General features: G+C 38.0%; 3 protein-coding genes, 1 long non-coding RNA gene and 1 pseudogene across 14 annotated transcripts; 2 read left to right on the top strand and 3 right to left on the bottom strand.

The window, feature by feature from the left end:
- Positions 1-65,981: 65,981 nt before the first annotated feature.
- ARHGAP27 (Rho GTPase activating protein 27) lies at positions 65,982-133,273 on the bottom strand. The gene is given in 19 exon segments (XM_074261018.1): positions 65,982-66,275; positions 66,448-66,553; positions 66,991-67,125; positions 67,696-67,773; positions 68,322-68,420; positions 68,982-69,092; positions 69,309-69,414; positions 72,529-72,627; positions 75,175-75,279; positions 77,272-77,362; positions 77,677-77,744; positions 80,602-80,694; positions 80,784-80,864; positions 81,181-81,384; positions 81,567-81,971; positions 132,185-132,274; positions 132,276-132,443; positions 132,446-132,520; positions 132,522-133,273. Coding segments are annotated over 19 exon segments (2,949 nt in total). The 5' UTR covers positions 133,179-133,273; the 3' UTR covers positions 65,982-66,097.
- On the top strand, positions 117,695-130,014 carry LOC141538946 (uncharacterized). Its single transcript, XR_012481162.1, has 2 exons — positions 117,695-117,831; positions 129,495-130,014. It is a non-coding gene; the product is annotated as an uncharacterized LOC141538946 (long non-coding RNA).
- A 9,047-nt stretch (positions 133,274-142,320) lies between the features above and the next one.
- Positions 142,321-181,234, bottom strand: PLEKHM1 (pleckstrin homology and RUN domain containing M1). 2 transcript variants are annotated; one of them, XM_074261016.1, is made up of 12 exons: positions 181,107-181,234; positions 169,884-170,077; positions 168,201-168,448; positions 166,612-167,235; positions 164,506-164,794; positions 162,454-162,718; positions 160,520-161,437; positions 156,591-156,736; positions 153,362-153,555; positions 145,739-145,802; positions 145,050-145,207; positions 142,321-144,564 (listed from the first exon to the last, which is right to left on the bottom strand). In XM_074261016.1, the coding sequence occupies exons 2-12, from the start codon at positions 169,929-169,931 to the stop codon at positions 144,453-144,455; spliced, it is 3,066 nt and encodes a 1,021-aa protein (XP_074117117.1). In that variant the 5' UTR covers positions 169,932-170,077; positions 181,107-181,234; the 3' UTR covers positions 142,321-144,452. The 2 variants fall into 2 exon arrangements, with proteins under 2 accessions (XP_074117117.1, XP_074117118.1); XM_074261017.1 differs by having other exon boundaries at positions 169,884-169,972; positions 181,107-181,198.
- Positions 181,235-181,935: 701 nt separating this feature from the next.
- Positions 181,936-190,960, top strand: LOC141540801 (dynein light chain Tctex-type 3 pseudogene; annotated as a pseudogene).
- A 7,252-nt stretch (positions 190,961-198,212) lies between these two features.
- LOC141538942 (RAD52 motif-containing protein 1-like) lies at positions 198,213-275,850 on the bottom strand. Of its 10 annotated transcripts, XM_074261007.1 has the most exons (14): positions 250,348-251,968; positions 247,360-247,431; positions 244,287-244,358; positions 235,667-235,738; positions 234,711-234,791; positions 226,677-226,748; positions 225,247-225,321; positions 212,691-212,809; positions 208,666-210,389; positions 208,138-208,242; positions 200,284-200,342; positions 198,772-198,823; positions 198,542-198,687; positions 198,213-198,401 (listed from the first exon to the last, which is right to left on the bottom strand). In XM_074261007.1, exons 1-14 carry the CDS (start codon positions 251,883-251,885, stop codon positions 198,365-198,367), a joined length of 4,224 nt encoding a protein of 1,407 aa, XP_074117108.1. In that variant the 5' UTR covers positions 251,886-251,968; the 3' UTR covers positions 198,213-198,364. The 10 variants fall into 10 exon arrangements, 8 of the variants coding, with proteins under 8 accessions (XP_074117108.1, XP_074117109.1, XP_074117111.1 ...); XM_074261008.1 differs by lacking the exon at positions 235,667-235,738; XM_074261009.1 differs by lacking the exons at positions 198,213-198,401; positions 198,542-198,687; positions 198,772-198,823; positions 200,284-200,342 and adding an exon at positions 200,832-200,997.
- Between the last annotated feature and the right edge of the window lie 12,508 nt (positions 275,851-288,358).

Raw genomic sequence — 288,358 nt, 5'->3', positions numbered from 1 at the left:
GGCAAAGAATTGGAAATTGAGGGGATACCCATCTATTGGGGAATGGCTGAACAAGTTGTGGCTATAAGAAATGACAGGTAGATTTTTAGAAAAACTTGTAAAGACATATTTAAACTGATACAGAGTGAAGTGAGTAAAACCAGGAGAACACTGTATACAGTAACAGCAACATTGTACAGTGAGCCACTGAGATTGACTTAGCTTTTCTCAGCAATGATCCAAGATAATTCCAAAAGACTTATGGTAGAAAATTTTCTCCACATCCAGAAAAAGAATTGATAAAATCTGAATATAGATTCAAGCAGACTACTTTTTAATTTTTAAATTTTTTAAAATTGTATTTTTTTTTTGCAAACAGCTTCTTCTTTCACAATGTGATTAATATGAAAATAAGTTTTATATGATTGCACACATGTAATCTAAGTCAAATTGATTATTGTTTTAGAAAGAGGGCAGAAGGAGGGAGGGAAGTGAAGGGGGGAATTTTGAATTCAAAATTTTATTAAAAATGAATGTTAAAATTGTCTACATATGTAATTTGAAAAAACAAAATATTATTTTTAAAAATGAAGATATTAAAGTCAAGGAGGATCAGAAAAGGCTTCTTGCAAAAAGTAGGACTTTAGACGGAAGTGAAGGAAGTGAGGGAAGCCCAGAGGCAGAGATGAGGAGAGAAAGCATTCTATCTATGTGGTACAACCAAGGAAAATATCAGGAGTCTAGAGATTGAGACTTTCTGTGAGGAACAGCAGAGAGAGATAGAGATAGTTAGACTTGCTTTTTAGGAAGATCAGTATGACATCTGAGTGGACGAAGGGCTGATGCAGAGAGAGACTGGAGGTGGGAACATCCACCAGCCAGCTATTGCAGTATATCCAGGTGTGAGGTGATGAGGACCTGCACCAGGATGTCATCATTGTCAGAAGAGAGAAGTGGCCATATACAGAAGATGCTACTAAAATAGAAACTTGACATTTGTCTCCAGACAAAGAACTGATGGAGTCTGAATACAGATTAAAACATACTTAAAAATTTTCTTTATTATTCTTGTTTTAGTTTGGTTTGGTTTTTGGTCTGCATTTTCTTCTGCAATGTGGCTGATATAATCTATGTTAAATACTTGCCTTCTCAAGGAGGGAGGGAAGGAAAGGAATGGCATTCAATTTTTCTTAAAAGAATGCTAAAATTTTTGTTTGATGATTCAAGTCAGCTCTGAAGGACTTATGATGAAAAAATGCTATCCTTCCCCAGAGAAATTACTGTTGGAGTCTGAATACAAATTGAAGCATATTTTTCTTGGGGTTTAAATTTTGGTCTTTTGGTCTTTTGTTTTTTTCTTTTATAACATGGCTAATATAGAAATATTGTTTTGCATGAGTGCACATATATAATTTATATCAAATTGCATTAGCAAGGAAGGGAGAGAAAAATAGAATATGGAAATGAAAAAAATTTATAAAGAATGTTAAAAATTTTTGTCTGATGATCCAAGTCAATTCTGAAGGCCTTTTAATGAAAAATGCTATTCATCCCCAGAGGAAGAATTGATGGAATCTGAATACATACTTTTTAAACTTTATTCTTCTTGGGGTTTGTTTTTTGGTTTATATTTTCTTTCACAACATGACTAATATAGAAACGCATTTTGTATGACCCCAGCTTCTGGAATAAAAACTCACTATTTGATAAAAATTGCTGGGAAAACTGATAAATAATATGTCAGAAACTTGGCATAGATCTACATCTAATACCCCATACCAAAATAAGGTCAAAATGGATACGTGATTTGGATGTAAAGGGTAATGCCATAAACAAATTTAGGAGAGCAAGGGATAAACCTAACAGACCTTTGAAGAAGTGAGGAATTTATTAGCAAAGAAGAACTAAAGAACATTATGGAAAGCAAAATGGAATACTTTGATTACATTAAATTAAAAAGGTTTTGTACAAACAAAATCAACAGAAACAAAATTAAAAGAGAAATACAAAGCTGGGGAAAATCTTTACAGCCAGTGTTTCTGATAAAGGTATTCTTTTTTTTTTTTTTTTTTTTTTACAGCTTTTTATTTACAAGATATATGCATGGGTAATTTTCCAGCATTGACAATTGCAAAACCTTTTGCTCTAGACCAATACATGTTAAATATGTTAAAGTATAAGTTAAATACAATATATGTATACATGTTCATACAGTTATTTTGCTGTACAAAAGGAATAGGACTTTGAAATAGTGTACCATTAACCTGTGAAGGAAATCAAAAATTCAGGCAGACAAAAATAGAGGGTTTGGGAATTCTATGTAGTAGTTCATAGTCATCTCCCAGAGTTCTTTTGCTGGGTGTAGCTGGTTCAATTCATTACTGCTCATTTGGAACTGGTTTGGTTCATCTCATTGTTGAAGAGGGCCATGTCCATTAGAATTGGTCATCATACAGTATTGTTGTTGAAGTATATAATGATCTCCTGGTCCTGCTCATTTCACTCAGCATCAGTTCATGTAAGTCTCTCCAGGCCTTTCTGAAATCATCCTGCTGGTCATTTCTTACAGAACAATAATATTCCATAATATTAATATACCACAATTTATTCATCCATTCTCCACTAGATGGGCATCCACTCAGTTTCCAGTTTCTGGCCACCATAAAGAGGGCTGCCACAAATATTCTTGTACATACAGATCCCTTTCCCTTCTTTAAGATCTCTTTGGGATATAAGCCCAGAAGTAACACTGCTGGATCAAAGGGTATGCACAGTTTGATAACTTTTTGAGCATAATTCCAAATTGCTCTCCAGAATGACTGGATACATTCACAGATTCACCAACAATGTATCAGTGTCCCAGTTTTCCCTCATCCCCTCCAGCTTTCTGCATTATCTTTCCCTGTAATTCTAGCCAATCTGACAGGTGTGTAGTGGTATTTCAGAGTTGTCCTAATTTGCATTTCTTTGATTAATAATGACTTAGAGCATCTTTTCATATGGCTAGAAATAGTTTCAATTTCTTTGTCTGAGAATTGTCTGTTCATATCCTTTGACCAATTAGAGAATGGCTTGATTTCTTATAAATTAGAGTCAATTCTCTATATATTTTGGAAATGAGGGCTTTATCAGAACCTTTGACTGTAAAAATGTTTTCCCAGTTTATTGTGTCCCTTCTAATCTTGTCTGCATTAGTTTTGTTTGTACAAAAAACTTTTCAATTTGATATAATAAAAATTTTCTATTTTGTGATTAATAATGATCTCTAGTTCTTCTTTGGTCATAAATTCATTAAGGTATTATTTCTAAAACATATAAAGTACTGTGTTAAATTTATAAGAATTTAAGTCATTCCCCAATTGATAAAGGATATGAACAGACAATTTTCAGATGATGAAATTAAAGCCATCTATAGTCATATGAAAAAATGTTCTAAATCACTATTGATAAATGCAAATTAAAACAACTCTGAGATACCATCTCACATCTTTCTGATAGACTAAGATAACAGGAAAAGATAATGACAATTGTTGGAGGGGATGTGAGGAAACTCCGTCACTAATGCATTGTTGGTGGAGTTATATAGTGATCCAACCATTCTTGAGAACAATCTGGAACTATGCCCAAAGGGCTATAAAACTGTGCATACCCTTTGACCCAACAGTGTCACTACTGGGTCTGTATCCCAAGAAAATCATAAAAGCGGGAAAAGGACCCGCATGAATGGGTAGCAAAATCCTTGTAGCAGCTCTTTTTATGATAACAAAGAATTGAAAAATGAGTAGATGCCCATCAATTGGGGAATGGATGAATAAGCTATAATATATGAAGGTAATGGAATATTATTGTTCTATAAAAATAATGGAACAAATTGATTTTAGAAAGATCTGAAAAGATTTACATGAACTGATGTTGAGTAAAACAGGCAGAACCAGGAATACATTGTACACAATAACAAGAATATTTGATGATCAAGTATGAAAGATTTGGTTCTTTTCAGTGATTCCGTGATCCAAAGCAATCTTAACAGACTTTGGACAGAAAATGCCATCTGTATCCAGAAAAAGAACTATGGAGATTGAATATAAATCAACACATGCTATGTTCACTTCTTTTTTCTATTTTTTCCTTCTTCCATGGTTTTTCCCTTTTCTGATTTTTTCTCTCTCAACATAATTCATAAAGCAATGTGTATTAAAATAAATAAATTAAACAATAAAATAAGTTTTCAAATAAAAAGAAATACATTTTGTATGACAACACATGTATAACCTATATCGAGTTGCTTGCCTTCTCCAAAAAGGGAGCCGTGGGAAGGAGGGAGAGAGAATTTGGAACTCAAAAATTTAAAAACTAATGTTAAACATTGTTTCACATGTAATTGTGGGAAAATAAAATAATAAATAATTTTAAAATTGTGTTTAGATGTAATTGAGAAAAATAAAATTAAATATAAATAAGAAATTTGGTAATTTTTGAAACATGGAAAAGAATGTAAGGAAAGAGAGAGCTGAGGTGACATCTAGGTTGTGAACTTGGGTGATACAGAGGAGCACGAGAAGGCTTATATGAAATGGTGCAAATATGAAGTAAACAGATCCAGGAAGAATGATATATGCAAATGATTATAACAACAGCAAGAACAACAAAACAACGAAAGCTGAATTCCAGGAAAGTATAAAGGCCAAACCTGGCTCTGCTCTTCTGTTTGATGATAGCGTGCTTGGACCATAGTACTCTAAACACACTTCACTTTACACACGAATCCACTCTCCAGGGTTGTACTGTTGTATCGCATCAGAATGTAAGCTTGAGTTTGGAGATTGTCTTGTTTGCTTGTAATGTTTATCCTCAGAGCTTAGTCCAATGCCTGGTTTATAATAAATACTTACTAAATGCTCTATCTAGCTATTTCTCATGTGGCTTCTTGCTGTCTGTGAATTCCTACTCTTTCCAAACTCATATAAGGAAGCTTATGATGACCCTTTTCTAAATGACTATTATAGAACTTCTCCTGGTCTCATATTCCCACCTCCAACTTGCATTCACAGATTGGGTTCCACAGAGTTGACTGACTACTACTCTCTTCAGGACTTTAAAGGTAACCATGAAAGATATAGCTTCTAAACTCCCATGGCTGTATTTCCCATTATCAAGCAGGTTCAGTTGAATTGCACTGGATTTTAGAAAAGAGATTTACTCAAATGGAAAAAAAAAAGCAGTGATAAAAATATTAAACTAGGGGCACACTCTGTCCTTGCACACACAAAGTCCCTAGAGAGAGTAGGCTCAAATTTGAAGTAACATGGTAGTAAGGCATTCATGTGTAGCAAAGAGGTACTGCCTGAGTCCTGGTCTTGGATGTCCTTTTTTCTCTTCATGGAGTCCTCTAGAACCCAGCTTCTTAAACTGTGATTCTCAACCCCATATGGAGTCTCATAAGTGAAAGTGAGGAGTCACAAAATTATGATTTATTATTAGTAAATGTTTGCTTTATGTACCCATATACCTGGAGTCATATAAAAATTTCTTGGGTTAAAAGGGGTTGCAAGTGGAAAAAATTTAAGAAGCCCTGGGCTTTATCCTAGCCTCTGAGCACTAATGCTTTTCTAGGATCCACAGATAGCCCTTCTCTTTTCATGTTTCCTGAAACTGTTGCCAACCTTAGGTGGCTGATTTTGCACATTCATCTCTAGTTAGTTTCTCTGCCATTGGTCACTACCATTCCAGCAGACTCTGCTCTTTATCTTTAACTAATGGGACTTCTTTATGTCTCTGAAGGAACCTCAGGAACTCCTGCACTCACAGGGTTACTATCTATACCCTTCCATATCAGGATTTTCTGAGGAAAGAGAGCAGGATGCAGAGAGATCAATTAGGTTCCTGAAGCAGGAAATAGCAATGATTATTAGAGCAGGGAATGACATGAATCAAGTCACATAAACATATTCATGCTGTTTTTAAGGAATGGGACAAATTGGTTTGGTTGTGATGGAAACAAATGAAAGGTTAGGCTGATGAGGAAGATCTTCTGGGGTTGGAGTGGGGGCTAGAAGCTTTGAATTCAGTCTAAAAAGATTCATCCTGGGGATTTCTTTCACATTTGGGAGGTGATGCCAGTTCCCAAAGAGATCAGAGAAAGAGAGAAGCAAGCAAACCAGAACTTGAATTGGGTAAATGACACCAGTTCTTGCTATGTATGCCTCCAGGATTAGTATCTTTCTGTGGCTACCCACTGATGTGAATTGACTGATGACACATTCCTTCTTCCCTTATTCTGTTGTTAATATTTGGAGCTATTGCAGCATAATTCATGGAGCCAGAAGCAAAGTTAGACTGCCCTCAACAATTCTTCTTGTCATCCCAGAACATGGAAACATGCAGGATTTTGCTTTTATTTAAAAAAAAAATGCTACCCTCTATTTATCTCTACTCCATTCAAAGCCATTTTATTATCTTCTCTTAAAGAATTGTGTATGCTAGTGCCTTGCATATAGTAAATGGTCAATGAATAGATGAATGAGAAAGCTTTCACTATGTACCAGGTACTGTGCTAGTCCTGAGGATACAAATTCAGGCAAGGGAAAGAGTTTCTGCCCTCAAGTTTACACTCTGATATAGGAAGACAAACTCTATGGTGGCCAGGGAGAAGGATTATGGGACAGGGAAGTCATGGGGATGACAAGTGGAATCATGATGTTAGTACTTGATAGCACTTTCCAGGAATGTCAGTGTTGATTTAATTACTATTCTCAGATCTAGAACTGAACAAGGGAGAGTCATGCTGTAGCATGATGGTCTGAAGATGGCCATGATGGGGCTGAATTCCTGACTCTGAGGCTTTGCTCATGCAAACATGTATCTCTTCCATCCCTTCCCCCCAACTTGTAATATCCTTCATTTTTCTCTCTATTTCCCTGGATCCAGCCCAAATCCAAGTTCCTCCAAGGAACCTTTCCTGAAACCCCCTTTCTTTTGAGTTCCTTTAGCACTTATTATCTGGCCCTATTCCCTGGTGCTTATTTACGGTCATGGAACATGAACCAACTTCCTCTTTGTGTTAGATTATATAAAGCACATACAAATATTTCCTGCTTGGTCCAAGTCCAAAAATTGGAACCCAGGGACCCCCTTTTGACCATGAATGGCATGTACCCTTAGGGGCTTGTACAGATTCATGATAAATAATTATCTAATTGACTGCTAAGCTAGAACTTAGTGGATATATAAAAGAGTTGACTGGCCCCTCCAAATCTCTCTCCCCTCACCTTCTCCTCTGCTCTGCCTCTCCAAGACCCAGCTGGTGAAAGGGCCAATGAACTGTCTCCCACTAAACCACAGCAACTGTGAACACATGGATGCCTGTATCTCTGTGTTTATTCTTTCTTGATCTTAGGCAAAGGAGTATTCTAAATGGAAATGTTGAGACAATCTATTGAGTTTAGAAGTCCCATCAAAGTTGATTTTAGTGGTCAGAGCTGAATGGCATTTGTAGATTCAGTGCCCACTAGAGTAGTAGTAGCCAGTGGCACTGGGAGCTCATGTATCAGGAGCAGAGAGATATAGATGTAGTGTGATAGCCACTAGAGAATAAAGCTTCAGGAAGCATGATCCATCAGGGTGGATCCTTTTAAAATTCATAGCTGAAACATTTCTCCATCATGGTGGATCCGTGGAGACCAGCAGAAAATTATATCTAAGGGAAACTTTGTGAGAAATCTACAAAGATAGAAAAGGACCTTTAGAGCAGGACTAGTGTTACTTCTTTGCCACATGTACTCTCTACATTTCTCTATCATTGTACCAAAGTTAAACTCACTTTTCTCATAGATGTTCTATATAATTATAGGAATGTCCACTCCAGGTTATTGTTATTGTTTTTTGGTGGGGAAATTTTGCTATCCCTTCTCAATAAATGTCTTTAAAAAGCTAGTTTACATTGGTTTTAAGTTTAAGCTGATTTAATTTTAAAAGTTAATTTTAATTTTGAGATTGGCTCTTTTTGAAAAACATACTAGTGGGGCCTCAAAGGGAACAGTGAAAACAACATAGCCCCTCTGAGTTACTCCAATAATCCTAAGTAGTACTAGTCATCTGCTGTCTGGACACCTGTAAGCTGCTGAATGGAGCTAGAGGAAATCATGAAACCAAATTGATTGAATCCACTTCAAATTTATGTTCTCTAATCTCACCTCAGTAAAACAAACATTTTTACCCATTCCTAATTTGTTTTCTATGACAGCTAGGTTGAGCAGTGGAGAGTGCTGGATTTGGAGTCAGAAAGTCTCTATGAATTTAAGGTCAGATGACCTCAGAAATTTATTGGCTGTCTGATCCTGGACAACTCACTTCACTCTGTTTACCTCAGTTTCCTCATTTGTGAAATGAGCTGGAGAAGGAAATGGTAAACTATTTTGGTATCTTAGCCAAGAAAACTCTAAATGGGGTCACATAGACTCCATTTTCCATAAAAGACAAGGACATTTCTGAAAACGATTTTCTATACCACTCTCTTACAGACAAAAATATTAAAAAGCCAAAGGAAATGTAACACTTTAAGTATTAGGCTTCCAGGATTAATTTAGGTCTTTGTTAGTAGTATGCTGGTAAATATTTGACACCTAGTTCTCCCCCTCTCCTAAATGTACACAATATAGTTTTTTAAATATATAGATATGTGGAACCATATAGTACACACTTCCACATATCAGTTCTTTCTCTGGAAGTGGATGGCATTTTCCTTCATAGGTTCTTCATGGTTGGTTTGAATGTTCATATTACTCAAAATAGCTTAGTCATTTCCAGTTAATCTTCAAATAATATTCTGTTACCATATACAACGATCTCTTAGTTCTGCTTATTTTACTCTGCATTATTTCATGCAAGTCTTTCCATATTTCTTACAAAGTCAGCTTGCTCATCATTTCTTCCAACACAGTAGCATTCAATCACAGTCATATACCATAACTTATTCAGTGATTTCCCGCATTGATGGATACCCTCTCAATTTCCAGTTCTTTGCCACAACAAGGAGAGCTGCTATAAATATTTTAGAACATTTAGGTCCTTCTTTTCCCTTTTTTCCTAATCATTTTGGGAAACAGACCTAATGCTGGTATTGCTGGGTCAAGGGTTTGAACAGTTGTATAACTTTTTGGATATAATTACAGGTTGCTCTCCAAAATGGTTTCAGTACTAAGTGAAGTGAGCAGAACCAGGAGAACATTGTACACAGTAACAGCAAGATTATTGTGGACAATCAACAGTAACAGACTTATCTCTTCTCAGCAATGTGGTGATCCAGTAGACTTGGAGTGGAAATTGCTATCTACATCCAGAGGAAAAACTATGGATATTGAATGTGGGTTGAAGCACAGTATTTTTACCTTTTTGTTTGTTTGTTTGTTTGCTTGCTTGCTTTTTCTTTTTCATGTTTTTTCCCCTTTTGGTGTGATTTTTCTTGTACAGTATGATAAATATGGAAATATGTTTAGAAGAATTGTACATATTTAAATTATGCCAGATTGCTTGCTGTCTAGGGGAGAGAGGAAGATGGGAGTAAGAAAGAAAAATTTGGTATATAAGGTTTTACAAAGGTGAATATTGAAAATTATCTTTGCATGATTTGGAAAAAATAAAATACTATTAAAATAAATTAGGAAGTTCTGGTCATGTTTGGATGTTGCAAGAAAAGAGCCAGTAGACAAGGAAAGGTTAAAAGTAAGGGAGAGAGAGAGAGTGACTGACCAAAAGACCAAGTTCCTGCAAGAGATTTGTACATATGGTTAATAAATTGTAGAAGTGAAATTTTAACCTAGGTCTTCTCTTTCTAAATCCAGTGTTCCTTTTATTAGCCAGGAAGCACAGCATAGTGTTGACATATTAGACATAGATTGGAATCCACTTCAGACACTGTATGATTAAGAGTAAGTCACATAACCTCTAAGAACCTCAATTTTCTTATCTGTAATTACCTTTCTCATAAGGTTGTTGTGAGAGCTGCACTTTGTAAGCTTTAAAGTGCTCTATAAATATGAGACAATAACTGTCTTCAAACATTTGAAAGGCTGTGATGTTCTTTTTCACACAACAAAGGAGGACAGAACTAGGAGATAAAAGTGGGAATTGTGCAGAGGCAAATTTAAGACTTATGTAGGGGAAAAAACTAAAGATTAAAAATGTTCAAAGGGGGCAGTTAAGTGATGCAGTGGATAGAGTACAAGCCCTGAAGTCAGGAGGACCTGAGTTCATATCTGATTTCAGACACTTAACACTTTCTAGCTGTGTGATCCTGGGCAAGTCATTTAACCCCAACTGCCTCAGCAAAAAAAAAAAAAAAAAAAAAAAAAAAAAAAAAAAAAAAAAGTTCAAAGGTAAAATGGAGTTCTCTGGAAGTTCTTTGGGTTGTTCCTTACTATGGATCTTCAGGCAAAGGTTGGATGATCATTTGTTCAATATGTTTCATTGGGGATTCCTTTGGGGTATGGTTCGAAATGAGCAGCTAGTTGTTGAAGTGGAGAACATTGGACTTAGAATCATGAGTTCAAATCTGGCTTCAGACATTTCATACCTGTGTGATCTGGGGCAAGTCACTTAACCCTGTTTGCCTCAGTTCCTTATTTGTAAATTGAACTGAAGAAGTAAATGGCAAACTACTCTTTGCCAATCTTTGCCAAGAAATATCAACAAAGAATTGGACATAACTATTTTAAATAATAAATGATGGTTTGTAATAGCTGGCTGCTGAGGCCCTTTCCAACTTAAATTCTGTGATCTTATGATCTATAGCTTTTCCTGTGCATATCCTTTGACCATCAGTGTCTCTACTGGGTCTGTATGCTAACGAGAATTTAAAAGAGATGAAAGGACCCAAATGTGAAAAAATGTTTGTAGCAGTCATTTTTGTAGTGGCAAAGAATTGGAAATTGAGTGGATTCCCATCAGTTGGGGAATGACTGAATAAGCTATGGTCTATAAATGTAATGAAATATTATTGTTCTATAAGAAATGATGATCAGGCTGATTTCAAAAAAACCTGGAAAGACTTACATGAACTAAATGATGCTAAGTGAAGTGAAGTGAACAGAACCAAGAGAACATTGTACATAATAACAAGATTCTGTGATGATCAGCTGTGATGAATTTGGTTCTTTCAACAATGCAGTGATTCAAGGCAATTCCAATGGACTTGGAATAGAAAGTGCCAACTACTTTCAGAGATTGCTGAACATGGAGACTGAATATGGATCAAAGTATTTTCACCCTTCTTGTTGTTGTTATTTGCTTGCTTGTATTTTTTTTCTTTCTCATTTTTTCCCCTTTTGATCTGATTTTTTTTCACTTAGCATGACAAATATGGAAATATGTTTAGGAGAATTGCACATGTTTAAGCTATATCAGATTGTTAGCTGTCTTGGAGAGGGAGAAGGAAAGGGAGCAAAATTTGGAACATAAGGCTTTGCAAAAGTGAATGTTGAAAACTATCTTTGCATGTATTTGGAAAAATAAAATACTATTAAAATAAAAAGGAAAAAAAACCTAGCTTCCCTCTTACAACAATCATGCAATAGCCCAAGTATTTTTGACCAATGTTGTGGGCATTCCAAAGTAATTAATAATATTAGAGGAAGTATTGGTTTAAGGGAGGATTTGGACCTAAGTATTTATTTCAAGCCTGATTTCTATCCACTACCAGGGATTTCAGAGGATCTGTGAAGTGGGATGGAAAAACTATAGCCACATAACATACATATATCTATGTGCATATGTATATATATACATGTACATACATGTGTATATTTGCATGCATGTATTATATGTATATGTGAAGAGAGAAAGAGATAGATGAGACAAAGAGAGAGATACAAAAAGAGATGAGAGAAAAACTGAGACAGAGAGAAACAGAGACAGAGAAAGAAACAGAGGCAGAGAGAGAAACAGAGACAGACAGAAAGGCAGAATTAAATTTCAGTTAGAAGATTCCTGGTTAACGAGAGGAATGACAAATTTAGAAACAAGAGACCTGAGTTAAAATTTTCCTTCTTGAACTATCTATCATCTATCTATCTGTCTATCTCTATAGATACACGCACACACACATACATACCACATTACTTTCACTAACCTCTAACTTAAATTTAACATTTCCTTGAATTATAAAAATAATTATTCTAAGAAGGGTCCACAGAATTTTCTAAACTGCTAAAAAGATTTATAGCATGAAGAACAGTTATGAAGCCCTGAACCCATGTGGTCTCTCTGGGTTGGGACACTTGCCTTCTAGCTTGGTCTTTGCCATTTACTTGCTATTTATCATTGGGCAAATCCTTTTCCCTCCATGGGCCTCGATGGGACTAAATGAGTTCATAGCCTCTACCTGCGCTTATATTCTAGAAGTATATAATCTATGAGTCCTAGATAACCTAGCTTTTTTAGAGCTAGGAACCTTGTACAGAAATGGACAAAACTACCATACTCACTCTAGTCTTTTTCTTCTACCAATATCTACTCCAGGATTGTTTAGTTCATTCAATGAGAACATAGGTTAAGGAGGAGGTTATAGATTTTAATCCAATTAGGTTATTCTACAGGGAAAAAACCTTTTTTTTACTATTAATAATGAGCAACATTATCATTATTATGGCTAATAATAGCATAATCTTGGGAGTTAATTGACAAAAATAATCATTATAACATGTATAACACAGCACATCTGTAAAATAGGTAATATTAATACAGATAAGGAAACATGTTGAAAGAGACTGTGTGATTTTCCCCGGGGGTCTCATAACTTGTAGATACAAGGTTATATAGCTTATATGACAACTTTTTGGAAACTCAGTTTCTTCACCTGTTAAATGAAAAGAATTGTACCTTATGGCCTCAAAGGTCCCTTTCAACTATAAAATAAATCCATGTCCCTATAACCCCAAGACATGCTTTATAGAAGGTACAGAGTTCGTGTGAATCCCTAGTTCTTTTCTGACCTGGGAATCCCCAAGCTGTTCTGGTTGCCTTCTCACCTGCACGGACCATAGCTGTGAGCTGCTCCTCTCCTCTCCTACCCACATCCCCTTTATTTATTTCATTGTCTTTCAGGTTGAGCTGGGAGCCCTGCCTCTGTGGCCCAAATCTATGAAACTCAACCCCAAACAACTTGGCTCTGAATAAGTTTCACTTCCCAAAGCGATGTGGGTATAAATAACCCAAGACCACAGGATCTGTCATTTATCATCACAACTCACCAGTCGGGGGTATTGGAGTTCCAGTCCTTAACCCCTCCTGGGCAAGTGTGCAGAACTATCAACTGTCTTTAGATTAGGGGAGTTGGATTTGTTCCAAGAGAAAAAGGCAATTAATTGCCTTAAGCTTTTTGAGGCTGGGGGGTATAGGAAGGCATGAGAGGGCTGGGTTTTAGTCCCAGCTTTGCCATCAATATTGAGTAATATTGGGCAAATTCTTTGATCTTTCTGGACAATCCTCTTTAAAATGAGGGACTTAAACTACATGGTCTCTAATATAAGTTCCTTCCAGCCCCAACATTCTATGCTCAATAGCTCCTTCCAATTCTAACATTCTATAATGAATAGACCCTTTCAATTCTTACATTCTATACTGGATTTTCCCGCTCCAACATTCTATGCTCAATGGTACCTTCCAGCTCTAACATTTTATATTCTATGGTCCTTTTAGCCTCAATATCCTATGTTCAATGGTTCCTTCTAGACTTAAAATTCTATATTCTATTATCCCTTTCACTCCCAACATTCTGTACTCAATGGTTCCTTCCAGTGCTAACATTAAATATTCTATGGTTCCTTCTATATTATGTGGTATTTTCAGCCCTAACCTTCTATGCTCTATTGACCCTTCAACCACTAATGTTCTATATTCTCTGATCCCTTCCAGCCCCAGCATTCTGTGTTCAATATTTTTCTCCAATCCCAAGATTCTGTGTTCAATTGTTCCTACCATCCTGAACATTCTATAGTCTATGGGTTCCCTTCAGTCCTAACATTCTATGTCCTATTGGCTCCTTTAACCCTAATATGCTACACTTAGTGGTCCCTTTCAGTGGTATGCTGGTAAATATTTAATAACTGGTTCTTGGCAGGAGAGTAGGGAGAAAACATGCACATGATGCTTTTAAGTTTAATTTGCATTGTTAACATTTTCTCCATCACTTTCCAAAGTCCAAACAACCAACAAAATAATAAATCAAGCAATGTTTTTTGCTGATTTCTAATGTGTAAATGCTCACACTGAAATATTAAACTCGTGAGAGCTATTTACAAGCTGACTCCAGCATACTTCTGCCCTTCCCATCTTAACATTTTATGTTCCAGGGTTATTTCAACTTTAACACTCTATGTTCTATAGTTCCTTTTTACTCTGGCAATTGTGACTTTATTAACATTTACTTATCCTAATGGATAGCCAGTATTAGCTAAAGCTGGGGAACTAATCTGTAGCCATGGAGTCCATAATATAGATACAATCTTATGCTTTTATCCGATTGTTTCTTAGATATGATTCTTGTTTTTTTCCTCTTTTCCTTTTCCATAGTGTCTGGCTTAGGCAGGGCATATTGCAAAAAAAAATGTTGAGTAGGAGCCTAATTGCTTTCCAGAGGGATCAACCCAAGTGATCTTCAAAAATTCAATCCATATTTATTAAGTACTTATTGATTGTACTTTGGGCACAAATACAAAAGCAAAATAGTTCTTGGCTGTAAGTATCTTATAGTCTGGGTCAGTCTCACATAGCCAACTGCCAAGAAGAAAACATGTCCATCTGTATGCCTCATAGGCTTCTCAACTTCAACAAATGTAAAACAGTTCAATGTTTATCCACAAATTTAGTCTTCTTCCAACTTGTCCATTTCTATCTTTCTAGTCACCAAGGGTCACAGCATTTAAGTTTTGTCTTTGATTAACTCTATAGGTAATCAGTTTTCAAGTCTTATGTAAGTAGATATTTTACTAGGAAAAATACAGTATTCATTTGAACACTGGAGAAGAGACATTCAGTAAATAAAATGGATACATTTTTTGACATCAGAAAACATCTAGATCATAAGCAATTTTGTTTCTCAGGGGAATTATACACTAAACTTCTTCTAAAAACCTTGGTCAAATTGTATGGAACATTATTTTCAAGAGAATTATTTTTTACATCTTTGTGGGTCATTAACACTCTACAACCTTTCTCCCATTCATTCCCTTCTCTTAATCCACATTATAGTCATCTTTATTTAAATGCTCATTGCTTCTCTCCTGGACTTTGTATTAACCTTCTAACTGGTATACCTGTTTCCAATTTCTCTTCTCTCCACAACATTCTTCTTACACAAAACAATCATGCTAAAGTTCAGACCTGGTGATGTCATTCTCCTGTTCAGTAATCATCAGTGGCTTGTTTTTATCTTTAGATTTAAACATAAATTCCTCAGTTTGGCAATTATAGTCAAGTTATAAAATCTACAAAATCTGGCTTCAATCTACCTTTTTGAAATTATTTCTCATCACTCCCCTTCATTCCAGCCAAAATTCCAGCTTATTTGTTCTTTCTTGAGCTGGGAGATTCACTTTATCTTTCTGTGTCATCACATATTCTTCAAGCCTACAATATATTCACTCTTCACTTCTGCTTCTTCGAATCCTTATTTAATATACTACTACTACTACTAATGGCTAGCATGTATATAACACTTTGAGGTTTATAAAACATTTTACAAATGTCTTCTCATTTTATCTTCACATTAATCCCATTTTGAGAGTGGGAAAACTGAGGCCAACAGAGGTTAAGTAATTTGCCCAGTGTCACAGAGCAATTAAGTGTTTGAGGCTGGATTTGAACTTAGATCTGCCTCTAAGTCCAGTTTTCTACCTACTTTGCCACATGGTTTCTTTTCAGGCTCAACTGAGGTGGCAGTTTCTTTGGGAAAATGTTCCTGATTACTTCAATTATTAGTACAGTTAGTTCTGCTATAACTTGACATATTCTGAAAAAAAAAATCACTTCCTTACTCAAAATCAGGTAATAAAAACTACAAAGCTTATGCAAAAAAAAAAAAAAAAAACAGAATTAGGAGAATAACATTCAAAAACTTTATCAGTAACACATTTAAAAAATACACATAAGCTAATATAACAGTAGCAGTTTTATATAGGAGTGAAGAAGGGGGGACAAGGAGGATGGGGTGAAAATGAAAACCAGCCCACCTCCACCTACAGGTCCTGCTGCACCTTTGGAAAGATATACAATATATATGGCACTTCATTTTGAAAAAGACCTGAAGTGGTACAGTTTTATACATTATGGCTGTTTGGGCGAAATCTCAAAAAAAGAAAACTTGAAATTCAGGTTCTCACTCGTATCACTTTTTGTATGTCTTCTAGCCTCAAGCATATTCTAACCCTATGACCTTAGAAATATTCAAAGTTTTGCAAGAAAGAAATCATGCAATGTTAGTTTATATTAACTCAAAGAGTGTGGTCAGAAATATACTCTAGACTTTAGGAAAACAAAAAGTACAAAGAAATATAATGATCCCCTGACGTGAAAAATAACTGGAAAGGATTAAGATACTTTAAAAGCAAAATTCTGATGAAACAGTTCCAAAGAATACTCTCCCCTCCACCCTCCAGCTTGTCAGTCAAGACAGGTAGCTGTGTTCAAGTATTAGAAGGGTCATCATATTTTGTTTGACTCCACTGAGCAGAACGTGTGATTTCATGAGAACTGGAAGGTAGGTTGGAAGTTTTTGAGAGATAGATTTAAGCCTGATGTACAGAAAATTCTGCTAACAATTAGAGCTAGAAAAGGTTGAATCTGGAAATAGAACTAGTTTTTTCAAGAGATAAGTTTCCTCTCAGTAAAGGTCTTAAAAAAAAAAAAAGGCTGAATAGCCACTTATTGAAGACATTGTGATGGGGATTTTTGGTCAAAAGAACACGTTATATAAGATAGATAGCCTTTGAGCCACTTCCATTGCTAAGTTTAATGCTATGATTCTAAGAGCTCTGATTTAAAAAAAAGTTTTGTTATAGATTTAGCAGATGCTGATAAAACAAACGTATAAATATAAAAAAAATTTAAATAGTATCTATATACATAGAATAGAAAATATATACATACATACATACATACATGATTAATAGCCAGTCTCCCAAAGTAGTGAAAGGATATGAATAGAGTCCTCAAAAGAATCACAAGCATCTTTCAAAATGCTCCAAACCACTAATAAAAGGAATAAGAGAAATATAAATAAAGTTCTTATCTATACCCTGAAAATTGGTAAAGATAACAAAAATATGAATAATCATTGTTTGAAGGGGTTGTAGGAAGCTAGGCAATCTAATGCATTACTGGTGGAACTAAGAATAACAGGATAACCATTTGAGAAAGCAATATGGAATGGTAATAAATAAAAGGTCTAAAATAGACTCAGAGATTCTATTACCAGTCTTGTATGCCAAGGAGGTCATTGATAAGGAAATTTCTAAGTACACCAAAATATTTATAGCAGTACTTTTTGTTATAGCAAAGACTTGGAAACAAAGTGAATGTCCATAAGTTAGAAAATAACTAAACAAATTGTGTTATATAAATGTAATGGGATATTATTGTGTTATAAGAAATGAGGGATATGATGAGAAGCATGGAAAGATTTATATGATATGATGTAGAGTGAAGTAAACAGAGATAAGAAAATAATATACACAGGTTATAACAATATAAATAGAGCAATCACAAAACTATCAAAAGTGTTGCAAAATTACAATTAATAAGCATGGCTCTATAAAAAGGGTATGAGAAGACACCTTTCACTCACTTCTTCTCAGAGGTGGGCAATGCTAGCTGAAGTACTCTGTAGACTTTTTGATGTATTGATCAATTTTGCAAAATTTTTCTCTCTTTTTTTAAAAAAATGGATTTTTTTTTTGTTATATGGGATGGTTTTCTAGGAAAAGGGTGAAGATGGTTTATAAAGGGAGAATTTTTGATGATATAAAAAAGATAAGTAAATTTTAAAAATTAGAATCATAAATTCCAAATTATAATTTATTTAAAGAATATATATTTTAATTTTTATAAGACAATCACAAGATCTCATTTGTGTCTTTGTGCCCTTCTCATTTTTTTCTTCCACATATATTACCAGATTTTGCTGCTGTTACTTGTGCTTAGTCATAGTGTGCATATTTTTGTTTTGATTTTGCTTTCTTGACTCTATGCAAATTTTTCCATGTGTCTTTGTATTCTTAATTATTTATCACTTCTTATAATATAATAATCTTTTACATGGATAAACTACAATTAATTCAATCATTTCCTGTTGAAGTATTGAACATATGGGTAATTTTTATTTTGTTTTGCTATTAGAAATAAAGCAACTGGGTAACTTCCTTTATATTCTTAGCTGTGAACTCATTAGTCCAAAGAGTATGATCATTATACTCCAGATTTTGTCTGGTTAAAATATTTTATTGATACTTTAAAAAAAATCAACATTTATCAATGACTTTTCTCCCCAAATACTTCCATTCACTCTGTGTTAGCTATGTGATTCTGGGCATCACTTGATCTCTGTTTTCTTTAATCTACAAGAGAAAGATATTATGGCAAACCATTTCAATATCCTTACTAAGAAAATCCCAAAGATTTGTATTGGTATGCTGCAGCTCATGGGATCTCAAAGGGTTAGACACAGCTCAGCAACAAACCACAAGAAGACATTTCCAGTCTCCCTGGAAGATAGTGCTTTCTCTCTGTTCATTATTTCTAATTTATCCTATCTATATCTTGTTTGTACAGAGTTGTTTGCATGTTGTCTCCCTCAAATTTTTTTATTTTTATTTTCAGTTATAAATTCTTCTCCTCCCTCTCCCACTCTTTGAGAAGGCAAGAAATATGGTACTTATTATAAATATGAAGTCATGCAAAACATTCCCACATTAGCCATGTTCCCAAAAAGAGCAAGAAAAATAAAGAGAAAAAAATATTTTTTCAATCTACCCTCTCTAAAGAGAGGTAGATAGCATTTTACATCAAGCATTTTACTTTAAAGTCAAAGGAAGTTGGTTATTGTTCAGATATAATTTAGACTGATTACTTCTGAAGTCCTTTCTAGCTCTAGGATTCTATGAAGAATACATAACTAGGGATGAATATAAACCTGTAAGAACAATTACAGGAAATCTGAAGGCCAGAATACACTGCCAGAAATATCAGTGTCAATAAAAATGTCAATTTATATTTGTAGTAAGGAGAATGAATGGGCCTTTCACTTAGAGCAGTTACTAAATGTTAATTTGGGGAAAGCAGAACTAATCAACTCCCATTTTGCTATCAGGAAGAATAATCTTCAAAAGGAAAAGAGTAGAGCAGGGGTGAGTAAGATGAAAGGGTATTTAAAGGGTTAGTGTAACTGTGGTTCCTGGTGCTTCTGTGTACCTGGAGCGTACAAGATGCATATAGTACTGACTTGGTATGCGTCCACTTTCTGTAAGTCTACAAAAAAGCAGGCTGTCACTTAATTCTTTAACCAGCAGAGGACCGTATGATTTGGCCACTAGGTGTCCCTACCTTCAAGTAACCTGTCTTGTGGTTTTTATCCATTGAGGGTATCTAGTGCAAATATTCTGGCTTTCCTAAAGGCTGCAATATTCTAACTGCTTATCAGAGTGCATTTTTTTATAATAAACACTTGGAGTCTCTACTTCCCGCTTTCTTATACTTATGTAGTCTCAGCTCGAAAGGGGGAAGATGGGGGAAAACATGCCGACTTTGATTCAATGTTGACATGGATATTGGGGCAGGGGGAAGCAATATTTCTCTGAAATATTTAAATTAAGGCAATCTCAATTTGACTCTAGCTTCCAATTCTTTTTTTTTGGGGGGGGGATTTTCCTGATAGACAGCTTATATTTCTATGTCTCTTTGGGCTACCTGCCTGAATTGGCCTCATAGGTTTACAGATCAGGTTCCCAGAAAACTAAATATTCTGATCATTTCTTGGATACCTTGAGGATCTTCACTCTTAAAAATTAGAGCTCATTAACTCCAGTGAAAGAGCTTTTTTGTGCATGAACCATCCAGTAAACACAATTAGCTCTGAACAGTAACATTAAGTATAGTATCTGAACAAAATATATTAAGAGGAAGAAGTACAAAATATTCTTCTTGTATAGCTGAGGTTCTCTCTATCACAAATGCAGTGTCAGAGGGAAGAATCAGCACAGATTACAATAACAGTTAAGCACATATTAAGTGAATGTCTATGTGAAAGCAACTAACATCCTCCATTCTTATATGTCTTCAATGACCTTTCTCTCATCATGGAGTCCTCATGTTGCTCCCTACCTTGGGCAGAGCAGTTCTCAGCTGGGCCTCCAGTTTTTACTCCTTTCAGTAGCTTAACTCTCAATTGCCAGAGATAGTTTGGGGGGATCTATAATCAGCTCTCTTCTTTGCTGCCAGATATCCCAATTCTTGAAACTGCTTCCTGCCTTCAGTTCTTCCACGTGACTCCTTTATGTCTTTATTTGTCTGGAAGGTATTACCTTCCACAAAGCTGCCCCCAGTCCTGACTTCAGTGCTTATAAGCTAGCTTTTTAAAGGAGACCTGGGGACGTGGACTATCTTCTGCCATCTAATGATATGCTTCCTCTCTAATTCCATCAGGAGAGAACTAAAGAATTTGTAGAGGGTTAATATTTGTTAGTTAACACATTAACATCTCTCTTGTCTTTACATTCAGTTTTATACTTTATTCTTTTTTATTTCATCTTGGAATGGGGGAAATCAGCTGTTTAGGGACCAGTTTGTCCTCCCACCCACCCATTACAGTGAAAATCCATACTATGGTCACATACATTTTATTGTTTGTCTTTCATTCTTAAAGAGGACCATGACATCAGGAAGGTGAGATATAAATCGGGGTGACTGGAGATGGTCCTGGATGCAATGGGAGACCTGGCTTTTTAAACTAAAGATGAAACAGATTTCAGTTTGACTGAGGCACAACCATTCAATGATTAAAGCTAGGTAAAAACTGAAGAAAAGAACGACCTCTTTTACCTATTAAAAATAATCAATTTAGGAAGGTTTCTGACCAAAACAAAAACAATTGCTATTTACTACACTCACTCTTAGCCATCAGATCCCAAACAATGACCAAATGAGGTTTGGACTGAGACCTATTATTGGCCAATCAATGAGAGGCAGAATTTAAGAATTTAGCAAGGTCCTTAAGAAAGAAGTCTAGCCAGTAAAATCCAAGATTTCAGTGATCAAAAAAAATTTTTTTTTTTTTTGGGTAGAACACAGGAAGGTAACAGTATTTACTAATTCCCTATGTGGACAGAAAAAAGGAAAAGAAAGAAAAGAACAAAGAAAGTAAGGAAAAAAAGAAAGGAAAGAAGGAAGGGAGGGAGGGAGGGAGGGAGGAAGGAAAAAAAAAGAAAGAGTGAGCTGTGCCTAACTAACCATTTCCACTTGGGTCCCCAGTGGGGCAGCTCTACTCACAGAACTTATTTGTCTGTATTTTTTTTCTTTCTTTCTTCCTTCCTTCCTTTCTTTTCTTTTTTTCTTTTCTCTTCTTTTCTTTTCTTTTCTTTTCTTTTCTTTTCTTTTCTTTTCTTTTCTTTTCTTTTCTTTTCTTTTCTTTTCTTTTCTTTTCTTTTCTTTTCTTTTCTTTTCTTTTCTTTTCTTTTCTTTTCTTTTCTTCTTTTCCTCCTCCTCTTCCTCCTCCTCCTCCTTCTCTTCCTCCTCCTTCTTCCTCCTGAGGCAATTGGGGTTAAGTGACTTGCCCAGGATCACACAGCTAGTAAATGTTAAGTGTCTGAGGTCAAATTTGAATTCAGGTCTTCCTGACTTCAGGGCTGGTGTGTTCTTTATTTAAGAGGATCATGATATCAGGGAGGTGATGCCATGACATGCAAGTAAATTAGATTTAAGTGAGAGTGGGTTGGGCCAAGTCTCATTTTCTCTCCCAGAGTTATTTAGGGCCAGTGGCAAGCTATAGATCAGTACTACTAAAGATGGCCCTTCTGGGAAATAGTATAGTAAAACTAAAGTAGATCCTTTGCCTGATTATCACATAGTCTCCCCCCCAGCAAGTAAATCATGATGAAAGAATTACTTGCTCAGGATAAGCTCTGAAAACAGAGGAAGAAAATAAAGGAAGCCCCAGGGATTGAGTTTGGACCTCCTTGCCTGATTTCAGGAGGAGCTGAGATCTTAGAGAAGCTACTTGTCCTTTCTTTTTCTTTGTCATTAATCTATCTTGCTACCCCAATTACTTAGCCCCTATCTCTACTCTAAGGTTTGACTCAGCCAATCCAGCTCTCCAGGATTTATTTCAGCTCTGCTTCCTTGATGCAGTGGCTCAATAACAGTGCCAGCAACTGCAATGCAGACAGAAAACAGCTATTAGCTGCCTGCTGTCAATCTCTGCTTCTCTGCTCCTGGACACCATTGAGTAGAATCAGTAAAGTATCTATGGCTCATTCTGCTCATGAACAAGAAGCCCCATAGCTGGCTAAATTTAAACTTTGGCATAGTCAAAGAGCTATGAGTTTTTCTTTAATTCTCTAATTCTATTAACTCTGTTCCAGTGTGTGTTTCCCCTATAGCAATTTCCCTGTACCAGTTAGCATCATTGATTCCATTTTGAATCAATGAATTTCTATAGCTCTATTAATTAATAAACACTTATTAAGTACCTATTATGTTCCAGGCACTGTGCTGAGCATTGGAGATACAAAAGAGGACAATCTCTATCCTCAAGGAGTTTACAGTCTAATGGATTGTAAAGGATATTTTTATTTAAACAAAATTATTACACAAAAAAGGTATTTAATAAGAAAATAAAGCAAGAATAAAAGTATAAATACATCTCACCTAAACTGGGACATATTCTCCATTCTATCATCTCAGTCCTTGGGGAAAATCTTAAAGTGGTTGCTATAAAACTCTCAATCCACCCAGTTCACTTCCAAATGCACTATAACCATTTGCATGAATTGCTCCCTCTACACACCATGCCTTTGAGGATAGCTAGATTATTCAGTGGATAGAGCATTAGGCTTGGAGGTAGAAAGACCTGAGTTTAAATTTGATTTCACACACTACCTGAGTGAGTCTGGCAAGTCGTTTAACCCTGTTTGCCTCAGTTCCCTCATCTGTAAAATGATCTAGAGAAGAAAACCGCAGAGATCTCCATATCTTTGTGAAGAAAACCCCAAATGGGATCACAGAAAATCAGGCAAAACTGAAGAACAACAGCTATGGAACCCAGTTATTGGGACTTCTGGTCTATTTTCTGACCTCTTGAAGTTCTCACAAGGTCATATATAGCTTAATGCATTCTGTCTTTAATAATAACTTCATGAAATTAAAGCCATTTATAGCCACATGAAAAAATGCTTTAAATCACTATTGATTAAAGAAATGCAAATTAAGACAGCTCTGAGGTATTTCAGATTTCTCAGATTGTCTAAAATGACAAGAAAAAATACTGATAAATATTGGAGGGGATATGGAAAAACTGGGACACATGCATTATTGGTAGAGTTGTGAACAGATCCAACCATTCTGGAGAGCAATTTGGAACTATGTCCAAAGGGCTATCAAGTTGTGCATACCCTTTGATCCAGCAGTGTCTCTACTGGGTCTGTATCCTAAAGAGATCTTAAAGGAGGGAAAGGGATCCACATGTGCAAAAATGTTTGTGGCAGCACTTTTTGTGATGGCAAGGAATTGAAATTGAGTGGCTGTCCATCAGTTGGGGAAGGGCTGAATAAATTATGTATATAATGAGATTATTGTTCTTTAAGAAATGATGGGCAGCCTAATTTCATAAAAGCCTAGAAAGACTTAGACAAACTGATATTGAGTGAAGTGAGCAGAACCAGGAGAACACTGCACACAGTAACAACAAGATTAGGTATTAATCAATTGTGATGGACTTGGCTCTTCTCAAAAATGTGAAGATTCAAAGCAATTCCGATGAACTTGGGATTTAAATGCCACCTGCATTTGGAGAGAGTACTATGGAGACTGAATTTGAATCAAAGCATAGTATTTTTATCTTTGTTTGTTTGTTTCCTTCTCATGTTTTTTTTTTTTTCCTTTTGGTCTGATTTTTCTTGCACAATATGACAAATAATTTAAAATTTTAAGAATGTATTTCATATATTAAAAAACAATAATAATATCTTCACAGGAGGAGGAAAGAAGAGATTCACCAGGAACTAAAGCCATATCAGAACCAAAGGAGGCCTTTGATGTGGCTGAATAAATTGAACAACAGCATTAACATCCCCATGTCTTTATCCAAGGAATAGAATGGAGTGACAGGCAGGTATTTCCTCCTCAGAGCCAAGCCAGCAAAACTGAAAAAAGGAGGCAATGTATGCATGCAAAGTCTCACCTGGTCTTCAAACCTCATTCAGTTCCATGTTCAATGGGTATGGATCAGTATCCCCTGTGCCAGCTCTCAAGGCCTTTCTGACTCCCACCCAGATATTGTACTGAAAGAACTTGCCCATGTAATCATAAGACAATTGTCAATTAACTTTGCTAAATCCTGGGAAATGAGAGAGATGACAGAAGATTAAAATGAAGGAATTAAAAAGCATTTATTAAGTGCTGTGTTAAGCACTAGGGATACAAATATAAAATAAAAATAGTTCCTTGCCCTCAAGGAGATTTCAGTCTAAGAGAAGGAGAGAGACGACACACATAATGGAGTCATGTCTGGGGAGAAACTTTGGCTTGGAAAATGACAGGGATGGTAAGTGGGTTCACAAAAAAGTCCATTGACACGCCCTTTTCAAAGAGCTGCTTTGAATACACTTGTAAGGGAAAGAACCATCTGTGTCCAGAGAGAGAATTATGGAGACTGAATGTAGATCAATGTAAGGGCCCTTTAAATGGGCGGCACCACAGCACAACAGGAGATTGAGTGCCCCAGGAAGTATTCTCTGTGGATATAGGACTGCCCTGTGAGTGGGATCCTGTCCATTTTGAGATAGCTTCATAATGGGTGACTCTCTTGCTGATTGGCTGTGTATGTGACCTCACAGGCCCTTTATAAGCCCACTGCAGACAGCAGTGGCTCTCTTTAACCTGGCTCCCTAACCTGGGGTAGCTGAGCCAAGCTGATGAATAGCCGAGAGAGGTAAGGAGTTTGGTAGTGAACACGTGGATCTTCAGACCAGGTGTTCACTAGGGAGCTGACAAGTCAGGGCATTAAGTCAGGGCATTATGTGAGTAGGTATAATAAAGGCTTTTAAGATCACACATGGCTGTTCTTGAGCGTGCTACCAGTTATTAAACTATAGATTCAAGAGATCGTGGCCAGAGACCTTTGAAGGCCTCAGAGGAGGCGAGCCAGATACAGTTGACACTGCAAAGGTCAGTGGTCAAAGGTACTCTGTTGGGCCTAGGATAGACTAGTAATTGTAACTGCCAGGAGGGCATGTTACAGATCAAAGCTCAGTATTTTCACCTTTTGTTGTTGTTTGTTTGCTTTTTTCTTTTTTTCTAATTATTTTCTTTTTTGATCTGATTTTTCTTGTACAGAATGACAAATATAGAAATATGTTTAGAAGAATTACATATGCTTGACCTACATTGGATTGCTTTCTTGTCTAGGGAAGGGCAGAGGGGAAAAATTTGGAACATAAGCTTTGCAAAGGTGAATATTGAAAACTATCTTTGCAGATATTTGGAAAAATTTTTAAAAATTATTTTTAAAAAAGGTGATTTGATCAAACTACAAAACTTGAGACTCCTGTAATATGTACCAATGTAGAGGGGAAGTACAAAAGATAGTAAGGATACAGCAGCTGACTGGCAAGAAAATGGCTAGTGAACAGGGAGTAAAGCACACTGACATAATGGGTCAGGAGAGGCAATGAACAATCAAGGCAGTAGGTTCTCAGTTCTGGAAGTGAAAGGTTAAACTTCCAGGCATGATCTCTGGCTTAGAAACAGGTACAATGTCCTGTTCACAAGGAAGGGGAAAGATCAATTAAAAAGAAAAAAAAAATTTAAATGAGTTTGACTTCAATCTCTGCCACAGTTGTGAGATAAAATATTATGCACATGGCCTATGACATTTAGAAAGGGAAGTGGTAGTCACTAAGAACCAATCGTGGGTTAATGCTAATTTAACCTGATTACATTTTTTGACAACAAAATCATGTCGCTTTATTAAGGAAGTCAGTATCTAAGTAGGACATCAACCTGAATCCATCACTTGCTACCTTCCTTGGGCAAATCATTGTAATATCTTTAGGTTTGAGTTTTTTCATTTGAAAAAATGAGTGCTTTAGATAGGTGGTGCAGTGGATTCCAAACCACTGGGTTTGGAATCAAGAACTCATTTTTATTAGTTCAAATCTAGCTCCAGACACTTCCATCTGTGTGACCTAGTCAAGTCACTTAACCCTGTTTGCCTCAGTTTCTCATCTATAAAATAAGCTAATATCTTTGTCAAGAAAACCACAAGTGGGGGGCAGCTAGGTGGCACAGTGGATAGAGCACCAGCCTTGAATTCAGGAGGACCAGAGTTCAAATCTGGTCTCAGACACTTAACACTTCCTAGCTGTGTGACCCTGGGCAAGTCACTGAACCCCAGCCTCAGGGGGAAAAAAAAAGAAAAGAAAACCACAAGTGGGGTCACAGAGACATAACTGAAAATGAGACAACAGACTGAATCCCCCAAATTCCCTTCCTTTTCTAATTCTATGATTAGCCCATGAATTAGCCCATGAACCTCTCTTCCATATTGGGGCTGGTTATACACAGCAAATAAAAGTTAAAAGAAGAAAGAAACTTGGTTCTTTATACTGCTTCTGCAAGCTATTATTTTTAAAATTTATTTTTAAATTTATTGCTTTATTAATCATGTTGGGGGAGAAAAATCAGAGCAAAGGGGAAAAACCTTGGGAGAGATTTTTTTAAAACCCAGAAAAAAAAAGAAATGAACATAACATGTGTTGATTTACATTCAGATTCCTTAATTCTTTTTCTGGATGCAGGTGGAATTTTCTGTCCAAAGTCTATTGGGATTGCTTGGATCACTGAACCATTGAGAACAACCAAATCTTTCTTAGTTGATCATCACACATTCTTTCTGTTATTGTGTGCAATCTATTCCTGGTTCTGTTTGTTTAGCTCAGCATCAGTTCATGTAAATCTTTCCAGGCCTTTCTAAAATCAACAATTTGTGTTTTTGGAAGGAGGAGGGAAAGAAAAAAAGAGGAAGAGGAGAGGGAAAGTCTGGTCTGCCATACTGTATTATAAGCTGCCTGAGGTTTTTGACTCCTGGGACACCAAACTCATGAGTATGAGCATTCTGTACCATGAAATCAGTAGTAAATGTGTTTTTGACAACACTGAGAATTTTTTCTTCTCTCAGAGGAGGTTACATTTTATTCTAGAAGCCTTGTAGTACCTTGAACAAATGAATGATACACATGACCTGTGTATTAGGAAAATCATTTAGACAATCTATGTGGAAAATAGTTTGGAGGGGGAAAGATTCAAGCCTGGAAGAACAATTAGAGGCCACTGTAATGGTGCAAATAAAAGATAATATAGACCTGAATAAACTATGGGGGGTAGCTATATGAACAGCTTGAAGGGCATGGATTTGAAATTTATTATGGAAGTAGAATCAATAGGACTAGACAACTAATTAGTTGCATTTTGGCAGTTTGGTGGTTGAGTTGAATTAATGTCAGAATCTCAAATGCTTAGTGGCTGTCACTTAACTTGGGCTTCCCTTTTATCAGCTGTAAAATTCATAATAATAGCAGCTATCTCCCAGGGTTGTTTTAAAGTTAAAATGAGTTAATGCTTTTAAAGCCCCTGATACATAGTAGGGAAGAAGAAAGAAGAGGAGAGGATGGAAGAGAAAGAAGAAAGAAATAAAAAAAACCAGAGGCACAAATCTGATTGTCTGAATAAATTTTAAGCCCTTGATGTTGCATTTGCCCTATGTAAAATTTTTCACTTTGGATTGGGGAGAGTGAAGAAAAGAATTGGAGTTCAAGAAATCAACAGGGAAAAGAAAAGGAGTTACAAACTTGGAAATAGGTAATGGGGATCCCCAGAACTACACACATGTGGGGAAACAGCCTCCCACCTCCAACATGTTCTTTGATTCCCAGCACCTGCTAAAGGCAGATTTCTTTGGTGAAAAGTTCTGTCCTTTATTGAGTTGAGAGTTTCTCTCTCTAAAGAGCCAATTTGATATTGTATATTCTGATGATTTAATCCACATAAATTCTCCATTTTCTGTTTAACTGCTTGCTTGGACAAATATGCTTGTTAGCTATCTGGGATTGTTTTGGGGATAACAAGCCTTTGATAGGAGGGAGCTAATGGGCTGAAATTAAACTATTACTCTGCTCTGGGGCAAGACTGTTTCTCACCCAGAGAAACTCAGAAAAGTCTCCTTTCTCCTCCCAGAAACCTGAAAGAACATTATGCCTGGAACTAACGTTAAGTAATAGATATAATTCTAGCCCAATAATCCTCTTGGATACAGGAGGGTGGAGTTAGAGTTTGGTCACAAGCCTCCTTCCAAAGGTGCAAATCTCTGTTTCCCTAGAAAACTCTGAATGGGACTTTCCATCTGCCAGATCTTATCTTTTTTAATCCTGTGGCTGGCATGGATTAATTTCTTACCTAGGGAAGGTTTGTGGCTTAACTTGAGGCTTGGGAGCTTGAGAAAGGGAACAAGAGAAAAGGAAACCAGGATATACCTGGATCACAGTTCCTGGAGAGATAAGGCTAGAGCAGAATTTCTAGAGGGAATTGCTTTGCCATTGGAAAAGAGGTCTGAGTCGTAGGTGAGATTATTTATACACCATGAAAGGAAGAAGAGGAAAAAGAAGGAAATAGGTAATTGGGCCAGAAGTATCCCCTTGGCACTTCTCTCAATCAATCAGTCAATCAATAATCAATCAAGAAGCATTTAATAATTGCTCCAAGAGGCAGCTAGATGGCACAATGAACAGAGCACTGGGCTTGTAATCAAGAATACTCAGGGCATGAGTTCAAATTCAGCCTCAGACACTTCCTAACTGTGTGACTCTGGGCAAATTACTTAACTCTTGCCTTAGTTTACTCCTCTGTAAAATGAGCTGGATAAGGAAATAGTAAATCTCTCCAGTATCTTTGCCAAGAAAACTCGAAATTGGGTCATGGTGAGTCAGCCACAACTGAACAAAACAGCACGTAACAGTGACTGTGCTAAGTGCTGGAGATACAAGAAGAGGCAGAAGACAAACATTACCCTCAAGGAGTTTACAATCTAGAGACCCCAGATTCTCACACCAGTGTTGCTCAGTTACGTGGGAAAGCCCCGGGTATTTTATAGAGAAGGGGGTGGAGCCTTAGCGCATGAGTCAGATTGGGTTTCCCACCTCTCACTCACAGGCAGGGGAGTTCCAATTAAGGAGACTATGTGGGGCATGGGAGTTTCTAGTGTAGGATCAAGCCCTACTATTTGCACAAGACTCTCATTGGTGGAGGGAACGGTTACTAGATCCTCTGAGCCTATGTAAGAAAGGGACAGAGCTGGAGAGAGTTGAAAAGAGGAGGGCTTCTTTCTTCGGCCTTTTGGCTTTGAGAGAAGATATATCTGTGGTTCCAAGTTCTTCAGGGGAAGCCCAGAGATAGAGAGAAAGACCTAAATTATTAGTATGGGTGTTCCTAGAATAGAGAGTTCCAATCAATCAATCAATCAATCAATCTAGGTTAAAAAAAAAAGAGAGAGAGAGATTCTTTGCTTCAGTTGCTACCTAGCCTTAATTACTAAGACTTGTTGAAGACCTTAACAAGGTTTCCCTTTGTATCCAGAGCCATCTCCAATCATCTTGACCCATATCTTGCCACTGGACTCAAATGGCTCTGGAAGGGAAAGTGAGGTAGGTGATTTTGCACAGCCCTTCCCCACTTAAATCTCATTCATTTGCACATCATGGCCTTACTTCCCTGAAGTCTTGGTCCTCTTCAAACAAACAACAACAATCAGTCATCAGTTGTTTATTTTAAAACAAACAAATGAATAAGTAGAAATATAAACAAGCAAACATATAAATAAATAAAAGTGAGAACTTGCCAAGTAATAGTATGGACCATGTTTGGAACACAATAGAGGGAGGGAAGTAGGAAGAGTCAGTCTTATCTTAGAAAAGATTTTTTTTTTTTTTGGAGTAATATAATTGGACCTAGAACTGAATAGAAAACGTAGGTTGATTATTGTTAGTATTTATTATTTCCCTCTTTAAATGATCTAATCTTTCTCTATGTATATATTATATCCTCCAGGAGACAGGAATTGCCTTGTTTTTTCTCTGTCCCCAATGGGATAGCACAGTGCTTTATATATATATTAGGTATCAGAGTCAAACAGATTTTTAAGGCAAATCCTAACTCGGATTCTTAATATCTATGTAACTCTGGAAAAGTTGCTAAACTCCTCTCAGCCTCAGTGTTCTCATCTGTAAAATTGGGATAATAATAGTATGTACTTTACAAGGCTGTTTGTTAGGAACAACTAAAATAACACATTTAAAGTATTTTGCAAGTCTTAAAGCTTTTCAGTTCAAAGTACTTTATAAATACTAGCTATTAGTTAATAAGTTAATATTAATTAATTAAAAATAATTAATAATAATAGTTAATATTAATAAGGGTTGGTTGATCATATTTGGGAAATTGCAGGCCTTGAATTTTGTTCACATAGAATGTAAGCTCACTGAGGACAGGGACTGTGTATTCTGAGAATAGTTTCAAAAATGTCATCTATTTCACATTTCAATGATCTTAAACCATTTACCTCCAGTTGGAAAAAAATTGAAACAAGGATTCCAATTTGTGGGAATCTAAGTGACATGAAGCTTTTCAGTAATATACATATTCTATAAAACAAGTGAAATGCAGAAGTCAGGTCCTCAAGGGGTTTGGTTATTTTTCAGGTGAATCCAGCTCCTTTAGACTTTAGGTTTATGCAAAAGTATAATTATCAAGGTTTTATAACTTAGAGTCCAAGAACTTTAAAAATATATATGTTTTGATAACTTTATTTCAATATCATTGGTTTCCTTTGTAGTACTACATATTTTATTTATTGCATTTAAAAACATTCTTCTCCACTCCCAATTCTACCCCCTGGCAGAAACGAGAATATACAAATGTTACACATTTTTTTAGACTTTTCTCAATCTACTGTGCTGTTTTTATCCCTCATTTTTTCTCTTTAAAAATGCAATTTGTTATATGGGATGACCTTCTGGAAAGAGTTAGGGGAGGGATATTAGAAGAAATTATGATGATTAAAAAAAAAAAGCAGCCAAAACACTTTTTTAAAAAAGTAGACCAAAATCTCTCAAACTGGGAGACTTCTAAAGAGGAACAACAACAACAAACATTCTGAGAAGAGTTCCATAGGTTTCACCAGAGTGTCAGAGTCCATGATAAACCCAAAAAAGATTAAGAGTCTTTGGTATAGTGTATTTTTAAAGGTACCTGGAAAACCCCTGTTAAAATAGGATACTTGGTGGTCTGTGGAAGTGCCTTTCTGAGGAAGAGAAGACTCTGATTGGCCAGGTGACACTGTGGCTTAACCAATAGGTCCTTTCTGAGAACCACAGCAATATATAGGGATGATTCTAAACAACTTTCTGATCCAGTCCCCACAACTTCAATCATTCCCGGAATATCATTGCTGGAGATGGAGTTGGGGATGAACTGGAAGCTCTGTATGAGTCAACAGTGGAATATGGATGCTGAGAAAGTTAATGCAATCTGAGGGTGCAATAAAAAGGGGAGAGTGCCTAGGATAAGTCAAATAATCTTTCTTTTTCCTGGTCAGACCACAAAAACATCAATAACACTTTACATTTTGGAACTTGTTTTCTTCCAATAATTCTGAGAATTTGTTTTTTGTTTGTATTACTTTATAGTTTTCTTAATTTTTGTTTTTGTATACTTATAAGTGTTTGCATTTTTAGTTTATGTAAGATGAAATTCAATTCCATTTAAGAGACATTTATCAAGTATATATTATGTATAGGACACTGTGCAAAGACCAAAACAAAAAGCAACCTAGATTCTGCTGGGGTTAGGGGGAGAGGGAGGGAACAACAGATACATAGATACGTATTAGCAGGGTAAATTGAAGAAAGAGAGAGCATGAAAAGCTGAGAAGATCACTGAGATGAGCTCAGCCTTGAAGAAAGATCAGGATTTCTGAGAGGGTTAGAGGAGGTTGTTACTGTTGTTGTTTTGGCTGTTATAATGGGCCATGTCTGACTCATGTCTAGATTCAGGAACACCTGAATTCAAATCTGTCTTCAGGCACTCATTAGCTGAGTGACCTTTGGCAAGCCACTTAACTGTCTGACTCAGTTTCTTTATCTATAAAATGAGCTGGAGAAGAAAATGGTAAACCACTCGTATTTTTGCTAAGAATACTTCCAAAATGGGGGCAGCTAAGATATGCAGTGGATAGAGCACTGGAATCAGGAGAATCTGAATTCAAATCTGGCTTCAGATACTTACCAGCTATGTGACCCTGAGCAAGTCACTTAACACAGTTTGCCTTAACAACAACAAAAGAATACTCCAAAAGGGGAGCTGAAGTTAGACATGTCTGAAAACGACTGAACTTTGAGTGAATATCTGTGAAAACCCTTTGTGAATTTTACAAAGCACAATCCTATAGCACACACACACACAAAATGTGTATATTCACAGATGTCTACATATCTAAGAAGAAAGATAAATGAGAAAGGGCAAGTGAAAATCAGAAAAGGGAAGAGGAAGATGATGTAGCCAACCTGGTTCCAGGAATGAGGAAGATCAAGTGGGCATTCACCTGTGGGTGGGTGCCCAAGTTGACAGGGGTGAAAGGGTGAATGGGCAACTAGGAAGGAATGGGTAGATAGATACAAATGCAAGAATAGAAAAAAATGGGAATAGGTATAAACATCAAGGGACATCTTTTTTCCAGCCTCAGCTAAGAACTAAAAAACTTTATTTGACTTTGAGAAACTAGAGTAAAAAAGATCAAACTTTCTTAGTTAAGGAGAAAAGTAACAGTTTTTGAAGGAAGCTACAAAACTTTGCTACATTTAAGTCTACAAAGGTATAGAAAGGCGTAGATAAAGTTGAAAGAACAATGGACTTGGTGGGCAGAGAGAAATTTGGGTTAGAATGCCAGATCTCTACTTACTAGCTGCTATGTGACAATGGTCAAGGCATTTAAATTTCTTAGGTCACAATTTCTTCATTTGTAAAATGAGGTGTTTGGAAGAAATGGACTTGAAATTCCCTTACTATTCAAAACATAAAATTCTGTGATTGCCAAAGAGTTGGACTAGAAGACACTTGTGGTTCTGCAAGAACACTACATTATTATATAGGGACAGCCTTTATCCAGAAAAGGTTGGAGTAAACTTTAATCCATGTTTACTACTGGTCAAAACAATTATAGTGTTGACAGATCAGGAAAGCATTGTTTCACTACTTATTGAGGAAAGGACATGTTAAGCATCCATCAGCCAGAGTAAAGAGAGGAAAGTAGAAAAACACAAGAGAAATTTATTTTGGCAACTGCCACTGGTCAAAAGGAATTGACCTCAAGGATGGGTGCACCCTACTGATGATACCAGTCAGAACACATCCCTCTGTGATAGTGACTAGTGACTGACATCTTCCCATAGAAAAGATGGGAGATTTTATTTTCATTGGATGGAGTCCAGGCCTGAAAGGAAGGAAACCTATGTCTCATTCCTAACTTCCCACTTTGATCCTGGGTAATTTTTGTCCTGGCTTTGATCATGAAACTGGATAATAATTCACAATTCTATAAGTGCTTTAAGGTTTCAAAAGTAATAAGGAAAGAAAGTTCACCTTGGATCTCAAGGACAGCTAGTCATTCAACATGCCTAGGGAGAGGGAGGTTCAACAAGGACAGGGAATAGCATGAGAAGAAGCAAAGTGAAGGAGGGGAAGGGGAACAACTGGAAGCAAAAAGATTGAGATTAGAGGTCTGGGAAAAAGTCTAGCCCATTACAATTATTGTAATTGTAATACAAGTATTAGTTGTTTAGATTAGGTGAAAGGTTAAGACAAAATCTAAACATGAAGCAAGGGGGATGGATGGACTTAAAATTAGGACCCTTTGATGTGATAGTAGGCAAATATAATGCAATGCTAGGCAAATCACCTAACCTTTCCGAGACCCTCTCTGAGATTCAGTTTCCTCATATTGTAAAATATGGAGATAATAATACTTACAATGGAAAAGTGCTCCCTTGTGCTATGGGAAAGTGCTATGTAAATCTTAAAGGCACAGAGAACAGACCCATGACTTCACTGACATAGAGAATTCCTGGATGAGGAAAATCCCCCTCCCAGTACAGATCAGCTTTCTATCTCTGCTACCTCTCAGACCTTACAATAGCCTCCCTCTCCCTCTGCCTTTGTCATTATCCCACGCTCTGTGACCTTTTTGGTGGTTTTCTTGGCAAATTTAGTGGAGTGTTTGCCATTTCCTTCTCCAGCTCATTTTGTAGATGAGGAAATTGAGGCAAACAGGGTTAAGCACTTGTCCAGAGTCACACAGCCAGTAAGGGTCTGAGGCTGGATTTTAACTCAGGTTTTCCTGCCTTCAGGCTTTTTTTGGGTGACCTGAGTTCCTCTGGGGAACATGGATGGGATGGAGTTACTAAGAGTAAGTGGAGAAAGTGGGGAGCCAGTCCTAACCTTATTTCTAGAGAGGTTTATAGTCCACAAATACCAACTTGAGCTACAAGACCCTGCCATCTGAAAATACTATCTTTCCCTATTCCCTAATCTAACTCAAAAGAGGGAACTTTATAAATCATTATGAACAACTAAGAGGTGCAGAGAATTGAAAGCCAGAAAAACCTGAATTCTAATTTTGCCTCTGTCAGGCACTAGTTGTGTGACACTGGGCAAGTCACTTACCTTAGAAGGATTTTCAATTTGTGGCTCTCAGGGCCTCAGATCGAGTGCCAGAGCCTGTACCACAGAAGGCTAAAATATTTAGAGCTAGAAGGGACCTTAGAAGCTACTGAGGGCAATTCCTTTGTTTTATAGAGAAGGAAACTGAAGCCTGAACTAAGAAAGTGCTGGGTAACCACAATTAATAAATAGTATAATTATTATTGGAATCTATCTTCTAAATCTTCAGCAGAGTGGGTCCTGCACTCCCACTCCTAAACACACAATAGTAGCCCACTTCTGTCACTTAACCTATCTGGAACTTAGTTTCCGCAACTGAAAAATAAGGAATTGATTTCTAAGGTCCATTTCAGCTCTAAATGTAGGTGGTTCTATGGCTAAAGTGCTGGACCTCGTATCAGAAAGACCTAAGTTCAAATGCAGAGGCAAGTCATTTAAGTTGTGTTTGCTGAGTTTCCTCCTCTGTAAAACTGGGATAACATCAGAACCTACCCACCTCCTAGGGTGGTTGTGAGGATCAAATGAAATAATTACCCCTGCGCTTGATACAGAGTATAAATGTTAGATATTATCATTATGTTTAACAGTTTACAAAGTACTTTCCTCATTTGCAAAGTACAAAGCACCAGTCCTTATTTGGAGTCCTTTCAATCTTGTAGTTGGGTATTGTCTTCCTTAAACCTTCAGAAAACATCAGAAAAGAAATGAAATGGATACACTTGAGATACCAGCCAGTCTCTTAGTTACTTTGTTGGCCCATGCCTGAGATAGCCTTTTTTAAAAATTTTTATTTATAAATTTTTTGGACAGTACATATGCATGAGTAATTTTTTTTATAACATTATCCCTTGTATTCATTTTTCCAAATTATCCCCTCTCTCCCTCCACTCCCTCCCCTAGATGACAGGCAATCCCATATATTTTACATGTGTTACAATATAACCTACATACAATATATGTGTGTAAATACCATTTTCTTGTTGCACATTAAGTATTAGCTTCCGAAGGTATAAGTAATCTGGGTAGATAGACAGTAATGTTAACAATTTACATTCGCTTCCCAGTGTTCCTTCTCTGGGTATAGTTATTTCTGTCCATCATTGATCAACTGGAAGTGAGTTGGATTTTCTTTATGTTGAAGATTTCCACTTCCATCAGAATACATCTTCATATAGCATTGAAGTGTATAGTGATCTTCTGGTTCTATTTATTTCACTCAGCATCAGTTGATGTAAGTCTCTCCAAGCCTCTCTGTATTCCTCCTGCTGGTCATTTCTTACAGAGCAATAATATTGAAATAGCCTTTTTCTAGGCTAGTCTGCCTTGTCAGTTACTATTTTGATACATGCCTGAGATAGCTCTTTCCTAGACCCTTGGACAGTAGTTTGCCAGGAAATGGTAAGATTTCCCAGTTTCCTTCTCCAAGCCCATGTGACTGCTATTATGCTAAGCAATTTTGATCACATATCTCCATAGATTCATTAATGTCAAAGATGAAGTGGAAAAAATTTTAAATATAGAAATACAAAATCTATTGTATATATCTAGTTCAGAGTCCCCATCCTGTGACGGCTTCTACCCTTTCAATTCACCACATTGTTTTCATAGATTCAAAGACTTAGCATGCTCCAATTATGTAATTTCTTGTACATAGGATGAAGTGAAAAGGAAACCAGATTCATGTTTACAAATTGTATTTGGAGGGGCAGCTAAGTGGGTCAGTGGATAGAGCACCAGCCCTGAAGTCAAGAGGACCTGAATTCAAATATGACCTCAGACACTTAACACTTCCTAGCTGTGTGACCCTGGGCAAGTCACTTAACCCCAATTGCCTCAGGGGGAAATGTATTTGGTTCTGGTCCCCCTTCTAGTAAGTATAGGACCATTTCCCGTTGATATCTGGGTCACTGGACCCAGATGGTTCCGGAGGGAAAAGTGAAGCTGGTGACTTTGCATAGCTGTCCCTCTCTGAAATTCAATTCACTTGCATGTCATGGCATCATCTTCCTGATGTCATGGTTTTGGAGAACGAAGGATAAATAACAACAACAATAGTTCATTTTATAGATAGCCAGTATAAAGGGGTAATAGATGGAAATATGATTGATAAGAGGAATCTTGAAGTTATATACAATGCATTCCAAAAATCAAAGGAAAATAATCTACAAATGGTATATATTGGTAGAGGGCACCGAGATCCTCCAGAGAACAATCCGGATCCAATATATTGACCCAAATTCACATCCTAGTAATATGTGCTGAATCTTGGAGAAACCACCTAGACACTGCTCTCAAGGTTTCTGGCCCTGTGATGTATAAATTTCAGGCAAAATCCAGATCTCCACAGTTCCACACCAGCAGAATATAAAAATGTGCTGATAATTTTGAGATGAAGTAACATTACTCCAAGATGGTACAGATTGAAATTGATCTGTTTCCCCCACCCCCCAAAAAATTATAAAAATGAGACTGCAAACTTCTGCTCCCTGAGCATTCTCTCACCATCATAGTGGGACAATTCTAAACATGGCCCCCTACGTAATTTTCTCAACCTCTCCCCTTCCCCAACCCTCTCCCCGTGCTGCATGTCTTCACCACCCATCTCCTTCCTCTCTACCACTTTTCACTTCCTATCTTTGCCTTTATGGACGTTTTGCCCTGTGTTTTAATTAAAATGTGATCTCCACCCATTGCTAGTCATGGTCTTTCCTAGAGAATGTTCAGAAATCCAGACATGCCTGCTCTCATTTCATAATTTCATAAATTAATCACCAATTCAATCAAGCATTCCTTTATGGAGACATTTATCTCCAACTACCTCCTAGCCTTCTTCCCATGGCTCTCCCAGATCACTGGGTGTGGTTGCAAACAATCTGAAAAGATATGAAAAAAGGGTAGCTTACTCTAAGTCTCAGGAGCATAGATTAAAAAAAAAAAAAAAAAGAAAGGAAAAAAGAAAAGAAAAGTGAGGATACAGAAAGGAGTTGGATGACTCAAGGGAAACCAATTTCTCCACCTGACCAGTTGAATGAGATTCATAATAGTCAATAGCCTTGGCAACTCTAGACTTTTCCCCTTTTTGTAGTTTGATTAGTATTTTTGCTTCATGTTCAGAACCTCTCTCAGAATCACAAGGGTAAAAGAAAAAAAGATTATCTGCCTGGTGATCACCAGGGATCCTGGGGATACCAGCTTCTAAATGGCTTCAGGAGAAGGGTGGAAATGCCTGGGGGTTGGTGAGAGGTACATAAACTGGGTGTCCAAGTCAGAGAAAATAAAGATGGAAAGGGAGGTGAAAGTTATGCAGGTAAATATACCACAGTTATGGAAGTTATAGAAGTTTCTATCTTCCCCTCCCATTAGATGAAGCTCTTTGAGAACAGGTTTTTTTGTCTGTCTTTGTATCCCCGTTGCTTAGCACAGTGCCTTACACATAGTAGGTGCTTAATAAAATGCTCGTTCCCCGACTGACATAGACACCTGAGGAAGGGTTAGGGTAATCATTCTCATGCCAGGCTCATCAGAAAGTACTCTGCCATTTTAAAAACCTGTCTAATATGGTACTAAGTATAATTGATATAATATTGCTTGTCTTCTCAGTGGGTGGGGAAAGAGTGGGAGGGAGAGAGAAATTTTGAAATTTTAAAATTTAAAAAATATTTTAATAGTTTTTATTTGCCAGATATATGCATGGGTAATTTTACAACATTGACAATTGCCAAACCTTTTGTTCTAATTTTTCCCCTCCTTCCCCTCCCCCAGATGGCAGGTTGACCAATACATGTTAAATATGTTAAAGTATAAATTAAATACAATATATGTATAAATGTCCAAACAGTTGTTTTGCTGTACAAAAAGAATCGGGCTTTGAAATAGTGTATAATTAGCCTGTGAAAGAAATCCAAAATGCAGGTGGACAAAATTAGAGGGATTGGGAATTCTATGTAGTGGTTCATAGTCATCTCCCAGAGTTCTTTCTCTGGGTGTAGCTGGTTCAGTTCATTACTGTTCTATTGGAACTGATTTGGTTCATCTCATTGTTGAAAATGGCCACATCCATCAGAATTGATCATCATATAGTATTATTGTTGAAATATATAATGATCTCCTGGTCCTGCTCATTTCACTCAGCATCAGTCCATGTAAGTCTCTCCAGGCCTTTCTGAAATCATCCTGTTGGTCATTTCTTAAAGAACAATAATATTCCATAACATTCATATGCCATAATTTATTCAGCCATTCTCCAATTGATGGGCATCCACTTAGTTTCCAGTTTCTTGCCACTACAAAGAGGGTTGCCACAAACATTCTTGCACATACAGGTTCCTTTCCCTTCTTTAAGATCTCTTTGGGATATAAACCCAGTAGTAACACTGCTGGGTCAAAGGGTATTACAATTTGATAACTTTTTGGAAATTTGAAATTTTAAAAGAAAAGAATGTTTAAAAATAATATATTTAAGAACAAAAATAAAATTTTAAAAAATGCTCTTCCAATCTCTATCTCTGAGAATCATGTCCCCAGACTCAGGGGAAAGTAAAACTTTATTAATTTCTTTTTTTTTTTTAATTTTCAATCGTATTTTATTTTTCCAAATATATGTAAAGATAGTTTTCAACATTCATTTTAGTAAGACTTTGTGTCCCAAAATTTTCTCCCTCTCTACTTTACCTCCCTCTCCCCAAGACAGCAAGCAATCTGATATTAGTTAAGTATGTGTAATTCTTTTAAACATATTTCCATATTTGTCATGTTGTGCAAGAAAAATCGGACCAAAAGGAAAAACCAAACAAACAAAACGTGAAAATACTATGTTCAATTCACTTTCAGTCCCCGTAGTTCTTTCTCTGGCCATGACTGACATATTCTATCCCAAATCTATTGGAATTGCCTTGAATCACCACATTGTTGCAAAGGGCCAAATCCATCATAGCAGATCATCACATAATCTTATTGTTACTATATACAACATTCTCCTGGTTTTGCTCAGAGAAAGTAAAAATTTAGAGCTAAGAGATCAAGGAAAATTCTTCCAAACTATAGTCACAGTGACCATATAAAATAGACAATGCTGTACTGTTATCTTCATTTTAAAAATGGGGAAACTGAGACTGAGAGGAAGGACTCACCCAGCTGGTCTATTACCTCTTAGATTCAGAATTTAAACGATTTAACCATCTTTCAGTTCCCATCTGTTCCATTATGTCATCCTCCCTATTCTCTCTCCACATTGCCTTTTCCACTCTGGTTTCTCAAAACCCTACTGAACTAAAAGTAAGAAGAGCTAGGGTCTAGTAGTCTCTGGTTGGCCACTAACTTATAATGTGCAAATTATTTCCCTTTCTTGAGTCTTGGAAAAGAGATGTTCAATCAAAAGGCTGAGGATTCTGCTTGGAATTAATATAGTAAACAAGACTTCTGGCTGCCATTGCAGGGTCACAGGGCATTGGAGTTTCCTGGGTTCACTTACTTGCTCATACAGAGCCACTCAGAGATCTTCTATCTGTCTTTGTATCAAAGATCACTAAAATAAAAACTAAAACAAAACATAAAAGGATAAAAACATCACACATCAGTAAGGAACAAAAAACTCTAAACCAGACAAGGTGTTTTCTTCCTTTCTCAACTTGTACACCTTGAAATTATGGCCAGGGCCAAAGGAAAAATACAATATTTGACGATCTAGCTTTAAATTCCTTAGTTTCAGTCACTAAGGTTCCTGAAATAGTCAATTAAGGGGACACATAAAAGATGGAAATGGTGTAATTAAAAGAGTAATAGTTTTGGAGCCTGTAGACCTGGAATTGAATCTAGGATCTGCCACTTTCTCTAAGATCTTGAGCCCATCATCTCCTTTCCCTAGAACTCATTTATAAAATGAGATCCACTTGGATCTCTGTGAGGCCTTCCATCCCTAAAATACAAGGAAATTCAATTTTTTTAAAGACCACAACCTGGATTATTTTAGGCTTGCCATTTCTTGACTTTAAATGTAAAAAAAAAAAATTTTTCCCCCTGAGACTTGCCCAGGGTCACACAGCTAGGAAGTGTTAAGTGTCTGAGAGCACATTTGAACTCGGGTCCTCCTGAATTCAGGGCTGGTGCTCTATCCACTGCGCCACTTAGCTGCCCCCATTTCTTGACTTTAAAGGAAAAATGAAAAGCAAGAATTTTCTCTCCCAAGTAAATAAGACTCCCAAGTGTTTGGAGAAAAGGTGAAGGATGAGAGAGGGAGATTCTAGTGATTGTTGTTCACTTGAAAGAAAAACCCAACAAGTTGGAGTGGCTCCTCTGGACATTTGCCAAGTTGGGCCCCAACCTCTGGTTATAGGCTTCTGTTTTGCTGCCAGGAAACACATTGTTGGGCGGGACCAGTTTACGCTCTCAGACCCCCCAGAGGAACCAGAGGGACAGCCCCAGAATTACTACCAGCAGATGAGATCTGCTGCATCTGCCACCATTCCCAAATTCTGGGGGAACAAAGCCATTTACCATAATGAGGGGGTGTGTGACTGAAGGCAGGATTGCTGTTATTGTTAAAAATCTCGCTCTTAACTGGTTACTGCAATAAAAGCAGTTAATGTGAGACAAAGCTTTCCCCAGTCATTTCTGTTACCTTGGCTAACCCTAATTATCTACGTGTCTGATTGGAGGATTTGATGAGAAGCTTAAGGGAAGCCTGGGACTGGTCCTGTTCAGATTTCTCCTGTAAAGGAGTTTCTTAGTGCTTAGTATAGCATCTGATGAATAGTAGGTGCTTAATAAATATTTATTAACTGACTAACCAATGCTTATGAGGATTGGGGATTTAGGAAACCAGTTTCTGCATTTTTTTTTATTCAACTTTTAAGTTGTGTACAAGAGGAAAATTTGGAGGAAAGAATCATGGTCTTATCCTTCAAAGAATTCCAGTATTCCTAGAAACCATTGCTGCCCTCAAAGAGCTCCTAGTTTTAGGTCAGAGACTATAGCAGAAACAAAACACTTAATCCCTATATCTATACTTACACATAAGTCTTTTAGTTGACATCTTAAGGATAACTTGTATTTAACATTAATTAGTTTTGTGACCTTGGCGTCCCTTGGGCCACCTGGAAACTCTCTAAGATTCTTTGAGGTCGCTATGCATCATCAATTATGCAACAAGAGTTTTCATAACTGTAGTTTCCAATATTGATGAAATCACAGAAATGTACCCCAAAAAAGGAACTTAATACTCAATTAGAGAAAAGCTTCATAACAAACTTCTAAGTACAAACTTAGGTAGCATTATGCTACTTTACTGTTAAAAGTTTTACTTTTTTGACCGTGATTTTTTTTTTTTTTTTTAGTCTGGCTTTGATTTTTGGTCATGCATTTAGAGTCAGAAAACTTGGGTTCAAAACCTCAATCTGCCACTTAGTGGGTCCTGTAAAATGAAAGCTTTGGGCAATGTGACCTCTGAGAGCTCCACCAGTTCTAAATCTATAGTTTTGTGGTCTTTATGCCTTCCTCAGTCTTCTGGAAAGAACTTTTTTCCTCCATCATCCAGCAGTTCTTTGGCAGTAGTAAACATACTAATCACTTCATTAGCATAGTCTTAGAGACCTGGTTAGTCCTAGGCTATTGTTAAGTTATCTAGTTAGAGCTCCAGCCTCCTCGGACTTTTATAAGAGTGATTTTTCACTCTCTCTTTCACTGCTTAAAGCATAATTTCCCATTTCTGTTTTACAAGGTGGTCTCTTATTTCTTTTCTTTTCTTTTTTTTTCCTGACGCAATTGGAGTTGTCACTTATCTAGGTTCACATAGCTAAACAGTCTTAAGTATATGAGGACGAATTTTAACTTGGGTCCTCTTGACTTCAGGGCCAGTGCTCTATCCACTATGCAATCAAGCTGCCCCAGTCTCTTATTTCTTAAAAAGGCTTGATACTTTTTTTTCTCTCTCAATACCTTTTTTTTCTTTTCTCTAATAACATGTAAAACAACCTTTTTTTTTTTTTTTTTTTTTTTTTTTTTACACATCTCTATACGAATTGTGTGGGAGAGAAAAATCAGAACAAAAGGGAAAAACAAGAAAAAAAAGAGAAAAAAAAGTGAACATAGCATATATTGATTTACAGTCAGTCTCCATAGTTCTCTCTCTGGTTGTGAATGGTGTTTTTCATCCATTTATCTCTATATCTTAAAGGTATTAAATGCAAAAACCCTAACTTTTAAAAAAGGAAAAATAGTAACTTCAGAAATAGATGTTGTCGTCGAGTTCTATCTGACTCTTTGTGATCCCATTTGGGATTTTCTTGGCAAATATATTGGCACAGTTTACCTTTTTTTTCCTCCAATTTATTTTACAAATGAGGAAATGGAGGTAAATAGGGATAACTGATCTGCCCAGGATTGCATAGCTTGTAAGTGACTAAGGTCACATTTGAACTCAAGAAGAAAAATTTTCCAGACATCAGGTTTAGGACTCTGTCTACTGCTCCACCTACCTGCAAGAAGTAGATGATAGCTTGATATAAAAAAGCTGGCTGGACTAGGAATCAAAATAACTTGCATTCAAGTTTCACTTTTGCCTCTGTGACCTGCAGAAATCACTTGTTCTATGTCTCAGTTTGGTCATCTGAAAATGGGGATAAAAATAAATATCCTACCTACCTCACAGGGATGTCAGGAACTTGTTATCTCTGAAAATATTTTATAGAAACTAAATATACATAGGCACATATATAATTATTATATGTCATGGTTTATAATTTAATTCTTTTTCTATTAGTATTATTTGTTGTGAATCACCATGCTCAGCCACTAGCCAGCTCTAGTAGGTAACCTGAACTTCTGGCAGCTCATTCTTTTCTTTTTTTCTTCTTTGTTTAGTATTATATTTTTTCCTGATTGCATGTAAAAACAATTTTTACACTGGTTTTTAAAACTTTGAGTTCCCAATTCTCTCCCTTCCTCCCTTCTCCCCCACCACATTGAGAAGGCAAGCAATTTGTTTTAGGGTATATATGTGTAGTCATGAAACATGTCCCTAATAGTAATGTTGTGAAAGTAAACACAGCTAGACCCTCTCAAAAAAAAAAACTTCAAGAAAAACAATGCTTCAATCTGTATTCAGACACCATCAGTTCTTTCTCTGGGTATGGATGGCATTTTTCATCATAAATCCTCCAGCGTAGTCTTGGATCATTGTATTGCTGAGAATAGGTAAGTCATTCACAGCTGATTATCTTTACTATATCACAATGACTTTGTACACAACACACTTCACTTTGCATCGAAGTCTTTTCAGGTTTTTCCTGAGTGCATCCCACTCATCATTCTTACATCACAATAATATTCCATCACGATTTGTTCAGCCATTCCACAATTGTTGAACATCCCTTCAGTTTCCAATTCTTTGCCTCCAGAAAAGAGCTGGCAGCTCATTCAGGGGGATTGATGGTGTCTTGCCAGGCTCGGTTGCTGGCAAATTCATGTATGAACAATTGTATGAACAATGCAAGTTGGAGTGTAATCTCAATGAACTCTGAGCACTTAAAAGACAAGGACTAGCAGGGGAAAGGGAGAAGCATATGCACATAATCACTGTTAGAACTAATACAAAGCAAAATATGAAAAAATACAGAGATCCAAAAGGAGAGTTAGAGCAGGGAATAGTCACTTCTAATTTGGTCAAATGATTCAGGGTAGGCTTGACAGATCTGGTGGCATTTGTATTACAGGGATGTCACCTCTTCTTCCCCTTTGAAACTTGAAAACGATAAGGTCAACCCAATGAAATGTCATTTCTTCACCTAGAAGACGCTACATTTTAAGGAACTTGTTCCTTTGAAAAGCAGTATAAGCTGAAAATGGAAGTGAGCTTTCTTTAAGTTTATGGATGACAGATTCCCCAGTTGTGCTTAATGGGAACTGGGATTCCTTAGGGGATATCCCTGACCTTTGAGGTTAGTGTCAGGAGCTTGACCACAGACCTTAGGAATAGAAGGCAAGGCTAAGGTCTGACATCAAGTTTCTTTTCTCTGAAGTACTCATATACCCAAAGGAGATGGCAGAACAGATAGTGGTAGAGTCAGCATTTGAAATTGTAGTGGTTAATTTTGGTACCAGAGAAGAGATAAAGAAGTGTCATTTCTTCCTTTCAATAGTGAGACAGAGGACTATGGATGTTGAATATTATATAAGATGTCAGAGTAGCTATGTAGGCTGGTTTTATATGATTGGTTTTCTTTGTTATAAGGGAAAGAAGGGTCACTGGGTGATGAGGCTATAGGGAATACATCTTTTTATTATAGCTTTTTATTTACAAGATATATGCATGCGTAATTTTTCAGCATTGATAATTGCAAAACCTTTTGTTCCAATTTTTTAGGGAATATATCTGAAATTGATTATGATATAAAAGTAAAAGTATTGATAAAAATTTTAAAATAAGCTTAATTTAAAAAAAAAGTAATACAAAACGAGTCCTGGAAGTATTGAGAATATAATCAGTTTAGCAATAAGATTAATCAGGGAAACCTTCCTGGATGAGGGGTTAGGGATTAGATTTTAAGGGGGTAGGAGCAGCCAGGTGACACAGTGGATAGGTTACTGAGCTGAATTCAAATCCAGCTTCAGACATTTCTGGGCAAGTCACTTAATCTGTTTTGCCTCAGTTTCTTCATCTATAAAATGAGCTGGAGAAGGAAATGGAAAAACCACTTCAGAATCTTTGCCAAGAAAATTCCAAATGGGTCCATAAATATTACTGAACAACAACTTAATTTGGCAGAGAAAACATTCTTAGAACAAAATATGGATATTAGAAAACTGGCTGGGCAAGGGGCAGATTAGTTTCGATAAGTAAAAAGATATTATGGTACAGTGAATATAGAATGCATCTGGCATCAGAAAAGTATATAATTTACTGTCTCTATGACCCTGGGCATTACATTTAAAATTACCAAGCCTCGGTTTCCACAGCTGCAAAAAGGAGTTAATAATAGCATCTATTTCATAAGGTTGTGAGGATCAAATAGGTAACGTATGTAAAGTGCTTCACAAACTTTAAAGTGTTACAAAAATTACTAGAACTGTCTGAAACCAAAACTCACCATGGTTGCTGAAATGGGAAATAGGGAAGGGCTGGACGAGAGTTTTTGAAGAGAGTTGAGAATCCTAGAATTCCTAGGTGGTAAATAATGGAAGACTCTGAAGGGTCATAGACAAGGAAAGGAACACAACACCATAAACTTCAAGCTTGAATCCTAAAGGTAGATGGATGCCTGTAGAGGGCCAGTATTGCATAAGTCCATGAAAAGGAAGAGTCTGATCCAGGTATTACTTGAGACCTGTTCTCTTTGTAAGGGCTGAAAAATTCCAGGCATTGACTCACCATCTCCTTACTAATGAATGAAAGGCATACTCTAAATAAATTTAGGATTATCTTGATGGGGAATGCATGTGACAGGAACAGGCAGTACAGCTATGTGTACCGTGCTCTCCTGGCAGTTACAATTACTAGTCTGTCCTAGACCCACCAGAGTACCTTTGACCACTGTCCTCTGCAGTGTGAACTCTACCCGGCTCGCCTCCTCTGAGGCCTTCTAAGGTCTCTGGCCACAATCTCTTGAATCTATAGTTTAATAACTGGTAGCGCACTCAAGAACAGCCACGTGTAATCTTAAAAGCCTTTATTATACCTACTCACATAATGCCCTGACTGATGCCCTGACTTGTTGGTTCCTGAGTGAACACCTGGTCAGAAGACCCACGTGTTCACTACCAAAACCCTTACCTCTTTTGGCTACCCATCTCGGCTTGGCCACCCAGGCTAGGGAGCCAGGGTGAAGAGCGTGAGGTTAAAGAGGGCGGTTGCTGCCTGCAGTGGGCTTATAAAGGGCCTGTGAAGTCACACACACAGCCAATCAGCGAGAGAGTCACCCATTACGAAGCTATCTCAATATGGCCAGGATCCCGCCCAAGGGCAGTCCTAATATCCACAGAAATTACTTCTGGACCACTCAATCTCCCGATGCACTGTGGCACCCATTTAAAGGCCCCTTACAGCTATGCTATTTACAACTCTGTTTTGACAAATACCTGGCTATTGATAATTTCTGTTATTGACGATAGATACCTCATTACTGCTAGTTAAGGTGAATTGAAATGTCAATGTATGGTCTATGTATTAACGCTGGAAGTTATATAGCATCACCTGGAGGTAGCTGGTGTTAATGTAACACTAGTTTAAAAAGTATATAAACCCTGGCACGCAGATAAATGGAGATTACAAAGTATATCTTCTGCCTGGCCTTGGGTATTCATTCACACTCTCGGTATTCACTGGAGCTAATCCATCTAATAATAATCCTATATTTTTCTTTTCCTTTTCTGCATTGAGGACATTCTTGAAAAAAAAAAGTTATTTATGCATTTCCTTTTCTTTTTGTAGAGGTGAGAAACTACCAATGAATGAATGAATGAAAACAAATTGTATTGATCTTGTTTGCCACACATTGCACTAAGAGCTGGAGATACAAATAGAAAATTGAGATCAATATCAAGAAGCTCACCCTCTAGTTGGTTAAGAAGGCCCATATAAGAGAGTTCAACTGCAGGGTACATAGAAAAGCTTGGGAGTACTAAAGATGCACCAATGGGATAAATGGAAGGACACAGGAATCCTTAGCATCCATAAGCAGATCGTATGGCACTGCCTAGGATCTGGAGTCCTCACTTATGAGGTACTTGGTAAGACCTGAAGGACCTTAGAATGCAGCAAGGTCTGCATGGTAAGGACTGGAGATCCTCCAAATAAAAAGGAAGGGTTGTAGTTGTTGATTCCCTGTTCATCCAAGACATTAGCTGATTTTTGTCCTTGTTTTCAACCAAAATGACCATACTATGTGGAGTCAAGGTCCAACTGTGACTGATCAGACCAATATGAAATTGGAAAGCTCTACTGTAGGTCAGATAAAAATAGTTCATATGAACATCTAGACTGGAGATGGCTCTAAATTTGTACAACCAAAAGATGTGAGTAGCCACATCGACTCCAAAGGCAGGGGAACCTGAAATGGTTTTACTGTGATGGTGATATGTATGTTAACTTAAGATAAATGCCTCCATTTTGGGATTGTATAAATTGTAATAAGAAAAAGATTTGAATAGTATAGCTTGGCAATGATGTATGTGTCCTTCACATTTGACAACTGCTAATAGCATATTTATGTTCCTCAAATTTGGCAAATAATTAGTAATGATATTTGCTTTAAAATCTGGAGAATAATTGATTAAAAACACTTGCTAATAACTTCTGGAAACTAAAACTTTGATAGTTTCCTTTCATCATAAGCTTAGGTGATTGGGGTGTATGGGATGTTCAGGGAGGACTAGCCCTTCTGGTGTGAGGGCTTGCTGAGCCCCTTTCAGGGTTGCTCATCTATCTTTGGTCTCTACCTGCCAATCAACTCTCATCTGAGGCTCCAAGAAGCTGTGGTATGCACAGCAGCCAAACCCCAGCAAATCATATTGGCAGGCGAGCTAAAGCAGGTTGAAGGTAACTAACAGGCCTCCAGCCCATTGGTGAGTTAGGAAGATAGTTTTCCTAAGTGTGTGAAAACTTACACCTGACGGAATAGGCTGATGAGAACAATTTGTTGTAATGGCCATGAAGGCAAGTGGAGCAGGCGTTGTGTCACTACACAATACCTTAGAGCTTGGTCAGACATCAGAAATGCCCAGATTCTCTGCACACCCCCTCCCCTTGTGTGGACTCTTGCCTTGCCACTGGATTTGGAGAAAATTTTGTGCTGCTCTTTCTTGCTTAAATTCAATTCATGAGCAAGTCCATTATTGGTCTTCTTCCAAATGAAGGATGAACAAGTAATTGAGCACCACTCAGAACTCAGATGTAATTTATATATGTGCTTAACCCAAACCATAAAAACAGGGGTCCCCAGTCATCAGTCTGCTCCTGAAACATGATAAAGGAGAGACTTCGGATATCCAAGCATTCACATTGACTCAAGATTGACAGAAATTTGTTGACAAAACACAACTTCAGAAGAGACACAAGGCCTTCTTTTGGTCAGAAAGGAAACCTTATGATCAGCATTGGTAAGAATTATGCTTATGGGGACCTCTAGGAATAAGATGGGCGTTTTGTCCCTATAGGGTTGGTGTCTGCGTGTATTGATTTTTTTGCATGCATTAAAAAGTATAAGTCACATTAGTCAGCATACATGTTTCCAGGGCTGAATCTAACATATAGCATGGAAATGTCATTGTGTGACTCAGAGGCAGGACAGAAACCGCTGATCTCTTCTCCTCACTATTCTTCTCCAAAGAAGACTTTAATTCCTGACAGGAAAGGAAGCAGAAGGTTGGGGGGACAGAAATTTGACCACTGTTGTTTTCCTCAGAGAGAGGGAGTACTGGGTTACAAGAATATCTATCTTCTCCCTTAGTTTACAAGATGTGGGGTTCAGATTTGCTCTAACTTCTGATCGCTTTCATTAATTTAGGAGACCCACATTTTATATACAAACTTAACTCCCTTCCCTGCAAATAGTAATTCCTCAATGAACACATAGACAAATTAGCCAAGAAACCCATTTATATAATTCAATGGCAAAACAGAAATCAGAGAAGGTATACCCAGAAGAATATATGCCAGACAGTACAGAGTGAAGGAGCTATTTGGTTGAGAGCAGGATAACTGTTAAACCAAGAGAGAATTCCAGATTTTACCCAAGGGGAAGTATCCCAAAGTCTCTAAAGTAGCAAGTTGGGGATAGGGCATAATGGGGAGTATCAGCTTCTCTCATCATGTTCTTTCCAGAGTCTTTTCCTTTGGTAACTTGAAGTGAATTTGCTATCATCCACCTTCTATTTCAAAGCTAGAAGTGGGGCTATCTCCTTATCAACTATTCTGCCTGGCACCTTATGTAAACACAGGACATTGACCTCCACCAATAAGAAGAGAGTCCTTTTCCAATTTTTCAAAGGGGAATAAATGCATGTATATCAGTGTTAAGGATACACTATTGCTTATCTTTTTTTGGAAAAGGAAAGTAGACCTGAAGGTCCAAGTGGAACCTTAAGAAGGGAGGGAGGTGGGGGAAGTTCAATATTCATTCAGGAAGAGATCATAAGAGGATCTTGCCTTTTATTGGCAAGAAGGTTAGGGAAGAAGATAGTTGCTATATTAATAGCAACTCCAGGGTCTCTGATGTAGAGATGGGTTCTATAGGCTATTTTGGCTGGATAGGAACAAAAGGGTCCTTTCCTTCTTGTTCCCCTCCCCCCAATCCTCCCATTTGGTGACCTACATGGTCTATGGGCAGAACTTTGGGGCAGAACATTGCATACACGTCAATCTTGATTTATATGGTGGTTAGTTTTGCTGAACTGTTTTTTTTCCTTCTCTTTTTAATTATTTGTTACAAGAGAGTTCTCTAGGGAGAGGAGGGAAGGAGGAAGAATATATTTGGAAATGAAAGTGATATAAAAATAAAAGATGTCAATAAAAACTTTTTAGAGTTATCTGCATCCAATGCCTCCATTTCTTCATATGAAAGAAGAACTTTGTACTCCATGTTTTAAGCCAAAATCTGCCTGAGATAATTTATTAACATCTAAAAAATTTCTGCTTGGAGAGACTCTCAAACTGGCAGAGATCTTTGAACTAATTGGAGTTTCTCTCTCCCTCTTCTTGTCCCTCTTCTCCTTTTCTCCCTCTCCTTCTTCCTCTCCCCTCTCTCCCTCCCTCTCTTCCTCTTCTTTTCTCTCCCTTTCTCCTTCCATTTCTATTTTATAGTGATCCCAGAACAAAAGACACACTTCCAAAGCAAAGTAAAACAGTGCCATGGTCTTGAGTTCAGGGTTTGATTTATCAAAAGGAACAATGGTAATGTTTAATGACAGTCTATCTACCATGGGAAGAAATCTCTTCATGAAACCTGGTAACTCTCTTTCCATCTGGTCAAAGGTGAATTGAGTTAAACAAAGACATTTCTATTCTTAATTTTGGTCACTTTGAATAAGACTTAATTTCAGAGAATTAAGACTACTCCCTGGAATAAATTGTCTTTTACATGTAATGGAGCAGGGGAGGGGTTAATTGAATAAACCAATAAAATCACCTCACCCTACCTAAAATAACTAAGAAAATACTCAGCTTTTAATTTACTGGGAATTAATTTTGATCAAAGCAAATCAATCAAAGGCATTCCATTTGACTGTGAACAGGTCTTGGCATACCTAGATGGCATAATGAATAGAACAGTGGTTCTGGAGTCAAGAAAACCTGAGTTCAAATTCAGACTCAAATACTTACTCTTGAGTGATTCTTGGCAAATCACTTAAACCCACTTACACAGCCATGATGGATGTGGGGCTGAAGTGGGAAAAGGCCTGAAGCAGTGATGCAAAGGAAATCATTACAAGTATCCGAGCCAGGGGCTATGAGGGTCTGAAATAATAAGATGGCTGTATTGGTGGAGAGAAAGAGACGGATATAAGAGATGTAGTGGAGATAGAAATAACCAGATTTGGCAATTGACTGGCTATGTGAGGTGAGCAAGAGGGAAGAAGTGAGCATGACCCTAAGATTGCAGACAGGGGTGGCTAAAGAATGGTGGTAAATAGAAACAGAAAATGAAAACTATTATGGACACGTTTAGTTTGCCTTCCTGTTCAAAATCTTTGATAAGGTGATTTGGGATTAAAGCTCAGTGGAGACTGCAGCTGAATGTAAATCTTGGAGTCATCTGAATAGAGAAGACAATTGAACCCATGGGAGATAAAAAGAGCCTCAAGAGAGAACAGAATGAACATAACAGAGGGGAAAAGAGCCTAGGACATGACATAAGAATATACACCCCCCAGCAAAGAAGGAGGGTCTCCTCATGGGCCAATGTGCCCAGGATGAAGAGCACAAGGGGAGAAGAAATTCTGGGGTGTGCAGCCATTGGGACTGCTTCAAGTACCCATTCCCTCCTTTCGTGTCTCCTTCCCCAGGGCCCAATCAGCTACCCAAAGGCCTCTTCTTCTTGGAAACCTTCAATGATAAAATGGATGTTAGAGACAGAAAGACTAAGTCATTCCATCTGCAAAGCCATTACATCCCACTGCTTTGTACAATCTCTTCAAAGCAAAGACTGAAGAGGTATCCTGGCTTAGCAGAAAGATATCAGGGTCTCAATCCCACCTCAAATCTGAGCCTGTTTCTGCATTTGTACAAATGGGCTAATAGAACTTGCAGCACCTAGCTCAAAGTTGATTTGTGCGTTAATGAACTATTATAATAAGGGGCTGGGGGAGGTGGGGCTCCCAGCTGTGGAACTTTATTATTGGCTTCCATTCCCTCATTAGAAGGCAAATCAGACCAAGTCTTTCCCCTTCCCCCCAGTGACCATTTTCCTCCCCATTAAGTCTCTTATAACACTTCCTTTTCACATCCATCCTGTCACAGTAAGGAAAGAAAATTGGCTGGATTTATAGCCAGTTTATCAGGCCTTAAAACCCCTTTGAAAAGAAAGCCTCCAATGCCCTCTACTGGCCTTTTCTCTCTGTCTGTCCTGGTTCTTCCATGGTTCACAGTGAGACAGACTAATGGGGGTGGCTAGGAGAATCCCAAGAAGCTCTGCTGCCCACACAATCCCCTATAACTAACTATGTTGAATCCTTTATGACTACTAGCAGAAGCAGTGACACATACGCCCCACCAGTATCCCCTTGCTCAGGGCCATGGAGAAGATGAGGTAATTCCCTCACTTCAGAGAACAGAAATTTGAAGGGAGGGAAATCAACCCTCTGCAGGACACACAGCATTGTGTGAATTGTGAATTCTCTTCCATAATTATGGAATTTTTCTTGCCCATATCCTCAACTAGACTTGTCCAGCCAAGAACCAGCAATATTATTAGATGACCAGCTGTGAATGACTAGCTCTTCTCGGGAATACAATGATGCAATACTTTCCCAAAGGACTCAGTGATGAAAAAAGCTATTCACCTCCAGAGAAAGAACAGATAAAGTCTGAATGCAGATCGAAACATTCTATTTTCCACTTTTTCCATGTTTTATTTATTTTTTTACTTTTGGTTTCAAACATGGACTTCAAAACATGACTAATATTGAGATATTTTGCATGATTGCACATGTATTTCTATATCAAGTTGTTTACTCTTTCAGGAAGGGAAGAATTAGAAAAGGGAAGGAGAAAATTTGAAACAGAAAATTTAAAAAAAGAATGAATGTCAAAACTAACTTTACATATAATTGGGGGAAATACTATTTAATTAAAAAATAAAAGTTTTCAAGTCAAAAAGTAAGTATTTTCTATGTTCAAAGCAATGTATTAAGCTTTAGGGATAAAAATAAAGGGAAAAACATGGTCCCTACTCTCAAGGAGCTCACATTCTAATGGGAGAAGTATGTAAACAACTATGTACATTGGAAATCTAGTACATACATTATAAGTGGAAGGTGATATTGGTAGAAAGGGGCTGGGCTTGGGAGGTAGTGAGGGAGATGGGAATAATGAAGGTCTCCTGTGGAAAGTAGATTTTGATCTCCAACTGGAATAGAGCAGAGGTAAGAAGGGAGAACATTCCAAGAATCAGGAGATAAGAGTGTGGGGTATGAGGAATAGCCAGGAGGCCAGTATAATTGGATCAGAGAATTCATGGAGAGGAGTAAAATGTAAAAACAAACAAAAAAACTGGACCGATAACAAGGGCCCAGCTTGTAAAAGGCTTTAAATACCTGAGAGAGTGCTCAATATCAGATCCTGAAGACAGATAATAGGGAGCTACAGGAGTTTAGTGATGTGGTCAGAACTTTGCTTAAGGAAAATCATTTGTTTCCATGTAGAGCTGTGATTCTATAACTTTTGAGTTTCAGGACTCTTTAACACTTTTAATAATTATTGAAAACCCCAAAATGTATTTGCTTATTTTGTTCAGTATTTTTGTCATGTCCAACTCTTTGTGGCCCCATTTGGAGCTAAGATACTGGAGTGGTTTACTATTTCCTTCTTCAGCTCACATTCACAAATGAGGAAACTGAGGCAAACAAGATTAAGTGACTTGCTCGGGATCACTCAACTAAAAAGTGTCTGAGGGCCATATTTGAACTCAGAAAGAAAAGTATTCTTGACTCCAGGCCTGGTGGTCTGTCCATTGTGCTATTTAGCTGCCCCACTTGCTTATGAAGGCTATATTATTGGTAGTTATATTAAAAGTTAAAATTGACATTTTTTTAAAAAAATCATTAATTTACTAAAAAAATAACCTCCAAAATCCATTACATGGGAACATAACATATTTGTCATCAAAGTAACTAATTTCCAAAACAAAAAACTTTAGCAGACAGAATGTCAGTATTTATATATTTTTGCAAGTCTCCTTAATGTCTGTCTTTTTTTTTTTTCTTAATGTCTGTCTTAATGGAAGACATCGGGATTCTCATATCTGTTTCTGCTTTCAATCTGTTGTAAAAAGTTTTGATTGAACTATATGAAAAAAATTCAGCCTCATATAGATATGTAACTGAAATGGGAGGAATATTTTAACACTAGAATGGTAGTTTAGAATTATTATGAAATCATTTTGACCTTAATGATCCCCGGGTTTCAGAGATTCATGCTCCCCCTATTCTAGGGGTTCTTGGCTACATTTTGAGAACCCATAAAGTTGACAACAGTGGGGATATATTTGAGGTAGGAAAGAGCAATTAGAAAACCATTCAGGGGCGGCTTAGGTGGCGCAGTGGGTAGAGCACCAGCCCTGAAGTCAGGAGGACCCGAGTTCAAATCTAATCTCAGACACTTCCTATTTGTGTGACCCTGGGCAAGTCACTTAACCCCAACTGCCTACAGCCAAAAAAAAAAAAAAAAAAAAAAAAAAAAAAAAAAAAAAAGAAACCATTCCAATAGTGTAGGTAAAAGGTAATGAGAGCCTATGCAAGGATGGTGGTTTGTGATAGAAGAGAAAGGAACACAAAGGAGAGATTATGAAGATTTGACAATAGATTGGATACATAAGATGAGTGAGAGTCAGGACTCAAGGATGACACTGAGATTCCAATCCTGGATGGATGGAAGGATGGATGGTAGTACTCTCAAAAGTAATAGGAAAATTGGGAAGAGGAGAAAGACAATAAATCGGAAGGGGGTGAATGATTCTATTTTGCTGATTTTGACATGTCCATGTGATAGTAGAGATGTCTTGTTGGCAGGTGATGATATGAGCCTAGAGTTCAGGATTAGGATTGGATATACAGATCTGGTAGTTAACAGTACAGAAATGTTAGTTTAACCATGATAGATGATAGGATCACTAAGAAGATAGTACAGAAAAGAGAAAAGGGCCCAAGACAGACTCTTGGGAGATATTCATGATCAGTGTGTGGGCCTGGATAAAAACCTGAAATGTCTTTTTTTGTGATGGCAAGAAACTAGAAACTGAGTGGATGCCCATCAATTGGAGAATGGCTGAATAAGTTATGGGATATGAATGTTGTGGAATATTATTGTTCTGTAAGAAACGACCAGCAGGATGATTTCATAAAGGCCTGGAGAGACTTACATGAACTGATGCTGAGAGAAATGAGCAGGAGCAGGAGATCATTATACATGGTAATAAGATTATACGATGGACGATTCTGATGGACGAGGCTCTCTTCAACAGTGAAATGATTCAAACCAATTCCAATAATCTTGTGAGGAAGAGAGGCATCTACACCCAGAGAGAGGATTGTGGCAACTGAATCACACATAGCATTTTTACCCTTTTTGTTGTTTGCTTGCATTTTATTTTCTTTTCTATTTTTTTTCCTGTTTGATTTTTCTTGCACAACAAGATAATTCTATAAGTATGTATGTATATATTGGATTTAACATATATTTTAACATACTTAACATGTATTAGCCATCTAGGTGAGGAGGTGGGGGGGCAGAGGGGGAAAATTGGAACACAAGGTTTTGCAAGGGTCAATGTTGAAAAATTATCCATGCATATGTTCTGAAAATAAGAAGCTTTAGTTAAAAAAAAAAAAGAAATAAAATGTACAGATAAAAAAAGAAAGAGCCTGCAAAGAAGACTGAGGAGTGGTTAGATAGATGGAAAGAGGAGGAAGCCCAGAAAATAGAGGATAATCAGGAAGAGGTGTCAAAAAAGGTAAGATGCTGCAGAAAGATCAAGAAGGATAGGAACCAAGAAATTACATTTTTTTCTCTTTGAATAATTCTGAGTTCTTTGAAATGGAGCCAAAAGCCATTGAGGATGAGGGAGCTAGGGAAACTTTCCAGAAAGGAATCTGAAGCTTGTAAGAGCTCTGAACATGAATATTGTAAGTCAGGGCCATCTCAGGTAAATGTGGATTTGGAAGAAGCCAAGAAATCAGCTTACATTGCCACAAAGGGGCCTGAAGCCAGAAAGCTTTGAGGTATCACAAACTGTCACCAGCTCTAGTAATTAAGTAACTAAAGTCAGATCCATGGCCTGGTTTGTCAGAAAATGAACAAAGAACTATCCTCACAGGTCATTGTATAGATAGAAAGGGCCTGGCTCCATGTTAGAGTGCCAGGACAGCTGTGTAGGAGGCCTGAAACCAGTTGGTTTTCCAGCAACCCCAATTTTCATAGGCTTATTAGGACCACAACAGAGAATGGAACCAAACCCTAACTCAGAATTATATAAAGAGAAGGAAAAACAGAGTTACTGAAGCCTATACCACCAATGGGATACCAAAAGATTAAAAAAAAACACCAGGGATTGAGACAGAGGGTGGGGCTCAGTACTAGTCACCCAAACCACATTGGCAGCTAAGTAGCAGCATTCAAATTACAGAGAAAAGGAACAAGCAAAGCCCATGGAACCTATACAAGAATGATGAAGTGGACTGGACAGAGCACAAAAGTCTAGACCAAGAAATGTGAGTAAAAATAAGACACTGAACATGATGACATGAGAGTCTGGGAAGAAAAGAAGTTGAAAGTAGAATAAATGGCTTAGAAGAGAAAGGGAAAACTTTACCCAAGTAGTGAATTCTTTGAAAAAATAGAGTGAAACAAATAGAATTTAGTATCCTCATGAAACAATAAGAAATGTTTGAACAAAATCAAAAGAATACAAAAAATATGTTAATTGTTATTTAAAATAACCTGAGAAACAGATTAATAATTTAAGAATTACTGGACCCCCTGAAAAACATGGCCAAAAAGCCAAGGCAGGAAATGTTAGACTTTCTTATACACTGTGACTAATAAAGAAACAGAGAAGAGTAAAAAGAAAAAAAAAAGAAAGAAAGAAAAGAAAAAGAAAAAAAGAAAGAAAAAGAAAAACATGATCAAACATAAAACTTGAAATACAAAAAAATCATCAAAGAAAATTGCCTAGATCTTTTATAGCCAAAGGCAAAGAAGAAGAAAAAAAAATTCACTAAATACTTCGTGAAAGAAATCTCAAACTGAAAATGTACAGGAATATTATAACCCAAATATAAAACTTCCAAGTCAATGAAAAAAACTGCTGTAAGTAGTAGAAAGAAAGATTTCAAATACTTAGGAACCATAGTCAGGATCATAAAATATTTAGCAGCAATAACTGTAAAGCTAGATGGCAGAATGAATAGAGTACCAGAACTGGAGTCAAGAGGTCCTGAGTTCAAATTTGGTCCCTTAGACACTGATACGTTGTTGGTGGAGTTGTGAAAGAATCCAACCATTCTGGAGAGCAATTTGGAACTATGTCCAAAAAGTTATCAAACTGTGCATACCCTTTGACCCAGCATTGCTGTTATTGGGCTTATATCCCAAGGAAATACTAAAGAAGGGAAAGGGACCTGTATGAGCCAAAATGTTTGTGGCAGCCCTTTTCATAGTGGCTAAAAGCTGGAAGATGAATGGATGTCCATCAATTGGAGAATGGTTGGGTAATTATGGTATATGAAGATTATGGAATATTATTGCTCTGTAAGAAATGACCAGCAGGAGGAATACAGAGAGGCTTGAAGAGACTTACATCAACTGATGCTGAGTGAAATGAATAGAACCAGAAGATCGCTGTACACTCCAATGCTGTATGAAGATATATTCTGATGGAAGTGGATATCTTCAACATAAAGAAGATCCAACTCACTTCCAGTTGATCAATGATGGACAGAAATAACTACACCCAGAGAAGGAACACTGGGAAGTGAATGTAAATTGTTAGCACTACTGTCTTTCTACCCAGGTTACTTATACCTTCGGAAGCTAATAATTAATGTGCAACAAGAAAATGGTATTTACACACATATATTGTATCTAGGTTTTATTGTAACACATGTAAAATGTCTGGGATTGCCTGTCATCGGGGGGAGGGAGTGGAGGGAGGGGGAGATAGTTTGGAAAAATGAATACAAGGGATAATATTATTTAAAAAATTACTCATGCATATATAGTGTGAAAAAAAATTCTAAATTAAAAAAAAAATTTGGTCCCTTATACTTACTAGCTGTATGTCCCTGGACAAGTTACTTCATCCTGTTTGCCTCAGTTTCCTCATCTATAAAATGGAGAATTGGAGAAGGAAATAGCAGTATCTTTGCCAAGAAAGTCTCAAGAGTTTTCACAAAGAGTTGAACATAACTGAAATAACTGAAAAATAACAAATCAGATTTCTACTCCTTCTAAGGCCTAGGAAGAAAAGAGAAAAAAAGATAAAGACATGAAATACATAATCAACAATCACAATAGTAAATGTTATTGGGCTGAACTCATCAAAACAGAGAGAAAGAGACAGAGATAGAGAAACACACACAGAGAGAGAAACAGAAAGAGATACATACACACAGAGTAAGAGAGAGAAAGAAAAACAGAGACAGAGACAGAGACAGAGAAGAATAGCCAAATGGATGAGAAAAAAGAGCCAGGACCACAATGTTTAGAAAAAACACAGTTGAAACATTTCTAAAGATTTACCTAGAATTAAAATGAAGAGCTGGAATAGAATTTATTATGCTTCTGGTTAATTTAAAAATCTGGCATAACAAATCTCAAACAAGGGAACAATAAAAATTTACATGAATTAAAAATATTTAAGGAAAGTAGATTTTCCCCATAGGATAAAGAAATAATATAAATACTGAATGTCTATACATCAAATGGCAAAGCATCTAGGTACTTGAGGAAAAGTTAACTGAATTTTAGGAAGAAATAGAAAGGAAAAAAAGTTTACTTTGGAAATTCAATGAAGGGGCAGCTAGGTGGCGAAGTGGATAGAGCACCAGCCTTGAATTCAGGGGGACCCGAGTTCAAATCTGGTCTCAGACACTTAACACTTCCCAGCTGTGTGACCCTGGGCAAATCACTTAACCCCAACCTCAGGGGGGAAAAAAAGGAAATTCAATGTGCTCCTTTGACATTAAGAAATATCTAATTTAAAAAGGATAGTATCATAGGATCATAGATAAAAAAGAAAAAAGTTGAGGGTTTGAATAGAATTTTAGAAACATGTATGACAGATATTTGTAGATTTGTAGATTACTGAAAGGGAATAAAAAAGGACCATGCATATATGTTCGGCTACCTATGGTATCTACAAAAATTCACTATGTACTAGGGTAAAAACTTTGGAAACAAATAAAATAAAAATCTCATAAACAAATACAGAAAAGCAAATCTATAAAACACATACTTTACTTATTACAACACAATTAAAATTATAATAAAGGTCATCTTGTGAAAGACTTCTTAAGTAGAAATTAAATAATTAATAATTAAATAATAAGTCAGTTCAAAGGACAAATCATAGAATAATAGATACTTGCATTAAAGAAAATTAAAACAAAGTGTTTTTATACCAGAATTTTTGGATTCCATTACTAAACAGTTTTCATTAACAAAATGGAGAAATAACAAATCAATGAATTGGGTCTATAACCTCTCCCCCAATAAGAAAACCATAAATCAAAAAAATTCAACTACAGACAAAAAAAAAATGGAAATTCTGCAAAGCAAATAAGAGAAAAAATTGAAAACAAAAAAAACTATTCAAGTGATAAATAAAACTAGGAAAACCAAATTATCAACATAAAAATTAAAAATGATGAGTTCATTACAAATAGAGAAATTATTAAAATTATTAAAAACTATTTCCCCAATTTTATGCCCACAAAATAACTTAAATGAAATAGATGAATATTTACAAAAAAGTAAAATACCTATATTATTATAACAATAGAGATGATAAATAGTTCACTCTCAGAAAAAATGGAATTAAACAAGTGAACTCCTAAATTACAAAAAAAAAAAATCCAAAAACATATGAATTGATAAGTTCTATATAATATTCAAAAAACAATTACATCCAGTTTTACATATGCAGTACCCCTTGGGGCTCATTCTCCCAATCTTTACTTGTATTGGCAGACTAGATCCCCATTGCTCACAAATACTCATCTGGTATGGTTCCCTCATTATTATTAACCAGTTGGTATCTTCCCAGTACAATTAAACAATTGATATCAGATAGATTTTACTGAGGAGGTATAGAAAAGATAGAAGTGCAAGAAAACATTTACTCTTCTACAAACAAGGCTGAACTCTCTTCTCTGCCCAATTTTGGAGAGAATGTTATCAGATGTAAAGTGGTAGGTTCAAAATATTCCCCTTCTCCCCAACTCCCACCAACCTTAAGGATACTTAATATATACAAAGGTCCCTGGAGAGAGTGAGAGCAAACTTAAAGCAGAATAATATAGAGATATCCATAAGGGACATGTGTTGTCAAAGAACACCTGTTGATCATTTGTCCTGAGGGTCCCTTTCTTCATAGTTCTCATAAAGCTCATTCCTGTGTATGGTGTAACCAGTGGATGACTCATTCTCTAGTCTGTAAAATAGCACGTCTTAACTCCTGGATCAGTTTATGGCTGGGCTGGATCAAGTGGGCCATTCCTCAGTCCTAGTTCCTCACTGGACTGGGCTACTGTGGCTAACAGCAGACTGTTTCCATCTCCGGTTGCTCTTACAATCTTTTCAAAGTTTTCAAGTCTAACCTGGCCTGTTCTGATTTTGAATATTCATTCACTTATGATCAAGAAAGAATAAACATAAGAAATACAAGAAATAAAAGGTCCACATGTTCTTTTTTATAGACACATAATGGCCAGGTGAAGTCAGTCAGCTGAAACCATTCTCCCTACCTGTTAGCCCACAGCATTTCTTCCTCCTCTGAAAGCTGCAAAATGCAAAAGGACCTGAGGGAAAGGAGTATTGATCCTTCTGTATTCATACTCAGTATTAAAGCTCTTTCCATCTCTGAAGTCAATTATAAAATACATCACTGCACACCAGCTCATGCCAAAAACGGGCTCCCCAAAGTCCCATGTATTATATTGACAGCAAGTAAAAAACATGCATGATTTACCAGGAAGGTCATATCTGCATATGCTCTAAGGATTGAGCCCTCATTGGCCAGTCTCCCACCTCACATAAATTATTTATTTAAGTAGAGAAATAAGGCATCCTACCAAACTCCTTCTATGAGATAAGCCATTAAATCCCATTAATATAACTTTTCTCATCACATACTTATTGAGCTTTGGCTTCTTCCCATTGATCTTGAACTTCATCATTCATTTATATGATTCTGAAGTTCCCACACTTTCTATATATTCCATTCATGCTTAACCCTGGAGGTAGGCATCCAAATTTAATAATAATTGCTAACATTTATATATCACCTTATTATATACCAACCACTGTACTAAGTATTTTGTAATTATTATTTCATTTGATCCTTACAACAATCCTAGGAGTAGATACTATTATTATTTCAGAGAAGGAAACTGAGGCAAACACAAGTTAAGAGCTAATAATCTATCTGAAGCAGCATTTGAGCTCCCATGGTATTGTTTCTAAGCCTGGGCTCTATGCTGTGCTACCTAACTGCCCCAAGTCTAGAGACTCTTTTCCTGCAAGGTCTTCCTTCACTTATAGAAGTCAATCAACCATGACAACCAGTTCCTAAAAAGAGAAGGATCACAGTAGGGAAAGAAAGCAGAGGTAAATACAATCCTGGAAAGAAAAGAGTAATTTGGGGAGGAAGGGGAAGAGAATTGCCCAGATTCTGGCTAGAATACATAAATATCACTGGCATCAATGAATTGTGTCTGAGCATTTCTAGTTTGCTGACAAACCATAGTCCACTTTAGACTTGACATGGAGTTAGCTGCATGTCACTGGTATATTTTGGAACATTTTTTATGGGGATAGCTCTGAGCATGTGGACAGTAAGTGGGCTGAACTGACCAGAAGATCACAGGGAATTCTTTTGCTAGCACAGGGTGCACTACCAATACATAGTTTCAGGCTGAGATCACAAGGTGAAAAGTGCAAAATGGTATAGTGTACTGGTGTTTGTAGCCACAGGGGAGGGAGGTCCCTGACCACAGTTACAGCGGGCTTGTGGTCACTCACAGGCCACAGGAAAGCAGTGACCACACCTCTTCTTAGATCATACAATTTTAGGAGACTGAAAACTTTCAGACTCTTAGAGGTAGCTGAAGACAGCACAAAAACCCCTGAATCCTGAGACAGTGCCCCTTCCACTCAGAGGAGTATATTGGAGCACAATCCAATTTTAATATAAAATCAAACGTCAATAAATAGGCTGGAAAATGAGCAAACAAGAAGAACTTGATCATAAAAAGGTATTATAGAGACAGGGAAGATGAAGATACAAACTCAAAAGAAAACAATGAAATCAAAGCAACTATAGCCCCAAAAGGCTTCCTGGGAGAGCTCAAAAAAGATTGTTTGAAGAGTAATACAAGAAAATTATGAAGCACAAAAATACTCAAGAAAATAACATGTTAAAAACCAGAATTGACTAAATAGAAAAAGAGGCACAAAAATCCACTAAAGAAAAGAGTTCCCTAAATGCAAAATTGGCCAATTGAAAAGAGAGGTGTAAAGGTTGATTGAAGAAAATACTTTTTTAAAAATTAGAATTGGACAAATGGAAGCTAATGACACCATGAGACATCAATAAATAGTAAAAACAACAAAAAACAAGAAAACATTTAGATTATAGTTATGTATTTCTTATTCTAAGTTGAAGGAATAGCAACAGAAACTCCATTAGGGTAAAGGACTTCCTAACCTAGAAGCTGATGAAACATGATGGATTAAAGGAGACCTTGTCTCTGGTAAAACAGCAGTCTTGTGAAACTTGTTTGGTCCATGTATTTCCTTACTCTTTCTTCTTCCTCCAAATTCAAGCTCCCAATTTCTGCCCTAAAGCAATTACAGCATATTACTACTTAAGCACCCACAGGGGATACTCAGGTGTCAAGGAGAACATCTTCGCTCCTTCCTCTAGCCCTTGTTGCCCAACTGTGGAGTGAGTGAAGCAAATATCTTTCCAGGCACCATATTCTGCACTTAAGTCATTCTCAACTCTCCTCTCTCATTCCAGTGGCTCCCTATGACTTCTAGGATGTAAAATCTTTTTTAGATATTCCAAACCTCTCCAATCTTCTTACACTCCCCTTTCTCCCTCACGATTCCTTCCATACAACTCTATCCCACCTTAAATTTTCCAACCCCACCTTAATACTAGATCCTGTATTGGAGCTTCAGATTGGGACTTTTACTCTTCTTTATATGCTCAGCATTTAACACAGTGCCTTAGGCACTTAATGTTTATTGAATGATGCTCTATATCCAATAGTTGCCAAAGACTTTTGTGCCTACCTCCCAATTTCTTCTACTTGTCCCCTTCTCCCTACTCACCCTGCCAAACCTCTACCTCACCTCTCACCTGGACTATTGCTTTAGCAATGCTTCAAATGTCTCTTTTTCTAATTCATTTTCCTCATTCTATAATCAGGGATTTTTTCCCTTAATGTGTGTCAGATATCCCTCCTTTGTTTAAGGACCCTTTTGCATCTTGGATAGAATATAAGCGTCTCTACTTAGCCTGTTAAGCCCTTCAGGCAGCCAACTGGCACATCTGATAGAACCTTAGACCTAGAGTTAATGAGGTCCACTAGTTTTGAGAGTCTGGCCAAGTCACTTAATTTCTGTCTGCCTCAATTTCCTCAACTATGAAAGGGAGGATAATAATAGCACCTATCTCACAAATATAATATTTGTAAAGTATTTAGCAAAATGCCTGGCACATAGTAAGTGTTTAATTAATATTTGGGCAGCTAGATGGCACAATAGAGAGAGAGTCAGTCCTGAAGTTAGGAAAACACATTTTCCTGAATTCAAATCCAGCCTCAGATACTTATTATCTATCTGTGTGACCCTGGGCAAGTCACTTTACCCTGTTTGCCTCAGTTTCCTCATCAGTAAAATGAGTTGGAGAAGGAAATGGCAAACCACTCACGTAACTGCCAAGAAAAGCCCAAATGAAGTCACAAAGAGTGAGACACCACTGAAAGAATGAATGAACAATGAAAATCCCTTCTCTCTTTCTCCTTCACAAACTGTCAATAGCCTACTCACTTTCCAGGTTTATTGTACTTTACTCAAAGTACAGTGCAGTGGATAGAGCCCCAGCCCTGAATTCAGGAGGACCCGAGTTCAAATCTGGCCTCAGACACTTAACACTTCCTAGCTGTGTGACTCTGGGCAAGTCACTCAACCCCAGCCTCAGGAAAAAAAAAAAAAATAATTCTAATTAACTCTGGAGATTTGCTGTTGACTTTACAATCAAATAGGATTTCCTCATGGATCCTTTTTAAATATCTTTTTTAATGTTGTTTTATAACATACATAATTATTAGTAGAATAGTAGGAATAAGGTCTATTCCTGTGTTACTGATAATCTTGGGAACTCTCACATTCTCAAACGTTTTCCCCCTAATCAAATTGACATTTTCTCTGCTACTTTGAGCAGCCAGAGGTCAAGTGTCTTGCCCATGGTCACAGAGTCATGTGTCAGAGGCAGGACTAGAGGCTGGGTATTGCTGGCTTCTCAACCAACTCTCTATCCAGTTGGCTAAGGCTGCTTCTCAAGTAAAGTTCATGTATATAATTTATAAATAAGTAAATATACACATATTGGCAGTGTGTTCTCCCACTTTTTTTATTGATAGGCATGAGCAATCAAATCCATCAAGTTTCAGATCCATTGACTTAAACTGCAATTCTTCTGGGAACTAGAATTCATGTTCTCCACTTCCTGAACATACAGCTCTCTAACTGCTGGTCATGAAAGGGTTGTGATCTTTTTTATTACCTAAATTGGTCACCAGGGGTCACTGTGGACTCCCCAGGGATAGGTCCCTTTGATAGTGGTCCAGGGCAAAGAATTTGCCTTCACAGGGGGAAGTGGATAGGAGGAAGAAGAATGATGTCCAGAATCACAGATAAAGACTGGGCCCTCATAACCTGATGGTTTCCATTGAACTCATCTTAACTCCATGCTGAGGCATAGAATGTTCGCTCATTTCTTTTATTGTGCATCTTTTAAGAATTATGTGGACCGAGAGATCCTAGACTCATGGAGGTTAGAAGGCCACCAGAGAGTACCTGGGAACACCCTGGGTTTGAAGAACAACCTGGAAACCTAATTCCTTCCTTCCGTGGGCAACGTGGTTCTGCTCAAGTATTGTTAGTGGCTCCCTCCTGTCAGCCAAATATCATTTAAACTCCTTTTTTCTGGCACTCGGGGCTCTCGGTAGACTGATAGCCCTCTCTGTGTCCAGCCTTGTCTTCTCGTGTCCCCCTCACCTCTCTCCACACTACTGCCTAAATGATTGGGGGTATTTCCTCATTGGCCCCAAATGGCTTCTTTTCTTACCTATAAAGGGAGTGGGTCAGACAAGATGGTGTCTGAGGTCCCTTCCAACTCTGCAGCTTTCTGCATTAGGGGATTGAAAAGGAGGAGAGATTTGGGAAGAGAATGCAGGCTATTTCTTCCCTTCTTACCAAACTGCTGGGTGCTCAAGCAAGACCTGCTAGAGACCCCCACTCTGCTGAGCCACAGGAAACAAGCCCAGCGCAAAGGAAAACTCTCTCCATTTATTGGTTACACTGGTCCCCCCATCCCTTTCCCTTCTCCCACCCCACTGTGTCCACATCCCACTGTCCTGGTGTCCTGGCCTCTGGCAAGGATGATCAGCATGGGGGGAAGATGTCTTTGCACTGCTGGAGTATCAGCTCAACCACCTGGTTCTGAAACACCATAGTCATGGGCATGTTTCCCTCCTCAGATTCAGGCCGCAGTAGCGTGGGCCCAAAAACAATCGCCACACTCTGTACGGACATGCGATTTTTTTCTTTGTGCTCGATCACCCTGGGGAGGGAAGGCATGGGAATCAGGGTGGAAAGACAGGCTGCCGATGGGCACGTGGGGCCCTCCTAACTCCAATGAGAACTTCTGCAGAGTCTGAGCTCTCAGACAGAGATCCAGTGTCCCAGAACTGAGGGTTAACCCCAATGGCACCCCCCCAATAAAAGCACCTCACCTGCAGAGGTGCTGGAAGAGGAGACACATGGTGTTGTGGTTGGGAGCGGGAAGGGAATGCACCAGGTCTCGGATGCAGCAGCTCCGCTGGGTCTGATCCTGGAGTTCTGGAGTGAGGGTGTGGGTACAGGGAGAAAGAAGGACTCAGTCAGGAGGGTTTGGGCTGGAAATGTTCTCTATATGGTGCAAGGAAAAGGTGAATTCCCACCCTCAGCTGGGTACTCAAGGAACTGTATTCAAATCCCATCTCTGATATTTACAAGTTACCAGACTTAAGCAAACCACTTAAGCCTCCTGAACTTCAGTTTCCTCATCAATAAAATGGGGATAACATTACTCATAGCATTTCATGAGATAATTATATGAAGCTTTTTGCAAACTTTACAATGCTCTAGAAATGTCAGTATTTATTGACAGAGCAGCTGCCCTTCCCAGAGAAGGGGACTATGGCCACTTATTTATATCATTTCATTTTCCCTATCCTATCTCTTCCCTGTAACTTTAATACCTCCATCATCCCCACCCCTCAGGCTTCATCTCTTACTGATGGCTGCAATGAACTGGCGGAAGTGAGAGAAGGGGAACAGGGGCTCAGGCAGCTCCCGGAAAAAGAGCTTCAGTGCTCCAGTAATGACATGGACGTCCTCCCATCGCCCATCATCCAGGTCCAGCCGTTCATCTGAAGCAGGAAGAGAAGAGAGGGTCAGTGTCCCCTGGGGTGGGAGGAAGAGGAACTGGCCTGCATCCTCTAGACCCAGCTCTCAATATAGAGAGAGGGGAAGGAGGAGGGAAGGATGCCTTGGGCAAGAAGGGAAGGGACACTGGGGTCCAGGGAATCCAAACAAGGCCGTGGCTAAGTCTGAGGGAATGGACGCAGAAGTTCCACAGGGCAGGTGGGAGGGATTTTCCATGACCATCTCAGCCAAGGGAATCTCTCTCACCACTCAGCCTTCTCGGATGTCTAGAGACTGGTCTGGATCCGGCTATTTCTTGGTAAAGACGATGGGAAGGGGCAGTAAGTGGATAGAGAGCACCAGCTCTGCAGTCAGGAGGACCTAAGTTCCAATCCAGCCTCAGACATCAGCTGTCTGAACCTGGGCAAGTCACTTAACATTGAATGCCTCCAAAAGCGATGGGGTTACAAGGGAGAAAGACCTCACAATGAGGGGCTCCCCTCTCAATACAAAATTCTGTCCCATGTCCAATTCAGACATCTCAGCACTTTCTTTTAAGACTCAGGTAGACTCACCATGATCCACCTTGTAGCGTAGTTTTTGGATGGTGGCCAGATTCCCACTGATGCGGTACAGTCCATCGATGTCCAACCCTAGCAGAGTTGAGAGAGAAGTTGGCTCCCACTTCTTCCAGGAAGCTCTCCTGGATTCACTGGGAACAAAAGGGACACAACTCCCCTTTCTCTGCCATGACCTCTCACCCCACAAGGGACATTTTTATCTACTCTCAACAAGTCATGTTTTTGGATTCACAGACTTCCTTGTCCAACACTTGCCCTGCTGTTCTTTATAAAGTCTCACAGAAGTCTCATTTTTTATAAGGAGCAGTTAATGATGAAAAGGGCATTACATCTAACTGAGTGTGTGTTTCAGAATAGGTCTCCTCACCCTTGCTCCACACTTCCCAAAAGAGCAGGGCTCGTGGTCTGTTCTCTGGCCCAATATAGGACCTCCCCTAGTACACAGGGTGAGGTAGCAGAGAAATCTGAACCCAGTGGGCAAGGAGGGGAAGAGTCAGATTAAGTCACCCGGAGGCTACCCTGACTTACCTGACCCCAGTTCCACTCTCTGTCCCTCCCTAGGCCCGAGTTACCCCCCTCTTGGGAATGGGGGACAAGACCAGTTACTAGTGCCTACATACCCCGAGACTCCACTGTCCTGATACACTGCTGCACAAAGCGGGGTATGAAGCTGTTCTCTCGCTCACATAACGTAGACAGTGCACAGCCAAACACCTGATCTGGAAAGGCAGACGGGAGAAGCAGAGTTCAAGTACCATGAAGGCTGACTACCTCCAAATGTCCCTCCCTGGACCTCAGAAAACTGGCATTCAGGGAGGGGAACAAAATGCACAATCCAAATATTGGACTATATACAGAAATGACAAGAGGGACTCAGAGAAACTTGGGAAAACAATGCAACTAGGAGAATAATTTATATTGTAACATCATTATACAGAAGATAGTTTGGAAAAGCTGAAAAATTGGTCAATTCGACGACCAACTGATTCCACAGGACCAATGATAAAGCATACAATCTACTTCCTGATAGAGGGACTCAGGCTAAAGATAAACATACATTTTTGGGCTCGGCTGATGGGGAATTTATTTGTCTTTACTGTGTATGTTTGTTACAAGAGGTTTTTTTTTTTTTTTGTTTTTGTTTTTACTATGAATTGGGGAAGGGAAATGAAGTAGGAGAAAGAGAAAATACTTTTTAGAAAAATCTAATGATACACATGTCCATACTACCCATCATGCCTCCTTGTTGTGTATACATGCTCAAACACACACATGCCTACCTTTGATGTAGCCTTTATCCCGAAGCGATTGCAGTGTGGGTCTCCTCAATAAGAATTTTCGGAGTTTGTGTCGGACCTTGTTGGAGTCATTCTCAGGCCCCAGAGAACTCACTGTGGGTGGGAATTCCAGCATTCATTAGGGAGCTGCCTGCTAGGTACCAAATAACTTTTAAAGAGAACTTCTTTATCCTACATAAGATTGCTCAGATTTCTCTCCAAGTCTACCACTGAGGGAAGACTTCTTTGCTCTTGTGATAAAACACTTTCTTTCCTTCCTTCCATTCCCTCCACATCTCCCACAACCTCCCACTTCCCAGCCCCACTTACGAGGATGTTTTTTTTCCTCTTCTTTCTCCCTTCCACCTCCCAGTTGCTCACTGGACCCAAAGTCAGCACTATTTTCACTGTCAGTCTCAGGATAAGCCTCTGTGGACTAGAGTCAGAGAATCTCAGAGTCAGAAGAGGTCCTCTTTTCAGATCTCACTTGCAAAGTAGGAATCCTATATGTAGCGTTCCTGACAGGCCCTCATCTGGAGTCTGATCAGCTTGAACCCTCATAGCGATGGGGGTCCACTATCTCGTAAGCTAAACTTCCATTGTTGGGCAATGGAGAGTTTTCCCCTTTATCAAAGAGAAATCTACCTCCCTATCAATTTGAAAGATAACATGGAATAGTACAATAGTTCTCAAATATTTTGGGCTCGGGCTTCCTTTATACTAATAAAAATTGAGGATCCCAAAGAACTTTTGTTCTGTGAACATATTAGACTATATTAGAAATCAAAATATCATAATATTATATACAAATTTTGAACTCACAGATTCCCTGAAAGGGTTTTGGGAATGTCATTTTGGGAACAGTTGTTTAATGGAAAAGGCATTAGACTTGGGGCGAAGAAGATCTCTTTTAGAATCCCATCTTAGACACCAGCTATAATATCTAAATCCTGACCTCTCTGTTTCTTATCTGAAAATGAGAAAGACTTGATCTCGATGGCCCTTAAGATCCCTTCTTGCTCTAAATCTATTATTTTATTATACACCATTGGCTCACATCAAGCATGCAGGTTATTCAGACCTCCAAAGCTGGGCTTAATTTTCTTTGTGTTATAAACTCCTTTGGCCGGCTGGTGAAGTCTGTGAACCCCTTCTCAGAAGGATTTTTTTGGGGGAAGTAAGGTAATTCAGGATTAAATGACTTGCCCAGGCTCTCACCGCTAAGTGTCAAGTGTCTGAGGCTGGATTTGAACTCAGTCCTCCTGGATCCTGGCCTGATAATCTATCCACTATACTATCTAGCTGCTCCAGAAGAATTTTTAAAAGTTTTAAAATCTTTTCTAAATAAAATAAGATACATAAGACTACAAAGGAAACCAATACTATTGAAATAAAGAAGTAATTTTTTTCTCTGTCCAAGTTCATAGACTCCCCTGAAATCTGTCTATGGATCTCATAAACAGCTGTTGTCAGAATTTCCCAACCTGTGCCTGTACAGGTGATTATTTCAAATCCCAAATTTTATATTTTGATATTTTGATGGACCAATGATCTTGTCACCGTGGATACTTCTTCCAATGGTACTCCCCGATCATAGCCCACTCATGTTATCATTTTGAATCTTTCTTATTTTCCTATAGTATTTTATAGGGGATTCTTCCCATAGTGTTGGGAGTTTTCCTCCAGATCTCTTAACATTTTGTGGATACCAATGGAGCACACAGTCTACTGTAATCTGTAAGGTCACCTTCCCTCTAAATAAATGACTAGCCAACCCACCCTTCTGGTCACATAACTGTGTGATGACATTCTTTACACAGCTTCCCCAGAACAATATTATCACTGGTAGATATTATGTAGACACTTAGATCACCATTTTTTATAGTTATCCCCATTAAATTTCATGTTGCTATTTCTGGCCCACAGAGCCAGTCTATGTAAATACATATAAATCCTGATTCTAGTGTTAAGATTACTACTTCTTCTCACATTTGTATTATCCACAAAATTAGTAAATCTCACTCCTGCTCAGTAGCCCCTTCCACAGATTCTTGGGCATTATTACTTCATCTTTAATCAGGAATAGGATCTTGAAGAAAGTGACAATTAAATTGTCATCTAGAAACTGTTAACTGGAACACCAGGAGAAAGACTTTCTCAAAAAGTCAAAGGACTAAAGGAACTTCTTTCCTAAGAGATTATGTTACCTTTGGGAACGTTTAAAGAGGCATTTCTTGAAATAATTTTAAGTCTTAGGTTGTTGAGAAAGGACCCAAAAGAGAATTCTTGAGAAACTCTAACTGAAATTTCTGACAATACAGTATAGTGAGATTGATTTTCCAGAGTTGAGAAGTCAGCAGTTACAGTTGAGGGTTAAAGGTGACTGGATAATTATTTTTATTACTATGATATATTATTTAAATAGATCCTTGTATTGTTTGTTACATTATTACAAAATTGTGAAGCCAGTAACAATTATGTTTCTTTAATCCTTTAAGAGTGGGTAGGGAGGTTTCTGGGAAAGAGAAAAGAGAAAGTTTATGAGAAAAAGTTTAGTAAAATGGTTATAATTGACTGATTATGAGAATCACTGTGTATTCCGACTGATTTGTCAGGAAATTTCAGAATATATCTTGATTTCTTTAGAACTCAGAATCAGAATCAGTTAAGTACAGAAGCTAACTGATTGAAGTGGAGATCTAGTATAGTTATCAGTAGGCTGCATTATTTCCAAAACCCTGCTATATAAATGTCATTTATGTCTTTAAATTCTTCATTTGAAAATACAGATAAGATATAAAAATGTAAAAATAGCAATAAAGGCAATTAGGGTAAAGTGGAAGGCAAAGCCTGTGATAGACCACTAAAGAACAAGTCTCCTCACTCCTGTCCAGAGTGAAATCAATCGCTTAATCCACACTTTTTAGATTATGGGAAGGCATCTAACTATAGAAGACCAGAGACAAGGCTGTTGCTGCCTCCACCTTGACCCTGTTGGGGATCAGGTCTCATTTTTAAGGGATGTAAGTGAGTGGGTAGATAGGCGCTGAGGATGGGAGTACAAAAATACAGTCTGCATTTCCCTCACAACCCACCCAACGTCTTTAGAGTTAAAACTGTGGAATGGTGAAATCCTGACTCTACTACTTATTGCCTTGTGAACTTAGGCTAGCCAAATAACTTCTTCAAGCCTTTCTTTCCTTCTCTGTTGAAATGACCAGTTTGAAATAGCTGATCCCTACAGTCCTTCTCAATTTTTGATCCTAACTATGAATGATACCTGTTATCAGACATAGATCAACATAATCCAGAAGAATAACTAAAATAGAAGGAAAAGTAGAATGTCTCTCCTCTTATAGTGATAAAAAATTATTTACTCTAACTCAAGGTTATGGGTGTTGGCTTCCAGTCCCAAGGACAGGCTTGATCTCAGCTGGAAGACAGAGTCATTCCACCCATGAACACTGACTATTCCTTTCTCTTTTGGTTCCTTTCCTCATGAAGTCTCCCATCCCAAACCACACCTCCTCACAATGAATATTATTATTACCTGTTCCTGGATGCCCTGGCTGATCGCCTTGTACCATGTCCCAATAATGGCTTCCGAATCATGCTGAATTAGGTACTCGGAGCCATCTCGGCTCTGGAGCTGGAACAGCAAACATTTTCCATATAATTCAATAAGGCATTACATTGGCATTCTTCCTCAGAAGCTCCTGATCTAAACTTCCCCATTGTGGCCTGGTGTATTCATTAATAAATACTTAATAAAGTATCCACTATATGCAAGGGTCCTTTAAGTCTTTGTTCAAGTTCTTTATTTAAAAAATGACAAACAGGGAAAGACAGAAGACAAAGCCCTATGGAAAGCATACCACCAAAGCCACCACTTCCCTCCACATTGTGATAACTTTTTTTTTCTTTTTCTTTTCTTTTTTTTTTAAATGGAAGCTTTTTATTTACAAAACATATGCATGGGTAATTTTTCAACACTGATCCTTGCAAAACTTCTGTTCCAAATTTTCCCCTCCTTCCTCCTACCCCCTTCCCTAGATGGCAGGTAGTCCAATACATGTTAAATATGTTAAAGATATATGTTAATGGGCAGCTAGGTGGTACAGAGCACCATCCCTGAAGTCAGGGGGATCTGAATTCAAATCTGGCCTCAGACACTTCCTAGTTATGTGACCCTGGGCAAGTCACTTAGTTCCAACTGTCTCAGCAAAAAAAAAAAAAAAAAAAATATATATATACATATATATATATATATATATATATATATATATATTTATACAGTTATGTTGCTGCACAAGAAAAATCGAATCAAGAAGAAAAAAAAAACCTGAGAAATCAAAATGCAAGCAAACAACAGAAAGAGTGAAAATGCTATATAGTGGTCCACACTCAGTTCCTGTAGTCCTCTCTCTGGGCGTGATGGCTTTCTTTATCACTGAACAACTAGAACTAGTTTGAAGCATCTCATTGTTGAAGAGAGCCACGGATGACAACTTTTTAATCATTAACTCTATGACATCATAAGGCTAGATTACCCATTGTAGATATAAAAATAGAAATGAATCCAAATAGCATATGATCAAAAAAAATGCATATATGCAATTAATTATGGAACAAGGAGGAATAAGGTAAAAGCAATTTGGAGCAATTCACAGTAGCAAAGAAAAACCGATATAAAACTACAAGGGACTTCAAAGGCTACATACTCTGACATGAGCAAACTGAGGCCCATTCTCACAGGCAAAGTATCATGAGAAAGTTGCAGAGGGAAGAGCTCAATTTCATTTTAGGGCTTGAAGTGGACAGGTCAAGTCAAGCAAAACTTCATGGCATTTAGTTTCATAGGACTTCAACAAATAAGGTGGGAAGTAGGGAGAGGAGAGGAGAAGAAAGGTTCATTTTAGGCAGGAAACACTTCAAAAGCAAAGACATGGGAGATGGGGAAGACAAGATTAGTAAGAGGAGTATAAGAGGCTAGAGTAATTTAGCTGTTCTAAGTTAATTAAAATATAATCTTGATGGAAAGGAATAAAAGGTTAGAAAAGTAAGATGGGGGGCAGCTAGGTGGCGCAGTGGATAGAGCACCAGCCTTGAATTCAGGGGGACCCAAGTTCAAATGTGGTCTCAGACACTTAACACTTCCTAGCTGTGTGACCCTGGGCAAGTCACTTAACCCCAGCCTCAGGGGGGGGGGGGAAAGTAAGATGGGGTCTCCAATTGTGAAAGACTTCAAATGTTAAGGTCTTGTAAACAAAAGTTTTATCACTGAATTTTGTAGATAATGGGGAACTATGGGAGAGGGGCAGATCTAACCATGTTCTTTCCAAATTTGAGAACATTGCAGTGGTACTCATCTCTAAGCTCTTGGCAAAAAGAAATTAGATGTGCATAATTTTCCAAGCATAGCCAATATATGAATTTGTTTTACTTGATTCTACTTATTTGTTATTAAAAAGAGGACTTTTATTTTGGAGAGGAGAAGATGGAGTGTCGAAGAGTTGGTAGTTAATGGTAGTGTAGTGATGAAAAAAGATAAAGAAGAAAAAGGGAAGTATCAAGGGAAAAAATTATTTTAATCCATGGACAAGAACAGAAGGAAATTCATAGAGGTTGCATAGATGTAAGGCAATTTTGTTACAATCTTATCAAATTTAATATACACTTTTTAAAGGCCACATAAAAGCTTACTATTTCATAAATACTCCTTTTTTGAGTCTATTGAAAAGTTCATGTTTGGTGACATTTGCTAAGTTTACATGTAAGGCGCTGTTCCTTTTAACCACAGACTTATCTGCCAAAAAAAGGACAAAAAAGGATATTTCTATGGAGAAAGTGTTTTAAGACAGCTCCAAGGATCTTAGGGGAAAAAAAAAAACACTAGTTCTCACAGAGATGTGCTAAAAGAACCTGTTTGAATTTAGCTTCAGTCATCATGAGGCACTTTGGTCCATTATCAGTTCATTTACATATGATAGCTTTCAGAGTTTTAAAGAATATTGTTGAGAATCTGTAAAGCAAAAAAGTGTTTGAGGGCTATAGAAAAATTTGCATATTCACTCTGCAAGCTACACCTGGATTTTTGTTTTTTGATCCAAGTTGAAAATGCGCCCCTACTAATAAGAAGTCTCTGATTTGAGGTATTAGAAGGTGCTGGGCAAGAGAAGAATCTCAAGATCCTCACCTCGAGCACATTCTTCTTGCTGGACTTGTTTTTGGTGGCCCAATTGAGGGTAGCTCCTCGAAGGTCTACAGTGTACTCTGGAGTATGCGAAGTAGATGGCTGTCTCTGGAAGAAATGGGGAGGAAGTATTTCCATTGAGTTCTCCTTATCCCTTTTATTCCCCCAATTTAAATGAAACTTCCAAAGCGAGAGAACAAGAAAGAATCTGGCAAAAGTCCTGTTTAGTCTTACAAAGATTAAGCCATCTAGAATTCCTTAGATATACTGAAGGGATTCTGACATTGGAGGAATAAGAAGCTTTTTGTACATGGATCCCATTCAACTTGCTCTTTCAATATGACTTACTCTCAGCACTCCCCAAGCTCTTCTCCCACAACAGCATGGTTTGTTGTTCTTCAGTTGTGTCCAACTTTTTATGGCCCCATTTGAAGTTTTCTTGGCAAAGACACTGGAGTAGTTTGCCATTTTTTCTCCAGCTCATTTTACAGATAAGGAAACTGAGGCAAACAGGATTAAGTGGAATGCTTGGGATCACATGGCTAGAAAGTGTCTGAGGCCAGATTTGAACTGAGGTCCTGAATCCAGGATTATCACTCTATCTACTGAACCACCAATAGTGGTTCAGTATATGTACTTGAATGCAAGAAGAATCGATCCCACAGTAGTAGGATCTAAATTTCTTTCCATTTCAAGATGGAAAGAACATTAACGATCACTAGGTTCAACCCCTTTACTTTTACAAATAAGGAAATGAGGCACCAAGAAACTAGTGACTTGTCCAGGTTGCACAACTAATTAGTATCCATCTTGGGTAGAATCTGAACCCAGATTGTCCTGACTCCATATTGAGTATACTATTAATTAAGGGTTCTTAACTTGGAGATTATAATTTAAAATTTTTTTAAAAAGAAAATTTTATAACTGTATTTCAATCTGATTGATTGGTATTATACTTCTAGGTATTTCACATGATGCATTTAAAAACATTATTCTGAAGAGAAATTCATGAGCTTTAATCTACTGCTAAAGAGGTTCATGACACAAAAAAAGACTATCCCAATCAGTAAACATTTGTTGAGCACTTAGCACATGCCACACACTATGGTAAGCAATGGAGATATAAAGAAAGGCAGTCTATTTTCTGGCAGTTATGGGAATTATGGGCTATGTCTGGGATTTGCTTTGTCATTTTCTTATTCTAGTAATAAAGCCTAATCTCATTCCTTGTTCACCTTGGATTGGAATTCCTAAAATCCAGTGGCTAATTCAGGGGGTGTTTATGTTTTAGATAGTCCTCGATCTTCTAGTCTTATTAATCTCTCTTCCTATATCCCACAGTCCCTCCCTGGTTGGGGGAGTACAAAGGAACCATAGACCTAAGAGAAATGTATAACTGAAGGTTATTCAAATATCCCTTCCCTGCAACTGGCCACAGCATCAGACCATAATTGAAGTCAGATCTACCTGCCTCAAAGGTCCAGTGCTCTATCCGCCTACCTGCATGGGAAACCGAGTTTAACTTGGGGGACCAGAGATTCCCATCTTTAAAGCCTTAGATAACCTTGGGATATAGAGGAATTAGCTGATGCTGAAGGCAGCCAGGTGGCACAGTGGATAAAGTGCTGAGCCTGGAGTCAGGAAAACTCATCTTCCTGAGTTCAACTTGGGCCTCAGGTACTTACTACCTCTGTGACCCTGGGCAAGTCACTTAACCTGTGTGCCTTAGTTGCCTCATCTGTAAAATGAACCAGGAGAAGGAAATGACAAATGACTTTAGTATCTTTACCAAGAAAACCTTAAATGGGGTCACCAAGTCAGACATGACTGAAATGATCAAATATCTCTGGGAAAGAATGTAGGGGACAGAGCCAATAAAATGAATAATAGTCACTGTCTTCTCCCTCCAATGAACCAAATAAATCATCTTTGTAAGGAGGATATAAAACACCAACGCATTATATTCCAGGAAATTCTTTCTCTTGCAGAAGGATGGCTTCCTCCATGTAAGAGAGAAACCTCACACTGAGGACTGGGTCCACGGGGGTAAAGTATAAGTATAAAGTATAACCATAACCCATGGTGAGGTAGGGCTCTTACCAGGCTGCCAGCAATGGAGGCCTTGGAATCCTTGAAGAAGGTCAGAATCCCTCCTTCTAGCACAGTCCAGGATGGGCTCCAGTTCTTCTTCCTGAAGAGAGATTGTCATCATCATCACTACTGACATTTATGTAACATTTAAGAATTTTCCTACATAATTTCACTTGAACTTCAAAACAATCCCATGAAATAAATGTGCTTCACATGAAGAAACTGAGGTTAAGTGACAGACTTAGGAATTATCAGAGGTGATATTCAAACCTACATTATCTCCTACACTGCTGTACCACTTTGGATACTCACAAGCTATAAACAACCTGGATGACCCTCCTCCCTCATCCGATATTCCCTCTAGTTCTGGTCCCTGGCTCTGCTAACTGAGCACTCTCAATTACCCCTGCTCACCGCAGACGTTTCCCTTTGTCCACTGTCTTGGTGCGATGAAGGACGCCAGCTTTATCCAGAGTCTTAGACTATAAGCATGTTGGGGGAAAAGAGATAAGGTCAAAAGCAGCTAGTGAGTAGAGAGAAGCACAGATTTCACAGCCTAGTCAGGCACTCTGTTCACGGAAAAAGGCACTTAAAAAATTATTTGAATGAATTTGAATTCCAGTGATAAAAACTACCTCCAAAGTCAGCTAGTCCAATCCTTGATGCTCCTCCTGCCTGGATATAACTCTTGAGAACTGGGACTGTCTTTTATCTCTGTTTTCTATGTCTGGCACATAGTAGGAACTTAATAAATATTTTATTAATTGAGCTGGAGATAGCTTTGTTTGGTAGGGGGAGCAAAATTTGGAATACAAGGATTTGCAAAGGTGAATAATGAAAACTATCTTTGCATGTATTTGGAGAAATAAAAAGCTATTATAAAAACAACAACAACAACAACAAAAGCAAACTACATTGAAACTTGTCTACTCCTTGGTGCTAGTTCAGCATCATAGAAACTCAGCTATTAGGAATTTCAGAAGTTAGCTAGTCCATAACTAAGAGGAATTTTCTCTTCTTGTTATTTAGTTTCAGTAATACTCAAAGAAAAATGCTGATATAGTTTGCCATTTTCTTCTCTAAATCATTTTATATATGAGGAAACAGAGGCAAACAGAGTTAAGTAATTTGCCGAGGGTCACATGGCTAATAAATGTTTTAGGGCAAATGTGACTTCAGACCTAGCACTCTATCCACTTCATGACCTAGCTGCCCCCAGAATCCTCTCTACCATATCCTTGACAGGTGGGCATCCAATCATTGTTTAAAGAATCTAGTTGTTTTTAGTGCCATATTTTGATTCTCATGTATGACTCACCCCATGTATGAAATTCTAGTAGAAATGAGAATAAATGATGAATTAAGATCATATCTTTGCTATTATTGTTATTTCTTACTCACTGAAAATGAAAGTATACCTCCCATTCTTTTTTAAGAAAAGAAATTTTGGGGAGTGCTAGATGGAACAGTGGATAGAGCACCAGCTCTGAAGTCAGGAGGACCTGAGTTCAAATCCAGCCCCAAATATTAAACACTTACTAGCTGTGTGACCCTTGACAAGTCATTTAACCCCAATTGCCTCATGCAAAAAAGAAAGAAAATTTGTATTAAATATTGTTCATTAAAAGCCTTTTTGTTTGTTTGCTGAGTTAATCATTTTCTTGAGATATCTGAAGTTCCCTAAATCTGCTTATCAAAAATCTAACATTTTTCTTCCTGATCTAATTTCTGCAAAAAGTTTTGTTCTACAAGATAACTATAGCTTCTGTCAAGGTTGTTCTCCAGTTATTTATTAGTAGCCAAAATGAGCATATTGTCCATTTGGAGATAACCATCATATCCAGTGACACAGACTGTGTCATTCTTGTAATTGTTGGACCAGTTCATTGTAGGGAATCCCCCAGATAAAACAACACCTCCATCTGACACTGCTGAGAGTCAGAGACTAATCATGAGTATGACCTATCAGTTAAGTTACATGTCTTATCCAATTATCACTAAAAAAAACACTAGTGGCAACTTCGAGTACATGCCATTTCAGGCCAACTAGTGTAGGAATTCAAACTGCACTACTAATAAGGATTTTATCTTGCAACTTATATGGATTGATGTATTTATACTGGCTTCAAGGAGGCTGATGCAAAACCAGAAGAAACTATTCAGGGCCAAAGGACGTGTGTCCTTTATGTAGGAGTATCTTAGGAAGGGATGGGGGCAGCATTCACTCTCCCATACTTTTGATCTGAGATCTAAGCTACAATTTATCTCTACAATAATGCATAAGCTTAAGTGAATCGCATCAGAATATGAATAGAACTGTGTCAGATTTGGAGTGAGGTTAATGTTTATCATGTAATTATCCCTTTGGAGAGTGTTAGGAGCTGAATGTTGGGGAATGAACAGGAGAGCCTAATCCCTACCTCTCTTACCCTTGGAATTAGAACAGGAACTCATTACCTCTTGAGAGATACATATGCACATTTGGAAAGCTCTCCAGGTAGAAATGGATGGAATAGTAACTATAATAGCTATTTTTTATGTATCCTTTAAGATTTACAAAGGGCTTTAAAAATACTCTCTCTTTTGACTCTCAACAATTTTGGAGTTAGGTGCTCCCGTTTTCATTTTGGAGATGAGAAAAACAAGGCAGACAAAAATTAAGCTTACTTGCTCGAGATCATACGACTAGCAAGTGTTTGAATCTCAAGTTTTCCTGACCATTTCGAGGGCTTTATAGTGCTATCTAGCTGCCATGGGGTGTTATTTACCACCAACTAGAGACCAATCTCCTGGCTCTCTGAAATGTCCATCATGGGGAAAGAGAGAGGGAAGTTCTCAATCTGAAGTGGAATCAACTTAAGGAGAACAGTTCCACTCCCATGATGGTGTAGAAGAGAGTATTTATTATCCTTGTCTTCTGCTCCCATGAGACAAATTATAAGTTTGAGAAAGATCATTGTTAAATAAAGGTTAGGGTGAAGATAGGTATATATGGAAACAGAGAGAACTTCTTCCTGCTCCTCAGTGTATAATTAAGCTCGCGCGCGCACACACACACATGCACACACACATGCGCACACGAGAGAGAGAGAGAGAGACAGAGACAGAGACAGAGAGAGAGAGAGACAGAGAGAGAGAGAGAGAGACAGACAGACAGACAGACAGACAGACGGGGAAGGATGGAAGGAGGAAGAGAGAGACAGGGGGGGCCCGGGTAGAAGCAAAGCCTAGATTGGGAAAGAGAGTTCGGAATTCCCCTGATAAGCATTCACTGCCTGTCCATCTTGTCACAGAACCCTGCAGGCTCTATTTCCCTAGAGAGCCCCTAAACCAACTCACTTTCTCCTGTGGAGGGCTGGCCAGTGTCAGGGAGTCACTGTACTGGTCGGACATGCTGCTGCTGCTTTGGTGGCGCCAGCCTGTGACAGAGACCTGGGGGGAGAAGACAGATGCTCAGAATCACTCACCTGCTCCCAGATGTCCATCCCTTACCTTCCCCTCCCCTGAGCCAGGGCCAGTACCTGGGGAAGCTCCCACTGGGTGGTGCTGTCACTGGGATTGTAGAAGTATGGTTTCCCCTGCTCATCCTCGGACCTCATCCACTGGTGAGGAAAAGTTCAATCAGTGACCACTGTGTGTTGGGGGTGGGGGGAGGGAAGAAGTTCTTAGACAGGTGAGCTTCCAGAAAGAAGGGTGACTTGTGTCTCTGAGGATGGCAAGGGGGAGGAGAAAGAAGGAAGGAGTGAATGAGGAGGAAGGAAAGAGAAGAAGGAAGAAAAGGCAAGAAAGATACTATTTCAGAAAAGAAAGTAGATGGCCATCGGAAAAGACAAAATAGATTTGGAGGAAAAGGGGGCTCCAGAGTAACATCTGAAAGAGGATTCCAAGAGAGCGTCCCCTTGCCCAGTGCTGACATACCTGCTCCTGTGTATAAAGGTTGATATAGAGCAAATGCCCATCTGGGGTGATGTGGCAGGACCAGCCAGGGGGCGTGTAGAGGTCAGTTGTTCTCCCTGGGGCTGGGGAGCCTGGGCTGGGGTTAGTGTAAGAGCTCCCTGGAGAGCGGTCTTCCTCTGGATAACACGTCAGCTCATCTGGATAATCTGCCTCTGGTGTTGGTGGCTGGAACAAAGCCCAGGTCAAGAATCAGAGCCAGGCTCTAGCATCTTGGGCGTTCTTTCCTATCCGAGGGTCTTCTACTCCCTTGGTCCTATCCACCACCCACCTTCCACCTCCTTTAGGAGCTCAGCTCTACCTCATGGCAAATCCTTCCCTCCCCAAGAACTTCCTCATCCTCTCCTCACCCTTTGGTCCATGGGGCTATAGGGAGCAAATTCTGTTTGCATCTCAGGAGTGGTGGACTCCTCCCATGCAGTCTCGCCAGTCAGGGGGTTGTAGAAGAACACTCTCCGGCTCTCTTCATCCCAGTACTGATCCCACTCAGCTTCAGGGTCCCCCGGGCTGCCCAGAGGGGATAGAGAGGTAGCTGGGCTAGATGCAGACTCAGGAGGCTCAAAGGGAGATTCCCAAGTGGTCTCCCCAGTGCTTGGATTATAATAATAGGGTCGTCCACTACCCAAGTCTGTGTGAGTCTCCCACACTGGGCTAGTGGAGGTAGGGGATGGAATTGGGGTAGGGGCTGGATCAGGAGGAGGAATTTGCTGCTGCCTCTCCACATTCACATACACAGGGTCCAGAGAACTCTCTACCTGTGAAGGCAAGAACAAGGGTCAGAGGTTATAAGAAATAGAAGAAAAAGCATCAGGCACAGTTCCACCTGCTACTGGGAAGGAAGAAAATCAGAAACCAAAGAAGAAGGGAGTAATCAGCTAAATAATCACCTTCTGCAGCTTTTGGTTTAGGCCCTATTCCCCTAAGGGGATTCTAAATTCTCTCACTTTCTCCTTGGGAGGGCTGACCACTTTCCTGAGTCAGAGCTGCATATAAAAAATATTCAGATTTCTGATAGAGCTAGATAAACACCCATAGTAACCTATCACTCTTACTATTTTCTCACTATTTTGTGTCCTTTCTCCCCCAACAGCCAAAAGTGAGAGCAATTTCAACTAATGCTTTGTAAACTCTTTAAGGAGTATCTTCTTTCCAGAAAGGAATCAACCCAACACCTATTTACCAAGAAGGAACTAAATACCAGGCACAGAACTAGGTACAGGGGATACAAATAGAAATCCAAAAGAGTCTCTGTCCTCGGGTATTATATTCTATTGGGGAAGGGGGTTTCTACATGTACACAGAGAAGGCTTCAGGTAGGTTGTATCAGGGCAAAATGAAGATCCAGAAAAAAATGCTATAAAAATAACTGAGAATGGGGGAGGGAAAATAATTTAGCTGGCAGAACAGAGAGTGATCTGGAAATGCCCCTTAGAGGGGTGCGACTTAGCTGGGGGTCTTGAAGAATGAATCACAAGGGAAAAGGACTGCATTTCAGGTAGTAACTGTTGGCAACAGGACATAAGTACAGCATAGAAAGTCAAGGCATAAGCGATTCCAGGTAAGATGTCTGTGTGAATAGTGGCAGAAAAGGTCAGCTCATGCATGTGATGTAGTGTAGCTCCTAGAGAGGATGTATTAATAACTCTAAGGCTACCTGGCTTTAATACTAAAGCTATCAGGCCTTGGGAATGCTGTAGTTTCACATAAAAGGCTGGCTGTCATAACAATCTGTTGGTCTGAGATAATCGAAGCCATAGAACTGGAAAATGCAGGCAATTCCATTTTTAAGCCAGAGAATTCAATATTCCTCAATTCCACCACTAAGACCACTCCTCAATTCTACCTCTAAAACATGAAATTAACATATCAGTGACATAAAGCACCTGATCTTTTCCCTATAAATCCTGGTTCTTTGCTAAATTCTTTCGGAATTTAGACTACTTTAATTGGTGTTAAAATTATAAACTTTGCCCCTTGACTTGGAGATGACTTGGAAATTCTTTTGAAACACCTCGCAACACCAGTTTGGAATCCCAACTTTTGGGGGGGTCTCCTTTGAACCCCATACATGTACCATAGGAAAGACTTAAAAATAGCACCAACGTGAATAATGATTAGAAAATCCAGAGAGAAATTACAGCAAGTGCTTTTATCCAACTTAGAACTGCACAGGGAAGGAAGGAAACAAGCATTTATTATGCACCTACTATGTACCAGCTACTTTATAAAGCACTTTACAAATTATCTCACAGTAACTCTTGGAAGATAGGTGTTATTATGCCCATTTTATAGCTGGGGAAGTTAGAAGTTAACTGACTTGGCCAGGTTCACACAGCTAGAAATTGTAATAGGTCACATTTGAATGCAGGGCTTCCTAGTTCAGGAAGACATCTTCCTTAGTTCAAATATGGACTAAAACACTTCCTAGGTGTATGACCCTAGGCTAGTCATTTCACCTTGTTTGCTTCAGTTTCGTCTCAAGAGTTGGAGAAGGAAATGACAAACCACTCCAATACCTTTGCCAAGAAAATCTCAAATGGGGTCATGAAGAATCAACTGAAATGACCAAACAAAAATAAACTTCCTGGTTCTAGGCCTACCACTCTACTCACTTCAATACCTAAACAGTCAGAAATCTAGAAAAGCAAGATAAAAAGAGATCCTTCCAGAAAAAAACATTATTCTAATCAAAGAAAGCAAGATAGAACCTGGAGCAGAGATCCTGGGCACTTGATCACTTCAGCACTATATATCTGGAGGTCAGAAGCCCTTAGGAATGAGATAAGCTCTACAATGATTAGAATCCTGCAGTTTTTTTGACCACAGAGGTAAATATGTGCTGATCAGATTGGGATAGTCTATTAGCTCTGAAAGTCCCCACAATTCTAACCTGAGATCCTCTAACATGAAGATCCAGTGCTGTGAAACCACAGAATGTGGGGAGTTGGGGGGAGGGCCTGAAACCAAGCAGAATTCTCAGCACTACCACACCAGAGGAAGTGGAAGTCAGCAACAGCAGCTAAAAGTCATTAAATTCAGAGCCAAACAACATGTGACTGTCCCAGCCAGGCACACAAATGAAGGAGAACCCAGTCCTGGCAGAAAGCCCTAATCCAGGAACAGAGATTATAGATATGAGCAAAAAGAACTAGACACTAAACTCTATAAATAAATACGATGGATTTGTGTATCTACAAGAATCCAATCCAGAAAAATAGTTTCACAACTGCTACAAGCAAAGCCTCTGGGGGAAAAAGAATTCATGATCACAAAGATTTCAAGAGTACCTGGGAGAAATGAAGCAAGAAATTTTAAAAATGAAATTATAAGAAGTAAGAGCTGTAGCGGGGGGGAAAGAATAAAGAGATCTCTGGCCCAAATGGCTACCTGAATGTGGACAGACTGCCAAATTTCAACAGACCTCATCTGAGAAAAACCTAAAAATTATATAAGTCCAAAAACTAATCAAGAAATCCAATAACAATAAACTATTGCAAAGTGAAGTGAACAAAACCAGGAGAATACTGTACACAGTAACAACAACATTGTACAGTGATCAACTATGAATGACTTAGCCATTCTCAGTAATATAATAATCCCAGACAATCCTGAAGGACTTGTGGTGACAAAATACTATCCACTTTCATAAAGAGAGAACTGAACTCTGAATGCAAACTGAAGCATACTTGTTCACATTACCTTGTGTGTGTGTGTGTGTGTGTGTGTGTGTGTGTGTGTGTGTGTGTGTGTGTAACATGGCTGATAGGGAAATATGCTTTATATGACTTCATATGTATAACTGATATATTACTTGCCTTCTAAAGGAATGGGAGAGGGATGGAAGGGAATAAGAGAATTTGGAACTCATTTTTTTTAAATGAATGTTAAAAAAGTTTAAATGTAATTGGGAAATATTTAACTATATATACAAATATATGTATGTATGTATATATGTTGTATTTAAAAAAAGAAACTATGTTTTTTTTTTTTTGTTTTTTTACCTGAGAATTATACCCCAAAAAAACCCAAAAATCTGTGGGCAATAATCAAGCAATTATCAAAAATCCAGTATCAATACAAGTAAATAATGCTGAAATACCAACTAGAAGTCAAAAAGACAAAGTCAAATCTGGCATTAGATACATTCTAACTATGTGATCTAGGCAACCTTTGTTTGTCTTACCTCATCTGTAAAAAGGGAAATTTTTTTAGGTAGCACCTACCTTGCAGGGTTTTTGAGAGGATCAAATGACATAATAATTATTAAGTGCTTAGTACAGTAAACTGGCATATAAGAATGCACTATATAAACGTTAGCTATTATAAGTATTAGTTATATAGCTTTGCATTAGGAAGCAAAGGCTTCCCTAAAAAATCCCCAGAGTGACTAGAAATATACAGCAGTGATCTTGGAAGGGATGTGGAGAGGTTAACCAAATTGGACTTGACAGTGCTAATACTGGGATATTCCAAGTACCCAAGGCCCTTCATATTTATCACTTCATATGAAAAAACAATTTGTTCAGCCATTGTGCAATGATGGGGGTCTTTGTGGGCACCAAATGGCTCTGAAAATTCAGTGCTCTGAACTACAAAAATTCGGGGGAAGCCTAATCTTGGGAGATAGACATCAGCATAGGAACCCAGGTAGACGAGGTTATAACAAAGATGGGTTGACCATAGAGCCCCAAAATACAGCAGAAGGTAGCCCTGGCATTTAAAAGTCTCATTTAAAATTTATAGGCTGGAGATATGAGTAAACACAAGAAGATACAGACAACTATACAGGAAGATAATGAATCCAGAAATACACAAAAATACAACCCAGAAAGAAAATAATTCAACAACTGATGCAAGGTACTTATAGGGAAAAATGGATTTCCACAAGGAAAGCACAAATATTTAGAATAAATGAAGCAATACATTTAAAAAATAAAATAAAAACTTTGGGGGAAAAAATTGGAAAGAGAATAATGCTTAGAACAGGAAGTGGCAAACCTCACCCAAGTAATAGATTCTTTGAAAATTACAATAGACCAAATAGAAATTAATGGCCCTACCAGAGAGAGAAAATATCTTGAAAAAAAAAAGAAAATGTAAGGTATCTGGTTAAAAAAAAAAAAAAAAAAAAAAAAAGCAAGTTACCTAGACAAAAAGGTCAAGGAGAAGTTATTTAAGAATCCTTGGACTTACTGAAAACTATGGCCAAGCAATAATTCAAGAAATCACAGATTAAAATTACTCAGATTTATTAGAACCAGAGGGGGCAAAGATAGAAAAAAAATCAAGAATATTTATCTCCTCAAAGAAAGAAAAGAAAAAAATCTCAGGAATGTTATAGCCAAAATCCGGAGCTTCCAAGACAAAGCAAAAAATAATATCAGAAAGAATTAAAGAACCAAGGAATCAATCAGAATCACACCAGTCCTGGCAACTTCCATCTTCATAGAAGATCGTGGAATGTAAGAGAGGGGAGGGAAGGGGAAAAGGGGAGAAGGAGGGAAGAAAGGAGAGAGGAAAGGAAGAAAGGGGAAAGAGAAGGGAAGAGGGCGGGGGGGGGGGGAGAGAGGAACAAAGAATGAGAAAGAGAAGAGAGAGAGAGGAAGGAGGGAGGGAGGAATAGGGAGAGGGGAAGAAAGTAAGGGAGAGAGGAGAAGGAGAAGAAGAGGGAGAAGGAGAAGAAAAGGGAGAATGAGATGGAAAAAGAGAGATTTACAACCATGAATAACTTAACCTGAAAAAACAGAGTATAATTTTACAGAAGGCAGAAACTAGGTTTTTAATGGAATTGAGAACTTTCAAATATTCCTGATGAAGACATCAGAGCTGAGTAGAAACTTTGAAACACAAACACAAGATTCAAGAGAAATCTAGTAATTGAATAATTAGAGGGCTTATGATGATTAATGGCAAACATTCCTTGCAGAAGAAGGAAGCAAATATCTTTTCAGAACTTCAATACTTAGTATTGAGAGAGATAGTTAATAATAATAGAAGGCTGGGGGAGTGGGAAGTGAATTGGTTTTGTTCTGAGAGTTTTAAAGAGAGGAAAGTAAAAGATTACATTCATGTATAAAAAAGGAAGAAGAGGGTGGAACTTGTTACTTCTCACAGTCAGGATATACAAAACAGAAGAAGGGGTGGAGTAGCAAGGGTCAATGAACCTTACAAAAAAAGTTCAAACACACACACACAGAGAGAGAGAGAGAGAGAGAGAGAGAGAGAGAGAGAGAGAGAGAGAGAGAGAGAGTTTGGTAAAGAAATACATTAAGTTACAGGGGAGGGGATTAAAGAGGAAAGCTAATACTGCTGAAAGGATAGTCACAAGCAAAACAAGATTCCAAAGTAGTAATTAAAATGGGGGAAAAGAAAATAAATGGAAACTAAAAAACGGAAACTGGAGAGTTTCTAGACAAACTGTGGTATGTGAATTTTACTGAGCTGTAAGAAATGTTAAAAGAGATGATTTTAGAGAATCCAGGGAACTTATAACTGAGGCAGAGTGAACTGAGCAGAACCTGAACAATTTATACAGTAACATTGTATAAAAAGAAACACTGTAAAGAAAAGTAAAGAAAACATTGTAAAGAAAAACTGAAGAACTCTGATCAAAAGTAATGTCTGACACATCATCTGAGGTCGTTTGCTGAAGCATGCTACTTTAGGGATATGATCACAGTGTGGATTTGATTTGCTTGCCTATGCTTATCTGTTGCAAGAGATTTGTCCTTCTTTTTATAATTGGGGATGTGGTTAGGAGAAGGGAAAGTATCACTGATGATGCCAAAAAAAAAAAAAAGGAAGGCATCGAAATGGTTTTGAGAAATGTGGGGAATTTGGGGATTGGGAAATTCTTCTTGAAGACAGAATTTTAACTGAAACTTGAAGCCAAGAGGTGAATTTGAGAAGAGAAAGAATTGTAGACATAGGGAACAGCAAGTGAAAATGCCCAAACAGATTGTTTCATATAATCCTTTTTTTCTGTTCTATTTTGTATTTAGAAATACTTGTGGTGTGAGGGTTTTTTTTTTTTTTTTTTTGAAGTGGTGGTTAAGATTTAAGATTAAGATTGGAAAGTGAAAAAAAAGAAAGCTTACAAAAGAAGAGATAGAAAACTTTACCCAAGTAAATGGTGAACCTTATGAAAATAGAATGAAACAAATAGAACTTAATCATTCCACGAGACAACAAAAAACAGGACAAAGTCAAAAAATTAAAATTAGAATAACAAGTAAAGGGATACCTACAACAGACCTGGAAAACAGATATTATCATTTAGAAATCACTGTATTCCATGAAAGCCATTACAAAAAAAAAAAAAAAAGTCCTGGACTTTGTATTTCAAGAAATCATTAAGTGAAAATTGGCCAAATCTATTTGAACCAGAGGGCAAAGTGAAAAACAAAAGAATATATCAATTACTACTTCCTTTTAGGAGAATTATTGGTCAATGTCCTTAAGTCTTCCAAGAATTTTTTTTAAAGTAGTTTTTCTGATTCTGCCTACTTTGCTTGGCAACAATTCATCCAGCTCTTCTCAAGCTCTATGAATTTTTCATACTTATTTCTGATAACACAATTTGTTCAATGATAGTGTTATTACCTGTATGCCCTGTAAGAATCCTCGACTTCTCTCAGCATTGGTTCCCTCCCCTTTAAAAATGAGAGAGATGAGTGCCTCAAATCACTAATAAGAGAATTTCAAATGAAAACAGTTATGAGATTACATCTCATAATCATCAAACTGCCAAGAATGAAAAAGATGGAAATAATCCATGCTGAAGGAGTTGTAGAAAAGCATGTGGGATGAGGGGAACTAGTAGGACAGAATATTGTGTACTTTGTCAGATACATCTCTGTAGCAAGTTTGGTTGTTTTTTATTTTAATTTTACTTCTTTGTCACAAGGAAGGTTAATTTGAATAGAGATGAAAAATGACTGATATAAATGAAATGATATGAGGCATAAAGGCATAGAAAATTATAAAAACAAAGTTGGGAACACTAATACATTATTGGTCAAATTGTAAATTGACCCAGTTGTTCTTGTAAATAATATTTGATTAGTGAGAAAAGCTACTAAACTGTTTACAATCTTTGGCCCAGCAGATCTACTACCACACATGTACTCCAACGAAGTCAAAGATAAAAGACCGACCTCATATATGCCAAAATGCTCATAGCAACATTTTGTGACAGCAAAAAACAAACAAACAAACAAACAAACCTTAGAAGCACAGTTAAGTGCCCAACAGGGAACCTAGGTGGTACAATGGATAGAGGTAAAATAGGGGTAAGAAGGACCTAAGTTCAAATGTGGCCTCATATATCTGACTAATCAATTAAATAACAGCAACAAAAAAGTGCTCAACAATTGGAAATGATTGAACAAAATGTGACATATTTCAAAATAGTATGGAATTTTGTTAGTGTATTATGAAAAACATCAAAGGAAAAAAAAGCAGAGTGAAAAAAGCAGAACCAGGAGAACCTACAGGCAATGATGACAAGAAATCAAATAAAACAACATTTAAAAAGTAACTGAATTCAGAATAAATAAAATGACCAATATTGATTCCAAACAAAGGTCTGGGGGCTATGGTTATCAAATGCATCAGATGCAAATAGACATAGTTATATAAGGTCAGTTTTGATCGACTATATAATAAGAGACTGTTCTGACAGATGGAGAAGGAAGATCAATCAATCAAGTATTTATTAAATGCCTTCTGTATACTAGGCAATGGTCTAGGCACTGAGGGTACAAGTCCAAAAAATGAAACAATTTCTATTGATAATGAACATACATTCAGATGGAATATAGGGGAAATGATGATGATGTATTATTTAAATAGTTAAAATAAAATAAGTGGTTTAATAAAGACAATCTTGAAAGCTTCTTCTAGTTCTAAGTCTATGATTCAATAACCTCAGAAAGCTAGTAATCCTTGATGTTTACTCACCATTCGACACATTGTTTCCCACCACCATCCCCTCACTTTGTACAGAATGAATAGTAACATGTTCACTGACCTCTGACATCATAATTCCCAGGCAGAACTCAGGTAGTCAAGTCATAGAGAAGCAGGAGAGAGTGACGTCAGACATGAGGAAGAACTTACTGAGAATGAAGGGTTAGCTTATAACTATAGCCAGGGAATTCTTGCTTGAAAATTATTAGGAACTGGCTTCCCTACCCAATAAAAATTGAGGAGAATGGGAGATATAGTCAAGGGTTTCTATGTGAATGACTGAGACATCTAAAATCCCTGAGACTTCCGATGTGGGGGAGAAGGGATATCAATCAATAAGTATTTATTAAATGCCTTCTGCATACTACACAGTGGACTAAGCATTGAAGATACAAGTTCAAAGAATGAAACAATCTCTATACTGGCAAAGAATGTACATTCTAATGGAATTATAGGAAAAATGATGATGGTGTATTATTTATTTATCTTTCTCAATAGTATTTTACTTTTCCAAATACATGTAAAGATAGTTTTCAACATTCATTTTTGTAAGACTTGTGTTTCAAATTTTTCTCCCTCTCTTCCTTCCTTACCCCCTTCCCAAGATAGCAAGCAATCAGATCTAGATTAAATATGTACAATTCTTCTAAACATATTTCCACATTTGTCATGTTGTGCAAGAAAAATCAGCCCAAACGAGAAAAACCACAAGAAAGAAAAAACAAACAAATAAAAAAGGTAAAAACATTAATATTCGATCCACATTCAGTTTTCTCTCTAAATGCAGATGGCATTTTCCATTCCAAGTCTATTGGAATTGTCCTAAAGATGAGGTATTTTTAAAACAGTTAAGAAAAATAAGATAAAACAAGTAGTTTAGAAAAAGACAATGTCTCAGGCTCTTTCTAGCTTAGAGTCTATGATTATATTCTCTTAGTACTCTTTACTCCCTCAATTTTTAACATGTGCTTCCCTAGGACAGTGTATGAGCAGCTAAATGGCATAATGGGATAAAGCGCTGAGCCCAGAGTTAGAAGGACCTAATGTCATATTTGAACTTAGATACTTATTAGCTGTATGACCCTGGGCAAATTCACCTCAGTTTCCTCATCTGTAAAATGAACTGGAGAAGAAAATGGCAAACCATTCCAGTACGTTTGCTACAAAACCCCAAAATGGGGTCATGGAAAAGCTTGACATAACAGAAGAAGAAGAATGGAAGAAGGAGAAGAATGAGAAGAAGGAAGAGGAGGAGGAAGAGGAGAAAGATGAGAGTAGGAGGAGAAAGAGGAAGAGGAAAAGAAGAAAGAAAGAAAAAAGAATGTAAGCTCTTTGATGGCAGGAATCGTCACTAACTCAAAATTGTGCATAAAGGAGGCACTTAATAAACAAATGCTTACTGAATCTAAGGAACCACAAAAGCCTACATCAGAAAAAAATGTTTAATAAAGAAGCTAATCACCTGTAGGAGGCAGAAGGTGTAGAAAAAGCACTGAACTTCTCAGAAGCCCAACGCTTAAATATGTCACATCTCAGAGTAGGGACAGGCTTGTGATCCATATAAGACCTTCCAGTCCTACGTCTGTGTTTATTTGGCAGCTAAGTGGTGCAATGGACAGAATGCTATGCTTAGAGACAGGAAGATCTGAGTTCAAATTACACCTTAGATGATTAGCTGTATGACCCTGTATCAGTCACTTAACCTCAGCCTGCCCCAGTTTCCTCAACTGTAAAATGAAAATAATAATTGCATCTATTTCCCAGGATTGTTGTAAGGATCATATGAGATAAAATTTGTATAGAGCACTGTGAATGTCTGGCATACAGTAGGCCCTTAATAAATGCTTGTTCTTTCCCTCCCTCTAAAGCAAGGGGAAATGATATGATTAAAGAAGTCACTTTACAGAAAAGCCTGGAAGGATTTACATGAACTGATGTGTCAAGTGAGCAGAATCAAGTGAATGAACATTTACACAGCAACAAGAAGATTATGTGATGATCAACTATGATAGACTTGGCTCTTTTTTTAAAATGTGGTGATTCAGAACAATTCCAATAGACTTGGGATGGAAGGAGTCATCCACATCCAGAGAGAGTACTATGGAGACTGAGTGTGAATCAAAGCATAATTTTTTTCATCTTTTTTTTATTGTTGTTTGTTTGCTAAGTTTTTGTTTGTTTGTTTCTCATGTTTTTTTCCCTTTTGATCTGATTTTTCTTGCATAGCATAACAAATATGAAAATATGTTTAGAAGAACTGCACATTGCTTATTGTCTAGGGGAAAGGAGAGGGAAGAAAGGGAGAAAATTCAGAACATAAGGTTTTGCAAGGGTGAATGTTGAAAACTATCTTTGCATGTATTTGGGAAAATAAAATACTATTAAAAATAAAGAAGTGACTCTAGAAGGGGGCATTTTCATTTTCATGGTTCTGCTCCTAGTTTTGGTGAGAACATCTCCTGCTTTACATATGAGCCTACTGAGAGATCTAGATCTGGAGTTAGAAAGACCTACATTTGTATCATATTGTATCCTGCATATGTCATATGTAAGGGTGGTGCTGTTACAGTTTCCATGGAGCTATATGTAAGAGGAGATACCAACAATATGTTGGAAGAAAGGTTTTGAACATGGTTACATATTAAGTTTCATCTTCTTGCTCTCCTAAGATACTTGTTACTGTTTAGTCCTTTCAGTCATGTCCAGTTTTCCATGACTGCAAGGACCATGGCACACCAACACTGTCCATGGGATTTTCTTGGCAAAGATTCTAATGTAGCTTGCAATTTCCTTCTTAGAAATCCAGTTAGGAATCAACCACTTACTGGCTGAGTGGCTTAATCTAGCAAGAAAGGAAAGGAAAAAAAGAATAAAAGAAAGGAAGGAAGGAGAGAGAGAGGGAGGAAAGGACAGAGGAAGGGAGGAAAGGATGAAGGGAGGAAGGAAGGGAGGAGGAAGGGAAGAAGAAAAAGAAAGGGAAAAGAAAGAAAAATAAACTAAAGGGGGACTATTTTGGGAAGGAATGAGTTGCCCATCTCAGCAAAAGATGGGTCACCACTTGGCAGGGATGCCAAGGGGAGCTTCTGGTTTGAGGGAATCTGGACTAGTGAGTTCTTTACTTGGAGAAAAGGAAGCCCCAGGTTCAAATGTCACTTCTGTTGTTTATACTTCTAGCTATGAGACTGTTTCTGAGTCTCTTCCCATCATAGGGTTGTTGTGAGATTCAAATGAACTGATATATCTACATATGTATGTATGAATATTTTTATCTCTATATAAAGTGATTTGCCAACTTTAAATAGCTACTTAAATGCCAGTTATTGTCATTGTTATCAGTAGGGCTTCTGGCTCAGTCACCCTATGGAGTTTAGGCCACAAGCCAGATTCTATGGTAAAAAGCTTCTCTCTGAAAATTCAGAGACAGCTTTCTGTCCCGTTCTCCCCACCCCCACCCCTCACTTTGTTATGTACTAATCCCTCAAAGGGAAGCTTGCTATCAGCACCAACCTCTGCAAAATGTGCCAATGGCTGAGCTTGGGTGAGTAAGCCACAGTTCTGGGCCCCAGAAGCCAGGCAGGAGATACAGATGTAGACTGATACTGGGCATAAGGTCAAAGGCTGGGGATTTATAGACCCTGTTTCTCAGAATGTTGTGCCCTCTGGATCTCATTTATATGCACACATGTACATGCACAAACATGTATATGCACAAAAATGAGTTCACACACACACACACATATACATAAACAGTTTTCTTTTTGTGCCTCAAGATCAGGGGCGTTGTATACGAAAGGGACCTGAGACTAACCAACGCAGGCATCTGGAAGCTCAGAAGGGATTACCTGGGGCTACCACAGAATCCAAGTAGACTCGGTCCCGCCCATCTTTGTCAGTCTTGCTACCTAAAGCAAGGTTCTTACCACATCCCACCCCGCTCCCTCACAGCACTTCCTGACAAGAGTCAAGCTCTTCTGACCAGCCTTCCTCCTTCTCAACTGGTAGCACTGTAGCCTCCCCAGACTAGCTCCTGCACTCCACCTCTCCTCACCATGCTCCCCTACTCTCCTTTTTTTCTCTTTCCTGGTATGGAGAGAGAGAAATCCCATGGAGAAAGGCTCTTAGGTTCCCCTTCTTACGTCTTATGACAAGTCTTATGACAATTGTCAAGTCTGATTCTCATTCGACCCATGCAAAGTCCTCAAACACAGATCAAATCAACCCCTTCCCCCAGTTCTCTAATCTGCAACATTCTGATAACAGATCAGGTGATTAAGGTCCCCCCTTACTTTAAATGTTCTATAACTCTTCCTCTAACTTCCCACCTACCCACTGCCCCCCAAAATCCCACATCTCTGCTCCTCCCAAGATGGTCTTTCTCTTGCCACATCCCTAATACCAACCTCCAAAGAGTCCCTGGTATCAAGCTCCTCAGCCGGGCATCCCACCTGCCTCTGAGAGGCCCGGCTCCGTCTCCAGCTCAGCTTGGCAATCATGTCCACCATCCTAGTCCCCTCAGGGCTGGCCAAAAAACTGAGTCCTGAGGTGGATCTGGGGAGGGGGTGGAGCCCAAGGGAACACAGCACAGTGATGGGACACAGGAGAACCCAAAAACAGAAGTTGCCCAGAGGTGAAGGAGGATGGGTCTCCAGCACATTTCCTGTCAGAGCCCAGGGAGCGGAAGTGTTGCTGCGGGTGACAGACAAAGAGGCAGAGCGCAGCTTTCAGGGGCTAATAAGTCAGTTGATATTTTTATACTTCCTGGGACAACAATGGTCACCCCTGGGCAGAGAACAGAGCTTCAGGTCTGGTCAATCCCTTGTCCACAGTTTCCTGAGATCATCACCCACAAACCCCAAAGAGAATCTCCTTTCTTTGAAGGTCCAAGATAGCCATCAAGTTTTAGGGACAGTACACTGAGGCCAGCTGGCAAGCAATTCAATATATGTTAAACATGTTAAAATATGTGTTAAATCAATTTTGTATAAACATATTTCAACTATTCTCTTGCTGCACAAGAGAAATCAGATGAAAAAAAGGAAAGTAAATGAGTAAGGAAACAAAATGCAAGCGAACAACAACAAAACGAGTGAGAATGTTTTGTTGTGATCCACATTCATTTCCCACAGTTCTCTCTCTGGGTATAGATAGTTCTCTTCATCACAAGATCATTGGAACTGGCATCAATTATCTCATTGTTAGAAAGAGTCATGTTCATCAGAATTGATCGTCGTATAATATTGATGTTGTCCATATTTAACATGTATGGGACTACCTGCCATCTAGGGGAGGGGTTTGAGGGAAGGAGGGGAAAAGTTGGAACAGAAGTTTTTGCAAGGGTCAATGTTGAAAAATTACTCATGCTTATGCTTTGTCAATAAAAAGCTATAATAAAAAATAAATAAAATGCTGATTCCAATATAAATATATATATGTATATATATACATATATATATTAATATTGTCATATACAGTGATCTCCTAGTTCTGTTCATTTCACTCAGCATCAGTTGATGTAAGTCTCTCCAGGCCTCTCTGTATTCATCCTGCTGGTCATTTCTTACAGAACAATAATATTCCATAACATTCATATACCATAATTTACCCAACCATTCTCCAATTGATGGACATCCATTCATTTTTCAGTTTCTAGGCACTATGAAAAGGCTGTCACAAACATTCTTGCACATACAGGTCCCTTTCCCTTCTTTAGTATTTCCTTGGGATATAAGCCCGGTACTAACACTGCTGGATCAAAGGGTATGCACAGTTTGATAACTTTTTGGGCACAGTTCCAGATTGCTCTCCAGAATGGCCGGATTCTTTCACAACTCCACCAACAATGTATCAGTGTCCCAGTTTTCCCACATCCCCTCCAACATTCATCATTATTTGTTCCTGTCATCTTAGCCAATATGACAGGTGTGTAGTGATACCTCAGAATTGTCTTAACTTGCATATTTCTGATCAACAGTGATTTAGAACACCTTTTCATAGGACTAGAAATGGTTTCAATTTCTTCATCTGAAAATTTCTGTTCATATCTTTTGACCATTTATCAATTTATCCCACTTCTTCTAAAGGACAAATAGGGCAAGTTCCGTCTTCTACATCTAGGCACATACCCCAGGAGTCTCTTAGCCAAGAGTCCTTTAATGTTTATCAGATCCTCCTGATAAGTTAGGGTACCAGGGCTTAGGGTCCAGTGTAACCTCTTCCCTTTACCATCCCCAGGGAGCTAGGTAGGGGGTACAGTGGACAGATTGCTGGATTTACAATCAGAAAAGACGTGAGTTCAAAATTAGCCTCAGACACTTCCTAGCTGTGTGATGTTGAGCAAGTCACTTAACCTCTGTCTGCCTCAGTTTCCTCAGTTATAAAATAGGAATAATAATAACATCTATCATCTAAGATTATTGTGAAGATCAAATGAGATAATAGTCAGCCTCAGAACATTGACATTGTGAAAGAAAATTATTATTTTTACGTTAATCAATATGTGTAATGAATATGCTAATAAGCTAGATTTTTTCAGAGCTATCATTTCCCAGCAGATTATGACTTGGGACATCCTCTCTTAATGCAGCTTGACATGATCAATCAGTTCTTGACAAGGCTCTCCTGTGTAGTTAAGTGAAGTGAATCAAGGATTGTAGAACCTGTTCCTGTCACGGAACTCTGGTTTTGTCCCCCACCAAGTAATAACTCCCAGAATTTGAAATAATCACTTACAAAGTGTTCCTACAGGACTGGATATTTTCCTACACTTGTGGGCTTGTTATGGGAAACCACTCAGGCCCTGAAAATAATTGTTGTAATCTGCCTTCCCTCTCCTTTGCCACTTGGGATTTGTGTATAAAATCTCTACCTTTCTTGCAATAGGTAATGTCTTCTTCCCAGGAGAACTTCCAGTTAACAAACCACATTCCTCACTCTGAAAATAACTAATTAAACTGCTACTTAATCCCTAAAAACTGTCTCGAGGCCTGCTTTGGTTCTAGTTATTCAGTTTTGAGACCAATACAGTAAAATTCTGTTAAAAGCACTTAAATGCTTTCTTTCTTCTTTTCCCAATGCACCAAGGAACTAGTTAGATTTGAGGCTCCCTTATCTCCTACTGTCCTGAGCTGTGCCCCAAACCTTCTCTTCCACCACTCAATGCATCTCTGTGCTTTAATAAGCAGAGTAGAAAGTATGATTGCTAGGCTCAAATGGCTGCAAAACTGTCCATACCCTTTGATCCAGCAGTATCTCTACTGGGTCTGTATTTCAAAGAGATCATAAAGAAGAGAAAAGGACTCACTTGTGCAAAAATGTTTGTGGCAGCCCTTTTTATAGTGGCAAGAAACTGGAAACTGGGTGGATGCCCATCAGTTGGAGAATGGCTGAATAAGTTATGGTATATGAATGTTATGGAATATTATTGTTCTGTAAGAAACAATCAGCAAGATGATTTCAGAAAAGCCTGGAAAGACTTACATGAACCAATGTTAAGTGAAGTGAGCAGAACTGAGAGAACATTGACAACAAGATTATGTGATGATCAATCATGATGAACTTGGCTCTTTTCAACAATAAATTGATTCAAGGTGATTCTAATAGAGTTGGGATAGACAGTACCATTGGCAAACAGAGAATTTTGGAGACTGAATGGGGATCAAAGCACAGTATTTTAGCCCTACTGGTTTTTTGTTGTTGTTTTTTGTTTGCTTGGTTTTTTTTTCCTTTCTCATAGTTTTTTCCCTTTTGATCTATTTTTTTTCTCTTGTGTAGCATGACGAATATGGAAACATGTTTAGAAGAATTGCACATTTTAACCTATATCTTGGATTGGTGTCTTGGGGGAGAGGGAGGAGGGAAGGAGGGAGGAAAAAAAGTTTTGCAAAGGTGAATGTTGAGAAGAACTATCTTTGTATGTATTTAAGAAAAATAAAATACAATTGGAGAAAAAAAGGAAGAGACCATATAAGACCAAAGGGGGGATTAAAAAAAAGAAGTTATGGTTGCCTAGGGTTTTCTTCTAGCATCAGGGGTCCACAGCATATGACATAATAATTTATGCTTTCTTCACAGTTCCCCAATGACTTAAAGCCCTGAAAAGCCCCATCCCCTGGAAGGTATGTCTAAGATAATATACTTAGAAAAGTAAGGTCCAGGAAGATCACAGAAAAGTAACCTTTAGGCTAGGGTTAGTTCAGACAACTGGGTTAGGATGTCAGAGAGAAGGGGGAAAAAAATCTGAAGAAAGGGCAGTTTTGCTCCTCAAAGACAGAGTGAATGATGGAGAAACATACCTAATCTAATCATTAGCCCTTTCCCCAGTGATTCTTCACCTTTTTTTGTGTACCAAGACTTTTCTTGGCAGTCTAGTAGGCCTTATGACCCCTTCCTCAAAATCATGTTTTTAAATACATAAAATTAAATACAGGTAGCATTAATTATAGAACACTTCAAGGTTTGCAAAACACTTTACAGATATTATCTCCTATTCTCACCACAGCTCTGAGGTAGATATTATTATAGGCCCCATTCTACAGACAAGAAAACTAAGATTAAATGACTTGCCCAGCATCACACAGCTAATGAGTGCAGAGCGCCAAACTCCAGGTCTAGTTTTCTATCCATTGTAATTCTGCAGCTGCCTCAGACAGGGGTATATTTCAGTATAATCGGTTTATGCTGAAATAATATTAAATATATGTATGAATATATAGTTTGTGTGTATATGTGACTATGTATGTATGTACACATGTGTGTAATGCTATGTTTTATTGTATTTATTTTAAATTTTTATTTACTTTGTTAAAATTTTCAATTACATTAGACCTTGAAACAGAGTGGTTCATTATTATTTGTCCTTCATTTTAAAAGAGGTTCAGTGACATCAGAAGGTAATGTCATGATTTACAAATTAATTGGATTTCAGTGAAGGAGGGTGACTTCTGCAAACCTCACTCTTTCCTCCCAAGCCATTTGGATCCAATGTCCAGATATAGATCAGAGTGACTGGAGATGGATCCCTGTGAAGATCCCGGCTAGCTCCTCTGAAGGGCTCAGAATAAGTCCTTGTTAGGATAAGCAAAAGTCCTTGCTCCATGTTGTGGACGCCAAAATGTAATGTTCTGTTGTCTCCAGAAACTGGTGATCGCTCTCTGGGAGGAGATCTGCAGTCTCAACTCAATCTCCAGCCAGACTCTCCTTCCTCCAGAGAGCCATCCCAACTCTGACCTCGAGTAGACTCACTTCTCCAGGCCCAACATAGTCTCTTTTATACTCCCAGAGAAGGGGCTTGTGAGAACTCTAGGGCTTAAGGGAAAATTACTTCAACCAACGAACTTGCTCCTTTTAAAGGTAGTGTAAACTCCTTTTCATATGTAAGCTCCTCCTCAGAAGTTCAAAGGGGTAAACTCCCCTTAAAGGCTGGAACCAAAGGAGTGAACTAGAGAATTGTTAAGTACCGATTTAGCACTTAGTAAGAACCTAACTGATCCCCGTTACACAAGGAAACTTGCCTCTGAGTTCAGGTTTTCTAAACCCAAATCCAGTGCTGTTTCCACTCTGCTATACTCTGTCTCAACTGGGACTCTGAAGATCTATCATCAATCTATGGATGTGTGTGAATGGGTATACTGATAAGTATACATAGTATATATGCATGTATATGTGTATGTATACACATATGTTGGTTGGTTGTCGGAGGTCCAAAATTTCATCACTGAGTTAGAATTAAGTTAGCGTGTCTGACTGTAGCTGATCAGACAAATAAGAGCTTGGAATGCTCTGCCACAGGTTGGATACAAATAGTCTCTATGAGCTTTTCTAACTGGCGCATCTCAAGTACCTTCTAAAATAATTCAGTCCTGCTTTGCTCATAGAGCACAGCACCTTCTCTGATGAGGGTATTACCATACTGGGAGATCCTGTGCTAGTATCTGTATATATACATATATATGCATATATATAAATATGGATAAATATACACACATAGAAAAAATACATATATATATAAGTATACTGCATACAAATACACAAATGCACAAAAAGTTAACAACTCCTCACTTAACGACAGACAATAACTTCACGTAGATGTGTGCTCATATTTCTAACTCCACAGGACCCGTGTCATCTCCCCTACATCTGGCACAGCATAGGGCTCCTTTATTGCTGCCATGGAGCTACCATGACTCCAATCATCCCGGATTTTCAGGATAAGACCATAAATTTAGAGTTGGGAGGACCCTCAGGGGCTTCTAGTCCAAGGCCCTCATTTTTTTCCCTATAGGTGAGTAAACTGAATGTTAGGAAAGTTAAATGACCTGCCCATTGTTACACAATTGTTACACAAGTCATAAACACCAGAGGCAGAATTTGAAACCAGATCGTGAGATTATCATCATATCATTCTCTTGCCCTCATTCCTAGTCAATCAATCAATTAAGTTTTCTACTTTTTTGGTCTCTATCCCACAAAACCACCACCCTGATTCAAGGTCTAATATAACTGGACAATATTTAACAAAAGGACAATAAAACACAGATGATTTACATTTTAAAACTAGGTCAATATTAGTCCTCCAGGGATACTTTTGTTTGGATTGCTGGCCTCCTATCTTTTTAGAGTTTGTTGATCTAACTACCTCTCCCTTGGGTTAATGGGAACACCTAACTGGGCTCCTTGTCTTTAAAACTTTCATTCTAAGGAGGTCAAAGTACAGATGCTTTCCAAAGCCATATCACTTCCTGACTTAAGAACACTCAAGGGCTCCCTCTTGCCTCTAGGGTAAAGTACAAACTCCTGATCCTAGAATTTAAGGCCCTCAAACTATTTTTCCAGGTTCACTTCATCTTATTCCTCCTTATATACTTTACATACCATGTTCCAACCAAACTGAGCTACTAACTATTCCCACTCTTCATCCTCATCTCTAGGGAGCCTATATTTTTGGAGGAAGTCATCCATTTCACTTAAGTTATCAAATTTATTGGCATAAAGTTGGGCAAAGTAACTCCTTATTATTTCTCTAATTTCCTCTTCATTGGTGGAAAGATCCCCCTTTTCATTTGTAAGGCTATCAATTTGATTTTCCTCTTTCTTTTTTTTGATCAAATTTACCAAAGGTTTATCTATTTTATTGGCTTTTTCATAAAACCAACTCTTGGTTTTATTTATTAATTCAATAGTTTTTTTACTTTCAATTTTATTGATTTCTCCTTTTAATTTTTGTATTTCGAGTTTAATTTTTGGTTGGGGGTTTATAATTTGGTCTTTTTCTAGCCTTTTAAGTTGTAAGCCCAATTCGTTAATCTTCTCTTTCTCAATTTTCTTCAAATAAGCTTCTAAAGATATAAAATTTCCCCTTATTACCGCTTTAGCTGCATCCCAAAGATTTTGATATGATGTCTCATCATTATCATTATCTTGGGTGAAATTGTTAATTGTTTCTATAATTTGCTCTTTCACCCAGTCATTCTTTAAGATGAGATTATTCAGTTTCCAATTACTTTTTGGTCTATTTACCCCTAACTTTTTACTGAATGTAGCTTTTATTGCATTGTGATCTGAGAAGAAGGCATTTATTATTTCTGCCTTCCTACATTTAATTTTGAGATCTTTATGTCCTAGTATATGGTCAATTTTTGTATAGGATCCATGAACTGCTGAGAAGAAAGTATATTCCTTCCTATTGCCATTCAGTTTTCTCCAAAGGTCTATCATACCTAGTTTTTCTAATGTTCTATTTACTTTTTTAATTTCTTTCTTGTTTGTTTTGTGGTTTGATTTGTCTAAATCTGAGAGTGCAAGGTTGAGATCTCCCACTATTATAGTTTTACTGTCTATTTCTTCTTGCAGTTCTCTTAACTTTTCCTTTAGAAAGTTAGATGCTATACCACTTGGTGCATATATGTTTAGTATTGATATGGCTTCATTATTTATGCTACCTTTCAGCAGGATATAGTTTCCTTCCTTATCTTTTTTAACGAGATCTACTTCTGCTTTTGCTTGATCTGAGATAAGGATAGCTACCCCTGCTTTTTTGGCTTTACCTGAAGCATAATAGGCTCTGTTCCAACCTTTTACCTTTACTCTGTATGTATCTCCCTGCTTTAAGTGTGTTTCCTGTAGGCAACATATTGTAGGGTTCTGCTTTTTGATCCAATCTACTATCCGTCTCCGTTTGATGGGATCGTTCATCCCATTTACATTTACAGTTAAAATTACTAATTCTGTATTTCCTGCCATCGTATTATCCCCAGATTATGCTTTTTTCCCTTGACCCCCCTGATCCCCCTCCCCGATATTTAATTTACAGACCCCCCTTGTGACGCGCAACCCTCCCTCTTTTTTTTTTTTTTTTTTTTTTTTAGGATCCCTCCCCCCTCCCTCCAAGTCCCTTCACTTATTCCCCTTTTCCTTTTCCCTTTTCCTCTCCCCCCTTTTAATGAGGTGAGAGAAAATTCTCTGAAAAACAAATATGTTAATTATTTACTCTTTGAGCCTCTTCTGATGAGAGTAAGATTCACACAATGATTCTCCCCCTCACTAAGTTCCCTCAGATATGGTGTATTTTCTATGTCTCTTCCTGGGATGTAGTTTCCCTCTTTTTATCACTCCTTCCCCTTTTTCTGAACCGACCTCCTTCCCTTTACTACACCCCCCTTTTTTTCTTTTATATCAGTAAAATCAAATTATCCTTGAGTATTTTTTATATACCCACAACAGAGTTACAGTTCTCAAGGGTTCTGTGTACCTTTTTCTGTTTCTCTTCAGTCTTGTGGATGTAGATCAAATTTTTTGTTTAAGTCTGGTTTTTTTCTTAGAAACATATAGAATTCCTCTGTTTCATTGAATGACCATCTTCTTCCGTGGAAAAAGATGCTAAACTTAGCTGGGTAGTTCATTCTTGGTTGCAGTCCTTGATCTTTTGCCTTACGGAATATCAGGTTCCAGGCCCTTCTATCTTTTAATGTGGAGGCAGCCAGATCTTGGGTGACCCTTATTGTGGCACCTTGGTATTTAAATTGTTTTTTTCTAGCTGCTTGCAGGATTTTCTCCTTTGTGTGGTAATTCTGCAGCTTAGCCACAATATTCCGTGGTGTTCTTTTTTTAGGGTCTATTTCAGAAGGAGTTCGATGAATTCTTTCCACATCTACTTTCCCTTCTGTTTCTATTATCTCTGGACAGTTCTCTTTGATAATTTCCTGTAAAATAGAATCTAGGCTTTTTTTTTGGTCATAGTTTTCTGGAAGTCCAATAATCCGCAGATTATCTCTCCTAGATCTATTTTCCAGGTCTATAGATTTTCCCAGTAAGTATTTGACGTTGTTCTCCAGCTTCTCATTTTTTTTGTTTTGTTTGACTGATTCTTGAGTTCTCTGTGAATCATTCATTTCTATTTGTTCCATCCTGACTTTTAAGGAGTTATTTTCTTCTTTCACAGTTTTTAGTTCTTTTTGTAAATGCCCAATTTCGTTTTTAAATGAATTATTTTGCTCTATTGAATTTTTTCCATTTCCCTAATTTTTTTTTTTTGAGAATTATTTTCTTTTTCCAATTCAGAAATTCTATTTTCTTGAGACTTTTTTATCTTTTCCAATTCAGAAATCCTACTTTCCTGTGTTTTTTTAACCTTTTCTAATTCACTAATTTTGTTTCCCTGCATCTCCTGTGAATTCTTTATTTTTTCCAACTCCAATTTCAGGACGTTGTTATTCTCTATCATAACTTCCCTTTCCTTGCCCCATTTTTCTTCGATCTCCCTCAATTTCTTAAGAGCTTCTTCTAGGAGAGAGTTATGTGATGGGGGGCAGGAATCGTTCCCCTTTAGGTTGTTATCTTCTGAATCTTTGCTGTTAACTTCCTCGGGGTTGGGTACCCGCTCTTTCTCTGTATAGAAGGAATCTATAGTTTTTCTAGCTTTTTTGCTCATACTTAAAAAATGTTTTGGGGTCTGTCCCTGGGGTAGGAAATTATTTACTTCTTTACCAGCTTCCTCCCAGACCGGATGGATGCAGCGGCCCCTGCGCCCGCGCTAAGAGAGAGCTCTGGGAGAGAGTTCCCCACCCCCTCCCTGGAAGCGCCTCAGAGGTGATTAGCACTGCTGTGCTTTGAGGGCGTAGAATAGTGAAGACAGCAAGAAGCTCAGCCTATGTGTCCGGGTGGGGAGTGGATGTCTGCAGCAGGTGACGTGAGAAGCCCCTGCGCTCAAACTGGAAGTGTCTGCCAGAAACCGCGGTCCCTAGTTCAAAGGTTCCGCTTCTCTGGGACTTCCTGGAGCTGAGTTCCACTCCCTCCAGCTAAGCTAGGCAGTGTGTGTTGCCTTGGGCCGTATCCACCCACTTGTCAGTCTCTTAACTATTCTCAGGAGGTAGCTGAGGCCACACCCCCTGGTGCCTAGTCTGCCGAGTCACCCCCAGGGTGGGGGGGGGGGGGGAAATCTAATCTGAGTTTTAAAATATTTTGGCTTTCTCTTCTGAACTGCTAAATAATTAGCAGAGAAGAGCTAACAGCCTGTGCCAGATTCCTTTACCTCAGTGGCTTCTCTGATCCCAGAGCCCCTCCCAGCGCAATGGGCGCAGTGTGCCCCTACCCCACCGTCTGTGCTGGTCTTTCTTATTCCTCCCCTGAGAACTGACCTTTCCTGTTGAAACTCCAGATTCTCTTCAGCTGGTAAGTCGTGCTTCCAGTCCTTGTGGTATCTATCAGTCCTGAGCTAATTTTGAGACTTAATTTATCTAATTGGTTGTGAGGGAGTGAGGACGTTCACTGAGTAGTGTGTTTCCTCTCCGCCATCTTGGCTCCGCCTCTCTTCATCCTCATCTCAATTATCCCCATTAATCTACAGATTGCCCCTCATGAACACTCTCCCTTCTCGTCCCTACCAGTGGAAATCTTTCTTCCTTTAAGAATCAGCTCAAGGAAGACTTTCCTGATTTGCCCACTTCCCCCCATATCATGCCCAGTGAGGGGAAGGGAATAACCTTTTATAGAATCCCCACTCTGTGCCAGGCACTGAAATAAGAGCTTTAAAATATTTATATATAATATATATATATGTGTGTGTGTGTGTGTGTATATATATATATATATATATATATATATATATATGTAATGACATGTAATTTGATCCTCATAACAATCCTGAGATATAGGTGTTATTATTCCCATGTTACAGATGAGGAAACTGAGGCAGAGAGAGAAGTGATTTGTCCAGGGTCACAGCGAATAAGGGTCTGAAAATCTTTAAGCTCCCCCTCAAATTTTCCTAAAGCACATTGTTTGAATCTCTCCTTTGTCCCACTTTCCATTCTATAGGACTTATTACCATTATCTCTTTATAGGCTGCCCATCTTCTCTACCCCAATAGAGATAATAGATCATAAACAGCTTGAGGGCAGAAGCTGTTTCACTTTTCACATTTGTATCCTTAGCGCTTTGCACCTACCTCCAGCATCAGGAAACTTAATGGGGATTTGAGGACTTTAAGACCATGGTAACTTCTGTGCCTTCTATGCCTTATTCAAGTGCAAGAACTTCAGAAATTATAAATCAACCACTTCAAACTTTGGATTTATGAGGAGTCATCTAGATCTGGGGGTGGGGTGGGGCTTTCTCCTTCTGACTCTTTCTCTCTCTCCTATTGGTCCCTTCTTTCTTCCAAATCTGTCTCTGTGTCTCCCTCTTTCCCTTCTTCCCTCCCTCCCTCATTTCTCCCTCCTTTCTTTGTTCTTTCTCCCATTTCTTTTTCCTGCTTTCTTTCCTTCCATTTGTCCTTCTTACTTTCCTTCTAATTTTCTTTCTCTTTTCTTTCTTTCTTTATCTTTCTTTTCTTCCTTCATACCTTCCTTTTTCTTTGTTCCTTCTATTCTATCTTTCTTTGCACCTTCCTTCCATTATTACTTCCTTCTTTCCATCTTTTCACCTTTCCTTCCTTCTTCTCTTTTCTCCCTCCCCTTTTTTCATTTTTTCTTTCTTTTCTTTTCTTCCTCCTTCCTTCCTTCTTTCCCCTCTCTTTGACTCTACCTCTTCTGTCTATCCTTACTTTTTCTATCTTGGTCTCTCTCTGACTCTCCCTTCCTTCCTCTCTCTCTGACTCTATTTCTTCTACCTCTCCTTTCTTTCTCCTCTCTCTCTCTGTCTGCCTTTCTGTGTGTATTCATCTTTGTGCTTTTCTCTTTCTTTGTCTCTGTTTCTGTCTCTTTCTGCCCGTATGTCTCTCTCTCTGCCCCCCCACCCCCATACACACACACAATATTTATTCTAAGCATTTTCACTTTCATGCCTGGGAATTGTCTCCCTTTTTCTTTCTGTCTCTTGGCTTCCCTGGCAATTTTCTAACAGGAAATAAAATATAAAATAAATAAAGTAAGTACAAAAAAAACTTCCCCCTTCTACAGGAAGTGTTTTCTAATCTTCCTTTATTCTAGTGTCTTCTTCTGTGGATTTACTCCAATTTATCCTGCCTATAGCTCATTGGTACATCACTATTTGCATTGTCTCCCTTCTTTAGACTGTGAACTACTTGAAGGCAGGGAATGTCCTTTGCCTTTCTTTGTATCTCCAATGCTTGGCACAGTGCTTAGCACACACTGGCACTTAATAAAAGCTTCTTGACTTGACTCTCTGTTTTCCATGAATACTTTTGTTTGGTTAAATATCCACACAACATCATGCTTTCCCCATCTCATCATCCTGTCAATGATTTAGATTTTGAGACTAAACATCTTTGTGCAATGAATGGAACAGTGGATTTGGAATCAGGAAGACTAATCTTAATGAATTCAAATCCAGCCTCAGATATTTACTAACTGTATGACTCTGGGCAAGTCACTGCACCCTACTTGCCTGAGTTTCCTCATCCGTAAAATGAACTGGAGAAGAAAATGGCAAACCACTCCAGTATCTCTGCCAATAAAACTCCAGATAGGCTCAGGAAGGGTCAGACTCCCTACTAAAACAACTGAACTATAATAAAACCTTCTCAACTCCATAAATTTCTTTCCACTGATTGAAGGGCTAGAGGTTGGAGCAATCAACTCCTCCTAAACTTTCCTTTATAGAAGACTCAGATTGAACCTTTTCAGAGAACTTTCCATTTTCCATCAGCAACACTGTCTAATTTTGACTCTACTCAAAATAGTTCCTTTAAGTGGGATACCCCATGGTGGCCCATAAGAAATGCTGTGAGTCCCATAGCTTAGGTGTTATTGCCTCCAATTGGCACATAATAATAATAGCTACATTTATATAGTGTTTACTATTTGCAGGCACTGTGTTAAATACTTAGCAATCATCTCATTTGATTTTCATAACAACCTTGGAAACTAAGTGCTATGATCGTCTCCATTTTACAAATGAGGAAACTGAGGCAAGCAGGTTAAGTCTCTTGCCCACAGTCTCTCATTTAGCAATAGAGCCTAGACTTAAAACTAGATTTTCTGTTTCTAAAGCCAGTGCTTTTCCCATTATGACATAGTGGAGTAATTATTTCACTCTCAAATCTTTTCCTGAGAGGAAACCTTTTATTTATCTTCATTTCCAAACACCCATAGAAACTCAGCGTATGTACAAGCATTTTCTTATTTGCACACACACACACAGTCCCTTTTTCTAGGTTCCACTAGCAGAAATTATTTTACTTTTCGGTATCATGGATCACTCTGGTAGTCTCATGAGGCCTGTGGCCCCTTCTCAGAATAAATAATGTATTTATATACATAAATATTAATACAACAAATGAATAATTTTAAAAAAAAGAAGCCATGGATACCAAGTTAAGAACTATGGCCCTAATGAGCATCTCTTATCTCTTCTTCTCTTCTTTCTCCTTCCTTCCCTCTTGATCGATTCCATCTCTGCCCATTCTGAGGCCCCCTCAGGTTCAGCCTGAAGTTCAGGAAACCAGCCTGCCCACCCCACCCCAAGCACTCCTTGGCCCAGTCCAGGCAGACTTCACTCTGTTAAAAGGATTTCCCTTTTCCCTCCTTCCATCTCCCAGCATCCCTCTGCTCAGCTCCCAAATGACCACCGGGCTGAGCATATTAGCTATAGATAGCCAGGGAAAGAACCATTAGTCCTCAATACTAACTGGGTGGGGAAGTCAGTGGAAGGGTCTATAGATTTTTTAAACTGAGGAGAACACCTTCAGTTGAGAATCTGAGCACCCTAATAGTCAGTTCCCAGTCCCCACACAGCAGCCTGACTTCAGATACCAGACTGGGTTCAATTGTGAAGTTCCTAGAGCTTAAGCCCTATGTACACCCATCACTTGTGACTCAGCTCCACCGGCCAATAGCCCTACAATAAATAGGCTTAGCTGTCTTATGGTCAGGGCAGAGGAGAGACAATCCTTTTATAAACAGGATGACATTTGACATCTGGGAAGTTAGTGTCTGTTCTTCTGCATCTGTCTCTCTGTGTGTGTGTCTCTCTTTCTCTCTCTGTCTCTCTCTCTGTCTCTCTCTCTCTCTCTCTCACACACACACACACACACACACACACACACACACACACACACACACACACACACACACTTTTTGTGCTCTCCCTCCCTTCCTTTCTCTCTCCCTTCTCTTGTTTTCTCTCCCTCTCTTTCTCTTCTCTCAGGCTCTTTGTCTGTTTCTCTGTCTCTATCTCTGTCACTGTCTCTCAGTCTCTCCTTCTCCTTCTTTGTCTCACTTGGTCTTTTCCTCTTTCTCCCTCCCTCCCTCTCCATTCCTCCCTCTCCCCCTCTATCACTCTCTCTCCCCCCTCTCCTCTCCTCTTTCCTTCTTTTCCTCCCTCCCTCTCTCTCCATCCCTCTCTTCCTCTCTCTCTCTTTCTGTCTCCCCCTTTCTCTGTCAAATACACAAATATAACAAATACACAAGCACCCTCATGTCCAAAACAGTCACTCAGACAGGAGGAAAAAAAATGGACCTACCTCAAAACATCCTAGAGCAGCAGGAAATAATGAACCACTAGGGAGAGGAAGGGATAAGAGGGCACAGATATGAGAAGGAGCAGGAGATCAGAGAGACAGAAGTGCCATGCAGGTGGCACAGGGAAACTCTCTGAGGCAACGAGGGAGACCCTGCCAGAAGCCCCACATAACTCAGGAGTAGCTCCCCAACCTCCTTCTCTAAGGAGGGAGGGAGAGCCCAAAGGTCAGCAGGAAGTAAGAAAAGAAAGAAAAGTAGTATTTATAGCTACCATGTACCAGGCATTGTGCTAAGCGCTTTATAATTATTATCTTAATTAATCACAACCCAGGGGAGGGGGAGAATAGATGCCATTTTCATCACTTCCATTTTACATTTGAGGAAACTGAGGTAGATGGAGGTCAAGTGGAAGAGTCAAAACCTGAATTTGAAGAGAAGGCACATCTTTGCTGGGAGAGAGGGAAGGGGCTCTGACCAGCAGCTTGATCTGTATGTTCAGCCCACTCTCCCTCCCTCCCTCCACACTTTAAGGATTTCAACAAATCCTGCTAAACTCCAGATCCCTTTATTTTTCAGGCCAAGTGGTCAGATCCCTCCCTCCTCTTCCTGCACATTTCCCAGAGCTCACTCTTCCCATCACCAGCATCTTCATTTTCTTGGAGGAAGAGCGCCAAGCCCCAGTGAACATCCCCATAGGTACCATTCCCTCTATTCCCTCTCCCTCTCCCTTACTCCTCACCCCAAGCCAAAAAATGAATTAGGTGTACACTGAGATGGAGTTAAGGATTGGCAGGCTACTGAAGGAGACAGAGGTCCTAGGTCCCCCAAACAAGCCATTGGGTGGATGTCCCTTTTCTTCTTCCCACTCCTACCTAACCCTCCCTCCAAAGTTCAAGTTCATATTCAAGAAGTTCCCAATCACAATGACATAGGGTGAGGCTGGACAAGAAAATCCTATGGAATTTATAGAGTCAAAAGCAAAATATTTTCCCCTAAGCCAGTCAAGGGGCCCATTCTGGTCATATGCCAGAGGTGGGGAGTGACCAGAACAGGAAAGAGACCTGCAGAAGGGTTAGTCAGCACAGTCCTACATTTTACATAAGTGCATTCTGCTTCCCCAGCTAGTGCTTAAGGGTCCTGAGTCAGAAGTCCCAAGTTCAAATCCTGACTTTAACATTTATAATCTGAGGTTTATGGTGCATGATCCCCATTATTTAACTTATTTATTTTTTGGAGGCAGTCAGGGTTAAATGACTTACCCAACGTCGCACAGCTAGAGTGTATCTGAGGCCAGATTTGAACTCAGGGCCTCCTAACTTCAAGACTAGAACTCTATCTGCTGTGCCACCTAGCTGCCCCCCTTCTGACCCCCAACTTATTTTTAGAGGCAACATGATTTAAAGGCAAGAATGCCAAATTTTAAGTCAGAGGACCTAGGTTCAAATAGGACCTGCCACTGCTTGTGTGATTCTAGGCTAATCACTTACCTCCCTGGGCCTCAGTTTTCTTATCTGCAAAATGGGTTGCAAAGGTCCCTTCCAGCCCTAAAATATTATTCTGCCATCCTATGAATGGTGCATTAAGAAGAACACGGTATTCGGAGATAGGTGACCTAGTTCAAACCCTCAGCTCTGATCTTTAATTACATATTTGAGTCTAAATGAGTGACTTGACTTGTCTGAGACTCGGTTTCCTAAAGCACAGATCTGACCATTTCACCTTCTTCCTCAAAAATGCTGGTGTTTTTTTATTATCTCCAGGATCAGACAAGGCAGCCCATTTTCTCTGGCTGTCCCTTGTGCTTAGAATGCTCTCTTTCCTCAACTCTGACTCCTTAATTTTAGTGCCTTTTCTCTGAGATGAACTCAAATCTATCCTGTTCCTATCTTATTTGTACATAGTTGTTTGCATGTTGTCTCCCTATAAGACCGGGGCTCCTTGAGATTGTTTTTGTACCTCCACTTCTTAGCACAGTATCTGGCACACAGTAGGTGTTTAATAAATAATAGTTGATTAGAGATTTATTAATTGATAACTGATTGGTTGCCATATAAGAGGGCCGAATCTTTGTACTTTCAGCTCTTAGCATAGTATCTGGCACACAGTAGGTGTTTAATAAATAATAGTTGATTAGAGATTTATTAATTGATAACTGATTGGTTGCCATATAAGAGGGCCGAATCTTTGTACTTTCAGCTCTTAGCATAGTATCTGGCACACAGTAGGTGTTTAATAAATAATAGTTGATTAGAGATTTATTAATTGATAACTGATTAGTTGCCATATAGGAGGGCTGAATCTTTGTACTTTCAGCTCTTAGCACTGGGTCTGGCACACAGTAGGTGTTTAATAAATGATAACTGTTGGGCTGCCATATAAAATAAGAGGGTTGAATGAAATTGTCTTTGAGGTCTCTTTCAGCTCTGAATCTATAGTCCTCTTGTATCTTATGGCAGAGTGCCCAGTTATTGTGCCAGACAAAAACACAATGACAAACTCTTTGCTAGAGGAAAAAACAATGGATTTTCTACCTGATCATTGCTTCTGGGTGCTGAATCCCAGACTTGGGCCCAGAGTGTGTGAGGGTGTGGTAGCAGGGAGGGAGTTGTAGGCAGGGTAAAGGGAATCACCACAAAGGAATTTACACAATATCTGAAAAATTGGGGCTTTAACTAGTATGGGGAAGTTCTGGTAAGGGAGTTCTCTCACGTAGTAGGTAAGTACTAAACAGTCACCTAACGATCAAGGGATGAGAAAGAAAACTATGGGGACTGAATGTGGATCATAACATAGTCTTTTCACCTTTTTTTGTTGTTGTTTACTTGTTTTTTTGTTTTCTTTCTTTTTTTTCCTTTTTGATCTGATTTTTCATGTGCAGGATGATAAATGTGGAAATATGCATAGAAGAACTGTACATGTTTAAAATATTTTGGATTACAAAATAAAAAATTAAAAATTAATTTTAAAAATTAAAAAAATAAAATAAAATAAAATATTTTGGATTACTAGTTATCCAGGGGAGGAGGCTGGAAAGGAGAAAAATTTAGAACACAAGGCTTTGTAAGGGTGAATAAAGAAAACTATCATTGCAAGTATTTTTAAAATAAAGAGCTATTATTTTAAAAATGAATGTTGAAAACTATCTGTACATATAAGTGGAAAAATAAAATACTGTTGAGGAGGAAAAAAAAAAAAAAGGTTATAGAACTACAGCAGTGAGGATAGAGCACTGGGTCTGGAGGTAAGAACCTGAGTTCAAATCCAGTCTCAGAAACTTCCTAGCTGTGGGACACTTAATTCTACTTCCTCGTCTATAAAATGAGCTGGAGAAACCACTCCAGTATTTTTGCCAAGAAAACCTCAAATGAGCTCACAAAGAGTTAGTTACACAACAATAGCAATACCTACTTCCCAAGGTTGTTGTGAAGATAAAATTAATATATGTAAAGTACTTTGCAACTTTACAGCTCAATATAAATGTTGGCTCCTATTATCCACTATGCCATACTTTCTGTACACAATTCAAGCAATAAGATGAAAATTTCCAAATATAATTGCTCCAGCTTTTACACCTTGCTTTTGGGTCACAGGAAGTGGTTCAGGAAAATGCACAAGATACTGGAGATGACTTTCCTAAAAACTCACTGTGTGGGACCTCAGAAAAGTAACTTCAAATTGCACAAGTTTAACCTATATTAGATTGTTTGCTGTCTTGGGGAGGGAAGGAAGACAGAGGAAGAAAAATTTGGAACACAAGGTGTTGCAAAGGTGAATGTTGAAAACAATCTTTGCATGTATTGGGAAGAATAAAATACCTTTTTTAAAAAAAAAAAAAAACTTTATTCTTCTAAGTCTCATCTGTAAAATGGAGACAGACATTAATAACTTGCCCTGCTGACCTCGTAGCATTGTAGTGAAGTTTGTACAAATTATTCTTGTTGGTGGAGTTGTGAAAGAATCCAACCATTCTGGAGAGCAATGTGGAACTATGCCCCAAAAGTTATCAAACTGTGCATACCCTTTGACTCAGCATTACTGCTATTGGGCTTATATCCTAAAGAAATACTAAAGAGGGGAAAGGGACCTGTATGTGCCAAAATGTTTGTGGCAGCTCTTTTCATAGTGGCTAGAAACTGGAAGATGAATGGATGTTCATCAATTGGAGAATGGGTGGGTAAATTATGGTATATGAAGGTTATGGAATATTATTGCTCTGTAAGAAATGACCAGCAGGAGGAATACAGAGAGGCTTGGAGAGACTTACATCAACTGATGCTGAGTGAAACGAGCAGAACCAGAAGATCGCTATACACTTCAATGTTGTATGAAGATGTATTCTGATGGAAGTGGAAATCTTCAACATAAAGAAGATCCAACTCACTTCTAGTTGATCAATGATGGACAGAAATAACTACACCCAGAGAAGGAACACTGGGAAGTGAATGTAAATTGTTAGCACTACTGTCTATCTACCCAGGTTACTTATACCTTCGGAATCTAATACTTAATGTGCAACAAGAAAATGGTATTTACACACATATATTGTATCTAGGTTATATTGTAACACATGTAAAATGTATGGGATTGCCTGTCATCTAGGGGAGGGAGTAGAGGGAGGGAGGGAATAATTTGGAAAAAATGAATACAAGGGATAATGTTATAAAAAAATTACTCATGCATATATACTGTCAAAAAATTTTTTATGATTATAAAATAAAAAACAAACAAACAAACAAAAACAAATTATTCTTGCTCAGTCATTTTTCAGTCATGTCTGATTCTTCGTGACTCCATTTTGGGGTTTTCTTAGCAAAAATACCTACAGGAGTGGTTTGCCATATTTGACAGAAGAGGAAACTGAGGTAGCATGGTAGCACAGTGGATAGTACAGCTGTTGTAGGCAGATTTGGTACCAAAATGGTACCCCTGGGGCATGGGAACAGGCTGCCTAAGGAGGAGTGAATGGGAAGCCTGGATCAAAGCTTTTGTTCTGATCCACAATGAGGTAAGGCTAGTGAGTGACCACTGTCCTTCCAGCCTGCTGAGGCAGGGTTACCTAATCTCCAAACCAAACAAACCAAAAAACATTTAAGTGTCTACTGTGTAGGATGGAAATGCAGCAGTCCCTGCTTTCAAAGACACATTCTTAGAGATCAGCCAGGCCTGAACCTGTCATTTTTTAAAGGAAGAAATTGAGACCCAATAGGTAAAAGTGATTTGCCCAGGATCCCGTAGCTAATGAAGCAAGACTCTCCAGCTCAGGTCTCTGCCCCTTCTGTCCTGTGCTAACATAATGAATAGCTATCAAAATATTGTTGTTGTTTTTAGCTTTCGCACTGGGTATGGATTAAAAGGGAGAGAGCTGGGGCTGAAGCCTTTCTTTAAGCCTAAAATCCCATGAACAAAATAACATTTTAAAATCATATCAAATAGCTATAAAATACTGTTATTGTTATCAGTGTAAGGAGCCTATCAGCATCTGAATTGTCTCTCTAAAATGACCTCTTTCCCATCCATGGCCACCTTATTCCCCAAAGCCTGTGACCCAAGGGAGGGATAATGGTGATTCTGGTTTTTCAGTCACAGGGCTAGACCATTCCCCCAACCTGCCATAGTGACCTGGGGAGGTCACCTGCCCTTTCTTCCTCATGCACAGTTTCAGGAAACCTTGGGGTAGGGGAGAAGTTGGGGGGGAGGAAAAAAAGACCTTTACTGTTCATCGATTCCGGGTCCCTCGCTAATACAAAATGCCTGGCGGGGGCCACAGAAGTGGGGTTCAGGGGGTAGGTGGGGAACTCCTTTGAATTCAGAAAAGCTGAGAAGGGAAGAGAAAGTATTGAGAGCATGGAATTCCCAGGAGTCTCCTGGAGGCAATTATTCCTTCCTTTCTTCCAGAGTCCAGGTAACAGATGGAGAGGCCTCTGGGTGAGAGGCTAATGTTTCCCAACTCCTGATTGATATAATCCACCCAGCTGACACTAAAAGGACCTGGAACCCAGGAAGTATGAGCAAAAAGGGAGGAACAAGAGAGCTCTTTCATAAGGCTTCTTCCCTCCTCTCTTCTATTGTCAGCCTCAAGTTCAAGAAACCTAGAGATCAAAGAAATCTCTCCTCACCTCTAAGTCTAAACATGGCCTTGTACGCTTAACCTACCAGGGCCTCCTACCCCAAGCATCCCCTCTCCCCCAGGCTTTCCCCTGACCATCCCACCTCCACATCCCATCTTCCCCTGCACTCCACCATTCATTTACCTCATTTACTCCTGGACTACCAAGCTTCTCCCCCAGACAATACTACAGACTGTCCTATAAATGTTGGCAGTGACCCTGCTGTTCTGCCCTGATATCAGCACAGGCTGTCCGTGCCTTGGAACCTCGGCATTCACCAGCACTCCTCCCTTTCAGATGTGGGCACTGAGAGTTCCTCCTTGTTCTAGAAATGGGCACTGATTGTCCTCTTCCACTCCCCCAAACCCCCAGCCACTCTGAAGACTGGTTCAAGTAAAGAAACAAATCTAGAATAGGTTGACTCAAATCCAGGAAAGCCAAAGGGCCGGGGGTGGGAGTGAAGGTGAGGGGTGTATTTAGGGGATACATTTAGGCAATGAAGTGTTTTGTACATTTACAGAATATAAGGGCCAGAAGGGATCTTAGAGATCATTTAATTTGACACTCACCCCCCAATTTGCTGTTGAGGACTTGGAGGGAAAGTTACTAGCTTAAGGTAATACAACTGGCTAGAGACAGAGTTGAGATAAGACCTCTAAAACCTTGGGTCTCCTTATGGCTTTGTACTAAGTCTTTCCACTGTATAATTCTTATCTTCGTTCCTTAACATTCAGTAGTTCCCATCCAGAAGCAGAGAGGTGACTTTGTGGATAGAGCACTAACCCTGGAGTCAGGAAGACCCGAGTTCAAATTTAGTCTCTGAGCCTTCCTAGCTGTGTAACCCTGGCCAAGTCACATAAATTCTGCCTGAATTTCCCCACCTGTTAAATGGGGATAATAACAGCACCATATCTCCAGGGATGATGGAGGAGATAAATGACATAATAGTACTTGTAGAGTCTAAAACTAAGGTCCAGTGTCTGACACACGACACGGTAGACAATAAATGCTTATTTCCTTCTTTCTTATGGGGAATGAAAATAAGAGAAGGGAATGGATGCTTTTAGTCCCAGGATGCTCATGCTTAGTGGGGTTTTTGTTATTGTTTTTAACTTTTGCATTGCATATGGATTAAAAAAGAGAAAGAGCGGAGGATGGAGCCTTTCTTTCGATCTAGAGTTCTATGAACAAATAACATTTTTAAATGTATCAAGTTTTGTAAAACCATAGGATTACAAAGGAAATACATCACGTTGAATAGCTATCAAAATATTGTTGTTACTTTTGTAACTTTTGCATTGGATATGGATTAAAAGGGAGAAAGAGCTGGGGCTGGAGCCTTTCTTTAGACTTAGAGTTCCATGAACAAAATAACATTTTTAAGTGCATCAAAAACCATAGGACTACAAAGGAAATAAATCATATTGAATAGCTATCAAAAAAAATTTTAAAGACAAATTCCTGGATTCCAGATTAAGAATCCCTGCTTTAGATGCTGCTTATGACCTAGGATATGGATGAAAACTGAAGGGTGGGTGGGTGGCCCACACATTGGAAATGGGGATGGGGTCCCACCTTCTACAGAGCTCAGGTCATTGAGGCTAATACTGTAAGAATGCCTGGGTCAGTCCTGGGTTGGGTCCATGAGTCACTGGGAAGGAAGACTTCAGGCTTCTAGGAACCCGGTAATAAATGCACCTGGTGGGCTCCAGAGGAAGAGGGCAGGGAGCCACCTGGGATTCCACCCTTTGCTCTTCAGGGATACCCTTTCAGCAAACAGGATCTCTGAGCGCTCACTGATTGCTTCTCTGCGAGAGCGGGTGATGAAGGGTCAAGGGGCATCTCCTTTGCCACTGGCCTAAGGGAAGACTAACTACAATTCCAATCACTGCCAGGCTCAAGTCTAGCCCAGGAGTTTGGGGAGGATAAAAAGTAGGGGAGTCTGTGGGAGACAGCAAAACCAGATCGGAGCACCAGGGAGAGCTGGACACCTACCTGAAGGAGAGGAGAGGCGGAGAAGGGGCCACCTGAACCAGAGGTCACCAGACCAGCTAAGGAAGCAGAGGAAAGAAGGAAGGGAGAGAGGGAGGAGAAAGGCCCAGCCCCTGCTCCATGCCCAGCAATGCCCCGGGAGAGCCCCGGGGTCCCGGGAGGCTCCTGTTCCCAGGACTTGGGAAAGGTTACTCACAGTTCCGATCGGGAGTGGGGCCGGCAGGTGGCGGGCAACCAACAGCTCTCCTTGTTCCTACCCCTGCCCAGCTCTGGCCCCAGCCCAGATCCACCAGGAACACCGGAGGCTTGAGTCTCCTCCCAGGGCCGGGGGGCAAAGGACCAGGTGGGGCACCTCGGTGGCTATTTGCATAGGGAGGGGCCAAGGCGTCCTTGGCTGTAACCCTTTCCCTGCTGACCCTCCCTTGGACTTCCTTAGGGGCTGGCTCAAGAAGGAAGGAGGAGCTTGTTTCTCCGGGAGCTCCGCATTCACGGCCAGCCTAGGCTGGCACTGCCACCTAAGCCCTCCTTGGGTCCTAAGGGAAAGGGAATGGCAGGAGATGGTGGAGGCTCACTGACTTGTGAGAAAGAAATATCCCTCCCTATTTATCTCTCATTTACACCGAATATTTGTGGTAAGTACAAAGTTCTTTATATGTTGTTTTTCCTATTAGCGTATGAGTTCACTGAATACAGGGACAGCATTTTCAACTTTTTGTCTTCAGCCTTTGGCCCGGCACCTGGCACAAAGTAAATGCTTAAACATGCAGTTTTGGACATGGCCAATATGGTGACTAAACATATTTGTTATAAGGTGTTTTCCCTGTCATGGAGATGTAGGAGACAGGGAGAGAAAATAAATGTTCATTGAAAAGAAAGAAGAAATTAAAAAACATTTTTTTAAAACGGGGGGGGGGGAAGGGAGGCGGAAATCATAGTAAACTTTTAATGAATACTGTCTGACTCATTTACCAGCAATGAGGCAAAGCAGGAAAAAGGCATCTCAAATACCTAAAATCAGTGGTGTCAAACTCAATTAGAATTAGGGACCAATCATTCATAAAGAAAGATCCTAATGGACTCCACATTGACTTAGTTTAAAAGTGTAAGGTTATCTATGTTTTATTTTAGTTTTAAAATTTTTATTAAATATTTTCAAATGACATTTTAATCTGGTCCAGCTGTACAGAAGTGTTTTTCCCCCACGCCTCCTCAGCCTGCAGCTTCTATATCTTCTACCTGCACTAGAGAAGGGCTTCTTAAACTTTTTCCCACTCAAGACTCTCTTTTTGCCCTGAAAAAATTTTAAGTGACGCAAAGTATATAGGTATATAACAAAGATATACAAATCAAACGTTCACTGATAATAAATCCTAATTTTGTGCCACCCCCCCATTTAGTTGTGTGATCCCTGTCATAACCCAGATTTTAAGTTTTACTCTGGACTAGAGAATTACTTTTTTAATGTCATAGACCCTGTTAGCCGCCTAGTTGAGCTAATGGACCCCTTCTAAGAATAATGTTTTAGAATGCATAACATAAAATTCAAAGGATGACCAAAACAATTTTCTTTTTTTTTCTTTTTAATAAGGCTGGGGTTAAGTGACTTGCCCAGGGTCACACAGCTAGGAAGTGTTAAATGTCTGAGATCAGATTCGAACTCGGGTCCTCCTGAATTCAGGGCTGGTGCTCTATCCACTGCGCCACCAAGGCAATTTTCAGAGAAAGAAATCAAACCTATCCATAGTCATATTAAAAGATCATTCCACCTCACTTTACACCTATCATATTGGCTAAGATTACAGAAAAGGAAAATGATAAATGTTGGAGAGGTTGCAGGAAAATTGGAACATTAATTCATTATTGGTGGAGTTGTGAACTGAACTGTGAAATGAACCAACTATTAAGGAGAGCAATTTGGAACAATACCCAAAGAGCTATCGAACTATGGATACCCTTTAACTCGAAAATACAACTAGATTTGTACCCCAAAGAGATTTTTTTAAAAAGGAAAAAGACCTATTTGTATGAAAACATTTCTAGCATCTCTTTTTGTGGTTGGAGAATGATTGATCAAGTCCTAGAGTTGATTGTAATGGAATGCTATTATGCTATAAGAACTGTTGAGCAGGATGATTTTAGAAAACCCTGGAAAGACTTACATGAAGTGACACAAAACAAAGTGAGCAGGAGAACCTTGTACACAGTAACAACTATGTAAAACAATCAACTGTGTATACTCAGCAATACAATGATCTAAGACAATTCCAAAGGACTCATAATGAAAAATGATGTGTCATATCCAGAGAAAGAACTGATGGAGTCTGAATGCAGACTGAAGCATACTATTTTTTACTTTCTGTGTGTGTGTGTTTGGGTCTTCTTTTAGTAGATTAATATGGAAATATGTTTTGCATAATCGTATATGTATAATTGATATCAAATTGCTTACCATTTCAAGGGAGAGGGCTAGAGGAAGGAGAGAAAGAATTTGGAATTCAAGATTTTTTTAAATGAATTTTAAAAATTGTTTTTACATGAAATTTGGAAAATATTATAAAGATTTTTTAAAAGGATCTCCAAGGAAGTCAATTATAATGAAATTTTAAAAATATGTTTTCCCATCTAAGTTCAAAGACGTCCCCTGAAATTTGTTTATGACCTATCTCCTTTAAAGGGTTACCTTCCTTCAGTTTCATTCCTTTTAGAATTAAGGCAACTACAGCCAAAAAAAAAAAAAATTCAAAGTTTTGGTTTTTTTTTTTTTTTAAGATTTGCTATAGCCTCTTGATTTTCAAGAATCTGTTTTTTTCAGACCTCAGTCTCTTCAACTTCTCTTTTAAGTATCTGATATTGCCAATCACTCCCTTCTTCTTGATACTCTCCTGGTTTTCCTCCTACTTCTCTAATTGACCCTTTCCTGGATCCTTATCCCCTTTCCAAGATCTTTACATGAGTGTTTCTCAGAACCTTCCTTGATATTCTTCTCTTCTCTCTATATATTTTCTCTTTCTTGGTGATCTCATTTGCTCCAGTCTTCAATCACCTTTGTACATATGACTCCTAAGTCTATATCTCCAGCTCTCACTTCTCTTGATCTATTGATTCAAATCTCCAATGGACTACCTTGCCTGGAAGACCCAACAGCATCTCAAACACATCATGTCCCAAACTGAACTTATTATTTCCTCTAAATCTGCTCTTCTTTCTGCCATCACTATTTTTGCCTGAGGCTCTATTGACTCACCAACTCTCCTATGAAATCTCAAGGAAATTATTTTTGACTCTTTCTTTTCCCTTACTTTTCATATCCAATCAATTATCAAGTTTGGTCAATTCCCTAGTCACGACATTTCTTCAAACTGTCCCTTCCTTTCTATTCCCCAATCCACCCAAGTATAGTTTGACATTACCATATACACCAATTATGACAATAGTCTTCTAACAGATCTTCCTGATTTCATTCATAACTCCCCCCTCCAACTTATCTTCAATCAATCAATATGCACTTATTAATTACCTACTATGTGTCAGATACTGTACTGGACCTGAAAATACAAATATAAAGAATGAAACAATCCCTACTCACAATAAATTCACATTCTAATGAGGAAGTAAACAAATATATTGTAAAAAAAAATTACAGCATAAATATAGTTAATAAACAAATTTAATAAATAAATAACATATTTAGTCTGGGAGAAACAGTTCTAACAGATGGGGAAATCAACAAAGGTTTCAGGAAGAAAATGATGTCTGCATTGCATTTCAAACCTTCTTTTAAAAATTTAAATACAGTTAGGATTAAGTCAAAACACTTCTCAGAAATCTTCATTGAATTCAATCCTGGAAGGGTGTTTAGAAGAAATCAAGTCCAATTGTGCTCATTTTGCAGATTAGTAAAAAAGAGGCTCAGAGAGATAAAATAGTCATACAGATGACTTTGTAGCAGACAATGGTTAATTAAATTTTTAAAAATTAAGCTAAATTACAACTAACAAAAATGAAAAGATGAATACATTACCAATGAAGATGAAATAAAAGCCACTATTGGGGTTATTTTACTTAATCATATGCCACTAAATAGACAACTAAATGAAATGAATGAATACTTACAAAACTGAAAACTACTTGGATTAGCAGAAGAGGAAATAGAATACTCAATATACCACATAAATTATATGAAAAAATAAGTAAAGAAAGTTTTCTACCAAATTTTTTAATGATACAAATATTGTTTTGATACCTATGGTTTTGAGAGTAAAAACAGAAAGAAAATTGTAGAACAATTTCCTTAATGAATATTGATTCAAAATTTTTAAATAAAATCCTAGACAGAAGCAAATATATGTTATATCATACAACACACATTAAAAAACACTAGGAAGCATAGGAATCAATAGAACCTTTCTTTAAATAGTAAGTAGTATTGATCTAAAACCAAGAACGAGCATTATCTGTAATGGAGACAAACTTGAAGCCTTCTCAGTAAGAGCAGGGATAAAGCAAGGATGTCCATTAACACCACTATTATTCAGTATTGTACTAGAAATGCTAGCTATAGCAGTAAGACAATAAAAAGAAATCAAAAGACTGTTTTCAGGTGATATGACAATATACTTAAAACTACTTTGAACAATGAAGAACTTTAGCAGTTGCAGTATATAAAATAAACTTATATGAATCATCAGAATTTCTTTATATTAGAAACAAAACCCAGCAGGAAAATATAGAAAGAGAAATTCCATTTAAAATAACTGCAGACAACATAAAATGCTTGGAAGTCAGTTTGCCAAAATAAACCAAGGGATTACGTGAATACAATTACATAAAAGTTTCACAAAAATAAAGACAGATCTAAATAACTGGAGAAATATTAATTGCTCATGGGTAGGCCAGGCCAGTATGATAAAAATAACAGACCTAAGTTAATTTATTTCAGTACCATACCAATCAAATTACCAAAGAATTACTTTAGGAGCAAGATAAAATAGAAGAACAAAAGGTCAAGAATATCAAGGGAATCAATGAAATAAAAAATTAAGGAAGGCAACCTAGCAATTCTGGATTTCATCTTCTACTATAAACTTATAATCATGAAAACAATCTGATTTTGGCTAAGAAACACAGCAGTGGATCAGTGGAATATATTAGGTATACAATCAACAGACAGTAGTAAAAGACCATAGTAATCTAGTGTTTGATAAATCCAAAGATCCAAGCTTTTGAGGAAAACACTCAAAAATTGCCAAAATTGCAATTTGACAAAAATTGCTAGGAAAACTAGAAAGCAGTTTGGCAGATTCAGCTAAACCAAGATAATGTCAAAATGGATAAATGATTTATCCATAAGGGTGATTATCAGAAGTAAATTAGGGAACCATGGAAAAATGTACCTGTCAGATCTATGGATAAGGAAAGAATTTATGACCAAACAAGAAATAGAGGGGATTACAGGAAGTAAAATAGATAATTTTGATTATATGATAAAAAAAAGCTTTTGCATAAATAAAAAGAATGCAGCCAAAATGAAAAGGAAAACAGCAAACTGCGGGGGTGGGGGGGGATTTTTGCAGCAAGTTTCTCTGGTAAAGGCTTCATTTTTCAAATATATAGGGGACTGAGCCAAATTTGTCAAAATAGGAGCCATTCCCCAGTTCATAAATGGTCAAAGGATATGAACAGGCACTTTTCAGAAGAAGAAATCAAAACTATTGATAGTCACATAAAAATAAATGCCCTAAATCACTACTGATTAGAGAAATGCAAATTAAAACAACTCTGAGATATCACCTCATAGCCATCAAATTGGCTAACATGACAGAAAAGGAAAATTACTCATGTTGAAGAAGATGTAGAAAAATTGGGACACATTTATATTATTGATGGATCCATAAACTAGTTTGACTATTCTGGAGAACAATTTGGAATTATGCCCAAAGAGCTATAAAAAAAAAAAAAATATATATATATATATATATATATATATATATATATATATATATATATATATACACACACACACACACACACACACACACACACACTCTTTTGTGATGGCAAAGAATTGGAAATTGAGTGGATACACATTAATTGAGGGAATAAGTTATGGTATGTGAATGGGCTGGAATATATTGTACTATAAAAAATGATGAGCAGGATGGTTCAAGAGAAACTTGTGAGGACTTATATGAACTCGTGCAAAGTAAAGTAACAGAATCAGGAGAATTTTATACACAATAACAGCAATATTATCAGGATGATCAACTGAGAAAGACAACTACTTTGATCAAGACAATGATCCAAGACAATTCTGAAGGACCCAGAATGAAAAATATTGTTCACCTCCAGAGAGAAAACTATGGTACTCTGAATGTAGATTGATGCATATTTTTTAAAACTTAATTTTTTTTGTTTTATTTTGTTTATTTCTGCAACATGACTAATATGGAAATATATTTAGCATGGCTTCACATGCATAATTGAAATAAAATTGCCTTTATAAAATTAAAATAAAATAAATTCTATTCAACTTCAAAATTGTTTGTATCCTGTCAGCAAGTGTGTTAGAGCTCTCTCTCCAAGCTTTGTTCTCTCAGCAAATTTGATAACCGTTCCTTTTTCTGAGTCCAGGACAAAATGTTAAATAGTACAAGACCAAGCATATACTGTACTAGAGTTGTTGATTAGTTATTTTGGCCATATCTGGCTCTTTGTGACTCCTCATGGATTTGTTTGGGTTTTTTGGACAAAGATACCGGAATGATTTACCATTTTCTTCTCCAGATAATTTAACAGGTGAGGAAACTGAGACAAATAAGGTTAAATGAATTATTTAATGTCACACAGCTAATAAATATCTGAGACCATAAAAGATGAGTCTTCCTGACTCCAGACTCAGCACTTAGTGCAATAGGGTGCCACCTAGCTACCCCACTTTACTAGAAAACACCTTCCAAATTAACTTCAAGCCATTGATGAATAGTCTTGAACTCTAGTCTTTCAACTGGTCCAGAATCTATCTATGCTTTGAGTTCCAGCTCACATCTCTCTATGTTTTCCCCAGGAACAACATGAGAGACTTTATGAGATGCTTTGCTAAAATACAGACAATTCATATCTGTAGCAATTCTTTACTTTAATAACCCAATCAGAAAGGAAAATGATATTAGTCTGGAATGACTCATTTAGGAAAAAGCCATACTGGTTTTTTGATTACTGTTTTCCTCTTCTTGACATTCATTATCCATCCCTTTAATAATATGTTCTAGAATTTTGATAGAGATGCAAATCAGATTCATTGGTCTCTAGTTTTCAGAATCCATTCTCTTCCCATCCTTTTTTTTTTTTTTTTTTTTTGAAAGCAGGACAGCATTTGTTCCTTTCTCCTGTGCAGTTAATTTATTTCAGCAGAATTGCTATGGTGGAGCACTTAGAAGGACTGAAAGATTCTACCAAATATTCAAAATAAGTTGTCTCCTAAAATGAAAATTGCTCTAAATTGTGGTTCCTTTGCACAGACATTTTACCACATTGAGCTAATGGGACGTATCCTGATGTGATGGGAAGAACACTGGATTTGGACTCGTGTTGGAGTCTTAGCTTTGCCTTCCTGTGTGACCTGAGTCTCAGTTTTTCATCAGCAAAATGAATGGATTGTGTGAGATGATCTTTAAAGCACTTCCGGGCTATAAATTCTGTGATCTTGTGATCTTTCCAGATTAAATGAAGTCTCATTGTTGCCTTCCTGCTGGTGATATGCTCCATTTTAACCATGCCATTATATTGACACCCACAGCTCCCACAATGCTGCATTTGAGAGAAGAACTTTACTATCCAATTCTACATCATTTATCCACTTTTGATACCTCTAAGTGTCACTGTGATGGGTGGGCTAAGAGTTAGGAAGGTTTGAGGTCAAATCAAGCTCACCTAGCATGTGCTAGGTGACTAAGTCATTCAATCCTCTTTTTGCTTACTTTCCTTATCTGTAAAATGGGATAATAATATCATTAACATCCCAGGGTTGTTGTGAGGATCAAATGAGATAATATTTGTAAATATTAGCACAGTGCCAGACACATAGAAGATGCTAAAGAAATGTTATTATAAACCTCAACTTTCTCATCTATAAAATGGGAATCACATTATTACTACCATGTGGTTGTGGAAAAGATGTTCTACTGGACAGTTCTACTTCAGTGTGCATGGGAATCTCAAACTCAACACATCCAAAATGGAACTCATTCTCTCTTCCCACCAACTCATCTCTTCTCCAGATGTATCCATTTCAATCAATGGCATCATTCTAGTCACCCAGTTTCAAAGCTTTGAATTCTTCCTCGTCCCTCAAATTTCTGTATCCAGTCACTTGTAAAGTCTGATCTTATCTCTACAACAGGTCACTTCTTTTCCTTTATTTCTATTCAATGGCCACCAACCATGCTAGTTCAGGCCCCTATATACCTCTCTCCTGGAATACTGAAAGTGCTTTCTATTAGCCTGCTTTCATTCATGCACTTTCCTTTCTAGTCCCACTTCCACATATATGCCAAATTGATATTTTTAAAAACAAAAATATGAATGTTTACTATGTTGGGAAGGAGAGAAGAGAGAAAGAGACAGAATTTGGAACTCAAAACTTTAAAAAGTAAAAAAAAAATTTAACATATAATTGGGGGTAAAATAAAATATTATGTAATATTATAATTTTTAAAATATAAAATGAAAATAAATACTATATATTTTTAAAATGTGACCACATCACTATCCCTTGCCTCTATATTCAAAAACCTTCTATGACCCACTATTACCTCTGGGAAACAATACAAAAACTTTAATTGGGTATTTAATGCCCTTCACCATTTGGCTCTCACCTACTTTTCCAGTCCTATCTCATATTAGTTCCCTTCATATACTTTCCATTCCAATAAAATTATCCTGTTGATTGCTCCCCACACAAGTTATTCATTTGTCACTTCCATGTTTTGGTACAAATGGTTTCCCCATGTCTTGAATATACTCCCCATCCCCTCGATCTTGTAGATTTCCTAGCTTCCTTCAAAGCAGGGAACCACCTTCTCCATCTTTCCTAAGATCTCCAGTTCAAGCTCTTTGTAATGACATTATCTTATATTTACTTATTTGTGTACCAGATGTACTCATTTTTAGAACTTTAGCTTCCTGAGAATAGGGGCTGGTATTGGTTTGTTTGTTTATTTTTTTGCTTTTGTATTCTTGGCCCTTGGCCCAATGACTGGCACATATTAGGAGTCCAATGAACACTGAATTGAAAGTCCTATATAAATATGTCCTATCATTAGTACTATTAAGAAATTCCTTGAACTCGGGGACCATGTCTACTTTTGTATATTCTAGCAAGAGAGAGGAAGGAAGTAGGAAGACTCTGCACAAAAGAGAAATTAATAAAAGTCTGCAGTCTTTATTTCACTTTGTGTTCTGTCTTTTCCCTACACTTATTTGTATGTCTTTGGATGATGAGCTATCTAACTTAGGGTTTCTTAAACTTTTTTAAACTGACAACCCCTTTTGTTTAGAAATGTTTACATGAACCAGGTATATAGGCATATAAAATAAGTATACAAATCAATATATTGATCATATATAATCAATCATATGCAATAAATATACTGACAATAAATCATAATTTCATGACTTTCACATTCATTATATGACCCAAATGAGGTCATGACCCACACTTTAAGAAATTTTGACCTAACATAAAGCAACAAATTATGCCTGGATATCTCTCTCTATATTGCTTCAAAGACTTGTTTTCATTGAAAGAGTCATATCTGACTCTTCATGATCCCATCTGGAGTATTCTTGTTAAAGATCCTGGACTGGTTTGCCATTTATTTCACCAGCTCATTTTACAGATGAGCAAACTGAGGCAAGCAGGGTTAGTGACTTGTCTAGGGTGATACAGTTAATAAGTGTCTGTGGCTACATTTCGAACTGAGGTCTGTCTAACTCCAGGCTGGTGTTCTATCCACTGCTCCAGCTAACTGCCACCAAGCTAGGGACAAATAGGCATTAGAGAGAGTTTTTGACAACCTGTTTCCAGCCCCTATGCTCATAAAATTTCTCCCTGCATCCTGCTCTTCCTCCAACCTCCCAAAAACAAATACACTACCTCTGGAGTCAGAAGGCCTAGATTCAAATCCCACCTCTGACAATTACGACCTATGTGAAATTGGGCAAATCACCTAATTTTATTGGGTCTCAGTTTCTTCATCTATAAAATGGAGGGAAGGGATTTGAATAAGATGGCCTCTGAGATCCCTTCCTGCTCTGATCATCTACAATCCTATGTCCTTTACCCTCTCCTCTGTCTGTCTAAATTCCTTCTATCTTAAGTTCCAACTTAAGGGGACTTGGTGACATATTTTAGCTTACTCTTTTTCTGTACTCCTACTTTCTACATATCACATAGTTCAAAAATGTAATTCTTCTCTGTCTCCACATCAAGATTAAAGCTTTCTGGGGGCAGTAACCTCTGACTCAGTCAATACATATTTATCAAATGGTTCTTCAGTTCCTTTACAGATCATCACCATTGCACTAGCTACAATCTCCTCCCTTCTCCATTTTGACCCTTGGTGAACCAATTCAACAATGTTTTCCTTCTCTTTAGTCCCTTGTCCTCTTATCCTATCCGATCTTGCCTTGCAAAGCTTCAATCTAGGATTACTTCTACATCTTCATCCTCCTCCTCCCATGCTGCTGAATAAAGATAAAGAAAATCACAAAAACATGATGACTTCTACAAACTTATGTTCCATAATTTGAACTGGACCCTCTCTGATGCAAGGCAATCCTTTTATACATCCCCAATTGACTCATTTTCCACCTTACCTTTTCATATTTTCTCAAATCTCACTTGCTTCTCTCTCTCCTGCCACCCTCAACCCTTTCTTTTGAGAATCTTGCCTTGTATTTCACCAAACAAAATTGAGGACATTAGCCCAAAATAAATTAGAGGTACCTCTTCTCCCCTTCTCACCTAAAATAATATCTACATTTTCAGATGCAACTAAAAGAACACAAATTTGTTTTGCTTGGTTATATTTATTTGTTTATAAGGGAGTATTTTAATTTGGGGGTTGTGGTATTCAGGGAATGGGATGAACAAAACAAAAACATAAGAAAGAAAAGTATTGTCGAATTGCAAAAAAGACTGAGAAGAGAACAGAAGTAATTTCAGAAGGGGACAAAGATAATAAAGACAGTGCTGATATTACCATATTGTGTGTATGTGTATGTAACACTATATATGTGTATATGTGTATGAATGTGTGTCTAATATCTATGTGTATGTATACACATATTTAAAATAAGTTGTACATGATAGATTTTGGTTTCATAAGCAGTCTTTTTTCACATTTGTTGATGAACTTAGTCATGAAGAAAATTTGTTTTGTTTTCAAAAGTCTTTAGCTTGACCATTAAAGGGAACAAAAAGATCTAATTGATGGAATTAAGGGGGAAATAATCATTCCAAGGATGGGAGATAGCCAAAGACACAGAGACTGAAAATTCCATATTGTGCACTGGGAATAACAAGTGGGTAATTTTGTAGCTTGAAAGAAGAACTAATGTGAAGGCAGCCAGGAAAGATAGGCCAGGGCCAGAATGTGAAGGACTTCAAAGGGGTTTGTAGTGTATTGAAAATGGGGAGCCATTAGAGCTTCTTGAGATTAGCAATTAGCACTTTGGAAATATCACTTTGGCAACTATTTGGAAATTAGTGGAGACTGGATGTGGAGAGAGCAATTAAAAGGCTATGGCAATTGTCCAGGTGAGCAATGATGAGGGTGATTGTACTGTGAATAAAGAGAAGAGACAGACACAAGGATGTGGAAGAAGTAGGACTGACAACATCTAACAATTGATCAGATGTAAGTAATATGGAAGAACAGAGAATGATTTATTCCTGGGTGGAGCAGTGGATAGAGTGCCCGGCCTGGAGTCGGGGAGTTCAAATCTGACCTCAGACACTTATTAACTGCGTGACCTGAGGTAAGTCACTTAACCTGTTTCCCTCAGGTTCCTCATCTGTAAAATGAGCTAGAGAAGGAAATTGTAAACCACTCCAGTATCTTTGTCAAGGAAATCCCAAATGGTGTCACAAAGAATCATATGTGATTGAACAACAACAACAGGTTAAGAACTGGGGAGACTGGAAGAATGATGATGTCCTCACCAGGAATAGGGAAGTTAAGAGGGTGGATTAGAGAAGATCATTGAGTTTTGTCATGGACCTGTTCTGTTTTAGATGACTACAGAACATCCAAATGAAGATGTGAAGCAGGCAGTTGGAGATGAAAGACTGGAACTCAAAAGAGAGATGAAGGCTAAATATCTACAAAGATGACAGCTGAATCCATGAGAGCTGGTAAAATCACTGACAGAAAAGAAACCTGGGACACACTCATACAAGGAGGTAGGAGGTAGACAAAAGTCCTTCAAAAAAGACTAAGAAGAACTGGTCCACAGAGACCCACCACAGGACAATGTCACAAATACTGGGGAAGACAGAGTACCCAGAAACAATGAGTGATAAGCAGTATCCAGTGCTGTAGGAAGGTCAAGAAGAATGGAAACTGAGAAAAGATGCTCATCATGGGGTTCCTTGCAGAGAACAGTTTCAGTTAAATGCTCTTTTTTTGCGTACACCCCTCATTGTTTAACACAGTTTAACCCTCCTGGAATACCTTTGATTTTGTCCTGGTAAGACTGACTACAGACAGTGAGTGGGAATAGCCTGACCAATAAATCAACAAATATCTGTAAAATGTCTATTGTGTTAACCGAGGCTTGTTGAAGACCTTACTTTAAAAAGGCTAAAGTTTCCCTTTTCATTCAGGTTCATCTCCAGTGGTCTTGATCTCTGTCTGGCTACTGGATCCAGAAGGCTCTAGAGGGGAAAGTGAGGCAGGTGGCCTTGCATTTAAATCCAATTTACTTGCATGACACAGCATGGTCTTTGAGAACAAAGGATAAACAACAACAAAACAATAACAACAACCAGGTGCTCGAGTAAAGACTGACAGACCCAACAAGCTCACATTCTGCTCCCTTAAATAGGACCCCTTCCTGAAAAGAGAAAAAACTGGGTCAGATCTCTTATTTCTGTTCTCCACACTGCCCAGGTTTGGGAAGGATAATGTCAAACTTATGGATGCTGAACTTTGGGATGAAGCAGAAAAAAAGAGGGAAGCTTGATCTCTTATTTACATCTACTAAAGACTGACCTAAAATAAAAGACATTTCACTTAACTTTTTTCACATACATTCCTCCTGTCACTGAGGAAAGTAATGAGGGACTGGGAATTTGGCAGAATGTTTCATAAACTATTAGATTAGCTTTGACTTCCTGAACTTTTTTTCTTTTTCTTTTGATAATCTTTGTTATAAAGGAAAATTGCCATGTGGGGGAAGGAACCTATTTCCAAGTAAAAGCTGTAAGTAAAATTAAAAAGAAAAAAATTGGTTTTCATCTTCATCTGAGAAGAGATTGATTGAGGTTAGAGTTATACATTGCTCCCGTTTAGGCCATGCTTTAGTGCTGTACTGAATGATCAAAGAGGGGATGTAGTCGTCTTTAAATAGAGATTTCTAATCTCGCCACTTCCTTCAGTATGAAGGAAAAGACATCTTTCTTAGAAGCAGGGCAACCTCAGCAGTGACACACGGTGTGGGTGACTGTGAGTCTTATGCTTTTCATTTGTATAAAAGCGCTTTCAGGCTTGTGAGGACCGAACGAGGAACATAGAGAAGCTTCTTTGTAGGACTTAAAGCGTTGTACAAATCCTATCTTTATTTTTGTTGTTACTGTTTTTTGAGTCTCAAGGTGACAAACTCTGTGAGGTGCATCGAGGATACTGTTAGCCATGTCTAACACAAGAGAACAAATGGGACTCGGTGAGGGATTTAACCTCACTTGTCTTCAGGCGGATCCAGAGTGAGAGCCTCTCCCCACCCTCGGGGGCCCGGGGTCCACAGCCTTTCCGGGGAGACCCTCCTCCTCTAGGAAGAGAACGCGCCAGCTGCCCAAAGGTAGGGCAGGGCAGGGGTACTCCTCCCCTCTGGCATAGCTGGGCGAAGATCCGCCTTCACAAACACCCTGACAGCCCACCGATATTTCTGCTGGGGAAAGGACCTGCAGTCTGCACGGAGAGCCGGGGCCGGGGGGGGGGGGGGGGGGGGGGGGGGGGGGGGGGGCGGGAAAGAGCCGCTGCACTCTCCGCGGGCCTGGGTGAGTCCGGCGTGCGGTGCGGCGTGAGATTTATCCGACGGAATGTCTAACTCTATTCCCCTCCCTCGCTTCTCTTTCTGTCTCTCTGCAGAAGGAGGGGGTAGGGGAGACTTTTACAGATGGGCTAAATTTACAATACTAGGGACCATCCAGATATGTTGGGCGCGGGGCGTCCAGGAGGGGAGCCAGGCCGGGCCCGCTGCTTCCCTTTACTCTTCCGCTGCATGGAAACGTGGATCGCAGAACCTCCCGTGCCCTCATTTACGGTTCCTATTCTCGGGCACTGGGAGTCCCCCCGGGTTACCACCCACTCCTCACCGGCGCACCTCTCTACACTGACCACGGGAGGGCAGGCTATCCTCGACAGCTACCATAGCAAAAGGGAGAGAAGCGTGTGGGGCTGAAAAGAAGAGCCTGGGATTAGGGATGGGGAAGGGGAAGGGATATAGAGCGAGAGGAGGAGGTGTGGGACGGGGAAAGAGGAGGAGAGAAAGGGCAGGGAGCGAGGGAAGGATGGAGCTAGGGAAGCAGATGGAAGAAGGAGGGCACTGGAGACAGCCGCAAGTAACTGGGGGCATGGGAAGAAGAATAACGAGAGCGGCAGCCCCCCCTCCCCAGGAGGATATTCTGTCGGGGTCTCTGACCCCGGGGTCACTGACGGCCGCAGCCCCTCCCCGCAGGTTCCCGCAGCTCCCACGCCCCGGTACCTTCTCTTTGGGAGGCTCGCCTCGCACGTCCGGGATGGACTCATAGATGTTCTCCGAGTCGCTCCGGCTCAGGAGGAGAGGCCGGCTGTGGGGCTAGGGGCCTCGGGGAGACCCAGGAGCCCGCCACGCTGCAAGCCTTGTAGGAGCCCGAGCTCCCCAGGAGCCCCGAGAGCGGCACGACTGCGGTCCGAGCCAGGTCGTCCAGGGACTGGGCAGCCCTGATGGAGGCCGCGGGTCGGAGGTAGAGGGGTGGTGGGGAGGCCCCGGGGCCAGACTGCTCCGCTTGCCGGCGTCGCGGCGCCGCCCGGGGCTGTGGAAGGAGCTGAAGCGGCCCAGGGGCGCCGGTCGCGAGCTCCGAGGGACCCCCGGAGTCGCCGCTGGACGGGGCGGGCGCGGTCTCTGCGGGAATGCTCACGAATTTGTAATCGTACGCGAGCGGCTCCGGGGCGCAGGGGGCCGGGGCAGCGGCGGGCAAGGGCATCTGGGGAGAGGCCGGGTCGTCGGGCGAGGCGAGCCGCGGCAGCTCCCGCACGTACTGCGCGGGCAGGTAGAAGGGCCGGCTGCCGGGCCCCCGCCTCACGTGCCACCAGTGCTCGGTGCTCCGCCGCAGCAGCTGGTAGCGCTCATTGGGCCGAATGCAGACGCGCCGGCCGTCCTTCCCCGTGTACTCGAAGGCATGCTCCACCAGCACGTACTCGTCCCCGGGACCGTCTGCGGGCTCCATCCCGCCCGGCCTGGCCTCCTGGGCCTCTGCAGCGGCCTCGCTACCCTGCCGAAGAGGAGGAGGAGGAGCGGAGAGTGAGGTGCGGCAGAGCACAGGTGAGGCAGGGAGGGGAGACCGGAGCACCGGCACGGAAGCGCAGTCTCCTTGTAGGTCCAATGAAAGGCCCAAGCCTTCGGGGCTGCCCCGTTGGGCACGGGCAGTAGGGGTCATCAGGGTCAGAGACTCCCCCAAGAAAAGGGACCCTCTCCCGCTCCCCCGGCTCCCACCCATCGCCGTCGGTGCCCCAGGCACCGTAAGCAGTGGGAAGGGGCCGCGGGGGCAGGAGCCGGGGAGGGGGCCCGATTCGGCCTCGCTCCGCTGGCCTTGAGCGCTGACTCAGGGGAAACCGGTTCTCTCGGTTTCTCATTCCGGGGCGGTGGCTCGGCAGCATCACCATAAACATGAACCGGAGCCCAGGCCTGCCCCGAGAGGGCCTAGGGCCCGCCACTGTGCGCTGAGAGGGACCACTCACTCACACGGGTCTCTATTAGCGGGACCGGAGAATCGTTCCTGGGAAAGCTTCCTAGCTGGGGGAACCATGAGAGAGCAATTAATTTCTAACTGTGCGCTGGCCCTAGTTAGGTGTCCTGGGAGCTAAGCTAGTAGTGGATGAGCATAGAAGATGATACGGGGATGCTTTAGAAAAGGAAGAGGGCTGGACCCTTAGCCCGCCGGGCGCTGAATGCAGGAACAACACTTCTCAGACGGCAAGGACAGCCAGGCTGCCAGGGTGGCCATGAGTAAGCCGCGGAAATGTCCATTTAAATCCCCCTCCTTCCAAGCTGGGCAGTCCCATGCTTTGATCTGGGGAAGGGGAAGAGAGAGGCGGATCCTGACATCCTGGGGCCGCTGTGACCCTTTCCTATGTAGGCCATGAGTCAATGTCAGAGACTGAAAAAGCTTCAGCCCCTCTGGGCAGTGCACTGACCACACCTTTTCCGGCCCATCTAAGATGGCTTCACACTGGCGGCCTGGGCAGGCAGAGGACAGCCGGGACCCGAGAACTCCCCACAGCTTTTCTCCCCAGCCTTTTTGGGGAAGAGAGATTGTAGGGTAAACTGAGGCACGAGAGGGAAGGGAGCACAGCCAGACTTAGCCAGCATGGGAACCAAACAAGTTCTGTTTCCATGAGTCTCTTGCCTTCCCTCCCCATCACTTCCCCAATCTTCCTCTGTAGCCATCAGAAACTTACTCAAAAATGGCTGGCCACTTTGGAGACCCATGAGCCGGACTGAGAAGAGTTTCAGAAATTACTGGATCGAAAGCAAGTTAGGCTTCTGACATCTGAGTGTGGGGCCTAGAAGGAAGAAGAAATATAAGGAAGGAAAAAAGGAGCCCCTCATTCTAAGCAAAAACTACAAGGTAATGAACAACCACTTCCCCCAAAGTTATATCTTGGGAAAAAGGAGAAAGCCCAGCGGCCAAAGTGCATTCCTCCCCTTCCTGTGTATGTTTCTGTCCCTTTTTGTACTCAGGACCAGCCTTGAGCTTAAGATAATAACAAAAGGGCCCCCTGAGATGGTGGAGATCTTTTTCTCCCTTAGGGATACACTGAGAATTAGATCTAGGTTGGGCCAACCAGCTTGACTAGGAATGTCTGGGGTGGGGTGGGGGGAGGAATAATAGGAAAGAGGGATAAGGGCAACCTTAAGCTAGGGGAGATAGAGTTCTGGGAAAGAAATTTAAGAGACTTAAGGTGAAGACTCAACATTTTCCTCCCTGTAGCTCATTGACAGGGAGGGGGAGGGGGAGCTATAGATAGAGCAAAAAGTTGCTGGAGTGAAGGGTAAATTCTCAGTGTCACCTTCACCCCTTGCCTACAAGGTCCATGGGGATAGGAAAAGGCAGAATCTCCATCCCACCCCCTTTTGGCCAGACCTGCCCCCTCAGCCTCAAGGTGTGGGGAGATTCTAGGGACTTGCCGGTCTGAGACTAGATGGGATGTCAGCAAAATGTTCAAAATTGAAAGCTCAAATGCAAAACAGAATACTATATTTTGCATTCGATTCAAAGTCAAATCAGGCACTTCCTCAAATCCTGGCTCTTCTTTCAGCTATCCTCTTGGCAATGTTTCCCTAATGCCCACCACAGGGCCCCATCTTGCAATTTCCTAAAGTCTCTGCTAAATCAGGTTGGGGTTGGGAGGGAAAATTGGTTAGTTTCCAGCTCATTGTGTGACTGAAGGAGACAGCTCCCACAGTCTGGGGGTGGGGAAAGAGCAAGGGTGTGAATAAATGTGTATATAAGTGCAAGTGATGGTCATTAAAGATTTAGGGAGAGGGGGGGCAGAAGAAAGCTCTGGAGGGAGAGTTGGGGGTAGGTCCCCACATGGCTCCTGCTCTAAAGAAACTAGGAATGGACCCCAGTAGGAGTCAGGGAGGTTATCAGTTTCCAAAGGTTATTTAGCATGTGAGGAACTGAGCAGAATAGATGAGTATGTCTCATCACTCCTCACCTCCTTCCCCGCCCCCCCACCCGTCCCCCAGCTATCTAGAAGCAATGGGGAATGCTGGATTATAATCACGGGCCAGGAACTCCCCCTCTCCAAGTGTACGGCAAGCTGGATTTCAGGTTTTTCCGACTCCCCTCCAAGCTCCTTGTCTGTCCAGAACCCCTGCTCTCCCTCCCCACCCACTCACCTAGTTTCACTATCATACCATTCATTTCTGTACCCTTATACCCTGTCCTTTCACTGTATTCCCCGTTTCCTTCTTCTTAAACCTTTGTCACCCCCATTCCCTTTTTTTCTACCTTCTCTTTTGCTCTTCTGCTGATCTATAATCTCAATCAATCAGGGAGCTCTGAAGTCTAGATTGAGATCTTAACCTATAGCTGCTCAGAGCTCTCGGAGAGGTGGAGGGAAGGGGGGAAGGGAGGCGCTGTTACTTGGAATTTCCCTGGCTTGACTTGGGGTCCTAAAGTGGTTCTTGGAGCTGTCTCCTCTTCCTCTCTGGTCCCTGAGAAGGCTCCTCTCCCCTCCCCCCAACACTCACACCCAAGCCGTGCAGCCAGATCCCCAAACTCACCTGGACTAGCCGACCGAGGGCTGGCTGGCTGACTGGCTCCCTCCCTTTCTTTCTCACTTGTTCACTCCCTCATTTCCTGTGGAACAATATAGAGAGTGGAGTCACAGGAGGAGAGCGCCCAGCATACTTCCTCCTAAACTGGGGACTGCGGCTGCAGAGAGAGACAATCCCCGGCGTCCTGGCTTCCTGTCCCTGCTGGGCCAGCCCTCCCAGGGCTGAAACCTCGACCACACCTGGGCTTTTCCCCACAAGTAGAGGAGGGAAAAGGATTTGTCCCTTTGCTAGGGATGAGCACACACACCATAGAAACTTCCCCATCCCGATTCTATTCAGAGTCCCCCTCCCCACCACCTCCTACCCTAGTTGCAGAAGCAGGGGGTCTTTTCAATTCTTCCCATGTGTCATTGTACTTTTTCACCAAAATATTAATAGTTGCTACTTATATAGCACTCCAAGGTTTGCAAAAGAGCTTTTAGTCATAATAACGAACTATCATTTATATGTTTTATTTACTATAGGTCTTTAAGATTTTCAAAATTCTTTACATATGTTGTTATCTCCTTTGGTTCCATACATTATCTAATTTAATCCTCCCCAAAATTCTGTGAGCAAGGTAGTCCTGTCCATGCTACAGATGAAGAAACCGAGGATCAGAAAAATCACACATCGAGGGTTAGAGGCAGGATTCAATCCCATGATTATTGACTTCAAGTCAAGTATGGTTTCTGCTGCCCTGACCCCTAATCCTTATTAGAGTCTCCCTCTAGTAAGGGAAGATTCTTTCTCCTCCCCTCTCCCCCAAACATAATTTCACAAGGTTGTCACAATGTATTTCTATTCATTTTATCAGCATTGAAAAAATGGTAGTGTTATAGTAGCTGACACTTTAAGTTTTCAATAATACAGCAATCCTATCCCCATTTTACAGAAGAGGAAATTGAGGCATACAGAATTTGCCTGGGGCCACACAGTGTCAGAGCTGGGATAAGAACCTAGCAGGTCTTGATAGGGTGATAAAATTTTTTGCATTATATCGAATGCCTGGATTTGGAAAAAAAAACAATAGCTCCCAGGTTAGAGAAACTAGATTCAAATCTCAGCCCTAATATTGACAACTTTTGTGACTTTGAATAGCTCATCTAACCCCTCCAGCCTTCAGTTTTCTAAACTTAAGTTTATAAGTGAAGGTTTTAATTAATCTCTAAGGTCTCTTCTAGCTCACAATCCTATAATCCTTTGATCCTATAAATGATTAATTGGAGCCCTGAGCTGTTTACAAACTGACTGGAGGGACTTTAAGGGGGACAGGTTTCCTCGCTGGACAAAGCTCTAGCCCATCCTACTATCTTTTTTTTCTCATTCTTCCTAGCATCCCTCCCCACTAGCATTGTCACTTGGGATCCAGAAATAGGAGAATTGAATTTAATTCAGCAGGTGTTTGTTAAGTGCCTTCTGTGTTCTAGGAATTGTATTGGGTGCCCGAATTAAAAACAAAAAGGAAACAGTGTAAAGGGAGTGATGTGGTATTGTTCAGGGTTGTCCAAACACTCCTTTTAGTCCCCCGCCCTGCTATAGGCTTCCCAGAATAAATAAGAAAATAAAAGAAAAATAAACTAACAACAACAACACTCACTCCATTCTGGGAAGTAGTTTCAAAGAATCTGTAATTCTTTTGATCTTTTTGTTAGCTCAGAATTCCCAGCCCAAGACAGTGTTGTGGGTAAAGCACTTCAGTGTAGAGTGGTTAACACTATTTATAAAAACAAAGTAAATATTCAAAATAAAGAAAGGTAAACCTTCCTCTAGTCTGGAAGAAAAGGTTTTAGATTTCCATGAAGGAGCTCAAGGAAAAAAAAAAGGAAATAAAGGGTTATCACCCTACTGTATGTAGTCCTGAGGTAAGGGGATTATAAAAAATCCTGGGTCCTGATCCACCTTGTCCCTGATTGACATAAATGCCTCAGTTCCAGCAACCTAGCCCCTTTTTTATGGTTTCTCTCAGGACGCCTTTCTCTAGCTCCATTGGTTCTTTCAGGAGTTGGATTCCTCTTTGAGACTGTTTCTGAACTCAGTTTGGGTTCCTCTTTGAGTGAGTGAGTGTGTGTGTGTGTGTGTGTGTGTGTGTGTGTGTGTGTGTATTTATATATATAAAATTTGCTGAGGCAATCAGGGTTAAGTGACTTGCCCAGGGTCACACAGCCAGGAAGTGTTAAGTGTCTGAAGTCAGATTTGAACTCAGGTCCTCCTGACTTCAGGGCTGGTGCTCTATCCACTGCAACACTAGCTGCCCCTTTGAACATATTTGTTAGACATAATGAAATGACTTTTAAAGGTCACCATGAGGCATGTTCTATCATTCTCCATCCTATCTGGTTCTTTCCTTTCTGATTTACTCAAGGAATTAATTTGAACCTCATAATCTCTAGTGTGGATGCACCCTTAATAATTCAATACCTCATTCCAGTTCTTTTTCTTGTGAATAGTTCCTGGACTTCCAAAGATCACTCCTTTAAATCCTTCTTCCAGTTAAACATTTGTTGGTTCCCAGCAAATCAACTAGAGCACCCTTGGCAAAATTCATAGTCCCAAATTCTAGATAATACTTTATGATTTGGGGAGACTCAAGCATTGTCTTTGCAGGTACAATGCTTTTTGTTCAAAAGAGGCTCAGAAAAGTCCAGTATGGATGAATGTGCAAGTCCACTCCCCCAAAAGAAGCACTTATACTGGAAATTTATATGTCTAGCCTTATTACATATTATTCCCCTTCTCATACTCTCGTACCATTAAACTGATCTTCTTGCTGTTCCTCTCTCATAATTTATACAAACGTTTGTATAAACTTTTCCTCATGTCTAGAACGTTCTCTCTTAGAATTCCTATCTTCCTTCAAAGTTCAGCTCAATATCATTTCGACTTTGCTGATCACCTTCCTCCCCAGCTGTTAATGCTTCTCTCCTCCCCTTATATATTTATTTTTTTGTTGTTCGGTTGTGTGCCACTTCATGACCCCATTTAGGTTTTTCTTGGCAAAACTACTGGAGTGGTTTGCCGTTTCCTTCTCTGGCTCATTTTACAGTTGAGGAAACTGAGTCAAACAGGCTGAAGTGACTTGCCCAGGGCCACACTAATAAGTATCTGAGGACAGATTTCAACTCAGGAAGATGAGTCCTCCTGGAAGTCTATCCATTGTGTCACCTAACTGCCCCTCTTTATTTTGTCCATCTCAGCAGATGTGCATGTCATCTCTCGGATAGACTGTAAGCTCTCCACGTGCAGGGATTGTTTCATTTTTGTTTGTATCGAGATCACAAAGAAATTACTGAAGAAAAGCCTTTTGATCACCTGGAGGTGCAGGGAGTAGCTCTTTCCTTAGGGCTTTTTTCTGAGGTGAAAATGGGAAAGGGGACCTCCCATAAAGACCATAGTCACTTTCTCTGTTGGTGAAGGAACCTTTGGACAGCAAGTGAAACTTCAGTCCAGGAGTCCTGACTTCCAAGGCAGACAGGTCTCTGCAGTGTCTCCAGACCCTTACTCCTTGGTGCAGACATCCTGCAGCATGGACATCCAGATGCCCTGCCTAGCTGGTGTCCGCTCCCCATATAGTCATGTAGTTAAAGACGACAGAGATAAAACTCCGAGTCGTAACAAACTTTAGAGGAACTTTAGAGAAGGGTCTGGGGAGCAAGGAGTGTCTTATTCTGGTCTGTGAGTAGGGAACTTCAGGTCCGAAGCTTAATCTTAAGAGAAAGTTGAGCAAGTTCAGGATGAACCACATATTTTTCCCCCATGTTAACTGGGTGAGACAGTAGTAGTGTCGGGGAGTAGAGCTTTTATGGATGAATGGATTGGGTGACAGTCTCATTGAGACTGGGGGCAAAACAGCACCTGATTCATCTTTCCCTTTCCCCCTATGAGATTTCTGTCCCCAAGGATGTCAATCTGGGTTCCTCATAGAGGAACCATCTTATACCCCAGCTCTGAACAGAAACTTTCCCTAAGTGCTGTGGATGACTCACACAGTGCTCCAGAGCTTCCTCTGGATCTAAGTGTAGCACTTGGGTTGTTCACTTGTTCTGCTTCTTTTTGGCTCCATGACTGGTATACCATCATCAGGGCAAAGGGATGCCCAAAGGCCCAAAGGAGGGATCAGCCCCTGGAGACAAAGAGTCAATCTAATAATACTGGGCCCCTTCCTACCACAAGTAAGGCATTGGGGTTTGAGCAAAATGAAGGTCCCTGCCCTCACTTGCCCATAAAGAACTTACCTTCTTGGGGGGCAGAGAGGGAGCGTGGGTGGTTCTATTTAAATAGATAAGCATGCACATGACAAATTAGTGACCACACCACTAATAACTAGGGGATGGAGACTTCCCATAGGTGACACACAAGGAGCCAGGGGAGGAGTGCATTCCTAGTCTGTGCAAGGATAGGGAGGAGGGCCAGTCTGGCAAGTAGGCCATTTTGACTGAAACAGTCCATGGAGGGCAGCGTCAGAGAATAAGCCTGGGCCGAGGGGGCAGGGCTAGGGAAAGGCCTGGAAAGGGGCTGTACCAAGCAAAACTACTTGGGCCTACAGCAATTGGGACAGGCTGAAGATTCTGTCCCAAGTGGGGAGGTGGAGCTGAGGGAGACTGACTGCCCCCTGGGAGTCTGAGGCTGTTCTGTTGAGCTCTGGCTTTTCAAAGGGAGATACCTCAGGAAGACATTGCCTGAGGAAACGCTGATACCCATTTGCCTGAAGCCAGTGTTTATCAGCCTCCTGAGCCCCATCATCTGCCTCAGAACTCACCCTCTATTTAACGTGCTATATATACATGTACCTATTATTATAATGGGCAGCATGGCAGTGGAAGAGCTAGTGTTTATCTAGCGCTCCATGAATTGCCAAGCCCTTCACAGACACAACACTGGTATTGGGCTGGGGGAAATTGGGGCTGGCACCGAATCACCCAGCTGGCAAGGATTGGAGGCAGGGTTCCATTCTGCACTGTGAAAAGAGTTGGACAGATCTGGGAACAAAACTCATCTCTGACACTTCCTATGTGAACTTGGGACAAAGTTCCCTCTTTCTGGACCTGTTTCCTCTTTTCCAAAATGCCCACCATCACACTAGATACTTCACAGGCTGTGAGGGAAACACTTCAAAAACAACCTACTTTATTCTAACTAAAAAGTGAACGAATGAATGAAAAAACGTTTTTTAACTTGGTGCCAAGGGATGGCAACATTAACAGAAAAGCTGACAACCCTGCTCTCAGGGACTCACTCTAATGAGACGACACATAAGGAAATTCAGCTGTGGGGCAGGTGGATGAATCCAGAAATGCTAAGCCTGTGCTAGTGAAGTGAATGGCAGAATGGGAAAGGCAAGGAGCACTTACAAAGAGCCCCCTACAAACATCATTTCTGGTCTTCCTTCACACTTTTGGGAGGTCGGTCTATTATAGCCTGATAGAGTTAAGTCCCATAGCCAGAGTCTGAGCCTGGACTCCAACTCGGTTCTACCAAACTCCAGGCCCAGCCAGTTATCCACTGAGTCACCAGCTGCCTCCTGGCCAGGTCCAGAGAACTCAGAGGGCAGGCTTTAGGGAAGGGCACCGGCTCAGCACAAGAACAGCTGAAGACTGTCTCCCCCAGGGTCTGGGTGGAGTCCCCGGGGGCTCATGGCTGGCAAAGGGGCAGGATGACCCAGCACTGAGATACCACAAGGACGACTATTCTACCCACAAACAAGAATGGGGCTTTATACTTAAGACGGGACCTTGGAGGTCCCTGACAGGATAAGGGAACTGCACTTTAAAAGAGATTTGGCCAAGTTCACATAGAAAGTGAAAGAGGAACCCTGGGCTGGTGCTGAAAACCTGTCCTAATGGTCCTGGACGACAACTCTTCCTCCTTCCCTTATTGTGGCTCTCATTTTCTTTCCCCTGCCCCCCCCCCCAAACCCTTAGGTGGATTTGGCAAACTTCCCCACTTGTGTGAACGGATGGGCATCATTTCTTGAAAGAGCCATCTTCTTCAGTCAAAGCTTTATACCCAGAGGACTCTCTCAGGGCAGAGTCCTCTAGCTGAATGGAAAGCCTTTCCTTAAGGCCCCACACCTCCAGAGGTGGCCCACCTGTCCCCCCTCTTTGGGCTCTGTCCATCATGGACAGAGCAGTTTTTATCAGAGGATTTGAGAGGAGATGAGGGGCCAGCTGTTCACTTCCTGTGGGCCTGGGATCTCTAACTGCAAAGATAGTTCTGGGAGTCTGAGGCAGGCCAGTCTTTACTGCAATATCATCCAGAGCAGCAGCAGTAGTTAGGAAGTACACTTGATACAAACCACTCCTTAGGGAGAAAGGCCCATTCACAAGAAATGGTTTATTGTATAAAACAAAATTTAAAACACAAAACCCACATGGTCACTATTTAGAATCCATTTAGCTTTCAGTTTGAGTCAGACAGGAAATAAATCAACACTTATAAAATTTTGGGGCTCATTTGGAAGGGGTTAAAAACAAATGCAAAGAAACCTGGAGATGGCAGTGATGAGGGGACTGGGTCATGTCTGGATAGGATCAGGGAGGATCCACTAAACACATTCACTTGGATTTCAGAGAAAACTAAGCAAACTCATTCTCCTCCCCTCCACCCCACAAAAACAGATACAGGGCCAATCAACTGGGAAAACTGGGGCAATTAAGGCTTTAAATGAATTGTGGTCATTATCTGGGTGGTTCTGGCTTTGGGTGACACAGTTACCATTCCAAAGGCTGTAGAGGGCCTGGGTACTCGGCTATCTGCAGGTGGCAACAGGGAGCAGTCCTGGAAAAAGCCTCTTTACACCCACTCGGCCTCCATCTCTTGCACAATGCAGACGGCTCTGCTGGCTTAGGCAGGTGACTCAGTAGCTTAGTCAGCCCCAGCAGCTACCTCCTGGGTGGGGGCAGGGGAGGCAAAGGGAAGATCTCTGACAGTGCTAGTATAACAGCCACTTTATGCTTCAAACGCCATGTTGTGCCCTATCTGCAAACATCCTGGCCAAGCAAGGAGCCCTAGGAGGGACTGTTCTGCAGTGGGCCGTACCAACTAGTGGGAGAAAACAGGAGTCACCAGAAACCCCCGGGGGAGAGCACCTCATTTGTTTGAAGGAAAAAATGCACACTCCTGCCCCCCAGTTCTAATGCTAGTTCTATCAATGAACAAGTCTCTTGTAATGCCTAATGGATGAGCTGAAAAATGTCTCATAATGGCTTCCTATAAAGATGAGTTCAATTTCCCTTTAAACCCAAGACTTGTTGCAAGACTGGGCAGTAAGGGCTGCCCCATAAATTCTTCCCCCAGCTCAGCCTTCAATGGGTCACAGGTGCTCACCAGCAGAGCCTGCTGCAGATTCAGGGCCAGGTAGAGAAGCCACTGTTGCACCTAAGGGTGTGGGAGAGTAGCAGGAGCCTCTGCGGCCAATCATGGTTGTCCATCAGAGGAAGAAGGGCCACCCTCCGTCACAGGCAGGTCAAGGAGCCTGGGAAGCTCCTCCAGACCTCTCTGACTGGCTGCGCCAGCTCTGCCACTCCTGGCTCAAGGCCGTGGGGGAAGAGAAGCAGGACACTGATCAGTGGAAGGTGGAAAGTGCTTTTAGTGCTGGTTCTGAGTCAGTTCGTGGTGGTCTCCAGTTGGGACCAGGGTGCAAGCTGAGAGGCAGATGAGATAGTCCAAAGCTTCTCCCCAAAGAGAAGGGGGCCAGGACTCTCAGTTGAGAGATGAAAAAGGAAAAAGAATGAGCATCTCCCTAAGCCCTAATTCCACCACCAGGCACTCGGGGCTTTTTGGCACAATGTTGCTCTAGGAGTTCAGTGGGGGCCCCTGGGGCTGCATCCCCATCTTCTTTGTCGTTTCAAGCAGCCACTGTGTTTCCACTCCAGCATGAGTGGGACTGGATCTCTTAGGTGGCCTGGGCAGAGTTCAAATATAAAAAATATTTTTTCCACTCAAAGGGAGGAAAAGAACAAGTATACCTTAGAAAACTAGAACTTTTAATCAGTAATGCAGAATTCAGAATGTCTGTAAATCTCGTTTCCACAGTGGGTGCCAGTGGCTGACTTAGGTAAGGTGAAGTGAGGTGAAGTGTAGGTCCCTGAAAAGGGAGATCTGGAAAGTCCAGAACTTGATTAGTGCAAATAGAGGCAACTGAGTCTTTAGGGGTATTCCATGGCAGCACAAGCTTCTCAAGGCCTGTATGTGAAACAACCAATGCTCTTCTCTTGCTTTTTCAGGGTGTTCACATCCCAGGAACTGGACAGGTGGGGTGACTGCTGCAGAGTCACCTGGAGGAGCCCATCAGTCAATGTTGAAGGGGGGAAATGGATGATGCTACTTCTTCCACCCTTAATCTGCACACACTTCCCTGATGGAAGGGCATTTGAATGTTAAATGTTATGTCTTCTTGTCCTTGATGGCCTGAGGTAGAGAAGCACACAAGGCTAATGACAAAATGTTAGGTATAAAGACTTTGCTCCTGATACTTTTTTCTGCGGGCACAGCGGGGACACCCTTTCTTCATTTGGGTCTGGCAGCTACTATGGAAGACAGTTTTGCACTCTCTGCATCTGAAAGGGGAAAAAAAAAACAAAAAAACAATGTGATCTCAATTCAAGTTCCTTAAACTATGGGTCATAACCCCATATGGGGTCTCATAATTGAATGGGGGAAGTTATAAAATTATGATTATCAGTAAATGTTAGATTTGTATATCTATTTTACACATGTACATACCCAGAGTCATGTAAAAATTTTCTTGGGTGACAAGTGGTTGCAGGTAGAAAAAGTTTAAGAAGCCCTGGTCTAAACAACATTTGTGGGACTCCCTTGCAGGCTCTGGGACTACTGGGCAGGAACTCTGTCTATAGAGCTGATTTGAGTCCTGGAAAAGCTGAAGTAGCTTTTTTTAGCCACATAGTACAATGGAGTTTTATCTCTTAGGCTAGATGTCTGAAGATCTACGGCTCTACAATAATCAGGGCAGACTTTTTCCTTCCAGGAGCAAAATAGCCATTTCTGAGTGGAGGAGGGGGAAGAGGTAGCTGCCACTTACCGTGTTGTGGTATCAAACTCAAAAGGGAAGATGATGCCATTATGATGGCAGATTTGGCAGATGAAGCCCCGCTGGGTGCACAGGTCACAGTGATAGACATGCTGGGATGCGTATTGGATTAGATCCTGCAGGAATCCCTCAAAACTGCCATCAGCTATCTGCCAAAAGGAAGCATCAAGGGAAGTTCTGCCATGAGGGCTGTGCGTGTGGATAATGGTCTGCTACCCTGGGTCTGGGTTTGCCAAACATTCCCTCATGGTCACTGTGTGGCAGACCATGTGAGAGAGGAGAAAAGAGACAAAAGGGACAGAGAGAGCATGGCGCTCCTAACCCTTTTATCCCGAACATTTTTTCCTCCCCCTATATCCCAATATTCATTTAAATTGGGGAAACAGGGGAAAGGAAGGTAAAAAAGCTCATATACACATACTAATAGGGGACCATGTATTTGGTATCATGCTGTTGCCCACCCAGGGAACTGTGAAGACCATCCACTTACTCAGGCAACTTTCAGCTCCAGACAGTCAACACCAATGTAAAGCTTAAAAAATTGAACTTTTTTTTTTTTTATAAAAGTTCCCATGTATCAATAGTTCTAGGGCATATTCTTCATCCCCTATTCATTTCTCCTCCCTCCCATCCAGGAATGGACATGCAAAATCTTTGTAGAAGAAGGGCTAAATTCTCACCTGCTGGAGGTCAGCAACACTGTACTTGTGAGGAGACTCTAAGAGATAGTTTCTGTGGTTGAGGCTTCAAAAAAAAAAAAAAACATGAGAAAGGGTGGTTAGCAGTATTTCCCTGGAACCAAAAACTCATGTTTCAGGGGTGGAGGAGGAAACTGGCTCAGATGTTAACCAAACTTTGGTTTGTATAACACAGATGGCTACAGATCCCCTACAGGGTCACATCCTGAGGAACAAAGGAAACACCTGGGAGAGCCGCCACCTTGGTGCAAAAATTTCAATCTCATTGTGGAAAAGGGAGGAAAAGAAGGTCAGGGTCCAAGTGGAGAAAACCAAATTTAGACTTGGAAATTTGTGTGGCACTCTTCAAGGATTCCTCTTAACATCTGGAAGGATGGTGTGAAGCAGCTATGGGTGTTAGAACTATGCTACACATTTCATGTATAGTTAGATAGAGAATCTGGGGATCAGGTGCAACAGCTTCTCTTTTTCTCTTCCTCCTCTTCCTATTACACTACACACCCTCCCCCACCTTAAAACTGTACATAAAGGGGTTACTATCAAGCCTGAAGATTTCCATGAGAGCCAGGTCAGTATAATCCATGTCTATACTTCACTAACTTGAGTGCAATGACTTCTCCCAAGTAAACTTCCAGCTTTACACGGAACAGGAAGCTGCCCTTTATCACTAGCAGGAAGACAGTGAATGTGAATTGTTGCCTGGCCCCGGAGTCCCAAAGGAAGGGGTGGGAGTTGTATTTGGACAGAGCACTATCTCCCTCCCATCAGTGCATCTTGTCCCATTGTTTTGGAAACTCAGAGATCTAATGAGAGCAGAATGTCCTTCCCTATGGGCAGACTGAATGCATGTGATTCCCAGCTCAGATGGGTAAAGGACCTGGGTTCCCAAACTTCATCCTTTACCATACTGGTCCAAATATAGACCATGTTTCTCCTCTAACTCTGGCTCTTTTAAAAACCCAGGGAGGGTGTGTAATAACATTATTTTCCAGTGTGTATCTATGATATTCCCTCTTCAAACAGATTTTGTTGTCAGGGGAGTGCTGGAGCCAGCTCATACCAGCCCTGGAAAGCTTACTTAAATTTTTAGCAAAAAGATACAAATTTTGATTTATTGATTTATCTGTTGTCTAGAGATGAGAAAGTGAAGAAAAAGTTAATTAAATGAAATTAAATAAATAGAAAGCCAATTGGCAACATTTACTACCACTCTTCCCAAATGCAGCCTATTATTAGAATCAATTCAGAATTACTATTTGACTTTGGGTATGAAATTTACCCTCTCTAGGCATCAATTTATCTATTTGAATAATGAGAAGGATAATTCCTAGTGTGAAGATGAATGATATAGTTTTTATCTAAATTCACAAAATCTAATCTTCCTGTATATGGGGATAATTCTTTGCAAAAGGAGAAATAAAAGGAAATCACAAAAGATGAAATAGATAATTTGTGGTCACAGGCCAAGCCAAATCCCCCACTTCATTTGTCTCTGAGTCTGTTCCTGACTCTCCAAAGTTCTTCGTCCAGCAATAACAAAGCAGCCTTCTCATCCTGCAAGATCATTCCTCTCTGAAGTCCCCTTTCTCTAACTGGTCAATTCTTCCTGGAATCTCATTAAAAAAAAAAAAAAAAAAAAAAAACCACCACAACAACAAATACCCAAGAGCTATCATGTTCCCTCCTTTCTTCCTACCCTCTGCCCCCCACTCCGCTAGGTGCTTTCCAGATTTCTCTTATGTGTTTTTCAGAATCACAATGTAAGTTTCTTCAGAGCAGAAATTATCTTTTTGCCTGTATTTCCCATTATTTAGCACATGCCATGACTTAATGAACGCATGCTAAGTTGATGATATAAAGCTGAAAAGTATTCTCACAAAGCAAAATAAATGCAATTAAAATGAAAAGGGAAGTAATTTAAACAATCCCTGTAGCAAATTCTCAGATGAAGGTCTGATAGCCAAAATATAAAAAGAATTGATATAAAAAGCCATCCTCCAATAAATAAGTGATCAAAGGATATAGACAGGTTATTCTCAAAAGAAACACCAATTATTAACGATCATATGAAAAAATGCTCCAAATTACTGCCAATCAGCAGAATTAGATGGACAAAAATGACAAAAGAGTAAAATAATAATTGATTGATTTTTGAGGATAGGCCCAAATGATAACATTACAGAACTATGATTTGACCTAACCATTATGGAAAACAATTTGGAACTATAACTAAAGAGGTTTTGCCCTAATGATAATACTATTTAGGCAGATAGATCAAAAGGGTCAAGGAAAGAAGGAAAGTTTTACTGTAACAAAGTGTAAAGGGCTAGAACTGAGCAATGCACTTGGATAATGAAGCCCGTGAGACTAATTGCCAATTGGACGGTTCCCTATTAACTTGTTTGAAGGTTGACCCTCCCCAGCTGTTCTGTGCTGACTTGATTGGTGGGACAAAGAGGGGGAAGTGACTTGTGTGGGAGGAGTAAGAGAAACTTGGGTGGTGGAACTCTCGCTCACTTGCACTCGTGACCTGGCGTTGGAGGCGACGGTAAAGATCTAGAATAAAGACATTTAGTGATCCTGACTCCTGCTGATTTCTGGGAAGATAAAGAGTTCCAGCATTTGACGCCCAACATGGGGCGCCTTAACCCGGCGTTCGGTTCATCCCGTGTCCAGTGCGAGCAGCTCCACTGTCTTTAGATAATCGCCAAGTGATGTGGAGAGACCCAGAAAGTGGTGAATGGAAGGGACCAGATAGGTTAACTGCCTGGGGGAGAGAGTTTGCTTGTATCTCTACAGATGGAGAAGGAATCAGATGGGTGCCAACGAGCCGTATTCGCCTTGTCCATCGGAGAGAGACAGAGCAGACCCTTGAAACGAAGGAGAAGACCCAAGAAACATCGGGTGGTTCCATTGCTGACTGTGCCCACCACTGAAAGAACCTGGCAGTTATGGCGTTTGACCCATGGACATCAAAAACTGTTGGACTTGAAAATCCTCAGGAATCATTGGATTCTCTGAGACATCATAAGACTATTGTAGGACTGAAATCCTCAGGAATCATTGGATTCTCTGAGACATCATAAGACTATTGTAGGACTCTGAAAGTCCTCAGGAATCATTGGATTCTCTGAGGCATCATAAGACTATTGTAGGACTTGAAAATCCTCAGGAATCATTGGATTCTCTGAGGCATCATAAGACTGTTGCTGGACTTCAAAAACTTGTTGGGATCATTGGATTCCCTAACATATAAAAAGACTGATGTGGGATTTCAAAAACTTGTGGGGATCATTGGATTCCCTAACATATAAAAAGACTGATGTGGGATTTCAAAAACTTGTGGGGATCATTGGATTCCCTAACAGTGAAGCAATGGACAATAGATTGGTTTTGGACTATCTCTTGGTTGCTGAAGAAGGGGTATGTGTGTCTGGTGTTTACATACCCTCCTTCTAGGACTTCTGGAAATCTCTTACAATACCATGTTGATTTATATTGTTTGTTATATCACTACTTGCATGTACAATTCCTGTTTGTTACACCACATCGAGTCTGCACTGACTGTGGGGAGAGTCACCACTAATAGCCTCTGCGTTATTGCTATGTGCTTGTGTAATAACTCCCATGCTGATGGGTTTGTGCATACTTGTCTCTAATATTAAAGGCCCTTCAATCCAGAAACCCGCTAGCAAATCCCCACTTCTCTTTGGTGCTTTTCATCTCCCTTCCTGAGATGTCAGGGAGGGCGTGATTATCTCCTTTTTAGTGCTTTCATCTCCCCTCCTGAGAAGTCAGGAGGGGCGTGATCACCTCCTTTTTGGGGTTCTCATCTCCCTGAAAAGTCAGGGATGGCGCGACCTCCTGTGGTCTAAAACAAAAGAAAGCGGGAGATGTAAAGGGCTAGAACTGAGCAATGCACTTGGATAATGAAGCCCGTGAGACTAATTGCCAATTGGACGGTTCCCTATTAACTTGTTTGAAGGTTGACCCTCCCCAGCTGTTCTGTGCTGACTTGATTGGTGAGACAAAGAGAGGGAAGTGACTTGTGTGGGAGGAGTAAGAGAAACTTGGGTGGTGGAACTCACGCTAACTTGCACTCGTGACCTGGCGTTGGAGGCGACGGTAAAGATCTAGAATAAAGACATTTAGTGATCCTGACTCCTGCTGATTTCTGGGAAGATAAGAGTTCCAGCAACAAAGTGAAACAAAACAGATGCCTATCGATTGGGAAATGGCTAAAAACTGTGAATATATGAATGTAGTGGGCTTTTATGATACAAAAATGATGACTATGAAATAGGCAGAGTAAGAAGGAAAGAGATATATGAAGAGTTCAACAAGTAATATCAGAAGGATGATTTATACAATAATTATATCAAGAAAATTAACTTGTAAAGACTTCAGAACTTTGATCAAAGCAGCAATCAAATGCCTTTAGAACACTGATGATAAGATTTGGCAAATAGGTAACAGGTGCTAGTGCATTCCCAGAAATAGGCCATGTGTCAAATTTGTTTGGCTGGAACACACACATACACAACCCTCCTCCCCATAGCGCATGTATGCATGTATGTACACACATGCATATACATGCATATATTTGTGTATCTGTTACAAAAAATCTGTGGTTGGAGTAGGTTAGTGGGTATTGATAGATATAATAAAAAAAAAGCCAATAAAGACAGCTTTAAAAGATATCTTTTAAAAGACATAAGAAAATAAGTATAGAAGGGGACAGAAAGCAATTTTGCTTCTTCCTTATAAAAATGTTTCTTTAAAATCTATATTACTAACATTTAGTTTCTTATGTGATTTTTCTTCTCTGTATAGTGAAATATTTGTTCATGATTTTTTAACATGTAACAATAAAAAGAGAATTAAAAGTTAATAATACAAGAGAAAAAAATTTTAAATAAACTTGTCTTGCTCTTTGGGAGAAAAGTGTAAAGAAGTTTCTTATTTTATAATACCCAAATTTTACACGGATCTCTCCTTTGGTAAGGTACTCCCTTCCCAAGGTAGTCTTTTCTATTAAGGAGGATCTCTTCTTTAAAAATGTCCCTTTTATGATTAATCCATAATCTAATTATGGTCAATAACTTCTGCCTATTGTTCCAGGTTTTGCCTTAGGTGGCAAGTCTGGGATCTCCATTAATAAGACAATCCTTCAAATACTGAAAACTACCTTTCCTGTCAGTTCTCTTCTCCATGTTCAACATCACCTCCAATGGTAGCCAGTTCCCCTGACAGAAGGCTGCCTTTCTGTGGATGTGATCCAGGTTTTCAAATTTTTAAAATATGGCCACTTGGGCTCTTAGTGCCCCAGGAAACCAAGATCGAACTGAAGAGACACTGCTGAGCTGTACTGTTACAATGAGTTTCCTCATGGAGAAATTCCCTTTACCAACATGATCGACACTGCTGAGCTGTACTGTTACAATGAGTTTCCTCATGGAGAAATTCCCTTTACCAACATGATCATATCCAATCAATATGCCCATCCTAGAATGTGGTGCCTGTAAATGAACCCAATCCTCCAGATGTCTGATCAGGTTTTCCTGGACACAATACCATCTCTCTTGACTAAAACATTTGACTACCAAGTCACACTACCAATTTTCTCTGGGCTTGCAAGCCCATGAAAGCCCCAAATAATTGGATTCCCCCTTATTCGTTTCAGTCTGCTAAAATCTTTTTGGATCCTGATTTTACTGCCAATATGTTTGGCATTATGGCAGCTCTGTGGTTTTTTGAAGTATGTCACCCATGCCTTCCACCAAGTAACTGAAAAAAGGTTGGACAGAAGAGATTCAATTAATCTCAATGAATAGCCTCAAGTTCAGATCTCTGGAACACTCAATGGCAAACTTTGCTCCAGATTGGCTCTGATTCATTGTGATTATTCTTTGGGTCTAAGCACTTAATTTATTTCAAAGATCTTTAAGCATTTATAAATGATATTAGTCCTCTAAGTATCAACTAGAAAGAAAATAGGCAACTGGCCAACCAAATCCAATTCATCTTCATGTTAACAATCATGAGCTATTGTTTTCTATCCATGGTATACTTATTTACTAGAAATTCAAAATCTTAATAAACTTAAGACACTATACACTTTTTCTTTCTATGACAGTTACTTGCCCATAAATTTAAGAAATTAAGTTGGTGACCATCTTATTTCCAAAGGGCAAATGAAAGGAATCCCAGGCTGGCTTTAAAAGTCTTTGGGTCCACCTAATTCAATCTCTTAATTAATTTACATGTGGGGAATCCAGGGCCCAGAGATGACTGAAAAGTTGAATAGAATCTTGTGGTAGTCACTGACTCTGAAATTCATAGCCCTTTGATTCCTCTCTGATTACCCAGCCTTACTGATATGATTTGACTGAGAGATATCCACACCAGCCTCCCTAAGCTTTTAGCTCTAAAAGTCAAGATTTAAGTGTGCCCCCAAAGCCAGGCTCACTTTTCTTCAGAAGCCACAGGGTAGGGAAAGTAGAAAGCATGGTTATTATAGCTGCGATGTGATTCCCAATCTAGTCCAATAACCTCCTGTTGGTTTTATAAACCAAAAGACATGTAGGACAGATGCCTAGTTTTTTATCCAGATAGCTGACATGCTAGAACCCATTCACATATCTGAACCCATGGATGGGGAGGTCAGTTTTGCTCTCACCTGACTTAAGATTTCACCATCTCTGGTTAAATATAGAGGGTAGTGAGGGCTAGATCCTCATCTCTGGTCATGGGAGTCTTGTAAAAGTCAGAATGAGTCAATTCCTCCTGGTAATAATGTGACCTCTTAGTCACCTTAAAAAGTAGGGAAACTCAGATTTAGAAGTTTACTTCAAGGGCAGAAGTAAAACCTGCTTATGGAGCTCCTCCAAGGTCCCATCACAAAGATGGAAGGGGGTCTTTACAAACAGGCTCAGAATCTTCAACATGCTACCAGAACATCCTCCTGGCAATGCTTGCTTTTGGGTCACCTTGGCTAAGCTAGTGCTTCTTAAAAACAATCAACCTTTTTTTTTTTTTTTTTTTTTTTTTATTAAGAGAAGAGGTCCTATTGCAAGAATAGCTTATGGGGTCTGCAAAGGGAAACATGAACTCCAGAAGCCAGAACAGGCAACCAGGGAAAACTGGAGAATATAACAAGTCTCTCATGCTGTACTCTGAACTCTCAATCTCCTAAGTGGTTTCACAATGACCATGGTCACTATCAGGTGATGTTTGAATGACTTCACTGGAAAATAAAATGGTTTGGAAAACTCAGCTTTTTAAATAAGTGGGTCCACATAGGCCATATATCAGTTCTGAGTATTTCTCTCAAGTGCCTTGTTTGCTTGGAAGATCTAAGTGTGTCACAATGTCCCTATATAGAGAGGACTGATTGAAGTAGGAAGTCTGAGGCATCTTGTCTTAGCTTTCTGGGCTTGATTTTTGGGCTTATTACAAGTCAAATTTTCTAGACCCCTGTATGATGACATACCACAAGATTATTTGGATTAGGACTCTTTGGATAGATGAAGTAGTGACCCCAGATTGTTAGTCTGGACTCAAAGATAAATGGGGTACCGCAGTGGTTTGGGAGTCAGCACTCACCGTTTGCTGAGTTCTTTCAGGGCCCCACTTCGGCACAAGATCAGGTAGTCTCCGAGGAGCTTAAGCTGCTCCCGGCTTCTCCATATATGGTTCATCCGCTCCACGTGGTCATAAAGAGACTTATTCACCAGCTGTAGGTTGATAAGGGGCTGGTTCCGGATTTGTATTAGGAACTTGAGAGCCTGGCGGCAAACCTACCAATACAGACACAACAGCAAGTTGATGAAGGCAGCAAGGGGCATCCATGGCTCTGGTGGACCTCCTCCCCTGCCCCCTTTCTAGGGTTCCTGTACTTCCAGGTTTCTTCTAAGCCCCATTCTTCCTGACTAATGGAAATCAATCTTTCAGCAAGCATTCCTTTTCTATCCTGACTTGGGAGACAAAATGGCCAGAGGTACTTCTGACCAGGGGAAGGATTAGATCAGTCACAGCCAAAGAGTTTGCTTCTTTCTTCTCTCCGGTGTGCATGAATAGCCTCTGGCTCTGCTAAAGGATTTTCATGTTCATCATCACAATAAAGTCTTACAAAAATGAATGTTGAAAATTATATTTACATCTATTTGAAAAATAAAATTTTATTGAAAAAAACAAAACAAAACAAAAAATGACTGCCTCTTTGAAGGCTAAGCACTTACTTTTAATACTAAGCCCATAGTCTAACACATCCTCAGGAATGCTACTCCAGAGGATTACCCTGAATAGATGGTGCCTTGATTTTAACAGATGAGACGGGCAAATTAATAAAACATTTTTCTTCTTTATCGTGACAATCTGCTATTCTTCTGTGTGTCAAACATCAGCTGGACTAGGCTTGTTCTTTTAGGAGCAAAAAAATAGAATGATGACAAAGAAAATAAAATCCTCCAAGACAAGGAACTTACTATTTGCAATTTTTGTCTTTTTTGGTCAATGGGCATTCACCTCCTTAGATGAATCTAGAAAAAACATTAATTTTCCTACCACAATAGTGAGGTGAAAAACAACAACCACCATAACATCTCATGTCCCCTACAGGATGCTTCTTGCCTGGCTGAGCTGCCAAGCACACTATGCCAAAATCTCAATCAGATGCAACTGAAATGACATTGCACTAACCCAAATCAATACTACACATGAAATGCACCCTGCCCCTCCAAGCTCAGCACTCAGAGGAAGAAAGAATAGCAGATTTAGAAGAATCTTGGACTCTTCTAGAAATATAGGCTAGAGAACCTCTGCCAGAAGGCTGTTTGTTGCCTACATTAATATTTAAAGGACACACTCAATTTCAGGCAATATTTATGTTAATAATTTTAGCAATTTTTTCCCCTCCATTCAGGTTTCTAAAAATCAATCCATAGAATGTAGTTTAAGAATGCCTTCTTTACCCACTTTCATTTGGGGACAAACAACATGCTTTTGTTCCTGTTGTTTTCTTATGTTTGCAGTGAGTTCCTTCTTTTCCTCTTTTTAGCTGTGGACCTATTCCTTAAAGACCCATCTCAAAAATAATCTTCCTCATGAGGTCTCCCCAAGAGAGAGTCCTCTAAAACATCACATGGCATTTTGCACCTTTTCTCATTTTTCTACATATTAACTGTATTTCTTCTTTACCCTTATCATTTTGATTCAGACAACTGAAAACTATGTTCTTTAAAGTTACCAGAGATACTGAAACTACCAAATCAAATGTCTTCCTCTGAAACCTCATTGTCCTTGACTTCTCTGCCAATACTTGACTGGATATTCTCAAATCTCCTTGTCTGACCATTACAGTATGTCTTCTTGCATCTTAATCCATATTATGTCCCCTAATTGTACTCCGGAGGATCTGTCCTGGGCTCTTTTATCTTTTCTTTCTCATCTTTTCTCTCTTGTTTCGGTAACCTCAACTCCCACAGAGACAATCCTCTCCATGCTGATGACTCCCAGATCCACGGATTTAATCCTCATCTCTCTCCTGAGTTCTAAGCCCATATCCCTACTACCCCTTAGGCATTTGGATGTCTTGGAGGTGTCTCAAACTCAACATTTACAATTTGGAAGTCATTCTATTCCTAGAATCCATCTTTTTTCCAGACTTCCCTTTTTCTGTTAACTATAGCATTATCCTCTAGCTACTCAATTTGCAATTCAAGGTATAGACTTATCTTTTCTCTCCCCATAAACTCAATCAGTTAACAAATCTTGTCATTTCTACCTCCACCACCTCTCTTGCATCTGACCCATTCTATCTTTATTCTCACTTCTCATCTTTCACTTTATCCCTGCTTTTAAGCTTCTTCAATCCATCCTGCTCCCCCTGCTGCCAAATCTCACTGCTTGCTCAAATTCCAATGGTTACCTATTACCTGTAAGACAAAATATGAACTACTCTGTGTGATATTTAAAATTCTCTACAATCTAGCCTCCAACTTATGTTTCCAGTCTTGGAATCTATTACTACTCCCTTTTATACACCATATGGTCCAGTCACATTGCCCTTCTGGCTCCTCATACACAATCCTCTATCTCTTCTCTCCGGGGCCCTTGTCTATTCTCGAACCTGGGTATTCTCTCCTCACCTTCACCTCTTAGAAATCTTTATTTTCTTCAAATCTCAGCTAGAGTATCACCTTCTAAGAGGTCTTTCCTGAACTTCTCTTCCCCTCTCCTGTCCCCCAGGTGCTAATGAATTTCTTCTCACTCACACAAGTATCTCTTTTGCACATAAATGTACTTATATACTTTTCTTGACTGGATTATAAATTCCTATTGGGGGGCAGCTAGGTGGCTCAGTGGACAGAGCACCAACCCTGAAGTCAGGAGGACCTGAGTTAAAATCTGACCTCAGATACTTAACTCTACCTGTTTGTATGATCCTGGGCAAGTCACTTAACCCCAATTGCCTCAGCAAAAAAAAAAAAAAATAAATAAAATAAAAAATAAAATTAAACTCCTATTGGGGCAGGGCAGTACATTTGCTGTATTAGCTGCTGATGTGAATGTTAATTTGACTCCATCTCCACGACAGTGGGTTAGGGTTAGAAACATAATTTGTGCCATGGGACAGAGGTTTCCTCTAAGTGAATCACAGTACCTGGAGTTGGAAGGCCTGAACCTACAACTTTATCTCTGTACTTGCACCACCTGAGCTAGCTTTAGGTGAACAGAACAGAGGTAATACAATTACCCAGCAAAGCCAGTCTGAGTTTTCCTGAGGTTTCCAAAGAAACCATGAGGTCTTTTAGAGCCTGTCCAAAGCACTTACGGTGCGTTTAGTGAGGTCCCAGTTGTGGATGAGCCTGGCTGGAATCACTGAACTGTCATCCTGGTGGCAGATATCACAGTAATAGAGGCCAGAGAAGGCACAGAGCTTGGGTCTCACAAATGAGAATCCAATCTGTCTGGAGCAGCCTGGAGAGTTGGAAGGGAGACTATGAGAGGGTGAGCATCAGCCAGAATACCCATAACCATCTCTTTCTATTCCAAACCTTTCTCCCTAATCCCCAACACTGATGCCAGTCTCACTTAACCCGTGGGCCTTTCTACATCTGACAGTACTTCTTCTGAAGCAAAAGACAATGGTTACAATGTCAAGTTGAACACAGATTGATTCAGAAAGATTTCTGACCAAGTTAGATAACTGTGGTCCACAGGAGCAATAAAAGAGAAATTGGTGAGAGAGCCCAGGCCCAGAGAAGCCACAAAAGGACTAAACTCCACATAGTCAACCCCATCACTAGTCCAGCACTTCCCGCTCATGGGTAAACAGACCCTTCAAGCCCTGTCCTAACATTTCCAGCTCTGGACACTTAGGAGGAGGTGGGACCAGTAGGTACAGTTACTCCAAGCAGAAAAAAGTTCTCACCCTAAGACTCCATGTCTGCATATGAAAAAGGAGGGATTTATTGGTTGACCCCCCTAAGGAGTCTTCTATCTCATATTGAGACTACCCTTCATCCTATCTCATGAGTCATCCCTTCTAACAAAGCCTTTAAAAAAGAAAAAACAAAACAAAACAAAATAGTTCATCAAAACCACTTAAACATAACTATATCTGACAGTATTCCATACCCACCATCTCCAACTCCACTCCAACAAAGGAGTAGGGTGGGATGGAAGTGCGTTATTTTAACTCTTTAGTACCTAAGCTCAGTTATTACAATTCAATAGTTGAACTCTCTAATAGGTTATGTTCAAATAATACTGGAGTCCTCCCCAATGCAGGCTTCTCCACATTCCTCTTTAAATACAAAGGAAACATGCCAGCTAATCAATAGAGTGTTTAAGGAGCATTCTAGAGGAGTTCAGATCCTGAATCCGAGAGGAAAGGGAGGTGGCCAGTCTTTACCCAAGAAGATTTTACAATCTAATGGGGTGGGGAGGAGATGAGAGTACAATAAAAAGGCTAGTATGAGGGCTGTATTAGGTTGGGATATGGAAATAGATAACAGAAAACTTTCTGGAGGAGATAAATCCCATGAGTGATAGAAGAATCTAGTGGTAGATAATCAAAGGTAATTCTAGATTTGAAGAATTTGAGGAAAGGTTTGCAGATCTCTTAGTTTCTTCAATAGCAAGATAACAAAGCTACAAGATTTTTTCCCCCATCATCTTGATGAAAGGAAATGAGAAATGGGAAAAATAACTGGGGAAATTTGATAAATGGTGGAAGCTAATCAGTGGTAATGGGTAAGAGTGGATAGACTCAATGGGACTAGAGTAGAAATCTTTAGATTGAGGAACTATTTGATCCGGATGATAACAAGGAACTGGGGGGGGGGGGGGGGGGACAGGGTCAAATGTTTAAAACATGATAGGGAAGCCTTTCTTAGATGTATAATGAAGGAAAGGCTAGGTAGAAAGGCCTGGAAAGCTGTATGTCTGCAGTAAAGAGATCGAGGTAATTCAGACAAGTTTTGAAAAGGGAGTGACAGAAGGTGTAGGTCTAAATAATGTGAAGGACAAAAGAGGAACATGAATAGGGCAGGAAAGGATGAGCTGGCATGAGGAAAACTTTAAAGTTATGCCTGATTCATTCAACCTGTGATCCCTCTTCTCTCTCAGACCACAGACCTTCCCTTAGATGGAACAATAACCACTGGAGAACTTGTGGTGAAAATGCCTAAAACTGCTTGTCCTGAGAATGTTATAGTACTATCATTCCTGGGTCAGAGTTTTAGTCCTAATTCTATCAGTAATTCCAAATGTGAATTTAAACAAATCAGAGTCTCTTTGGGCATGGGTCTCCTTTGTAAAATGAAAAGCTTGGGCTGACTGATTCAAAGTTCCTTTTCAGCTCTAGCATTCTAAGACTTGAAGAATCTTACAAAGACTACTCTGCAGAATCAAATTCATTCCAAATATTTAAATGTACCAAATCTCCAGGCCTCTCAGCAACCTTTTACTGAAGGGTACTAAGCAGAGACAACATTGTGCCTCCCTGCTATCTGAAGCCCAATTTTCCCTCACACATTATACAATTCCTAGATAGGATAAGGGAAGGAACTCTGATTTAATCAGTGTGGGGAAATTCCTTTCACCAATGCAAATCACAATCATAATGAGTTAGTGCTTCCCAAGTTCTAGGGAATTACCTAGACAAAGAAATTCAATGACTTGTCCAGGATCCAGCTGCTAAGTGTCAAACTGATCTTCCTAACTGAAAGTTCAACACTGTATCCATAATGTCCAGCTACTGCTATGCATTTAATAAACTGAGAATATGGAAGAGATATAAAAGATATTACTGTTGCACTAAACTGGGTAGGTTCTGTAGGAAATGAATGGCAACCTTTGGAAAAAGATATGTTGATTTCCTGAAATCCTGACAGGTTGACATCCCAAATCTTATTCTTTACCCCATCTCCACTATATTCTTTTCCATCACAACTCAGCCACAGACAAAAATGATCATACTCTTGATCTTGTCCACACTATACCACCACCCAATACCTCCATCTTTGAGAATTCTACCTTTACTTAATAAACTCTTCCCTTTGTCCATACAGTGACTCCAATCCCTTGAAGTCTCAGTTCTGTCCCAAGCCATTTCCTTGCATTTTCTACTTTTTTCCCTATCTTGAACCCCATGGTGAACCAGTTCATTTCTCATTACTCTCTTCTCAAGTCTCTAGTTCCATGACTATATCACTGCTTAAGCCCTGAGATTCCAGCCAAGTCTCAGTTCTCAAAGGTTCTTCCCTTTTACCTGTGTCTTCCCACCATCTGTTGTCTTCACTCCTACACACATCTGTCTCATAGTAGGTCCTTACTAAATGTTTCCCGACTAAGTCTTAAATGATGTGTTCTCCCACACTATTTCCCCCCCACCTTGTCCTTCAAATGGGAGCTGAAGTGGAATTTGGGTAGGTGGTAGGACTTTTCAAGAAGCTTCTTACTAAACTGTCTTTGACCACTGTTCCTTCTCTTATTCTGTCCTCTTGAGGCCCATGGCCCTCAATCATGTGCTAATCATAGGACTAACTCCCTTAGTCCTAACATTCTGTTATTTAGTTACCATTTATCCAACTGAATCAGGTTCCTTCCTTCACTTTAAATGACATTAAAAAAAAAAATCTTTCAAACATGTTCTATTCTTTGGTATCTTTAAAATATTAACTTTTCACTGAGGAGTATAAATTGATGGACATGTGTGTTGGGAGTGGGTGGATTAGAGAACAAAGTTCAGGATGGGATGCAACACTTTTAAATAAAACAGAATAATGAAGGAGGAGAGGGAATGCAGTTTGGTTCCCGAAAGTGATGAGATGAGAAGGCAGCTAGGTAGCGCAGTGGATAGAGCACCAGCCTTGAATTCAGGAGGACCCGAGTTCAAATATGATCTCAGACACTTAACACTTCCTAGCTGTGTGACCCTGGGCAAGTCACTTAACCCCAGCCTCAGGGGGAAAAAAAAGTGATGAGATGAGGATAGCTCAAAACAGAGTGCCATCCATTTCTGATAGCAGCTGAGACCTCTACTGAGTTAAGAGGGAAAAGAGTCATGAATTGATAGCAAGGAAGAGGGAAAGAACAAAAAAGAGCACACCGGGCAGGAAAGGCCTTCATGACGCCACAAAGGAAAAAATCAAGAGAGCAATTTCCAAAGAGATAATTCACATTGTTCATCTTGACTCCATCAATAATGAAACACTGTATTTAGAGGGTGCTCTCTGCACCTAGATTCACTCATACCTGCACAAAAGAAGCTCTGGGAATCCAGTCCTTTTTCTGTGGGGATGGCCACCAGGTACTGCAACAGGAAACCATTTTTCCCTGTTGTATACTTCAAGATTTCTTGGGAATTTTCATCTAGACTTCCACCAAGGGTCAATGCCTCTTCTGCTGTTTCCAGGTAAGATGTTAAGACTTTTCGTACAAGCTCTCTCCAGGCTGTTGCCTCCTCTGCATTTTGGGCCTTTAGTTTCAAAGTAGCTTTGGCTGTGATAATTTTAAAGAAAGCTGGGCTTCCTAGACTTGTGTCAGGGAGAATATCTCGGATTGTCTCAATTCCATGGCTATCACTTAATATCTTTTCCTTGTTTCTCATTTTGAAACATTTTAGAGATTCTAAAGACAAGGAAAAAATTAAGGGAGTCCAGGTCTTCTCTGTATGCATATAAAGAATGGATTCTTTAATAGCATCTAGTTCAGGCATCAGTGGAAACGGCCAATCAAAATGGCCACCCAAAGATGCTTCCTCCTGGAAGGCTGAGATAGGTTGGCTAAAGAAACTTCCCTGGGGGTGCTCCAGCTCTTCCAATGGGTCTGGGGGCTGGAGGGTTTCCCATTCTTGCTCTTGTTGAGGCCGGCATTTCTGCAGTGCTTCATGCAGCCGGTCCAACCAATCTTCAGCCTCATCCTGGCAGGGAGCACGCAGGGTCAGCTTCTTATTGGAGAATACCACCTCAAAGCGCCCGTCACTCTGGGCTGGCCCCACAGACTCACATCGAAGAAGGGAACAGTTCTCCACACACTCACGGTCCTCATCATTCAGATACAGGCGGAACTCAAGTGGGGCCAGCTCACAGAAAAACTCCTTCCAGATGCCCATGGCCCCACGTCGTTCCAGAGTGCCCAGCTTTATGAGGCCCCGGAATGGGTTGTAGAGCCCTACAAAGAGATTTCAAAAAATTATACGGTTTCTTATTCTCAAAGTAAAAAACAGATACTCCCAAAGGACGAGGAGGACAATCTGAGGAATAAATTATTATAGCTAAAGGGTACTTGGCTCAAGAAACATGACTCATTAAAATGTATGGTCATGGGGGGGGGGGGGGGGGGGGGCGCGCGTGCGCGCACACATGCCCGTGCAAGACTAGTGTAAAAACAAGTTTCAACTCAGGGGCTAAGCATGGAGCAACTTCTGTGAAGTGGGAAGGGCACAGTAGTAGAGACTAATTACACTCAAAAGCCCAGAGCAAAATCCAGGGACTAGAAGATATTTAATGTAAAGACAAATGAAGAATGTTTTATTTCAGAGCTCTACATGCTATTTCCAAAGCCAGGTAGTATTCAACCTAGCCAAACATTTTCTATTAGATCACAGGAAAGAGTGAGAATATAGGAAGAAATATTTACTCACTTTTTAAGGAGACTATCCAAACTTATAAATACAATAGGTTATGATGACTTTAAAATGACATCTGATAGTCCCAAATATGGAAGGATTATCCTGCTATAAAAGAGCTAACAAAGGATGCTAAACATTAACAGAATGCTAGAAGTCCTTAACAAGACTGTTAAATCTTTAGAAAGAATAACAAAGATACTTGGAGTTTTGAAAGGAATCTTGAGCTACTGATAACAAGTCACAGACTTATTTTATAAAGAACGGCAGCACACATTTCTCTAATGTGTGACTCTTAAGTCCAAGGGAACCAATCTCCTTCAGAATGGCTATCAAAAATATTCCTATCCTGAGCAATTCCTTTAAATATGTCTTTAAATTGGTTTGCTGTATGATTTAATTATAGTTTTTAATGTTTTATACTAGCATTTCCTTCCCACCTCTTTGAGGGGAACACATTTAATAATTAACAGGAACCAGGATTCAGACGATAGAAATATCTACTGTTACACACAGCACAGAGGACTCTAGCTTAAGAAATACGGCAGCCTATGCATACCTATCTGTCTTCGATGGACCACCCAGAAGTGTTTGTACTCTGGATCAGAGATTGGCTTGGTTGGCCGAGCTTCCAAGGAAGACATACAAGCTTGATCTGAGGGGCCCATAATGTGGTTCTTCACTGGTTCTTCAGAAGCAAGACTGTGGATGTCAGAAGGTCTTGTCTCTGGGGTCCCTCCCCCAGAGAGATCTGAAGCACTATCTGGGACTCTCTCAGGGGAAGGCCGATAGAAATCATCTTCTGAGATCCAGCTTTTGCTTTCCTGTTTTGTTAAGAGATGATTAAGAAATACTGCATGAGAAATAATATTATAAATAATTTTGAGAAAAGAGGCTCTGGATTCTAGTCCTGCCTCTGAAATATCCTGGTTGTGTGACCCTGAGGTCAGAGTGAATAAGTAATTCTTGTTAACAGCACAAGCTTTTCAACTCCCAGGACCAGGAAGAATAGTATAAACCTTGCCCTCCTTAAAGTCTTTCCTATCAGGCAGGGTCTTCTCAAAAGGAAGAGGAAAGTAGCATTTCCTTGAGATAGGAAGTACAGCTTTCCTATACTTGCTACATAGGTGCCAGTTTATACACAGCAGCATTCCTAGGTCAAACAAATATATGGGGGACCAATTTCTAAAAAATGTGGTAAGAACATCCCAATAACTATTAAAGTAACAATCCCTCCAGATTCAGGGAATATAGTATGGACCTAGTCAGTACTAACGGGCTTGATAGAAATGTTTATCCTGACTGTCAAAGTATAATGTAATTAGGTTAAGACATTTAATACTAAGTCCAAGAGGCTAAAATAAGTGAAGTTGCTAAGCTTTTTGAGAGAAAACCTGTTGCTATAGATAGCAATATCATAGATAGGATCAGTGGTACTGATGCTTCAGGCAGCATGAAAAGTGGCAAGTTGTTTTGTTTTTTTTTTTCTTCTGCACTGGGACAAGCAAAACTTGCTGTTTATCTCCTGATTCTAATGCCATAGTTATCAGTCAAATCAGAAAGCTTAATTTCTTATTTCTTTCACCATCTTGTGTGCAGATCCCTGGCTCTGGCCTATTGATAGACAAATCCCTCCGTGCTTTTATGATTCCTAAATATGAAAAAATATCAACATCCAGAACATGACCTTCATTTCCATTACTTTTCAGCAATCAAAGGAACTATTCAAAACATAGCAACCTGGACAGTACACTCACATGCAACTGTCTCAGACCAGATGGGAAGATCATAAAATATGACCTCTTAGGTCTCTTTATGGCTTCAAAATTACATGAACCTATGACTATGGATTTAATATCTCTATCTTGTTTTAGTTTGTGGTCTTTGTATACATGTAACATGTGTATTAATATATGTGTGCAGCATACATGCATGCATATAACATATGTACATAACACAAGTTATGTAACAAATGTATATCTAATATATTTTTATACAATAACTGTTAGAGAAAAGGGATAGTGAAGTAATCAATGAAGAAACACTGATTAAGTATAATGTACCAGGAACCATGTTAACTGCTAGAAATACAACTGATAGGTAGCAACAGTCCCTGTCCTCAAGGAGTTCACATTCTAAGAAGACAACACATTAGTGAGCACATATAAGAGCAGATGAATAGGGGAACCAGATAAGGTGTATCCTCCACTTCTCACCATGGAAGGGGTGATCCGAGCAGAAGGAAGGCAAGGTGAAGAAGTTTGGTATTAAAAGCATTTGAGGCTGGGGGTAGGAGTGGGAGTTAGGAAGGAAAAAGCTAGGACAAAGGCATGGAGACAGGAGACTGAGTGCTATATACAAGTAATAGCAAGTGAGACAATGTGGCTGCATCTTAAAGTGAAGAAAGAACAGCAAAGTGGAAGAAAAGTGAAAAGGTGGAAAGGGACCAGGCTATAAGAGTAACCAAAGGACTTTCTATTTTACCCATGAGATAATAGGGAGCCATAAGAGTTTATTAGTCTTAGAGAATATCCCAAGCAGCCTTTCACCAGGATCAATTACTGGCTAGTCGGTAAGTTAGTGACTCAAGATAACAATCTGCAACACTTACTGGAGAGGGTGCGGATGAAGCAAGGTAATAATCTATTTCTGAGCTGTCGTGCTCCTGGCTTGTCTCCTGGCCATTGGATACACAGGATGTATGTGTCTCATCCTTAGGACTATGAAGCTGCAGGGATGAACTCCTGCCTGCATGATCAATGTCAATCAAAAAGGTCTGAGGCAACCTCAGGGCACTTGAAACTAAGGATATTGGCACCTGCTTGTGGGTGATATCCAAAGGGCATCTTGGGGCAGTAAGTAGTGCTGCAGATCCATCCAAATGCAGATGTGCTGTAGTGCTAAGGATGGGAGAAGAAAAGAGTACCAAATTAACCTGTGCTTTGCTAAATTTAAAACAAAAAAATCCCACAGACTGGTATGTGAAAAGTTATCAGCTGATAGATTAAAAAGACCACAATCAAATTCTCCTAAGTACCCTTTTTATTTGCCATTCACACATATTGCACCTCTTCCACACAGTTTTTTCAGTATGCTATATAATTCTTTTCCAGGAGTTAGATCAGAGGCTATGGAAAGGTGGAAGAAGGAATGGTGAGAACAAAGTACAATGCATGTAAGGAGCAGTGGGAAATGAGGGGTAGGTATCCACCTTTTACTAAAAGTCTTACTAGACCCAAACCCCAGGTGTCAGGGACCAGAGTCTAGGAGTATGGTGCTTATTAGCTTCTGAGCTCCACAACCTTGGGCACTGGAGAGCTCACTAAGGCTTTTCCTCAAGGATAATCATTTACTCCAAATATTATCTACTGGAAAATAAAAGGGCAAAGTAATCACTAATGGAGAAAAATATGCTCCATAGTAATGAGTTTAGAAAGCTAGGGTACCACTGTACAATTAAAAAACAAAAAAATGAAGGCTCCACAGAGATTGTTGCTGCTCTTAAACTCTGTATTCAAGAGATGTGTAATAGGCTCTGGAGATATTTCCATGGGTTTCTAAGCAATGGCAGAGACATGGTACCTTTTGTACCACTAAAAGCAACAGAGTAGCAGGACAGAGAAAAGAGGATAGAAGGAGTGGGGGCTCTGAAATGAGTAAATCAATTGGGATTGGAATGTGGGAATTTGCTAAAAACAAAGAAACCTTTCCCTCCCTAGAAATTCTGAGACAGGAGGTCTGTGGCAACAATACATAACCACAATTATTAATACAAATACTGAAGAATCAAATCTGAAAATTAGGGATACTCTAATATGAAGCTAGGACAAGAGAGATTCCAGGTCTGCTTCTGGGCTATCTAAAATTAACAAAATAAAAAGCAGATCCCTTAACTGAGATAGAAATATAAAGAAAAAAAGGTATTTTAAATTAAAGTAATATTTTTAGCTCTAACATTTTATTTCCAAAAACAATCTTTAGAAATGCCAAACTTGTAACTTGGAGTTAGTCAAAAATGAAAATAACATCATTGTTGTAATAAAGACCAGAATATTTAGCAATTGATAGCATTTCTATACTGTCAGTCCCAGAGTGAGGCCTTCTTCTATCCCTAAAAAGGGCAACTTTTCCACAACTGGTAGTCTAGCTCAAGGTTCTCAGATATGTATCCTAATCTCCTTAAAAGTCAACAGCATTATAGAAAGGAGTATCTGTTTGGTTTTTAGCACTGAGCTTCCAAATAAAGTGTTAACTCAAAGGCCTGGAAAACATCAACCACAAGTCTGGCTAAAAAGTTGACAAAGAGAAGGATGACTGCTTCTATAAGAAGAAATGAAGGCTTGTAATATAATGGGAGGAAGAAACAGTAAGGCAGATTAAGCAGACTTTGTTAATTGGCATCTATGGAGGTTAACTTTTTTTGTTCATTAGTTCAAAGAAAGTTATTCAGACCAATATTTGAGATGCTTATCTCCACCATGAGAACTCCTACCCCCTTCAAAAGCTAGCAGGCAGGCCTTTCTGGAGACCCAGTCCCTCACTGCACCCTCTTCCCCCTCTTGTTTTTGATCTTTCCTCTTATCACTGTCTGTACCCAAAAGTTAGAGATCATCGATTCAGCCCCCTATGGGACAATATTTCTTGAAAAAATGATGCCACAGTATAATGCTGAGTAGTTTCCATCCAAGGCATGATGTGTGAATAAATGAATACTTACTCTTGCAAAGACCTGTCTGAATCAAAGGTATTCGCAGTCCCTAGGTCTGAGTCACAGGACATGGGATCCTCAGAGCGGGCAGGGCTCCTGGCACCATTCTCTTGAAGGAGGCAACTGTCTGAATTCAGGCTGCAGGATAACTGAGAGGAGCTGGCTGTGTTGAGGCTGAGAGAGGACGAAGTAAGCTTCATACCACATCTAATCTTACTGCTTGAGTGCTGGACCTCAATATCCTCAGAACCTGAAGACTGGGAAATGGAATCCAGGGACTTCTTCCGGTGCAATTCTGCACCTCCAGGAGGAGAATCCAGCTCTGACAGTGGACAAAGGCCAGACAATGCCAGTGGTGTGATGGTCCACTCATTTAAGATGGCAGACTTATAGGAGAGTTCAAAGGACAAGGAAGTCAATCCTTGTAATAAGCTGAGGAAGATCTCACTTTCCTCAGGGTCTAATAGCAAGGCCGTTGACTGATAGTACTTACAAAGCTGCGACTTCTCTTGTAGAAGCAATTTAAGGTAGCACTCCATCAGCCCATCATTCAGAGCCAGCCGCAGCCAGGCCCTGCAACGACCAACATCTGTATTGATGAAGGTCAAATGCTCTAAATCAGTGATTGTGTTTCTAGAAAATAAGGAAAAAGTTCATTTCAAACAACTCAATCGGAGCACAAATAAAAATAATACAATTTTATAGACTAAGCAATAAATGCACTCGTAGAATTACTCAAACAGGCAGAAAAGAAACAGGTTTCCTAAGTATTTCTAAGAGAATAAAATCTAACCTGGGGGCCTGTCGTTCATGCAAAAACAAACAAAAAACCCCAAAACAAACACACTACCTATTACATGGAAGGTACACATTGATGGATACATCATAATCCTTGCCCTCAAATATCTTAGTCTAGGTGAGGTAAAATATGTACAAATATCTATAATACAGAGCAATATGAATTAAAGTGAAGAATTTAAATGTTGTAAGAAAACAGGATTGTTTCAAAAGGGGATTAGTATTTCTAAACATAAGGTACTGTGCTGAGGGATAGAATTATAACTAGAGCATTCTTCTGTATCCTATACCTATGCAGCACTTAGCACAGTGCTTTATACATAAAAACATCCAATAAATACCTCATTAACGAATACCCCACATCCAACACCTAATAGATAATTTAGCTGTTAAGTGTATCCTCAAAACACTGGTTTCTTGATTCACAGTAGCTTTCCAGTTCACTCAGATTCCTGTTCCACTGTTTTTTACAATGCATAAAGCCTGAGAATGTTTCCCAGAAAGGTACCACTCTTTATGCCTATTATTTTATTTGTAGATATGTATTAATATCACTCTGACAGTCCCTTTTCTTTTTTATTTTAATTGTTTTTTATTTACCAGATATATGCAGGGGCAATTTTACAACATTCACAATTGCCAACCCTTTGTTCTAATTTTTCCCCTTCCTCCCAAGATGGCAGGTTGACCAATACATGCCAAATATGCCAGAGTATAACTCAAATATAATACATGCATACATGACAGTCCCTTTTCAAAGAGAAATGCATTTAAGTGCTGTTGTGCTAAAGTGCTCCAACCTGTGAGTAATGGTTTTCAGGAGAGGCCAGAAAGCTGGCTGAGGCAGAGGGGTCTGGCCACCTTTTTTCTTCCTCTTTCCTCCAGCGTCAGCCTTGATGTACTTGGCTTGCAGGCCGTGGATGAACACGGCCTCCAGGGCACTGCACATGATGTTGGCTTCTCCATCCTCGCTGGTAACCACAGCATCAGAGGCCGCATACTGTTTCTGCAATGCCTTCACAGACCCCACCAGCTTCTTCTTAATCACCTGGAAAGCAGCCAGCATGCCACAAACCTTTAGAAAACCATCCCTTGGTGGCCCTCCAAGATCTCTCACTTAATCAAATGCTTCCAAAACAAGTACCCGTCTGCACCACTGAGCACTCTGTAAACCTTACAACACAGACAAGCATCTGTAACCTTAAAAAAGCACTTCTGCTCCAGGTGACCTTAACATTTCCCTCATTCTGGGTTTCCATCTCTTCATTTTCCAAAATTAACATGAGCTCACACCTGTGGAATCACAGATTCTGTGGTAGAAGAGAACCATCTATTTTAATCCTCCCCCCATTTTAATAATGAACAAGCCAAGATTCAGAAAGGCTAAATATCACACAAGAAACAAATCCTGAAAAATAACTCAAATCTACGTATTACTTTCATGTTTACAAAGGATTTTTCCCACACTGATTCTGAGAGTCATGAGTACTGGGACTCAGGGGTGGGACATCCCAGCTCCTTGGTATCAGAGATGGGATTAGAACTACGGTTTCATAACTAAGGCCAGTGTTTCATTTCTCCCAATGTGTTTGCACAAGAAACACCCATTCCCATGTACCTTGCTAAGAGCCCAGCTTCACCCTGAGATTCCAAACAATGCCAAGGTCTTGATGGGGAGCCCACATGGGAGAGAGATGGCCTTGATACCCATCCTGAATAGACTGAGCCCCTAAATCAGTGCATGAGCTCAGGAGAAGCCTACCGGAAATTAGACAGGAGGCACAGCAAGCAATCACATAGAACATGTAAGAAAACAGCATTCCCCCACCATCATATATCTCAACTTCTGTTGGGATTCAGTCTAGTAGTTACTGCTTTTAATGACTTTTCCTCCCTCCATAGGATCAAGCTTGAGACCTGAGCCCAGATGAACCCAAGAATCTAGCCGGGCCAATGTTTTTTACATGCAAGAGAAATAAAAGGGGATGATCATGGAGGTGGATAATTAACTTGAAGAGGAAAATGGGAGCAACTATTTTAAAGTCAAGATTACTTTAAAAAGCAAACCACCTGAAAATCCTTAACTTATTTCTATTTATCATAGATTGATAGTGACAGGGTAAGAATTTTCCATGGGGCTCAGACAACAATAACTGGGCAATCCTTCACAGTTAGGTTCAGATGGTGGCTCTTTTTTTGAAAATGAAATATGCCTGCTCATTTCCATAAGAAATTATTGTAGCTTTACTAGAAGAAACCTAATTAGATGCCCAAACTATCCCACACTGATTCTGAGAGTCATGAGTACTGGGGCTCAGGGGAGGGACATCCAGGCTACTTGGTATCAGAGATGGGATTAGAACTACAGTTTCATAACTAAGGCCAGTGCTTCATTTCTCCCAATGTGTTTGCACAAGAAACACCCATTCCCATGTACCTGCCCAGTTTCCACCTCTTCTTTTCTATCTCAGCAGCTCACTTACCGGAATAGGTGCTTTAGGGTCTAGCCCGTTTTCCACAGTTGAAAGCATCTTCCCTCCTCCAGCAATTCACTTAGATCATCACATGATAGCTATGGCACAAAAGAGCATCCATAACACATAGTGAACTCAGCTTCTCATTTCCTTGTCCTTCTCTTCCCATGGTTCTCTTCCTTTCTTGCGATTCCCCAATGTACCTACCGGGGGAAGCCTGAAGTTAACAAAACATGTTCTTTTGAAAAAGAGAAGTGAAAATGGAAGAGAGGAAATGAGAGGGAAAAGGCTCTGGGAGATGAAGAGACCTATTCAATACCAATAATCCAGCTCTAGGGACAGTAGGGTGGTAACTTTTGTTCTGCCTCTAAGGATAACTAGGAATCTTGTAGGATCAGAAAGGAGTCAAAAACCTATTTCACTTGAATCATGAAATTTCAAGTTGGAAGGAAATTTCCATCCAAATTTAATCACAAAGCTGAGGTCAGGAAGGATGTTACCATGACAGCAAGTAATAAAGAACATGGGAGTGACCCAATAATTGAGAATCCACATTCTAAGGCAGTGTACAATGCAGGCTGAGCACTGCAATAGCTTGTTTTGGCTTTTTTTTTTCTTTTTTATTGGCTCAACAGAGTCAAAACAATTAGTTCAGTGGTATTATTGATTTTGGTCTCCTTCAAGATGAGTGCTCATTTTTAAAGTATAAATTTTCTTTTTTAAACTTTCTGCTGTGCCCCTTTTCCTATCATCCCACTCTCAATCAATCAGCAGACCTCATTGTTAGCACAAGTCCATGAAAACCATATTTCCAACCGCTGGTGAGAGAAAGATCACCTGAAGACAGGACAATGATATCACGTTATCTGGTTTTCCCCATGAAGAGAAATTCATGGCCCACATTCTGAGGATGGCTGATAGGTAGCCCATCATCCCCATGGCAATCAACTCAAAAGAATATCTCTAGTGTGCCAATTATAGACAATAAATTGTGAGGGATAAAAAGACATGGTGACACCTACAGTCAAAAACCTTACCATCTAGATGGAAAGATAAAACAGAACATATTAAATAACAATAGACTTAAGACAGTAATACAAGAAATGATAAAAGCACATGATTAAGTGTCAAATTAATGAGTAATAAGGTAAATCGTTACTAAAAGAATACAGAAGAGATCATTTCAGGTTTGAGTGGTTTGGAAAAGCTTTAAAGAAGAGGTATTATTGAGCATGGTGGCTCATGCCTGAATCCTTACTCCTGGGAAGGCCTTGTGACCGCCCATCAGGGATTCTCCCTAAGTTCCACCCCACTACAGGGAGTTCCAGGAACAGGATGCTTCCATATTGCTTATGGAGGGACAAACTAATCCAGAAATAGCCACAAATCAAAGTTTCTGAGAGGCTCTCTATTATTATTCCCACAGCAATCAAATCAAAGCCCATATCTGTTGTGTACCAATTACCTATAATAAATGTGGGAGACAAAAGACTTTAATGGTACCTGGCCTCAAGAAACTTACCATCCACCTGAAAATACCAACAGAAATATAAAATATAAAAGAAATATAAAATAACAGAAAACAAGGCAACAACACAAGGAATAATAAAAGTGGAACCAGGCCTGTGATATCATACTTCCAAGCCTGGACAAGAGAGACTTGGCCAAAAGAAAAAGTGGGAAAGTGAGAGAGCAAGAAAAAAGAAATTGAATTCAGGCTTACCCTAAAGAACTACACAGCCTTATATATTTGTATTATAAATTAAATTTGGTTGAAATGAAATAGTGTCCAGAGAGGAACGCTGGAATATAAATCTGGAAAGTGTAGACTATGGAAGCAAATACTGTCACTATCTGGAGATACTCATGAGTGAGGAACAAGAATCCTGCTTTACCACTGGAGGCTCTTTTATGATGAACATCTCTATGTCACTAGTCTTAATGTTATGCCATGGTCTCCTTGAAAACATCCTACTCAGTTACTCTGCCTCAAAACCCCAGGCTATGATCATTTCCTCTTAGATCATAGCCTGGGGTTTTGGGGCAGAGTAACTGAGTAGGATGTCTTCAAGGAGACTATGGCATAACATTAACACCACCACCAGGACCTCCTGAATCCTTCTACCCATGTTCACAATTACCATATCCTCAGCTATCACTTGGGGAACTAGAGAACATCTGGCCTTCACTCCTAGTTCTTCTCTTAGTTGGTAACTAAAGACAGGAAAAAGAAAGCTGCCACGGGTAAGCATTTTGCTACAGTTAACCATTACAGGTTGTCCCTAAAATTACTCTTAAAAATCAAACTGTCTTTGGATAGTCAGCTCCACCATATTGTTACTTAGGGCCAACAACAATTCTGATGCTGAAAGATATCTTTTTCATTATTGGTGCCCAAACCTTCCAACTCTACATGCCATGTCTTTGGTGTCATCTTGTTGCCCAGGGACCCTAACAACTCTACCTTCCTTAGGGTTCATGCTTCAGAATTATTTGTCTTTCAAAACTCATTCCCTCAAGACCATGACTTTCTCCAGATTTTACCTAATGACAGGTAAATATTTAATAATAGGCTCACTTATCATCACCCCTTTATGAGGACTCGGGGTTTTCATTTTTGTAGTGATTGAATTTCAGATATTTCTATCTGTAGGGTATATTGCTATTTGGAGGTAGGGATAATCTTCCCTTCTCAAATCATATTTCAGCCAACTTTTCCAGCCCTGCTGTCCCCTCTAAATCCTTTTCACACAATTGTCAAACCACAGTAATTTAGGAATGTGAATTACAGATTTTCTTAAGAGAGAAATTCAGTTTTATTAATTTAAAATAATGTGACTCAAACTACTAATTGCTAAGAATTATAATGCTAATTTTGCTTTAACAAAGAGATAAGATTCTAGAATTAATAAACTAATTACAAATTTGGTTCTAAGGTAGTTTTAAAAGTGTTTAGAAATTGTTCTCTTGGAAAATTCCATTCATTTAGTTACAAAATATATAAAATATCTAAGAGTCAAACTCAAGATTTACATATAATAGAATTATTCCAAACTTTACCAAAATAAGGAAGTTAAATTGGAAACTTTTTCATCATTCATGTTTAGACTCTGACAACCCAATAAAAATGATATCACTATAATAAGTTTCTTTATAGAATTAAAATAACAAAATTTATTTTGGGGAACAAAAGATTAGAATCTCAAGGGGACTAAAAATGCAGAAATAACGGGGATACAGCATTACTACATTTCAAACTATATTTATAAACCAACAATATTTAAACTATTTGGTATTGGCCTAAAAAAGTAGATGAGCGAAAATGACTAAAGAATCAGAACCTAGAAGTAATTATACACAATCTGTGAAATAGATGTAATAAACCTAAGAACATAATATATTGGAAGAAGAATTTTAAACTGCTGGGAAAATTAGAAAACAATTTCGCAGGGTTCTTAACCAAATATGAGGTAATGAGGTAATTATGAGATAAAATGAACGGTTTTGACAACATGAAATTTTAAAAAACTGTTGAATTATTAGAGACAGTGGAACTAAAATAGGAAAAACTGCTAGAGATGGGGGAAAAAAAAAACTATTTAAAGATTAAAAGAAAGTCTGATATCCAAGATAGAGGCAGTCTAGTTGAATGGATAGAAAGCTGGCCTCAGGAAGACTCTTAAGTCAAGGAATCTTGCCTATGACAGTAATGGTTACTGGACCACTAATAAGTTGTCTGACTTCTCAGTGCTTCAAAAATCTAAGATTTTAAGTTATAGGGGAGTTGGTGAAAGGAGTTTCTATACAGATGATGAAACTGACATACTATTGTCCCCAGCAAGCCCCTAGATATATAGAGTGAACTGACACAATAGCCTCAATAGATTAAAGTGCTCAGAGTGATGGGGGTGAACACTGAAAGTGTCCTCCTTGACTTTTGGAGGGAAGCAATGGGGTGAACTCTGAAACTCTCCTCTGCCAGAGACCCCCACTTTTCCGGGCAGTTAAGTATCTCATTCAGTTGGAGAGGCTTGAAACTCCAAGATAAGTACTCTTTTCAACTGGAAATCTAGGTCTGGGGGCAGTGACAACATTGAGGGATCCTCATTCCATTTTGAATGGAAGCTCTAAAGGACAATTTTGAACTCCAAATCTCTGAAATAGGATTATGCTTGGCCAATGAAGTCTCTTGGCAAAGCTGCCAACCAGGACTCCTGCCTGCTATAAAGACATTCTCTTCTTAGTGATAACCTTTGTTATTTCTCTGACAGGACCTTTTGCCACTAAGAAGTCTGTCTTCCTAGCAAAGCTGACTTCTCAGTGCTAATAAAAATCCCTTTTCTTGTCACATTCAGATTTCAGGTTCATGAATTCTTTCACATTGGACCTGCACCAACCAGAGGGGATTCTCATACCTCAATTCTCTACCAGTAGACCTGCATCAAGAGCATGTGAACAATTTATGAATTATCAATAATCATACAAAAATAATTCATGTTATAAGAAAAATGCAAATTAAAAATCAGGTTTCACCTCATGCCTATCAAATTGGCAAAGACAACAAAAGAAATAATCAATGTTTGATGGATTGTAGGAAGATAGGTACATAAACATGCTGTGATTAGTACTGTGAATTGATTCAATCACTCTGCCAAAAAAATTGGGAATTATCTCACTACAAGGCATATATCCAAAGTTTTTAAGGGTTCTCTTCTATGCCAAATACTCATAGCATCACTTGTTTTTCTGTGTGATAGCAAAAAAACTGGAAACGAGGTAGATGTCCATCAGCTAGGGAATGGCTGACCAAATCATGGTATATGAATGGAATGGATGAAGACTGCAAACACTTGTATTCTTTTTTTTTTTTTTTTTTAATCTCTTAATTTTTTTTTTTTTCATTTTATTTTCAGAGATTACAAGAAATACCTGCTTTGTTGGCAGTGGAAGGAGAAGAGAAGTAGTAGAGACTGATTGATCCTTGTGATCTTGGATCACAACTTTTCTGTGCCTCAGTTCCTTTAATTTTCTTTCTTTTTTTTTAATTATATATATTTTTAATAATATTATCCCTTGTATTCATTTATCTAAATTATCCCCCCCCTTCCTCTACTCCCTCCCCCCGATGACCGGCAATCCCATATATTTTACATGTGTTACAATATAACCTAGATACAATACATGTGTGTAAATACCATTTTCTTGTTGCACAATAAGCATTAGATTCTGAAGGTACATGTAACCTGGGCAGACAGACATTAGTGCTAACAATTTACATTCACTTCCCAGTGTTTCCTCTCTGGGTGTAGCTACCTCTGTCCATCATTGATCAACTGGAAGTGAGTTGGCTCTTCTTTATGTTGAAGATTTCCACTTCCATCAGAATGCATCCTCATACAGTATTGTAAACACTTGTATTCTTAAGAAAGTTTCTTAAACTGTAGTTTACCACCCAATATGGGGTCTCACACCTGAATGTGGAGATCACAAAATTATGATTTATTATTAAATAATGTTTGATTTGTATGCCTCTTATATACCTATATACCTAGCCACATAAAAATTCTACGTAAATGGAAAGTTTAAAAAGCCCTGATCCAATACAAAGTGAATTAAATAAAACCAGAGACTATATTTTATGCAATTATCACAGTTAAAAAAAAAAAAAAAAAAAAAAAAAAACCACAACAGAAGATGGTATTGATTTTAATGAAGACTATATGAACCAGAAAACATGATAAAATTCACTTCTCTCTTGTAGAAGGTGGGGGTGGGAAGGAGACAGGCTACAAGTGTGACTGTTACACATTTCTCAGATGGATACGTGGTCTTGTGGCTTTAGTATTCCCCCCCCATCCTCTCACTACTTGTGAGGTAGATCTAACCAACAGTACAATAAAAATAAGGCACAGCAGACTGAGGAAAAACAACAAGCCTAATTCATTCCCAAAGGGAACTAGGAGAAGTGTATATGCTGAGGGAATAGGAGAAACAATGAAAACAAAGAAAATGCAGAGATTTTGCAAATCATAGCAGTATTTAGTACATGCATGAAAATCCCCAGCCAAATGCTGCACCAGCTTACTTCCTCCTTTCCTAAAAGCAGCACCATAAAAGCTAGAGGCTTTTACATTATTTAATTATTAACAGTTAAGACAAACCCAGATGGGAGGCATAAATATCTATATTTTTTTAAAAGAACTCTATTAACATTTGCACAACAGAAATGAAACCACAGACATATGTCTTAGCACTATTTTTTGGAATTACCTGCATAACTTCCTTCCCAAGATATCAAAAATCATTCACCTACTCCACCTTTATTCTAACCAAACTCTGGGTAGAGTAGAAATAAGCTTGTTAAAGACTTATTATAGTCTCCTAAAGAATCCCTAGAGAAGAGGGAATAGACTATGGTAGGGTATAGAAAAGGATATGTAGATTTATGGTTGTAGAGCAAGGTGTGTAGATTAACGGGAATGGGAGAGGGAGAGAAAAGGTGAGGGGAGAAGATAAGGGAGAGATCCATGGGTGGATGGATGAGGTTAAGTAATAATTAGTTAAGGAGCAGAATTAAAGTTAAAGAGTTAGCCGGAATAAGAAATAAAAATAAAATAAAAAGAACAGCCCAAAACAAAAGAATAACCTACAAGGAAGCAAAGGAAAAAAAATGGACATAATGAATATCTCTTCTATTATTATACATGCTTTCTTGAAATGGAAATGTATTGTTACATATTCTGAATCCTCCCTGATGTTCTGCTGGGCATACGACTGTAATGCTGGAGAAACTGAGCAAGATAGAGATTAAAGAACAATTTAATAATTCCTTAAATGGGGAGAGATTTACTGGGATCAAATGGATCCATGGTTTGGTCCCAGGACTGAATGAGACTATCATCTCCAAGAATCCAGCAGTGAATGTCAGATACAAGTTTCTTTTATAGGGCAACAAGAATGGTGACACGATGGGAGAGGTACCTAGAAGAGGAGAGGCACCTAGGATGACATAATGGGAGGTACAGGAGAGGCTCCAGATAATCTAATGATGTTTAAAATGGATTAAGACCTTTATCTCATCAAACATTAAGAGGGAATAAGTATAGCCTAAAGTCTAAGATATAAGTCCTTTATCCTACCAAACATTAAAGAGGGAATGGTTATAACTTGAGGCAGAGTAACTAAATAGGACAATTAGGGAAACTGGGTCTGGACATTATAATAGAGGCAATTTCTACTCTCTAGATGAAATTTCTCAACCATCCAATATACATACAGGCAATTCCTAAACAACAGTCTGGAATGCAGTTATTATACCAATACATGAGTCATTTTTTTTTCTGTTGGAAAATAATGTCCAAGTTATCTAATGATTCAGAGCCCAGAAAGGCAGCTGATCTTCCAGACATGTGAGCACCCAGTGAGCAGATGTGCTTCCACCTTAAAGAAATGACCCTAGATCAGCCTCCTTCCTGGCTCAGAGTCAGGTGCTCTTGAGTCCCTTCTCCATACTGTTGGAATCTCTAGTTTTCTTGATGCTGAAGAGCCAAAGAACGAATAGCATTTTCATGTGATATCCAATACAAGTTAGCAAAATTTGTTTTGCTGTCCTCTCACTTCTTCACCAACTCTTTTAGCAGGTGCCTAACTTGTGACTTATTCTTACAGAAATTTGCTTTTAAAAGATCAGTGTTAAAATGTTAGTTTATAGGATTTTGCATTTGAAAGGAGTAATTTGGAAATCTCAATTCTTTCAAAGGAATAAAATTATCATGGTAAGTGAAAAAAGATGGGGAGTCAAGGTAAGGAACCAAAGTGGCCAACAAATAAAACTCGGATTCTTATTCCAAATACTCAGAAGACACAATCTGTTTTAAGTGGCAAAGTGTACTTGTTAAGTTGCCACCATTTTTTCTTTTTAACTCTAATTTCTAGCCACTTCAGGGCTCCCCTATCAGATCTGAAATCATTATGTTCCCTATGACATCTGATGAAAGGGGAAAAAAATAACCCAAACTTAAACCTCACAAAAAGAGCTTCTCTCTAGCAGTCTATGGCAATATAAGCTTCCATCTGCACAAGAGACTAATTTATAGTATGAACTACATATGTCACTGTCCTTTGTATTCATCATTTCCCCTAATGAATAGTTAGACTCATTTCTATTCATTACCAGGTTGGCAGGTAGTTGATACTGGGAGAAGACTAATTTATTATGTCAGAATGACCAGGTCAATAAGGCACCTAAAAATCACTCCTGTGAACTGTAGATATGTCTTCAGATACAGCATTAGAGTAGTCCTTCCGTGTATCATCCAGATGTCAAGTCAATAGGAAGTGACAATGTAGTTTGCTGCCCCAGGCAGGGTACATGACACATGTTTCATGCAAAATATTCTGATGACACCTGCCATTACAGTGATTGAGACAAGCGATAATTTAGCCAGAAACACAAATACTAGGACCAAGTAGAAGAGAACTGATAGATTGAACCCTAAAGCCAGTGTCCAGCTATAGAAATTCTTTGAACCTAATCACATAGAGAGCAAACTTCAGGGATCAGAGCAAGTTGATAAGTGTGCTGGGATAAACATTAGTTGAGAATGTAGGGAAATCAGGAAGTTTATCAAAGAGAGAAAGAGGAAGGCAAGACTTTGCAGGCCTAACTGCTAGACTGACAAAATGGGGCAAGATGGGAATCCCTTAGGTTAAAAGGTCTAGGCCAGCAATCACATAAACTGATTATCTTTTTATTTATTTTGAATAAACTTCTATAATGTCCTTGTTGTCTCCTTCATTAGAAATTAAATTTTTGTTTAAAAAGAATTTTTTTATTCTTTATATTTATATCCACACTAACTAGCAATAGGAATTTAATAAACACTTGTAACTGACCAATTGATCTGACATAGAGGTGGAAGGAGAGTCAACAGATTCAGTCAGTACTGGCTAAGAAGCCCTAAGTGATGGGTCTTGGAGAAAGTGATGTGAAATTCAGGTGTTACCCAAGAACAGAGCAAGGTAAGAGATGGGGAGTTTGTGGGTCAGACTGGAAGGAGTGAGCTCATATTCCCCAAATCATTCAACTGAAACTGCCCTCTCTGAAGTTCTGATGCTTCCTTGCCAAATCCATTGTCCTTTCCCCAATGCTCCCCCCCCCCCAACCCTCTCTGAAAATCCTTAAAAGTGTTGACCATCTCCTCCTGGATACTTTTTCCTCTGACTTTCTGCTCTCTTGGTTCTCTTTTACTTGTCTGACAGTTCCCTTTCTGTACATCATATGAATCTATCTGCGGAACTTTTATCTAAGTCAAGTCCACTTAACTATGGGTGTACGTTTTCTTTTTTCTTTACATTTACCTGATGACCTTTCCATTCACATAAATTTAATTATCATCCACATGCAGATGAATATCAGGATACTGCCTATTACTGGACATTTTTAACTGGATCTCGAATTCAACACTTTCAAAACAGAATTTTTTCTCTTTCCTCTCAAAACTACTTCTCTTTTAGGAGGCAGCAGTGGGTGGTACAGTGGATAGGGCACTGGCTCTGGAGTCAGGAGGATCTGCGTTCACTTCAGGGCGCAGACACCTGGCTAAGTCACTTAATCCCAACTACCTCACCAAAAACAAACAGAACAACTCTTTGGAGCTGTCCTACTATCTTCCCTTCAAGTCACAAAGATGTGCAATCTCACTGCCATGTTTCTGTTTATGCTTAGTCATTTCATAGCTATCTGAGTCTTCATGACCTCCTTTGGTATTTCTTTGGCAAAGGACCTGTCCTTCTCCAGCTCATATGACATTAGAGGAAACTGAGGCAAAGGGGCTTAAGTGACCTGCCCGTCTTACACAGCTGCCTAGTGTCTGTGGCCAGATTCGGGAGGGTGCAGGCCTGCCACTTTAGCTGCCCCAAGACCTAGATCCGGCATCCTCATTCATCCCTCACAGCCAATCAGCCAACAAGATCTGTCTCGGCTCAACATCTCGGGCATAACGTCTCTTCCCACTCTCACACACACCACGCAAGTTTAGCCCCATCACCTCCTGCTTGCTTCGGTAGCACCTCTTAGCTCCTGTCCATGTCACCGTCTCTCCTCTCCGCTCTGTTGCCAAAGCGCAGGACTGAGCCCACAACAGCTCCCCAAGCCCCTCAAGTTCTTTGTCTCCTTATACCTAGGATCACCTAGACACCCAGGGCGGCGTTTCACTTTCTTTACAATCTGGACTCTGGCGTTAATGACAGCTAACATTTATATGTACTACAGGAATCCTTCGGGGAAAAGTGCTCATATGATCCATAAGAAAGACAAGGAAACGGAAATTAATTGACTTGTCCAGGTTCATACAGACAGTATCTGGGGAAGACCAGTGCTGGAGATCCCATTCTACCCCCCCATGGCCATTAACTTTTCCCCAAACTTCCCCTTACTGTGGGGGCCTCCTCCGTATCCCGGCCATCCGCGCTCCAGACCTGAGGATCCCCCTCCACTTCTCACCATCCCGCCGGTTACCCCATTCCACCACCCTACAGTTGAACCGTAAGGGCCTTCTTCGCGCATGTTCCATCGTTCATCGGCGGCCTCTGCGCGGCCCTTCCTCATGCCTGACAGCTCTCACCTCAGCCTCCAGGAATGCTTTTCTCAGGGATGGCTCAAGCTCCAGCTTCCACAGGAGGCCTTCGTCCCTTCCCGCCCCCCCCCCCCCACGCTAGAACCCGAGATGCACAAGCAAAACTCCCTCCGAGGCGGCCTGGCTTCTGCCCGCAGTGTCCTCAGGACAGATTAGTAAGTGTCTGGGCAGTGAGACTTCCGAATGGGAAGGCGGAGAGGAGGCCCACGGGCTGGTGCGGTGACAGGGGGTGGGAGGGCGTCTACAAGAGACACTTCAGCGGGCAGTGGGGGCGGGGGAGACAGGAGGGCTACGAGAGGGGAAAGATGTGGGAACAGGGGCGCCGAGAGCTTAGGAAAACTGAGGCGGGGGGGTCGGGGTGGGGAGGGCTCGGGCAGCACGGCCGGGGTAGCAGTCACGGAGGGGGCGTGGTAGCGGCTGGAGATGGGAAGGGAGCTAGGGCAGGGAGACGCAGGAATGAGAAGGGGGTCCGGGACGGGGGCCTCGGAGACAAGCGGGGACTGGAGGGCTTTGATGGCCACTGTCTGGTGGGGCTGGACCCGGTCTGAGCTCCCTCTGTCCCCCGACCACAACCTCACTCGGACCCCAGACTCACCTCAGCGGCAGAAGATCAGTAGAACTTCTTCCACCTTCTATCCTTTTGATTATGACCGGAAGCTGCGGCCTCCCGGCCAGTGAAAACAGGAAGCTGCCCCAACCGAGCTGACATCGCGTCAGCCAGACGTAATCTCCACCCCCTATTCCGCGCAGCCAATCCCTGGGTGCGGAGTCCTATTGGGGGTGGGGTCTGCGGCTCCGGAGGCCTCACGTGGAGAGGGTCAGCGCCAGCCAGCCTGGGCCAGAGAGTTGTTTTCCTAATGTTGTGTCAGCTCCTCCCCTGAGAGACCTTCCGGAAAGGGGTCTCCAGACCTTCTGCTACTGCGAACGGCTTCTGTATCTGCGAATGGCTGCCGTCCCTTTCTCTCTCAGGACCGCGACGCCCTGTGGAGGGCGCTAGACCCGGAACCACCTTAATTTTAAGTTGCAATTCCTTACAGAAGCAGCCAGTGGAGCCACCCACGGGCTGACTCTCAACATCTCAGCAAGCATTTATTAAGCGCCTACTGTCTGCCAAGTACTGTGGGATACAAAAAAAAGCCAAACACAAAACAAGCAGGCTGTTCTCTTAGGTCCCAATCAAGTGGGGGAGTCAGAATACTATGTATAAGGAAGATATAGACAGGGCAAAATCGAGATAACCCCCAAGGAGGCAGCTTTAAAGGTTTTTAACCCTCTTTTTGTAATTGTAAGTTTTTTTTGTAATTTATAAATATAATACATATAATACAATAAATTGTAATTTATAAAGAAAAAAAACTTGTCAGGCGCAGTCCAGTAGAACCAGTGCCTCTTGCGCCTGTGAAGACCTTGGAACCCTGCTCACGATGGGCGCTCTTGACAATCTGGGTCTTTCTGTTCCAGAGTTTTCTTTTGTGAGGGCGAACGAGACGGTCTTCGCCGGAGTTCTCACCTCCCCTTTAATGACGGACCGGCGCAGTCTCAGGTGAACGGCCCAGCCCTAGGCTTTCACGGCGCACCGCCGAGCTTTCTCACCGTAACTGCCCAGAGAAACCCCAGGACCCGATCAGTGCTGTCATTAACAATTCACAAAATACTTCTCCGGAAGCTACGTCTCTCCAGCCATACATCCGAATACTGGAGAAAAAACACAAGAGCAAGGTCTAACAATCTGTAGATGAAAAACAGCTCGTTTTTATCCGCAGAAACTTCTATTACCTTGCTTTACGGCCCTTTTATTATTGTCTGTAAAAGGGATGATAGGCTCTCAGGAGAACAGTGCCCAGGTCCTATTTATAGAACCCACAAATGGTGGGTTTGGGGGCTACAATTTCTAATGCGTCCTGGAAGGAATCTGGATTGCACTAAAATTTCCTTATCTTGATGAGGGGGTGAAAAAAAGAGAGGAAGACCACGAAGAATTACCATTCCTTATCCTCACAACCAGAAAGGCTAATATTACTTCCATATTGTTGTTTGTCTTTCACTTTCAAAGACAACCAATGACTACGGCATAGAGTGATGTCTTGACTTGCTCAGATTTGTGAGCAGATTTGCAAAAGTCTGTTCAAGTCCAGTGGCAAGACAAAAGTCAAGATGACTGTTGATGGCGTGCAGTGCAGGATATGGCTGATGTCTTCCATGTTTTGTTTTGTTTTTTTAATTTAATTTTATAATTAAAAAAAATTTTGACAGTATATATGCATGAGTAATTTTTTTTTTTTATAACATTATCCCTTGTAATCATTTTTTCCAAATTTTCCCCTCCCTCCCTCTACTCCCTCCCCTAGATGACAGGCTATCCCAGACATTTTACATGTGTTACAGTATAACCTAGATACAATACATGTGTGTAAATACCATTTTCTTGTTGCACGTTAAGTATTGGATTCCGAAGGTGTAAGTAACCTGGGTAGATAGACAGTAGTGCAGACATCATCTATGTGTGTGATCCTGGGCAAGTCACCTTCATTTGAAAAATGGAGATTACAATAACATCTGTTTCCTAGGATTGTTATAAGAAGCAAATTAGATTTGTAAAATACTCTCCAAAAAGCATTATTGTTTTTGTGGTTCCTTCATTTTCAGACCTGATTCTCCATGACCCCATTTGGGTTTTTTAAAATAGTTCATATATATATTAAATGCTAGTCAATGTGCACTGACTAACCTCTGCTGGGATATATATATATATATGATTTGGTCAAATTATAATTAACTACATAATTACTAAGTTTACTACACTTTGTAGAATATAGAAAGCAAGGAGAATGTTTTATCTTTATAATTATGCATAATTTTAATATATATATTGATAAATGACCAGCCTATCTCATTTTCAAGATTTAACGAAGCTGAAGCCTAGGAAATTAAAGCAGTCAGTAGTTACTTCTTTCTGGCCTCTAGAATGATTTTGAGGAAAGTGTTGTATAAACATAAACCGCTATTCCATTTTAGGCAGTCACCAGGAACCCAATAAACTTCTGGAGAACAACTTCCCTTGCTCAAATTGCATGCCTAAATATCACAAAAGCATGCATGTGGTCACATAGTCATTAGATGAGATTGTGGACAGTTCAGTTTCCACTATTGTTAAACTACTCAGCACATTCATTCTCATTCAATCAACACTCTTTGGGTGCCTACTTTAGGCAATGGTATCATTGTGTTACAAAAATAATAAAAGGTCTTCTATTTCATACTGTTTTTAAATTGTAGACAAAAATAAAATGACTAATGAATTCATGAGAGCAAAAGAGATTTTACCAAGGAAATTTATCAACATTTCCTGTCCACAACCACCACAGTGTGCATCCCTATGGACCTGCTCATGACTGATATATTCAAAATTGCTTGGTAATATGCTTCTCTTAGACGGATTCATTTTTATTTTCACTAACATCAATAAATATAAATTTCAATAAATCAGAACAGAAAGGAAAATTATAAATGAAAGTGTGAATTTGTTAACATAAGGTTTTTAAATTTGACATATATTTTTTTTAAACTTGCTTGCATATATTGCCTTCTGAACTTTCTTTATATTCACAGATGTTTCACTGACATTTTTCCTTTTCCTTCTCTTTGCAAAATAATCACTACTCACCAACTTCCCTCCCCATATCTCCTCTTTTCCCCTACCCCAAATAAAAGCCCTCCTTGGCAATAAATTGTATAAAAAAAAATACAGTGGTTCTCTCTGAAAATATTTGCCTCATTATACACCTATTCCATCATCTCTCTGCCAAGAGATGGGAGGCAGGCTTCATCATTTCATAAAATGTGATAATATCCTATTATATTTAAAGACCATAATTTGATGATTAGTATATTTATAAAAGGCTCTTGGTCCCTTTGTCTATCAGAGTCCAGATATTTCTCATTATGCTAGGGTCACCTAACATGGGTCTATAATCTGAATAAAGTTGACTTCTTGAGCTAATTTCACTCATTGCTACATTTCCCAAAATAAAACCAAAACTAGAGTTCAAGGTTGATGGAGAGGCAGAAATATCCATTTTTCTGTTAGTGAATGTTCCTTTGTTGATGTTTATGCTATCAATAAAACCCTATAGATAAGGACTGGGGGTGTGATTGTATTTGTTCCTTAAGATCCAGTCCTGGGAAGATAAAACATGCTTAGAAATAAAATGTGTTGCAAAACTGGGTGGAGAGTACCAAAGAGATACTTGCAAATTGCCCTTAGAGTCAAAATAAGAAACATCTTCCAGCTTGGGAGATCAAGGAAGGCTTCATAGGGAAGGGAAGATGGCATTTGAGGTGCACCTTGAATCATGGAAAGGATTTTGACAGGCAGAAATGAGGAAAGGGAGCATCCTAGACAGAAGGAACATTAGCAAAGAGGTAGGAAAGCCCAGGTTAGTTCTGGGACCTGCAAGTATTTCCCTTTTGACTAATACTAATATGTGTGAGGTAGGAACAGGAAATAAAGCTGAAAAGGTAAATTATAGCCAGATTATGGAGGGCCTTAAATGTCAGACTGAGGAGTTTGGTCTTTATTTAATAGGTAAAGAAATATTAAGAGACACAATCCATTCCTAATAGTTGCTTTTCATCTGTAATAGGACTGATTCTAATCTTTGTTCATTTAGTCTTAGATACTACCAATCCCTTCCTAACCCCCTTGGAGTGCTCATCTCTCCCCAATACTCCCGTGTCCCTCAGTCTTCTGATCTGGGTAAGGAAGGGCTTCCTTCCTTCCTTCCTTAATTTTACCAAAGACAAAAGACTGAAAGTTGATACTTAAGGCAAAAATGACAAAAGTGGGTATAAAACTTAAATAATCACATTTTAAAAGTTTTTGAATTATTAGCTCTTTTTACACTCTCATGATATCTGCTAGAGATAAGATCAAACCCGTTTCTCTCAAACAGCACTTACTATGTGCTTAGTACTAGGTACTTGTGAAGACCAAGGTAACACCCTGGATACCTTAGAATCAGCCAGAGTCAGAATAAACAAAAGTCCTTGGTCTTTAGGGATAGAAGTGAAGGAAATGGACACAGGATCTCTGTGACTTTCTTCTTCCTCGTCCACTAAAGTGACTCTGGCTTGTTTTACTCCACCCCCAATCCCTCCCCACAATTCTCTGTATACACCAAAAGATTGAGCCTGCACAGAATAGTGGGAAGGACCATTTTCCAAGCATAGGCTAATAGAGTATTGTCCAATCAGTAATTAGCCTTAAGTGCTCGGTTGTCCCACCTTAGTGCATCAACTCAGAGTTTCAGCCCTTTAGGTACTGACCGTGTGCTAAACACTTTGCAATAATTATTTCATTTGATTTTCACAGCCACCCTAGAGGTAAATATTATGATCCCCATTTTATACCTGAGGAAATGGAGGTAAGCAAAAATTAAGTGACTCGCCCCAAATCACACATCTAGTAAATAAATATTTGAATCTGGATTTGAACTGGTGACCTTGCTGTTTTCAGCGGCAGATGTGACATCGCTTCCCGAGGAAGCTCCTGCAGGAATGGTCCTCCCCCAGGAATGGTCCTCCCCCAAAGTCAGTTCTTGTTCCTCAGGCATTGACTCTGGCTCCATAATCCTCATCTCTAGAGTTCTGGAATGTGCATTCTTTTAAACTTTCCAAGATGGAGACTCCACTCTTCTCTTGGAGAAAAGGAATTAATGCAAGGTCATATCACTGGGTGCTATGGGAGAAGGAATCCGGCCATCAGAAACAGAACAGGTGGAAGGAGGGCTGCCCAAGAAAGGTGGTGGACGCTGGCTAGCCTCCACCACACATTAGTCCAGAAAATCCTAGGTTACTCCTGTGCAGTTGAAGAACCCTCCGGTGAGCAGGGACGAAGACTGCAGCCTTTGGGAAAATCTTGCCCAAGAGCACTAACTAACTAGTTAATTATTTCATTACTAAGCCTACAATACTTTGCAGTATGCAGAAAGCAAGGGGAGTTTACAAGTGTAGATGGATATAGCTATGGCAGCACTACCACATATATCTCTTCCATATTATCTGTCACCCAGCAGTACATCATAGTCTATTTGGAACTATCAAAAAATGAAGTATACATGAATATATCCAACAGGGAATTCTACTGAAGAATGCATTTTCTTAAATAGTAATTTGAATTAAAGGTTTGTCTCTGACATGTAGTGACTTTTATTTAAACCAAACCAAAATTCCTTTATATATACTAATCAACTGCTAAACTATTGGGAGAAACTTGTTGGGCAAGACCCAACTGATGATCAGGTTCTCAAACAACTCAATTTCTCATTAACAATATTATTCTGAGGCTGATTTCAGAAAAACTTGGAAAGACAACTTGAATTGTTGATGCTAAGTGAAGTGGGCAAAACTAAGAGAACATTGTACTTACAACAATATATTAGAGTACGACATGATCAGTGGATTTGGCTCTTTTCAACAATGAGGTGATTTAAAGCAATTCCAGTAGATTTATGATGGGAAGTGCCATCCATAACCAGAGAGAGAATTATGAAGACTGAATGTGGGCCAAAGACTAGGGTTTTTTTGGTTTATTTTTTGCTGAGGCAATTGGGGTTAAGTGACTTGCCCAGGGTCACAAAACCAGGAAGTATTAAGTGTCTGAGGTCATATTTGAACTTGGGTCCTCCTGAATTCAGAGCTGGTGTTCTATCCACTGTGCTACCTAGCTGCCCCCAAAGCCTAGTATTTTCATTTTTGTTGTTGTTAGCTTGGTTTTTTAATTTCTTTTGATCTGATTTTTAAAAAAATTTTGCTTAACCCAACAAATATGAAAATATCTTTAACAGAATTGTATACATTTAACCTATATCATGTTGTTTGCTGTCTTAGAGGGAAGAAGGAGAGGGAGAAAATTTTTGAACACAAGGTTTTGTGAGGGTAAATGTTGAAAACTATCTTTGCATGTATTTGGAAAAATAAAATGCCATTAAAAAAGGATTTAAGGAAAAAAATATTGCTTTGGGAGATGCAGGGATAGGGGATGAGATGGAGTCAAGATGGCAGAATGAAAGTGATTTTGCCTTAGCTCTTTCAGATCCTTCCCTACAATGACTGATAAAGAAAACCAGGCATCAGAAAGTCGAGAAAAAGTATTGATCCAAAGCCACTCCTAATACATGCTTTTGTAGAGGTGGGGGATGTCCACCAGTGTTATATGATGCACATATTTTCAAACTTTTTCAATATATTTATCAGTTGTGCTAATTTCCTTTTTTGTTATATGGGATGCCCTATGAGGCTAAAGGGATTGGAGGAGGGACACTGTGACAAACTCTGGTGGGGCAAAAACAAAATACAATAATTAACACTTAATTTTTAATATTGTTCCAGCTTAGTTCTGTCTGGCTTTTACACAAATCAAACCCATGGTGCTGGGAGATTCCCAAGCAACTGGTTCATTCGGTACTGGTGTTATTGGGATCTTCTATTGCTTTAATAACATTTTTTTGGTTATAATTATGTACCAGCTGGACTGGACATTTGAATAAGACTCCTTTTTGGTGGAGAAAATGATTAGTCAACATTGTGAACCTCTGCGAATAGTATAGTTAGCGCTAAGAAATAGATCTTTTTGCTTTTGAATTGTAAATTCAAAAGAAAACATATGCAGTTCTAGACTTTCTTCAAGAATAGATCCCCAGAAAGAGAGAAAAGGATTGGGGAAGAATTTGAGGTGGAGCATGGACAATATCTTGAGCATGTCCTTGATTTCTCCAGACACTTTGGAGAATTCCTCCTTAGTTGAAATCAGGGATTCCCTTTTGAGTGAGCTAAAATCTCTTCAATCCCAGTGGAAAAAAAATTATTTAATTAAAGTTGTCTGGTATATTTTAATCTGTATAATTTCTTTGATTTCCATTTGTTAACAGCTTGGATAAAAGAGTTTATTTGCTATTCACTATTTATAACAGTCTTTTTGTAAACAGCATTTAGTGGAGAGTCAAATCTTCAAATATAATTTGGGATACTCCTTTCACATTAAGACATTATGACAGAAAAATAATCTCAAACCAAAAACCATTTCCCCCAGATTGGCAATAAATTTTTTGGGGGATGGCAGCTAGATATAATCCAGTATCACCTTTCTGAAGAGAGAACAGAATGGGTCAGCCTCAGAAACTCAATTTCCTGTTCCTTTCCAAGAAACAAACAAAACATCCTTTAGAGAGGAGGATATTCCTGTAAATGGAATTAAGGCAAACCTATTTGGATACATGTATCACCTATATAGGCAAGACAGACATTCTATGCTATATTGTGGCTCTCATGGTGTCCCCATGATCCTGAATTCAGCTCTATCATGGTTTATAATGAGATTGAAAAAAAAAAAAGAGTTTTTATAGCTATTTAAGGGGCCAGTGTAGTCTTGTTGTTAGGGGAGATGTTACACATATACATTTATAAATTAATAAAAGGTGTCTTTTATTTATTCCTCTTAGTCATATAGAGTGGTTTTTAGTGTAGTCTAGTCATTCAGTTTTTCCATGTCAATTAACTTAATTTTCCTTTGGCCCCAACAGAACTTTATAGAAAAAAGGTAATCAATCAAGATTGATGAGTTTTATTTGACATAGCAGAGGTACCTTACACTTGTTAATGATGTCTATATTGTATAATTTGATAAACTCTCCAAGGCTCATAAGCAACATGGAAATACGCCTTCTAATGGACACTTATACAGTGTCTGAGATGGGACATCAGTCCCATAAGGAAATGTTTGGTACCCAATATGAAAATTGCTTTTATTTTCTGGTCATTTGCATTTTTAGGTGGTCCATAACTAACTCTCTCATATAGAATTGAAAGTCTTTTTTTTTTTTTTTTTTTTTTTTTTTTTTTTTTTTTTTTTTTTTTTTAGTGGAGGAATACTGATAAAAATGGCTCAAGAAGAAATACTGCCTTTGAGATAAAATGTTGAGGTGAGACATAGATTGTTCTGAGAAGCTGAAAGAGAATTGATCCTCAGATAAATATATTGAAGAGATGCTTTTTGGAGACAAGAATCCATTATTGAGGAAGCATAAATAAAACTTTTGTTTGGAGATCATGGGAAGATTATACAAGAAAACGGAATCTTTTCAGTTTCATATCATGTTAGACATCAGACTCACTTCTTTTAGGGCATTAAGAGATAGAGGAAGGGTTAGAGATGACCAGAGGAAGAGAAAAGCAGAAGGGAAACCTCAGTTTAGGAAGAATCAGGGAAAGAAAGTTTTTGTTTTGTTTACTGAAAAAAGAAATAGGAAATTGATCAAAGTTAACAAGGAGAATCTACAGCTATTATTCTGGGAATCCTAATATTTGAAGAACTGATTAGGAGAAGGCTGCATGGCTCTAACACTATATTTATAGATTGAGAAGGAAACACTTCTCAGAGCCTCTGAGCTTATCTGAAGAATTTGGCAATATTTCAAAGTAAGGAAATTGCTTATCATGGAAAAGGAATAAAACTGTTTCAGCACCATTGAAAGGTAACTGTGTTATGACAGTTTGTTGCTGCTCTAGTGTCCCTTGAGTAACAGAGAAATGGGTTTTTTATTTAGTAGAAGGGGAGTAGAGTGAGAAGTGTTTTTGCCCAGCTGGGGTCATATGATACTCTTTTTTAGAAAATACAAAAAAAAAAAGTATGCTGTCCAAGAGTTGTGAATTGCATTTTGCACAATGGATTTCCCTACTTATGTGCCTATTAGATTTCTTCTGTGTGTGTCCATTATCCTTTGCAGATACTGTAAGCATTGGTTGTGAGAAGGTGAGCCAAAATTATTCATGGATTATTGTTATTTTTTTGCTGAGGCAATTGGAGTTAAATGACTTGCCCAGGGTCACACAGCTAGGAAGCATTATGTATCTGAGGTCTGATTTGAACTCAGGTCCTTCTGACTTCAGGGCTGGTGTTCTATCTACTGCATCACTTAGCTGCCCCCTGGACTATTATATTTTGATTATTGCTGATCTTGCTTTCTATTAAACAGCTGTTAAGATTATCCTTTCTCTTGCTTTATTATTTAGCAATTATGTTTGAGTCAACAGTGTTTGAGTGACCATCATAGAGGAATATCAATCCCAGCATGATGAGATTGGTTTCAATGCTAAGGAAGCACACAATATTGTGAAAGAGTATGCAGATGCTATATTGGACAGTGTGGATTATAATCAGAATGTCAACCAATGGACAGCAGCTACAGTGGAACAATCTTTAACACATTTGGTAAAGTTAGGGAAAATATATAGAGAGTTCCTTGTGCAGTGATGCAGAAGAGTGGATCTGGTTTATATAAAGCCAACTCATGTTTTGGGGATACTATATCTGATGAAACCTGTACCATAAATTGGGACAATCAAACTATGAACTGTATCATCAATATTTTTGCCATTGCTATTATTCTGTAACTAAATGGAAATATTGTACCAGTGCCTTTAACATAAGAAATTATTAAAATATTCTTGAATAAAACTATTCAGAATATTAATTATCTTATTTCACTAGAAGTGAAAGTTTGCAATTGGCCTAAGAGTAGTAAAAACTGATTGTAACTAACTAATCTTAGAGCTCAAAGCATATTTTTCATAGTGAGAAAAATATCAAACCCAGAAAAAGAAGACATTAGAATGTCTAAATACTATATTTATATTTGTACCAGCCTTCCGTTAACACTATGTATCCAGGGAGATGGAGGAATTAAGTTTGGGGTAATAAAGTTTTCTTGGATTGGAAAAATAGAATTCTACCTATATAAATCTGTATAAATTAACTCAAATTCTTAGTTCAATAATCATCAGTGCCTCGTTTAGTCATACATGCAAAATGTTATACATATTGTATGTTTTTTACCAAATACTTTTACATAACTAGAATTAACATTTTAAAAAAGGCAATTATTTGATGATTTGTTGCCTTTTATTTCAAAATTCCAAGTTGACAATTGAACAATATTGGTGGATTGATTTCTCTATCCCAATAAAATTTACCATAAAATATTAACAGATATACTAATTTAATAATTTTTTCTAATAATTCATTTCTTTGAATTACTGAATAACAAATATTTTTTGATTACCCACTATGTATAGCATATAGCACCCTGTTTTGTTACCACATTGTTGGTGACTTCCTCCCAGTTTGAAAACTATACCATTTATAATTTGGATTGTGGACATGAGAATAAAAGTATTTGGTCTGAAATTTAGAATATACAAAACAGTGGTATTTATTTAAATTTAAGAGCAAAATAAAATGAGCAGAATCTATGTAGAAGTCAACAAAATTAAGTTCTCATTATAAGTGTTTTATTTACCATTGTAGATAAGATAGTGAAATATTCCAAGAAAGTTGAGATTAACATGCACTTTTTTTTTTTACTGGAATATAATTTTTTATTATTTTTATTTTTTTAATTAAATTTTTTATAATATTATCCCTTGTATTCATTTTTCCAAATAATCCCCTCCCTCCCTTCACTCCCTTCCCCCGATGACAGGCAATCCCATACATTTTACATGTGTTACAATATAACCTAGATACTATATATGTGTGTAAATACCATTTTCTTGTTGCACGTTAAGTATTAGATTCCGAAGGTATAAGTAACCTGGGTAGATAGACAGTAGTGCTAACAATTTACATTCACTTCCCAGTGTTCCTTCTCTGGGTGTAGTTATTTCTATCCATCATTGATCAACTGGAAGTGAGTTGGATCTTCTTTATGTTGAAGATATCCACTTCCATCAGAATACCTTTTCATACAGCATTGAAGTGTACAGCGATCTTCTGGTTCTGTTCATTTCACTCAGCATCAGTTGATTTAAGTCTCTCCAAGCCTCTCTGTATTCCTCCTGCTGGTCATTTCTTACAGAGCAATAATATTCCATAAGCTTCATATACCATAATTTACCCAACCATTCTCCAATTGATGGACATCCATTCAACTTCCAGTTTCTAGCTACAACAAAAAGAGCTGCCACAAAAACTTGGCACATACAGGTCCCTTTCCGCTCTTTAGTATTTCTTTGGGATATAATCCCAATAACAGCAATGCTGGGTCAAAGGGTATGCAGTGTTTGATAATTTTTTTGGGCATAGTTCCAAATTGCTCTCCAGAATGTCTGGATTCTTTCACAACTCCACCAACAATGTATCAGTATCCCAGTTTTCCCACAGCCCCTCCAACATTCATCATTATTTGTTGCTGTCATCTTAGCCAATCTGACAGGTGTGTAGTGGTATCTCAGAGTTGTCTTAATTTGCATTTCTCTGATCAGTAGTGATTTAAACATGCACATTTAATTCTGTTCTTAATTTCATAATAAATTATGAAATAAATTATATTTTATATATTATATTTAATATATATTATATTTATTGTTTTGATTATTTCATTTGTAAATCATCTATATGACATTTAAAATACATAGATTAAGTTATAAATGCAAAGTATACATTAGCAGGTTATGTAATAACTCAGGATTCATGAAATATAGAAAAATATATTGAGAAATAAAGACTAAATTAGCATACACACAGCTGGGCTACCAAACACAAAATGGACCTGTTGTCTAAAAAAGAAAATAAAATTATAAAAGCAAATAAGTCTTTTAAGACTAATTAAATATTTAGAGTGAAACTAATACATTGAATTGTTGAAGATTGATTAAATGATAATATAGTAAAGATTAGTGGGGCATAAGATGGTAGTATTTGCATGTTTCTCTTTTGTTATATAGCAAGGACAGTTTAAGAACTTAAGATGAATATTAGAAAAAGATTATACCTTTTTTGGCCTGTCAAAAGTTATTTCATAACTATTACTTTAATGCTTATTTTTCTTGCATTTGAAAATTGAACTAGAGTGATTAAAGCAGTAGTGTAATTGAGTGATGTCACTGAATCTGAGTTTCTTAAAAAAATAATCACAGAAACATATGCCTTGTAAAATCATGTTTTAAAGAATTTATTTATAGAGAATTGACTCTATAAGAAATCAAGCCGTTCTCCAATTGATAAATGGTCAAAGGATATGAATAGACAATTTTCATTTGAAGAAGTAGAAACTATTTCTAGCCATATAAAAAGATGTTCCAAGTCATTATTAATCAGAGAAATGCAAATTAAGACAACTCTGAGGTACCACTATACACTTCTCAGATTGGCTAAGATGACAGGAAAAGATATTGCTGAATGTAGGACAGGATGTGGGAAAACTGGGACACTGGTACATTGTTGGTGGAATTGTGAATGCATCCAGCCATTCTGGAGAGCGATTTGGAACTATGCTCAAAAAGTTATCAAACTGTGCATACCCTTTGACTCAGCAGTGTTTCTACTGGGCTTATATCCCAAAGAGATCTAAAAGGAGGGAAAAGAACTCACATGTCCAAAATTGTTTGTGGCAGCCCTCTTTTTAATGGCTAGAAACTGGAAAATGAATGGATGCCCATCAATTGGAGAATGGCTAAATAAATTGTGGTATGTGAATGTTATGGAATATTATTGTTCTGTAAGAAATGACCAGCAGGATGATTTCAGAAAGGCCTGGAGAGACTTACATGAACTGATGCTGAGTGAAATGAGCAGAACCATGAAATCATTATATACTTCAACAACAATATTATATGATGATCAATTCTGATGGACCTGGCTCTCTTCAATAATGAGATGAACCAAATCAGTTCCATTTGTTCAATAATAAAGAGAACCAGCTACACCCAGCAAAGAACTCTGGGAAATGAGTGTGAACCACAACATAACATTTCTACTCCCTCTATTTTTGTCTGCTTGCATTTTTTTATTTCCTTCTCAGGTTAATTTCTAAGTCTGATTTTTCTTGTGCAGTAAAATAAATGTATGTATATGTGTATATATATATATATATATATACATACATATATATATATATATATATATATATATATATATATTGTATTTAACATATACTTTAACATATTTAACATGTATTGGTCTACCTGCCATCTAGGGGAGGGGATGGGGGGAAGGAGGGGAAAAGTTGCAAGGGTCAATGCTGAAAAATTACCCATGCATATATCTTGTAAATAAAAAGCTATAATAATAATAAAAAAAAAAGAATTTGCTTGATACCATTTCTATAGCTAAAAAATAATAAAGATTGTCTGCCTTACCTGTTTTAAAAAAAACAGTCAATAGTTAAAAATAACTATACTATTGGGGGCTAAAGAACTATAGTAAAACTCTTGGGTATGTATCCCAAAGAAATAAAAGAGGGAAAAGGACCTATGCAAAAGTGTTTGTAGTAGCTCTTTTTGTGGTGACAAGGAATTGGAAAATGAGTGATATTAATCAACTGAGGATTGACTGAATAAGTTATTGTATATCTATTAAAAATTATGAATAAGCTGATTTTAGAAAGACCTAGATTTACATGAACTTATGGTGAATGAAACAAGTAGAACCAAGAAAACATTGTAACAAAAAAATTACGTATTACTGGGAAAAATAAAAATTAAAAACAAAAACAAACTAACAAAAAGAGCTACAGTGGTAGAGAGTGGGCCTATGTCCCCACCATACCAGAGTTATCCCGGGACCCTGAGAGTCAGATAGTAATCAAATGGCCATTACTGTCTCCTTTCTGGAAAATCCTTTTGACCTGCCTTCATGAAGGCAGGTTAAGGCATGTGAGCCAAACTGGAGAGGAAAAAAAAAAACCTTAAATTCCCTTTATGAGCCCCCCTCCCCTGTGAGGGCTCCTCAGAGCGCTCGTTATGAGGAGTTTGTATGGGGCATACCACATAGGATATCATATATAGATTACACCGAATCAAAGTATTTGTGTACCATAGATAAACTTCTTCCTATCTTGCCCCCTACTCCAACTCATAACATTAAAAACATATATTTTTCATTTAAAAGAATAAGTCATTTCATTTGACACATCTGGCAGTGGAAGAAGCAGCAAAAACAAAACAAAGCAAAAAAATAAATAAATAAATAACCCACCAAGCTTCATAGTTATGGATCCCCATGAATATAATTGAAGCTCTTCTTTATTTAGGGGTTGATTATATTATCAAAATTAAGATAATTTTCAGCTTCACAGCCAGTGGATACATAGCTTGCATTCTCTTTGCTAAAAAGGCAATGAAATTCTCTCACCTAACAGTATAAATACTTTGCTTTCTTTTCTTTTTTTTTCTTTTTCTTTTTTAAGCAAACCTAATGTTAGCTCCTTACTTTCCTCCCAATTAAAAACAAACAAACAAACAAAAACAAAAAAAAAAAAACAACCCTGTTACAAATATGCATAGTTAAGCAAAATATTTCCATGTTGGTCAATCTAAAAATGCAATTCTCATTCTGCACCTTGAGTCCATCACTAAAACAGAAAATTTGCATAAAACTCTGATTCCATTTCAAGTTCCCCCTTTTCAATCTTTTATTTCTTGGTCCTAGAAGCCCCTTTAAACACAAAAACACACACACATACACACACACACACATATTAGGAGAAGATGTTATCAGGGAGAGAGTATCTTATAGATTAGTCCTGGAAAGGATTCAGCAAAAATTTTAAGCACATTTTTTAATGTGGGGAAATAAAACCTTGGGGTTTATTAGGGGAGGAGAGGAAATAAAGGCAGGAACAAGAATGTATATTGAGTTGTTGAAACTATCTTAAAGATTTGGGAAAACTTGATTCCCATAAGAGTTTAGCAATCTCAGAACTTCCCATCATAGATTATCTTAGAAATGCTAATTAAGGCAGTCTGGGCACATCATGGCTGCCTTAATTATGGTTATTTAAAAAAAAAAAAAAAAAAAAAAGACAGTCTGGGACACTAAGTTCCTAAGAAGAGCGTTTTAGCATTTCCTGAAAATGGGCAGAGAATAAACTGGTTTCAGGATTCATGTCACTTCCACAGGACTATAACTCCTTCAACTCCTATAATCTTTAGCTTTCTTTAAGGCTCAAATTCAGCAATAGTTATGCACAAGGACCTTCTTGATCTTTCCAACTGTTTGTGCCTCCCTTCCCCCAAATTACCTGGTTTTTATTTTGCTCTTTTGTTTTTAGGTGCCTTTTGCCAATTGCAATAGACATGTGATGGAGCCATCTGCATCCTGAGGGCAGACTAGAACTGTGGGACTGAGTGTGGATCACAACATGGTATTTTCACCTTTTCTGTTGTTTGCTTGCTTTATGTTTTATTTTTTCCTTTTTGATCTGATTTTTGTTGTGCAGCATGATAATTGTGGAATTATGTATAGAAGAATTGTTTATGTTTTAATATATATTGTATTACTTGTCTAAGGGAGGGAGTGGGGAAGGGAAAAATTTTGGAGCACAAGGTTTTTCAGGGATGAATGTTGAAAACTATGTACTTTGAAAATAAAAAGCTATTTTAAAAAATAAGTGCCTTTCTCTTCTTTTCTTCCCCTAACTTAGCAGCTGTCATCTCAGTGGACCAATCCATGCTGAAATTTGGAGGCTAACCTTTGGCAATAAATAACAAATTTGCTGAGAGTCTCCTGATGGGCTGCCATCCCTAGGAAGAGAGATGGTAACTTCTCATTGAGCATCTGCCTTCCTAATTATGCTATATTCTATTGTCAGATCAGCAGGGACCAGTGATTGGCTGTAGCCTTCCAAATGATAGAATGCAAGAGGTAATAATGTCAGAGGCTGTTGCTCCCCATGTAAAATAAGGACTCAACTAGCTAGATTCATAATAGGCCCCTAGCTACCTTTTGTCTTTGTGTGTTTCCCTCCTTTAGGAATAGCCTTGTAATAACTGAAAAACTTGAGAGAGACTAACGTATAGATGCAACCAGTGCAGCTATGGGACACTAGGTTGGCCACCTGCACCATTCCCTGATATGTGACTGCCATTGCTACAGTCTCTTCAAGTTTTTCAGTTATCATAAGGCTGGTGCTAAAGGAGGTCTTGGACAACTAGTTGGAGGTAGTCTTTGTAATGTTTTTCTTACTGATTCAATTGTAATGCTCACTTACAGCTAACCAAGTGTGAGCATTTTATTTTTTGTCATTGATTGGATAAAATCATATTGAACTGTTACTCACTGTTAATTTTCATAAATAATATGCCTCAGTGATGTTTAACAGGTGGCCACTTTCCTTTTTAGCTATTTCATGCTAGAATCTTTTCTATGGGTGGGAAATCAAAGGATTTCACTTTCCTTTTTATTTAACTCCACTTGATATGAAGAAGTAGAAAGTGAAAGGGAACATTATAAATAGATGAACTGGTATTGGGTTAGAAGAACCCAGCTAAAATGAAAGTCAACCTCCATCTGGAACTTGGACCAACTTTTTTTTTGAAACCTCCAGACACATGACATGCAGGCAAGATCTTGGGTTAATCCAGCTCTTCTAAACATTCTTTTTAATCCTGTCCTCTCCTCTCACTTTGTGCTTCCCTTGGGTTGAGGTACCAAATCCAAGGTGGGATGTAAGAGCAGCAGTGTACAAAGTACCAAGCTTATGTAGGCATTTCAAGGGTCTTTGCTTTTTCTTACCTGTTATGGGTCAGAACTTGAAACAAGGTGCTAAGTCAGTGGAATTGATAGACAATGGTTGTTTAGCATGGTGCTTAACAGTTCTCTAGTTCAGTACATGTACTTAGTACTTACTATAGTTCCACAAGATTCACACCTCATTTAACTCTTTACTTTTTGATCTCATAACTGGAAGTGGATTGTATGCATTTAATATGATAAAAATAGAATTTTACAAATTGTTGAGAAACCAATATTCACAAAATAATGTTGGTGAATCTCTGTCTGAGGCTTTATTTTAATCTTCATTTTTTCTTTTCACGTCTCTTTTTTCTTTCATTCCTAGGACCAAAAAAAACAAAAAACAAACAAAAAAACAACCTCTTATTTCTTGTGATCTCTAAGAGAATATTGTCTTTTTATTTTCTGGTCAGACCACATAAGTGGAAACTCACTGAATATACCCATTATTAAGAATTTACCTTCCCTCTTGGTTGAAAATTTCATCCTCATCAGAGGAGTCTTGGTCACGTAGCTTTTGGGCCATGTTCTTTTTTCGTGTGGCATCTAGTGGCCGATACATATCCCTAAGCCAGAGGGGCTTTCCTTTTTTGTAGACATCCCCATCCTAGAAGATACAATAGACTTCACTTTGCATAAAGGTTTTCCTTGTTGGTAACCCTTGCTAGAGTCAATAGATACTCAAGCTTACCTCACCGAGACTTTTTTTTGAAGACTTCTTATGCAAAGATGTTAAAAATCTCCTTGAAAAAGTACAAAATGGTTAGCAATTCATATAATCTTTTAGTAATTCAGTTTTGCAATTTGTTGGGCAGGTGTTACTATTAGAAGATAATACTTTCTATTTGAGAGGAGCATCATGCAAACAAGTACAATGCAAAGAGGGGGCCTGGAATACTGGTTATCTCTTTTTGGTCTAGAACCTCCTGAAGGTCACCAAATAGTACCCACCTCAGACAGGGCTTAAACCAAGGCCAAGTTGGATCTTCCATAGATATTGTAAAACAGTTCCTGTTAAACATAATCCAATCCAAAGTGCATCTTTACTGCTACCCCCAAGTCAAGTCAACTTTCTTGGGTGGGAAGTGGAATGCCATTTACATAGCTTATTTTCATCAGTTAGTTCACAATCAAGTGGATGCCCAGATCCAATTATTAACACTTTCCACAATAACGTTTGGCAGTAACAAAGGAAAACAGAAAGAGCACTGATTGTGGCATTCCCTCACCTGGGTTCTTATTTCAGCTTAGCTATTAATTAGCAGTTTAACTTTGAGCAAGTCAACCTTTTCTGTAGCTCTTTTTTTCAGCTGTGGAATGAAGGGGTCAAACTATATGATTCTTTTAAAGCTCTGACTAAAAGAGCAGGAAATTAAAACTGAAGGATAAGATCGGCTTACCTTTTATTTAGCTGATCCTAGAATAACCACCCCAACCCCAAAGGATACCTTTCTCATTTTTGACAAGATTAGTGGTTGGCTTCTAGTTTATTTTAGTGAAGCAAACTCAGTCCATGGTTCTGTTTGATGCATTCCCCCACCCTATTCCCCTTAGACACACTAGTGGTGTTTACAAAGTCTCTGCAAGGGGGCACTGAGGAAGGGTAGACTCTTAGTAATAATAAGACATTTAAAATTGACTCTGTTTTGAGTGATTTTGCTAGCAATTTTTAAAAATTTACTTTTTGATTTTTTTCTTTTTGACATTTTTTGAATTTTGAATTTCTTTTTGAATTTGAATTTTTTTGATTTACTATCAAAATGAACACATGAACATCTTGTCAAATTCTGAGAAATGGAGGGGAGCATGGACAAATTCTGACATTAAGAAGCTGTGATTTTCCTTGGTGAGAGGCAAAGGATCATTACCAATCTTACATGAGGCCTGTTAGGCTGCTAAGTGATATGTATTTTTTCTTTTCTTCTGGGACCCAAGAACAGATGAAAAAGCAGAAAATAAACTAGGGATTTGGGAAGGTAAATGTGGCATCATGGTCTAATTTGAGGAAGACTAGGAGTGAGTCAATTTTAAAACTGGTTTGGTGTGTATTTGTAGGTAAATAAGTAATTTCCCTATAGGGGCCTCGATTTGCTAATCAATAAAGACACAAGAGGCTGAGCAGGCTAATTTCCAGCTCTAGCATTCTATTAAAAATATTTACAAAAATCGCACAATCATCTTCTGAAAGGACAGTGATATTTACCATAAGTTGAATGAATGCTTTGTTTCACCTTTTGAAGTTCTTGATCTATGGGAACAAATCTGTTTCAGAAGAAAATATCATCAATTGTTATTTGATTTTTATAAATATTTGTCACATTGAATATTAATTTCTGATTGAATGATCTAATGATTCTTGAGAGCATGTCAATTTGTATGCCAATAATTGTAGATAAGTTGTCTTTGCTCTCTTTGAACTTCTCTTTTTAATAACAGCACAGAATACTGAAAACAATGGTAGATTTGAAATCCAGATTCAGACAGTGGTTGTGTGACTCCATATAAGTCAATTAACCTTGCCAAGCTGAGTTTCTTTATTGTTACAATGGAAATAATACAATACTTGTATCACCTATTTCACAGTCATGTTGCAAGGAAAGTAAAGCATACATTTATTATTTCTCTTGGTTATTTTTTAAAATAGCTAATTAAGAAAATAAAGCCTTGTTTTAAATTTTCCCCTTACCTATTACTCTTCTGCTCCACTTTCATTGTACCCTTCCTCACAGCAAGGGGAAAAAAAAAAAAAAAAAAAAAAAAAAAAAAACCACTTCCCAAAAACATAATTCCTGCTTCTTTTTTCTTTTTGACAGAGGAGATTTTCTTGTTAGTTCTCAGGAGAAAGATTGATTGCCCATTCCAATTCATCGGAATTCAAATGCTTTTTCACTTAAAGCAACTCTACAAAAAAAAGAACCTAAAAAAATATTAACTATTATATTACTTTTCACTCTGAGCTACTGAATGGGACACATGGGATGTGGTCACAGAGCACAAAATTTTAGAGGAAGCAAAAATAATTTTTAAAGTATTCAATTTAAATTACATTTTGGCAGTATTTGCAGCAACTTAGCAGCACAGGACAACTAGACTTTAGAGTCAACAAGAATAATTCACTAAAATTTAAAGTTGTCAGATACTAGTGTGTTTTAGGGCTGGTATTTCAAGTCTCTATTGTACCTCTCTACCAGTGCAGGGATCTCCCTTGGGCCTTAAGTTCCCATAAAATATCCTTTCCTTGAATCAGCCCTAATTGTTTCTTGTATTATATTCAAATTATAAAATCGATTTGACTGCATAAGATTTAGAGATAGAGGGGACCTTGAGATCATCTCATTTTGTAATTTTGGAAACTGAGACCCAGAGACATTAAATGCTTAAGGTTACACAAGCTGTAAGTGTCAGAGTCAGAATTTGAACACAAGTCCTTTTGATGTGGTTGTTTTCCCTTTCTGATTCCCAACCCCTCCTAGCAGATGCATTATTTCAAGAAGCTAGGACCTTTGATTCACAATTCCTGGTCAAAAGTACCCCTTTGAATTCCAATAGAAGATCCAGACTCTCACAACCCCCATCCAGATCTGAGCCAACTTGGAACTCCATCTCTCATTATAAAAGAACCAAGCTGGAACCCTCTCTTTGCAGAGGTCCCAAACATGGCAGCGTTATGCCTGGCCTACCAAGGATCTCTGCCCACTGGAACACTGTTTCCAGTGTGCCCTCTTATCTCTACTTTCCTCTACTACTACTAACTACTAACTAGACTTTAACCTTACTTCCAAATCCCATAATAAACCTCTTTTATCAATCTAGGTTTTAGGGTCTATAAATTCCTTTACAGGGGACTCTTGCACCGACACTAGACCTCATTTAACTCTGTATCCTTGCGCCGAATCCAAAGGGGTTGCAGGGGAGCTCTATTTGACTCCCTGTACCCTGAACCTGCCACTAGACCTCAATTAAACCCTAATTTCATTTAGGTACCCCAATTCTAAACCTCATCACTTTCATTCCAAATTCATCAGGCATCAATATTGCTAATAACATTTCTACCATATTTCATAATACATAATTGTTAAATGTATTCAATTACCTCATATCTTCTTCATAAATTCTCTGACCCTTTTCATATTCACCAATCCAAGCTCTTATGGTTTCCTTTTGTCTCTCTTTGTGGCTTAAGACACTTTACCAACAATCCACTAGCAATTTAGGACTCTTCATCCTCAAACTTTTACTTGAATAATTCTCAGCCGTGGGGAATTGCTACCATTCAAATTTCTTGCCATGCCAGTTGTTATATAGTAAGAGCTCTTAAGACAAGTACAAGTTTTCTTTACAAAGCTTCAGTTGGATTATTATTCACCACGATTTCTATTTTTCTTGTTTTTTTTTTTCATTTATCCTCCTGTTTAATATCTGTTTCATTTCCCACAGTAACACTACAGACCATCCCCTTCTGTGTCTTTTTACTAAGATCAAATCTATCTATGAGCTACCTGAACTTCACATCACTTCTCCAACTTTCTCATCTTTTTCCAATCTGACTTGAACTCTCTCTTTACTCTCTTAAAAGGAAGTTCTACTAGCCTTTGACATCAAAATGATCTGTAGAATCAGAATCTCCTTTTGGATACCGTGATGGCAATGTTGGAGAGGAGGAAAGGTCAGAAAATCAGCAGCCTTCACAGCAGACTGAATATGGGGGTTGGATGGGGGAGGGGCAAATAGCAATGAGACACACTGAGCAATCCAGGATATCCCCTAAAGTTGAGAGCCTGAGGGACTGGGGGGATGCTGCTGCTCTCTACAGCAAGGGAAGGTAAAAATGGGGTGGGGAGAGTGTTTATGGAGCAATAAGTGAATTGAGTTGAGGATAATTCAAATTCTAAGGTGGCAAACTTGGATAACTAGAACAATGATGGTATCCTCAACAGAAATAAGGGAATTAGGGGAAAAAAAGTAGATTTATTCAGGATAAAAATCTGTTAACAAGCATTTATCAAGTACCTAATGATAGTTTTATATATATCTATATCTATATCTATATAGATAGATAGATATAGATATAGATAGAGAGAGAGATAGAGAGATAGATTATTTATATATATATATATATATATATATATATATATATATATATATATATATATATATATATATATATATATATTTATATATAGATAGATTTATCAAGTGCCTACTGGGTTGTGTTCCCTTTAAGAAACTAATCCTTTCAGGGTGTGATGTGGGTTGTGCTCCCTTTAAGAAACCAATCCTTTCAGATGGATTTATTCCTTTCTGATTCCCAGCCCCTCCTAGCTGATACATTATCAATTCAAGAAGCTAGGACCTTTGATTCATAAATCCTGTCAAAAGTACCCCTTTGAATTCCAATAGGAGATCTCACAACTCCCTCCCAGATCTGAGCCAACTTGGGACACCACCTACAAACCCCTTTGGCTAAATTTCTCATTATTATTATTTTAAAAATAAAATTTATTTTTTTTATTAATTTTTATAATTATAACATTTTTTTTGACAGTACATATGCATAGGTAATTTTTTTTTTTTAAACAACATTATCCCTTGTACTCCCTTCTGTTCCGAATTTTTCCCCTCCTTCCCTCCACCCCCTTCCCTAGATGGCAGGCATTCCCATACATTAAATCTCTCATTATAAAAAAGCCAAGCTGGAGCTTTCTCTTCGCAGAGGTTCCTAACATGGTAGCCTTATGCCTGGCTGCCAAGGATCTCTGTCCACTGGAATCCTATTTCCGGTGCCCCTTTGTCTCTGCCTTCACCTTTTACTAACTGGACTATAACTTTACTTCCAGGCATTGTGCAAACTATGTCAAGTCCCAAGAAGGCTCGAACATGCATCTCCCAGTGGACTCTACTGTCAATACTAAGTTACTGCATTCTGTTTTCCTCCTAGAAACCAAGAGGTTGGTGGACATTCCTATTTTTGTGTGACTTTGGGCAGGTCCCTGATTCTTATGGGCCTCAGTTGCCTCATCTATACATTGAGGGGGCTAGACCCTTCATATCCTTATCTGTGAAATGGGGATAATATTGTACCTACCTCAAATTTATATCTGTGCTTGGAGTGCTCTATCAGTGCTAAAATTATTCTCCATTATACTGGGCTGTTAATGGCATGTTAATGGCAGGAGTGAGGAATAAAAGGAATGTGGTGGAGTCTTCCACCTTCTCCCCACATGCCAATTCCAACTGATCTGTGGTGCAAATTTTGGAGAGCTGAGTTAAAGTACACTGCCTCAGATCCATACAGTCTCCTATTTGTTGGAATGTAATCCACTTCTCTCTAGGTTTCTTTATTTTCATAGGAGGAGAGTGATCTAAGTTGACAGTTAGGGACTTAGCAGAATTAAAGGTTTTTTGGTTCTGTTTTGTTTTGTTTTGTCAGACATAGGCCAGGCACTAGAACATTAATCCTGTTAGCAGGAGGAGGTAAATTCAAAGACAGATTAAATGTATTTTGATTCAATCAACCAAAAAGTAATTGTTAATCAGCTAAAATATGATAGATGTTGAGCTAGACAAAACAACAACAAAACATTCTTCATCCTTAAGGAATTTTTTGATGGACACATGTACATGTATAAGTATATGCAAAATGCATGCAAAATTAATACAAGGTAATTTCAGGGGCAGTGAGAGAGATATCCAAGCCAGAATATCCAGTGCTCAGATCAGCAACTGAGGCTTCTCAATCTTGCTCAGCAGACCAGTTGTGAGGTCTCTAGCTCCTGTGCAGAAGGCAAACCCTAATCTTAATAACAGGACAACTGCTGTAACTAGTCCAGTTGGGCCCCAGTACAGTGGCAAATCACAAGCACCTGAATCCTGGGAATGGAAAGCCAATGACCAGACCTCCTATAATCCAGGAGCAGAGCTCAACTCCCTAAGTCAAGAAATAAGCTAAAATAAATGATTAAGAAGAGAAAAGAGCCTGACCATAGAAACAACTATGGCAACAGTGTAGATGAAAACATAGACTCAGAAAAGGACAAAAATATCAAAATGCCTCCGTATGAGGCAATAAAAGGGAATATGAATTAGTTTCAAGCCCAAAAAATCCACTTGAAAGAGCTCAAAAAGGATTTTTAAAAAATCAACAGAGGCAAAAGAAAAAATTGGGAGAAGAAAGGAAAGTTATGCAGGAGAATAAAAGAGTCAACAGCTTAGAAAAAGAAGCACAAAAATTGGCTGAAGAAAACAACTCCTTAAAAAAATAGAATTGGCTAAATGGAAAAGAAGATACAAAAGCTAACTGAAGAAAACAATTCCTCAAAAAATTATAATTGGGCAAGTAGAAGCTAATGACTCAATGAAACATCAAGAATAAATCAAAGCAATGAAAAAAATAGAAGAAAATGGAAAATACCTCATTGGAAAAACAAGTGAAGGGGAAAGTAGATTCAGTACAGGTGATGGGTCTATTGAATCAAAAAAAAGGGCCTGGACAGGTTGTTTTTTTTTTTTTTTTTTAATTATGAAAACTGTCCTGTTATCCTTGAATCAGAGGGTAAAAGAGATATTGAAAGGATTCACCAATCACTTCCCTGAAAGAGATCCCCAAAATGAAATCTCCAAGGAATGTTGTAACCAAATTCCAAAATTATCAGGCAAAGGAGAAAATATTCCAAAACAGTCAGAAAGAAACAATTCAAATATCCAAAATCCTGTTACAAGCAGGATTACACAAATTTAGCAGTTTCTATATTAAAGGATCTGAGGGGTTGGAATATGATATTCTGGAAGGCAAATGAGCTTGTATTACAACCAAGAATCAACTCCCCAGCAAAACTGAGCACAATGTTTTGTGGGAAAAGATGAATATTTAATGAAATAGGGGGCTTTCAAACTTTTCTAATGAAAAGATCAGAAATGAACAGAAAACTGAAATTCAATCTTCAAATACAAGACTCAAGAGGAACATAAAAAGATAAACAGGAAAGAAAATAACAAGCACATTTTATTCAGTAAGATTAAACTGTTTATACCCTTACATGGGGAAATGACACTTGTAATTCTTGAGAAATATATTTTTATTATAGCAGTTAGAAGTATATGTAGAAAGAAGGTGTAGGTATATAAGATGTAATGTAATGTGATGATATAAAAAAAAAGTTAAGGGGTGAATAAAAGGATTATACTTGAAGAAAAGGAAAGGGGGAGGTATAAATGGGATAAATTACATCAGATAAAGAGGCAAAAAAACCCTATTAGAGAGAAAGAGAAAAGGGAGTGAGCATTATTTGAATCTTACCCTTACTGGATTTGGCTCAAAGAGGAATAACATATACACTTAGTTGGAAATGGAAATTTATCTTACCCTATAAGGAAAGAGGAGGAGGAAGGGGAAAGAAAAGGGAAGTTAATAGAAGGGAGGGCAGATTGAGGGAGGTGGTAGTTAAAAGCAAATCACTAATATAGAAGGACAGGGTGAAAAGAAAGAGAAAAGTATAAACAGGGGAAAATAGAATGATAGAAAATATACAGTAGTAATAGCTGAATGTGAATGGGATGAACTCTCCCATAAAACAAAAATGAATAATAGAGTAGATTAAAAACCAGAATCCTGTAATATGTTGTTTACAAGAAACACATTTGAAGCAGAAAAATACACATAGAATAAAGGCAAAAAACTGGAACAGAATATATGCACCAAGTATAGCATCCATATTCTTAGAGGAGATGGTAAGTTACAGGAAGAAATAGCATAACAATACTAGTGGGGTACCTCTACCTCTCCTTTTCAGAACTAGATAAATCTAACCACAGAATAAACAAGAAAGCTCTTATTGGAACAAACAAAGGGATTAAGGAGATAAATAAAATTTTAGAAAAATTAGATATGGCATCCTGGAGAAAACTGAATGGGAATAGAAAGAGATATATACCTTTTCTCGGCAGTACATGGCACCTACATAAAAAGTGACCATATATTAGTGCATAAAATCCTCACAACAGAATGCAGAAAGGTAGAAATATTAAATGTATCCCTTTCAGATCATGATACAATAAAAATTACATGTAATAAAAGGCAATAGAAAGATAGACTATCTGCTTGGTTGCTACTTTAATTACTGGTTTCAGATGTAAAAAGTCAGCCCAATTAGGGTAGGCAGTACTTTCTCCCCTTACTTGATCTTAGTTACTTCAGACCTGAGTAATAGAATTTTTTAATTTCTCCACTTTTCTAGTAGCATATTTCAAGACACATCACATGACTCTTACTCAAAGCTTATTTGAAGAAAGTCTTATAAACTTAAGTGATTACAATTTACTCATACACAGAAGTTGTTTCTGCTAGAAATTCTGTGCTAAAGTTTATAATTACATTGGTCTGATCAGTGAGGCCTGGCAAGGGAAAGGTAGACCTCAAAGGCATGAAAATCATTATCATGATAAAGACCAACCTTTTGGTCATGGTGAAGCCTTACTCTGGAAAAACCATGACTTCCAATCATTCAGATTCCCAAATCTAAGGCAAGAGGAACAAAAATTTTCCAGAAAAGCTTCAAGAGATGCCAGCAAAAAAGGAGTTACCTTAGCAATTCTGAGGGGATATCGTAAGAGTAGGGAAATTGTATGTGAAGACTTGGGCACAAACCCTATCTTTCTGGTTGATGTCATCTCAAGTGCCAATTGACCCCTCTTCTTCCATCAGTTCCACCCCCTCCTTCAGAGCTGGCTTTGGTGGCCTTGGCTTCTCGTTTCCCCATTTCTTCCTTCCTTTTGAAGTCTTTCCTTAGGTTGCTTAGACCCAGTCCCTTTCCACATAAATGCTGACCTTTAGTAGCTAAACACCCCTTTTAGCCTTGGTGGATTCTTGCTTTGAGTCTAAAAGAGTAAAAAATCACTTCCAAAGTCCTGGAATAAACAGCTGGCATCTAGAGATTCCCAATTCTCCCCTAGGTACAAGAAAATATGAATAACCATACCAGCTTTGATTTCTAGTGACTAGGTTCTAAATCATTATAAACACAGCATATATTTTGGAAACTGAAAAAAGTGCTTTTCTTACCTCAATGAGACAAATCACAGCAATAATGATCATTACCACTACTGTCACTGAGATGGCCAAGAGAAGTTTGTTGTTATAGCCAAATCCTGTAGTGTCTTTTGTCATCTATGAAAAAAAAAAGCACTTTTAAAAAAAAACCAAATGAAACAAAAAGTGAAAGTCAGTTTCAAAAAATATGTATGTACACACATATATAGAAATCTATCCAAATTGCCTCCTAGATCATCTGGTTATATGCAATATACATACTGCTTATATTTGTTACTTTTCATACTTGCTCTGGGATTAATATTCAAATTTTGTAAATGAACAAACTGGCTTTTTCAGGGTTATTCGGTTGTGTAAAATCAAAGGACTGGAATATATACTAATTTCCTAATTCTTACATTTAAATAATTCTAAGTCACAGCCATGATGACCTACTTGATTTTTAAATTACTAATCAACTTTAGTTGTCTTAGAACTCTATTTTAAAAAATTAATTATTTTAAAAATATATGGTATCTCCATTTCTGAAGACAGATTTACCTCATCTTTTTGCAGCTGGCCTAGGGCCTCTTGCAGGTCAGTGCTGTCACTGAAAGAGGTCTCATCTTTCCAGAGGTTGAAATCCTGATGCTCAAGTTCCTGTTCCATCTTTTCTTGCTCACTGAGCAGTTTCATCAAGACACCTGTTTTTGAGATGAGCTTGGTACAGGCCAGTTGCACCTTACGCCCCACACAATCCTTTTGTAAAGTTCGGACAACATGGGAAATCAGGTTCCTCATTGCTTCATTGGGAATTAGGGGTTGTAACCGTTGGTTCAGTTCCATTTCAAACGATTCTGGTGAAGCTGAAAAATTAGAAGAGTTGCTGCCCTTTGGTTTGGGTAGAAATCCATCCTTCCCTCTGTATTTCCAGTGTGTTTTGTTGATTGGTTGAACAGTTGACAAAGAACTGTCTAAAAGGAATTCTTCCTCCTGCCTGGAAGCAGCAGTAGTCTTTTCTGAAGGAGTCTTTCTTAGAGGGTGTCTTTTGGAAGCCTTTGCTGGGATATTCTCTTTCAAAGTCTTGGCTGACATACTTCTTTCTGAAGCAAGTGAAACCACCTTTGTAGAAGGATTATTTATAAGGCTTCTCGGCTCTGTGAAAACAGGGTTTTTAAGTAACCATCTATTTTTTACCTTTTGGCTCTGCTTAGTCTTGGGGAATATATTGGCTATATGGGATTTTGCTTTATGAAAAATATGATTTTTATTAGAAGGTAAGTTTGGAATGTGGTCTTTTTGAAATATTGTACCAATTACATGTTTTTCTTTTTGTCCCTTATACTTAGACTTTTCATTTGGATTTTTTGAAGGAGTAATTGGATGTGTTAAACCATCAGATTTGCTCCTGTCCTCCAATGTTGCTGCCAGAGGATTGGCAGTTGAAAGAGTGCCTACACGATGGTGCCAGCCTTGATTTCGTAGCCTTTTCACGATTTGTCCTAAAACTCTTGTCCTTCCTTTGGCAATGTTTTTCAGAGAGGATCTGACACTTTCCTGTTTTCCCTGCACCCTTTTTTGGTAAGTCCTTTCAGAATGCTTTTTTTTCTTGCTCTTCTCACTGCTGCTGACTTTCCCCACTTCCACTAGCTTCATCTTTGTGCAAAACTGTCCCTTGCAGGCATCCACTTCCCTATCTACTGTCTTTCTTTCACTGCTGGCTGGGGGCTGGCTGCATTTTCCTGACACTTCATCACATTTTTTGCTTCTTTCCAGGGTGAAGGTTTTCCATTTCTTTCGAAGTATTGGATATTTAGCTTTGACATCTTTTTCATGCTTATTTTTAATAGAATACATTTTTTCTCGAAGATAGGTTTCCAGCAAATTTGTCACAAAGTAAAGTTTCCTCAACTGAATTTCATCAGACAAATTGATCTGTATTGGGCCAAAGGAGGCCCACGATGTTTGAGTTGTTGAAGGACTTGAAGTTTTTTCTCCATTTCGCAAATGGGTGTTAAGTGTCTTAATAAATGGGAGTAATTTCAATTCTACATTTTTTACTTGATCCTTTGGGAGGTTTGGCAACAAATACCTTGCTGCTGCATCAAGAAGATCAATTTCACCATTGGAACTGAATTGTTCAGTTAGCAAAGTTAAAGAATCAATATCACTATCTATATACGCTTTCTCAGGCTGTAGGCTTAGTTCAATACTTGAATTCTTTGTTCTGGATTGCAATGTATTTATGAACTGTCTTTGTATATCTTCTATGGATTCTTTTTGATCTGTCAAGAATTAAGAGACCAATTTATGTAATAGAAATCCAATGTATGAATTTGGAGTTCAAAACTAAAAGATGAGAAAAAAAAGAAATGTTACAAATTGTTTTCACACATAATTGAAGGAAAAGTTAAGCAAACAAAATAAAAAGGCCACTGCATGCATAGTACCGATTGGTGAGGGCAGAGAACTCCATTTACTCTATCAAGTGAATTAGAAGACTAATTTCTACTTTGAGACTCCTTTTAACCTATGGATTCCCAACTTTTGCAGGATTTACCCTTTAACAGCTAACATTTTAAAAGCTAACTTTAAACTGGGTGGAGGTTTTGGCAGATACATACATATATATATATATATAAAGATGTTCTTCAGAGAAAGGAATATTCCTTCTCAAAGAGAGAAAGGGAAATTATACTGTGTTCATTTCTGGATTTGTAATTCAAAGGGAGGCAACCATAATGTTGAATAGTTATAGTGTATAATATATGAAGATCATTTGAAGGAAACATTAAGCCCAGGGAAGAAAACACTAATGAAGAAGATGATAGCTATTTTGAAGTATTTGAAAGGTGGTTATAAGGAAAAGATTATATTTGTGTAATTTGACTCCAATAACTAGAACTAGGACCAAAAAGTAGACATTGCAAAGAGGCAAATTTATCAATAGCAGAAGTGGTTTGAGTAGAATTGAGTCTCTTTTGTCTAAGAATGGTAAAATCATAGTCTCATACCCAGCCTCTCATTAGAATAGATCCACGTATCATTATAATAGAAATTCTCTCATTAATTATTAACCAATCAGAATTGATTTCTGCCTAGTGGTAATACTCAATCTTCAAAGGATATATAAATGTTGGGAATGCGTGGGCAAAAAACTTTTGTCTTTAGCTTGGGAAAGTGCCAGTGACCTCAATTAATAAATTGATTATTAATTACCCAAAAATGATGATTCTTGGACTTTCTATTCCTCACATTGGGTACAATGACAGTTCTTCTATAGCAGGAATGACACATAAAAATAAGTTAAGGCATGGAGTAATGAGGCAAAAGAAATACTCATTCAAAATGTTTTTAGAATAACTCAGAAGGCAAGAACACTTTTCATTCAGGAAGACCAACATGGAGAAAGTAGTACTTGAACCTCTCAGTATTAAGTATTCTCCTTGAGGATAGGGGTTATATATCTCCTTTCTTTCCTTTTTTTTTTTTTTTTTTAATTCACATCACCTAGCACAATATTTTGTTTGTACTAAATAATTAATACATATTGGTTGAATTTCAGTTTTATTTAATTAAACTAAGTCTAAAACAGAGGGTTTTATCCTTGGGTTCTTGTGCCTAAAATTTTTTGGATAGTTATTTCAATATAATTGATTTTCTTTGTAATCCTCTGTATTTTATTTTATGCATTTAAAAATGTTATTCCAAGAAAGGCTCCCTAGGCTTCACTAGATTGCTAAAGTGTTTCATAGCACACAAAAAGAACTTTTGGAATTTATGAATATATATATGTCAAATTCAGGGAACAGCTATTTACTCTGGAATATAAAGTATATGAAGAGCAGTTATGTGAAATAGCAAGTTGTATATAGATTGTAGAGTGCCTTAAATGTAAGGATAAGAAGCCTGAAATTTACACTAGCAAGGATTCTTAACATGCAGTCTATGAACTTAATTTAAAAAAAAATATTTTGAGCATTGTTAGAGCATTGTTCCTAGAATCAGGAGGATGTTGAATTCAAATTTGACCTCAGTCACTTGACACTTCATTAGCTGTGTGAGCCCTGTGTAAGCAAGTTACTGCACCCCAATTGCTTTGCCAAAAACATTTTTTCTTTGATAACTATTTCAATGTAATTGTTTTCTTTTATAAGCTGACATATTTATCATATATTTATGCATTTTAAAACATTATTCTGAAGAGGATTCTATATACTATCCAAGGTTTCCAAAAAAAATGTTAAAAACCTTGTCTTGGAGGTAACTGGGAGCCAAGATTTTTTTTTTTTTTTTTTTTTTTAAACAAAGGAATATCATGGTCAGACCTGTGCTTTAGGAAGATTATTTTGGCAGCTATATCACCTCAGAAAATCTGTACTCAAGTAAATTGTTTCCCCAAATGCTCAATAAACTCAAGTGGCCATTTTAGAAATGTTTAGAAAAGGAGACTCTTCAAAGGAATACAAATAGGGTATATTATTTGGTTCATTATTAGAATTTAAAATAGTAATAAATAACATTAAACATAAAGAACATTTGCATTGCTTAGTTTAAAATTTTACAGTTCAGCATCTCAGACATACCACAAGGAAAGGAGTTAGTGAAGCACTTGCTTTCACACTGTAGCTTTATTGTCTTGAAGGTACTTTCGATATTCTTTTTAAACTGACACAGGCAGCAAGCAATATTGCTAGGTAAGACTCTGAAAATAGGGGGAAAAAAAGTTAAACTGTGGAAGAAATGAGATTATTAGTCCAGCAAGTCAAGATAGTTTTCTGTTGACAGAGTTCTGTAGGTTGTCAGAAAAGTGAGGTATAGAGCAAGTAGTTGACCTTGAATTTGTGAGGCAAATGGAAAGGGGAACAGAAATGACAGCTAACTATGTGAAGAGAAGAATATCATCACACTATGCAGACTATAAAAAGAGATGTGATGGCATCACAGTTTAGAAATGTCAGAATTTCAGCCACCATGTGCCTAGGCACCATGATAAACAATAGGAATATGAAAATTCTTATATTCAAGAAACTTACATTCAAATGGGGAAGACAGTAAATACCATTATAAGTATATAGAATATAAAGAGAATAAATACAAATAAATATAAAGTAGTTATATTTTGGCAACATCAGCAACTGGGGAAAGAGGATTAGAAAAGACACATTCCACTACAGATATCTGTTTCTTGACCTGCAAATAACAAGTTTTAGTTGAAAATTCATTTATAGGTCAGACTTCTAGATAAAGAGACAAAATTCTAGATTGGAAGAAGCCCTCTCTTGAAATCCGTCTGCCTTTAAGCAATCAGAACTATTCCTGTTTTATTAGAGACAATTCTTAGAATTTATTCTAGGTATAAAATTAAATTAATTATGCTTCTGGCACTAATACTATTGAAGCAAAAGCTCAAACTATAACACTAGATTAATTCAGGGTAGACTTATTAAAATTTTTTCCATTCCAAATACTCTCTTCTATTAAGCAAATAAAAAAGAAAAACAAAGTCCTCAACACATAGCTACATTATCTAGTAAACCAAAATGAACATTCTTGAAAATATGTCTGTTTATCAAGCTAATTACCTCTTTGTTAGGAAGATGAGTTGTGTGTTTCACCTTCATTCTTTTCAGCCTATGGTTTATCATTAAACTAACCAGCATTCTGAAACCTTTTCAAAGTTGTCATTATAAAAATTATAGCTCTGCTCATTTCTCCCCTCGACAATAGTATTTTATCTTTTTCCAAGTACATGTAAAGATCGTTTTCAACATTTACTTTAAAGATTTTTATTTCCATTTTTTCCCCTTTCTCCTTTCCTTCCCCATCTGTATTTACTATTTTTGCTTTATAGTTGTTTACAATATCCCTGTACCCTAATAAATGTTAACTTTTTATAAAAGTTCTATTTGATGCTGAGGAATATGTATATTTTTAGCAGTTCCTTTTAGAAAATATCGGTCTTTTAGCTTATTTCTGCATCATTTTGTTTAATTTTATATTCTCTCTTTTGTTAATCTTTGTTAGATTCATCCGAGATAGATATTAAAATCTGTCACTATTGTTTTACTGTCTCTATCTTCTTGGACTTCAATTAATGTTTTGTGAATTTAAATGCTGAGACATTTGGCAGATATAAGTTAAATACTGATGTTAGTTTGTTGTCTATGTTCTTTTCAGGAAAATAGAGGGGTTTTTATATTTTTTTTATGTTCTGAAAGTTTGTTTTCACGTTAATAGCATGATTGCAACTTTTGCTTTTTGGAGCATAGTAAATATTTCCAGCTTCTCATTTTTATTCTCTGTATCTTTTAAATGTATTTAAAAGTATTTTATCAAGTATATTATTTTATTGAATATTGTTTATTTCTTGTAAGCAACAGAATGTAAATAGGGATAGTTTTATCCCCTCTTTACTCTGTCTTTATTCTTTTACTTACCTTTTGTCTTATTTTGGTTGCTAGGATTTTCAGAACTATATGATCATTGTTTAAATTCTTGAGTCAATATTAATGATACAGGTCTAAGTTTTTCTTCTGTGGTTTAGGTATTAAAACTTTGTCTCATAAAAGGATTTTGGTAAGGTGCTTTCTGAATTTTTAAACTTATTTGTGAAATATTAGTATTAATTGTTCTTTAAAAGTTTGACAGAATTCTGATAATCTATTAGGACCTGGAATTTTTTTTTGGTAGTTCTTTTACAGATTGATTTCCTTTTCTGAGGTTGACACACTTAAAATATCTGCTCTTCTAATAGTTTAGTCATGTGATATTTAAAATTTTTTTTATTAAAGCTTTTTATTTACAAAGCATATACATGGGTAATTTTTTCAACATCGACCCTTGCATAACCTTTTGTTGCAAATTTTCTCCTTCTTCCCTTATCTGGCAGGTACTCTAATACATGATAAATATGTTGAAATACATGTTAGATCCAGTATTACAAATTTCTATAGTTATCTTGTTCCACAAGAAAAATCAGATCAAGAAGGAAGAAAGAGAAAAACTGAGAAAAAAAAATGCAAGCAAATAACAGAGAATGAGAATGCTATGTTGTGTTCCACACTTTGTTCCCATGGTTCTCTCTCTGGGTGTTCTCAGGGGCTCTCTTCGTCAGTGCACAAGTGGAACTGGTTTGAATCATCTCAATGTAGAAGAGAGCCACGTCCATCAGAATTGATCATCGTATAGTCTTCTTGTTGCTGTGTATAATTTTCTCCTGGTTCTGCTCATTTCACTTAACATCAGCTAATGTCTCTCCAAGCCTCTCTGAAATCATCCTGCTGGTCTTTCTTATAAAACAATGGTATTCCATAGCATTCATATTCCATAATTTATTCAGCCATTTTCCAATTGATGGGCATTCATTTAGTTTCCAGTTCCTGGCTACTACAAAGAGAGCTGCCACAAACATTCTTGCACATATAAGTCTCTTTCCCTTCTCTAATATCTCTTTGGGATACAAATTCAGTAGAAACACTGCTGGATCAAAGTACATGCACAGTTTGATAACTTTTTGAGCATAGTTCCAAACTGCTCTCCAAAGAGTTCTACCAACAATGTATCAGTGTCCCAGTTTTCCACATCCCCTCCAACATTTGTCATTACTTTTCCTGTCATCTTAGCTAAACTAAGAGGTGTGTAGTGGTATCTCAGAGTTGACTTAATTTGCATTTCTCTGATCAATAGTGATTTGGAGCACCTTTTCATGTGGCTACAAATAGTTTCAATTTCTTCATCTGAAAATTGTTCATATCCTTTGAACATTTATCAATTGGAGAATGGCTTGCATTATTATAAATTTGAGTCAATTCTCTATTTTGGAAATGAGGCCTTTATTAGATCCTTTGGATGTAAAAATGTTTTTCCAGTTTATTGCTTCCTTCTAATCTTATCTGCATTAGTTTTGTTAGTACAAAAACTTTTTAACTTAATATAATCAAAATTATTTTATGATCAATAATGATCTTCTTTGGTCACAAATTCCTTCCTTCTTCACAAATCTGAGAGAGAAACTATCCTATTTTCTTCTAATTTATTTATAGTATCATTCTTTATGTCTAGATCATAAACCCATTTCGACTTTATCCCAGTATACAGTGTTAGAGTGTGGGTCTATAACTACTTTCTGCCATACTAGTTTTCAATTTTCCTAGCAGTTTTTGTGAAATACTGAATTCTTATCCCAAAAGGTAGGGCCTTTCAGTTTGTCAAATACTGGATTGTTATAGTCATTGGCTATAATGAACCTATATTGACTATATATGAACCTAACCTATTCCACTGATCAACTATCTTTCTTAGCCAGTACCAAATGGTTTTGATGACCGCTGTTTTGATGATAGTTGTAGATCTGGTACAGCTAGACTACCTTCATTTGCTTTTCTCTTCATTAATTCCTTTGAAATTCTTGACGTTTTGTTCTTCCAGATTTAATTTTTTTCTAATTCAGTAAAATAGTTTCTTGGGAGTTTGATTGGTATAACACTAAATTAATCTATTTAGTATTATCTTTATTATATTCGTTTGCTCTATCCATGAGCACTTGGTATTTCCCCAATTGCTTAGATCTATTTGTGTGTAAAGTATTTTGTAATTTTGCTTATATAGTTCCTGACTTTCCCTTGGCAGATAAATTCCCAAATATTTTATATTATCAACAGTTATTTTAAGTGGAATTTCTCTTTGTCTCTTGCTGTTGGATTTTGTTAGTGATGTATAAGAATGCTGATGATTTATGTGGATTTATTTTGTATCCTGCAACTTTGCTAAAGTTGTGGATTATTTCTAATAGCTTTTTAGTTGATTCTCTGGAGTCCTCTAAGTATAACATCATATCTTCAAAGAGTGATAATTTGGTTTCCTCATTACCTATTCTAATTCCTTTAATCTCTTTTTCTTTTCTTATTGCCAAGGCTAGCATTTCTAATACAATGTTAAATAGCAATAGTGATAGTGGGCAACCTTCTTTCACCTCTGATCTTATTGGGAATGGTCCTAGTTTATCCCCATTACACATGATGCTTGCTGATGGTTTTAAATAGATGCTACTATTTTAAGGAAAAGTCCATTTATTCCTATTCTCTCTAGTGTTTTTAATAGAAATGGGTGTTGGATTTTATCAAATGCTTTTCCAGGCATGTGATAATTTTAAAGTTAATTCTTCCATGTTCTTGGTTTTGTTAGCAAATAATTGCATAATATTCTGCTTATTTTTGTTCATTTACTATTTTGATTTTCTGCTCTTTTAATCTTTGTATTAATCTTTCCAAAGAACCAGATTTTAATTTTAAAAATTTCTGTAATTTTTAACATCTCTTTTGTTCTTATTTTAGATTTGCTGGCTTTTTGGCTTTCTAATTTTTTAAATGCATATTCAGTTCACTAATCCTCTCCTATTTTTTAATGCATGTTTCTAGTGATATTTCTCTGAAGGTCTGCTTTAGCTGCATCTTCAAAATTTTGGTGTCTTGTTTCAGCATAATCATTTTCTTTCATATATTTGATTTATTCTCTATGCAGTCTATGATTTCATTGCCAAATCTCCATTTAAGTTTGTCTTTTGTTTGTAGTCCCTGAAGCAATGATTATTTTTATGACTTATGAAGTATGTATTAATTATTTCTGCCTTTTTCAACTTGTTTGAAACAACCCTTGTTTTAATACATGGTGAATTTTTGTAAAAGTTCCATGTGATGTTGAGAAATAGCGATTTTTCTGCAGTCCCATTTAGAAAATACCATATCTTTTAACACAAGTCAGTTCCTTATTTTCCTTTCTATCTCTGTTAAGACATCCAAAACTTGAGAAGGATGTTGAAGTCTCCTGAACTACTATGTTACTGTTCACATCTTTTTTAGTTCAATTAATGTTTCCTATGTGAATCTGGATGCTAAGGCATTTGGAGATTTTAAATTTATTATTGATACTGGTTTTATTGTTTATAGTTCCTTTTTTTAAATGTTTGCTTTGTCAGATAGCAAGACTGCAACTCCCATTTTTTTTTTTTTTTTTGATTAATGAGTAGCAAAAAAATTTACTTCCCTTGCTTTATGTCATTTAAAAATTGTATTTCTTGTAATAGACTTCAGGGTTTTGCTTTCTTAACCCTATGTCATTCTTTTTCATTTGAAAAAAAATTTTTTATAAAAATATTCCCCTCCATTCTAATACTAGTTTTCCTCCCAAATTAGGATTTTCCCATCTTCTTCCTCTATAAAAATATTATATCTGTATTTAATTTTAAATGTTACATCTGTTTATTTTATTTTATTTTTTTTTATTGCACATCACTCCTTTATTATAGTGAAAAACAAAAAAGGTGGGGCAGGGTTAGTACAGTTATGGCAAAATTGATGAGGTGATTGGACATGAGGCAAACAGCAATGGAATTCTTAGAACACATTTCAACATGATCTAGGGACATCTCACTGCCCCCAAACATCTGTTTATTTTAATCTGTTTTAAGGTAACTCTTTTTCTATCACCTGTCTTTCCTAAAACTCCCTCTTCAATTTATCTTTTCCCTGAATTCTGGAATTTGCTTATTCTTTTTTCATTCTTGCTTTTAACTAGTCATTTAATTCTTCCTATCTTTTCCCTCGTCTCAGTTAAGTAGTCAAGTAAAATTTCCCTTTCAATTTGTTTTTTAAAATGTCATCTTCTGATCCTAGTATGAAAAATGATTTCCCCCCCCTCTCATTCTCTTTTCCCTTTCTTTCTAAACATTTATTTTTTTTCATGGCTTTCATACTTACTTATTCCTTCTTCCGTCTCAGGGAATAAAAGAATCTTAGGCTGCTATTTAGGATTCTTTCTAGAGTTTCTATGTTTTTGCCTTTGATTCCTGACTCCATTTTTTTTTTTTTTTTTTTTTTTTTTTTTTTTTTTTTTTTTTTGTATGTGTGTGTGTGTGTCTCTTGGAAATATCATTTCCTGTAGAAGATATTGCCTATGGTAGGAATTTCCTATAATTCTGATTATTCACTTTCTTATTGATCTTTACTTTCTTCTTTTAATTCCTCCCATACTCTGCTGGATCATATCCTCTTAATTTTTTAGATATAAATTGTCTCCAGAAGCTCCTTCTATATACCAAATTCCTTTCCAAACATCCCTAACACTCACACTCACTCTCTCTCTCTCTCTCTCTCTCTCTCTCTCTCTCTCTCTCTCTCTCTCTTTCTCTCTCTCTCTCTTTCTCTCTCTCTCTCTCTCTCTCTCTCTCTCTCTCTCTCTCTCTCTCTCTCTCTCTCTCTCTCTCTCTCTCTCTCTTTTTGCTGAGGCAATTGGGGCCAAGTGACTTTCCCAGGGTCACAACAGCTAGGAAATATTAAGTGTCTGAGACCAGATTTGAACTCAGGTCCTCCTAACTTCAGAACCGGTGATCTATACACTGTGCCACCTAGCTGCCCCATCCCCATATCCTTTAAATAATATTTCACTTTTACAGGAACATTCATCAGTGGTACCCCTCTCAATGTTGAAACAAGATTTTTCCTTTTTTTGCCTCCCTTTTTTTTCAATTCTTTCCTTTGCTTCCTCATCCATTTTTAAAAATAGGTTCATGAGAGATTATAGGAGTCATTTTCCCTTCATCATTAACCTTTGACTTGATTAAATTACAACATATATTCCCCCTCTATTTTTACTTCACTTTCCCCTTTTAATACATCTTCCCATCTTGTAATTTATTCCTACAAAAACAAACAAATCAATTCATCTATAGGCATAGCATTGTGAAGAGTATTAATAATGTTTCAGGATTGTTTCATTTTTTTGACTTTTGCTTTCAACCATTTCTCCTCCTGTACATTTAGAAAGAAATCTCAATAGTCGTTTGGTTATTTTGTTGTTGTTGCTCTTGTTTGCTGTTTTCATTTATCTTCTTTGTATTTTTCTCATCTGGGTGTTTTAGAAGCAAATAATTTCTTCAGGTTTAGTTTTCTCTATAGGAGTGTTTGAACAATGCTTTTTACTGAATGCTCATCTTTTTTTCAGTTATGCGGATTTGCAAGGTATGTCACTTTGGACTTCATCTTGAGCTCCTTTGCTCTTAGGAATACATTATTACATTCCCTGCTGTACTTTATGATAGAGGTACAAAATAGTCTTGTCTTATTTGAATTTTCCTTTCTTTACTTTTGAAGGTCTTTCTCTTGTCACTTGCATAATTTGTTTTGAATTGTTAAATTTAACCAGAAGAAGTTTGAAGCATAGGTTGTGTGTGTTTGTTTTATTCCTGAAGGCTATCTGTCTGTGGAGTCTTTCAATTAACACTTTATTTTCTGTGTTCAGTAGCTTTAGAGGGAATTTTCTGTTTTATTTCCTGCATATAATGTTCAGGCTCTTTGACTTGTATTCTAGGAGTCTTATAATTCTAAAACAAAACATTTATCTCAAAAACTGGATGCATAGAGATCCTGTCTTTGATATCAATATGTTTTGCTTTATGGAGGTTATGCAATAGCCTTTTGCTTCTGCCAGATTATTCTTCACCTCTGTGTATTTGCTGTCCAATTATTCTTTTTTTTTTTTTTTTTCTCTGCTGAGAATTGCTACTGTGGATTCAGGATTTTTCCTATTCTGCCAATCATTTCTGCTATGCAAGTCATAAATTCTGCTTTCTTCTCATTTCTCTTTTAAATCATTTGGGGACATCATGTTGTGGCTCCAAACTGTCTTGAGGATTGACATTTGCCTCATTAGTTGTTGATTTACCCTCTTTTGGCTTACAATATCTATTCATAAAGGCCTGATTTGTTGGTTTTTTTTGTTTTTTGTTTTTTGTTTTGGTCTGATCTGGATTCCTTCTGCTATTACTATCTTCTCTGTTGGTTTATCTACTTCTCAAGGTCCTGAATTTTCTTTTTCTTGATCTTTGGTAATTTCAGATTTTTCTGCCTACTGTTCACTTTCTGATTTTCTATGTTTTTAATGCTGATTTCTGTGGGGGTCTCAGCCTTTTTTCATAATTGGTGAGTCAAGATTTACCAATCTCAATATCCATCCCAATTGACTGGTAGAGGACAGATATGCCCTTGTTGGGGAGCTCTTTCTCTCAGGCTCACTGGAATACCTCGTAGCTATACTATAAGCTTAGGGTCTCTTTTTACTATTGTTGGGCTTTTGCCACTAGTACCATCCCAGACCTGCCTGGGATCTGGAACTGTTTGGCTCAGGCAGGGAATATGACATTGGACCTACCCTGAACACTCTGGCTAGGTTGCTGTTGCCACAGGCTTCAGTGTTGTTTGATTGAAGCTTCCAGGGACTGCTCTTGCTCAGGATTTAGCCTGCTTGGTTTGTCTATTCCAGGATCCCAGAAGGATTCCAGGGCTCCCTCTATGAATTTCTGAGTTGAGATAGGGAGTCTAAAGGTGATTTTTTTCCCCCCTCTTTTCCTAGAATGACACAACTCTAAACCTTGATGGTATATCTGGGGCCAGGAAGGTGGGGCAGGAGTTGGATATGAGATCTTATTGTTAATTATCTTCCCCCAATAAGACTTAACATAGCTTGTTAGCTGTATCTATCCAAGCAGAACAATTCTAATGTTTTTATTTTAATAATTTGGTTCTAAAGTTTGTTAGTTCAAGACACCATTAAAATTTCATTTTTATCTTAGGATCATATATTTAGAGCTGGAAGGGTGTTGGAGAATATTCAGTTTAATCTTTAACTCATTTTATAGATGAGAATAACTTAAGACTCAGAGAATGGAACAAACCTGACCAATGACATATAGTTAACAAGCAGCAGAGCCAAGATTCAAAGCATAAGATGGTAAATTATTCAAAGGTAATTATCATCAATTCTCTCATTATATAGATGAAGAAACTGAGGGTCAGGAATTTAAGTGATTTTGTCAAGTTACACAGTTAAGTTCTCTGGTTCTAAAACCATATATTTCCCACAATACAGTGTCATTATTATCTTTTTTATGTTTCTATATAATCTAAAATTATAGAATATTAAAAATAAAATGTAGAACAACTTTAATTTATTCACTAAGTGCAGTTCTTGAAACATATTATATGAAAATATGTATGGAGAAATCTCCTTTCTTTAGCCCTTGCATTATATAGAAATATGTGACTAGGAGAGAAAATGCGGTTCTAAAAAGTAGTTATAATTATGCTTATTAATATTTCATATTTGCAACACTAATTTACCAAATCTATTACAACAAAATAGAATAGAAATAATAATCCAAAACACATGAAATATGCCGTAGCAAAATGCAGAAACAGATAAAATATCAAAGACTTTCTATATTCAATAATTAATTCCTTCTTCTGCTCTCCTCGAGGGATTATCTTTAAATACTAGAAAATATTAAAAACCAATCAAAAGGGCTAGGGGCACAGTGGATAGAGCACCAGCCCTGAAGTCAGGAGGACCTGAATTCAAATCTGACCTCAGACACTCAATATTCCTAGCTGTGTGACCCTAGGCAAGTCACTTAACCCCAATTGCCTCACTAAAAAAAAAAAAAAAAAAAAAAAAAATGAGAGAGAGAAGAAACAATCAAAAGGAAAAATTTAGTGGATGATTGGCTAAGATCACTTAAGTATTAATTTTTAAACATATTTGCTGAAAAACTTTTAAATACATATATCCTTAAAGAGTAGATGAGCAATTCATTCAGCTTTACCTTGAAATGAAAGAAATGACAATTCATACCTCATATATGTACTTAAAACATTTTTTAGATAGCTCAAACTATTTTTGTGCAGGAAAAACCAAGAGTGCCTTATGCATTCTTTCTTTTTATGCATTCTTCTTTAGCAACTGTTCATGTTGATTGCCAACAAAGTCCTCACATTTCCTGTAAATATTTATATAATTTTGGGTGTTTTATCTTTTTTATGGTTGTATTTTTCCTTTCTTGTTTAGTTAAAGTCTATATGTTTTCTGGCTATATATTTTCTTTTCATTTATTATATATTAAATTTTAAAAAATTATTTAATCTGATTTTTTTTCCCATTGATTTCCTTTATCCTTTGGCTTTTATCTAAACAAATGAACTTTTAAGTCTACAGGTAGACTCTACTTAATAGTACCTTCAATCAACATTATCTTAATTAAGTTCTTCCATAATGTTCCAAACATTGGTGTAAAACAGTAGAGGCAATTAGCTGAGACTAGACCACTTCAGATCCCACCTAGTTTGGCTCCTATGGAAGAAATACACCTCTCCTTGTCCTCCTAAGTAATATTGCCCTTTCTTTATATGACTCACACCGGTTCAAAGTCCACAATGATAATTTCCTGACTTACTCTTACGTGCATGTTCTTTCTATGGACAGAACTTCAAAATAAACAATGCAATATAAATGAATCATAACTATCTTTATATCTATAACAAGGGTTTTAGATCTGATATGCATTCCAGAATTGTAGTTCAGAGGGACAGGCATCCCCTGCCAGCCCTGAAACAGGTTAGAATGGATTATCTTTGAGCTGGAGGATGGACTTCACTTGTGCTTACATGTCTTGTAAAGTTACAGGCACAACCCCAACTGGCAGCTGGCCTGTGGAAGCCTGCTACAAAACTATCAGAGAAGCCAGGGAAGAGCACCAGCACAGTGGGGGTTATTTGGACTGGGGAATAATGATGGACTTCTGCTCTTGGGCTACTCCACTTATAAAAGTTTCTTCCTCTAGAAACTGTCAAACTGGGGGTGTATATCAATCCTCTCTTTCCCTATTTTTCCCTTTATTTCCTTCTAAGTTTTTAAAGCTTCCTAAAACTTTTATTTAATTTATGTATATGAGAGTACTTTCCTTAAAAAAAAAAATCCATCATAACAAATCATGATTGATGACGTACAGTGTATCACATAATTATATATAGTTTTTGCTTTACAAATTATTATGCATATTGCATATATTATGCAAAATCAATTCCCCCAAGACACTAGTCTGTCACTGGACCTCTCTCACACACACATACACATATACACACACACATATATAGTGGGCGCTGATTCTGGCTCTCCTAGCAGCAGCAGCACTGGGTGCACCCCCCCCCCCCAAGCCAGGTGTCTACCACTCTAGGCATTGAAGACACCCTGGCTGTTGGCAGAGTCCCAGGGTGGGGAACTGGCTATATACTGACATACAGCAGAGAAAAGGGAAACAGTAGAAGTCAGGGGTAATTAAAAATCACATAATTTAAATAGAAAAGAGATCTAAATCTGTCTAATTAGGAATTATCCTAACTGGGGGTCTTGAGCTATGGAGATTTTAACATAATTTTTGGTCTTATACAAACTTTCTAAGTGAAACACACACATATGTGTGTATGTATGTATGTATGTATGTATCTCTCTCTCTCTCTCTCTATATATATATATACATGAAATATATATATATATATATATATATATATATATATATATATATATATAATACATAAGTAAAAAATATATCTAAAATATATTGTTGTAGCTTAGTATGGTTGATCAACCTGCAGAGACCTTAGGCATAAATCCCAGTCCCAGGAGTTAGGGAAAGGAGCTAGGAAGTTGAGGAGGAAGGAAAAGTCATACCCCTAAAATTAGCAGTTGAGAAGGTTTGGGCAGATTTAACTCCTCCCTCTTTCCTATTGGGAGATGAAGAAAAGAGCAGGTATTCAGTCAACTTTGCTCCACAATGACCCTTATTGATCACATATCAAATGTTTTAATATTGAAAACTGTCAAATGTTTTAATATTGAAAACTGACAAATAAGCTCTAAACAAGAAATAACTGTGGGAATATATACTTGGAAGAACAGTATTGCTTTTTTTTTTTTTTAAATCATTGATCTGGAAGTCTGGAGACTCACAGATAACTTAAAACCTTCTTCAATCCCATTTTTCAGTTCTAAAAGTTTCATTTTGTAAATATGCTATGTACCACTACTGTTGAAAGATAGGGCATTAGTATGTACTTACTTTAGTGTATGTACTTATGACAAGCGCTTACCTTGTCATATTAAATTTCCACTAACTTTTCTTATTGGGTTTTTGGCCACAATTTACTGCATAACCTTATTCAAATCTGTGTAATAACAAACTATGTCATAACAGGGACCTAATGATACATTTTTAAAAAAAAATCTAACTGAAAATAATATTCACATAATACTTACAGTGTCTGTAATTTTAGGGCTGTCACCAGGATATTCTCGATGGCCATTAGTGGTACTTCTGTTCTACTTATATCCCTAGAAGAAAAATAAAACTATGAATCCAAATATGGAAATTCTATACTTTTAAGATAGTTAAGAAAATGTCATTTTCTCAATTGTTACTATTTTATAAAACAAGCAGTTTTAAGAGTTTTATTTCCTGTAAAAGAAATTCCTAGATATAGCCTATAGGCTATACTGAGGAAATAAAAGTTACTCAAAATAATTTTAAATTAAAAAAAAATTTTACAATTTTTGTCCCCTTTTTTTTTTTTTACAATATTTTTTGTAAAAAAAATTTTACAATATTTGTCCCTTTACCTTGAAATTGTATATTATAAAGAGACCTGCAAACACCTCAAATTTCTCATTCCCTATCATTTTATTCTTTACTATTATGAGTGATAGAATTTTTAGAATCTAAACCGCATTCCTGTTATGGCAATTTCTCCATCCACTTGGTTTCCTTTTCATTCATATGTCTCTAGATATTCTTTAGCTCTGCATTCTTCATGCCCATCTTTCCAGTTCCTGACATTTATAACCTCAGTGCTATCTCCTCATTTCTTACATCCAATGACTTTCTAAGGCAAATGGTTTCTATCTCCACATCCATCCATATTCCACCTTCTCTCCACCTACATAGCCACCAATCTAGTCCAAATCCTCATCACTTCCTGCCTGGACTATTTCAATAGTTTTTTCCAAATCTTTCTGTACTGTTATGCATCCTTCACATATAATTTTCCTAAAGTACAAATTTGACCATGTGATGTCCCCTCCCTCCTTCAATAACACTGGGGGTTCCCTAGTATCTCTAGGATTAAAGATAAGTTCGTCTATTCAACATTTAAAGCCCAATTCATAACCTGGCCCCATTATCTTCAAGACTAACTATACATTCCCCCTTTCAACATACTCTCTCTATATTCTAGCCTGTACATGCTTCCTTCTCAATGCTTTTTTACAGCCTTTGACCCTGGCTGGTATGTACTCTTACCTCCACCTCTTCAAGTTCAGCACCACCATGAATTTGTATGAAGCCTGTGGGGCATTCCCTTATATCTGTTTTAGATTTACCTATTCATGTCAGGTTGTCTCTTAGGTGTATGTATAGTCCATGAAAGCAGAAATTTCACAAATTCACTTTTATCTTTGTATCCACAATGACTGGCATAGCACCTGGCAGACAGCAAGTATCTAATAAATGAATGTTGACTGTTTTCCCCCTAACAGTCACTCTTTATTTAAAAATATCTTTTATAAGAGCCTTTATTAAATTACTTAGCTTATGTACATGACAAATTGGTTTTTGGTGCTTTTATCAAGCAAAGAATAATATAATCTAAGGCAAAGGTGACTCATGGATTTATGTCTTATTAAATACTTACAAATATTTCAATGATGACAATTGAGAAAAAAAACTATCTTCAATGGTTGACAAAGGATTATCACTGAGAATTCTGAAAAAAATAACATAATGAAATTAAAATGAACAATTTCAATAAATAGTAATAGAATTTTAGATTAAATAGACCCATTTTGGGAAGGGACAGTACTATTATAGCTGCCTGAATTAGAATATGCTCGACTCACAAGAAATTTCACAATTGCTTTTTTGCCCTTTAGCATTTTGTCTTCAGGAATCATTTTAGTATTTAGACGATGTTGAAGAGAAGAAGAAAAGAGGAGGAAGAAAGCAAAGGATGAGGAGAATGATTAAAGGCTGCAAAGAAGATGGATGCTGGAAAGCTCATGCCATAGGAAAAAAATTAGGTTATAGAGAATTAAATAAGGGTAATCTTAAAGACTTTTCAGATCTTGTTAAGTTGTATCTACATATGAAAGACTATGAACAAATCTAGGCTGGCACAAGAAACTAGGACCTTACTTTCTGGATTAGCTTTGTCTTTGTGGTTTTTCATTGTCTATGTGGGAGAAAGTAGGGGTTTAGATTTGAAAACTGGGGAACTATGAATCACAAAATAAAAAAAAATCAAACCCAATGACAGGATTTTTTGACAAATAATCATTACTTGAATAATAACCAAGGACAAGTTTAGGCTTCAAAGAGTAAAATCAAGAAGTATATGGAACGTTTACTGTGAGCCAGAACATGATTATTCAGAGACCCATTATCCAGTAACCAGTAAAAAGAGTTAAGTTAGGACCAGAAGAGACTAGAGATGTCTTTGCTTTTTGACAAATAAATTTTAAAAAAGAAAAAAATAAGTCAAGCATGAATTCCAGTTGTTAAATTGGGAAAATACTTTTCTGGCAGCTCAGACAGAAATATACTTTTTCTGCATTTTTTTTTTAATCTTTAAAGAATTTTACTATTATTCATTCATTAACTATGGGAGAATATAAACTGCTCCTTAAAGGTGGGGACAATTTTGTCCAAACCAAAAACCAAAAAAATCTCTGCCTTGGATATTATTCAAGAAATAAAATCATTATAAATTTCTTTCTGAAAAACATAATAACAATAAAGTTTAGGTATTAATTTTAATTCTAAGGACAGTATGATTCAGAATTTTTGTTTTTACAGTCTTTTATTTATTTGGGGTATCCTATGACCTATTCTACTTGCTGTCTTTATTTTTTCTTTCTCATAATTATTTCCCATTTTAAAATTTTTATCCAAGGTCATTATAGATTTAAGAAAGATTACTATAGCCCTATAAGCATATAGAATGCAAATAAATCCCTTGTGAATTAAGCCTTGTAAATGAGAAACTATGCTTACACAGGTAAAGCTACTTGCCCAAAGTTAAAGCATGGATAGGCGGGGAGAGTCTATCTTATAATGTTTCTAACCATCTACAATGTTTCCTAAGTACAGTCAAACACAACTATTCTTGCTTTTTATAATACTGTTGAAAATCTGGATTCTTTGTTTTGTTATGCTACCTTAGAATATATTTGTCAAAGCAATTTCTGCTCTAAATGGATCTCTAAATATGTTTTTATTGGTAGCAAGACAGTCAACACTTGCCTTATGTGCAAGGTGAAGGTAGCTACTTTATTTTTTTGGTCCTTTTCTATAATCACCTTCATCCCAGATTCTAAGATTTCTTTGTGCTCTTCATCATATTCTATTAACTGCACAGCCACCACCCTTCATAATATTTCGTTTTCTGCCTATCTTAGCTACCAGCACATTTTTTCTTTCTTAACTAGTCTTTCCCTCACTTTATATTGATATTGCAGTATCATAGGCTTAAAGGGACCTTAGAAGACATTTAGTCTAACCCCCTCATTTTACAGATGAGGAAACCAAAGTCCAGAAGGTTATATTTTACCAAGGTCAAGAAGGTTGGCAAGGTACACAGAATGGGATCTGAACCCAGGTCTTCAAACTCCAGATGCAGCAGAATCTCCACTATATTATTAGGCAGTTGGGTTTCCACATATAATAACTTAGACTTTTTCCCTAGTAAATTTCATTTCTTTTGCCAGTTTGCTAAATTTTTCCAATCTGTCAAGACTATCCTATAATTCAGACTCTGCCTAATTTAACATTCTTCATATACTCGATTAACAAATTTGATGCTTTTTACCTAGGCTAATGTAATAAATGTAACTGGCTCTAGGACTTCAGGCTTGAATCTAATAGCATGCAAAGTAGATTATTTTGGGCATGATAAGTAGAATGGATAAAAGAATGGGTTGTTACCACACTAGCCATGCCTATAGAGAATCCTAGGACCAAGCATGGAGAAGGCACCTTCTCCTCTGGGAGAGTTACCAGGAAGGGACGAGTAGTCATGAACAAATGAGGGATTCAGATTTTTCTGTTCTACTCCTATCCTGGAAAGAGTCGCTCAAGAAAGTCTGAAAAAGTAAGAACTAGAGGTGGGACAATTTAACAACTGGAAAGCTAACTTTTCTTTACTAAATACATTTATCAAATACTGCTCATTAAATTAAAACAATTCTGAGATACCATCTTATCCCTATAGAGTTGCTATATTGACAAAAAGGAAGATGACAAATGCTGGAGGTAGATGTATGTATATGTGTGTGGATATATGTGTGTATATGCACGTATATGCACACTAATGCATTGTTGGTAGTCATTAACAGGTAAACTAATGCATTGCTGGTGGAGTTGCGAACTAGTTCAACCATCCTGTAAAGCAATTTGGAATTGTGCTCAAAATGATGCATATCCTCTGATCCAATAATATTGCTATAGGTCTATCCCCCAAACAGATCAAAGAAAGAGGAAAAAGACCCCTATGATTATAGCAGTATTGTAGTGTCAAAGAACTCTAATCTGAAGAGATGTTCATCAGTTAGCCTGAATAACTGTGGTGTGGGAATGTAATAGAATGCCATAGTGTACAAGAAATGATGAAGGGAATGCTTTCAGGGAAGACTTGTATGAACTGATACTAAGTGAGCATAACTAGGAGATTACTTTACACAATAACAATATTTTTAAGATGATCAACTTGGAAAGACTTAGGAACTGTGCTCAACAGTGACCATCTATGATCAAGAGTGCATACTGAAGCATACTTTATCTTTTTTGACATGATTAACAAAGTTTTTGTATGGTCATATTTGTTATGATTTTTGCTTTTCTTGCTTTATCAATGGGTAGGAGAAGAGTAAGGAGGCAGAAAATTAGGAACTGAAAATAAAATTGAATTTAAAAAATCAAAATACTGTTCATTATACTCAATGTTTGAGTAATTTAGCAGAAAACAAAAATAAACCCATTCCATATTTCCTTATGTTTTCAACTATTATTCTTTTATGTTCTCCTCTTTGCCAAAATTTAAGGTAGGCAAAAGGAAGAGTGAGCTGCCTATACTGGGAACTATTTATGCAGCCTGGTAGTAGGGTTTCTTATTACTGCTTTTTTCTGGAACCCAAAAGCTAATTAGTGGTGAGTTTAAAGTCATATAATAATAGACTCTTAGAGCTGGAAAAAATTTTAGAAAACATTTGTATTGACCCCCCTCATTTTACTGATGAGGAAACTGAGGTAGAAATTCTCTCCTAAATTATTTTTAAGTATATTTGTTTTTAGTCTATGACAACTAATTTTTGTCTTTATACCTTCTTTTGAATATTATGGGGGCAACTACATGAAGCAGCTCACAAAATAAGGGAACATTTCTTACCTGCTATTTTTTTTTCTCCAAATCCTTCTACACAGGTCCAGACAGATGGGCTACGTTTCCTCTCTATTAACTGAGGAGACAGAAAAGAATTGAGGACTGAAGCATGTCACCACTGTCCTGAATATATTGAAATCCTAACAGCTTCAGCTGAAAAAAATGTCCTAAGCATGTAGGGAAAAACAATTTTAACAGGACAAAACCCAAAACTATCTATACTAACATTTTTGGGGCATGAAAAATTGAAGACAGGTGGTCAGAGAAAGAGACAGAATGAACTCAAATATGTCTAAAAGTTTTAGAAGAAATTAACCTTTCCCCCTTTTTTGTCTACATAGGTACATAAAAAATGACTTCTCACACAAGATAATCTAAGATATGATTGTATTGTAGTAAATACCCTTTCTCAGGAAAAGAGGTTACTGATTCTGAAATAATTATCCTGCATAAATATGCATCAATTCCCTGGAAAGAACATTGGCAAACAAAGTCTTTTTGTTCAACCAAATTGATTAAAAAAAAAATGGTTTCACTGACCAATGAACAGAGATTTGGAATGTACAATGGTCATTCATATGACTTTGAATGTTACTAGCTTTAGGCTACTTGTCATTGTACTCAAATCATCTCTGGGGACTTTGTTTTTTAGCAAAGAACTGATTTCTAAATATTCAAATAACATAAGGATAAAAAATAGCTTACAAAAAAAGCTGAAATGCCAGTGACATTTGGACACTATAACAAAGGAATGTACAGAGAGGCTGTATGGGAAACAAGCCATGTTAAAAATTTTGGGCTAATTTGTAGTGGCCCAATTATATTTTCAATTCAAATTTGAAAGTCCATTACCATGTGTATATATGTATGTATGTATGTATGTATATATGGTTATCACAGATTCAGAAAGACCATCAAGTCCATTACCTGAATGATAAAAGTCTTAAAAGTTCTATTAAATATGAAGGTCAGAAGAAAGACTATAAAAAATTCTAAGACTTTTTTTTTTGAAAGCTATCATGCTAAAAAAAGTTCAAAGAATCAAGAACTGAGGAAGAAAATGTGAATCTTTTCTAACATGAATATTAGCAAAGTTTAGTTACTTGGAATACTCCTCATGTGTGGGCAATATTGAGGCTTCTAAATCATTACAAATGAAACAGAGGAAGATATTTAATATATCCTACACTCTACCAAGGGATAGCCTAGACCTTGGTCATTTGTTTGTAATATTCATGTTTTACTATATGCAGAAGCTGCCAGGATTCCATTACATTCTTTTAAAAATTTTAACCCTTAAGTATTTCTACTGTTATCTAAAAGGAAACTGACACTAAGTAGATTGCTCTGGGGTTGGAGTATCAACATGAATAATCTGTTCAGTTTGGCAAAAATAATAAATTAGAAAAAATTTGCTATCTGGGTGAGTGGTTTTGTAATATGAAGTGTAATATAGAGTCTAAAGACACAACTTCCAGCATTGTCAAATGAGAAAGGTTGTAAAGCATTGCAAAATATTTTAAAACTTTAAAAACACTATATAAATATAATGGAGTATTAATATTACTCAGCATAGTCAGAGACTGCTGGAAAAACAGTAGGAGGCAGGCCAAACTTGTTGCCTGATAATCAGAAGAGGAGAAAGGGGCAATCTTTTAGCTGATGCCTTGGGGTGCTCTGAGGTAATGAGGTAGTCATAATAATCGGGATTTTTTGAATGATAGCTTCAGTCCAAAACTAAAAGACTATGCATTATGAAGAACTCTGCAAATCCCCTCACCTACACACACACACATACACACACACACACACACACACACACACACACACGAACGCACTCTCTCTCTCTCTCTCTCTCTCTCTCTCTCTCTCTCTCTGCTGTCTATATCATCATTAGAGAATTAGAACAAGAATAAATCAATCTGAGTCTAACCTCATCACTTTCACAAAGTGATCACAACTGTTGGACTGGCAATTTTACTAGCGAGCGAGAGACAAAGAATTTTTTTTTATTAAAACTTTTTATTTAGAAAACATATGTGGGCAATTTTTCATATATTAAAGTATATGTTAAATCAATATATGTATACATATTTATACAGTTATCTTGCTACACAAGAAAAATTGGATCAAGAAGGAAGAAAAAAAAAAAGAAACTGGGAAAGAAAACAAAATGCAAGCAAACAACAACAGAAAAAGTGAGAATGCTGTGTTGGGTCCACTCTCAGTTCCCACAGTCCTGAGAAATATTTTGAATTTTCTCTCATTTTCAATCCTCAGAGATTAGGGTACCACAGAAAAACAATATGGAACCTGGCTGTTGGCAAGGCAAAGTGAGGTAGGGAAAAGAAAGGTAGAATCAGAAAGAATGGGTTAAAGCCCCAGTTCTATTACCATAAGTGTATTCCTTAATTTTTCTGAACCTTAGTTTCCTCATTAGAAAAATGGGGGAATAATACCTATACTATATACTCACAGGGTTATCACAAAGATTAAATTGGATAAATAATTTGAAAGGACTTTGAAAATTATAAAATATATAAAGCAAATAGTTTATGGCTCTGTATCTTTTCAAAGTATCAGATTTTAGTTTTTATGACCATGAAGATTGCTCTTCTAAGAACCACTACATTAGTTGAAAAATTCAAAGATAAGTCATCAGTCTGGGCCTGTATAGTAGGTTAATGAAGAAGCAGCACTTTTAAACCAGAAAAAAAGTATACTTGATATTAAGGAGTAACTAATACTATTGGTTTTTCAAATTATATTTCAGTTCTAATTTCAATGGAAACATAAATGATTATTGTTACCATTAAATCATTAAAGAAATAAGGTGTTTTACAATTTAATAAGCTATTAAAGCTTAAAACTGCACTAAGGATTTGGGGATATCCTGTATATATGTGACATATATTTGATTTGGATTTTAGGCATCTAACAAAATGCCTACTTAAGATGGTCCTTTGAATTAAGTAATTCTAACTTGTTTATATGGCATTTGCTATTCACTCATGCCAGGTAATACATTCATTGCGTGGCAACTACTTAATGCTTGATTATTGCCTTTTTTAGATATTAAGATCATGTTTTTCTACCTTTCAAGAAAACCTCTTATGGTGCGCACCTTTGTGAAAAAATGTAGGTTCAATTTATCCTCTATTGTCTTAGGAAAAATAAGAGGTTTTCTCATTTCACTATAGCAAACAGAACCACCTAAGATAAATGTGTGTCTATTATTTTGGCTGCAAACCAAAGTAAGGATCACCCATCTATCAAATTTTATTTTTAAAGATTTTTACTAATCCTTTGCAGATATCTGCACATTAACTAGGGTTTTAGTTTTCTTTAGGCTACAAAGTCCAAGAATCAAGATTTATAATTAAAACTTATTTTTCTCTACCATACCTACTCCTAATCCTTGACATTGCAATTTAGCTAATTTATTCTTTTCCATTTTGGAAATTCTTTATAAAATGAAGGTAAAAACAATAGATGTACAGTAGTGTCCTTTTCTAGTTATTGTGTACTTAATGAATAGGAAAAAATAACCCCTGGAAAATATTACAAATAAACTTAGTTTATAGACTTCAAATTATGTATGATACTTTGTAATGGTAGAGCAAGTTTTGAAGACAGTGACAGCGGTGTCAATGATTTCTTGGTAGTATGTGCAGAAGATGTAGTGTCTCAACAATGGAGAAAGATAAGATAATTCACGGACATTATGTACAGTTTTGTTTTATTTAAAGAATTCCTTTTTCTTCACAATGCAAGACAATCTTAATAGATGATTAGGAGGGTAAAACATGTAGCCATCATTTCAATCAAGTGTTTTGTGTATGCTTAGCAAGCTTTGTATTTTGCAAACATACTTGCATACAAATAGCTTTGTATTTTGCATTGTACCAAATGATGAGATCCAAAAATAAGCCATGTAAAATGTTCAAATTCTCTGAAGCCCATTTCTTCCCAACCTGATTTAGTGACATGGAGTCAAGACACTGAATTCCTAGAATACCACAAACATGTTTCAAAAAAGCAAAACATCTTGATCATTACTACAATGCTATAACTGCACTGAACAAAAGTGGGAGTATTTTATACAATGAAAATTAAATTTATGAATTGGGCAAGTTTATTATTAGCCTCTTTGTACCTTAGTTTCCTCATCTGCAAAATGTACACTGTGACAGTCTACCTCTCCACAGTTCTTGCTGGAACTAAAACATAACTAACTAATGAAGGTACAAAATCTAGTAAATAATTTTTACACATCTATTTTATTATACTTACAACTTTTGGAAAAACTGCAATCCATGCCAGGTTTGAAATATTCCATAACTGAGTTCTTTGAGTAAATTGCAACCAAGGTTTCTATAAAAAGATAAAAACAAAAATTTATTGGCATTAATTAACTCTATTAACATTAATTTAGTTACTATTTAATTAGCACCCACTAGGCACATGCTACTGTATAAGGCATCACTCGTTTATAATAATCTTAACTCTACAATTAACCAGATATGTAAAGAGGGCAAGTCATTTCACTTCCTTGGTAAATTAATTTTACTCTTATCATAAAACCATTGAAATAGATGACAGTCTCCTTGGGACCATATTTTCTTACTTCTGAAATAAGGGAAAAGGATAAGGTGGGCTGGATAAGCTCAAAGGTCACTTCTAGTCCAAAATTATATGATTTGCATTTTCATATTCACACATATAGTGGTAGAATGAACGCTGAGAAACCCTAGAATTGCCAGGTAGAAACTCTCCTTTAAGGCTTACTTCAAGTATCTACTAGAGAAAGTCCTATCTTGATCTCTCCAATTGCTAGTATACTTCCTAGTACAGAAAATATATTTGTGTATATTTTGCGTTTACTTATGTTCATATTGTTTCTTCCCAATCAAATGTAAACTTCTTGAGGCAAGGAAAATTTCATTTTTGTCTTTAAATTATCCCCAGGTGCTAGCATACCTGGTACACAGTAGATACTTGTTGAATGAATGAAAGCACAAACTAAAATAACTGCTGATTATTTATTAACAAAATAATTGTTGATTTTTGTTTTTCTAATGTAATTTCTCCAGTATACATTTTTTACTATTCATTTTGATTATAGGTATTTCATTAGTCTATCAGTTTTCCACTAATAAAATTTTAATTCTCTTTTAAGATGAATAGCAAAGATTCTAGAATCATTTTATGGAAACATTTTCAATATAAAATAAACACTTGTAACTTACAAAAACTGCAAAAAAGGTAATGGTTCAAATGCACGCCTCTCTATAACATGGATTTTATTGCAGGATAAATCCCTATAAAAATTAAAAGGAAACAAACTCAGGCTTTCAATAATAATGATTAAACTACTGCTTCAATTAATTAGCTGGCTTTTTGTTAGATATCTAATTTAAATGAGTGCATTATATTATTTAAAATATTATCTTTTTGGTCAATAAATAATTTCCATTCAATAATTTTATAATTGTTAGCTTCTTCTTTTAGGACTTGCAATCTTGACTCCCTTTCCTCCTTTTATATTTCTTTAAATATCATCAACAATGGGATTTGCAAACAAAGGTTTTAACTGCTATAGATAGTAATTACTTGAAGCTAGGAGAATGAATCAAATGATATTTTAAGTTATCCTTCCAATTATATGAGTCAAAGAACTATCACACTATGCAAATCTGATTTCTTGCTCTTAAAGAGAAATCTCCAAATTAATATTGTTCAGTTTCTCTTTTGTGCAGCTCCATATGCCTCTGGGTGTAGGTGATTATCAAGAGAAATGAGGTGGAAAAGTTACTTTTCCAACTATTAATAGGTATTTTTTCGGACAGAATCACAGAATTTTAGAGTTGGAACAGATCTTTGACCAGCAAGTAGTCATTTGGTCTTTGTGTGAAGACTTCCAATGAATTCTTTAAAATTTTTGATCTTTCAAGATAACACCTTTGATTGCTGGTTAGCTGTGGATATATTTTCCTACCATGAAGCACAAATATGCCTCTTTGGAATTTCTGCCATAACTCCTGAGTATGTCCCTCCCAGGGCCAAAACAGAACAAAGCTAATATCTTGTATACCTGACAGCCTTTCAAAAATTTGAAGATATCTATTATGTTCCCTGTATGTCTTCTTTTATTTAGTATAAACATCCTCTGTTCCTTCAAACTATACTCACATGGAATGAACTTGTAGCCCAACAGTATTCTGATTGCCCTATTCTTGATATGTTTTAGTTTGTATATGTTCTTCTAAAATGTAATATCCAGAATTGAATACAATATTCTGATGTGACCATATTAACATATAGCAGGACTATTACCTATTACCTCTAAGCCATTCTACCTATCTGAAAACAGTCTAAGATATCACTTCAAATTTAAACTGGGACCTGGAAAACCACCTTAATTTAGAAAGGTCAAAGTCATGCCCTGCCTCCTGGGTCATTACCAGTCATCTTGACTTTTGTCCCACTACTAGACTTCAATGACTTTGAAGTAGAAAGTGAGGCTGACAACTTTGCCAAATGCTGCTCCACTTAAATCCAATTTACTCACATGCCATTATTCTTGCCAAAATATTTTTTAGTCCTCTTCAAAAATCAAGGACAAACAACAATATATCACAAGCTTTTTTTGCTTATCATTTCATTCTATTGACTCATATCAAGCTTTTAGGATATTAAAACCAAATCAAGATTTTTTTCAGGCAAATTTCTATTTAATCATAACTTTTTTCTTAAACTAAAATTTTATGTTCAGAATCGATCTAATTTTATTATTCCCTAGACCACAATTTTTCATCTTTTCCCACAAGAATAGCATGGAAGGTTTTATTATAAATTTTGCTAAAATATAGATAAATTTTAACTATAGCATTATTGATTTATCAGTTTAGTAATGCTGTTTTTTTTTTTTTGTATTGTTTTGTTTTTGTTTTTTAGGAAAATAAAAAGGTTAGTCTGATGTGAACTGTTCTTGATAAAGCTAAGTAACTTCTTTGTATGTAGCCCTTTTCTGCTCACTAGTCATATCTTTAATGATACATTCAAAAATTTTGCTAAGAATTGAAATCAAGCTCACTGGGTTATATTTGGGATAATCCATTTTCTTTCTTGAAAATTATTATGGCATCTCTCATTCTCTGTAATTTTCAAGAAAGCTAATTAAGAAGACTTCTTAATGGAGGATTTCTGGAGCATTGCTTAAAAAGTAAGAAGAATTTTCTGGGAATGGAATATACCTAAAAAAGAGAGGTAAGAATATATTTGCCTAATATCTTTTATATATGTTTAAAAGGACTTTAAACCAAAAAGAAAGGGGGAAAGGAAACTGCCTGTATACAGCCACAAAACTTTAGAGATTAATTGTAATTAGTTGAGATTTACTGAAGTTTGAAGGACAGGAAAAAAATAAAACCAGAAAAAAGGGGAAAAGAACCCACAAAGTCCAGTGTTTATGAACAAATGCACGAATTTCATGGAATTGCAAAGATATTTGGAGATACCCTGTTTTCCAAAGACACAGCAAGCAGGTAATTTCCCACAGGCCTGAGAGCCAGAAGTAGCTGACATGCTGCAGTAGCAAATGATAAATCAAATCTTCTGATAGTAACAATTCCAGTGTTTGTATAACCACTAAATGAACCAAACTAGATGTCTACCATGCTAATTCTGGATCTGTACCCCACCAAACAATCACCAGGCTAAATGTCACCCTTAACACAACAATTCCTTACCTTACACAACAATTCCACCCTTACACAACCTAAGGACTAAGAACACTTGTATTGTTCATAAAAAGACAGGACTCATGGGCCTGCAATGAGAACTATTTATTCAAGCCTTAAGTACTCCTTCTTAGGGGGAACTTTAGTTTGCAAACCTGTTTTCCTCACTTTCAAGTTAATTAAACTACTTTGTTCAGCTCCTATCACTCACAGATTAGAGACTTGTCCAGTTCACAATATTTAATTTTCTTCCCCTGTGGCTTCCAACATTTCTTCCTTAACCTGGAGCTTTGAAATTTGGCTTTGATATTCTTGCAAGTTTTTCTCCTGGGATCTCTTTCAGGTAGTGATTGGTGGATTTTTTTTTCTTTTTTTTTTTTTTTTCTGTATTTGCTTTGCCTTCTTGTTCTAGAATTTCAGGGCAATTTTCCTTAATAATTTATTGTAATATTATATTAAGATTTTTAAAAATAATATTTTAGATGACTTATTATTTCTCCTTGATCTGTTCTCCAGATCATTTTTCTGATAAAATATTTCACTTTTTAAAAAAATATTTTTCATTCTTTTGATTTTGTTTTTATGTTTTTTTTGCCTCTTAGAACATCATTAGCTTCTCCTTGCCCAATTCTGGTTTTCAAGGAATTGTTTTTTTCCTTAAATTTTTGATTTTATATTTCAAATTGATTGACTTTTCATATTTTTCCTTAATTTATCTTATTTGATTTTTAAAGTCCTTATTAAGCTCTTCTAAGAACTCTTTTTGTCCTGGGGTCCATCTGACATTTGTTATTGAAAGAGAGGAGTGGCTTTTCTAGCTCCATAATCTTCCTCTGAATATGAGGTTAGATCTCCAACCTCATAGTAGTTATCCAAGGTTGGGATTTTCTTTTGCTTACTCATTTTTACTATTTAATTCTGTTTAAATCTGATAGGCAGCTAGTGAGTCTTAGTTTTAGGTTTATATAGTGGATTTTATCATATTTATGAGGCTGAGGAAGACAAAGTAAAGACTGCTTTCATATATCAAACTAGATTTTTACCACTTTGAAAGCATATTAGGAGCATCCACTACTTTCCAATGGCTGATAAAGTAGTTAGGAAGATAAATTATCTGGATGTGTTGATGTACCTAGATGATCTCATTGTCTTTGGAAAGATCCTGGAAGAACATGACTAGAAGTTATTGAGACAGGCCAGAGAAAGCAGTTCTGAAGCAAGCAATTGATAAATGCATTTTTTTTTTTTTTTTTTTTTTTTTTTTTTTTGCTGAGGCAATTGGGGTTAAGTGACTTGCTCAGGGTCACACAACTAGCAAGTCTTAAATGTCTGAGGCCAGGTTTGAATCCTGATTCCAGGGCTCTATCTACTGTACTATCTAGCTGCCTTGACAAATACATTTTTTAAATTCTCTGGGTCAATAAAAACTCACTTGTTTTCTTAAATCTTGAATTGGCTACACACAGAATAATTAAGACTTAAGAATTTTTATAATGTGCTATTATTCCAACTTTGTTAAGTTCAATGTTAGCAAAAATATTGCTAATCCACTGGCTTCATTTCTGCACATATGATTGAAGTGAGCTAGAATCAGAAGGTCAAGAAATGTGAAATTCTCTGAAAAATCTACAAAGCCACTTGGAGATCAACAGACAAAGAAATGGGAACAAGGAGTCAGAGATTTAGTCAATTGCCTCATACTTGTACCATTATTAATCTATGCAGACATAAGCAAGATTTGTATCCCACACACAGATACTAGCTTGAAGGACTTGGAAGCTGTCCCCTGTCAATAGAGTGATAACTGTCACCAGGAAATAACTGTAATCTAACTAACATAGCCCATTAGTTGTCAGCCAAAATAAAGGCCTATTCCTCAGCTTGTCTGCTCAAAAACTTACAGGATTGCAGAGGAAAGAAACAGAGGATCCTGTGCTCAGAAATTAAATGTACCACACAACTCTATTCATCACATTTCCTTCCCTCATGGAATGAAAGATCAAGATGGTGTTCAGACTTCTCTCATCAGGCTTCCTCCCAGAAGCCTTCCAAAACAGGCTCCAAAATCAAAGTTTAAAAAAAATGTTACTAAATGAAGAACTCTTTATTAGTGTCCATATATTGGCAAAAGGGGACATCCTGAAGTCTAGAGGACAACTAAGAAAGGAGGCTCAGCTAGAAGACCCTGGTGAGGTAAATGCACTAGCCAGAAGCCCCAGAGCAAAATTTAAGTAGGCTTTGACTTTGAAACCAGAACCCAAGTCAGTATTCTGGAGAGCAAGCCCTAAGGTGGTTAAAGGTCCTGAATGGATGTGGAGAGTATAGCCAACAAAATTCCTCCTAAGACAACAGTGGCTCTTATAAATGTTCTAGGGGCTCTGAGGGTAAAGCAGGCTGACATGAGCCATCCCGTCAGCCTTGAAGAAATCAGAACTCTACTCAAAGGACATGCCAGCACTTGGTGCATACACACTAAGAAAGGATGGTCAGTGGCAGGTCCCCAGATGACAAAAGACTATCAGGACCATAGAGGAACTCATTCCATCCAAGGGTACAAGAAAAGTTGAAAACTGGACCTGACTTAAAAGTCTCAGTTCAGGAATCAAAGCTAGAAATATGAATAAACAGAAAACATTGATAGAGAAAATTTATGGACTCAGGGATGTCTGGTAATGCTGAAGAAACTTGAGGCAAGATAGAGAATAGAGAACATTTAATATTTTATTTGAAAGGGAGAGATTTACTGGGACCAAATGGATCCATGGTTTGGTCCCAGGGCTGAATGAGACTATCATCTCTAAGAATCCAGCAAACAATGAGAGTGCTTGATAATCTATATATACACATGGCTCAGACACTGGAGGTAGACTGAGGCAGGGGCGGAGTCAGGGTGCTGAGAGCAGGACTCTAACAGGGTGGGGTGAGTCATCAGAGATGGGATGACATAATGGGGGGAGGCGGATGCCTTTTGATAAGACAGTATTTGATATTCTGATAGCTTGGGATGGGAGAGGCATTCTGATATTCTAAAATATAAAATCTTTTATCCTTATCAAATATTCTGATTAAGAGGGACGGGTGGTTTTGCAGGATTGAGCAGAACAATTATAAACTGAGGCAGCACAATTAGGGAACTGGATCAGGATAATTAAGGAAACCGAGTTAGGATAATAAAAGAGAACTATGGCATAAGAGTCTTAGAGGAAGTGAGTAACTTCAAAGTCACTACAAGGAGAGCCTTATGTCTTTTCTTATGATCTTAGGTCCATAAAATTTAACAATTCCTGGAAGAGATAAAATAAGAAGTAAAAAGGGTAATTATAAATGAAATGATAGTTCAAAAGGAAATAATTGGAAGAAAAGGAGCTTGATATGGGAGGACTGTGATAGATTATTTGCTAGGTTTGCTTTTTCCTTCTACCTCCCACCCCTCCCACAGATGCATCTCAAGAATCAGGCTGATTTTCCTTTAAAAGACAACAAATCTGTTCTTGGGACTTGACTGGTCCAGAGGTAAGGCAAGGCTCAAGCACTTTCCTTGATACAAGTTCCTAATAGCCTCTGGGAGTATGATCCAGTGCTCCATAACAAAAAACCCCATCTATGGGGGGTGGGGTTGGGGCCTTTTAGAGTTAGTGATTGGTCCAAGACTATGACAGTAACCTCCTTCTGCCCTACTGAACAGAGTACATTTCCATATGAAGACAAAAGAAGTTACCTATACTCAAAAGTGCTGGAATCCTTAGCAAATATAATTTCTATATTATGTCCAAGTAAATATTTTAAACTGTAGAATCAATCAATCAATCAACATTTATTAAGTTCATACTAAATGCCAGGTTCTATGTGATAAGCACTAGAGAGACAAAAAAGGTAAGACAGTTCCTGCCCTTAAGGAGCTGTCAGTTTAATAGGGGAGACTACATACAAACAAATGTATGCAAAACAAGCTATCTACAGGATAAATAGGAAAAAATCAAGAGAAAGAAATAGATTTAAGAAGGCTAGGAAAGGCTTCCTATAAAAGATGGCATTTTAGATGAAGTTTAACATAGCAGAGGAGTGAGAAATTCCAGGCATGAGAAAACCTAGAGAGAAATCAAAGAGCTGAGAGATAGGAACAGTAAGGAGGACAGTATCCCTGAATCTGAGAATATGTGGTGATTAAGGTATGTGAAGACTAGAGCACTAGGATAGGGCTCTAATTCTCTATGAAGGGCTTTGAATGCCAAACAGACCATTTTGTATTTGATCCTAGAGTTACTAGAGTTATTGAAGAAGGAGGTGTTATGGTCAAACCTGAGTTTTGGAAAAATTATTTCCAAGGCTGAATGGAGGATGGACTGGAGTGGAAAGAGACTTGGGGCAAGCAGCCCCATCAACAGGCTATTGCAACAGTCCATCCTGAGATGATAAAGGCAGTGTCAGAAGAGAGAAGGCATATTGAAGAGATGTGCAGAGGTAAAACTGACAGGTCTTATTTATAGAATGAAGGTGAGAGATAGCAGGGTCAAAGACAACTCCCAAGGTTGCAATTCTGAGGGACTACCCTCTATAGTCATATGGTAGGTAGGATGGGTGAAGGGTTTAGGACAGATGATAAGTTCTGTCTTAGGTTTAGTTTTAGACAACTACTGAATATCTAGTCTGAGATACCTAAAAGGCAGGTGGAGATGTGAGACAAGCAGAAAGATCAGGGCAAAATAGGTAGATTTAAGAATTGTCAGTCCAAAGATGGTAATTAAATGCATGGGAACTGTTGAGCTCACCAAGTGAAATGGTGTAAAGGGAGAATGAGGGACCAAAGCAGACTCTTTCAGGACATCCATGGAAAACAGGGTGTGCTTTGGGTGAGGATCCAGCTAAGGAGAAAGAAAAAGATTTATATAGGTAGAAGGAGAATTAGGAAAGAGTGGTGTACCAAAAATCTAGAGAGAAGAGAAGAGAGAAATATCAAGGAGCAGAAGGTGAGCAATAGCTAATCTGATAGCTATAAAGAGATACCTCAGAGTAAACAGTGATTTAGAGCATTTTTTTCACATGACTAAAGATAGCTTTGATTTCTTCTTCTGAAAACTGCCTGTTCTTATCCTTTGACCATTTATCAATTGGGGAATGGTTCTTATTTTGATAAATTTGGCTCAGATCCCTCTATATTTTAGAAATGAGATTTTTATTAGAAAAATTTTCACTCCAGTTTCCTGTTTTCCTTTTAATTTTAACTGCATTGATTTTATTTGTGTAAAACCTTTTTAATTTCATGTGACTTTGAGATCTTTTTTCATTATTTTCCTTGATGTTGTTAACCTTTTGTTCCTCCTGATAAATTTTATCTTTTCTTTTGCTTTTCTTTGTATTGCCAGTGATAAAAGGAAGTTTAACAATTCCAGATATCAACTTATATTATAAAGCAGTGATCAAAAATATTTGATTTGATAATACTGACATTTAAAATAAAAAAATTTAAATAGTTATTATAAGTAGTAGAACAAATAAAGTGCACAACAGATAGAAGCAAATGAACTATGATCTCAAAGATCCTTTCAACTGGGGTAGGAGCTCATTTGAAAAAAAAACTGCTAGAAAAACTAGAAAGTATTAAGTTAAATTGAGCTTAATCAAGATTTGCATAATTAATAAACCTGAATTAGTAAACTCTAACTGAAGTTACTCTATAACCTGGAACATTCTTCAAGTAAAGTTATGAACTTAACTTTCACTCCTCTCTTTTTGCTAAAGTTCATACTTTATATAAAACATTTCTGGGCAATGACAAACCAGTTCTCCTATGATTTTTTTTTTTCTTTGAAAGATAACAATAAAGGGACAACTAGGTGACGCAGTGGATAGAGCACCAGCCTTGAAGTCAGGAGGACCTGAGTTCAAATCTGACCTCAGACACTTTTGAGACTTCCTAGCTGTGTGACCCTGGGCAAGTCACTTAACCCCAATTGCCTCAGCAAAAAAAAAAAAAAAAAAAAGAAAGATAACAATAATGTCACAGAACCATTCACTACACTCATCTGAGTCAATATTTTTCTTGTGTCTTGTTTGTTTTCTGATTTAGACAGAAATTTCATAGACATTATATGCTTAAGACATGATCATTACATATTAAGTAACTTACAAATACTGGAGCGACAGCAGGCCTTCAAAGGTATTCTTGTATAGTTTGTGCAAAGCATTATCCTTGAGATTTCTGGAAAATGAAGAGATTATCTTTGGGTCAAATGTCAAATTAGGATACCAATTTATTCAGTGAGAACTGCTTCCTTTCTGAAAGGCAGCTACCCGAAAGACTATCATTCTGATATGGTTAATTCTTATGTTTGAATTTTTATTCAACCTTACTTTATGTTTCTAATATCTCTTGTATCTCTTCCTCTAAAACTACTTGCCTTAATTTTCACTTTCCAATAATGGAGATAAGAAGCAGGATTCTCCCTACCATCTATGCCTGTTATAAATATATGTGGATTCTATTTGAAATTCCCAAGCAGAAATAGTAGATCTTTAGGGATAGCAACCGAAGCCAACAGATGTTGGTGGCACTGTGCCATTAAAGAGAAATACTGTTTCCACAATGATTAGCTGGCAATAAACCTTATGGCATACTGTCCTAGCTTGACTTCGGTAAGTTCAGCTTTCATTAATTGCATTTATAAACTATCTTCCTGCTGCTAAACCTATTGTCATTCTTTTCTTTTCTCCTCAGAAGCAAAGGATAGGTCTATAGAGAAGCAGATAGCAATAGCAGAAATTATGACCTAATTTTTTCTAGTCCTTCTAAGATTCAACACCTTTGACCTAGACAACTATTTCAATTTTCAACAAATAACAAGTAAAAACTAGAAAAATTAGAAAAATAAACTAGAAAAAAATTTTTAAAAAACTTTTAAAAAATTACAATGGAATACTTAAAAGGAAGAAATTGAACTAAAGTTAATTGTGAAAGCAAAAACTAAAATGTAATGCATTGATTTGTTGGGCCTCAAATACAATTTTAACCCATAAAATAAATAAATTTTTTAAAAAGTATAGGTGATGTAATAGATAGAGCACCAAGTCTAGAGTCAGAAGACCCAAGTTCAAACCTGGCCTCAGACACTTACTAGTTCTGTGACTCTGGGCAAATCACTTTACCCTGGTTGCCTTAGTTTTCTTATTTGTAAAATAAGCTGAAAAAGGAAATGGTAAACCATTCCAATATCTTTGTCAAGAAAACTCCAAATGGAGTCAAGAAAAATTGCACAATATTGAAATGACTGAACAACAAGAATAACTAACCAGCTTGAGCCAGAACCAAATCTATTTGCTTTCTAAAACTGTTTAGGAACACAGGTAGTAAATATTCCCTAAACCAGAAATGAACTCACATTTCACTTGTTGGAATGCTGGGAGTATAGAAGAAAAAGCACTAGCTCAGGAATCTGAAAACTTTAATTTGAATTCTAGCTCTGTTAATTAACTTGGGCAACTCAATTCAGTTATCTGGGCTTTGCTCTTTTTCTCATTTGTAAAATGGGGAGGTATAAGGAAGATTTCTTGGATTCTTTCAGCTTTAAATCCTATGGTTTTATAGCCATCATCTCTCTCTTCTATCTCAATATTTAATCAGTTGCAAAATACATTTGATTCTCTTTAATATCTTTTGCATTAGTTAGCCTTTTCCTCTCCACTAACAAGTCAACTGACCTCATCTTTTGATTGGATTATTGTAATAGTCCCCTAATTTATCTGTCTCCAGCCTCTTTAATTCATTTTTCATACAGCTGTCAAAATGATATTCCTAATCCATAGGTTTAAACTATCATTGCCTTTGGAGCTTCTATATAAGATAAACTTTTCAGTGTTATATTTGAGGCCCTCTAATCTGGTTCCAATGGATTTTTTTTAGCCTTATTTCATTCTGTTGGTTTTGTTTGTGCAAAACCTTTTTTATTTAATGTATTCAAAGGCGTCCATTTTGCCTTTCATATTGTTCTCATTTTTCTTTGATCATAAATCCCTCCCTTCTCCAAAGATCTGATAGGTAAATTATTTCTTGTTCTCCAAATTTGTTTATGGTATCATCTTTTATGCCGAAATTATGTATCCATTTTGACTTTATTTTTCTAGCCTTATCCTCCTTTATTCCCATTATATTTCGACCAAACTGGACTACTATATGATGTTTCTAGATCTTTTCCTGCCCTTTCCTATCTCCATGCATTTGTGCAATCTGTCCTTATTATAACATATCTCTCTTCCTTTGAGGTTTAACTCATGTAATCTATCTTCCATAGTCTTTCCTGAATGCTCCTCACTCAATGTTATTTTTAATGTGTTTTTGTTTCTCTCTAATATTTGTGTGGAAGTCAAGATGAAACAGAAATCCTTAAGCCTTCTACTGTGGGACATTGAAACTGTATGTACATTCACACACAAACACACACGTTCTTGTTCAGTCACTGCAGTTGTTTCTTACTCTATGACCTCATTTTCCAACTTTCTTGGCAAAGATCCTAGAGTGGTTTGTCATTTTCTTCTCTGATTTTACGGATGAGGAAACTAAGGCAAACAGGGTGAAGTGACTTACCTAGAGTCACACAGCTAATAAGTAACTGAAACAAGATTTGAGCTCAGGCAAATGAGTCTTCCTGACTCCAGGCCCAGTAACGTAATCAGTTGTCATTTAGCTGCCCCACATACATATACATTTTTATATACTCTTTATAACTCTATATAAAACTAAATATTCATGTGAATAAAATAATTATGCATTCTCATCATTTTTCCTTATCTGTTTAATATAAGGGGAAGCTAAATAAGTAGTTAAGTCATTTACTCTTTTCTTATGCAATTATGACTTTTAATTTACTGTATTGACTTATTTTTTCATTCCAATCATCACTTTCTTAATTAAATTTGCTAAATTGCTATGATGACACGCAAATCAGCTTTTATAAAAGAAAAAATTGTATTTCAACCATTTTCCCTTTTTACATAATTTTAGTAAACTTAAGATTTCATAATCTAAATGTAACTCATGTGATAGATTTTACAATTTTATTCAACCAGAAAATTGATCATTCATTGAAATCTGATTTGGATCTAGAGAAAAATACTTTTCTTCTTAGAGATTCTAAATTCAGTCTTACAGACCAAAGTTGATTAAAAATGTGGCTAACTATGCATTTGCCTGATAAAATTATACTTACAGAACCTCAGCCCAAGGATATGACTTCCAGATACCTCTTTCAATGACAGAAATAGAGTTCCCATGGAAATCTCTGTGAAAAAATATAGTTCATGTCACCAAATAAAAATGTGTAGTCATGGAATTTTTAAGAGAATATTTCAACAAAAACACCAGGATAATTTCTAGCTATTATTTTTCAATTTTGCAATTAAAATAAGGAAATGAAGTAAGGGAGATGTCATCTCCAGGGGAAAAAAATTCTCTGTTCTTTTTCGTATCAAATTTTTTCTTTTCCTCTTCTGATCCCTCAGAGCATTTCATTTGTATCTGACTTATGAAGTTAAGATCTATTTTATTTTATTGTTGTCTTTGTATGTCATATCTTGAATAAATTGTAAAGGAAGGCAGGAACCAAATTGTACTTATTTTTCTCTCAAGTGTCTCTGTATACGATATTTAGTAATTTTTTGTTAATTGAATCAATATTATCATATATATATATATATATATATATATATATATATATATCACAATAAGCTAGGCAATATCAAAATTTTGGATGAGTACTTTTTGGGGAGTTTTTCATACACTCATTAGTTTGGTAGGGTCTAGGGGCAACTGTAGGTTAAATAGTGGAAGAAGTGGAACTGGTCGGGGAAAGTCACATGCAAGCAAATTTCTATGGCTTTAAGATACCCATATTGAGGTTCTTCTATTTTTCCAGTTGGCATTTGTTTATGTTATATTGCATTACATACAAACCAGGGTAACTGGGGGCAGGGAAGGGAAACGATGGGAATCAGTATGCTCCAAATTATAGTTACTCCATAAGCAAATATAAAGGGAAATTATTGATAGACAATAATCTTTTATATAATGCAAAAGACACAGCATGAAAAAGACCCATAAATGATAAAAGAAGATGCTAAGAGGCTTTAAACTTCATTATTAATCATCTATTATGTGTAGAACAATGTTCTGGGTGCTGGGTAAGATTCAAAAATTAAACAAGTCCTCAAAGAACTCACAATCAAGGAGTAGATAAGATACATCCAAAAACAACCATGACTCAAAAGGACCAAACCTTTTGGGCCAGTTTCTGACCCATGACGCTTTAGAAACAGGGTGAGGCCACTGATCAGAAACCAATGCTTGGAAAACATGTCCTTGTATCTGTTTTATTTCATTCAATAAATGGATAATTCCCCATATCCAGTCCTTTAATTCACTGTGCTCTTTTCTATACTCTGCCTCATAGAATTTCACACTTTACTGCTTTCAAATATCCTTTTTATGCAATGTAGTCACAAATCTCAGTCCCCGATTTTTCTCCTGAAAGGTCCTATACCTCTTTGCCCAATAATGGACATTTCCACTTGGATATCACGTCAACTCAAATTCAATGTTTAAAACTCATTTTTTGTTCTTGACATGGGCTCTCTCCCTAATTTCCTTATTTCTGTCAAGGGTACTATCACTCTTCCAATTCAATATGAAAACCCATGTAATCTTATTTTTCCCTGACCATTTTCCCCCTCTTCAATATTACCCTGATCTCATTCATTCATAAAAGGCAGAATTAGAATGCTATTACAATGATACATTCATAAAGTTAAGAGCTTGGAAGTAGATGGGAATGGGAATGGAAACAGATATAGTTCAGAAATTTTCAAAGGAAGAATCAATAGAACTTAGTAACTTTTTAAATATAAAGGTAGGAAAAAGTCAAAGACAATTAACCGCCCATTTTCCATATGGTCCAGTGTAATAAATAACCACCTGGTTGGATTCTCTGACTTATTATCTCCAAACTTTATTCTTTCTACTCTGCCTCAGAGAATTGGTTAAGATTATCCTATTGATCAAATTAATCTTAAGTACAAATTGGTTAAGATTATCCTATTGATCAAATTAATCTTAAGTACAAATTAAGCTTATCACTTCATTTACTAAACCTCATTAGCTTCCTATTACCTCTAAGGTAAAATAAAAATCCTCTGGAGTTATTAAAGTTCTTTATAATCTGGTCACCTTTCCAGTATTCTTCTTCAGTTTATTCCTCTCTCCCACCACAATACTTTGTGCAAGAAATCTCCCTGCTCAAGGCATTTACATTGGCTCTCTTCCTTAGAATTCTCTTCATGTCTGTCTCCTGGTTTCTTTCAACTCTCAACTAAAATCCCAATCTGCAAAAAGTTCTTCCTAATCCATCTTCATTTTAGTGCCTTCCCTTTGTTAATTATCTGTAATTTAACATTTATCTTATTTGTACAAAATTCTTTGCATATCATCTTTAGATTGTGAACTTCTTTAAAGCAGCAATTTTTTTTTTTTGCCTGTGTCCTCAATGTTTAGCAAAATATCTAACACACAGTAGGCACTTAATAAAAAAAATGGATAGACAGCTGGCCTGGAGTTAGAAAGACTTGGATTCAAATCTAACCTCAGAATCTTACTAGCTATGTGATCTTGGGCATCCTCTGCTTCAGTATTTTCAACCATAAAATGAGACCTACTTCACTTGAGAGAATTTAGTACAATGTTTGGTACATAGTATGTAATACTTGGCTTGTCTGGATTTTATTGTGTTAATTTTTATGTACTGTATTTTCCCTGTAGGTTCCCTGTCCCTACCCTATTATATTTGTAATTTTCATAGAACTTAGACATAATATATTAATAAATAATTGTGAATGATAGGAGCTACAGGGTAATGTAATTATTGAGTTTGGGTAAAAAATGAAGTGTGGATATGAATAGAATTTGAAGTAAACTATGGGGGAAAAAAACAGACCTGTGGGAAGCAATAAGAATAATACAGACAGATGAACATTTATGAGGAAGAAATGAAAAAAAAAAAAAAAGAAACAGAAGCACAGATGACGAATAGAAGAAATGGGTAAAGGAGGAGAATGGGAAAGAAGAGGAATGTGATATAAAAGGAATGGGGAAGGGCAGGGGGAAGAATTAAAACCAGTGTGGTGGTGTTGGGAAGAACAGGCCTCACAGGGAAAAGAAGGTTAGGTTGTGGTCGTTGGGTCCTGGCACTGGTATTCTGTGCAGGCGAAGTTCAGGACTGAGGCCAGTACAGGAGAGAGTTCCAGCTTTGCAAGTACATGGGCTCAAGCAGACAGAGTTATTTTCCCGGTTGTTCTTCTGCAATACTAAAGAGGATGGTTTTGGAGTCTGAGCCCGCTGCTTTTCCACCATTGAAACTGACAGAAGTTTAACTGGAACCTGCTTTATCTCTAGAGGCAGAAGCAAGACTTTGGTCATCTCTGGAGATGGAGAATAAAACTTTGTTGGCTTTGGAGGTGGTTCTGGGGGTGGAGCTGGAGGAATGGTCAGTTCTGGAGGTGGAGCAACAGCCAGAGTCAGTGCCTCAGATGAAGTTAGCACCTGACCATTTTTCTGAGGTACAGAAGGTAGGATTGGAGTTTGGGTGGGCACTGGAGCCTGAGGTGGTTGGTTAGGAGCAATACCAGAGCTAAACAATAGAGGCAGAGTCTGAGGCAATTGCAGAAGTGGGGTTGGAATCCGAGTATGCTTAACAGTTGGAGCTCGACTTTGTGGTGATACGAGGGTTTGAGCAGGCACCATGAGCACGGCCATCGTCTGCGGTATTACTGGAGATGGGGTTGGGGTGGCAGAGTGCATCAATGGCATAGCTGAAGTGTGAGACGATTTGAAAACTTGGGTGGACATCATGTTCACAGCTAGATTCTGAGGCAATATTGGAAGCTGGGTTGGAGTTGTTGGGGAGTGCTCCCTGGGTGCAGCCAGAGGCAGAAATGGGACTGGAGTTTGGATAGGTACTAGGGGTGGAGTGAGAGTCTGAATTAATTGGGAAGTCTGAGTGACCACGAAAGACGCATCTAGAGACTTAGGTGATGTTAAGGTTTGGGTGGGCACTAGGGATGTAATCGGAGGGGATATCAGAGTTTTGGCTGGCACCACGGAGGCAGCTGGTATGTGAGTTGACATTGACACTTCGGTTTTCTGTAAGGATGCAGCTGGTATTTGAGATGTCAGCATTTGAGACAAGATAGTTAGGGCTGGCACCAAGGATGCAGCTGATATTTGAGGTGCCAATGGAGCTGGCGCAGGCACCAAGGAGGACGTAGCCCGAATGTGAAGTGCTTTTAAAGACAGGCGAGGCATTAAAACCATTGATGGTAGGGTCTGAGACAATTCTGGAGGCCAGGTGGGAGCTCGAGTGGTCACAGGAGGAGGCAGGGTTTGAGATGCTCTGTCGGGCAGGTGGGAGATCAGAGTGGAGGCAGGCTTGGGAGACGCAAGAATGTCAGACACTTTGGGACCTAAAGCCAAAGCTCGGGATAGAGCCTCTCGAACAGCTGCTGGATCCGGAAGCACCGCCAGTGCCCGGGCCATGAAGTCAGACTGAGCCCGGTGGCTGCTGCGGCCACTCGCGGGAGTCACCCTTTCCGCTCCTGATAATCCTGGCGCACAGAGAGGAGACCAAGCCGCCAGGGCCAGCAAGAGAAACGCCGAGAGCCCGAGCCCGGGCAGGGGCCGCCCCGACATGCGGAGGCTCTGTTGTTGCAGCCCACCCAGGCCTTTCTTAGCAAAGGAGCAGACCGAGCACAGTTGGAGAGACTGCCCCGTTGCCCAGCAACGGACTCGTCCCGCCCTCCGCCCCGCCCCCAGCAGAATTCCGAGGAAATTCTTAATTCTTTATTTGATCTATGAGAGCAGGGAAGGGTAGATGACGTCCTCCAGCAACCACAAAGCACGTGGTCAAGTCTTGTCCGTGGCACCTGGAAGTTAGGTGACCCTCCCTATGTCACACATACATGGTAGGCGGTGGAGGAGTTTCCTCACTCCAAATTCCCTATGTCCTTGGAGGTACAGTTCAGCTTCAGTCCTCCCCTCTAAGATGGGATAGCAAGCTTGCCCCTCTCTAAAAATCACATACACACACACACCCCTTCCTCCACCTGTCCCTAACCCTCAGAGGATGTCGGGATGTGCTATACCTAGCAAGGACAGGGGAGGGCAACTTTGCTTTTAGATGTACTTTGATCATTCTTCATCCAGGCTGAAATCAGAGAGGCATTCTTCTTCCACTTGGTAGGACTGATCATAAGAAACATCATTAACCTTAATGAAAAAAGATAGGGAACTTGTAAATAGATAGCTCCAGAGCTGGGGAAGGGGCGACATTAGAGGTTACCTAGCTTTGCCCCTTTTACAGAGAGAAGATAGAGGCCTAGAGCACTGGTCACCCAGGGGACAGGGGCAGAACTGAAATTTTTGTCCTTTGGTTCAGCGCACTTACTACCATATTGTATAGGTTTAGGCAAGTAAAGCTATAGGTAGTATACATTGACTAGAATGTCATATTTATAGTTATCTCTAAATATTCATGCTTGTTGCAGACCTAGAGCATTCATTCTTTACATGTCAGACTACAACGTACCAATAATGCAAAGCAATTAATATGGGACCTCTAAAAATTTCAGCTTTAATACAAGCACAGTAAAGCAAACCTTTCTATTTTTTATCAATAATATATGTGGGTTTTTCAGGCCACGATTTTACATAAGTCATGTTCAGGCTAATAGATAAAATCACTGCTTCAATATTCTTTTCAATCTGACCATTCAGTCCATGGTCTGTGATGAGAAATTTTTCACTACCTCACTGCTGTCCAGAAATGACCATTTTAGAAATCATTTATTACATGCCATTCTAAAACCCATATATTTTAGTATTAGATATGGTATTTATAGTATTTGTTAAATCTCTTTTCCCTCAGAATTTCAAATTATTCTCTTTAAACCCAATCTCTATTGAAATTTAAAGTTTTAATGACTGGCCATATTTATGCTTGATTAAAAACACATTTAATCTCTGTGGCAAAATTTTTCAAGCATTAGAAAAATAAAAGAAAAAATAAAAACAAAACAGTCACCTCATCCAGTTTCTCCTCTCTACCTCTGGAGAAAGATGGAAAGAAAGAGAGTTGGGGAGAGAGGGAGAGGAGGAGAGAGACAGACAGACAGATAGACAGACAGAGAAAGAGAGACAGACAGACAGAGAAAGAGAGAGACAGACATAGAGAAAGAGAGAGACAGACAGAGTGAGAGAGAGAAAGAGAGGGGGAGAGGGAAGAAAGGGAGAGGCAGAGAGATAGAGAGAGAGACAGAAAGAGAGACAGAGAGAGAGAGCAGGCTCTGGCTTTGGAATCAGGAAGACTGAGGTTAGAGTCCTGTCTCTGATACAAACTGGCTGTGTGATCTGAACTCTTGACACCCAGGAGACTTTCTAACATAAATTTTAGAGAAAGGGTCTGATTTGCAATGGGAGAGCTAGGAACTCCCTCAAAGCTCTTAACTTTGAAATGACATGTCAAAGGATCGTAGATTTAGAACTAAAAGAGACTTCAATTTGACCTTATTTTATAGATGAAGAAACAGAGGCTCAGAGAGGTTCTAGGACACACAGCTAGAAAGTATCTAAAGAAAGATCTGAACCCATGTCTTTAGTGCTGCCTCTCTGACAAACCAAGTATCCCACAACACACATCCAAATAGGGCCAGAAGGACTATCTCCCTGGTAAACTGCATATCTGTTTAGGATCCTTAGAGACTTCAATGTCTATAGGACATAATTCAGATGGCAGTACTACTATTTCCCAGGCAAGAAAATGATCCCTTATTTATACCTCCAGTTGTGAGAACATTATGAGATACCCTCATCTTGTCCCCTGAACTTTACTTCTGGAAAACTTCAGCTGTGATCCCTAGGATGGGGAGAACCCCCTCTGATTGCAGGTCTCCTAGGGCCCAGTGTGGAGGGCTCAGGGATTCAGGATTATAGGGAACCAGCTCTCCTTAACTCTGTGGGCCTGGGTTATGGGAGAAACAACAAATTTCTGTTAAGGACCATGCCTAAGTGAAGGGACAGTTCTCCCAGATCTTCCACAGCTGTGGATCATAATATTTGAAGGAGTTGTAAAGCAGCCTTTACTGACACAGGTGTTGCATGTGGACTGGGAATGAAATAAATTGGAAGCAGAGGGAAGAAGAGAGAGGTCAGACAACACAACTGCCTCTCAGTGGGGAGGTTAGAGAATGCAACTGCCTGCTTCTCAATCTCCTTGTATCATCATCATCCCCTCACAAGAAGAAATCCATTCTATAGGTCTGAATTAGATGACTCCAGCAGCCACTGGCAGGTGGCTCCCGTATCCCAACACATTTCCTAGAATTCTAAAGCAATTCCATAGTTAGGATTAAACCTGGGATTCTTTCCTTTGACTGCCCTCCACCACAAAGGTGCCTTTCTCCTATTTCAGATGAAGGAATTATTTAGAACTCAGTTGGGAAGAATGAAAGCCTAACTTTTCACATACTTGAATCAAGTCCTCGAATTCTTCTGTTGCAGAATCTCCTTCTTCAGAGGATCTGTATTCCACAGCTACTTTACCACTCTCTGAAATATAGTTAAAAAGATTAAACAAGAATTACCTAGAGAATAAAAATCACTTCTTCCCCAGTCTCCACAATATAACACATAATTGAGCATTAAGCATCTTTCTTTAATTTCTAAAGATAAAAAGTATAGGGCTTTTCCTTTAAAAGGTCTTTCAGGGACAGCTAATGAAGTTAGAAGAAACTGAATTCAAATCCTCACTTATTAATGAGTGATCTTGGGGAAGTCACTTAATCTCAATTGCCTCACACAAAAAAAAGACTATTATGTAAGTCTTTATGAGAAGTCTTATCACTATCATCTAAATTCCTGTGCTAGGTGTTATATAAAGAGCTACCCTGTTAACAGACCATGAAGGAAAACTTGGAGCAAACACATTTTTCTTTGAGTTGGTTTTATTGTGCAGATAAAACAGTTTCATGAAATGTGTGATCCTCTTGCTTTGCAGTGTTCTTGATGAGCCTAAGCAAAAAGATCATTATGAAAATAATAGCCACTTATGCACCAATACCTACTGTAAAGGATGAGGAAGAGAAATTCTATGAATAACTTAGTAAGACCCTATTAATTAAATCAACATGCACTTCCACATTTGGTAACTTCAATTCAAAGCAGGCAATAATAAAAATGGCTAAAAAAAAGGGAAGGTGGGTATGGTAAAAAATGCATGTTGAAAAATAGAGCTGAGGATGAATAAACCATAGAGAAGTAAGGCTTTCAAATAAAATGGATGTCTTACTTCTATATAATGAAATATTGTACTCAGTTCTTTTCACTATATTTTAGGAAAAACATTGAAAAGGTAGAGGGGAAGGATGGCACAATGAGTAAAACCCTAGATTTAAGGTTAAAGAGCTTGTGCTCAAATTCATTGGGCCTTTGTTACCTCATTTATAAAATAAGGGGGTTGGCCTAGGTGGCTTTTCAAGTCCTTACTAGCTGTAGATTGGTAGTCAATCATTCAAAAGAGGGCAATCAGGAGGATGAAAGATCTTAAGCTCAATTCATAGGAAGATCAACTGAGGGGATCAAGGTTGCTTTGGCTTGGACAAAAGATAATCCAGAGTAGACATAATAGTGGTGGTTATGAATTAGATTTTTTGATTTGATCTTGAGGTATCATTATACCCCTCTCAGATTGGCTAAGATGACAGAAAAAGATAATGATGAATGTTGGAGGGAATGTGGGAAAACTGGGACACTGATGCATTGTTGGTGGAATTATGAATACATCCAGCCATTCTGGAGAGCAATTTGGAACTATGCCCAAAAAGTTATCAAACTGTGCATACCCTTTGATCCAGCAGTGTTTCTACTGGGCTTGTATCCCAAAGAGATCTTAAAAGAGGGAAAGGACTCCACATGCGCAAAAATGTTTGTGGCAGCTCTTTTTGTAGTGGCTAGAAACTGGAAACTGAGTAGATGTGCATTAGTTGGAGAATGGCTGAATAAATTTTGGTATATGAATGTTATGGAATATTATTGTTCTATAAGAAACGACAAGCAGGATGATTTCAGAGAGGCCTGGAGAGACTTACATAAATTAATGCTAAGTAAAATGAGAAGAACCAGGAGAAAGAACATTGTACATGGCAACAGCAATATTAAAAGATCAATTCTGACCCTTTTCAACAATGAGATGATTGAGGTTAGTCAATGATCTTGTAATGAAGAAGAGCCATGTACACCCAGAGAGAGAACTGTGGGAACTGAGTGTAGATCACTGCATAGTATTTTCACTCTTTTTGTTGTTGTTTGCTTGCATTTTGTTTTATTTCTCATTTTTTTTCCTTTTTGATTAGATTTTCTTGTGCAGGGGCAGCTAGGTGGCGCAGTGGATAGAGAACCAGCCTTGAATTCAGGAGGACCCGAGTTCAAATCTGGTATCAGACACTTAACACTTCCTAGCTGTGTGACCCTGGGCAAGTCACTTAACCCCAGCCTCAAAAACAAAACAAAACAAAAAGATTTTTCTTGTGCAGTACAACAATATATAAATATGTATATATGTATATATATATATATATACACACACATATACTGGATTTAACATATATTTTTATATGTGTGTGTGTGTATATACATTTAACATATATTGGATTGCTTGCCCTCTAGGGAAGGGGGTGGGGGGAAGAGGAAGAAAAATTGGGACTATAAAATTTTTCAAGGGTTAATGTTGAAAAGTTATATCCATGCCTATGGTTCTTTTTTCCAGATTTTTTAAGTTATAGATTTTTATTTATAAGACATATACATAGGTAATTTTTCAGCATTGATCCTTGCAAAACTTTCTGTTCCAACTTTTCCCCATCCCTTCCCCTAGATGGCAGGTAGACCAATACATGTTAAATATGTTAAAGTATGTGTTAAATACAATATATGTATACATATTTATACAGTTATCTTGCTGTACAAGAAAAATTGGATTTAGAAATAAGGTAAAAATAACCTGAGAAGGAAAACAAAAATGCAAGTGGACAAAAACAGAAGAAGTGGAAATGCTTTGTTGGAGTCTATACTCATTTCCCATAGTTCTTTTGCTGGGTGTAGCTGGTTCTCTTTATTATTAAACAATTGGAATTGATTTGGTTCATCTCAGCCACATCCATCAGAATTGAAAATCATATAGTATTGTGGTTGAAGTGTATAATGATCCCCTGGTTCTGCTCATTTCACTTAGTATTAGTTCATGTAATTATCTCCAGGCCTCTCTAAAATCATCCTGCTGGTCATTTCTTACAGAACAATAATATTCCATAACATTCATATACCACAACTTAGCCAATCTCCAATTGATGGACATCCATTCAATTTCCATTTTCTGGCCACTACAAAAAGGGCTGCCACAAACATTTTTGTACATATGGGTCCCTTTCCCTTCTTTAAGATCTCTTTGGGATATAAACCCAGTAGTAACACTGATGGATCAAAGGATATGCACAGTTTGATAACTTTTTGAGCATAGTTCCAAACTGCTCTCCAGATTGGTTAGATGCATTCACAATTCCACCAACAATGTATCAGGTCCCAGTTTTCCCACATCCCCTCCAACATTCATCATAATCTTTTCCTGTTATCCTAGTCAATCTGACAGGTGTATAGTGGTATCTCAGAGTTATCTTAATTTGCATTTCTCTCAATCAATAATGATTTGGAGTATCTTTTCATATGCTAGAAATAGTTTCCATTTCTTCATCTGAAAATTGTCTGTTCATATACTTTGACCATCTATCAATTGGAGCATGCATGCCTATGTTTTGAAAGTAAAAAAAAAATTAATACAAAATTTCAATCACAAAAAAGAAAAAATGCTTATTGATTGATTTTAAAAAAAGATTTTTTTTTTGGTCTGGCCCTAGAGGTCATAGATAGGAGTCACTGCTGGATGTGGAACTGAGTTTTGAGGTAAATTGGGAATTTTAAGAGGCAGCAGTGAAGAGGAAAAACTTTCCAGATGAGGAGTCTGAAACTCCTACCTGAGTCCATTCAAAGGACTGGAAATTGAGGTTTCTGTATAAGGAACAGTATGAAGGCCAGTTGAGTTGGACCAAAAGAATATACAAAAAGGTACGTATGATAGATTGAAATCAGGTAGCAAAGGGCTTTTAAATGCCAAGAAACAGGGAGCTATTTATTGGAATTCAGACCAGGGGAGTGACATGATCAGCTGTATAGTTTAGGAAAATCATTTTGGCATGTGTGTGCAGGATTAATTGGTATGAGAAGTGATCTGAAAGTAGGAGAGAGAATAGTACAGGCAAGAGGTGATGAGAGCTTAATGTAGGATGGAAAGAAGGAGATGTATTTAAGAGAGGCTGTAGAAGTGGAATCAATAGCAATGTGGATATGTGAGGTGAGTTACAGGGAAGAATCTGAGATAATTCCAAGAATGCAAAAGTGGGAGACTGGAAAGGTAGTAGTAGCATCTAAATAGAAACAGAGACAATCATAGGAGAATTGGTTTGGATGAAAGAAGTTCTACTTGAGTCACATTCATTTGAGATGTTTGTGAGACACTGAGTTTAAAATGTCCAAGAGGCAATTGGTGATGTAGGAAAATAACTTAGGAGAGACTAAGGCTGGGCATTTCTGCTTGGAGATAAAGTTAATGAAGTCACCAAAAGTACAAAGAAAAGACCCATCACAGCCTAACTACAGTTAGGAGGTGTGTTCTGAGTGATGATTCAGCAAAAAAAGCCTGAGGACTGAATCAGACAAGTGGGCAGACAATAAAGAGAAAGACAGTGTCATTAAAAACTCCAAGAAAACAACTAGAAGGAGTAAGTATAAAATATGCTGAGAGATGAGAAGGATGGGGACTGGGAACAGGGATAAGGTCATAAGCCAGAATTCAATGGTTTTGGCAAGTGACTAGAAGCTTGAGGGGGGCTTTTGGCTTTGGTTTGGTTTTGTTTTGTTTTTAAAGGATGAAGGTGACTCTGGGATTTTTTGTAAACTGTAGAAAAGGAACCAATAGATAAGGAGAGATTGAAAAATTAGAGAGAGAAGTGATAAATTGTAGGGGCAAACTGCTAGAGGCAACTGAAAGGGAGATCAAGAGTCCATAAAGTAGGACCTCTCTTGGTGAGGAAAAGGGATCTATTTTCAGAAGCTAGAGGAAAGAGTTAACATGGGAATGATGCTAAGGAATTTTGAAGAACAAAGAAGTTCATAGTGAATGGCTTTTATTTTCTGAGCAAATTATGAGTTTTTGCTGAGAGGATGGAGAACCAAGAAATGTAGGAGGACTAAAGAAAGAAAGAAAAAATTTGGAATAAGTACTGTGGGGAATATGATGATTAGGGAAGAGTAAAAGGAGGGACAGATTTAGGAAGATTGGAGAATAGAGAGAGATGGAATGGGAAATTGTTATGGTTTGTTCACATTAAGATTTCTTGATCATGGAACACTTGAGAGTAAATAAAGATCATCAAGCATGTAGTCATTTCTGTGTATGGAGGAGGTGAAGTGAAGGAGTTGGTCATAGGAATTAAAAAGATTGACGACCTGGGAGGATGTGAGGAAATATTGACATATATATGTTGAAGTCCCTGTGTATAAGGGCAGGGATTGGAGTGGGGAGAAAGACTGAATGAGAAATGGGATAGAATGATCTGGGAGCTGGGAGGTAACTGCCATTAGAAACTGGATATATTTAGAATGAGCCTCAAAAAAGTAGAGATTGTCAGGTGCTTGCAGGTAGAAGAATGTCTGGGAGGGGCAATAATTATTTCGACATTCCCTCTGGGACTCAATGAATTGGAGCATGAGAGAAGGTACAACCAGGACTGAAAAAGGCTGTTAGGGATGTACTGTCTTGAGCACCAAAAGAAGGAAAGTGAACAAAAGAGAAAAAGGAGAAGGGAAGAGTTGTAGGTTTGGTTTTTTTTTAAGCTGATGGAATATAAAAAGAGAGACAGACAGAGACACAGGAGAGAGAGACAGAAAGAGTCAGAGACAGTGAGAGAGACAGAAAGAAACACACACACACACACACACACACACACAGGAAGAGGGAGAGAGCACTAGGAGTCAGTTAGGAAGACTTTGGTTAAACTCTCTCTATATTATCTATATGCCCATGGGCAAATCATTTAAGTTCCTTGTACTCTTAGCAAACGTCTAAGACTTTATGTTATATCTGCCTCAGTGGAGCAACTGCTTAAGTTCTAAACCTAAAAATTTTCTATTCTGATGAAATTTTAAAATACTGTTAGTAATCATAACTATGAATGGGAATAAGATGAACTCATAAAATGGAAGTGAACAGCTGAGTGGATTAAAAATCAGAATTCTACAATATGTTGTTTACAAGAAATCCTTGAAGCAGAGATATACACAGAGTAAAGGTAAGGTGCTGGAGCTAAATCTATTATGTTTCTGCTGAAGTAAAGAAAAGCAAGGGTAGTAATCATGACTTCAGACAAAGCAAAATAAAAACCAGACCTAATTAAAAGAAATAAACAGCTTAGGTAACATAAAATTTGAAACAAAAAGGTGAATTCACCACCAATGAAGAAGAAATCAAAGCAATTATCAGGAGTTATTTTGTCCAATTATACATCAATAAATAAAAAAATCTTCCTGATGGATTTACAAGTGGATTTTACAAAACATTTAAAGAATAATTAATTTCAATACAAAAGAAAGAGCTATTTGGAAACTATTTGGAAAAATAGGTAAAGAAGGAGTTCTACCAAATTCCTTTTAGAACACAAATATGATGCTGATACCTAAGAGACCAGGAAGAGCAAAATTAAATAAAATGATAGACTATTTTCCCAAATGAATATTGATGCAAAAAACCATAAAGTGCAAGCATGATTATAGCAATATATAATATATTTATAAAAATAATACATATTAAACCAAGAAACATACCCAATGAAGCAAAGAAGCAATTTGAACAAGAAATGTACTTATGTGCTTTTGATAACAATTATAGTAGAATAAAGCAAGATCAAGACTTTCTCTTTTAAAATGTGAAAAAAATACATTGATAAAAATAATAATGATGCCTACCTTCTTAGGACTGTTGTGAGAATCAACTGAGATAATAAATTATAAAGCACCTAGTACAGTGCCTGGCACATAGTCAGTGCTATATAAATGTTAGCTTAGATTATAATATAATTATATTTTATAATATTATAATAATATTATATTATATTATAACATTTTATAATATAATTATGTTATAATAACATATCATATTATATTATATATAATATTATATTATAAAATGTTTTCATTGTCCACAAAAGCATTTTACTGAATTTGTGGTTTCATCTATATTGCTACTTTCTCTACAAGTTCAAATCAGAACCTATCCATGCCAGATCAGGGTAAGTTTGTAGCAAAAAAGTGTTTTACATCTAGAATTTATAAGGTACATAGTATTTTATTGAGGAGAGAAGGGAAAGAAAATTATAGTTAGCCTTCCTTAGTCCTAATAGGAGCCATGTAAAGCTCTTAATTCACTAGTTTGATTATGTCATTCCCAGGCTCACTACACTTAGCTGGAGGCCCATTATCTATAGAAAAACATACAAATTGCATACCTCAACAATGAAAGCTCTTTGCAATCTGGCATCTGCTGATGTTTTCAAGTATATAACTTCATTTCATGGACGGAACGTAGATTCTAGCTCAAGGAGTTTGCTCATTGCTCCCCAATTCCACTTAGTTCCCACTTGTGTCTATATATTTCCTCAAGGCTATGCTGCTTTTCCTCTTTACTTCTATTTTCCAGTCACTAGTCTCCTTCAAATTTCAAATCATATACCATCTCCCAGATCCTCTTTGTCATTAATGTAGTCTTTCTCTTCTTCAAATTGTTACGTATAAGGTATCTGTTGATAAGCTGTATCCACCAGGAGTAGAAAACGTAAGTTCCTTGAGAACAAGGAACTTAAATTTTTAAAATATCTGTGAATATTTTTCCCAATTACATAAAAAACAATTTATAACATTCATTTTTTAAAATTTTTCAATTCCAAATTCTCTTTCCTCCTTCCCTTCCCTCCTCCCTTCAATACACAGTAAGCAATTTCAAATAAACTATACATGTGCAATCATATAAAACATAATTTTGTATAAATTATGTTGTGAAAAAAACCCACATACAAAAAGAAAAATATTAATGGCTTTAATTTATATTTGACTTTGATGCCACTGGTCTAGCAGACCTCTGAGTCTTTCACTTATGTCCAATTCTTTGTAACCAATTTACAAGGATATGGAACTTATTCTTTCTACTTTATATACCCAGTACATAGGATAGCACTTCGTGCTAAGAAGGTCTAGGAAAAAAGGAGAACATGCCCCACAGCTAGGGGAAGGCTCTAGGTGCCTGGATTAGGTGCTCTTTTCTCTTTAAGCTCTCAGTGATCTTAACAATTCCCAAGGATTCAATGATTCCCAGATCTTTAAATTTTGCCTTAGCCTCTATCCCAAGCTCCAAGTCCACACAATCAATCATCTACTGAACAATTTGTATTGTGTTCCATAGACCTTTCAAATCCATCATTCTTTCCAAACCTATCCTTCTTCTGAATTTTCCCATTCCTTTTTTCCCCCATCTGAATTCTGCAACATCTCCTCCCTACTTCAAATTTTTCCTTGTCAGTATACTTTCTACAAAGCATCGTGAGTGTGATCTCTGTTTGGCAACCTAGCTCTAATCCACTTTTGTAGAATATTATATATGACCCTCCTTCATGCTCTCTTTGATCTAGCTAAACTGAGCTTCTTGCTCTTTCTTACACAGCATTCTATTTCCTATCTGTGCTTTGCTGAAATTGTCTTCCATCCCTTCCTCACTTTTTAAACACCTTAATTTCCTTTGTTGATTGAATTTGTTTCTCCATCTAGAAGGTGGCAGCTAAGTGGTATAGTGGATAGAACATAGGTTTGGAGTCAGGAAGACCTGAGTTCATATCTGATCTCAGACACTAAGCTATGCCCTTAGACTGGGCAAGTCACTTAAACCTGCTTGCCTCAGTTTTCTCATCTGTAAGATAAGCTGAAGAAGGAAATGATAAACCACTACAGTATCTTTATCAGGAAAACTCTAAGTGGACTTACAAAGAATTAGATATGAGTGAAAAGACTTAGAAGTCTTCTAGACCAGTGGCATCAAACTCAAAAAGAAATTAAAGTCACTAATATTTTTCTTTTTTTTTTTTTTTCAAAACATGATTTATACAAAAATTTTTACATGACTGCACATCTATAACCTATTTGAAATTACTTACTGTTTATGGAAAAAAGGAGAGAAGGAAGGGAAGGAGAAGAATCTGGAACTGAAAATTTAAAAAAATGAATGTTATAAATTGTTTTTACATGTAATTGGGAAAAATATTATTTATAGATTAAAAAAAATGCAGGCCACTAAATCACATTTATGGATCCCTGAATATTGACTTAGAAAACTACATATTAACATTATCTATGTTCTATTGTATTTTCATTGGTTTTGCCAAATATTTCCCAACTTCATGTTAATCTAGTTTTGGCATACATAGCATAGTATGTATCATGTATCTGAACCCTCTCATTTAGTACATGAGAAATTAAGAAACATGAAGATTAAGTCATTAGTTCTAGGATCAGAGGGGTAAGCAAGTAAGTGGCAGAGCCAGGATTTGAATACAAATTCTGACTTCAAAAATCTTCTGCTTTTCCCACTATTAATACTTCTTTCTTCTAATTCTTAGGCTCATCCACTTAAAATAATGAAAGCCAATGAAGTCTTACCTAAAACCACCATCAGCAATTTTTGAAATGCATTTGATAAAGCTTTCTGAATGGCCAGCTTCTGAGTTTTCTTCTTTTTCATAAGAAACTCTAATGGACCTAAAGAGAAACAAAAACATATTAAATTACAGATGTTTAAATGAATGACAGTAAAATACTGAGGCTTAAACTAAAGGTTAGGTACTACCAAAATAAAGTAACAGTTTACAGTATCATTTAAAGACTAAATTTAAAAATTAGGGACAATACACAAGTGTGACTCATTTGTTTCCTGCTGTGCGTATATTTCTGAGGAACCAGAAATAAACTTTTATTCTCCACATGTTATAAGAATAATGCTAGGGTTTCTGAAAAGGAGATATAAGATGGGATCATAGTTCAAATTGCACCTAAATCTTTCAAGCTGTGGCATTAAATTTATAATCTAGGAGACTCCAAAGCCCTTATATCAAGAGCTGGAACCATGAATCAGGAAAGTTGTTGGTGGTATGCTAATGGCCAAGGGTGGTTCCTATTTTTTGAGTATGACTCTCAGCTTAACTATATATCTTGATCTTAAAGTCCTAAACTCTAGGGAAGTGAAGACAACTTTGTCCTGTAGTGTAATTCAGGAACTAAATAAAGCAGTCTCTCACAACTACATTATTTTACTGTGTTCCTTTTCCATTTCTGGCTGAAATAAGCAAAATGAGTAAAAAAAAGTCTATTTAGATTTTTATAAATCTCATCAACTTTTGCTGGGCCAATCAAGACAACTATATGTACAAAATTCATAAATTTAAAACTAAGAGAAAACTTTGAGGCCATTGAGTCTAATAAGGTCCCAGAGGGCTAAAAGACTTGCCCAAAGTCACACAGCTAATTAGTGAGAGAGAATTTGGACCTAGGTCTTCTGATTCCCAAACCAGTCCTCTTTCCACTGTGTGCTTTTAAATAGCCTATCAGAAACCTGAAGGCAAATATTACTTTCTTCATTAGGGACTTAGGCAGGGCCGGCTCATTTGGGAATATTTTTAAGGGACAGGAAAGAAAGAAGCAGGAGAAATCCCTGTTTGCTTATGCCAATGGCAAGCAATAGCCAACAATACTCCAGAGGTCCTTTGCAAGAAGTCACAATACCATATCTGGGATAAGTTAGTTCACAGAATCCCAATATATCATTAGATGGGACCCTAGGCTAGTCCAGCCTCAACACTCCTAGGAAGTGGTCATGGTCTCCTCATGAAGAACTTTAGGAAGGAGGAGCCTACCATCTCTTGGGCAGTTTGGTACTAAGTTTTTCATTTTTTCAATATCAAGTCTACCCCAACAACTCCCCCTTCCGAACTTGTCACCAAGCAAATCTCAACCACCTTCCATCAATGGCAGGAAGGTTAGGAACAGACCTTCATGTAATTCCAAGCATTCTTCTGCAATGCCAGCACCACGACTTTGACACTTGTAGGCTGGCAACACCACTTCTAAAGCACAGAAGTACTTCAGACTCTGTCTTGCAGATAACTTGGCTGGGCTTGTATTTTCCTTTACTTTGAAGTCAGAAAGCGTCTGCAACTATAGAATTTTCAGATTCTGAGATATAGGATCTTAATGAAGATTTTAAAGTAGTTGGTGATAAAGTTTTGTCTTAAATTCAACAATTTCATCTAAGACTCATGGCACAATGCATTTGAATTCAAACTACAATTTTCAAAGGAAATACTGGCAAGAACAATCACTTCAATTAAGAGTGCAAATTACATAGAAAGCAATAAGAAAAGAGGTAATCTCCAAAGATTTTCTCTGAATAGCCTATAATCTTTTAATGAAAGATTCAGGCATATGACTTAATACATAGTTTCCTCTTTCAAATGGCCAGGCAACCCAATCTCTAACCCCATTTTAGTTCAATGTGTGGCCTAAATAAACAAAAATCTACAGTTTACCATGATGATTCGCTTTGACCATCCATTGAAACCCAAATAGTAATTGGCCAGTTCTTGGCATTTGAAGCTGCTAAGTGGATAGACAGGAAACTGATGCATCTTGCGTTTAGTGCAAAGACGAACCTAATGAAACAAGAAAGTGGATTACAAATGTCAGTACTTAACAGAGATGTGGCAGCAACTGCCCTTTTGGAAACTTACTGTTAGAATATTTGCTCTGTAAAATGAATACCAGGCTCTACAATTAAAAAGGAACTATTTCCGACTTCTTATACAGAAACTATGTAGAATCAAGGCAAATACATATTTTGGGGGCCTAAAGTAATTTACATTATTATACAAGAGCCACTGTCTTAAAAAAAAAATCCCAAGTTGGGTAACATATGATTAACTCCATTTAAGAATTTTTTCCTGAATGAGGATAATTTGGAGAAAAAAGTTCTATAAAGCTATAACAACCCATAATCAATTATTTTTCATGAAATTTCAATTTTCTTTTTAAAACAATTTAATATATTTCCCAATTACATTCCAAACAAATTTTTTGCATTTGTTTTTAAGAATTTTGAGTTTTAGGTTCTATTCCTTATCCTCACCTACAAATAAGAAACCACATGAGAAGTTACACAAAACATTTCCATAAGTCAAGTTGTTAAAGAAAACATAAATCTCCCACCTTAATGAAAACAAAAATCTTCAAGAAAAATTAAATTAAAAATAAGGAGAGAGATAGAGCGAGAAATAGAAAATGTTTCAATCTGTGAAAATACAATTTTCTTAAAAATATTAAACTAGGATCATACTGACCCCTCCTTCCCAACGGGGAATACTGACCCCTCCTTCCCAACCAGGAATACTGACCCCTCCTTCCCAATGGGGAATACTGACCCCTCCTTCCCAATGGGGAATACTGACCCCTCCTTCCCAATGGGGAATACTGACCCCTCCTTCCCAATGGGGAATACTGACCCCTCCTTCCCCACCGGGAATACTGACCCCTCCTTCCCCACTGGGAATACTGACCCCTCCTTCCCCACCGGGAATACTGACCCCTCCTTCCCCACCGGGAATACTGACCCCTCCTTCCCCACAGGGAATACTGACCCCTCCTTCCCCACCGGGAATACTGACCCCTCCTTCCCCACTGGGAATACTGACCCATCCTTCCCCACTGGGAATACTGACCCCTCTTTCCCAATGGGGAATACTGACCCCTCCCTTACCCACCAGGAATACTGACCCCTCCTTCCCCACTGGGAATACTGACCCCTCCTTCCCCACCGGGAATACTGACCCCTCCTTCCCCACTGGGAATACTGACCCCTCCTTCCCCACTGGGAATACTGACCCATCCTTCCCCACCGGGAATACTGACCCCTCTTTCCCAATGGGGAATACTGACCCCTCCCTTACCCACCAGGAATACTGACCCCTCCTTCCCAATGGGGAATACTGACCCCTCCTTCCCAACCAGGAATACTGACCCCTCCTTCCCTCCATGGGAAGAGGCTCTTTATACTTCTCCCTTTCAGAATCTTTGGCTGACATTTCTCACCTTGAGCCCTGACATGATCAGGTAGAAAGTCAACAGACAGTGCCGACCTACTATGTGCAGGCCTGGGGAAATGAATAAGGGGGAAACGCTCCCCTTGCTCTCAAATAGCTCGGAGGCTAACAGGTAAGCAGTAAGGACCCGCACACGGGGAAGCCCCATCCTTCCCCGCACCGGGAGCCCCCCCCCCCCCCCCCCCCCCGAGGCCGTGGCCGTTATAAAAAGACTACTTAGTTCAATCTTCTCATTTCACAGGATGAGGAAACTGATATACAAAGCAGTGAAGCAACTTGCCTATGGTTTCATAATTAAATAGTAGAGACAATCAGACCTGGATTTTCTGTCACTAAGTTCTGTGCTCTTGACACAACACAAAGGTAGAAGCTGCTTTCTTCAGTAGTTAAAGGGAGGAAATGGCCTGAGATGCAAAAGAAATAAAACACTGAAAGTAAAATAAGGATCAGCAAACTTGAAGAAGGAATCCAAATTGTTACATAAACTCTGTTCTTTTGGGGGATATCCAAAGAATCTACCACACATTTTGTCAACAGAAACTCATAACGGCTAATAAGTCCTTCTACTAAGAGGCAAATATCTCTTAAAGGAATGAAATCGAATCCCTCATTTCTTGATGTGAATTTTGGGGAAGAAGACTTAGTTATTAAAATAGGCCAAATAAGTGCTGGTCCTTGTCTTGAAGAAATATCAGGTGACATCCTTTGCAAGTAATGGGTGGTAGTAATGGTGAAAACAGAAGGCTGGAGATAAGGATGGAGTCAGAAAAGCAAGAGTCACTTGTCAATGAAGTACTCAGAATAATTAATTTTCTATTTTTTCCAGTAATTTAAAAATTACATTTAGTTTAAATGATCAGCTCAAGTGCCACTGACTGGATAATAAAAGAAGTAGAGGAAGTTTCTAGGACATCAAGTACAAACTAGATTTATAGAAAGAAACACAATATTCAACAGGCTGAGAAAGCATGGATGAATAGCCATCTATATAGCTAGAGTGTTTACGCATACCCATGAAATCATAGTTCCTTTGAAAACTCCCTTTAAATATATATCAGTATTTTTTTTTAAAGATCAGTATTTTAAAGAGGGCTTAGTTTTAAAGATAGTTTAGTTCAAATAATCTCATCCTAAAGAATGAATGGGTAAAATAGCAAATCATAGACATGATTAATAATTTCACCCAAAAGAATGACAATAATGAGACAATATACCAAAATTTGTGGGATGCAGCCAAAGTGGTAATAAGGGGGGGAATTTTATATCTCTAGAGGCTTATTTGCAAAAAATTGAGAAAGAGAAGATCAATGAATTAGGCTTACATCTAAAAAAGCTAGAAAAAGAGCAAATTAACCCTCCCTTCCCCAATCAACCACTAAACTTGAAATTCTAAAAATAAAAGAAGAGGTTAATAAAATTGAAAGTAAAAAAATATTGAACTAATAAATAAAACTACGGGTTGGTTTTATGAAAAAACCAACAAAAATAGATAAACCTTTGGTAAATTTGATTAGAAAAAGGAAAGAGGAAAATCAAATTGTTTGTATTAAAAATGAAAAGGAAGAACTTTCCACTAATGAAGAGGAAATTAGAGCAATAATTAGGAGTTACTTTGCCCAACTTTATGCCAATAAATTTGATAACCAAAACGAAATGAATATCTTCAAAAATATAGGTTGCCCAGATTAACAGAGGAGAAAATAAATTGTTTAAACAGTCCCATTTTAGAAAAAGAAAATAGAACAAACTATTAATCAACTCCCTAAGAAAAAAATCCCCAGGACCAGATGGATTTACATGTGAATTCTTTTAAAAAAATTTTTTTTTATTATGGCTTTTTATTTACCAGATATATGCATGGGTAATTTTACAGCATTGACAAGTGTCAAATCTTTTGTTCCAATTTTTCCCCTCCTTCCCTCCACCCCCTCCCTCAGATGGCAGGTTAACCAATACATGGACTTTTCCTTAAATTAGTCAGTAGCATTTATTTAAAACCATCAGTAAGCATCATATGTAATGGGGACAAACTGGAACCATTCCCAATAAGATCTGGAGTGAAACAAGGTTGCCCACTATCACCATTACTATTCAATATTGTATTAGAAATGCTAGCTTTGGCAATAAGAGGTGAAAATGAGATCAAAGGAATTAGAGTAGGTAATGAGGAAACCAAATTATCACTCTTTGCAGATGATATGATGGTATACTTAGAGGATCTCAGGGAATCTACTAAAAAGTTATTAGAATTAATCTACAACTTTAGCAAAGTTACAGGATACAAATAAATCCACATAAATCATCAGCATTTTTATACATACTAACAAAATCCAACAGCAAGAGATACAAAGAGGAATTCCATTTAAAATAACTACTGATAGTATAAAATGTTTGAGAATTTATCTGCCAAGGGAAAGTCAGGAACTATATGAGCAAAACTACAAAACACGTTCCACACAAATAAAGTGAGATTTAAACAATTGGAAAAATATTAAGTGCTTTTGGATAAGTCAAACAAATATAATAAAGATGATAATACTCCCTAATCTATTTATTTAGTGTTATACCAATCAGACTCCCAAGAAACTATTTTAATGATCTAGAAAAAATAACAACAAAATTCATCTGGCAGAACAAAAGGTCAAGAATTTCAAAGGAACTAATAAAAAACAAACAAACAAAAAAAAAACAAATGAAGGTAGCCCAGCTATATTAGATCCAAAAGTATATTATAAAGCAGTGGTCACCAAAACCATTTGGTATTGTCTAAGAAATAGATTAGTTGATCAGTGGAATAGGTTAGGTTCACAAGACAAAATAGTCAATAACTATAGCAATCTAGTATTTGACAAACCCAAAGATCCCATCTTTTAGGATAAGAATTCGCTATTTGACAAAAACTGCTGGGAAAACTGGAAACTAGTATGGCAGAAACCAGGAACTAATCCACACTTAACATCGTATACCAAAATAAGGTCAAAATGGGTCCATCATCTAGGCATAAAGAATGAGATTATAAATAGATTACAAGAACAAAGGATAGTTTACCTCAGATCTGTGGAGGAGGAAAGAATTTGTGACCAAAGAAGAATTAGAGTTCATAACTAATCACAAAAGAGAAAATCTTGATTATATTAAGTTAAAAATGTTTGTACAAACAAAACTAATGCAGACAAGATTAGAAGGGAAGCAATAAACTGGGAAAACATTTTTACATTCAAGGTTCTGATAAAGGCCTAATTTCCAAAATATATAGAAAATTAACTCTAATATACAAGAAATCAAGCCATTCTCCAATTGATAAATGGTCAAAGCCTATGAACAGACAATTTTCAGATGAAGAAATTGAAACTATTTCTAGTCATATGAACAATTTTCAGATGAAGAAATTGAAACTATTTTTTAGTTATATGAAAAGGTGCTCCAAATCATTACTGATCAGAGAAATGCAAAGAGAACTCTGAGATACCACTACACACCTCTTAGATTGGCTAAGATAACAGGAAAAGATAATGAGGAATGTTGGAGTGGATAGAGGAAAACTAGGATACTAATTGGTGGAATTGTGAATGGATCCAACCATTCTGGAGAGCAATTTGGAACTATGCTCAAAAAGTTATCAAACTGTGCATACCCTTTGATCTAGCAGCGCTACAACTGGGCTTATACCCCAAAGAGATCTTTAAAAAGGGAAAGGCATCCACATGTACAAAAATGTGTGTGGCAGTCAGTCCTTTTCATAGTGGCGAGAAACTGGAAATTGAATAGATGCCCATCAATTGGAGAATGGCTGAATAAGTTATGGTATATGAATGTTATGGAATATTATTGTTCTGTAAGAAATGACCCACAGGATGATTTCAGAGAGGCTTGGAGAGACTTACATAAACTGATGCTAAGTGAAATGAGTAGAACCAGGAGATCATTTTATACTTGAACAACAATATTATATGATGATCAAATCTGATGGATGTGGCTCTCTTTAACAATGAGATAACCCAAATCAGTTCCAATTGTTCAGTAATGAAGAGAACCAGCTACACCCAGCAAAAAAAAACTATGGGAAATGAATGTGGACCACAACATAGCCCTTCCATTCTATCTGTTATTGTTTGCTTACATTTTTATTTTCCTTCTAAGGTTATTTTTACATTCTTTCTAAACCCGATTTTTCTTGTGCAGCAAGATAACTGTATGAACATGTATACATATTGTATTTAACATATACTTTAATATATTTAACATGTATTGGACTGCCTGCCATCTAGGGGAGAGGGTGGAGGGAAAGAGGGGAAAAGTTGGAACAGAAGGTTTTTCAAGAGTCAATGATGAAAAATTACCTATGTATGTTTTGTAAATAAAAAGCTATAATTAAAAAAAAGATAGTTTTGTTCATATGTATGCCAAAGACTTCCAGAATGAGGCAATATTTGAAGACAATGGTTCTTGGCCAGATGGCATAAAGAAACCTGTCAAATATTTATATTCACAATTGCCTATTAGTGAATGTCTGGCTTTAATCTAACAAAAAACTCCAAGAGTATGTTTTCTGTTTAATGACAGAGACTTAACAAGTAATGGCAAGAGAGGTGGATGTGGAGTTAGGACAACATGATTTTAGAACACAATATTTTACAAAAATGAATACTGAAAACTACCTTTACATGTATTTGGAAAAATAAAATGGGGAAAATAAAGATAGATTGCAGGAAAAGTTAGGAAAAAATAGTTCAAATTCCACCTCTGTCACTTACCACTTGTGTGATTTTGAAAAAGTCATTGATTTCCCTGGGCTTGTTTATTTATTTGCGAAATGAGGGCAATTCTATTGGATTACTTGCTGTCTAGGGCAGGGAGAAAAATATGGTAGAAAACTATCTTTGCATGTTTTTTGAAAAATAAAAAGCTATTATTAAAAAAATGAGGGTACTGAACTAGATGATCTCTGGGGGCCTTTTTCATTTGAAACTTGTGATATAAGATTTTTGGAGAGACGGTCATATGGTAAACAAGGTGGAAAATCTAAGGATTCTTGTTACAGGTGGGAAAGAGGCAGAGTGGGTAAGGAAGCTGGAAACAACAGAGACAAGATCTAGAAATAGAAACAAGCAAAAGATCCAAAACCAGATTAATGAGGGTATAAGGAATATGCTTTCAAAAAGATGCATTTTGGTTGATTTTTAGCCTTCTCCTCTGAAATTAAGATTCATGATTTTGGGGACTGGCAGTTTAATAGGAAATAAACCATTTCTAATATTGTACCTATCTATTGGAGATAGCTAAATTCTATTGTGTTCACCCAGTAGTAAAATATAAGCAGACCAATGTTTTGGGGGGTTCTTTCTATATAATTTGTAGAATAAATCTTTGAGACCTCAATGTTGATATAGTAAAGAGATCATTAGGGTCTTATATGTACTACTTACTAGCTCTGTGGCCTTGGGAAGGCATTTAACTTTTCTTTTCTTTTCTTTCTTTTTCTTTTTTTTTTTTGCTGAGGCAATTGGGGTTAGGTGACTTGCCCAGGGCCACATAGCTGGGAAGTGTTGTGTATTTGAGGCCAAATTTGAACTCAGGTCCTCCCCTCTTCAGGACTGGTGCTCTATCCACTATGCTCAGGCATTTAGCTTTTGAACCTCAATTTCCTCATCTGAGCCTCATCTTCTGTTTTAGATTGTTTGGGTGTGAACTTCTTACATAGGAATCAGACATACTCACTTTCTTTCTTTCTTTCTTTTTTTTTTTTAATAATATTTTATCTTTTCAAATACATGTAAAGATAGCTTTAAACATTCACCTTCAAAAAACCTTGTGTTCCAAAATTTTCTCCCTCTCTACCCTCTTTCCTCCTCCGCGAGATAGCAAGAAATACAACCTAGGTTAACATGTGCAATTCTTCTGAACATATTTCCATATTTATCATGCTACATAAGAAAAATCTAATCAAAAGGGGAAAAAATAAGAAAGAAAAAAACAATAAAGGTGAGAATACTGTGCTTAGATCCACACTCAATCTCCACAGATCTCTGGATCCAGATGACTCTTTTTATTACAAGTCTATTGGAATAAGCATATTGACTTTCTCCCCCCCCCCTTTTTTTTTAATTATAGTTTTTATTTACCAGATATATGCATGGGTAATTTTTCAGCACTGACAATTGTAAAACCTTTTGTTCCAACTTTTCCCCTCCTTCCCCTCACTCCCTCCCCCAGATGGCAAGTTGACCAATACATGTTAAATATGTTAAAGTATAAGTTAAATACAATATATGTATACATGTCCATACAGTTGTTTTGCTGCACAAAAAGAATCAGAATTTGAAATAGTGTACAATTAGCCTGTGAAGGAAATCAAAAAGCATACTCACTTTCACAGGAGATTTCTGAAATAGTTGTTTCTGATCACATGCCCTTTGGGCTCTGCAGGCATCTCTTGCTGAATAAAACTTGATGATGGCATAGAAGCCAGGAGCTACCTCAGGAGCATTTGGAAAGACCCGGACTGAATAGAGAAGGCCAAACTGAGAGAATACTGTGTACAGAGAATGCTGTGGGAGAGACCATGAAATCTTAGGTCAGAAAACCTTCAGGCGTGCTCCTTCCAAATACCCCCAAATCTATGTCAGTCATTAAACCCTGGAAATTCCCTTCCTGTTCTCTCCCACTCCCACCCTCCCAAAGCCTGGAATATAAGCCCTCACAATCTTTAGCTTTCTTCAGGCTTGGCTCAGGTGCCACCTTCTAGGGTGCCTCCCCTGATTCTCTCCATAGAGCACTGCTCTTCCCCTCAAGTTGTTAATTTACTTATCTGCCCCAGTATATTCTCCTTCCCAGCAAAGTGAGTCAGAGGCTTATTTTAGTCTTTGTACTTGGGATCACAGCTCTGGTGTCCGAAGGACCTCGAAGGAAATGTAGTTCAACTTCCTTTCCCTTCATTTTACAAATGAAGAAACTATTTAAGTGACTTTGCCAAGCTAGGCAATGTACAGTGCTGAAGTCAGGAGGACCCGAGTCCGAATTCAGCTTCAGATGTTTCCTCCCTGAGCTTATTAGCTTAACTATTTTGTCTGTTCCCTCAAATGTAAAATGGGGCTTAAAACAGCACTTTATTTTCCAGGATTTGGGTAAGGATCACATGAGATGATCATAAACTTAGCCCACAATCCCGCATACAGTAGGCACTATATAAATGCTTATTCCTTTCCCTTGGGTCACTTCCAAGGTCACACAGGTAATAAGGATGAAAGTCGCAACTCTGAATCTTCTGACTCTCAAGCCATCCTTGAACCCACGTAGTAAGTGTTTAATAAACATTTACTGATTCACTGATTGCATTGAGTTCAACCGAGGGTAGAAATGTGTTTTTTAAAAATAATTTTTAAAAGCTTTTTATTTTCCAACTATTTAATTTTCAACATTCACTCTTGCAAAACCTTCTATTTCAATTTTTTCTCCCTCCTTTCCCCCATCACTACATGGCAAGTAGTCCAATCTAACTTGAACGTGTGCAATTCTTCTATGCATATTTATTTTTATTTTCCGCTTTTTGCTGAGGCAATTGGGGTTAAGTGAGGGTCAAACAACTAGGAAGTGTTAAGTGCCTGAGTGTCAAAAGTCACATTAGAACTCAAGTCCTCCTGACTTCAGGGCTGGTGCTCTATCTACGGCGACCCCTAGCTGCCCTTCGATGCATGTTTCCACAATGATGCTGCACAAGAAAAATCAGATCAAAAAGGAAAAAAAGAGAACAATAAAACAAAAAGTGAAAATAACTATTTTGTGATTCACAGCTGGTAGAGGGTAGCAATTAAAAACAAAACAGAACAAAATATCCGTTTGCCTCTCTGGGGAGGGACAGCGGGTCCTAGGCTGGGTTCGAACCCCACCTCGGACGTGACGTGACCACGCCTCCTTTCCCCTGGGAGGCTGCTTCCGCAGCTAGGACAGGGGCCGGCCTCCCTCTTCCCTGGCAGCACCGACACTCTGAGGTCAGCAGCAGAGACAGCGGGAAACGAGGCAGGACGGGAGAGCTGGGGAAACCGAGGGAGGGATGAAGGGGCCGGGATCTGGCGGCCTTCTAACAGCCGATTGTATTTAGTCCTCCCTCCCTCCCTTCCCGCGGCCCCAAGCCTGGCTCACTTGCAGGGCCTCGGCCCCAGGATCGGGGCTCAGCTCCCACACAAACAACGTCTTGTCAGATCCCGCAGGCACCGTGAAGCTCACCACTTCAGCCATTTCCCGCCTGCAGACTGCGCCTGCGCGGCATGAGCTGGGGCTGAGGGGAGGTGGATGCGGTGTAGTGATGGGAGTGGCCTGCACTCTCCTTACTGCGCCTGCGCGGCCTAAGAAGGTGGGTCAGGGAAGTGCTCTCCAAACTGCGCCTGCGCACCTCAACCACCCGCCAAGTCTGACCGAGAGCCAGGCGCGAGTCCACTTACTCGGGAAGTATTTGTTCTAGCGCCTCCGCTGGTGCTAGTCTGAAGTCTGCCAGTTCCCCGGGAAACCCGACTGGCATCGGTGCTACCCCGGCGCAGCCTGGTCATCTTCCCAGGCCCTGGCGAGCCCCGGATCGGGCTTCTTGACCTCTATAGCCCGTGTACCTCTTTGTTAGTCTCGTTTAGCCTACATGCTTCTCTGAGCGACAGCTCTAAATGCACCAAATACAACGCAAGGAAACCAGTCCCGTTGAAAACTTTTATATTTTTAAGCGCCTACTATGTGCCTGAAAAAAGTGGAGAAAAAGCCGGGTTCTTGCTCTGAAGAAACTCATTCTAATGGGATAGAACATCAAAACAACTCTGTACTATACATAGAATAATTTGGCAATAGAATTAAAAAGGTTAATTTTAATTAAGTTTATTTTATATTTATAAATTTATATTTTATAATATATTTTTATAATACATATAAAATTATAATTTATAAATTGTTAATTAACTTAATTAAAATGAAAAAGGCCTTGTAGAAGTTCGGGTTTTAGCTGGGACTTGAAGGAAGTCAAAGAAGCCATAAGGCAGAGAGGGGGACATAGAACATTCCAGGCATTGGGCACAGCCAGGGAGGATGCACGGAGTCTGAGAGAGCCAGAAGGCCGAACCGGAGTCACTTAGTGGGAGTAAGGGATGGGGCCGAGGACGATAGAAGAATACTGGAAAAGGAGGCATGGGAGACCGGGAGGCTTTGTGTGACAAACAGATGATTTTATATTTATCCCGGAAGTGTGAAAAGGGACCCACTCAACTAGAGGATGATTTGGCCCGTGTTGCCCGTTAGAAAGACCATCGGGAGGTTATGTTATAGCCAGTGGTCCTCACACTTTTTAAATAGGGGCCAGTTCACTGTCCCTCAGACTGTGGGAGGGCCCGACTATGGTAAAAACAAAAGCTCACACTCTGGCTCCGCCCCTCAGCCCAAATGGGCCCAATTTGGCAAATGCCAAAACCGGGCAGCAACCGTCCTCAGAGGCTGCATCTGGCCCCCCAGTGGTAGTTTGAGAACCCCTGTTATATAATATGCAAGCAAATTGGGTTTAAGTGAAGGAGTGCTGCACAAAGTCACCCACCTCACTTTTTCCTCTAGATAGAAATTTGTTAAGTGGCCAAGATAGAAATCGGAGCAACTGGAGTTGGGGGAGAGATTTTGGAAGACAGACCACTCATTTGTGCTTTCATCTTATTGCACAAACACTAGTCTTTTGGCTTCAGATACAACTTTTTTTTTTTTTTTTTTTTTTGGAGACTGGGGTTAAGTGACTTGCCCAGGGTCACACAGCTAGGAAGTGTTAAGTGTCTGAGATCACATTTGAACTCGGGCTCTATCCACTGCGCCACCTAGCTGCCCCCCAGATACAACTTTTAAATTTGCGCTCTTATAAATACCTCTGAGATTAAGTTTTCTCCTTTATGTCTCACCTGTCCTTCATACTCAGGATCCATTGCAGAGTCTTCATTTGCAAGGAGGGGAGCTGTACATACAAAGTTGGGCAACTGTCTTGGTATCAGACAATTTTCAGCGGTCCCAGCTGCTGCTTTCCCCTCTCATTCTCACAGATTTTCCAGACATTCTGATATTCTGAATTGATCTGGAATTTCATGTTTTATTCCATTTCCAATAGGGCTGCCTGTCCTCAAAATGTCTCCCTCCCTCACTTGTCACAGGGCCCAAAATTCCATTATGAAAAGTGACATTACAGTATCACTGTGTCATTTCTCTTGGAATTTAAGACTTGTGTTCCAAATTTTTCCCTCCTTGCCCCCCATTCCCCTCCCCTAGATGGCAAGCAATCCAATATATGTTAAACATGTTAAAATATATGTTAAATCATATATATATATATATATATACACATAGGTATACAATTATCTTGCTGCACAAGAAAAATCCGATCAAAAAGGAAAAAAAATGAGAAAGAAAACAAGCAAACAAACAACAACAGAAAGAGTGAGAATGCTATGCTGTGATCCACACTCAGTCCCCACAGACTCTGTCTGGGCATAGATGGCTCTCTTCGTCACGAAGATCATTGGAACTGGCCTCAATAATCTCATTGTTGAAAAGAATCACGTCCATCAGAAATGATCATCATACAGTATTGTTGTTGAAATATACAATGATCTCCTGGTCCTGTTCATTTCACTCAGCATCAGTTCATGTAAGTCTCTCTGAAATCATCCTCCTGTCCCTAATATTCACATACCACAATTTATTCAGCCATTCTCCAACTCATGTGCAAACACTCAGTTTCCAGTTTCTTGTTAGCACAAAAAGGGCTGTTAGAAACATTTTTGCACATACGGGTCCCTTTTCCTTCTTTAATATCTCTTTGCAATATAAGCCCAATAGCAGCAATGCTGGATCAAAGGGTATGCACAGTTTGATAACTTTTTGAGTATAGTTCCAGATTGCTCTCCAGAATGGTTGATCATTTTACAACTCCACCAACAATGTATTAGTGTCCCAGTTTTCCCACATCCCCTCCAACATTCATCATTATATTTTCTTCTCATCTTAGTCAATTTGAAAGATATATAGTAGTATCTCAGAGTTGTTTGATAATTTTGATAAGTTTATTTTCATCACATAAAGGTCCTAAAGGTTTAAAAATTAAGCTTATTGGAAATAATGAAAAAACTCAGATGGTTTTAAAATAAAATTATGATATCCAGATAACTAAAGTTATTTCAAAATATTTTCCTTTCTCTAAAATGGTTTAACTTAGGATATAACATCCATTTTTAATATATGTGTGCTTTTAAAGGTCTTATCACCTTTGAATATTGTGCTTTTTTGATGTATTTTTGATAAGCAAAAGCTCAATAAAGAATCTCATAAAGTTTTGTATAATTTGTAATTATTACATAATTACATACATGGCACATGTATACATGCATGGTTACATAATGGCATTATGTAATTTGCTCTATTACATTTTAATTGCAACATGACTCATACCTTCTTAAATATTCCACTCTGCTAATAAATGAAAGCCGGTAATCTCTGGGACTGTACAAAGCTACTCCATCCATCTATATGCCAGATATAAGAGCTTTTCTTGCAGAAAATTTTACCTTCCATTTTTACTTGTAGTTAATTTTTTCCTTAATGCTATTATTAAAGTAATATCTAGACTTAACTCTGTGGGAAAAAAATGGTTATTTGCTTCTATTGGACAAAGGATTGGGCTGGATGTACACATACACTGTGGAGGACTTAATATGTAGTTGTCATCTCTGCCAAGTTGGATTTGTTCATTATCAAAAGGCAAAACAAGTCTAGAAGGCCTTTGCTTAACCTGCTATAGTTAAGCAAGTGAATTTAGAATCATCAGCTCACAGTTCTGGGGCCATATTTACAGAGCTTTGATATGGTTCTATCAAATTGATTAATACTTATTTCTCTCCTTCATATAGTGTTAGTTGATTTGCATACCACAGTTTGGTTTGTTGTTTTTCAATTGATGGATATTCCTTTTGCTTCTGATGTTTTATTACCAAAAAATGATTTAGTAATAGAGATTGGTCAGTGATCTTTCTGAAAAATTTTGAAATTGAATTCATGACATGGGAAATGCTGGCAAAGGGCTGCCCAGAATGGTGTGCCGGAACCAAAGAAGGTGCTATGTGCTCTATGAGCGAAGCAGAATTGTAATAACTCAAAAGAAACATGAAATGAAAAAAAGTTAGAGACATCTTCACTTTAAATGTTCACATGGACTATTTGTGCCCAACCTGTGGTAGACCATTCTGAGCTTGTATTGGTCTGATCAGCCACAGTTGAGTACATTATACCTTGATCCTACATAATAATATCATTTTGGTCTTCTTAGGGGACAAAGGATAAGAACTAAATATGTGCAGGTACTGTGCTATGTGTTGGGATTATGAGGAAAGGCAGAAGACAGTCCTCCAATCAATCAAGATTCAAATTAGCAGCATGGTGGCAAGTTTAAAAATTATGAATTTACCCTGGGAGGAGCACCTTGTTCAATGGAATTGAAACAAGGCACCCTTCAAAATAAAGCTATTATGATCTCCAATTTACAGTTAGGAAACTAAGGCAGACAAAATTAAGTTATTCCTTCATGGTCACACAAAGAATAAAAATTCCAGGTTAAGTCTCTATCCATTGGACTGCTTAGCTACTTAGGAACATGGGAAGATATATAAAAAAGATAAAAGATCAACTAAGTAGAATGAGGAAAATACCATACACACTGATAAACAACAAAAACAATATAAATAAAAATTAGTAAAAAAAAATAGTGAATGAAGCATATATATAATGATCAGGCCTGTTCCAGGAGAATAGAAAATATATTTCTTCCATTTTATTGAAAAGGTACAAGACTGTGGATTAGGAATATCATACATACTGTCAGATGTGGCCCATATGTTGGTTTATTTGGCTGTACTGTTTTTTTCCTTTAAAATTTTTTGTTACACTATGTCCAAAGGGCTATGAAACTATGCATAATCTTTGATCTAGCAATGTCACAATGTCATAAAAAGGGGAAAATACCTTTATATGCAAAAATGTTTTTGGCAGCCCTTTTTGTAGTGGCAAGGAATTGAAAATTGAGTGGATGCCCTTCAAGTGGAGAATGGCTGAATAAGTTATGGTATAGGAATGTAAAGGAATATTATTGTTCTATAAGAAATGATGAGCAGGCTGATTTCAGAGAAGTTCAGAAAGACTTACATAAACTGATACTAGGTGAAGTGAGTAGAACCAGTATAGCATTGTACACAGTAAAAGCAAGATTATGGGATGATCAGGTATGATAGATTTAGCACTTCTCAGCAACACAGAAATCCAAGACAATTACAATAGACTTAGGATAGAAAATACCCTCTGCACCCAGAGAGAACCATGGAGACTGAAGGAGAATTGAAGAATAGTATTTTCACCTTTTTTCTTTGATTGTTGTTTATATGTTTTTCTTTCTTATGCTTTTTTCCCATTTTGGTCTGATTTTTCTTGTACAACATGACAAAATATGGGAATATATTGGAAAGGACTGTGCATTTATATTTTCTCTATATATCAAATTGCTTGCTGTCTTGGGGAAGGGGAAATAAGGGAGGGAGAGAGAAAAAACTTGGAAGACAAAATCTAAAAATGAATGTTGGGAACTATCTTTATATGTATTTGGAAAAATTTTTTACTTTTTACTTTTAAAAAAGCATTAATTAACAAAATGAAAAATTTCCCCCTATTGTTACAAAGTATTTCTGTTTACTAATTAATTTTTATGAGGCTACTCTTTATATTTTTTTCTTTTGGGGTTTCATCTTTTTATATTTGTCCTGACTAGTCAATTGAGATAATATTGGATCGATTAAAAGCGGGAATACTACAATATGTTGTTTACAAGAAACACATTTAAAGCAGAGTGATATATACAGAGTAAAGGTAAAAGGATGGAGCAGAATCTATTATGCTTTAGATGAAATTTAAAAAAGCAGGAGTAGTGATAATGATCTCAGATCAAGTAAAAGCAAAAATAGATCTAATTAAAAGAAATAAGGAAGGAAACTATATTTTGCTAAATGGTACCATAAATAATGAAGCAATATCAATACTAAACATATATATACCAAGTGGTATAACATCTAAATTCCTAGAAAAGTTAAGAGAGCTGCAGAAAGAAATAGACAGCAAAACTATACTAGTAGAGGATCTCAACCTTGTTCTTCCAGGACTAGATAAATCAAACCACAAAATAAATGAGAAAGAAGTTAAGGAGGTAAATAGAATTTTAGAAAAGTTAGGTATGATAGACCTTTGGAGAAAATTATACTTTTTTCTCAGCAATTCATGGAACCTATACAAAAATTGACCATATATTAGGGCATAAAAACCTCAAAATCAAATGCAGAGAGGCAGAAATAGTAAATGCATTCTTTTCAGATCATGATACAATAAAAATTACATTCGATAAAAAGCCAGGGGAAAATAGATAAAAAATTAATTGGAAACTAAATAATCTCATCCTAAAGAATGAATGAGTGAAACAACAAGACACAATAACTTCATCCAAGAGAATGACAATAATGAGACAACATACCAAAATTTGTGGGATGCAGCCAAAGTGGTTATTAGGGGAAATTTTATATTTCTAGATGTTTACTTACCAGGAATACCAAGCTGATTCAATACTAGGAGATAATATTGGGTTGAGCTGTGGGTTAGCTATGTGTGTCCCAGGTTGGTGTCATCTGTAAGTTTGACAGCCATACCATTTGTGACTTCTAGGTCACTAATAACAATACTTTTCAAATTTTTAATTTTTATTCTGAATTAAAACATTAAAAAGGAGATTTTAATGCATTCAGCAAGATATAAAATGGGAGATTCTGAACTGGTCCCCAGATCACTCTTCCATCCCTGGGGCACAACAAGCTTCTAATACTTCACTCCAAATAGAAGAACACAAAGCAGTCAAAGAACCAAAACTCATATCCAGAGGTTCATAATCCTTTGATGGGATAGGACCCAAGGCTTCTATCCAGAGAGCATCATTTCTTATTGGATGCTGAAGGATCCAAAGCAAAGAAGTCAAGCCAAAAGCAGAGATATACATGAGAGAAAGAAGAGGGGGTGGGAGGCTGAGTGCCATAAATGCACTTCTATAGCTGCAGCCAAAGAAGCTGTTGTCCTCTATGTAGTTAGCAAATTAGAACCAGTTATTAAATATCTATACATGCTCCAAAATCTTTCCAAAACACTTCCATTGAATGTCATCAGGGACTCTTTCCTTAGCTTCTTCCATCTGGAGTATTTCACAAGCCAATCATGTTTACTAACAAGTTTGAATCTCAATGCAACCATTGACCCATGCCCTAGTTCTGCCTCATGACCCCAGTGCTTAACTGCAGGCAGCTGTATTTTTGAACAGGATATACCTTATTGAATACATGCATACATATAAATGTACATATACACACATACGTACATACACATGTAATGTATAAAAATCACCCTAGTTCTCTAGATCTGGGTCTCTTGATTTATGAATGATAGGAAGAATCTCTGAAGGAAGAAACTCAGATGTGAACTCCTTTATTCCCAGGACTTCACTTCAGCCACAGTCATGGGGAATTATGTCTCAATTCTCTTTTCATATGTGAGTGGAAGAAAGAGTGAAAAATGAAACATCAAGAAGAGGGAAAGGCCTTCAGATATAATGGACTCAGCCCTAGTATATATTCCATAGCAAGACACATCTCCCATCAGAAATGATACCCTGATAGCCAATAAGAGAGATTCCAATTCCGGCAGTGTAATTTCCACTTCATCCTGGGAAAACTAGAGTAAAAAGAAGTTAATGATCTTTTTTCCTTTCCCAATCTTCACCAAAAGTAACACTAATGTTTTATAAGACACCAGTATATAGTTGCCTGCTGAAGCTACTTCATTCATTGCCTATTCTTGTCCTTTTTATTTCCCTTTAAAGGTATTTCAAATTCCTGGCTGGCTGCCCCTTTATTCCAGATTACTTGCCCCAGCCTATAGTCTCCTTATCATCATATCCCCCAAAGAGAGAGCTACCCTTTTTTATCACACAGCATTACATTATACTTCATTGAAATACTAGATGATAAAAGCCTCTTTGCTTCCTACTTCTACTAAGGATGGGAAGCAATTTCCTGCTCTAATAAAGTAACTTTTCTTCCTAGAGTAGAAGATTAACTCTCTCCAGAGCAGAAAACCTTTAAGTCATCACCAGGGTCCCTTTAATCTTAATTTCTTCACATTATCCAATGCTATGGTTCTTTCAGCTCATTTCTGCCCCCTCTTCTTTTGTCAGCTCTTTCTTTCGTGAGAGTAGAGGTGAGAGAGATTGGGATCCCTTCTCTTCCCCAGCAACCCTTCTCATCAACTGGCCATTCCTCCAGAATCCAACATTTGGTCCAAGATCTTGACACAAAGAACTCTGAGAAAGAGGTAGTTACTCAGCAGTTCTGAAGAAGACAAAAGATAAATTGCTTGTCTGAGGGGACAAAGTCCAGCCCTAAATTCTCAGACAGAAACTATCTATGCTTTCAACTGCTAGTGGTGAATCTGAAAATGGAAAGTCTGTATTCCCATTGTTACAGAGCCCTTACTCTATATCCCCACTCCCTAGCTATAATCATCATTGTATACTGATATTCCTGACTTCACCTGTACTAGATTTTTGTTTGGATTTAGATTTTTCACATTCCCTCTTTGGAAAAGAGACATTGTTGACTGGAGGCTTGAGGGGATAGGAAAGAAAGGATGGATGATGGGCTTCCAAAGAGAATAAGCCCAGGAGGGATAAGCACATGAAAATAAACTTCAACTCAGTTTAGGGAAGAATCTTCAACTAGAGAGGTCTCTGATTGACCAGCCCCGAAATCTTAGGGGAAAAGAAGGGAATGAAGGTGGGGGGCTGAGAATCAAAGCTCCGTGATAGCTTTGAGTCAAAGCAAAATCTTATGGGGGAAAACAAGCACAGAATGAGACTAGAGAGAGGCATCTCAGCTTCTCAAAAATCTCAGCCTTTGATTTTTTCCTGCCTAGGACATTTCTCTAGGGAATTTCTGGAGGCAGAGGATGGATTCTGGGCTTTTCCTTCCATTTTCTCGGAGAGCCCAGGGAAATGTCTGTATTAGAACAATTCAGGTGGCAGTGGTTTTTGGAGTAATTCTGGTCATCATTGCACCAGTAGAGACTATTGATCTGGAAGAGGCCAAAGTCTCTGCTGCCATGAGCATTTTCATATTTCTTCATTGTCTTTAATTGGCTTCCCATATATGCCAGACACATCCTTTAGACTGAGAAGCGTCAGGAATCAGAGAGGACTCAGCCAAGAAAAACAAGGAAGAGAAGAAAGAGAGAAATGTGGAAAGAAGAGATGGAGAAAAGAACCATAAGATAAGAGATAGAAAAGAGGAGCCATATCTTTGGAAAGTCACAAAGGAGAAAAACCAGGGGGGAGTCATTTACAGTCTAAAGCCCATATACCCATCCAACTCTGCTTTATGCATCTCTTGGGACAGTTCATAGTGTCTGAAGATTTTGGTCTGGTTTGCTACAGTGAGACAGCTAACAAAAAATAGATATAGAATACTCTACACATAATTTAAAGGACTTGGTTGGAAGCTCCCAAAGATTCACAAACCTCCTGCTATTATTAGCTCAAAGATTGAATAGCCTAGAGAGAAGAGACCAAAATATCATGATCTAGATTGGAGAAGTTCCTCCCTCCCATTTGGCCATCTCTATGCTTTCTTTATCCAATCATGTTCAACGAGAATACCTAACTATAGAGGATTCTTAATCATCAGTTAGAAATCAGAATTGGTGCTCAGAGAGCAGATGGTGTAGAATGTGTGGTCTGGAGTTCTGGCAAGTACATTTGTTTTAGTTTCAGTCTGGCTGAGGGAAGCTGGATGACTCTCCAAGGATTTAGAAATCCAGATGGTTTCTGGGACAGGGGACAGTCAAGGTCAAATTTTCATTTCCTCAATATTATATATCCTCTAACTTCTCAATTATTGACTGAGAATTTCCATTTCTTTCCTTCTCTTCTTTCAAGAAAAGCCTAGGCAGAAAGTGGCTCCTCTCTTCTATGGTATATAGAAGTTTCCCTTGATCTCTAAACAGGTACCCAGATGTTTAGAAGTCTATAGGATGGGTATCTTTGAGGGATATCTAAAGACCCCCCTCTTACTAGACAATTAATATTGTATGTTCTGTCAAAAGATATCTGAATTTGAGTCCTGCCCCTGATATTTGCTACATATATGACCATGGGCAACTCACTCAACCATCTTCAAAATAACACCTCCCAGGCAGGAGTTACTTTTTTTTTGTGACCACCTTTGATGGCTTAGTGAAGCCTATGGATGCCTTCTCAAAATAATGTTCCTCCCAAATTATTTTTCCCCAGTTACATATAAAAAGTTTTGCACATTTTTAAAAATTGAGTTCCAAATTTTATTCTTCCCTCTTTCTCTTCCCCCTCATTGAAATAGGTTATCATTGTGCAGTTATGCAAAACATAAAATCATATTTTTAAATGCACAAAATAAAACACATAGAAATACAAGGAAATAAGTTACTATATAGTGAAATGTGGTTATTAAAATATAAAAGTCTAAGTTCATGGATCCCAGATAAAGAGTCATTCAGTCATTTCAGGCATGTCCAACTTTTTACAACCTTGTTGGAGGTTTTCTCAGTAAATATACTGAAGTGTTTTGGCATTTCTTTCTCTAGCACATTTTATAGAGGAGGAAACTGAAGCAAGTAGGGTTAAGTTAATTAACCAGGGTCACAGATTTAGTATGTAGACTATAACCTAAAGTCTTCTTCTTGCCCAGAATTATTTCCTCATCTTCTTCAAAACAATTGTTCTGAACACTGAACACCGACCAGTAACTGAATGAAGAAAATAGAGACCCAGGATCTATTTTACCCATCACCACTCTTCAGCCTACTTGGAAAAAGACGCCAAGTTCCAGAACATTCAAGTATTCACATCTTGTAGCAAGCTACTTTGACTCCTTCTCTTTGTAATTATTCCTAGAGCAGAATTATCTTCTGAGATTCAACATTACTCCAATCTGGGGGTAGGAGAGAGGGACAGGTGCCTTTTTCCTATGTCTGAAGTATTCCTCCTTCAGGACTCTACTTGCCTTTCCCTCTTCCCACATAGTACCACACTAGCTGGAGTCAAGGATCTGAGTTCAAATATTGACTTTGCTGAGTGTTATCTTTGTGAACTTAGACAAGTCACTTAAACTTTCTTAACTGGACCTTAGTTTCCACTATTTATAAAATGAGGGGGTTGGACTAGATGATTTCTAAGGTCTCTTCTAACTTTAGATCTATGATAATGTTAGGAAGCAGAACATTCCTTCTTGGCTTCCCCTTTCTCTTTTTTATTATTTCCCCACTTTTGTTATTCAATCATGTGATTGTGATACCATTTGGGATTTTCTTGGCAAAGATAGGACAACTGCTCTTTTTGCCTATAAAGTTAAAATAGCAATTCTATCAAAATGCATCTCCTTTTCTATACCATACCCTAACCCTAACCCTTCTTACCTGCTTCCTCTAATCTCTCTCCATCCTTCTCTCCAGATTGTGATGGAAGATTAGAAAATTTCAAAGAAGGCATTTCCCCCCAAAATAATCTGGCAGTTGCCGTATGGGCTCATCTTAAATTAGCATTTATACCCAGAGCTCTCCCTATTCCAAAAGTAGAAGAATCAAACTATGCTGGCCTTCTGGAATCCCCAGGGACTCTGTGACATCCCTTTTGGAAAAACTTACTTCTAAACTTGAGTAATTGCTAAGTCTGAATCTAATTCTGAAATATTAGGAAGATACAAGAGGTGTGGCAGGTGAAAGATGAAATAACTGAGGAAACAAAGGTTTGAGCTTCCTAGCTATCAATTTTTGAAGCAATGAATGCCAATTGCATAACAAAGAGTTACAGACCTTCCTCAGCTTTGGCACTTGGTCCTGAATATAGGGGGGAGACAGATTTTTATACATTAAAAACCAATCAAATAAGACCAATTAATTTAAAGAAAACAATTAGCCAGGATATAAAATTAGGTAATCTGATTTTTAATTGGAGGAAAGATTAAGAACTTTACAGGTTGAGAGGGAAAAAGCAAAATTTCCTAAAATTAGAAAACGAGGTGTCCCATTCTCCTCGAGTGTCTGTATACAATTAAAGGAACATGGAAATAATAACTGATTAGCCATACAAAGCTGTTTTTCATATTAGACTTATGAGTTGCTTGATATATATATATATATATATATATATATATATATATATATATATAAATGTGAGAAAACTCCTTGCATAAATCTTCAGATCTAACTGGGTTTCTTCAGTATGATGGTCTTTAGTGAAGAGTTTCTAAGCAATTGGTAGAAGTGGTCCAGCTTTCTAACCAAGCAGGGGTAGATTTAAACAATGCAATAAAGTCCTCTTAACTTCGAATAAAGTTTTCTCATGAGAGAGAATTTGGACTATATCCATAAACTAACTGAGCTAGTTCCAGAATTGAGTCAGAAAATGGAGTCAGGGTGGCTCATTCAATTCCCACAATTAACCACTGCTGTTTCAGTTCTCTTACAGTTAAGTGCAGATGAGTGAGTGAACATTCACCTTTTCAACACAATTTCATAAGAGAGAATTACAGAATAATGCTGACAGAGCGATATGGACAATTGAATTCAGTTTTTTAAAAATTAGATAAATTTAACAGAGATCTTGGAAACTGTGATACCCTAATTCTATCTTGACCCCATAAAATTCAGTTC

Source organism: Sminthopsis crassicaudata, chromosome 4 (assembly GCF_048593235.1).
Source record: "Sminthopsis crassicaudata isolate SCR6 chromosome 4, ASM4859323v1, whole genome shotgun sequence".
Taxonomy (NCBI): domain Eukaryota; kingdom Metazoa; phylum Chordata; class Mammalia; order Dasyuromorphia; family Dasyuridae; genus Sminthopsis; species Sminthopsis crassicaudata.
The sequence above is the reverse complement of the archived record's forward strand: the minus strand, read 5'-3'. Positions and strand labels throughout refer to the sequence as shown.

What these genes read in the sequence shown, in the direction of transcription:
- PLEKHM1 (XM_074261016.1), bottom strand. Translation starts at nt 169,931, where the DNA reads ATGCTTTCAACTGTGGAAAACGGGCTAGACCCTAAAGCACCTATTCCG. An exon ending in TCAGACAGGTCTTTGCAAGA is followed by an intron (nt 164,795 to 166,611) that starts GTAAGTATTCAT and finishes TCCCATCCTTAG; the next exon opens with CACTACAGCACATCTGCATT. An exon ending in GGGACCTCACTAAACGCACC is followed by an intron (nt 153,556 to 156,590) that starts GTAAGTGCTTTG and finishes CTGTATTGGTAG; the next exon opens with GTTTGCCGCCAGGCTCTCAA.
- LOC141538942 (XM_074261007.1), bottom strand. Translation starts at nt 251,885, where the DNA reads ATGTCGGGGCGGCCCCTGCCCGGGCTCGGGCTCTCGGCGTTTCTCTTG. An exon ending in CTGTGATTTGTCTCATTGAG is followed by an intron (nt 200,343 to 208,137) that starts GTAAGAAAAGCA and finishes CTTCTGAAACAG; the next exon opens with ATTTGTTCCCATAGATCAAG. An exon ending in CAAAAAAAAGTCTCGGTGAG is followed by an intron (nt 198,688 to 198,771) that starts GTAAGCTTGAGT and finishes TGTATCTTCTAG; the next exon opens with GATGGGGATGTCTACAAAAA.